The following is a 247,432-nucleotide window of genomic DNA, read 5'->3' as shown; positions in this document are numbered from 1 at the left end:
GGAGTCCCATAGGGCGGCGCATAATCGGCTCAGCGTCGTCCGGGTTTGGCTGGTGTAAGCCGTCATTGTAAATAAGAATTTGTTCTTAAACTGACTTGCCTAGTTAAATAAAGGCTAAATATTTTTATAAAAAAATATATATCTAGTCTAGATGCTGTTCTTTAGACGAGGGAGGAAAAGACAACTTCAGTAAAACTTTTGATAAGGCACATAAACTGAAATATTGTTTCTAAAGATTGGTGTTTCACAATTCCACAGATGTGTGTTTCAAAATCCCATTCACGTGATCAACAATGAAAACTTTGTAAAACCCAGTCGTATGTATTTGAGCGTGTTTTTTTCGAGGAGCAGGGTGAAATCAGGCCATAGTTATGCACGCATTGCCCTCTCTCTCTTTCTCTGTCTCTGAGAGGAGAGCTGAAGAAGAAAGGCCCATGTTTGCTTGGGTCCCGCCGGGCCCTGGAAGAGGGACCTGCCAAACAGACGCACACTAGGCCAGGGGACAGAGAGAGGAGCCCAGAGCAGTAGCTCACCCCAACCACGGGACCAGGGGATGTGACTAGGCCAGTGTTCCCAAATGGTACCTTACCCCTTTCCACTTGCTGAACCAATGAAAATGCTAGTTTAAGTAGGCTTACCCAAGGAGGATCTCATGCCTTTCCCCTGCATAGAGAGAAAAAATGGGGGTGGATGCACTCCCTCTCTACACGATCATAGGTAATTGCTATTTGTTTGACAGCCTGGACTATTTAGAGAGCCAGAGGTTATGCTGTTAAGCTTCTTGGCAGACCTCTGTGCATGACTTCATCTGATGTTTTTCATAAGCTTCTTTATGGCAGCATCAATAACAAAATATTAATGGTAATAGTAAATGATAATAACGTTTGACAGCTGGTCACCTGTGATTCTTTTCACCAAGTATCATGTCGAGACCGAGACCATGGCCAAGTGCACATCCTCTGCCCTCCTCACTTCATTCTATCATTCCTGTATGTTTCCAAAGATGACTCCTGCTGTACGAAAGTGCTTGGAACCGTTTCGAAAGCATGCAATTAACAGTAGCATGCGTTTCCTTATGAATGGTGAGACTAGTAAACCGTACTGTACTAAAAAAAACGTTATCTTATCTGATCAGGTGCTGATATCTGTATCGCTTCACGAGATATACAGGTTTATTAGGCCTTACTCCTCCTCTGACACAGACAAAAAAGTATCTATATCATCTGTCATGTAACCCCTATGCACACGGCTCAGTACACTCAAACACAAATGGAATTTGTGTAAATACTTTCTAACTGTCGTTATGTTTACTATCTGACAGGACCACACAGCAAGCGATATACTGTATGTCCTCAACATCTTCAAGCATTTGGATGAGTAACATACTCAGGAAATGTGTCATTGTGAAAGTCATGCACTTTAAACGTTTATCATGATGAGTTGACGGGCCAAGCTTCAACACGTTGTGTATCTTTACTGTGATTATTTACAAAAACAGGCAAGAACAGAAATTAAGTAAATAGAATTGGCCAAAAGCTTAATTGTGATAAACTAGCCCCTTCAACTGTCTGTGTGCCAGAACCTCTTGGCCAAGTCAGCTAGATGTCTGCCTGTCGCCATGGTAACACCACAAGGGTTGCCAAGGCACTAAGCGGGTATTAAGTGACGTCCCACTGTCCAGCACTCAGCGTCTGATGAAAGTAAGACTTCATGCAAAAGTCTCTATCCTATTTACACAGCTGGAAATGTACTGGGGCTACTCAGGTAGCTCAAGCTTTCCTACAGTTACTGAAGGCCAGGGAAATAGCAGAGATCCACCTGCGATTTCAATACATGATCTCCAAGTCACGTGTTAAAATGTTTTTTTGTTGAATTAAATGTAGCTTTTATACTTGCAAATGATCTGTACATCAACACAGTGAATGGGATTAAGGTTTCTTAACTGATGGAAGACCGTGGGTCATGTCGACAGCGCATATGAATTTGCTTGTCATATGGTCATAAGATTATGGTCAGGTCACAATGTTCTCATGTGAACTTTTGGTAGGCTGAGTGATTTTTGTTTTGTTTTGAGAACGTACTTAGAGCGCCAAGGCCTTATTTCCGTGGATATTGGGTGGTTAAAGAAAACCAAAACATCTCCATTTGCTAGAGGCGTGTTGTGCTGTGTGTAGTCGCTGAAACTAAACACGAGGGTTCTCATGGATGGTATAAGGCATTATTCACAGAGAACATCAACTCAACACAGTCTCCCAGACATCTAGCTAGCTCTGTGGTGGACTCCCTGCACTCTGACAGACTTCTGATCTAGATCCTGGCATCTCATCTGATAGCCCTGCCTGCAATGCTAACCCAACTTTAAAGAGAAAACTCTTAACTAGATCCGAATCAGTTCTTTTCACCATATAATTCAAAACAATTGGCAGCAGAAGATTGAGAAATGGTGGTTTGTTGAGGAGAGACTGATGGAAAAATGTTGGGACCTCAGTCTATTTATTCTCCTCTATGGGAGTGCACTCAAGGATGTGTTCTCAAGCTCTCCAGCACCACAACACAGTAATTCGTAGAATGATTGAGACTAAAAGCAGTACATAATCGCAGCACACAATTGGCATGAAACGGGGGGGATTGGATCAGTAATCAGAGAGAATTTACATGATGAGCTAATGTTGTTATTAATGTGGTTAAGAATAGAAAACCTGCTACTGCTCGTTCTCCTCCGCCTGCAGAGACACAGACACGCACTCTGACCATGAAGCTATGGTCTGTATGTTGTATGCTCTGTTTATTTCCATTTAATACAATGCTTCATGAAGTCTAATCGGATAGGCTTTCCGCAGAGCTACCGGTAGAGCAACTACAAGAAACATCCATTCACATTTACACAGTCATTTAGCAGACGCTCTTATCCAGAGCGACTTACAGTAGTGAGTGCATACATTTTCATACATCAGTGGCACCCCTTCAATTTCAATGTTCAATTGAGTACCACAGTATGAGTCATATTACCCATAGAACCTAGCGGTAAAACCCAGCAATGGTTCCAATTGTTTTTCCACCATATGTTTTTCCATAGGGGATTTTAGAACTACTTTATATAAGGTCTGTGTTTCGTGTCTACCCTGGTGTGACATTTTGATAAGTGCGCAAATCTCTCGGACAAGGTAACGTTTATCAATACATTCGCCTGTAATCACCACCCAAAAATGAAACGCTAATTAGCCGCTAATGTGGCTATCATACAGAACTACATATCCTGTCACAAGCTTTGACGTAATCACTCAGGGCACAGGGTGGGAAAAACCTCCACATTTCTCAATGCAAACTCTCATCAACAAGTAGCAAGTGACCTAGCAAGTAGATATTATAGCCTTGTAAGTTTCTGGTGTAAATCATTTATATTGTATTTCTTGTTTGTATTCTTGTTTAGCATTTTTCAAATTACCTAGCTAGCTACCATAGCATTTTCTTTATTACTACAATGTTTTTAATTACCCTAGCCTTTGTAACTAACTAGCTAATCTTAGGGCTCTCTGTCGATCAGAAGCAAAGATCGTTCTGTGCTATGTACTGGATTGTAACCAGCTGTGTGATAAGGTAAGCCCTGTTTGTTAGCTGCTAACGAGCTATTCTGGTTATGCGAAAGATCTGTGGTTAGCAAGATGCTTTCGAAAATTAGCTAGACAACCACCTGTAGTTATATGTGCAAACAAGTAAAAACAGAACCAGCATAGGCTAGCATAATGACTGTTGTGACCTTTTAATTTTGACAAGTGCTTTGTGAGCTAGCCAGCTAGTTTTTATTTAACCTTTATTTAACTAGGCAAGTCAGTTAAGAACAAATTCTTATTTACAATGGCGGCCAAACGGGGTGGGCTAACGTTAGCTCACGGTTTGTTTTAACTAACTTTAGCCCAATTATCTGTATTCCACTTTACAGACAACACCCCATTCAACAACTGTGATCTGAGGACCCTTTTTAGCAGCAACGGAGTAATACGCTTGGCCCTAACCACTGCTCCATAATTGCTGGTCGTCAACTTCCCTCTCCACACTTCTCCACTTTTAATGCTCTTATGCTCATCCTTGAAAAATGCCAAAAGTTCTGAAATAGACACCAAAGTCGACATATTGTACAAACAATTATCTAGGCTAAGTAATACAACATCATTTTTTAATCTACTGCTCTGCTAACTAGCTAGCTAAAGTGTAGTCAGTGGCTAGCTAAAACAGAGAAAGGGGATAGAAGAAGTTCAACACTTTATTAAATGAATTAAATGAATTTCAATACAGCACATGGATTCATCATGGATTGGACACAGGTCTCTGATAAAACTGGTGAACGGTAGCTTCCTGCAGGAATTTGTAGTCTTCCTGAGGTCTTGTCTGTTGCTAATTAGCATTTCACATTTTTTTGAGTAAATTGAGGCAAATATATTGTTAAAACTCACCTTGTCCGAGAGAGAATTACACGGTTATCAAAACATCACGCCAAGGTAAGCCTACACCAAACACATACCTAGTTTGAAGTGTTGGTAAAATTCACAATGTGAAAAATGAATGGTGAAAAAACAATGGGAACCATTTCTGTGTTTGACCGCTATTTATGGGTATTATGACATGTCTGATTGGTCAAAATGACTGAACGACCAGCTCACCTACTCTATTCCACATGAATCAGGGAACCCTAAAAAAATGCAAAAATTTTTTAAGGGTTAGGAGTCAGACCAAGAATGATCATTTGAAAAAAAACTAACTTTATTTGGATAGTTTGTAGTCTATCTGTAGATGCTCTATCGGAGCATCTACAGGGGCCAAACTTTGCACTTGGTTTTAAAAGCAATCGGAGAGAAAATTTAACAGATGCATCATGCAACCACAAGATAATGGTTGTGATAGAGGTGCTAGGGCCCCCTCCGCACTCCTCCGCTCGTTCTAATGACAGAAATAACATGCGCATCATGAAATTGAATCTTCTTTAAAGTCAGCTCTGTCGAGGAATACAGAGCCAGGGGAACTACCATGGGATATAGACCCACAGTAAATACTCTAAAGAGCCCACTGTCTCCCTGTTTGTCTGTAGCATAGTGTTCCTGACTACAGACAAGGGCCCTGAAATGCTATCTACAGACTCAGTAACATTTCAACTAATTATCTACTAATCATAGCCCTAACCTTAATCCTTACCCTAACCCTTATTCTAAACCTTACCCAACCGCAACCTTAGCAAGCAGTTGCTATCAACAGTTTTGATGTATGACCATCTGTAGAGCATCTACAAATGGAAATCTGGACAATCCGAATGAAGTGTGACCAAAAAACCCAACCGCAGTGTGAAGAATGCCCACTGTCTGTGTCAGACAGACAGACAGACAGACAGACAGACAGACAGACAGACAGACAGACAGACAGACAGACAGACAGACAGACAGACAGACAGACAGACAGACAGCAGACAGACTCAGTCTGAAGTGTCATGCCATGCTTAGAGAGAAATAATAGAGGTATCATAGCCTTGTCTGGGGCCTGAAGGATATAAATTGTGTCAGCCCGTGTGGATGTTTTGTGTGTTCTGCGTGAATCATTGTGATCTGCAAAACATATGGTGTACATATTCCAAGGTATCAGATAACAGCAGAATAATAGGAGATGGGGAACATTTCTGCAAATGAGGCTCCTCTAACTCTCAGTCAGTGAGACCATGCAGAGAATAGCTGCAGAATGTAAAACTGAAAGCATCGTACACTTGAGACTTCACTCCTGTGTGGCTACTCAGAAAAGAGGAAATGGAAGGAAAAATATACTTGCACTGATTAAACAGGAAACTAATAGTGGTGAAGCCCTGTCAGAAGTCAGAGATACAAGGATAAACCATATCAGGGATCTTGGCTGCCAAACTTTGCACTTGGTTTTAAAGCAATCGGAGCGAAAATTTAACAGATGCATCATGTAACACAAGATAATGGTTGTGATAGAGGTGCTAGGCCCCTCCGCACTCCTCGCTCGTTCTAATGACAGAAATGCATGCGCATCATGAAATTGAATCTTCTTTAAAGTCAGCTCTGTCTGAGGAATACAGAGCCCCAGGGGAACTACCATGGGATATAGACCCACAGTAAATACTCTAAGAGCCCACTGTCTCCCTGTTTTGCTGTAGACATAGTGTTCCTGACTACAGACAAGGGCCCTGAAATGCTAATGTGGCGGCCAAACAGTGTGAAAAGGAAAACAGACCTATTGTAAAGATTTTCACTGAAGACAATGAAGTTTGGCATTTTTATTTCATTATTTTTATTCACCTTTATTTAACCAGGTAGGCAGTTGAGAACAAGGTCTCATTTACAACTGAGACCTGGCCAAGATAAAGCAAAGCAGTGTGACGAAAACAACAACAAGAGTTACACATGGGATAAAAAACGTAAGTCAATAACACAATAGAACATCTGTATACAGTGTGTGCAAATGTATACAGTGTGGCAATGAAGTAAGGAGGTAAGGCAATAAATAGACCATAGCGGCGATGTAACTACAATTTAGCAATTAACACTGAAGTGATAGATGTGCAGATGAGGATGTGCAAGTAGAAATACTGGTGTGCAAAAAGAGCAGAAAAAACAAATACGGGGATGAGGTATGTACTCGCTCACTCTCTCACTCTGTGGGTAAGACATCATTTAAACATCACAGATATAAATCCCACTGGGCCCATGATAAAATGCGATATGAATTGTGTTGCATACTGGACCCTATTCCAACTAAACTACTTAAAGAGCTGCTTCATGTGCTTGGCCCTCCTATGTGAACATAATAATGGCTCTCTATCCACCGGATGTGTACCAAACTCACTAAAAGTGGCAGTAATAAAGCCTCTCTTGAAAAAGCCAAACCTTGACCAGAAAATATAAAAAACTATCGGCCTATATCGAATCTTCCATTCCTCTCAAAGAATTTTGAAAAAGCTGTTGCACAGCAACTCACTGCCTTCCTGAAGACAAAACAATGTATACGAAATGCTTCAGTCTGGTTTTAGACCCCATCATAGCACTGAGACTGCACTTGTGAAGGTGGTAAATTACCTTTTAATGGCGTCAGACCGAGGCTCTGCATCTGTCCTCGTGCTACTAGACTTTAGTGCTGCCTTTGATACCATCGATCACCACATTCTTTTGGAGAGATTGGAAACCCAAATTGGTCTACACGGACAAGTTCTGGCTTGGTTTAGATCTTATCTGTCGGAAAGATATCAGTTTGTCTCTGTGAATGGTTTGTCCTCTGACAAATCAACTGTACATTTCGGTGTTCCTCAAGGTCCGTTTTGGGACCACTATTGTTTTCACATATATTTTACCTCTTGGGATGTCATTTGAAAACATAATGTTAACTTCACTGCTATGCGGATGACACACAGCTGTACATTCAATGAAACATGGTGAAGCCCCAAATTGCCCTCGCTAGAAGCCTGTGTTTCAGACATAAGGAAGTGGATGGCTGAAAACGTTCTACTTTTAAACTCGGACAAAACAGAGATGCTTGTTCTAGTCCAAGAAACAAAGAGATCTTCTGTTGAATCTGACAATTAATCTTGTTGGTTGTAAAGTCGTCTCAAATAAAACTGTAAAGGACCTCGTCGTTACTCTGGACCCTGATCTTCTCTTTGACGAAACATATCAAGACTGTTTCAAGGACAGCTTTTTCCATCTACGTAACATTGCAAAAATCAGACATTTTCTGTCACAAGATTATGCAGAGAAATTGGTCCATGCTTTTGTTACTTCTAGGTTGGACTACTGCAATGCTCTACTTTCCGGCTACCTGGATAAAGCACTAAATAAACTTCAGTTATGCTAAATACGGTGCTTAGAATCCTGACTAGAAACCCAAAATTGTTATCATATTACCTCCATGCTACCCTCCCTACACAGGCTTCCTGTTAAGGCAAGGGCTATTTCAAGGTTTTACTGTTATTAACCTACAAAGCGTTACATGGATTGCTCCTACCTATCTTCCGAGTTGGTCCTGGCCGTACATACCTACACGTACGCTACGGCACAAGACGCAGGCCTCCTAATTGTCCCTAGAATTTCTAAGCAAACAGCTGGAGGCAGGGCTTTCTCCTATAGATCTCCATTTTTATGGATGTCTGCCTACCCATGTGAGAGACGCAGACTCGGTCTCAACTTTTAGTCTTTACTGAAGACTCATCTCTTCAGTGGATCATATGATTGAGTGTAGTCTGGCCCAGGAGTGTGAAGGTGAACGGAAAGGCTCTGGAGCAACGAACCGCCCTTGCTGTCTCTGCCTGGCCGGTTCCCCTCTCTCCACTGGGATTCTCTGCCTCTAACCCTATTACAGGGGCTGAGTCACTGGCCTACTGGTGCTCTTCCATGCCGTCCCTAGGAGGGGTGCGTCACTTGAGTGGGTTGAGTCATTGACATGGTCTTCCTGTCTGGGTTGGCGCCCCCCCCTTGTGTTGTGCCGTGGCAGAGATCTTTGTGGGCTATACTCGGCCTTGTCTCAGGATGGTAAGTTGGTGGTTGAAGATATCCCTCTAGTGGTGTGGGGGCTGTGTTTTGGCAAAGTGGGTGGGGTTATATCCTTCCTGTTTGGCCCTGTCCGGGGGTATCATCGGATGGGGCCACAGTGTCTCCTGACCGCTCCTGTCTCAGGATCCAGTATTTATGCTGCAGTAGTTTATGTGTCGGGGGGCTAGGGTTGGTCTGTTATATCTGGAGTACTTCTCCTGTCTTATCCGGTGTCTTGTGTGAATTTAAGTATGCTCTCTCTAATTCTCTCTTTCTCCCTTTCTTTCTCTCTCTCTCTCTCTCTCGGAGGACCTGAGCCCTAGGACCATGCCTCAGGACGACCTGGCATGATGACTCCTTGCTGTCCCCAGTCCACCTGGCCGTGCTGCTGCTCCAGTTTCAAGTGTTCTGCCTGCGGCTATGGAACCCTGACCTGTTCACCGGACGTGCTGTTTTCAACTCTCTAGAGACCGCAGGAGCGGTAGAGATACTCTTAATGATCGGCTATGAAAAGCCAACTGACATTTACTCCTGAGGTGCTGACTTGCTGCACCCTCGACAACTACTGTGATTATTATTATTTGACCATGCTGGTCATTTATGAACATTTGAACATCTTGGCTATGTTCTGATATAATCTCCACCCGGCACAGCCAGAAGAGGACTGGCCACCCCTCATAGCCTGGTTCCTCTCTAGGTGTCTTCCTAGGTTTTGGCCTTTCTAGGGAGTTTTTCCTAGCCACCGTGCTTCTACACCTGCATTGCTTGCTGTTTGGGGTTTTAGGCTGGGTTTCTGTACAGCACTTTGCGATATCAGCTGATGTACGAAGGGCTATATAAATACATTTGATTTGATTTGTTGTACTACTGAATGAAACTGTGAGGAGATGCACTCAGACCAGCCTTTGCAATTGAACTTACGTTAACTACATTACTATGTGGAATATTTAGAATATTTTTGGACCATTGGCTTCCCTGGAAACAGGTAGTGACAAGAGGCGCAATATGAGTTTGTCAGAGGTCGTCGCACTGAATGGGGATGGCTTTTGTGGTCCACACAACAAGAAGTGGCAGGTGTCCCAGTGATGTGGAGCTGACCTTGGACATGTTGCCAGTAAGGATGATCTTCAGTATGACCCTCCCTCCTTGATATCAAAATCCTTTGACGTCACTGCTTCCTCAATGGTAATGTAACTTGCACCGTAGGGACACTTGACCTCCCCAACTACTGTTGTGTCCACCAGGCACCCAGGATCCCAGGCCCTGTGACCCAAAGCCCTGACTCCTGCACATCCATCCCTGTAGCCATATTGAATACCTTGATGCCCTCTTCGTTATCTGTATTCCACTTTACAGACAACACCCCATTCAACAACTGTGATCTGAGGACCCTTTTTAGCAGCGACGGAGTAATGCGCTTGGCCCTAACCACTGCTCCATAATTGCTGGCCGTCAACTTCCCTCTCGTCGTAGTGTGCCAGTTGGGGTTGGTGCGCTGTCCAACTGTTGCCTGCCGTATAGCCTCCTGCTGCTTCTCTGACAGCGCCATGCCAGCCAGGATGCCTGCATGCCCCAGGTGCCCTTGTTTTTTAGCAATGTCCAGTACAGACAGGGAGGATAGCGATTGTTCTGGCTCAGGTTCAATGAGACATTCTTCTGTACCTACCACGGAGACGGTTCCTTAGCCACTGAAGATCCTCCTCTGTGGGCTCTCAGGACAGAGGGTTATAGTCTTCGGGCCGGTACAGGTCCTCCACTCACTGCACCTGGTTGGGCACGGCTGGCTTCCTCCACTCGCATTCCACATCCGTACGGCCAATATTGTGAACCACCAAAATAGGCTGCATGGCTACACTTATGAGCTCCACGGAGGCATTTGCATGTAGTAGAGAGAATCCCCTGGTCACCTAAAGAAACCTGCCAAGAGGAAGGATGTTAAGTGCCACATGCCTTTCAAAGCATGACCTTGAACACATTGGAATGTATTTGTTGTAAGAAATTTGCTATATAACATATTTCTCCACATGGCCAGACTTATAGCGGTCTTCTCCACTTTTAATGCTCTTATGCTCATCCTTGAAAAATGCCAAAAGTTCTGAAATACAGTAATCCCTCGTTTATCGCGGGGGTTACGTTCCGAAAATGACCCGCGATAAGTGAAATCCGCGAAATAGAAAACTTTTTTTTTTTTTTACAATTAGCAACTATTACATGTATACAAATACAGTGACTCACGTGTAGGCCGTTTCACTGCTCTTCAGACTGGGCCGCTGCATCCTGACTGCGCTCTGCAGTGTTCTCTTCTTCTGAAGCCCGCGGTGCAGGTGTGTTTGTTCGGGAGAAGAACATAGTGATAGGCCGCTTGTTGTCGCTCTTTTTTCTTCTTTGCAAAAAGATCCTTGTACACCAGACATGCCACCATCGATTACGTCTGGAGAACTGTAATGAACGGCTCAGTCAAAGGGTCCCATTCCTCAGCTACTCGCTTAAGTTCAGTGGCATTCGCACCATGGTTGCTAAGCGACCAAGCGTTAGTCCTTCCTCCTCATCTCCGTTGTCCTCTCTCCCTCTTCTCTTCATCGTCCTTGTGGCTTTGTCATTTCTGCCAGCTCTGCATCGGTCAGCGCTGTGCGGCTGCTTTTATGTACGTACACATAACTGCACGAGACGACAAAATGATAGCACAATTCGTAGCATGTTTTGATACAAGAAGCGGAGTGAGTTTTAGCGAATCAGAATGCAGAGCACAATGCACCAAAAAAAAAAAAAAAAATGCATTATGAAAATCCGCGAAATAGCGAATCCGCGATAAGTGAACGCGAGTGGCGAGGGATCACTGTACACCAAAGTCGACATATTGTACAAACAATTATCTAGGCTAAGTAATACAACATCATTTTTAGATCTACTGCTCTGCTAACTAGCTAGCAAAAGTGTAGTCAGTGGCTAGCTAAGACAGAGAAAGGGGACGGAAGAAGTCCCATGGTAGTTCCCCTGGGGCTTTGTATTCCTCAGACAGAGCTTTATTAAATGTATTAAATTAATTTCAATACAGCACATGGATTCATCATGGATTGGACACAGGTCTCTGATCACGCTGGTGAACGGTAGCTTCCTGCAGGAATTTGTCTTCGTGAGGTCTTGTCTATTGCTAATCAGCATTTCAAATTTTTTTGAGTAAATTGAGGCAAATATATTGTTAAAACTCACCTTGTCCGAGAGAGAATTACACGGTTATCAAAACATCACGCCAAGGTAAGCCTACACCAAACACATACCTAGTTTGAAGTGTTTGTAAAATTCACAATGTGAAAAATGAATGGTGAAAAAACAATGGGAACCATTTCCGTGTTTGACCTCTAGGTTTTATGGGTATTATGACGTGTCTGATTGGTCAAAATGAATGAACGACCAGCATCACCTACCCTATTCCACATGAATCAGGGAACCCTAAAAAAATGGCAAAATGTTTTTTAAGGGGTATAGGAGTCAGACCAAGAATGATCATTTGAAAAAAACTAACTTTATTTGGATAGTTTGTAGTCTATCTGTAGATGCTCTATCTACAGACTCAGTAACATTTCAACTAATTATCTACAAACCATAGCCCTAACCGCAACCCTTACCCTAACCCTTACAATAAACCTTACCCTAACCGCAACCTTAGCAAGCAGTTGCTATCAACAGTTTGTTGATAGTATGACCATCTGTAGAGCATCTACAAATGGAAAATCTGGACAATCCGAATGAAGTGTGACCAAAAAACCCAACCGCAGTGTGAAGAACACTGTGTCAGACAGACAGACAGAACTGACTCAGTCTGAAGTGTCATGCCATGCTTAGAAGAGAAATAATAGAGGTATCATAGCCTTGTCTGGGGCCTGAAGGATATAAATTGTGTCAGCCCGTGTGGATGTTTTGGTGTTCTGCTTGAATCATTGTGATCCGCAAAACATATGGTGTACATATTCCAAGGTATCAGATATACAGCAGAATAATAGGAGATGGGGAACATTTCTGCAAATGAGGCTCCTCTAACTCTGTCAGTGAGACCATGCAGAGAATAGCAAAATATACTTGCCACTGATTAAACAGGAAACTAACAGTGGTGAAGCCCTGTCAGAAGTCAGAGATACAAGGAGATAAACCATATCAAGGATCTTGACTGCCAAACTTTGCAGCTTTGCACTTGGTTTTAAAGTAATCGGAGCGAAAATGTAACAGATGCATCATGCAACCACAAGATAATGGTTGTGATAGAGGTGCTAGGGCCCCCTCCGCACTCCTCCGCTCGTTCTAATGACAGAAATACATGCGCATCATGAAATTGAATCTTCTTTAAAGTCAGCTCTGTCTGAGGAATACAAAGTGTGTGCAAACCTGGTCAAGAACTACAGGAAACGTATGTTCTCTGTAATTGCAAACAAAGGTTTCTGTACCAAATATTAAGTTCAGCTTTTCTGATGTATCAAATACTTATGTCATGCAATAAAATGCAAATGAATTACTTAAAAATCATACAATGTGATTTTCTGGATTTTTGTTTTAGATTCCGTCTCTCACAGTTGAAGTGTACCTATGATAAAAATTACAGAACTCTACATGCTTTGTAAGTAGGAAAACCTGCAAAATCGGCAGTGTATCAAATACTTCTTCTCCCCACTGTAGACCCACAGTGAATACTCTAAAGAGCTCACTGTCTCCCTGTTTGTCTGTAGACATAGTGTTCCTGACTACAGACAAGGGCCCTGAAATGCTAATGTGGCGGCCAAACAGTGTGAAAAGGAAAACAGACCTATTGTAAAGATTTTCAGTGAAAGACAATGAAGTTTGTCATTTTTATTTATTTATTTTTTATTTCACCTTTATTTAGCAAGTGGGGACCTGAGACTCCAATGTATTAGTAATTTAGTAGGGGTCGTTTGTAATTAATAGGCACCGAAAGGTGATACCTATATTTGGACTTTTCCTTGATCCTCAGTTGAGACAAGGGGGATAAACAAACACCCAGATGTAGGCCTAGCTAGTCCAGTTGTGGACAAATGTCGTATTGGCTCAAGGGTTTTCTCCATGAAACGTGTTCTGTAGAGGATTAATTTCTGTGGTTGAGTGAATAGAAATTTAACTCCTGTTAATTCTGGCTGCTGGGCAGTCGGAGGAAATGAGGGAGCCATCATGGAGACAGGTGACCGTTCCCATTCCCACTGCCACGTGGAGTGACAGACAACCAGGCAGCCTCTCAGCCTCTCACGCTGATGTGTTGCAAGCTTAACAGCCGGAACATGTTAGATTTTCTCTGCCAGCATTTCTCTAAAGAACCCAAATTGAATTACATGAGAGAATGACAGTCACATTTTCCACAGTTCTAAATGGGTTGATTCGTTGCTACTTCCTAGCAATATAGACCCTACTCTGACTACATGTTCTCATTTGACAGGCCACATGTGTGGCGCCCTCTTGAGCTACGTTGAGTGCTTATATTTTCATTTTCTAGAGCGATATAATAGTTTTTCTGTAGACACAGCTAGAGATGTATTATATTTCCTCTCCACACTTCCTCAAGCTTTCATAACAAGATTGTGCAATATGTTTTTTTTTCCATTTCAATGTTTATCTCTAGATTTAAAATGAAGTGGAGATATCACATCTGCATTTGAAATGTGAAAAGAAAACTGCAGCCTATGAAATGTAGCTCTTTTGACTGGGATTGGGTTTCTGAGTAGCCGAATTTGCAGTACAAGACAATTACATGTACTGTATACTTACCAAACAACTTACCAACTTCACAGCCAATGTCTGCAAGAAAACATCTTTATTCAAATTAAAACATTATTACATCATGATTAAGGTATTTTACAATAACATACAATTTACAACAAGATGTAATGTAGTAAAATACCTACCGTCTTGAGGTGGGGAGCCGGGCAAGCAGTGACAACAAGGGTGGGAAAACAAGATCAGACAAAACAGATGACGGACGACGGACACGATGGACAGACAAATTCATGCATATTGATGGTGTGACACAAACAAAACACATGAAAATGCTTGCCGCATCTCCTGCAGCGAGCCACCTCCTTACCTTCTCTCACGTACTTCCGGCAGAAGCAATGGACACTGACCTCTGTTGTATAGGGTGTGGATACCTTGGGAAGCCTGGACCCAGGACGGGGACTGGAATCAGGACAAATTATCAAAGCTTGATGATTAGTTGGTTATTTGAAGCAGCTGTGTAGTGCTAGGGCAAAAACCAAAACGTGTACCCAGGGGCCCAGGACCGAGTTTGGAAAACCCTGCTTTAGAGAAAACAGACTGTGGATTTCAGCTGAAGATTCCCAGAGCTATAGGGGGGAGGGCTACGAGATGGGGCTAGGTGTCACGCCCTGACCATAGAGAGCCTTTTATTCTCTATGTTGGTTAGGTTGGGGTGTGACTAGGGTGAGTTATCTAGGTTATTGCATGTCTATGTTGGCCTGGTATGGTTCCCAATCAGAGGCAGCTGTTTATCGTTGTCTCTGATTGGGGATCATATTTAGGCAGCCATTTCCCCACTGTGTTTTGTGGGATCTTGTTTTGAGTTAGTACATTTAGCACCTCTTATGTTACGGTTCGTTGTTTGTTTTGTAAGTTTCACTAAATAAAGATGTGGAACTCTGCGCCTTGGTCCGACATTCATTCTAACGAACGTGACACTAGGGAGAACACTGTGTGTCTCACCCCCTCCCCATGCCCAAACAATCTCTCATCTGGCATATGGGCTCCACTATTTGACTAAGGATGTTATCATCAATAATAACACTGTAATATGCACTACATTGCTTAATTTGTGTAGGACTAGTCTGTCTGCTCTCCTGAGTTAACCACTATCATCAGTCAAAATATGTTTTCTAATGTTTACTCACTGAGGAGTTCTCCTTGATTACTTACCATTCTTCTTACCATATTTTGGAAGTTAATTGAATTATATAAACATCTTCACCACACTTTGCACAATGACCTCTATATTTCACTATCACACCTGCTGTAAGCTGACCTGGATCTGACTGCAGAGAGCAGGTAACCTGGTAACCTGGGACCATTTGGAACCAAATAGAGAGGGAAGTGCTAAAGAACAGGTAAGGTTTTTAGCTTTACATTGGCAGTGTTTATCCCGTTCTCTGAGATGGTTTATATTTGGTTTCTCTTTCGTACGCCATGACAAACAATATGCCAATGTGCTTGAGCGCTGTTCTGGCTTAAATGAGGACACAGAATACTGTCTAAATCTTCCCGTTGTTATAGACGGCCCTCCAACATGAGAAGAGGGGAGGTGGTCTGAGTTAAGATGGCGAATCCATTGGCGAGAGCAGAGGTCGAGGCGGGGCCTTGGTGTTCTCAGCAGTGTTTCCTGGACCCGCGGTAAATCCTGTTGATCAGGGCCTTGGCGGCTGTCTGGTCCAGAGTTCTCCTGCTAGTTGGCCGTTGGTCCGTCCCCATCGCTGGTCTTAACGTAAGCACCCTGGTCCCCTGTACTCCATATTTCAGCAAGAGAATGGTGTCTATTCCTTCACACTGAGGACAGTGCTTTCTTTGGACACCCGGTGATGAGAGCCGTTTCCACTCACCTCAGCACTCCAGAGGTTGATTTTTAAGAAGGGTCTCAGTGAAAGGTGCATAGACTGGAGGGTTTAGGGGCCCCGGAGCTCAGAGTAAACTATCTGTGGAAGGCCAGACAGACAGTCTTATGGTAGCAGTTCCTTTTTCTTGGGACTGGAGGATGTATATATATTTTTGTTTGAACTATAAAGGTGTGCAGCGCTTGTTCCATTCCAACATAAATGCCACGTTGTTGAAGTCATTTCCTCACATAAACTACAACTCTGTACAGGCTGAGTGTTACTAATAGTATATACTCCAAATTCGACTCAGCAATCTTTGAAGCGAAAGTAGTATTTTGAAGTGAGGAACTGGGACTGAGATCAGGTGCTGTTTGTGGAAGCGGTGGGATTGGATGAGGTAATGTTGAGGCTAGCTTCTGGTGCGACTGTCTGTCACCGTGTATAAGTGCCCTTGGATTCAATTTCGATGGTATTCTTATTCATTACTTTGTTGCTCCCAGTGAACCCCAAACCCATGACCAAAATAATAACTGTTGTCCACGTTGAGGGACAGTGGAGAATCCATTAAGTTATATGGGCCATGAGAGAAATATAGCCTGATCCTCAGGACTGTAAAAGTGTTCACATAAGCCCAGGAAGAGAGGACTGTGAGTTCCGGAGAGGAAATGTATTATTCCTATTGGCATTATTGTTTTATTTTCACAGACTTTTTTGGGAACAATACTCTGCTGTGCCTGAATGATTCATGCTTCATTTTTTTGAATAACAGGAGGGCAGCGAGGCAGGCATGTGATATATCTCTGGGAGGAAAGGAGTAGAAATCAACAGCTGTCACTTTGACATAATAAGAATGTAATATTTAGAGAGGATTAGTGGAAGCACCGTAGGGGTCTATGGGTGCCTCTTTGCTAATTTCCTGCCTAGTGAGTGAGATTATGATTAACTAATTAATCACAGTAATAATCAAGCCCCTTAGCAGTCAGGTGATTTATCAACTCATGGAAAAACAGCCCACTAAATAGCTGTGCTACTGACTATAAAGATGTTTTTCTAAACTCCCTGCTGTCTTCTGAGTACATGCTGCTAGTGATGCAACCATGTTAGATTTATACTGGCTTCATCTGAAAGGGGATGGAAGGAGGTCCTTTTGATTTATTTGCTTTTGATTTTATAGGGACTTTTTTGTGTAATGGACATTTGTTCTTAGAAGGATATAGAAGGCCTTATATGTCTTTAAAACAATTACCGTTAAAGTACTCACCAAACACAAATCAAAGCCCCTTAACTTTTATTTATTTCACCTTTATTCTTCATCTCCAGGTGCAGAAACTCTCAAGACAAATATGGTTATCATTGGTAAGGGTAAAATAAAACGACAACAAAAATAGAATGTTGTCCATTTCCAACCATCCAGCAAAAAGAAGAATGAAAAGGAACGTAAGAGGTCATCTTAAAGTGCCAGAGCAGCTGCAACAATTATTTATGATTTGACCTGAGCCATCAGAAACAGATATAGATGAAAAGCTGAGGAGGTCATGAGAACCTCAGGACGTGGAGGTGTCCGTTCCCTGTGTCTGCAGACTGTAGTACGCTGGCAGGGCCGGGCCTCTCGTGGAGCTAGCAGAGCTGCTGGACTCTGAAGGTCTCTGGCTGGAAAGACATTCAACACCTCGTCAACTGACTCCACAGAGACGTTCCAGCTTCAGCTCTCTCAGAAGAATGTCCGATTGAGGTGAAGATTCTCTGGCTCAGACTCCTCAACCACCCTACCCCCCGTGAGTTTACCTATTTTCAACAGGTGATAGCACTCTGTAATTGAGGTTTTGAACGGCACATGCACCATAAATAACTGCTTCAAGAGGCATGTTGTTTTTTAACGAGGTGCGGGCATGTTTTCTGTGTGGCAAACACTGTTATCATTCATATCCATTAGTCTTCTATATCTAACCAGGATACTGCTGACTTGTACTCCCTGACGAAGGCCATGCAGCCGAAACGCGTCGGTTTAAAAAAAACTTTGTTTCTATTGAACATGCCATACTAATAAAGGCATTTGAATTAATTATATGAAGAGTGCCTTGGTCCTCCTTTCTTTTTGATGACCAATTTACCTCTTTTACCAAAGAGCACCTTCTATCTACCAAAATGTACTATTGTGTACCTTAGTAGCGCTTCCCTTCCTCCTCTTTCTACTGCTGACTTGTCGTTTGACACTGATGACCCTGTAGAACGTAATCTAGACATGCTCAAAACATTTAATCTGAATTTCATAGGGAGAATATTTTCAAATCATCATGACTTATTGACCTTCCAAAGACCTCGGCTCAAAAGCACAGACCGACTGGGTCATTAAAATAGAAAAATAGGGAGAACTGGCATCAGATAAATATTATTGCTATTAATTAATGCTTGCACTCCCCCATGCCCTTTCTGGAGATGGCAGGCCACATACTGCATTTCATTTTCTATTTAATTTCTCTGCTTCATTCTCTGTTGCCATTTGATCCTAAGCAATGCTCACTTACCCAGATGGAGGGGTCAACCTGCAACCATAACCCCCATTACATGTCTACCACACACACACATTTATTCCCATAAGCCTATCTGAGACAGCTCCATAACACAGTTACGTGAGGGGAAATGTATGAATGGAGAAATAAGTCTGCTCCCACCAAGCATCTTTATGGGTGATATGTATAGTCTCCTGGACCTTGATGGAGCTCTGTTCCTCACCATGTTTCCCCCTGGTGAGAACTGGAGAGTATGTGAGACTAGTGAGACAAGTCGATGCTGTAATGTAACTCAGCGTACTGTTCTTGCTAGTCTCCTGGGCTGGCCATGATGAGGTATGATGGCACGCAGCCTTAAAATTATCAGGGGGAAAAACTTCTCATGTCAGCTTGCCTCTGAAAATTTATGGAGTCTTCACGTGTCCATATTCTCGAAGACAGACTTGTTTTGACGTGTGACTCAAGTGGGTAAGAAATGGACCTAGTGGAGCCCATCCGATTCAAATGAAGACTTAAGTAAACATTGGGGGTTTTAACCACAACATTTCATCTTAGTCTAATGCATTATCCCCACAGACAGACAGCCTATTGACCGTGTCCTCGGCAGCTGACCCTGAGCGTATGTAACAGACTGGAACATTCTTAACATCCCTACACGGGCCACTTTGCTATCCACTGCTTCCCATTTTATACAGGGCTTTGTGCAATGTCCACCTTACTGCCATGTCTCTCCAACCGCTGATTTCAAATTCCTCAAAAGAAGATGGATGACGCGGTACTATTCTGTCTCGTTTTATGGTCTACCAGACACTTTTAGCTCTGCAAGGAAAAGTAACAGTGGGACTTCACAAGTTTCATGTTTTTGTGAGTTCAAAAAAATAATAATGTTTGAGACATGTCTGCTAAATCTGTCTTGAAGGATGAGAACGTTCAGTACTGTATTTCTGTGCTTGCTTGAACACACTTTAAACATGAAATGTGGGAAACTTTTAACATTTTGTTTTGAAAAATGATAAATGTATTCAGTGGCCTCATCCTAGGGTGAGTGATCACCCTGGAGAGTGCTACACTTGTGTAGGGGATGTGAATTTATCCCGTACAATGTAAGCCCTTAAGCACCTGGAAAACTGCTAGACAGTATGTACACTGTAAATTCAACTCATTATAATGATAAAATAATCAGTAACACAGGCATTAACACAATACTTTTCCTCATAGAGATCCTATAGTGGAAAGAAAAAGTATGTGAACCCTTTGGAATTACCTGGATTTCTGCATAAATTAGTCATACAATTTGATCTGCTCTTCATCTTAATCACAACAATAGACAAACACAGTCTGCTTAAACTAATAACACACGAATGATTGTATTTTTCTTGTCCATATTGAATACATAATTTAAACATTCACAGCGTACGGTGGAAAAAGTATGTGAACCCCTAGGCTAATGACTTTCACCAAAGCTAATTGGAGTCAGGAGTCAGCTAACCTGGAGTCCAATCAATGAGATGAGATTGGAGATGTTGGTTAAAGCTGCCCTGCCCTATAAAAAACACTCCGAAAATTTGAGTTTGCTATTCACAAGAAGCATTACCTGATGTGAACCATGCCTCGAACAAAAGAGATCTCAGAATACCTAAGACTAAGAATTGTTGACTTGCATGAAGCTGGAAAGGGTTACAAAAGTATCTCTAAAAGCCTTGATGTTCATCAGTCCACGGTAAGACAAATTGTCTATAAATGGAAAAAGTTCAGCACTGTTACTACTCTCCCCAGGAGTGGCCGCCCTGCAAAGATGTCTGCAAGAGCACAGTGCAGAATGCTCAGTGAGGTTAAGAAGAATCCTAGAGTGTCAGCTAAAGACTTACAGAAATCTCTGGAACATGCTAACATCTCTATTGACGAGTTTATGATACGTAAAACGCTAAACAAGAATGGTGTTCATGGGAGGACACCACGGAAGAAGCCACTACTGTCCAAAGAAAACATTGCTGCACATCTGAAGTTCGCAAAAGACCACCTGAATTTTCCACAGCCCTTCTGGCAAAATATTCTGTGGACAGATTCAACTAAAGTTGAGCTGTTTTGAAGGAACACACAACACTATGTGTTGAGAAAAAAGGCACAGCACACCAACATCAAAACCTCATCCCAACTGTAAAGTATGGTGGAGGGAGCATCATGGTTTGGGGCTGCTTTGCTGCCTCAGGGCCTGGACAGCTTGCTATCATGACGGGAAAATGAATTCCCAAATTTATCAAGACATTTTGCAGGAGAATATAAAGCTATATGTCCGCCAATTGAAGCTCAACAGAAGTTGGGTGATGCAACAGGACAACGACCCAAAACACAGAAGTAAATCAACCACAGAATGGCTTCAATAGAAGAAAATACGCCTCCAGTCCTGACCTCAACCCGATTTAAAATGCTGTGACATGACGTCGAGAGCGGTGCACACATCCTAAGAATATTGCTGAACTGAAACCGTTTGGTAAAGATGACTGGTCCAAAATTCCTCCTGACCATTGTGCAGGTCTGATCCGCAACTACAGAAAACGTTTGAGTTTTTTGCTGCCAAAGGAGGGTCAACCAGTTATTAAATCCAAGGTTTCACATACTTTTCCCACCCTATACTATGAATGTTTACACGGTGTGCTTAATAAAGACATTAAAACATATAATTGTTGGTGTGTTATTAGTTTAAGCAGACTGTATTTGTCTATTCTTGTGATTTAGATGAAGATCAGATCAAATTTTATGACCAATTTATGCAGAAATTCAGGTAATTCCAAAGGGTTCACATACTTTTTCTTGCCACTGTATATGCCAGGCCAAAATGGCATTAACAGGCCAATGATCAATCAATCATTCTAACTCATACAATGCATATTTTATGTAGCCTATTACTCTCCACCAATAATGGACCAACCTAACATATATGCCACACCATGAAAGGATCAAAACAGACCAACATGTCCACCTTGGGTCTCCCTCTATGTTTTTACATGGTGATTTCTCCCTTCCTCTTCCTTTACTCCTCACTTCCCTCCCTTCTGTTTTGCTGGGCCTTGCAGACAGCAGCTTGGAGAACAAGGCGCATTGTGTCTGGATATGATCATGAGTGAGGAGATGTCGAGACAGGAATGCAGTGGAATCTGATCGCTCCTGCAGACCTGCAGCAGAGACGGAGAGAGGTGAAGACATAACCGTAGGAATGATGCAGTCTTTACTCCCGCTACAATACCTTCATTCTGATCCCCCATGAGTTGGGAGTTTTTCCTGACCATAAGACCTGAATGTGGAAAACTCTTAGCCCTAGTTACAGCCTTACTCATGTCGTGAGCACAATCATCTGGAACACTCCGATTTATAGCCCACCCCCAAAATGTGATGTTGTCTGCATTCAACTTGTCCTTTTTTTTTAACCTAGAACCTAATCGATATGTGTACATACATATCTGCGATGTTAACACTTTCCTCTAGACTGGGCCCACACTTCTACATCAGGGGAGGATTATTCCTCTTCTCTCATTCTTTCTCACTCCATCTCAGCTGTTGGCAAGCGAGCAATGACAGCTGTGTAACATCAAGTTCACTTGTTTTCTGTGTCAAATTATATCTCCACCTTTTCAGCGCTAACATTTGTACATAGAGAGCCATAGTCAATAGAGAACATGTAGATTCCAACAAAAAGTTTGGAGACGGCAACGTTGACAGGTCAAGTAGTTAGATGGAGGAGATGGAAGTATGTGTTCAATGTTGTATTTCAGCACCTTCTATAGCAGTGATGTGGTCTATTGCTATGCATTCACATAGCTCTGTCATCCAGCATATATGAGGAGCAAGGCCAAACAAAAGTAATTTTATTAAGCATTTTCTCATTTCTGAGTGCAGATGAACCCGCGATTACCTTGTGGAGGAGTGTACCCTTTTTATTATAGTTTTGGATATTAAATACAAAAGGTACAGTGTCAGGTTGACACTCTGCAAAACAGGTCTTACTATTATCTGATATACAGTTTGATCTGTCCTGAACCCAAACAACTACAAGTGGACTGTAAGTGAGCCCTAATCAATGTGCTCTCTCAGGACACACTATTATTTCCAGAGGCGCGGTGAGGAACTAGCTACAGGAGAGTTCACCGCAGGGTTCAGTTTCAGTTTCGTGTTGAATTCCCACTATGTCACGGTCATGTCTGGCAGAACATAGGAGCGACAAAAGAGGATGGATATATACCTCCAGAACTCAGGCCATAAGGGAAGTGATCAGGCCATAAGGGAAGTGGACATACCTCACCCAAACAGGTTTATTACTTGTACCTCAAATTCATCTCACCTGTTGAAAACTGAAAAATAGCTACATAGGTAATTGTAAATGATGAGAATGAGGTATTCTATTTACTGGTAGAGCAGGTACTGTTGTTAGCCTTTAGCTGGTGCTCTGAAGTAATGAAAACCATATTAGCTGGAAAACCGTCCCCCACTCCACGGTTGGCCAATGAGTTAGGAGACTTTTGAGGGCGTTTGCTGGGATGACGACAGTGTTTTTGGGAACATTAGGAGGCTAATGATGGATGAGTTTGGGCCTCGCTAGCTGCCAAGTATCTTGTCTGAGCAGGGATCTATTTGGGCCAAATTTAGCCCCGTGAAAACAAAGTTACACTGACCAGTGGCAGCGACAGTTGTTTGCTTGTAGAAGCCAAGTTAATTTATAGACAACTTGCTATGCTCTTGTGATAGATTTGGACCTCGGTGGCTGTTCCTTGCTTGCACCTATATTTACTTTTATTGTTACGTTCTGGACTGCTTTCTCCATTTTCTAAAATGCATTTTGTTTTAACCTCTGCCTTTATCTTTTTTTCTGAATAGAACATTTGGAGCCTTAGTAGTTCTTACTCAGCCACAGTCTGGACCTTTAACTCAGCCACAGTCTGGACCTTTACATTTTTCCACTTTATACACAGCGGACACTTTGCCAAGTCAGTGCTTTGGACCGTAGCCTGTCATGTGTCAAAGACAGCTCACCCACTTCACAACATTGTATTGTGGGTGACTGGGAACCAGAGGAATGTATTTGAGAATGCTCTATGACTGATGAATTCAGAACCCTACCTCGTTACTCAGAGTGCTTAGCTAGAACAGCGGGTAAGGTTGATGAAAACAAATGAGACGCCTTTTGTGCAAAGTTGTGAAATTCCAGTGTGCAGCCCAAGAGTCTGGCTGCGTTGCATCACAGCTAATATAAATGTCTTTGGCACATGCACTTACACAAGAAAACCAAATTTGATCGTTGTGTCTTCGAAATTAGTCTCCAAGACAATAATTTATTCTCCATAACAGATATTTCATTATAAACCTAATGGGATTTTAGGACTGTTTTATGAGTATTATGAGTTATTATGAGTGTATTCTGACACCATTTCCTTTAATAGTAATTCATCTAACAAGGAGAAAAGTGGACATTTACTTTCCTTCTATGGATTGAGTCAATATCCAGTGCTGGCATAAAGCTTCTACTGACAAGCCCAGATTCAGCCTTCTCCGACAGCTAGGGCCTGAATGCTGTATGATGGGCAAATAAAAAGCCCTACTGTCTAATTCTCTTCCGTACTTTATTTATACTCCATAAATCTGACCAGCACGTTCTAGCATCGTCAAACACCTGGGGTGAGGCAATGACTGTCATTATGGGCGCCAGCGGTACAGGTTATTACTGCACAGCATGTTCTGGGATATGGTGACTGATTTATTCTTTCCATGCATATTTTTCTCCACACAGCATATAGAATTACTACTAAATGCATGTGCTTTCATTGAGGTCAAACCGGCTTGCCTGTGGAAGTAGTTAAGAGGTCAGAACAAGGGGCCTCTGTTTTGAGTCGTGCTACTAGACAGTTGCCGACTAATATCACTTAGCTACTGCCAGCATACCGTAGGGCTATTACCATTATAGAGATGGAAACAGAGTGAATAAAAGCTGAAGAAACACAGATCATAAGAAGTAGCCAATATGTACATTTTGGACAACACACATAACATTGTGATTAGCATAAGAAGATGTAAAAATGTATCTTGGTACCGAAGGAAAACCATAACGTCTGTTTTATGTATTCATGACTAATTGGTTTTGGGTCTTTGGATTTTTTGATGATGAATGACTTTCTCCATACTGGACACTTTACATAAACTCTAATCCGGAGTAGACCTGCTTAGGCTATAAGACAAAATATAATAACTGTGGTCTTTATGAAGTGAAATCCTCCAAGCGTTTCAATCACATCATAATCATAATCATGTCCAGTCCAGAAAACTATATCAAAGTTAATCATCCAGCAGACTCTTTATTTAAATACCATAATTCAATTATATGGATTATATCTGTCACGGGTGTCGTCGGATGAAGGAAGAGAGGCGCAGCGTACTTTGAGTTCCACATAATTTATTAACGAAGTGAAACTTTAGAAAAGACAAAACAATAAAGAATACAACGACCGAACAGCTTCGTTGTGCAAACTACCTGCCCACAAACAAAGACAAGATCCCACACAGAAGGAGGGAAAAGGGCTGCCTAAGTATGATCCCCAATCAGAGACAACGATAGACAGCTGCCTCTGATTGGGAACCACACTCAGTCAGAAACAAAGAAATAAAGAACATAGAATGCCCACCCAAATCACACCCTGACCAAACCAAAATAGAGACATAAAAAGGCTCTCTAAGGTCAGGGCGTGACAATATCTTACATTGGGCCATGCAGGAAATGATACATTCTCTTTAATGAGTCCGATGCGAAGGATATACTGCTTTGTCGAGACAAGGCCCAAATCACAGTCCGACTTTAATGAAGGCAAACTTAAATCAGTTTTACCTAATTTCTACCAGCATGTCACATGTGCAACCAAAGGAAAAAAAACTCTAGACCACCTTTACTCCACACACAGAGATGCATATTAAACTCTCCCTCGCCCTACATTTGGCAAATCTGACCATAATTATATCATCTTGATTCCTGCCTACAAGTAAAAACTAAAGCAGGAAGTACCAGTGACTCGCTCAATAAGGAAGTGGTCAGATGACGCGGATGCTACACTACAGGACTGTTTTGCTGGAACAGACTGGAATATGTTCCAGGATTCATACAATGGCATTGAGGAGTATACCACCTCAGTCACCGGCTTCATCAATTAAGTGCACCAACGACGTCGTCCCCACAGTGACCGTACGTAAATATCCCAACCAGAAGCCATGGATTACAGGCAACATCCGCACCGAGCTAAAGGCTAGAGCTGCCGCTTTCAAGGAACGGGACACTAATCCATACGTTTATCAATCAATCAATCAATTGTATTTATAAAGCCCTTCTTACATCAGCTGATGTCACAAAGTGCTGTACAGAAACAAAGCCTAAAATCCCAAACAGCAAGCAATGCAGGTGTAGAAGCTCAGTGGCTAGGAAAAACTCCCTAGAAAGACCGGAATCTAGTAAGAAACCTAGAGAGGAACCAGCCTATGAGGGGTGGCCAGTCCTCTTATAAGAAATCCTGCCATGCCCTCAGACAAACCATCAAACAGGCAAAATGTCAATACAGGACTAAGATTGAATCCTACTACACCGGCTCTGATGCTCGTCGGATGTGGCAAGGCTTGAAAACTATTACAGACTACAAAAGGAAACCCAGCCACGAGCAGCCCAGTGAAGCGAGCCGACCAGATGAGCTAAATGCCTTTTATGCTCGCTTCGAGGCAAGCAACACTGAAGCATGCATGAGAGCACCAGTAGTGCTGGATGACAGTGTGATCACGCTCTCCGTAGCCGATGTGAGCAAGACCTTTAAACAGATCAACATTCACAAAGACGCGGGGCCAGACAAATTACCAGGACGTATACTCAAAGCATGCGCGGACCAACTGGCAAGTGTCTTAACTGACATTTTCAACCTCACCCTGACCGAGTCTGTAATACCTACATGTTTCAAACAGACCACCATAGTCCCTGTGCCCAAGAAAGTGAAGGTAGCACTCACGTCGGTAGCCATGAAGTGCTTTCAACACCATCATGCCAGAAACCATAGTCCCATTCCAAATCGCATACCGCCCGAACAGATCCACAGATGACACAATCTAAATCACACTCCACACTGCCCTTTCCCAGCTGGACTAAAGGAACACCTATGTGAGAATGCTATTCATTGACTACAGCTCAGCGTTCAACACCATAGTGCCCACAACGCTCATCACTAAGGACCCTGGGACTAAACACCTCCCTCTGCAACTGGATCCTGGACTTCCTGACGAGCTGCCCCAGGTGGTAAAGGTAGGCAACAATACATCTTCCATGCTGATCCTCAACATTGGGGCCCCTCAGGGGTGTGTGCTTAGTCCCCTCCTGTACTCCTTGTTCACCCACGACTACATGGCCAAGCACATCTCCAACACCATCATTTAGTTTACTGACGACACAACAGTGGTAGGCCTGATCACCGACAACGATGAGACAGTCTATAGGGAGGAGGTCAGAGACCTGGCAGTGTGGTGCCAGAACAACAACCTGTCCCTCTATGTGAGCAAGACAAAGGAGCTGATCGTGGACTATAGGAAAAGAAGGACAGAACTGGCCCCCATTAACATCAACGGGGCTGAAGTGGAGCGGGTCGAGAGTTTCAAGTTCTTTGTTGTCCACATCACCAATGAACTATCATGATCCAAACACACCAAGACAGTTGAGAAGAGGGCACAACAACATCTTTTCCCCCTCAAGAGACTGAAAAGATTTGGCATGGGTCCCCAGAACCTCAAAAGGTTCCACAGCTGCACCATCGAGAGCATCCTGACCGGTTGCATCACCGCCTGTTATGGCAACTGCTCGGCATCTGACCGTAAGGCGCTACAGAGGGTAGTGTTTATGGCCCAGTACATCACTGGGGCCAAGCTTCCTGACATCCCTGACCTATATACTAGGCGGTGTCAGAGAAATACCCCAAAAATTGTCAGACTCCAGTCACCCAAGTCATAGACTGTTCTCTCTGCTACCGCACGGCAAGCAGTACCGGAGTGCCATGTCTACGACCAAAAGGCTCCTTAACAGCTTCTACCCCAAGCCTTAAGACTGCTGAACAATTTATCAAATGGCCACCTGGACTATTTACATTTGTTTTTACACTGCTGCTACTCGCTGTTTATTATCTATGCATAGTCACTTTACAAATTACCTTGACTAACCTGTACCCCCACACATTGACTCGGTACCGGCACCCCCTGTATATAGCCTCGTTATTGTTATGTCATTTTCCTGTGTTACTTTTTGATTTGATTCGATTTTTTCAACTTTAGTTTATTAGTAAATATTTTCTTAACTCTATTTCTTGAACTGCGTTGTTGGTTAAGGGCTTGTAAGTAAGCATTTCACGGTAAGGTCTACCCCTGTTGTATTCGGTGCATGTGACAAATTTGATTGATTTGATCTAAAGACATCATAGTTATAGTCTCTTCATAACTAATATGTCATAGGGTAGAAACAAAGCATTTGAAATATAAAAAAAAAACAGCAATAGCACATGAATACATTTTAACAGTCCATGGTGTGGGAAAGTCAACCTGAGGATGTCCCCTTGCCAAATACTGGACAGAGCCATGATCTCCACCCGGCACAGCCACCCGGAATGTCCCCTTACCAAATACTGGACATAATCTCCACCCTGCACAGCCAGAAGAGGACTGGCCACCCCTCATAGCCTGGTTCCTCTCTAGTTTTCTTCCTTGTTTTCGGCCTTTCTAGGGAGTTTTTCCTAGCCACCGTGCTTCTACACCTGCATTGCTTGCTGTTTGGGGTTTTAGGCTGGGTTTCTGTACAGCACTTTGTGACATCAGCTGATGTAAGAAGGGCTATATAAATGAGAGCCAGTCTGGCTTCTACCAAATTATGGAAAGTCTGAAATCCAAAGAGAATAATAAGCACTATAATTGATAATTGAGAAAATAGTTTTGAACCATTTGCTCACTATATAAAATGTGCCACACAGTACAAAAGTACTTCCAATGTGCTGTTTCTACCCCTGAAATAGTGTTGTCCTCAGCTGTTTTGCATTCAGTGTCCAGATACATTACTGAATGACAACTAAATGGGGTTTTCTAATCTGAGACATAAAATGACCAAATATGTTACATATGACATGTAGGCCTAAACAATTTTTAACTGAGCTATAAACCGAAAAGGCAGTAGTGGGTTCTGTCACTGATCCCAGGCATAGAATGAGATTAGAATCAGGGCCAGACTACTGCATTTGAGGCCCCAGGGCCACGTTCTCTGTTTTATAATGCTATTCTAAATATAATAAAATCCAATTTTATTGGTCACATACACATATTTAGCAGATGTTATTGTGGGTGTAGCGAAATGCTTGTGCTCCTAGCTCCAACAGTGCAGTAGTATCTAACAATTCACAACAATACACACAAATCTCAAAGTAAAAGAATGGAATTAAGAAATATATAAATATTAGGGCAAGGAATGTCGGAGTGGCATTGACTAGAATACAGTACATACATATGAAATTAGTAAAAGAGTATGTAAACATTATTAAAGTGACCAGTGTTTCATTATTAAAGTGACCAATGATTCCATCTCTATGTACATAGGGCAGCAGCCTTTAAGGTGCAGGGTTGAGTAACCGGGAGGTAGCCGGCTAGTGACAGTGACTAAGTTCAGGGCACAGTACTGGGTGGAGGCCGGCTAGTGATGACTATTTAACAGTCTGATGGGGGGTGAGCACACACCCTTGTGGGGTTCTTCTGTTGAGGATCAGCGTAGTGGAGGTGTTGTTTCTACCTTCGCCACCTGGGGGGCGGCCCGTCAGGAAGTCCAGGTGTCATACCCTGATCTGTTTCACTTGTCTTTGTGATTGTCTCCACCCCCCTCCAGGTGTTGCCCATCTTCCCCATTTTCCCCTGTGTATTTATACCTGTGTTCTCTGTTTGTCTGTTGCCAGTTCTTTTGTTTCGTCAATCTTACCAGCGTTTTCCCCTCTGCTCCTGTCTCTCGATTGTTCCTGTTTCCTAGTTTTCCCGGTGTTGACCATTCTCCCTGCCCTGACCCTGAGCGTGCCTGCCCTGACCCTGAGCGTGCCTGCCGTCCTGTACCTTTGCCCCACCTTTCTGGATTACTGACCTTTGCCTGCCCTGACCCTGAGCCTGCCTGCCTTGGACCTGCCTTTTGCCTGCTCCTGTTCGATTAATAATCTGGTGTTACTTCGACGTTGTCTGCGTCTGGGTTTTACCTGAAACATGATACCATGAGATTGCAGCTTCTACACATTTTGTCATGAGGTTATGAGAAAATGTTGCAGTTTTAAAGCTAATTTCCTGCAATTCTACACTTTTAGTCATTGGTCAGAGATAAAAATGTGCTGTTTTATAGCTCACACCATGCTAAGTTCCTGCTATTCTACACATTTACCATGAGGCTGAAAGGGAAATTTGGCATTTTAAAGCAAATGTCCTGCAATTCTACATATTTTGCTATCATATGCTATATGGGGGGCCCGACCCCCAGAAGCCCCTAAAAATAAAAAATTTAAATACTGTTTTGCACAAAACATATAGTAACCTATGGCAGTCTGATTAAAATATAATGCCTTTTTTAAACATGTATTAGGCTTACTAAACAGGTGTGCAAAAAATAAATAACCTGACATTCAGTTGACCCAATTAAAAATAATCTGTCATCTCTGGCCAATCGCTTGACCTGCGTCTTGAAATCATAGGCTGTTCTAATGTGCTGATGAACGCGGATGACATGACAAGACTACCGGATCCCGATGCCAGTTAGTTTTATGTTATTGAATATTCTCACATAAAACAGTAAATTCTAAAATGCGCAGTCAGTAGGCGGTAAAGGGACTTTATAACGAGTAGCGCAAATAACGGATATTCCCAATTTATTTAAATGGCGTCTGGGAATGAAGAGGAAAGTGCGAGTAGCGTTTCATGGAGGCTAATAGGCCCAGCCTCGGAGCTTTCCAAGAAGCAGTGCCGTTTGATGCACTCCTCCCTCGGCTACGGCTCCGATGTTTGCCTGTTCTACGTGAAAGGGGAATTCTTCGCCATGGATGCTCGCTGTGCTCACTCGGGTAACCACATATGCCTCACTTTACGTTCCACTCGCTATATCTCAGGGCTATAGGCTAGACACAATGCGCTGAAATTCTATAGAAATCACTAGCCATATGCATATCATACTTTTTTGAAGCTATGAATAACAAAAACACGAATAAACTGTTTTCGTAGGAAATAGATTAAAACTGGTACAGTCATTTTGGGTATAACATGGTAAGATACTGAAAGAGTCGAAAAATGCATGGAAGGCAAGTGCTCACTCATAAGCATGATTTATGTTATGGAATGAGCTAAATGAGTGTATCAAAAGGCCAGACAAAACAAGTAGACTGCATGTAGATGTTATACTGTATTGCATTTCAACTCGCCTTCTTTCCAGTAATGTCAACATTTCTGGAGTTAAACTCTCTTTGATAATATTGCTCTTCAACGAAATGAAGTATGACATCAGATCACATGAATCGATTTCCAGAGGAAAGTGTTATTCATGTAGTGTGCTGTCTTTGACAGGTGGTCCGCTGTGCGATGGAGACATTGAGGATGCAGATGGTCTTCTGCAGGTCTTCTGCCCCTGGCATGACTATGACTTTAACCTCAGGACAGGACAATCAGGGACTGGTTTACAGGTGAGTCTACCAACTAATATAGACAAACCAATAAACCAACCTACACTTCTACAAACCCAGAATGCTATGCAATTAAACTAAAAATGAAACAAACTTCACCGCAGTTGCAAACTTCTCTAAGCCTTGACCAAGATCTGCAGCCTATTTGCTTAGCCTATTATATGGCACACGATCCATGACAACAATAGTCTCCCTTCCCTCCCTCCTTGAAATTCAGTTGGCATTTTAATTTTTTTATTTAACCTTTATTTAACTAGGCAAGTCAGTTAAGAACAAATTCTTATTTTCAATGACGGCCTAGGAACAGTGGGTTAACTGCCTGTTCAAGGGCAGAACGAGGATTCGGGGATTACGAACTTGCAACCTTTCGGTTACTAGTCTACTAGTTACTAGTCCAACGCTCTAACCACTAGGCTACCCTGCCGCCCCATGAATGGATAGGAGAAAGTGGTGACGGAGAGATTTTCACGGTCACCATCCTGGTCAATGATTCATTCAAGGAGGGAGGCAAAGTTCTGCGTTTCCTATAATGTTTCAAAAGGGACGTCACTTTTTCAATCAATTTCTCACCACCCCTTCATGTCAATTAATTTTTGGAAATACAAGCAATTTTTTTTGTCTTTATAATTCCATGCAGGAGAAAAAACAAGGATCAAATTGCCTGTGAATGTTATAAATTAATTTGTTACAATTACAATGGGGTTAATGATCCAATGTCCAAAGTTAACATAGCTGTCAGATGAGGTGTTTAGGGGTTTCTTGGATGTTGGAACCACTCACAGTGGTGGTCTGACTGCATGTCTGTTGCCTTTTAAAACGCCAGTAGCTCTGTGTTGGTATGTTCTTGTGTTGACTTGCTCAACATTTGAAAATGTGTATTCCTAATCAGTGCAGTGTGTGGAAAACAAAATTGGCCCAGGCTACACTAGCAAGTGTGACAGCAATATTGAGTGTTGTGACACGTTCTGCCCTGAGTGTGCTCTCTGCTCATGGTAAAGCTCACAGTCAAGGTGTTTTGTTTGTTTTCAATTTTTCCAGCCGTCACATGTCCTTGTTTTATGTGTTTATCTGTTTTAGCAACAAGTGTACAAAGTCAAATTGGAGGATGGCAGTGTGTATGTGAAGCACGCAAGCCCTCTCTCATTACAGACCTTCCCATCCAGCAAGAAGAGCTGAACTGCTGCCTAAAACCTGCCTGGGCAATCCATATGGAATGGCCTGTAGCAATCCTGGGCAATCCATATGGAATGGCCTGTAGCGATCCTGGCAATTCTTTGAGATTTATTCGACAAACCCAAGCCATCTGAGGCATTCCTTGCCTTATATGATCATCACAGACCTTTTTCCACTCGGATCTGGCAATGTTGTACTCTGGGTCATTATCAAGAGGATCGTCTGAAGGGAAGAGATATGACATCATCTTTTTGTTTGAGGTTTTTGTTGTCGGAGACACTGGGACGTTAGCCATCCGCTGGCAGTGAAATAGAGAAGAGGTTGAAGGGCCACTGCTGATCTTGATAACCGATCAGACATTCAACAGACATTATGTATTAGCCACTGCTCAACTTAAGTACATTTTCATTCTTCCCTCCCTCAATATATCACAAATCCTCACTGTAACTGGCTCTTATGAAATCTGTGGACGTTTACAAATATTGTATGTTCTAAATGATATGTCCAATATGTACATCTGACTGGTGCTTTAGGGACTACTGGGAATATAGATCATTTTAGTAGAGAAGTGTCAACAGCCCATCTTCACACCTTTAAAATGCATTACTGTAAGGTGCAAGAGTATAATTACTGGAACTGATGTGATGTAATTAAGGTTCAAAACATGGTCCCAAATTTGAAATGCCCTTATATGCAAAGCTTTTCATTATTTTACCTCAACCGTTTAACAGCGAACATATAACAACAGCCTAAACACTGCCCAGTATCTGACCTCACATACATTCCGTCAATGCATTTGGTTCACCTCCGGTGAATGATAATTGAAGCTATTAATAGCTACTGTAAAGTTACAGCCACAGTAAAACATCTATTCATGTTGCTGAGTGGTGAGGTTTTGAATGGAATAAAGTGATCCCTGCAGTAGCCCAGAGAGAGAATAGAAACCACAGCTCAGCTATATGACATCCACCTAAACTGGTGCCTGCCATTTGTAGTACCTAGCTGAGATCCAAGGGAACACACATGAAGGCTCCTGTAATTATTACTGGTTATGGTCCAGTAATAAGTATTTATTAAAGCCCTGTCAGCATTTCCCCTTTGGCCGATGCACAGACGTGTTCTTCCCTACTGACGCAATGGCAAAGGGAAGACTGGTCAACAGGCTTCAGAGCAGACTAAGGACTGAAATGCACTATTCAGTCAAGAGAAATGTGTTATTGTAGCTACTTGTGTTTTTTATGCCTCCTCTTCGCCTAGACTGGCAACAACATTCACTACATCTTCTATCCACTACATGTTCTCACTCTGACATTACAGAGATTGCCAAAAAGGTGTCAGTAAAAGTGTGGCTTGCCATTCTAGTTTTCCCTCATAGCCTCCCCTGTTGTGCGACTTTTTACAATAATATTTCCATTGGTGTCAAGTGCTGTGTGCATAGGACCTGTGCCTCGTGTTTAATTATTCATCACCTGAGGGGTAATATTCACTGACAATTGAGATGCAGCCATTGTGTGTTTTGGTAGAACAATCACCTTCTACTGGGTCTGGCGTGCACAGTCCAAGAGTGGTTTTCACATTTTGTGGATCCAGACATTTCCAAATAATCTGTTTATTGGATTGGATTGCATTCACAAGTTGTCCTTAGACATTAGAGGACCCATCGTTGATGTCAGAACTTTGCAATGTAGGCTTTTACATAATGTTTGTCTCTCATATGCAAAGCTCTATGTTTAGTTTTTTTGCTACTGTTTCAAATGTATATGCCTGTCATTAAACTGCTTATATGGTTTTTCATACCATTTTATATTCATTGTTATGACTGTCTTGTTATTGATGTGGATGTTATGAATTATGCAAACTAAGTTATCCCTTCCATTTTGTGTTTTATTTCAATTTAATCTCACGGTACGTCATGTCTTAGTACTACAGTAAAATGGAATATGTCCTTTTGCTGATGACTTTTTTCAAAATAAAATATGTTTCCAGCGCGATCATTAATATATATCAAATGTATCAAATCAGGACATAATATCACCAGAAAGTCTACATCAAAGGTTTATTTACAATTCCTCATACATTTAGTAAATGTCATACAATACACAATTTACACATAAAAACCATATGAAAAAGAAAAACAAATGGGCAACGCCATGCAATACATGTTACATAATGATTTACAGAGAATTCTCAGGAATTGATTTATATAATGCGTTTATGGGGGCCCAAGACTTCTCCCAGAGCACAGTGGCAACTATACAAGTCTCTCTTTATAGGCTAGGCAATGGTGGAAATATCCATTGCTTGCTTCGCCAGAGGATATTCCTAAATAAGTTAGTCTCCCTCAGAGCAGCCAGACAGTACAGGAGAGGACAGATACATGCACTCATCATGCTGATGGCACAAGCACACTCGGAAAACAACCTGAGGCCAAGGCAGGGCTGTATAGTGTCAGTCAGTCTACAAGTCTAGTATTCGACAGGACGAGTAGTAATACGAGACTGCTGAATTACAATGGAGAAGTGGTGAAAACCGGGAGAAAATGTGAATTGCTATTTAATCACTTATGTGAATTGTGAAGCATGGGCCTGTCTTGGAATTGTTAGAACCTGAAACAGTATCTGGAGTCATAGGGAATCATGTCATTTGGCTATTACTTCTTTATTTAAAAATATTTAAAATCCAATTATTTTCCACAAATTGTCAAGTTTCTAAATTTGAATGGGAAAACGTTCTTTCTCCTTGTTATACGAGTTAGGAAACTCCCAACATTATTTCCAACTCATTAAACAAAGTCATCCAGCTCTTACAGATCTACTTTGAAATCCTCTGAAAGACAAAGAGCCTGTTTGGATATTCCTTACTATTTTTCTCACTTGATGTGTTACGTAACATTGGCAGTTAAGACTTTCTCTGTATCTCAACCTCCCCCCCATAGCCTCTCTATGAAACATCTACCATTCAACTTGTCAGTGCACTTTGCCTTTAAATGGTCTACTTCCATATGAGACCGCTTCAGCTTCAGATAAGTGATTGACAGCATTTTTTCCCCCTCCAACAGCTCTCTCTTATTAAAAACTATCACAAGATAATCTCATCCTTCTCTCACAAATGACTCCTCTGGATATCTTTGGTATTACATGTCCTCCAGTTGTCCAATAGCTCTCACACCATTCTGTGACGAATAGGAGTTGGGAGTGATCATCACACATGCGGATCCAGCTCGGCTGCAACAATCTGCTTCGCTGGACTGTCCATGCTAAGAGGGCTTAACAGGCCCATGATGGCAGAAGTCATTGATAATGACTAGAGGACCATAAACCATAATTTCCACATGTTGCTCTTCATAGGCAATTTACAATAGATTTGTATAATCTATTTGATCTCAAAGTAAATGTTGCACATCTATTTAGTTGTCCTATTTTTGGCTTATGTTTTGCTGACTGAAATGTAAGAAAACACCTTGATTTTTCAGCTAATTTAACAGTAGGGTCATTTTAATGTTGAATGTACTCGACCTCTTGGGCCTAAATTATATCCAACAGCAGTCTGGAAATCAACTTGTTTGGCTTTTTATGAAAGACTTGGTCAAACTCTTCAAAGTGCCCCCAAGAGTATTTGTCATTTATTTCCTAATTAACGACTGGGCTGATAATAACGTGCCAGACCTCTGTAGTCCACAGACACTCATTTGGGTTTGGATTAGTTCAGCTCTAGGAGCTCTCCAACGGTCTGAAGGGACCCACAGCCACCCACTACATAGATAAACAAGTTTGGACCTATTATCAATGGGGAACTTTCCTCCAATTACAGAATCCAATTAAATAGGCCTCCTTGAACATCTTCCCACTTGCCACTGTACTGCCAAAGCACTGGAGAGCCTCTAAAACTCACACTCAGTGAGGGGTAGAAAGATGGTATGCTCAATATTGGTTCTACTGAGGGATTATTTAAATAAAGATTAATTTTTCCAGAATGTATTTTCCCATTGGGAAACACATGGAATTGGTCCTGTAATAGTCTAAGATGCAACTTAACTCTAGTAATAAGTTGTTGTTTAGTTGCTATTGGAAAACAGTACAGTTGAGATGTGTTTTTCCCTCTGGAAAGGTACTGTGTTCTCTGTAGCTGAAAATATGATTGTACAATTAATGCTAAAAGTTTATGAGTCATGCAGCAAGATATGAAAAAGTTATCAGAGCAGATTGCAGAAGTATACTTGACACAGACTATGTAAAACGATGACCTAACATTTGAATTATGGTTATTCACTGTAATGCAAAGGAATCCTCTACAAGCTCCCTTATAAATATCCTTATTATAAACTGGGGGGTTCGAGCCCTGATTGCTGATTGGCTGAAAGCCGTGGTATATCAGACTATATCGCGGGTTTGTATTTTTAATGCTCTAATTACAGTACCTTGGTAACCAGTTTATAATAGCAATAAGGGACATCAGGGGTTTGTGGTATATTGCCAATATACCACGGCTAAGGGCTGTATTCAGGCACTCTGCGTTGCGCATAAGAACAGCCCTGGCCCTGGTATATTGGCCATATACCACACCACCTCAGGCCTTATTGTTTAAGTACAGTGCATTCGAAAAGTATTCAGAACCCTTGACTTTTTCCACATTTTGTTACGTTACAACCTTATTCTAAAATGTATTAAATTGTTTGTTTCCCCTCATCAATCTACACACAGTACCCCATAATGACAAAGCAAAAACTGGTTTTTGGAAATGTTGGTAAATATATTACAAAAAAAAATGATATCATATTTACATAAGTATTCAGACCCTTCACTCAGTACTTTGTAATCCCTGCCTAAGGTGCTTCAACAGACTTGAGTCATCTTGGGTATGACACTACAAGCTTGGGGAGTTTCTCCCATTCTTCTCTGCAGATCCTCTCAAGCTCTGTCAGGTTGGATGGGGAGCGTAGCTGCATAGCTATTTTCAGTTCTCTCCAGAGATGTTCGATCGGGTTCAAGTCCAGGCTCTGGCTGGGCCACACAAGGACATTCAGAGACTTGTCCCAAAGCCACTCCTGTGTTGTCTAGGATGTGTGGCTTGTGGCATCCATGGTCCCGTGTGGCTCAGTTGGTAGAGCATGGCGCTTGCAACGCCAGGGTTGTGGGTTCATTCCCCACGGGGGGACCAGGATGAATATGTATGAACTTTCCAATTTGTAAGTCGCTCTGGATAAGAGCGTCTGCTAAATGACTTAAATGTAAATGTAATGTGTGCTTAGGGTCGTTGTTCTGTTGGAAGGTCCTGAGCGCACTGGAGCAGGTTTTCATCAAGGATCTTTTTGTACTTTGCTCCGTTCATCTTTCCCTCGATCCTGACTAGTCTCCAAGTCCCTGCCGCTGAAAAACATCCCCACAGCATGATGCTGCCACAACCATGCTTCACTGTAGGGATGGTGACAGGTTTCTTCCAGATGTGATGCTTGGCATTCAGGCCAAAGTGTTCAATCTTGGTTTCATCAGACCAGAGAATCTTGTTTCTCATGGTCTGAGAGTCCTTTAGGTGCCTTTTGGCAAACTCCAAGCGGGCTGTCATGTGCCTTTTACTGAGGAGTGGCTTCCATCTGGCCACTCTACCATAAAAGCCTGATTGGTGGAGTGCTGCAGAGATGGTTGTCCTTCTGGAAGGTTCTCCCATCTTCACAGAGGAACCATTTAAGATTGATGGAGGCCATGTTCTTGGGGACCTTCAATGCTGCATAACATTTTTGGTACCCTTCCCCAGATCTGTGCCTCGACACAGTCCTGTCTCGGAGCTCTACGGACAATTCCTTCAACCTCATGGTTTGGTTTTTGCTCTGACATGCACTGTCAACTGTGGGACTTTAAATAGACAAGTGTGTGCCTTTCCAAATCATGTCCAATCAATAAAATTTACCACAGGTGGACTCCAAGTTGTAGAAACATCTGAAGGATGATCAATGGAAACAGGATGCACCTGAGCTCAATTTCGAGTCTCAAAGCAAAGGGTCTGAATACTTATGTAAATAAGGTATGTTTTTTATTTTTAATACATTTGCAAATCTATGGCGATTTCTAAAAAACGTTTTTTGCTTTGTCATTATGAGGTATTGTGTGTAGATTGATGAGGAACATTTTTTATTTAATCAATTTTAGAATAAGGCTGTAACGTAACAAAATGTGGAAAAAGTCAAGAGGTCTGAAAACCTTCCGAATGCACTGTATACTGAAGGATTTACCCTATTTACCAGCAGTAAAGTGCTGCAGAGTGTGCAGTATATTGGCTTGTCACATGATGATTTGCAAGGGCTCTCAAGTCAAAATGGAATATAGCTATTGCACTTCATGAGACAAAGACAGACATCCCCCCACACCAAACAACAATACAGCCTCAGAATTAGTCTAGCTAATTCTCTGCTATGTATAAATAGGGTTTTCATGTCTGTTGTTTATTTGTTTTGTTTTTTACATTCCTGACAGTAACGTACAAGGGATGTTGAAGAACAGACAGAGAGGTGTGTTGGATGAGTACTTGGGGACTTTGTGGGAAGTGAGGGCTGAAGGTAATTGTGTCATGCCTCACAATCTCTTCTCCCAGGTCCCATACCGCAGGCTCTGTTTAGTCTACTGGTGAGATCCGTTTTGTTAAGGGATGCTTGTCTTGGCTAGGGTCCTGATGCATGTTGTAGTTAAGTTACAGTAAAGTTTGTCTGGATCGCAGTTGGCAATGTGACATGCTAAACATTATTAATTTTTTTAAACCTAGAAACAAGGGTACTAAAAAGCATTCTCTGTTCCACGGACGCGCTAATTCCTTGCACCCCAATGCATCTTAAATAGGCCTCTTCTTGGTAGAGAATACTTCCCGGTTTCTAGAAAAGGGGCCCACTGTCTGTTACAAACAGACTGGATCACTAGAACCTGATGTTCCTCTGATTTTGAGGGACTCATGAGTACAATGGAAAGCTTTGGCCAATTAGGAAGTGTTTAGCATTTAGACTGGCTTTTACAGTTGGTTGTAACTCATGCGATCATAGACATCAGAAAAGACGGCCACAATGGTTTATGTGGAACGCTACAAATCCAAATATAAACTTGATTTCTCAGAAATTGATTTTGTCGTTTCATTCATAAAAGCCTATTAACTATTAATTAAATTCATGTCCTTTGCTGAACTGATGAAAGCTAAAGAAATGTAGTTCTTCTCAAATAAGAAAATGAATACTGATATTTATTGCCAAACCCTTCAAGTAAGTTTCAGAGAAAATACATGTCTTAATTTCTCTCCTCCGTGTGGTTTTGCCGGAATGGTTACTGTTTCAATAGGGTACCGTGCTGTTCAGAGAAAGTTCACATCCAACATCACCAAGCTGACCCAACTTGACATTGAATTATTTGGTTGTGAGGACGCCATCTTCTTTATTTCCAACCCAAAGACCTAAGAGTAGATTGAAAGGTGTTAGGAAAACTTTACACTCACTAACCATTTTCATTCTGTGGCTCAACGAAAACTTGTAACTCACTTAACGGCAGATCTACTGCCTGTCCTGTGCCCGCATCACGGATCCCCTCCTTGTAGAGGAGCTGGATCTGCGGCTGCTGGACCCAGAGGGGTAGGTCACCACCCGGGAGGACCTTCCCCGAACCTGCAGCCCCTGCGCCTCCCGCATGTCCCGGGCCATCTGAGAAAGAGTCTGACTGGGGTTCGTCTGGAGGCGTTGGAAGAGACTCTCCCTGGTCACAGTCCTTTCTGGGCAGCTGAAGGTCAGAGCAACTCCAGTGTCTGACTTCATCTCTCTGGAGAACCCGTCAGAGGTACCGTCAAAGCAGCGTCCGATGGCGATTTCTTTTGCCACCCTAGGGTTCTGGTCTGTGACCGTGTAAATGCCATAGTTGTGCCCCAAGGGGTCGACAGGGCCCAGCATGTTGAAGGCATGGGACTCGTTGTTCGGTGAGGTAGGGGGGTGCTTGGTCAGGTACTCCTTTAGCAGGCTGTTGATGCCCACTCTCCGACAGTTGCCCTGTGGGAGGACTGATATAAGGGACCTGTCGACTGCGGCTTGGTCGAAGAGCATGCCACTGCACTTGAACTCGAGGCAAGCTGCGGAGGTGTTGGCCACATGCATGTCACGGGTGCTGCGGATGTCTCTTATACCGTACAGCTGACCTGCGGTCTCAGGGTGGGTGCCTCCATGGTTCTGTGACCTTATCATGACCTCCTTTTGCCCCTGGATCTTGACCTTGATGTAGCAAGCCCTGAACTCCTGAGGGTTGGGCCACCAGGAGTGGTAGTCACCCGTCCACGATGTTAAGTCGTTCTCTTGGAAGGGCACAACATTGTATTCGTATTTGTCCTTTTCCACTCTGAAGAATCGGAAGTGGTTTGCATCGACTCCAGCATTTTCACAGTCTATTAAACTCTGATAAGGGTATATTGGTCCATTGGTCTCTTCCACATTGTTGGGGTTGGGTTTTGCCAAGTTGATTCTGAAGGCTGTTTTCTTGAGAGCTGGATCATCGTGGTCTGATCGCTGGTAGTCTATCTTGTCTAAGTATGGCTGAGACACTCCAATGATGTTTGGGTTCATCTTGGGGGTTGAGGGAGCTGCCTCCAGCTCTTCACCACCCATAATTCCTGTGACATAAGCTGTGTAAGCATCAGGCACCTGGGCATCACAGAAGGCTGGCAGGCAAGCTCCATTGGGTCCGGTTATCACACTGTCAAAGCGACCCCATGCTCTGGGGTTAGAGGAGAAGCCAGGCTTGGGCTCCAGGTTTATCAGGCTGATGACCACACCTTCTAGCTGCTCAGTGTTCAGGAACTTGTCATTCATGTACGCCCGCACTTTGACGTAGCAGCGGCGGTTCTCAGGCACGTCCAGGTTGAAAAGTCGACGCTCCCTGATTTCCATGTTACCTATGAGGAAAGTACGCTCCTCTCGCTTGCTCCTCCCATTACCACCAGATGTGGCCTGAGTGTAGTGAAAGTCACTCTCCTCCTCCCAGATGCCTGTGTCTGGGTTGAGGGACCACAGTTTCATTTTGGGAATGTGAGCTTGCATTTTGACGTGCTGCGTGTCTAGGAGTACTTGGACCGCTCCAGCCCCCAGGACTTCCTGGTTCGCCTCATCTCTGAAGTCAACAGAAAACATCCCATATGTCCTCAGTGGAAGCATGTCACCCTCATCGTCCACAAAGTTGAGGTCACCAGGAGCTGCAGCAGCTGTGGTGATGTTCCTGGGGTCAATGAAGGTGACACTGGCTTTCACTGTACCTTTGTACACCTCCCCATTTTTCTTGTGGAAAGAATTTGGAGGTATGACGATCTGTCCAATAGGGTCCTCCCCTTTAAAATCTGTTAAGTCAATGGTATTTGTCTCTCCAGCATTGATATCAATAGGTTCCTGCTTTCTCATCACCTTCACGTCATGGTAAACATACCCCCCTCTCCTGTCGAAGATAAACACCTTAGGAGTGTCAATAAACTTCTGCGTGGGATCCACAAAGTTGACTACCAGCCTCTCTGTGTCTGGGGTTATATTGAGTGTGAAGCCTCCTTTGTACCCTGTGGTGCCTACTCTCTCCTTGCCAATGTACATGTGCCCAAAACGCAGTGGTTCATCGTTGTCTGCTGTGACCACCCTGCCACGTACCAGCACCTTGGGCACTACACACTTCTGGCAGCCACACTCAGTTACAGCCTTGATGGGCAGGCTGTAGCTCCCACAGTCTATTACCCGGCTCTCCATCTTCTGGACCCCACAGCAGTAGCCACCTCCATCCCTGCAGCGCAGGTCGAAGTCCAGGGAGCCTGCACACTTGTTGTGGGGGCAGCGGCCGGCGTTGTATAACTTAGAGTCCGTCCCAGGCTGAACACAGTCCATGGGCAGTCTGATGAGGTGGTTCTCAGGAGTGGGGTTGCATGCCGGTGTGCCTTTAGCTGTGGAATACACAACACATAGAGTCAGCAATGAGAATACACTTATGTTTTATGGCTGTAAACATGCATGCATATGCGCATATAGGAGTACATTTATTCATTCACTTATTTCATACAAAAACAGATGCAAATGGCCCACTCTGTCACACTTCACATTAACATGTAATTACCTAGAATTTCATTTTCATAGGGAGCATTAGTGTAATTAGTATGCAATAACAATACCTGTAACTATGGTAATATGAACAACATTTAGAGGTTTCCTTTATTCCTTTATTATTGGTGGGATAAAGAGTAGTGTTGTTCTTATAGGTACCTGGTGGTTATGTCATGCTGGTTAATTGCATTGTGGTTATCAAGGTACAATGAAGGTAACTACATGGTAAAGGATACGCAATGTAAAGTGTTCACTTAAACACACGTTCTCTCTGTCCACATGCTGAGCGACAACCATGACTAGCCAAGTTGCACTACAAATCATTCATAATGGGGTAATTAGATGTGAACATCGGGAGAACATTTGTTCACCAACCATCCAGATGGAAATTGGAAAGAAAAGATTTTTGTTTACCCAAATGTTGGCAAAATGATTAATGTGCATGACATCATGGCTGAGTATACGCTCCAGTGTTCCTGTTAAACTCCCCATCCTCCAAATAAGAAGATTATTGCAGACAGATGGAACAGTCTGATTAGCCCAATGTGTAATTTCCTTCCCTGGTCCCTTTGCGTTCTTTCAAAAACTAATTAAAATTACAACAACTAAAAGAAACGATAAGAAAATGGTACAGATGTAAGATCTTAAATTGAGACAGTTTGCTACAGCAGGAAAATAATTTTGCAGCAATAAAATATATGAATTACGTGGATTATAATTAATGGACATCTTTGTAGGGGTTAATACATTTTTCGTAATAGAAAATCAAGTCTGACATTTCAAAGTGGAAATTACAAACTTAAGAAGCTTTTTTAAACCTCAAATACACTACAAGTTTGACATTTCCTATATTTCAGGAAAGTTCAAATGAAGACCCTACATCTGTAGTCCTGTCTTTTTAATATGAATGAATTGAATTGAATGTTTTATTAATTAACTGGAGTGTAGCCTATTGTTCCCTAGTGAAGGGAACCACATCGGGCTGGTAGTGTGAAGCAGGTTCATCATTCTCCACTAAGAGCCTTGATGTTCCAGGTGTTGTTGGTCTAGTCACAGGGGCAGATCTCTCAGGCTGTAGCCCGGCTGATTGCTTTAGCACACTCCTCCGCAAACCCTATTTGTCAATCTATATCGTGGCTAACAAGCAACTGGGGAATATGCACAATGTGTATCTATCCCGCACGGATGTGGAAACGTATACTTCTCTGACTTGGCAAACAAAAGGACCAGGATTTATTGTCAATCTTGGATTTCACTTCAATACGGGGAGCTCTGGAGAACTGGGATTTGGGTTTTTACTGTGTCTAGAATCTCTCGGTAAAGAATATTTGTTTAGACAAGGCTGCTTTCGACCAATGTAAACATAATAAAACCTTACTGCTCCACGTGCTGCCAGATTCTGTGGCCCTTGATATTTAATGATCTTATTTCCTTGGGTGTATTTATTTTTTAGTTGTAACTGATACAGTCAAATTTTCTGAAGTTTTTAAATATTTTTTAAATCTTTCTCATTCAGTTTACTCCAGCATCCTTCCCATACTGTTAATTTCTACAAGTACAGTATAGGTACAGTTAGTATAGGATTTGATGGATAAGGTCTATACATACCGATAACAGTGAGGAATGCCTGCGAAGACTTGCTGCTGCCTGTTTGGCTGCTGGCTTTACAGTAGTAATGTCCAGTCTGCTCTGGCTTCAGGCCTCTCAACAGCAGATCCTCTTCGTATTTAAACACATTCCTATCCAGTAGGGTCCCATTGTGGTACCTGGAAAGGAGAACATGCCATTAAAAAGTTAAACAGAACATTCTAATAAGCTATTTTAAAATTTAAAATAATGGCATCTAGCCATGATTAAAATAAAACTTGGATGATTTTTCCAGAATTTAAAAGTAAATGCATCATCTTACCAGTAGTATTTGTCAGGCATGGGCGACCCTGTTGCCTTGCAGCACAACATCACACGCTGTCCCTCGTAGCGCACTTTGTCCTCCGGGTGCTTTACAACATATGGCTTCTCTGCAGAGCAGTAGGAAACAAATCCTTAAAAACCTGGCTCCGAAACTGTTGAGAATGGTACCACTGAGGCATCATGATTCCATAAAACTTAACCAGGCCTACAGTTTGAACTCTTGTTGGTCTCCGTACTTATGAAAAATGATTGGTGTGTGATTATGGTTAAAATACTGCCCCTGTAACTGCACCTGTGTTTATTTAGTTTCCACATACAGCGAGGTCCGAAATTATTGGATCCCTTGATAAAGATGAGCAAAAAATACTGTATAAAATAAATACAAATACTGAACTATATTGTGTGCTCAAAAACATATATTTTTACAAATATTTTGTTTAACAAGTAATACAAAAAAAATCATAATCTTCGTTTTCAATAGTGCAGCACTCTCCCATTGCAAGAATAACAAAACTGAGCCTTTTCAATCAAATGTTAATCAATCAAATGTATTTTATAAAGCCCTTTTTACATCAGCAGTTGTAACAATGTTTAATGAAATTGGAGAACATATTGAGAGGGATCTTAGACCATTCCTTCATACAGATTCCTTCCAGATCCTTGATATCCTTCATCTGCACTTATGGACAGCCATCTTCAATTCCCAGAAACACTAGACCCACTCAATTTCCATACCGCCCCAACAGACCCACAGATGATGCAGTCTCTATTGCACTCCACACTGCCCTTTCCCACCTGGACAAAAGGAACTCCTATGTGAGAATGCTGTTCATTGACTACAGCTCAGCGTTCAACACCATAGTGCCCTCAAAGCTCATCGCTAAGGACCCTGAGACTAAACACCTCCCTCTGCAACTGGATCCTGGACTTCCTGACGGGCCGCCCCCAGGTGGTAAGTGTAGGTAACAACACATCCGCCACGCTGATCCTCAACACAGGGGCCCCTCAGGGGTGCGTGCTCAGCCCCCTCCTGTACTCCCTGTTCACTCATGANTGCGTGCTCAGCCCCCTCCTGTACTCCCTGTTCACTCATGACTGCACGGCCAGGCACGACTCCAACACCATCATTAAATTTGCCGATGACACAACGGTGGTACGCCTGATCACCGACAAGAACGAGACCACCTATAGGGAAGAGGTCAGAGACCTGGCAACAACAACCTGTTCCTCAACGTGATCAAGACAAAGGAAATTATTGTGAACTACAGGAAAAAGAGGACCGAGCACGCCCCCATTCTCATCGATTGGGCTGCAGTGGAGCAGGTTGAGAGCTTCAAGTTCCTTGGTGTCCACATTACCAACAAACTTACATGATCCAAGAACACCATGACGTTCTTGAAGCGGGAACGACAAAACCTATTCCCCCTCAGGAGACTGAAAAGATTTGGCATGGGTTCTTAGGTCCTTAAAAGGTTCTACAGCTGCACCAGAGAGCATCCTGACTGGTTGCATCACTGCCTGGTATGCCAACTGCTCGGCCTCCAACCGCAAGACGCTAGAGGGTGTAGTGCGAACGGCCCAGTACATCACTGGGGCCAAGCTTCCTGCCATCTAGGACCTCTATACCAGGCGGTGTCAGAGGAAGGCCCTACAAATTGTCAAAGACTCCAGCCACCCTAGTCATACACGGTTCTCTCTGCTACCACACGGCAAGCGGTACCGGAGCGCCAAGTCTAGGTCCAAGAGGCTTCTAAACAGCTTCTACCCCCAAGCCATAAGACTCCTGAACATCTAGTCAAATGGCTACCGAGACTATTCACATTGCCGCCGCTAATACAATTTGATACCGCAGGTTTTCAATGGGGCTCAAGTCTGGAGAATGAGATGGCCATTGCAAAATGTTGATTTTGTGGTCAAATATCAATATCTTTGTGGATTTTGATGTGTACTTTGGGTATTGTCTTGCTAAAAGATTCACTTGCGGCCAGTTTTCAGCCTCCTGGCAGAGGCAACCAGGTTTTTGGCTCAAATGTCCTGGTACTTGGTAAAGTTCATGATGCCCGTTGACCTAAACAAGGGGAGGCTATGAGGGGTGGCCAGTCCTCTTCTGGCTGTGCCGGATGAGATTATAACAGAACATGGCCAAGATGTTCAAATGTTCATAAATGACCAGCATGGTAAAATAATAATAATCACAGTAGTTGTCGAGGGTGCAGCAAGTCAGCACCTCAGGAGTAAATGTCAGTTGGCTTTTCATAGCCGATCATTTAGAGTACTACTCAATACTACTTTATTACCTGTTAAACAAAATCTTTCTCTTAGCAATTGTATTAATATAAAATAAATTAATTTTAAAAAAATTAAATGAGCATGCAATATAGCTCAAGGCAATTCCACGGTTATGGAGTGATGCTGAGACTCAGATTTTTCACTTTAAAATGTTTGTCAAATAAAAAAACAATGATTGCAAAGTTAACTTCTTATGGCTGGGGACAGTATTGAGTAGCTTGGATGAATAAGGTGCCCAGAGTAAACTGCCTGCTACTCAGTCCCAGAAGCTAAGATATGCATAGTATTAGTAGATTTGGATAGAAAACACTCTGAAGTTTCTAAAACTGTTTGAATGATGTCTGTGAGTATAACATAACTCATATGGCAGGCAAAAACCTGAGAAAAAATCCAACCAGGAAGTGGGAAATCTGAGGTTTGTAAGTTTGCCTATCCAATATACAGTGTCTATGGGGTCATATTGCACTTCCTAAGGCTTCCACTAGATGTCAACAGTCTTTAGAACCTTGTTTGATGCTTCTACTGTGAAGGAGGGGGGAATGGGAGGTGATTGAGTCAGGCGCGCCCCCGTGAGAGTTAGCTGCGTTCCATCGCATTTCTACAGACAAGGAATTCTCCGGTTGAAACATTATTGAAGATTTATGTTAAAAACATCCTAAAGATTCTATACATCGTTTGACATGTTTCTACGAACTGTAATGGAATTTTTTTACTTTTCGTCTGGCCTGCGCGTCATGAATTTGGATTTTTGAACTAAACGCGCGAACAAAAAGGAGGTATTTGGACATAAATTATGGACGTTATCGAACAAAACAAACATTTATTGTGGAACTGGAATTCCTGGGAGTGCATTCTGATGAAGATCATCAAAGGTAAGTGAATATTTATAATGCTATTTCTGACTTCTGTTGACTCCACAACATGGCGGATATCTGTATGGCTTGTTTTGGTCTCTGAGCGCTGTACTCAGATTATAGCATGGTGTGCTTTTTCCGTAAAGTATTTTTTGAAGTCTGACACAGCGGTTGCATTAAGGAGAAGTTTATCTAAAGTTCCATGTATAATACTTGTATCTTTTATCAATTGTTTATTATGAGTATTTCTGTAAATTGATGTGGCTCTCTGCAAAATCACCGGATGTTTGGAGGCAAAACATTACTGAACATAACGCGCCAATGTAAACTAAGATTTTTGGATATAAATATGAACTTTATCGAACAAAACATACATGTATTGTGTAACATGAAGTCCTATGAGTGTCATCTGATGAAGATCATCAAAGGTTAGTGATTCATTTTATCTCTATTCTGCTTTTTGTGACTCCTCTCTTTGGCTGAAAAAATGGCTGTGTTTTTCTGTGACTAGGCACTGCCCTAACATAATCAGATGGTGTGCTTTCGTCGTAAAGCCTTTTTGAAATCGGACACTGTGGTGGGATTAACAACAAGTTTATCTTTAAAATGGTGTAAAATACTTGTATGTTTGAGGAATTTTAATTATGAGATTTCTGTTGTTTGAATTTGGCGCCCTGCACTTTCACTGGCTGTTGTCAAGTTGATCCCGTTAACGGGATCTCAGCCGATGTCAGCCGTAAGAAGTTAAACAAACCATACAACTCTATGCACAAGGACTACCTTTAATAGTTTCCAGATTTTTTTTTTTACAGAAACACATTTACTTGAACAACACTGCAGAGTTTGGTAACAGAATGATGGTTTGTGCTGTTGGTACAGTCATTCTGTTATCAAACTTTGCATCTGCACAGTTTTTCAAGTAAATATGTTTTTGTAAAATGTTCAATGGAAATTGTTAGAAGTGGTCTTTTTGCATAAAGTTTTGTGGTTTGTTTAACTTTGCAATCATTGTTTTTTGTTTGGCAAACATTTGCAATATTTATTTTACAGTATTTTTTGCTCATATTTAATCAATGGATCCAATAATTCCAGGCCTCACTGTATATACACTACATGACCAAAAGTACGAGGACACCTGCTCATCGAACATCTCATTCCAAAATCATGGTCATTAATATGGAGTTGGTCCCCCCTTTGCTCCTATAACAGCCTCCATTATTCTGGAAAGGCTTTCCACTAGATGTTGGAACATTGCTGCAGGAACTTGCTTCCATTCAGCCACAAGAGCATTAGTGAGGTCGGGCACTGATGTTGGGTGATGAGGCCTGGCTCGCAGTCGACGTTCCAATTCATCCCAAAGGTGTTCGATGGGGTTGAGGTCAGGGCTCTGTGAAGGCCAGTCAAGTTCTTCCACACCAATTTCTACAAACCATTTCTATATGGACCTCACTTTGTGTATGGGGGCATTGTCATGCTGAAACAGGAAAGGGCCTTCCTCAAACTGTTGTCACAAAGTTGGAAGCACAGAATCATCTAAAATGTCATTGTAGAGTAGAGTTAATATTTCCCTTCACTGGAACTAAGGGGCCTAGCCTGAACCATGAAAAACAGCCCCAGACCATTATTCCTCTGCCACCAAACTTTACAGTTGGCACTATACATTAGGGCAGGTAGCGTTCTCCTGGCATCCGGCAAACCCAAATTTGTTCGTCGGAATGCCAGATGGTGAAGCGTGATTCATCACTCCAGAGAATGTTTCCACTGCTCCAGAGTCCAATGGCAGCGAGCTTGACACCACTCCAGCCAACGCTTTGCGTTGCACATGGTGATCTTAGGCTTGTGAGCGGCTGCTCAGCCATGAAAACCCACTTCATGAAACTCCCGACAAACAATTATTGTGCTGACGTTGTCTCCAGAGGCAGTTTGGAACTCGGTAGTGAGTGTTGCAACCAAGGACAGACGATTTGTACACACTACAGCACTCTGCGGTCTCGTTCTGTAAGCTTGTGTGGCCTACCACTTCGCGACTGAGCCGTTGTTGCTCCTAGACGTTTCCACTTCACAGTAACTGCACTTACAGTTGACCTGGTCAGCTCTAGCAGGGCAGAAATTTGACGAACTGACTTGTTGGAAAGGTGGCAACCTATGACGGTGCTAAATTGAAAGTCACTGAGCTCTTCAGTAAAACCATTCTACTGCCAATGTTTGTCTATGAAGATTGCATGGCTGTGTGCTCAATTTTATACACCTGTCAGCAATGAGTGTGACTGAAATAGCCAAATCCACTCATTTGAAGGGTTGTCCATATACTTTTGTATATATCGTGTATTTGCGTGTAATGGTCTGAACTACTTCAGACTGTTCTCCAGTGGTCCAGATTGATTTATACATCCTTCCCCTAGTTTGACTCTAGTGGTTGGATGGTTATACAGACAGGCTGACTGGCTCAACCCAGTAGTAAGTACATAGAGAACATACTTTATCATTGGGCTTTTGTTTGTTAATGTTATTAAGCGTGACTCGCCTGCAGACTTTAGGACCGCCCGTACCCAGGATGACCCAGTGCTGTTGCTGGAGGTGGAGGCGGTAACAGGGGCAAACTTCTCCTTGTGAATGTAGAGCTGGGTGGGGGAGCTGGAGCAGACCCCTGGGAGTCTGAAGAGGCCTTTGGCGTCAGTGCGGGCGTGGATGATCTTGGGCTGGCTGGCCAGCGCTATCCTGGCCCCCGCTACAGGGACACCGGACATACTGAGGACCTCTCCCTGGAGCACGTGGCCCTCACACACACAGCGACTGCAGTCCTCACTGGGCCGACCTTTGGGGCACTCGCGATTACAATTGGCTGCAGATACACAGACATACACATAAACACCCACACACAATACATTCAGTATACTTTTACACATTAGATTAGAATTGCTATTTTGATTTCACAGACATATTCTCTGTCTCTTTAGATTTACAACTTACGTGGGCATGGATTTTTCCCACATTTCTGGATTTCCGCCGCTCGTCCCACACACTGCACTGTTACAGAGGTTCTCACACAGGTCCTCCTCCTGATCCTGCGACCCTTGCCACAGGTCACCGAGCATGCTCCCCATGGACTCCAATGAGTCCACTTGGCTAGTCATATAACAGAAAGTAAACACTAATGATCCAGATGATACAGAACTGTAACTGAACTGTAACTGAAGCTTTAAAGAAAGGAGGAAGGAAAGATGCATTGTAAAAGTATTATCACAGGACTTTTGCCAGGCTACTGGTCAACTGATGAAAGTGTTACGTGCCAGGTAGTTTCCTCCTCTCTATGGGATAGAGCAGAGACAGTGCTGCTACTGATTCCCCTTAGGGAGGAAAGTGCACAGTGACAGCCTCCTCCTGATCAAAGCCCTTGGAGCTTTAAAAACATCAAAAGGTGTGTTTACGACAGTGACAGATAATTGAAAGAAGCACATTTTCGGGAGAAGTTAGGAAACATGTGACACCTAGAGAGAAAAGGCTTTTATGTATGGGAAACTATACTGCTGCCAAAGGCTCTACTGTGGGCGTAGTCTCTGTACTTATTAAACAACCGAACGGCTAATGTACCTACTGCTACATCTCAGATCTGTTGGCTACAGTTGAATGATACTGATTGTCTTCATGTCAGTGATGACTCTGATCAGCTGAATGTCTCTTGGCAGAGGATGAATTAGGTGAAAGTTCCATGATAATGATCTGCTTGATGTTAAAGTTTGGCATGGTATACTCTACTGTCACGTGTCAAACTCATTCCACGAAGGGCCGAGTGTCTGCGGGTTTTCATTCCTCCCTTGTACATGATTGAAAGTCACTGATTACAGTAGTTAGGAACTCTCCTCACCTAGTTGTCTAGGTCTTAACTGGACACATTGAAAGGAGAAACCAAAAATCAGCAGACGCTCTGCCCTCCATGGAATGAGTTTGACACCCCTGCTGTAGGTCTATGTATAGGTTGTGTTGGGAGGGTACCTTCGCAAGGCGGGGTGGCACACTCCCTCCTCTCTGTGTGGTGGCCCTGGCATGGGGGCACCAACAGCAGGGGCAGGGGCTGGATGCTCATACACTTCCTCTTGCGCACCTGGATGCCCACGTCATTACAGGCTGTAGCAGAGCAGGTTCCCCAGGCGGCCCAGTCTGTCCAGTAGGCCTGAACTGGACACACAGAAACAAGACAGAGTGACAAGGGTGAGTGAGTTCTCCACATTGAGATCGAATGGGTAGAATGGACTCAAGTAAGCTGGCCTGAAGTTTGCAAAAATAACTGTTACTTAACTATGTACAAGCACAGTTCTTTCACCGTTTGGTAAAAGACAAACAGATCATTAGTGTCCATAAGCCATGCATCTGCTACTGTGTTAAGTGGCCCTTGTAACCCACGTGAAGGGAGTATGGTGGTCTGTGGGTACCTGGTGGGCACTGGAAGCGGACGTGGTAGTTGGAGCAGATGCGTCCGTAGGCCTGCTCCTTGTTGATGCACCAGAAGCCCTTCTCCAGGCTGGAGTGGGTCACCTCCCCAGTCTCTGCTGCTGCTACCCAGTCTGTGGTGCGGGCCTCCATGGTCACCGGCCGGGCACACACCCTCTCCCTGTAGTAGAACCGGATGGCCTCTAACCGCTCGTAGTCTCCATTCCCCCCTGGATGGTCGATGTTGAACCAGGACGTCCATTCAGTCACACCTGCCATACATGCAGAGGGAGACAAAGACAGGGAGATACGGGTCACAACGTTTAAGAGAAGAGTCTGCTACTGCCATTTTCTGCTGAGTTGAGTCACCCAGGGGAGCCTGCGTTGACCAAACTCATTCCAAGCCCTGCGGCCTCAACTCAGGCAGTCAGATGAGGAGGGAGGGAGGGATAGAGGCACGCTGTCTAGCTTTTGTCTGCCACATGTTCAGCTCTGAGGATTTCCAAAGATGTGAAGAAACAACCTCACTACATTCCATTAGCAACATACCATGGATCTTTCTTTCTCTGAATAATAGATTGCTTCATTGGAACGAGACCCTTGGGATCGATCAAGAGTGAAGTGAGGTGATCTATTGAGGGACATTATCAGGATGTGTTCTCTGTGCTGTTGTAGGTAGACAATCTCAACACAGACCTAGTGACCTCTCTAGTCTCTTTGTTCAATTAAAAACACTTGCAAAGTTATCAAAATACAGTGCATTTTAATCCCTGTGGTGACATTAGGTACTTAGTTTTAATTTCCTGTACTTACTTTGTAATGAATAGTTAAACTGAACTTGTGAATATAAAATAGACTCTTATTTCCATGCAATTTTCTTTGCTCTGCTATGATCCTGACAAGTTAACACCATTGTCTTTTCACCAGACTGCTCAATCAAAGAAACAAGACTGAATCTAAGCATAATGGAATGTGAATGTCTAGTTGGAACTGAACATTAATTACACAATACAGGCAGGTCATTTCCTTTCTGGAAATCAATTCAAACTCAGTTGATAAATTGGGGGAAAACCTCGTGGTGTCTCACCCTTGGCCTTTGCTAAAAATTGGACTTGACCCCTAACTCTGATAGGTTGTATGTTAATGTTACTAGTATGTTATAAAACTGTACATATTAACAGTCAATTTTCTGCTCTTACCATGGGTGTGTAAAGTCTAGGAGTTTCAGTACATCAAAGAGGGAAAACCCTTCTGTCTGGTGTAGAAGACAGTGTTGTGTGAGTTTTCTTCCCTCCCAGGTTCTATTGGTAAACCAGGTGGCATTAGGATTGAGCTCACTCACCTGTGGTATGCTGTGGCTCGGTCAGTGTGTTGTAGGCCAGCTTCCTGCTCCTTTCTGTCTGGTTCCACTTCTTAAACAGAGAGCTGTTCCAGATGGGTCCTGGAGGGGGAAAACCACACCATGAATACACCATTACATCATGGCCACCAACCTTACCTGCACCACTACCATACTGTAACACTGTAACAGTGACCTCAGGAGCTCTGTTCAATGGATCCACCACGTTTTACAACAGGGAGAACCAGATTTATGGGGGCGGAAGCATGCCGGTTTTCTAGTTTGCGGAGCTACATGTCTGAATAGTGGGTGATCGGCATGTTCTCATCAGGTTATCTGAGTGTCTGTGAATGTGAGAGGAATGTCTACGTCTCACTCCGGGAGCCGTGGTTGAAGGCCATAGGGTAGTCTTGGGGTGGGTTACCCGATCTCGGTACACTGCCCCTGGGGTGTCTGGGTTTCCAGAAAACAAAGACAAGCCGGACTCTATTTTACCGCCCCTGCAAGCTAGGGAAATGTCAGCAATCAGTCTGGAAAAGCTCCATCCAGATTTACATTTGCATTTCCGTGAGAGTTATTTAAGATTCTCTTCAAAGAGGTAGGGTTTCAGACGTTTTCCAAAGATTGGCAGGAACTCCGCTGTTCTCACTTTAGGGGGAAGCTTGTTCCACTACTGGGATGCCAGGACACGTAGGGTTGGGATGGTCAAGAGAACAGAGGTGGTGGAACGGAGTGCTCGGATTGGGATCTAGGGTTTAAGCAAATTTGGAGTTTTATTAGTCGTATGTACGAGATACACATGGTATACTCGATGCAACATAATGCTTACTTGCAGGTTCCTTCTCAACAATGCAACAACAATAATAAATAATAAAATATAAGAATATGAACATAAAGTAAATGTCTCAGTAGGGGACTGGGGGCAAGTGTTTAAATTGTGCAGTATTTAGAAATCATAATAAGAGTCTGGTAGCAGCAGTTGTGTTGTAGGTGTGGATGTGTGTACGTCTGTGTGTGTGTGTGTGTGTGTGTGTGTGTGTGGTGGTGTGTGTGTGTGTGTGTGTGTGTGTGTGTGTGTGTGTTAGTCTTGGGTGGTATCCAGATTGTCATACCTTGTGCCATACCGGGATATTCGGTAATACCGGCACTGAACACAAGGGGCGCTCGTTTCAAACCCCCCCCTGAGCCTTTGTAATTCGAAGATGACCAATGCTAACAAGTACATGTATAATCCAATAGAGAATGCTAACTAAATACTAATGAGCGCATTACAAACATTTTATACAGTCTCTGACTTAAAGTATTTGCGGGACAGACATCCCAGCTCATAAAGTTATACAAGTAACAAAAAAAAATGCTACTCACCGTTTGCTGCATGCACAAAACAAGTATTAGCCATTAAGGCTCTTGATCTAGGAGGGGATTCTCTGCTGTTGCCAAGCGAAGCTTGATTTTGGAAGACGCTAACCACTTAGCTAGGTAGCTAACTAGCTACAAAATTAGCAAACCAAATGCACAACTGTAGAGCATTTATCACATTTTAGACTGTTAGCTTAATAGTTATAAGATATCTAGCTGGCAAACATTTAGTTGTGAATTCCATACTGTAACTAGATCACCTGGCACATGCTGCACAACAGTGAGTAACTCTCAAGGCTCCAGTCTCTTGTTGTGCTTCTAAACAAACACCATGTGACTGGGGACTACCAGTAAACTTCATAATGAAAAATTATGTGACAGGTGAAATGAAGGGCGCGATCTTCTTTATCTCCTAACAAATTGCATAAGTTGACTGCAGATATTTACTTAAAGTATATACAATTATTCAAATTTATAAAAAATAAGAGATGTTAAAGAAATACTGTAGTTTCGGTATTGGAAAAACCATCCTGTGGCTATTTCCAAATACCCTGGTATACGGTATATTATACAATGCATTCAGACCCCTTGACTTTCCACATTTTGTTACGTTACAGCCTTATTCTAAAATTGATACAACATTTTCTTCTCATCAATCTACAGAAAATACCCCATTATGACAAAGCGAAAACAGGTTTTTAGAAACCTTATTTACATAAGTGTTCAGACCCTTTGCTATGAGACTCGAAATTGAGCTCCCATTGATCATCCTTCAGATGTTTCTACAACTTGATTGGAATCCACCTGTGGTAAATTCAATTGATTGGACACGATTTGGAAAGGCACACCGCTGTCTATATAAGTTCCCACAGTTGACAGTGCATGTCAGGTGAACAAGAACCCAATGGTCATTCTGACAGAGCGCCAGAGTTCCTCTGTGAAGATGGGAGAACCTTCCAGAAGGACAACCATCTCTGCAGCACTCCACCAATAAGTCCTTTATGTTATAGTGGCCACGCAAAAGCCACTCCTCAGTAAAAGGCACATGACAGCCCGCTTGGAGTTTGCCAAAAGGCAACTAAAGGACTCTCAGACCTTGAGAAACAAGATTCTCTGGTCTGATGTATCCAAGATTGAACTCTTTGGCCTGAATGCCAAGCGTCACATCTGGAGGAAACCTGGCACCATCTCCACGGTGAAGCATGGTGGTGGCAGCATCATGCTGTGGGGATGTTTTTCAGCGGCAGGGACTGGGAGACTAGTCGAAGTACAGAGAGATCCTTGATGAAAACCTTCTCCAGAGCGCTCAGGACCTCCAACTGGGGCGAAGGTTCACCTTCCAACAGGACAACGACCCTAAGCACACAGCCAAGACAACGCAGGAGTGGCTTCGGGACAAGTCTCTGAATGTCCTTGAGTGGCCCAGCCAGAGCCCAGACTTGAACCTGATCGAACATCTCTGGAGAGACCTGAAAATAGCTGTGCAGCGACGCTCCCCATCCAACCTGACAGAGCTTGAGAGGATCTGCAGAGAAGAATAAGAGAAACTCCCCACATACAGGTGTGCCATGCTTGTAGCATCATACCCCAAGAAGACTCGAGGCTGTAATCGCTGCCAAAGGTGCTTCAACAAAGTACTGAGTAAAGGGTCTGAATACTTATGTAAATGTGATATTTGTATTTTTAAGAAATTTGCAAAAATGTCTGAAAACCTGTTTTTGCTTTGTCATTATGGGGTATTGTGTGTAGATTGATGAGGGGGGGGAATAATTTGATCAGTTTTAGAATAAGGCTGTAACGTAACAAAATGTGGAAAAAGTCAAGGGGTCTGAATACTTTCCGAATGCACGGACCTGCAGAACCAGGAGCCAATGAACTGGGTCCAGTTGACCACAGCAGATCCATCTGTCCCTTTGTCATCTGTACATATGCCGTCTCTTCCCTTCTCTGTATCTGCATCTGATCTTGTCATTATGCTGGTTGAATTTTATAGACAGCAGTCATTCCCTTTGATATTACATACACAAACACACTTACATTCACTCCCCACATATGCGGCAGCGTTAGGCATCAAAGGGCTAACAGCGGTGTCCTTTCTTTTGGTTCCCAACCAAGTGCCTGAAGCCATTGCGGCCTGAGAAAGCCATTCACACCATGGACTGTCTCACGGCCTGCCTGCCTGACTGGCTGTCTGTGAGAGCGCTTACCACTTTAGGAGGGACACTGCTGAGTTTTTGGACACAGTCGCTAAGTCACCCAATGCAGGGGCAAGCATCAGTCCAGTCCCTCTGGTTGTTATTGCTGACTGTGGCTCTTTTTTGTTACGCCAACACGATTCTCTTCCAATTTGATGGCTTTTGAGCATTTTTTCATAGTATGCTGGTCACCCCAGTGAATGGCTTGTCTTACAAGTTGTATTACGTACAGTGAGTTCCAGGTCAGTCTTTGCAGCCTGGTTAAACCAGACTGACTGCTGCGCTCTTAGGCCTACATGCTGCAGGTGTATCTGTAACATGAAAGCAATGGGCTGCAGTCAATGCAAGGTCGGCTTTTCATATCTAGCGTGATACTGTAGATCATAGACAGGGGTTTTCATATTTGATATTAGTTTTCCTTCATTGACATGATGGAATGACTGGATAAATAGAAACAAATGTCTCTCCACAACCTCTGCAGCGCAGATGTGAATGCCTATGCCTCAAACTACCTCTAACAGTTTCTCTTTCTCTCTCTGTAGCTTTCCTAATCATTACTAGATGAACTGTGGAGGAAAACAACTCCAACATTAATGAGTGGATACGTGTTGGGTTTGGACACACATCCAAGTGACCTTGTCGCATTACATGAACATTGATTTGATTTGAGTTTAAAGATGTGTGGGTTGCAGTCACTGCTGTGGCTGTGGCTTGATGGAGCAGTTTGTTACAGGGAGTGTATGTAAGTACCACTGCCATTGTTAGTTCATTGTGTGGGGTTGTGACTATTCTACTTCCTGCTTTTGGAAATTAGAAACAGATATTGTTTTGTTTTTTGTTGTTGGAAGGAGCAGGGTTTTGATGTAACAATCTACTGCACAGAGAACTGCACTATCACAGGCTGTGGCTACTCCAACAGGGACACATTGCTTACCCTTACCACTTCAAGATGTTTCATAATGCAACCTCAACCGTTAGAAGATTACAAGAGTAGTTTTATGAGGTGCATAATGGCATTAGGGCATTTTATGTAGGAATTCATATTTGATCAAAGGGCCACCCTATGTTCTGTATTCAGCTATGGCAGGTGTCTAAGTGCACTGGCCTCGGCACCAGTGGTTGACTTTGACTAGTTAACGTTCCTTTGAGTGCCTTGTTAACACTTTATATGTGAATTTAAAAAGCCAGTGATTTAATCTGCGCTGTTTCATGATAATGGTACGTGAGTGGCTTTACTTCATCTAAAATGTGTTAAAACACACTAATGTGTGAGGAAACACAATTAAACTTAACCGGATTTTCTCCTCTGTTTGAGGTCTATACTCCTGGTTAACCTTCCCTAATAGAGGCCTCTTCTCCTACCCCGCCACGACCCTCGTAAAACACTTACCCAGTAAGAAGATACTGGAAAAGGTCAAAGTATAGTCCCATGTAATGGAAACAATACATTAACAACGGCGCCAAGTATGTTTCTGTATCTATTAACAGACCCTCTTTCTCCCCCTTAATATAGACACACAGGCTAGCTTAACTTAATAAAGCTGAATACCAGGCAATGTTCTATTAGTCATGGAGGGAGACTCTCAACTGGGTATTGGAATTTATTTTCCAGCCCCAGCATTGGCTCTGTAATGCTGGCAACCCACTGCACCCGAACTGCCTTGGCTTGGCCATTCTGGTGCCAATGTCTGGTATGCCTGGCGTTGTTGTACCTACTGGCCTCTGCTCCTTATTCTGGGAGCGCTGCTATTTGAGGTGTGTTCACCATTCTCCCATTCATGTCATAAAGCTGCTTTTAATGTGGTGACTGTGCTTTAGATGAAGGGTACACAAGGACAAAACCATCTATTAATACTGCAGGGCCTTCTAAAGGGCATTCTCCTGTTGCCTTCTCAGCAGCTCGGCCTGGTGTTTTCCTCAACAGAGCAGCATGCACACTTGGCCATTGCCTCATGCTAATAAAAAGTTGCAAGAAAATAAAAGTATATGTTTGTGAAGTTTGATACCCAGAGAAAGACTTCAGTCAGATTACAGGCAGCCCAGACAGATGTGTGTTGGCAGAGACACAGGCTTTTCAGCAGGTCTGGAGGTTGTTTAAAATATTCCAGAGCCTTTACAAGAATAAAATGTAAAAACACTTTTCTGTGTTATGAAATGGCTTGGATGGAGTGGCGGATGAGCGTTGGGCTGAACGCTGAGCGTCTCTCCACACAGTGTTGATGCAGCTTTGCCATGCCTCAGCCCCACAGTTAAGTGTAATAACAGGCGTGTGCAGTGAAGCGTTAGAGCCCTGGAAACATCTGTTACAGAGCCTGGCCTTATTTGGATTTAGGTAATAAGGAGGTATTTGGTATTTGTCCAAAATCATTTTATTTTGAAAAGGGTTTGTGGCAAACCATTGGGCTGAAAAGTTAATTCTGCCATCCAGTATGGATTAATGGACATAAATGATTGCCCAGAACAGAAAGTAAGGTTTTTTGATGTGTGTGTTTATGCCATGGCCTTGTAAACATGTGGAAGCTGTTTTGTTTCTTTGGCCCATACTCTGGCTGAGATGTATTGTAGTGGAAGAATCAGATGGTCTGCTCTCTTTCGCTCCCTCTCTCACTCCACTCCACTCACTCACTCCCTCCCTCTTGGCTGCAGGGCTGGTTGGGGAGCCACTGATTGATTATTGGTCAGCAGCATCTGTGGTCCATTATCCTGAACACAGTTTTCCCCCTGACATTAACTAATGATGCAAATCAACCACAACATTTGTGGGGATTTAAAAAAGGATAACAGAGGCTTTGTGTTCTTCACGTCAACTTATTTTACCGTACTAAATGTCCTAATTCGAGCTATAAAAAACAACATCTAATGGCCTCAATGGTATTTTCCCAGTAATACAGTATGTCTGCAAGTGCTTGTCTATGCTTCTACAATGGCTATACAGGAGCTTGAGAAATAACTGCTTCTTGAGCCTTAGCCTATTCCTATGTCTCCGAAAGTAATGCTAGTGCACATAGCTCCTTAAACGCAGACATCAGCATGATCAAACGGTAGGAGAGAAACCGGAGTCATTTCATTTGAAGGGCCTTGATGTGACGATTGATGGGAATACAAGGGACTTACTTTGATCCCTTTCTTCTCCCTCCCTTTTTCATTAAAGTCAATGGGCTAGACTCCCTGGTGACTGGTTTAGCTGGACCACTGCTCTCCAGTCAGTCTGTGGCCAGCATCTGGAGAATTAGCTAGTCCCTCTGAATGAGGCCGATTAGCACAGGACAACATTGATTTTGGAGTTCTGAGACGGCTTCTTCATGGTCCCAGTTGGCCCTCCTCCACCTCTATCTCGAGACTGGCACGGCCACGGAACATTACAGTTCATTACAGGCAGCCTTCTTGGCATTTGGCTATATAAAACACTCCACTAAGACCTAGGACTAGGTTTAGCCTGACTGACTGAGTAATGTCAGTCACAGTGTTCCGTCTCGGCACCTCAGTAGCGCCGAGCATCCAGGAGCAGAGCAGTTGTCTCTTCGAATAGAGAAACAGGTCATAAATCTCTGAACGCTGAGCGTGATGAAGAGAATGATGGGGGGAAGGTGAGATAGAGGCATCAGGAGGGGAAATTAAAAGTAAAAGTTGTTACTTGTTTTCTTGGTGAGTGCAGATTGAGTCCCACGAGGAGTCTGCAGCTACTGATTAATGTTTTGAGGCGAGTGAATTCGTCACTGTCCATTCTATCAAACACCTAGTTAGTGTGAGACTTTTTCTGTACAGACAAGACTGTACATGCACTGAATTCTAAAATAATCCCAGGGCTATCCATCCATTATAACAGATTTAAGGCTAGCTTCAATCCGATCGCGGAGACTGRATTCTCGGTAAACGCTGCATATGTAGGCTTCATCGGCAATGACCTTTCAATGTAAATTTTCCTCGGTCCGGATTGAATCCAGGCCTTACTGTATACTGTAACTAGTCTACAGCCACAAGGACGTTGTACAATCAARGTCAGAGAAACATGTGTTACCACTAGACCAGAGCAAGCCCCAAACATCCATCTGCTTCTCATTAACATGACAGCGTGTTAATAAAATGAGCGTTCTGATGACTTAACACCACATGATTAACACCTCCAGAGGTGGGGTAACCCTGCAGGGACAGACAGCATCCCTATGGTGCTACAGTAGGATCAAACCACTAACACCTAAAAGACCACACACAGCACACTGAATGTTGATCTGCTGTTCGTCTGCCGATCGTTCGGCGCGCTGTGTTTTAGGGACCACCCGCTGGTGGATGTCTGACTGCTGACATTTTCACAATTCTACATGTAAAATCAGTTTGCACTCGGTTTGCAAAATTACGTCCGTCACTCTGGGCAAAAGCTATTGTGGTGCATTTCCATAAAGAATTTACCCCAGTGTTTTACCCAAAAGGCTCAGACTTTTCTGTTTCCAACTACACGGGCCAGCACCCATGTTTCACTGGGTCATGGCTCCGGTGGACCTGCTCTCAATTGGGGCCAAAGCCAGGCCACTGGTACTTTTCAGCTTGAATTTACATAACAATAGTTCACGGTTTCAAGTTTCTATATATATTTTTTTTGTCACATGCGCTAGTACAGTGAAATGCCTTTCTTGTTGGCTTTCACAACAATGCAGTAGTACTAGATTTTTTWAAATCAAAAAGTCAAGTAGAACAAAAACACAGGAGAAATAAAATAAGAACCCGAGAATGTAAGTAAGCTATATACAGGGCCAGAGTCGGTGCCAATACCATATTTACTGTGAACTTTAACACCTTCTCACAAAGCTACTGTTTTGATTATGCAGAGGTTGTTGATTCTGCTCTTCACAAGTCCTCACTGTCAGCCCTAGTTATGGAAACAAAATGTCCCTAGTTTCACATAAGGGCGTATTCACTAATGTAACACCGGTGTTACAGTCGAAAAGCAGCATTGGTATGTCCAAGCCTTTAAAGGACCACTGTTGGTCCAACACTGACATCCACTGGGACAGGCTATTTTCTCACCTTCTAAAGTTCAGGGGGACAGACATCTGTGCACGTATTGACTTACCATAAACACCAAATCGAAGAGTGAYAGCTGTCACTATTTTCCTCATATACTGTAGAAACCAAGAGTGCGCTACTAGAGACGMTGGATCATTGACAGAGTGTCAGAATGATGAAGCTGTTCAGGGTGCAGGGTTGAATTGGCTCTTATGGACTTCTCTCATCTCTCATTTGACTAACGACATTGCTTACCACAGTGACGGTTAAATGGCATCCCAAACAAAGGCAATGATACAAACACAGTGTCATATATTATAAAAAATGTGTGGAAAATATTCTGCTGATAGGTGCACAAATTAATGTAAGTTACTTTTTGTGGGATAGATTAACCAACATCCTAAAACACAGTTCACACTTAAAAAGTAGATTTATTTGAAAACTCTGATTTATGTAGGCTAATTTATAGCAATCAATCATTCATTCAAATAAACATGCCGTTGTGAGGACATTAACTTGACGTACCTTGAGCCACTGCCACTGCCACCAGGAAAGACAGGAGTAGTGTCATCTCTGTAAAGTCCCACATGGTGTCCCTCTCACAATCACAAACTTGGATGACTTCTTTCTCTCTGTATTATAGTGTCAAGTCAAGAGGAAAATGTGTTTATTTTCAAAATTGGTCAACTACAGAGTCTTTGAGTGTTCTCAGGTGTGGATGATGCTGGTTGGAAGCCTGCTCCTGTCCCTATACCCAGTCATATGAGGATTGTGAGTTAGACAGAGCACAGGAGTTTTAAAAGAAGAGACACCCAGAGAGCAGTCCAATCCATCCCCCCTTTGCTCACCATTGGCCAGTGCTCTCTCACATCTGTCCCCCATACCACTCCCAAAAAAAGTCAGAAGGAGAGAGGGGGGGTGGGGGGAATTACCTCACATACAAGGGTCTTTTTCACTTTCCATAGATTAAGATTGAACCTGTTCTGACTGCTTTACTGCCTTCATTCTTCCCTGCTTTGTAATGTGTTTTTGGGCTGGTAGCGAAGGTTGTATCCTCTCAGAACAGGTGTGTATATACCTCCAGAATACAGAGAAAACACTCAGATATTATGATAAAGTGTAATATTGTGTGTTTGGGTCCAGAACTGACAGCTATTTTTCAGTAAGTAAATGCTCAACCTCAGTGTAGTGTGATTGATGATACCGTAACTAACAAGAGACAGGCCTGACAACTGCCTAACAATAGCAATCAAATTGGCCATAACCAAACATATACACTGTGGCTTGGTTTTTGTCATGCTATTTATCAAAACAACTGAAAAGGTTAGTGCTGTCCGGGATCCTTGGGACATCGCTACCCTAAACCCTTACCCACAACCCTTACCTAACCCTAACCATTTTAAACGTCAACTTCAATGAGATAATGTCAGAGTTGTGACGTCCCAAGGATCCCGGATAGTTAACTACACTGAACAAAAATATTATCGCAACATGTAAAGTGTTTTGTGCCATGTTTCATGAGCTGGATTAAAAGCTCCCAGAAATGTTGCATATGCACAAAAAGCTCATTTTTCTCATAATTTTGTGCACTAATTTGTTTACATCCCTGTTAGTGAGCATTTCTCCTTTGCCAAGACGTGTGGCATATCAAGAAGCTGATTAAACAGGGTCTTGACCTGACTGCAGTTTGATGTCATAACCGACTTCAGTGGGCAAATACTCACCTTCGATGACCACTGGCACGCTAGAGAAGTGTGCTCTTCACGGATGAATCCCGGTTTCAGCTGTACCGGGCAGATGGCAGACAGCATGTAAGGTGTCATGTGGGCGAGCGGTTTGCTGATGTCAACATTGTGAACAGAGTTCTCCATGGTGGCGGTGGGGTTATGGTATGGGCAGGCATAAGCTATGCACAACCATACAATTGCATTGTCTATAGCAATTTAAGAATGCACAGAGATACCTGGATAAGATCCTGAGGCACATTGTTGTGCCATTCATCCGCCGCCATTACCTCATGTTTCAGGATCTGTACACAGATCCTGTCACCGTTGTCACAGTTCTTCCATGGTCTGCATAATCACCAGACACCCATTGAGCATGTTTGGGATGCTCTGAATTGACGTGTACAACAGCGTATTCCAGTTCCCGCCAATATCCAGTAACTTCACACAGCCATTGAAGAGGAGTGGGACAACATTCCACAGGTCACAATCAACAGCCTGATCAACTCGATGTGAAGGAGATGTGTCACACTGCATGCAAATGGTGGTCACACCAGATACTGACTTGTTTTCTGATCCACACCCCTACTTTTTTTAAGGTATCTGTGAAATCCATAGATTAGGGCCTAATGAATTCCTGTCAATTGACTGATTTCCTTATAAGAACTGTAAATCAGTAAAAATCTTTGAAATCTTTGCATGTTGGGTTTATATTTTTATTCAGTATATTTTTCTTGTCTATATTAGCTGGACAGCTGTAGTCATGCCGAGAGTTGTTGAGCTCTTCCATAAACTGTCATGTCGTCTCCCTGTCAGAGACCAGGACTTACAGCAGATCTGCACATTGTTTGTGTACTGGCAGACAGCATGACAATACCAGATGGTCAACTTCTGGTTTGGCTTTGTAACTTTAACAACCGCTGATTGCACGATGGTGCGCTGCCAAATAGGGAAGTGGCGTCATATGCCATTCAACAAACACTCACTTCAAAACACACAGAGACATGCTTGTGAGATGGAATGCACTGAATAGTTGCAATGCATCATTAGCAATTGTAATGATGTTTAGGAATGATTGTGTAAAAGTCCCTCAAGCAGGCAGGARAATTCCATGAAAAAATCCATTAAAAAATCTGTTCTAGTCTACCCTCTCACTTAGATGATCTGCCCTTAGTTTCATATCACTGAAATCCAGAGCAGCCTGGTGATGAACTGTATGAGAACATGTCTCCTCATTGACATTAGTATTGGTTATTTTAGTGATAATGCCAGAGAAGCCGGTGGGATATACAGTACTGGCACGGGTGTTGTTCGTYGAGGGCCGGCAAACCGTGCTAATATATCCTCCAAACACCGGCTTCGAGGGCATTATCACTTTTATACAACAGGTTATCAACATATTCAAATAATGATTGACATATTTTCATTAAAATATTTATTTTGATTAATTTATTCAGACTATTTCATCCTTCCATGAGATATAGTCCCGACACAAAGCTAGGGTTGCTACCCAACTCCGCTGGTCGTTCGTTCTATCGGTTCGGTTGCCAGAGACGCGACCCAGTCGTTAAGTCTTTTTGTTCTGTATTTATGGTTGCGACCCAGTCATTCGGTATAAATGTTCTATTGCCATACTGTCTGGCAATGTTCTTATCCCTTGCTTGCTATCTATCCAACTACGGCTAACTTACAGCCCRGTCAAACAGTGCAGKCAGAATAACAGCAAAGTAGCTGCATTTGTTTACGCTGTTTTCTAGTGACATTTATTTGGATACATCCATAACAATGAGCTAATGATGCTCGATTTCACCTGGRATAGAAAATGTGCTCTCTCGTCAGGACACAGTTGTTCAGAGGAGCTAGCCAACAACACAGCTAAKACAATCACTTCAAACTGAAGCTGGAAAGACTGRAAAGTAGCTGCATTTAGTTTWGTTTTGTATATATCCATAAAATGATGCTGATTCATGATTTCGACTGGCTGAGACAAGTCTAGACACTGTCAGAGAGACAGAGGCCGTGTCTAGACTTGACAGTTCATGCAGCTTTAYTATTCTGATCATAGAGTTCTGATCATGGAATTCCGAACGWGTCATGCYTCTACACCTACATCTAAATGWGTCTACCGTGTCCACAYTGTGTCCGGATTCCCTTTTCCTGCGCTATATTCAAATGCCAGTATYCATTCTACAAACGGTGGAATAYGCTAAATATGATAACACAACAACGACTGTTGGCAGTAGCTAACTACTGTAGCTAACTAGCCAGCTAACRTTTGTAGCTAGCCAACAACCTAGCAAGCAACACTAAAGGGATTGCAAACGGGTTAGGATTTGAGGCTAGCAAACACTTTCCTCACACYCTAGGAACATATTTCCTCCAATGTTGTAATGAATAGGTGCCTCTCGGTCCCAAAGCACAAGTTTTCTGGAGACTTGTGGAAGGAGTGKTGATGACCTCGCCCACTGTTTGTGCTTTCGGTAGCCTGATTGCATCCAGACTGAGAAGAAATCTGCACACAATGCATCCKTGACCACCTCCTGAAGTGGTCAGCTAGATCTGAACACAATGCGACTTTTGTGCGTATAGACCCGTCTTTTCAATGCGATCTTTGTGTTCTGATAGCAGAAGTTGCATGTAAGTGTCAAGTGTAGACACGACCAGACAGCAAGGTTTATACAAATCTCCGCTATTGAAAKCCAATTGCTAGTCTAAAAGAAATGGGAGATAATGTCTAGATGCTTTTTATAGTGGAGATCAAGTTTATAAATTGTCTGGCTGGGCTGCTGATGAGACAGTGGATTGCACAGTGAGATGGAACAGAGTAAATAGGCATTTCAACGTCATAGATTTAGCCGGTGGTAACTTGTGGAATAGACACCGGCTGGAATGCGGTTTTAACCAATCAGCGTCCAGGATTAGACCCACCTGTTGAATAATATATCTTAATTCTCTTCCACCSTCTAAAGACTTTGAACTTTTAAAACTTTGAATATCCTTAATTTAACATCAATAACTTAAATATATGAAAAAGTGTCTCTGAAAATGCAGAGGATCAGAATGAAAAATATGAGGTGTAAATGTTCAGCTGTACTCCAAAAGCCTCTGGGCTCTTTGCTCTTGACAGGTTAACACCAATGTTAATTAAGGGATCAACATTCCAACACTATGACTTCCTACACACGGCSCTAACACTTAGAGGACACTGCAGGGTTTGCTATAAATACACTAGCTCGTACATAAACAGTTCTGTACCCCATTTACATCCCTTCACTGGCCTATTATGAACATGTTTAGAGACAGGTCAAAATGATGAGACATTCCTCATCAACTAATTACCACTACACTGCTTTTTGTTTACCAGATTGGTTCCCAAATGTAATTCAGTTGTAAACCAATAAACCAGACACCTTGTTTTACTGTAGCATCCCAAATATAAAAAAGGCCTCCCAAATTCATACAGAATATGAAAAAAGGCTTCTCAAATTCACGCAGAATATGAAAAAAGGCCTCCCCAAATTCATGCAGAATATGAAAAAAAGGTCTCTCAAATGGATATGACACAAGTTCTGATTTCACTCCATCGACTCTGGTTTCAGAGAGGAGAGTTATTCAGGAAATGATTCAGCATGAAATATAATCTGTTTAATCTCCTGTCTGATCTCCTCCAACAATATCTGAGGCTTTGTATGGATTTGCATAGTTTACTGTGTGATCTCTAGTTATAAAGCATACTGGCAATTTCATCCACCAACACAGTATAGATTCTACCAAGTTTTCACTCCTGTYGAAGATTTAGAGCTCTATTCAATCTGTAATCCACGATAGAAATATCAAGGTAATTTACGATTGAGCCAACATATGCCGTGTTTACCGTGAATGTAGTCTCCGCTAAGGCGGGAAAATTACTTTTAAATTTCAATCACGCTGTACAGTTGAACTTCTGAGATGCGGATTGAATAGAGCCCTTTACTGTCATGATTACCTTTAAATCTTGTCAGCTGTCATCTTTCCTACATCGAATCACATAGAAATCAAAACAAATAACGACTAAATTAGATATTTTATTGGACAAAGAGTTAACTCTACAACTGCCAATCAATGAACAGGTGTTACTTGGATTAAGGAAATGCAGACTGAATAAAATAAAATAAAAATAAAAAACAGCTGATGGAAAGTACAGTTCTGTGACCCAAAAACCAAGCATTCTTCAATAAGAAAAACGAAACTAAAAGAATAGCACAAGTCGAGGGTTGCATTCATCAGTTGAGGCTGAGGGAGAAAGAACATCTTGAAACTATGCTAAGAAGAAATCACAAAAAGGAGAATGTCGCAACTTACATGGAAACTCACATGGAAACTCCTCAAACCATTTCCAAAACAGACATACAACTCAGACCACCCACAGATTCTAAATATCATCTTTCTATTGTATARGAGTGGATTCTGGCTAAGGCGCAACCTCCTTTAGTCTACATCCATTGGAGAGATGGCACATGAACGATAAAGCACAGTAACAATCTATAAAATACAAAACATGTAAATATATTATCCATATTTATCCAAAATGAGGACTGGAGGGTGTACTGTAGATGTTACAGTTCTATAAGACAGTCTGTGCCTGGGTATTCTGGCAGGTTCAGATCGTATTTCTTTTGGATGTCATAAGGCAGGAAGCGTCCTGCTAAGAAGTGCTTCCCCGAGAAGCTGGTGGCGCACTTCTTTGGTGCCGTGAGCGAGATGAGGACGTCTGGATTGATCCCATCTGAGGTCACCTGGTCCACATCCCAACCTTTGACAGACAAACGATGATCACCATTTAAATTCCACCTCCATAGTTCGAGCAACAAATTGGTTGACATCTATTGGCTAAATGTCATGTGACATAACAGCAAGGAGAAAGTGAGTATCTCACTTGATCTTCTCCTTTCAACTTTAAATCCGCATGTTATATCTTACAGATGAGAAACCTGCTTGCAAGCAGCATTCCAAAACAAAAGAAATGGGGACGAGGGTATGATGTAATGGACAGAGCCAGATGGATGTACTACACTAAGCTACATGCTTTACTGTCTCAGTCCATCCAGGTTGACCTTTACCACTCCTAGCTCGACAGTGTTGAGGTTGACCTGAGGTTGATCTTACAAAACCTATTGCAGTTGCAAATGTGGTTGTGTATTGTGGTACATGTACAGGTTTTTCTTTTTTTATGACTAATTCATGTTTAGCTCAGAGGTAAACCCCGTTTTGGGCAGTTTTCGTACATCTGTGCACCATTGGTAAATGTTGGATGTACAGCATACTATACCGTGCCTTGCAAAAGTATCCAGACCCCTTGGATTTCTTCACATTTTATTGTGTTATAAAGTGAGATTCAAATGTATTTAATTGTCTGTTTTTGTCAACAAGTTACACAAAATACTCTGTCAAAGTGGAATATGTAATTTTTTTTGGGGGTGGGGGGGTTAATACAAATGAAATAACTAAAATGTAGTTGTTGTATAAGTGTTCATCTCCCTGAGTCAATACATGTTAGAAACACCTTTCACATCGATTACAGCTGTCAGTCTTCTTGGGTACATCTATAAGAGCTTTGCACACCTGGATTGTGCAATATTTMCCCATTATTATTTTCAAAAGAATTGTTGGGGATCATGGGAAGACAGTGATTTTCAAGTCTTGCCATAGAGTGGCAGTGGTTAGAGCGTTGGGCCAGTAACTGAAAGGTTTCTGGATCGAATCCCCGAGCTGACAAGGTAAAAATCTGTCTTTCTGCCCCTGAACAAGGCAGTTAACCCACTGTTCCCCGGTAGGCCGTCATTGTAAATAAGAACTGACTTGCCTAGTTAAATAAAGGGTACATTAAAATGTAAAAATAGATTTTCAAGCAGATTTCAGTCAAAACTGTGACTTGGCCACTCAGGAACATTCACCGTCTTGTTGGTAAGCAACTCCAGTGTAGATTTGGCCTTGTGTTGTAGGTTATTCTCCTACTGAAAGGTGAATTCCTCTCCTAGTGTCTTGTATAAAGCAGACTGAAGCAGGTTCTCCTCTAGGATTTTTCCTGTGCCTAGCTCCATCCCATTTCTTTTTACCTGGAAAAACTCCCCAGTATTTGAGGATTTCAAGCATACCCATACCATGATGCAGTCACCACCATGCTTGAAAATAAGGAGGCAGTTACTCAGTGATCTGTTGTGTTGGATTTGCCCCAAACATATGGCTTTGCATTTAGACCAAAAAGTGTATTCCTTTGCTGTATTTTTTCCCCAGTATTACTTTAGTGCCTAGTTACATACAAGATGCATGTTTTGGAATATTTTTATTCTGTATATTTGTATTCTTCTTTTCACTCTGTCATTTAGGTCATTATTGTGGAGTCACTCCAATGTTGTTGATCCATCCTCAGTTTTCTCCCATCACAGCCATTGAACTCTGTAGTTGTTATAAAATCACCAATGGCTTCATGGTAACATCCCTTAGCAGTTTCATTCCTGTCCTGCAGCTGGGTTCAAAGGGATGACTATCTTCGATGTGTCTGGGTGGTTTAATATATAATCCACAGCATAATCACACACTTGACCATGTTTAAAGAGATATTAAATGTCTGATGTGTTATTGTTACCCATCTACCAATCACGCCCCTTCTTCATGAGGCTTTTGAAAAGCTCCCTGGTCTTTGTAATTTAATCTGTGTTTGAAATTCAATACTTGACTGAGGAAGTCAAATTTGACTCCTGAACTAATTTAGGCTTGCCTAAACAAAGGTTCTGAAAACTTATGCAATGACTATTCTTTTTCTATAAAAAATGTAATTMWAATTTTCTTCCACTTTGATATAACAGTATATAATGTATTTTTCTTGAACCTAAAAAATGACAAATACATTTTATTTCCACTTTGTAACACAATAAAATGTGATGAAATCCAAGGGGTCTGAATACTTTTGAAAGGCACTGTAGCTCTCAGCCTTACCTGAGGGCATGTCCACACTGGCGATGGGGATCTTGACCTGCTTGAGGGTGACTAGGATGCCAGCATAGGGCTCCTTCACGTCTGTGTGGTCAGTCTCTGGCCCCAGGATGGCATCGATCACCAGGTTATAGGCATCATTGATCAGCTGCACCTGAACATACAACCCAAACTCTGATCAATATCTAGAAAAGAGCTCTACATTATTCTCCCAGCTCCAGCAAGTTCAGCCGGGGCCAAATCCTACAGTGAGATGCAGGTGCTCAACTCATGGTGCACTTGCATAAATCAGTTACACTTGCAAATGTCAAGCTTAATTCAAGGATGAATGTGTCTATAAATGCCTTATAGTCCTTTTTGATGTTGCTCACCTCTGTTGGGAGATAGGAGAGGAATGGGATGTCCATCTTCTCACACTGAACTGTGAAGTCCTGATGAATGGTGTTAGGAGTGCGTTTGGGATAGTAGATGGTGGGCTCGTACTCCTTTTGGAAGGAAGGAGAGAGGCGAGAGCGAGAGGGGAGAAAGAGGGGGAGGGAGAGCGAGAGAGGGGTAGGTAAAGAGAAAGAGAGCGAGAGAGAATGACAGAGAGTCAGAGGAAAGGCACTGTAAGTATATCAAAATGAAGTATAGCAATGGATACATGCCCTCTAACAAGGAGAACATTTATGAGAGGATGTACGTTGCTGTTTTTCCTGCCCTCTCTCTGGTCTGTCTGTGTATAGTAGATCAGGGCTGGATAGATAGACAGACTGACAAGGCTCCCCTCTGATTAGCACAGCGCTGTAGGATGACTGAATTACACCTCCATGGTTAATGATAGACGTTTAGGGAAAGCCAGACACCTATGGCTTGTGTTGTTAAACGATGGCCACCCGTGATCTCCACTGCTAATGGACCTCAATCCCAGCAATAAATAGTCTATGTGAAAGGGCCTCAGTGTGCTGCTGCTGTGGTTTCAGTGGAAGGCCTGGCTGGTTAGATGGTTGCGTAAGGAGGAGGTACTGTAAACTAGGCAGTGAGAGGTTCAGGTCTCTCCATCTCTGACTAACTGGCCCTGGTCAGATTCAGATGGGGAAGTGGTCTGTCACTCCAGACGTCAGTCCACACACTCCTGAGAGACATTAAACCAATCAGACCTCAACATCGGGCCAGAGAGGCCGGGGAACGGGCTACTGACGCCATCTTTCGTTGCTGCAGCTAAAGTACCCAGAGAGAGATGTCCCCTCTGGGTTGGCAGCGACCCCTTTGTGACCCCCTAGTGCCCTGACCTAGAAGAGGTTACATCATCKACGTCAGATAGACCTCAGGGACGGAGGCTTCGTCAGGATGCTCTCTAGCGTCAACAAGCTTCATGGAGCAGGAATACAGGAGACATGAGGACTATGACTACAGGTTACAGACAGGTCACAAGCCTTTTCCTGTTGATGTTAAGCATTCCCGATATTGAACTTCCTCTCCCTGAAGGCTAGCATTCTGTGTTGGCCTTAAAGGAGCATCATCCCTTTAGTCACAGTCCGTTGAGATTCACGTGGTTTTGTGATATTGGAAACAAAGACCACATTGTCGAATCTCGGGGATTCATGTGTCATGTGATAAACAACTTTGAGGCCAAGGTGTTTTTTCTTCACGAGAAACATAAAATAACCACATAATGTTCTGAAAGAACTGTGGAACATCATGTGCATCGTCCCTCGCGTGAACAACAAGCTGGATTAACGTTCACAGTCATAATGAATCATATTCAGACAGAATCTGACAAAGAACTTTGACTCTTGGATTATTTGTCTATTCCATATGCAATATTTTGGTTTGGCATTTAACAGTGGAAAGAAACAAGGATGCATGCCAAACACATGCTAGCTCGGTGAACACGGATGGCTACTCTCTGTTTAATCTCATCTACAGTTCCCAGATCAGAGCTAAAGACTATGGTCTTATCTGCTGCGGTGCACTGCCTCTTTTAAACCTGAACTAGCAAATCCCGCAGGGAATAAGAGTAATGCCACGGTCAGGAATTCATCAACTGATTATTTGTTGTCTTTGGATCAAAGTTATGTGGAAATGCTTTATGCATTCCTGGGATCCTGGTGTTAAATATATCTGTGTGTTGACCCCAGGCCCAGTCGCTGCCCCGAAAACTTCACAGACAGTCATTTTACAACTTTAACAGATTCTGTCAACATGGTTTTAATCAGAGATATTGACGCTTCATAAATCTGGAATCTCAGACATATGGAGAAGTTATATAGATACATTCTGTTCCAAGGCAGGGAAACCAAAACACATCTATGGTTTCCACCACATAGAATAAAGATAGTAGATTTTCCTCAGTAGCTCACTTGTAAATCCTTACTCAGATTGTTTTTAGTTAGTGTAATCGTCTGTAATATTGCAATTAATGCATTTACACCACGGAACAGCATTATCAACAGTGATGCAAACTAATGTGACCATGACATCATGTTACATTACCACTGCCAACTGTAACCAGGCAGTATTTAACGAGGGTAACGGGATTTAATGAGGGTCACAATGAAATTATGTCATTGACATTTTCAATCCCGTAATGGATCAATTAATCATGACTCAGATGACTATTTATAGGAGTTTAAATGAAAATCTCCTAATACTGCAATTAAACCCAGTGAACCATTTGTTAACTTCAAACTATTTTCTGATATTGTCCACATGGCCATGTGTGTGTGATGCCTGGCGGGTGAAGTCTATTGTGGTATACTTACGAATATGCGCAGGTGGCGGGCACACACAAGGCCGATGGAGCCATTCTGGTCAGGACCACAGACCACCAACACTGTCGGCTGCTTCTTAGCCAGGGAGGTCAGAGGAAAGGCCTGGAGGGAGGTGATTGAGTGAGTGACGGATGGACGGAGGGAGGGAGACAGAGAGTGAGACAGACATCACCAACTAGCCTAGCAGACTCATTGTCCAGTGGACGGGTCATTCTATCCGCGAGGCTGACCTTCCATCACTGTCAGAGACTCTCTCCTTCGCGTGCCAGGGAGGCCATGCCATGGCCAGGGGAAATGGCACCCAGGTCTTTATTTAAAGACAGACAGCCCCAAACTCATTAAAATAACCCTGACAGGAATGGAAACAATACCAGAGGCGGACGCCGCAGGATGCTCCCTTTAAATAACACACTACTTTTCCATCAGGCCTGAGCCATGAGTTTCCCCACTAGGCCACTGGCATCTCCACCTCTGTTTTACAGGGGCACAGCACATATCCCAGTAAATCTCCTCACACGTCCTTAAATGAGGCAGCAGGTCTCTGCCACTTTCCTGTTGACTTAAGTGGTCTAATCTTCCTCCTCACGCTAGTGGAGGCTGTTGGGAGGAGCTATAGGAGGACAGGCTTATTGTAATGGCTGGAATGGAATAAATGGAACAGGGAGACAAACATGTGGTTTCCATATGTTTGATGTGTTCAATACCGTTCCATTTATTCCATTCCAGCCATTATAAATGTGCCCATCCTCCTATAGCTCCTCCAACCAGCCTCCTCTGCTTCACACACACCTAAATAGAACCAGTGGGGGAGTGAATCATGTAGCTAGTACATCACAGCCAAGAGTGTCTCACCTCACCCCACAATGCCTTCACCAAACCAAATGTTGGGTAAAGGCCGCTATAACCGGAACTCTAAATGGAGGGGTACATTACTGTGCAACAAATGGAGCCGTACTCTAATTGCAGTATTCAATTAATACAGACTTGAAAGCATTAATTACAGTAATGATGCTGGGAGAGGGGAAACAGCAGCCATTATCTCTAACATAAATGTTCTGTCTGGGAGCAGATACACTCTAAATTAGATGGAAGAAGGATGGTAATGACAGCTCGGGCCAATGAGTCGGAAGCGAGAGATAGGCTCCATTTTCTTATCTGCGTGGCTGAAACAGTTTCCTGGTGTATCTCCCACTGTGCAACAGGATTATGACGTGTGTGTCTCGCTGCATTGATGTGATGACACCCTCTCTGACCTGTTCCCCTGAGGTAAATGCTAACGCTAATAAGCACAATATAATGACCGGCCATCTTTGATAGGAGTGGAAGTGGCATTCAATATGAACACACTGTGCAGTGGGAAACCTGAGTGCCTTTTACAGCAGCATCCTAACTGTCTCATCTTATCTCACCTTGTTTTAGGATTAGGATTTGTGCAATAACAGAGTGATTAAAGAGTTAATGTCAATAATGCACATCCAGTGGGAAACCAGAACAAACTAGTTTTAGAGGAGCACGATAACCTGGTCTGGGTTTGGCTTCTCTGTTTATCTGTCAGGGCCCTTCTGCCCAGCTCCTGGCTTCTATCTGGAGGAATGCTAATACAGTGCATTTGGAAAGTATTCAAACCCTTAGATTTTTTCCACATTTTGTTATGTTACAGCCTTATTCTATTTTTTTATTTTTTATTATAATAATTACAAATCTCAATTTATCCACAATACCCCATCATGACAAAGCGAAAACAGGTTACCTTATTTACATCAGTATTCAGACCCTTTGCTATGAGACTCAAAATTGAGCTCAGGTGCATATCATAAGGTGAATGCACCAATTTGTAATTTGTAAGTCGCTCTGGATAAGAGCGTCTGCTAAATGACTTAAATGTAAATGTAAATGTGCATCCTGTTTCCATTGATCATCCTTGACATGTTTCTACAACTTGATTGGAGTCCACATGTGGTAAATTCAATTGATTGGACATGATTTGGAAAGGCACACACCTGTTTATATAAGGTCCCACAGTTGACAGTGCATGTCAAGGCAAAAACCAAGCCATGAGGTCGGAGGAATTGTCCATAGAGCTCTGAGACAGGATTGTGTTGAGGCACAGATCTGGGGAAGGGTACAAAAAAAAAATCTGCAGCGTTGAAGGTACCCAAGAACTCAGTGGCCTCCATCATTCTTAAATGGAAGAAGTTTGTAACAACCAAGACTCTTCCTAGGGCTGGCCGTCCGGCCAAACTGAGGATCAGGGGAGAAGAGCCTTGGTCAAGGAAGTGACCAAGAAGCCGATGGTCACTCTGACAGAGCTCCAGAGTTCCTCTGTGGAGATGGGAGAACCTTCCAGAAGGACCACCATCTCTGCAGTACTCCACCAATCAGGCTTTTATGGTAGAGTGGCCAGACGGACATGACAGCCTGCTTGGAGTTTGCCAAAAGGCACCTTAAGGCCAGGCACCACGGGCTAAAAGGGATTTTTTCCCTTTACTCTCATCAGACTGAAACGTTACCAGTTGGAAGTATACATAAATACAATATATATTATGTATTACAAGTTTTATTTATAAAACATTTTAAATATGCAAATAGGCAAACCCTCCTTAAATGGCGCTAACCTGTTATTCAACACATTGCTTCAAGGCAGGTTTTTTGTTTTATTGTGATAAGACACTCAATGGTCAGACCTTTACAGATCAGTTTATCAAAATATTGTAATTTCATTATTTAAAAAATCACTTCACATGTATAACGGATGCATATTTTGCATATATTTACCCATAAAATGACACTTAAAATCAAAACAAGATATAAAAAAAAAGCCTCTGTAAATATGACTATAAGACCTACGAACCTGTGTGTGGAATAATGTGAATGTCCTTTGAAGACTGAGAAAAATGAATTGGCGCACGGGGAACATGTCATTTTCTAAAAATGGTTGATAAAGATATGCTAATGCAATTAAAATGTACTTTCCATAAATATGACAATTTATGACACATTAATTAAACTCTTATGTATAGATATCTTTTAAACGGACAAATAAACATTTGACAAATACATTAGCACATTTGATACATTTGTTTCAAGCAATAGAGCATATGCTTTGAATACTGGTCTGTTGGGCAGTTTTGGGCAAATTCTCATATCACTTTGCTCAATTTGTCACATACAAGGATTTTGTATGGCTGTTGAAATGTGCAGAACATTAATCAGCTATGCCTGCCCCATATGTAAGGCCCTCTGAGTTGTTGCTGGTGCCGCTTTACTCTCTTGACTGTGTCATGGGACCTGCGCCTACYCTTGACACACTCCGTTGAAGCAACATCAGCTCTCACAACAACGCCTCGCATCCTCCTCTCTGATTGCGTCCAGTGTCAAAGTGCTGTCAAGCCACAATTTGTTCATCACATTTGATATAGCAGTGGCTCCCTCATTGAACGTGGTTACTGCCATACTGCCTGCCCCYTCAATGTGACTTTTTCCCACAAAGACAGTTTTGGGGTATCGCGACCATATTACAGAGTTCAGACATCCATTTGCATTCTGGGTTCCTCTGTGCTACATTCTTTTGAGGACGTTATCATTTGACATCCTATGATATACAGGTACCATTTTCTGTGCAACCTCTCTATTAAAAAATGTACGGCCTCTAAGATWTTTGTGACTGGGTGGATCTTCACTATTTTCTAGGGCTCGCTGGTACCAGCACCAATGCACACACCCATCCCGTAGTTGGAAGGGAATCCTCTCGTGCCAAGTGCCATCAAAGGATACATTAAGGTCTATGATGGAATCCTCATCCAACAACTCTGCTATGTCTGGGTCTATATCTGCACATGCTCTTCTAATTATCTTTGCAGCACTCTGACTGTAGCCCTCTCCATCGACTGTAGCCCTCTGAATCTCTGCAYCTAAAGAGGGGGGATAAAGTACTTATGTCTGTCGACATCAGTCATAACTGCAGGACTAAATATCAGCATATTACCCAATGTTAATATTAGCATCTATTTACTTTATGTAAAGCTAATTTCTCACTAATCACATTAGGCTACAGCCCTATGACACTGTAGGCTAATGTGACAGTCTCATTGTATAGTTATGTTTTCCTATCATTCTGTTTTGTTCACTTTGAATACATTTGCTGGAGCAAGGAAATAAATATTATTTATACACAGCAAGTCACCTGACAATAACGGGCTACTCTCACTTTTTATTTATGTGTCACTCTCAGGTCATTTCTCTGATATGAGCTGAGACTCAAGGAAGGAATCCCTAGGACTTTGCTCATTTTCTTTAGATCTGCATAACCAAGTCCAAGTTCGTGGGCTAGAAGAACCATCCTCACATTCATATCAAATGCCACATCTCCCCTCCTGCAGCCTGGAGGAAGTGTAAACACTCCTCCTAAATGCATCATGATCACCTTCACAGTCTGCACATTCTATCYTGACAGAATCCCTGGTTGGTGGGGTCTATGGTGATTTTCAGTCCAGTGTTTAGACACTTAGGGCAAATCAAAGCATGTACAAGTTGGTTTATCTGTGACATGTGGAATAAAAGCCACTGGCTGATGTCTAGTTGATCGCTGATAGTTGTCATCTTCATCTCAACTATTTTGCGTCTCAACGCGCTGCTGCGGTCTACCTCCTTTTCCTCTTCTACCTGAACTGACTCACTTGGCTGATCAGGCACATTTTTTCTTTCATTCACTGCTTTACTCGCATTGGCTAACTGAGATCGCCTATTTTTATTCACATACTGTTGGTATATTCTTAGAGATTTTCTCATTTTGTCTCTCTTTGTGTGGATTCTTCGCGGGAGATATTTTCAAACAAGGAAGCACTGCGCGGCATTTTAACCAAACAGATTAACGGAAAGGGCCTTTAAATGCCTGTAACCAATATGATGTCAGAAAATGACTCATCTTTCAGCACGAAGCACTACGTCTACACAGGATATAGCCATGTATGGACTAGCTAACTATATTCTCCGGAAAACAAGCCTTTAAGTGATATATGATTCAACATGGAGAGTTTTCAAAATACCATGTTTCATGTTGACCTTCAACCGCTATCAAAAACCACATTTTTGGTAGGTGTAGTTGACATAGTTGGGATAAAATTATACTTTATTTGTATGTATATACCTTATTGCCAATTTATTTGTACATTTTATGAAAGTATGGAAGTAAGTTATAGTTGCAAATATCCCAAAATATGAAAATTGATATATTTTGCCTGTGGTGCCTGGCCTTAAGAACTCTCAGACCATGAGAACCAAGATTGAACTATTTGGCCTGAATASCAAGCGGTCATGTCTGGAGGAAACCTGGCACCATCCCTATGGTGAAGCATGGTGGTGGCAGCATCATGCTGTGGGGATGTTTTTTAGCGGCAGGGACTGGGAGAATAGTAAGGATCGAGGGAAAGATGAATTGAGCAAAGTACAGAGAGATCCTTGATGAAAACCTACTCCAGAGTGCTCAGGACCTCCGACTGGTGTAAAGGTTCACCTTCCAACAGGACAACGACCTTAAGCACACAGCCAAGACAATGCAGGTGTGGCTTTGGGACAAGTCTCTGAATGTCCTTGAATGACCCAGCCAGAGCTCGGACTTGAACGAACATCTCTGGAGAGACCTGAAAATACCTGTGCAGCGACGCTCCCCATCCAACCTGATAGAGCTTGAGAGGATCTGCAGAGAAGAATTCGAGAAACTCCCCAAATACAGGTGTGCCAAGCTTCATATCTAAGAAGACTTGAGGCTGTAATCCCTGCCAAAGGTGCTTCCACAAAGTACTGAATAAAGTGTCTGAATACTTGCCAAGAAGGTGCAAAGCTGTCATCAAGGCAAAGGGTGGCTACTTTAAAGAATCTAAAATATATTCTGATTTGTTGAACACTTTTTTGGTACTATATTTTTTCTTATGTGTTATTTCACAATGCAGAAAATAGTAAAAATAAAGAAAAAAACGTGAATGAGTAGGTGTGTCCAAACTTTTGACTGGTACTGTATGTTAATGTGATATGTCAATACATTTTTTTTTTTGCCAAAATTTCTAAAAACCTGTTTTTGCTTTGTTATGAGTTATTGTATGTATATTGATGAGGAAGGGAAAAAACTATTGAATCAATTTTAGAATAAGGCTGTAACGTAACAAAATGTTGAAAACATCAAGGGGTCTGAATACTTTCCAAATGCACTGTATGTCAGCTCACCAGGCTCCTCAGTSCTATCCTCACACATACACATGCACGCACACATAGTACACACAGGAGCAACGACTGTATTGCCTCCCTGACATCCGTAGTAATGAGATACATCTGCTCGTCCACCTGACATTCACACACTACTGCAACACACACACAGACACATGTCCCACTATACATAGAGACACACACACACATAAATACCTTCATACATAAACTACCGTTCAAAAGTTTGGGGTCACTTAGAAATGTTCTCGTTTTTGAAATAAAAGCACATTTTTTGTCCATTAAAATAACATCAAATTGATCAGAAATACAGTGTAGACATTGTTAATGTTGTAAATGTCTATTGTAGCTGGAAACGGCAGATTTTTAATGGAATATCTACATAGGCGTACAGAGGCCCATTATCAGCAACCATCACTCCTGTGTTCCAATGGCACATTGTGTTAGCTAATCCAAGTTTATCATTTTAAAAAGGCTAATTGATCATTAGAAAACCCTTTTGCAGTTATGTTAGTACAGCTGAAAACTGTTGTACTGATTAAAGAAGCAATAAAACGGGCCTTCTTTAGACTAGTTGAGTATCTGGAGCATCAGCATTTGTGGGTTCGATTACAGGCTCAAAATGTCCAGAAACAAAGAACTTTCTTCTGAAACTCGTCAGTCTATTCTTGTTCTGAGAAATGAAGGCTATTCTATGCGAGAAATTGCCAAGAAACTGAAGATCTCATGCAATGCTGTGTACTACTTCCTTCACAGAACAGCACAAACTGGCACTAACCAGAATAGAAAGAGGAGTGGGAGGTCCCGGTTCACAACTGAGCAAGAGGACAAGTACATTAGAGTGTCTAGTTTGAGAAACAGACACCTCACAAGTACTCAACTAGCAGCTTCATTAAATAGTACCCGCAAAACACCAGTCTCAACGTCAACAGTGAAGAGGCGACTCCGGGATGCTGGTCTTCTAGGCAGAGTTGCAAAGAAAAAGCCATATCTCATACTGGCCAATAAAAATAAAAGATTAAGATGGGCAAAAGAACACAGACACTGGACAGAAGAACTCTGCCTGATCATTACACAGGTGCACCTTGTGCCGGGGACAATAAAAGGCCACTCTAAAATGTGCAGTTTTGTCACACAACACAGTGTCACAGATGTCTCAAGTTTTGAGGGAGAGTGCAATTGGCATGCTGACTGCAGGAATATCCACCAGAGCTGTTGCCAGACAATGTAATGTTCATTTCTCTACCATAAGCCACCTCCAACGTTGTCATAGAGAATTTAGCAGTACACCCAACTGGCGCACAACCGCAGACCACGTGTAACCACGCTAGCCACGCCAGACCCCCACATCTGGCTTCGTCAACTGCGGGATCGTCTGAGACCAGCCACCCAGACTGCTGATGAAACTGAGGAGTATTTCTGTCTGTAATAAAGCCCTTTGTGGAGGAAAACTCATTCTGATTGGCTGGACCTGGCTCCCCAGTGGGTGGGCCTATGCCCTCCCAGGCCGGGGGGGTTTTACTTGGCTCATCGAGCTCTAGCGACTCCTTGTGGCGAGCTGGGTGCCTGCAGGCTCACCTCGGTCATCAGTTGAACGGTGTTTCCTCCGACACATTGGTGCGGCTGGCTTCCGGGTTAAGCAGGCCGTCATGTTTTGGAGGATGCATGACTCGACCTTCGCCTCCCGAGCCTGTTGGGGAGTTGCAGCGATGAGACAAGTCAGAAAATGGGGAGAAAAATGGGGTAAAATAGGAATAAATAAATAAGAATTATGGGTAAAAATTATAAAGTGTAAGAAAAATACATACACAAGGATACACAGACACACACACACACACGTGCCCCACCCCCCCCCACACACACACATAAATACGGCCACACACTAATGAAAGCTGCGCAGGATAATGAATATGTTTTACGACGGACATGTTGACATATTGAACACATCCTGAGTAGACAGAACAGGGACCCAGGGACAACACACTCCAGCGTTTACTGCTCCGTGGAAGCGGAACATTATTTGTCTCCCCAGGTGTTGAAAGGCTTCCCAACCCAGGCTGAACACAGGCGCCGCTCCACACGCACTCCAGCCCAGATCACAGAGGAACACACCGGAGATGGACCCGTCATGGCCCGTGTGGTTGCTGCCGGGGGGATTGGATGTCTTTGGACGTATGGGGGGCGATTACTTGGTGAAAAATTAATCTATCTGGCAACTGCAACGACTGCAGTGAAATCCCAAAGCCCTACTACTGCACTTTTCTTCAATAACAGTGATGTCATGCATGTGGGTGCAGAAGCCCCAGGCCGATCCGGGCCGAGCCAGGCGCTGTTTGTCTAGCTACGGTATGTGTGCTGCGGCTGTGTCCGCTCTGGCCATGGACCATTGGCTGCTGGTGATAATGGTGGTAAGGGGATGTGGTTGAGGTAATCAGACTTTCTCTCTCTGAAAGGAAAGTGTCTCATATGTCTGGAATCTCAGGGAACATTTATCACACAACACTGGGTGCCCGTGGAGCAAACAACCGCAGGGTTAAACCAGCCAACCGTCTGGTCAAAGGAACCACGTGTGTTCCTGACAGCTCCACAGAGACACACTCCAGACACTGCTGCTGCTACCGCTGACTACAGGCAGTCTGACTTGGAGAACTTACACACATACTCATTACACACAGAGGCGAACACACACACACACACAACCAGACAAACAAGCTAAAAACAGACACATGATACATAAGCAGACACATACACGTGCTAACACACACACACACAAGGGTCTGATAAGGGGCATGTGGACTTGCCAGACTGGCTCCCAGCTGAGCAGATCAGTCTCTCATCAGACAATCAGGCCAGATAGTGAACAGAGGCTCTGATGTGCCTCYGGGTTTATGGAGCAGAGACACAGCATTGTTGAGGGGGACAGTTCTCCCACAACTGTAAATAAACACCCACACACACTGTTTTTTCAAGAATTACAGAGAACAGAACAGTCCTTGTGTGTTCCCTAAATCTCTATTCACAGTTCCTACTGTACATCCCCAGCTATTAGAAAGTTGCATGGTTTTGAAATACTATTTGGTGGAACAGCATCAGAATCTGGGGAATGAGGGATAAATGGATGAATGGTCCCCAAAAAGGTGATTCTTGGAGAGAGAATAGGGGGATAAGGGGTACATACCTTGGTGATGGCGATGGCACAGGCATGCCCCCAGATCTCTATGAGCTGCTGCTGGCCAAACCTGTAGTCCCTCAGCAGCTCTGTCTCAATGGCTGCTGTCTCCACTTTACTGTAAGGGAAACACAACACAGAGCATTAGCATCATCAATCAGATTCAGTCAATCACAATTCAATTATATACTGTACGGCAGCACTGTCTATGCATCTCTCAGCAAACTGGAAATAAACCTCAAAAACATATGTTGCTGTGTTGCGTGTTAGATTAAATGCTTGGTTGGGGATTGTCTGAGGCCTGAAGTCTTTCCTTTGAGTGTAAAGACGGTACCAAGTTTAAGTTTATGAAGTAGGTATTTACATGGCTCTGAAAGAGGTACTGTCAGGAACAAAATGATTGCCACCCTTCATAAAGATGAGCAAAAACAACTGTATATAATAAATAATACAAATACTGAGTTATAAAGTATGCAAATGTTTTACTAATAGAAATTGCTCAGAGAAAGAGATTTAACAAGTAATTTAAAAAAAGATAGGAGTCAAGATTATTGGCACCCCTTTTTTTCAGTACTGCAGCACCCTAACATTGCGAGGTTAACGACACAGTCTTTTTCTAAAATGTTTAATGAGATTACAGAACAAATTTGGAGGGATCTTAGATTGTTCCTCCATACAGAATCTTTACAGATCCTTGATATCCTTCGTCTGCGCTTATGAACTCTTCAATTAAAACCAACGGTTTTTAATGGGGTTCAAGTCCAGAGACTTTTTTCAATTAACTATTTCTTTGTGGATGTTGATGTGAGCTTGGGGTTGTTGTCTTGCTGGAAGATCCACTTGCGGCCAACTGCCAGCCTCCTGGCAGAGGCAACCAGGTTTTGACTATAATGTCATGGTACTTGGTAAAGTTCATGATGCCGCTGACCTTAACAAGGGTCACAGTACCAGTGGAAGCAAAATAGCCCCATAACATCAAAGATGCACCACCATATTTTACCGTAGGTATGAGATACTTTTCTGTATAGGCTTCTGTTTTTCGACACCAAAGCCACCATTGGTGTGTGTGGCCAAAGAGCTCTATTTTCATGTCATCTGACCATAGCACCACCTGGAGTTTGATAAACGGCATTTGCACTTGGATTTGAACCGCTGCATGGTCAATTATGAATTAGGTAGTTGCATGGCTCTGAAACAGGTATATGTCAAGGCTTAAAGTTGAAACAGACCGTAAACTGATGTCAATATACTGGGGTGTGCTCGTTAAACCAGAGAGGGAAAAAGAACATTGAAAACCGATCCTACAGTAGCTACATGGCACCGCATGTGCTTGCTTGAGTGCGTGTGTGTGCAGTATGTGCCTCATTTATGTGTGTGTGTGAATTCTGGATGCATTGTTTCTGTGCTATTTGTCATTCTGTGTGTGCTGGCTGTGTGACTAATGCTGCTGTATCAGAGCGAGGGAGGTTGGCCTGCTGGTTTGCTGCTGGTTTGGCCGGTCAGGTTTTAGTCTGGCTGTGTGTGTCACAGTGGGGCTTGGCCTTGGACAGGTGACAGGGACACTGCTACTTATATGTCCCCTCTCATCCACTACGTGAACAGATCCTATAAGGCAACAAAGAAATGGCTTGTGTTGTCTGCACGTGAGCTGCTGTAGGCACACAGAAAGTACAGTATTCCTTATCACACTAGGGACACCTGGTGGAGAGCTGGAGTACTACATCACAACTTTCTCTGACTACGATGGAGAACATTATAATCGAAGCATATTGTATGATAGCATATCTAAATGGACATGTTTATAAGCTGTAATAATTTAACACATTTTATTAGAGTGAGAATTGATCGATGCAGTCACAACATTCTAATAACAACAGTCAGTAATGTCGATGTCCTATTTGCCCAAATGTTCGCAGATAAAAAATATTCATGTGTTACCAAGACAACATAGATTAATTTAGTTTGCATGAGTTCAGCAGAGAAAGAGAGAGAGGAAGGAGAGAAAGATCATTTCCATCAATATATCAATATACAGCTATAGAGCTAACGGTCAGTTTATGTGTGTGCGTGTTCGCACGCGGGTGTGTCACTGCTGCTTGCCCAATTGCATCACGTGTTTGCCTCTAAGGCGACATTTGTGTTTCCAGCAGGAGTATTTTTGTTTACAGCATAATCTGTGTCAGCTGATGCTTTGCTCTCACACATACAATATAAAGGAGCACAAATAATCTCTTCTTCTCATAACCCTTTTCATCCTCCATTTGTGACTACAGAGACAATCTAAAGCACGTAACAGCATTAGGACTCAATTCAATCCATAGCGCTGAAGATCTGCTTTATAGCGCGGTTGACAATTAAAGGCAATGTTCCCACAGTCGCAGAGATTGCATTCAAGGTAAACGCTGCATATGTCGGATCAATTGGAAATTACTTTTAAATGTGAACCGCACTACAATGCAGATGTTCTGTGCTATGGATTGAATCGAGCCCCTTGGCAGCTCAACAGTGACTAAGGAGTTTGTCTCTGATGTCAAACCTTATTCAGACTTACATCTTATGACYAAACGCTTTAATAGTTATTTCAGGTCCTCAACAGCTGAAAGTCATATGTTGAAAGCATTTCAAAACGCTATCACCCTGGCAGACAACCCCACATTCACATCTCCTAACCAACAAAACAGATGGTGAAAAAACACCATCCGAAGAAAATAAATAGCCTGCAGGCTAACAACACACAGGCATCATAAACATAACCTTCTTTCATCATAACCAGAACCTTCATTTCACTGTAACTAGTTGAATGCTAAAGGRTGGCCAGGCGTTCCCTTCTCTTGTGGCTCTAGGATCACTGTGTTAAAACCCACCTCGTCCAGCAGGGCTTTTGGCATTTAGCTCAGCCAATAGAGCATCACAGCTGTCACCCAGGGCTAGCCTGGGGCCGACTGCCTGGCTCACTGACACATGGTGGTCTTTACAAAGATCACCTTTGTCCACTATGTTGGATGGCTGCTCTTATAATAGGACTATAGTACTTTTACAGTAAGCTATGGAGTGAAATTGATCCTTGGTCACTGCCTGTAGGGCTAAATAAAATGTAGAGCTAACCCTTGTCACCTTTAGATGTTGCCCGTAAGCACCAATTTTGGATCAGCTAACCCTCACCCAATCCTAACGTTAACCATTAGGGTGGGGGGACATAAAACTGACCTAAGATCTGTGTTAGTCTGGGGAACATCATCCTACCCCACTATTTACAGTTCTCTTGGTAGTGAGGAGGTATCACCACTAGGAAGCAGTGTAGAGCATACAGAATGCATGATCATGGCATCTAGACCAGGCCAAATGGCACCCATATTGAGTGTGCTGGGTCGACAGAATTCAATATAACTTATTGTATCTCTTTAGCTGGGTCAATAATGAGACAGAACTCCCTGTAGTTCATGTTCCCAGTMAACAGAAAACACACATTAGTACTGTAGTCCTTCAAAAAGTATGTGAACCCTTTGTAATTYCCTGCATTTTGGCATAAATTGGTCATAACATTTGATCAATAGACAAACACAGTCTGCTTAAACTAATAACGCACAAACAATTATGCATTTTCATGTCTTATTTGAACACAACGTGTAAACATTCACAGTACAGGGTGGGAAAAGTATGTGAATCCTTGGATTTAATAACTGGTTGACCCTCCTTTGGCAGCAATAACCTCAACCATACGTTTTCTGTAATTTTCTGCACAACTGTCAGGAGGAATTTTCAACCATTCCTCTTTACAAAACTGTTTCAGATCAGCAATATTCTTAGGATGTCTGGTGTGAATCGCTCTCGAGGTCATGCCACAGCATCTCAATCGGGTTGAGGTCAGGACTCCAAATGGGCCACTCCAGAAGGCGTATTTCCTTCTGTTGTAGCCATTCTGTTGTTGATTTACTTCTGTGTTTTGGGTCGTTGTCCTGTTGCATCACCCAACTTCTGTTGAGCTTCAATTGGTGGACAGATCGCCTTACATTCTCCTGCAAAATGTCTTAATAAACTTGGGAATTCATCCATCGATGATAGCAAGCTGTCCAGGCCCTAAGGCAGCAAAGCAGCCCCAAACCATGATGCTCCCTCCACCATACTTTACAGTTGGGATGAGGTTTTGATGTTGGTGTGCTGAGGCTTTTTTTCTCCACACAGTGTTGTGTGTTCCTTCCAAACAACTCAACTTTAGTTGAATCTTTCCACAGAATATTTTGCCAGAAGCGCTGTGGAACATCCAGATGCTCTTTTGCGAACTTCAGACTTGCAGCAAAGTTTTTTTTTGGACAGCAGTGGCATCTTCCGTGGTGTCCTCCCATTAATACCATTCTTGTTTAGTGTTTTACATATCGTATCCTCGTCAATAGAGATGTTAGCATGTTCCAGAGATTTCTGTACGTATTTAGCTGACACTCTAGGATTATTCTTAACCTCATTCAGCATTCTGTGCTGTGCTCTTGCAGTCATCTTAGCAGAACAGCCAGGAGAGTAGCAACAGTGCTGAACTTTCTCCATTTACAGATAATTTGTCTTACCGTGGACTGATGAACATCAAGGCTTTTAGAGATACTTTTGTAACCCTTTCCAGCTTTATTCAAGTCAACAATTCTTAATCTTAGGTCTTCTGAGGTCTCTTTTTTTAGAGGCATGGTTCACATCAGGCAATGCTTCTTGTGAATAGCAAACTCAAATTTTGCTGTGTTTTGTATAGGACAAGCAGCTCTAACCAAGATCTTCAATCTCGACTCATTGATTGGACTCCAGGATAGCGGACTCCTGATAGGCTAATGACTTCTCCAAAAGCTATGGGTACACATACTTTTTCTAACCTACACTGTGAATGTTTAAATTATGTATTCAATATAGACAAGAAAAATACAATAATTTGTGTGTTATTAGTTTAAGCAGACTGTTTTTGTCTATTGTTGTGATTTTGATCAAGATCAGATCAAATTTGATGACCAATTTATGCAGAAATCCAGGTAATTCCAAAGGGTTCACATACTTTTGTTTTGCCAGTGTAGCAGCAGAGACAGTAACAAGCTGGAGAGTCCCAGTGTTGGGACACCTCCCTTCCTCCCCTGGAGTCTCCATTCATTTCCCTTTGTGTGTGTGGTGGCCATGGGCGTCCCCATGGTGTGGCGTTGCTCCACACCACTCAGGCTTTGGCTCAGGGTGCTCAGCTGTGAACAATTGCCTCTTAATCAGCCTGTTTACTTCCACAGCCCCAGCCTGAGGGGAACAGACAGACACACACGCATGTATGCGCCGCAAGTACACACACACACACCACCTCTCAAACACACACTCACTAGCATTTGTATTATTATGAGCAGAGGGCTGCTTGTAAAACACTTTGCTTCCACGTCACTCCAACAACGACATGTGAAACGTACAGTAGGGCCTACACACAAAACGCACACAATTAGGACTGGGTGGACCACATGACTGAACATCACAACACTCTCTCTAATGCAGTGCTTCCCAAACTTTTTGTCATAATTGGGGAACATCCCACGCAATTCTACACATTTTGCCATGTCTTGTATATTCATGGATTATCTGAGTGACTCAAACATTACATCAAAATCAATGGGCTAAAAAACCAAGCTAAAAAACATTAGCTGGCATGGGCTAGCTGATCAAATGGACATTTCTAGAAATAGCTCTCTAAGGTCTGCAATGAATGACATGACAAGAGGAAAACTCCTGATGCACTACCCAATTTCGAAATTACACTTTGTGCATTCTACTATTACAACTTTCAAGAGTAAGTTGAAAGCCCGACTGGGTGAAAAAAATATGTTTTTTTTTTCCTTAGCATTTGTTAATCTCCCCTATCTCTCCACTAGGGCTGACCCCAATTAGTCGACTGGTTAATTGTTTGGTCGTTGGTCGACCGAGACTGTTTTAGTCGAGCAGTAACAAAGATATATAAAATACCGGTCAAAAGTTTTAGAACACCTACTCATTCAAGGGTTTTTCTTTATTTTTACTATTTTTTGTAGAATAATAGTGAAGACATCAAAATAACACATATGGAATCATGTAGTAACTAAAAAAGCTTTAAACAAATCAAAATATATTCTATAATTTGAGATTCTTCAAATAGCCACCCTTTGCCTTGACAGCTTTGCACACTCTTGGTATTCTCTCAATCAGCTTCACCTGGAATGCTTTTCCAACAGTCTTGAAGGAGTTCCCACATATACTGAGCACCTGTTGGCTGCTTTTCCTTCACTCTGCGGTCCGACTCATCCCAAACCCTCTCAATTTGGTTGTGGTCGGGGGATTGTGGAGGCCAGGTCATCTGATGCAGCACTCCATCACTCTCCTTCTTGGTCAAATAGCCCTTACACAGCCTGGAGGTGTGTTGGGCCATTGTCCTGTTGAAAAACAAATGATAGTCCCACTAAGCCCAAACCAGATGGGATGGCGTATCGCTGCAGAATGCTGTGGTAGCCATGCTGGTTAAGTGTGCCTTGAATTTGAAATAAATCACAGACAGTCTCACCAGCAAAGCACCCCCACACCAAAACACCTCCTCCTCCATGCTTCATGGTGGGAAATACACATGCGGGAATCATCTGTTCACAAAGACAAGCCGGTTGGAACCAAACATTTCCAATTTGGACTCAAAACCAAAGGACAAATTTCCACCATGTCTAATGTCCATTGTTTGGCCAAAGCAAGTCTCTTCTTCTTATTGGTGTCCTTTAGTAGTGGTTTCTTTGCAGCAATTTGACCATGAAGGCCTGATTCACGCAGTCTCCTCTGAACAGTTGATGTTGAGATGTGTCTGTTACTTGAACTCTGTGAAGCATTTATTTGGGCTACAATTTCTGAAGCTGGTAACTCTTATGAACTTATCCTCTGCAGCAGAGGTAACTCTGGCTTCCGTTCCTGTGGTGGTCCTCATGAGAGCCAGTTTCATCATAGCGCTTGATGGTTTTTACGACTGCACTTGAAGAAACTTCAAGTTCTTGAAATGTTCTGTTTTGACTGACCTTCATGTTTTAAAGTAATTATGTCTTCACTATTATTCTACAATGTAGAAAATAGACAAAAATAAAGAAAAACCCTTGAATGAGTAAGTGTTCTAAAACTTTTGTGCCCATCTCAGTGAACTAATCCATTGTGGAGGCCTAGACTAAAAGCCAATTTATGATTGATCTGGAAATGTGGTCGGGGGCTCCATATGGAGGGTGTGACGCAAATGCGGAGACTCCAGAGGCAAATCGAGCTCGGTAACGCATCGCCATGCGCCTCACAAATTTTGTAACAATGCTGAGGGCTCTGTTTAGCTCCGAGTTGACATGATTGGTTGACGGTAGGTGGGGACGATAAATCCTGTATAAATACAAACTCACTTCCTTGACAACAGCTCTGCGAAGCGCAAGAAGTATGAATGTCCTGACTTTTGCTAAGGCCTCACCGTAAATGCTGCATGTCCAATGCAGAAGTCAAATTGTTCATGCGTCTAGATGCACAATGCACTTCTCTCTCCAGAATGCGCTCTCCCGCCAATTTGTGCACATTCATTGTTTCATAACTTCATTGTGTGAATTGTTTGCGTTTGATTTTTAGTGTATATCAATTCCCCATTACCCATCCTAATCTACAATATTTATTACTTTGGTTACTGGAATTTATTTTAATGGATTCAATATTATTATTCCAGTCTTCCTGTTCTCATTGTCGGAGTGGACACATGCCACACTTGTAAAAAACAAGTTTTGTTTTATTTCATTCCATTTACGCGTTTTGTCAATTTAGTCATTGTCTTTTGTTTGGAGCGCTCCTGTCGATGTTGAGTAAGATGTTGAGTAAGGACGGGGCGCACGCTTAGAAGTAGGACTATATAGCCTACCTGGCCTGCGCGCAAATGTAGGCAAATAAATGTGCCCATTTGGGGATCTGATAGTGGAGCTTTTCAAAGTTGTTTTCTTCACCTCAAACACCAAGCAAATTAAGTCTGTTTTTACATCCGTTAAGAACAACAATAGTGTGTTCCTCAATCAACTATATGCATCAGACAAGCTCGATTCAAAAACACATATGGTGTGTCTATATGAAAAATACACGTTTAAAAATGTCCGCCAATCAATTGGTCAAAAGAACAGACAGCTTTTGGTCGGCCAAGATTTTTTTTTTTGTCGGGTACAGCCCTACTCTCCACTCCCCGGGGCGCGCCCCACAGTTTGTGAACCACTGCTCTAATGACTTATGAGCACATGATTATGGGGTTAACAGAGCTGTGTGAGTGTCCCCCCATCTTAATGGTCTGTTCATAGAGACAAAGTGAAATGTGCTAACGCCAAAATAACTATCTATTGACAAAGATGGTATAGAATGAAGATACAGTTGAAGTCCGAAGTTTACATACACTTAGGTTGGAGTCATTAAAACTAGTTTTTCAACCACTCCACAAATTTCTTGTTAACAAACTATAGTTTGGCAAGTCGGTTAGGACATCTACTTTGTGCATGACACAAGTCATTTTTCCAACAATTGTTTACAGACAGATTATTTCACTTATAATTCACTGTATCACAATTCCAGTGGGTCAGAAGTTTACATACACTAAGTTGACAGTGCGTTTAAACAGCTTGGAAAATTCCAGAAAATTATGTAATGGCTTTAGAAGCTTCTGATAGGCTAATTGACATCATTTGAGTCAATTAGAGGTGCACCTGTGGATGTATTTCAAGGACTACCTTCAAACTCAGTGCCTCTTTGCTTGACATCATGGGGAAATCAAAAGAAATCAGCCAAGACCTCAGAAAAAAAAATTGTAGACCTCCACAAGTCCGGTTCATCCTTGGGAGCAATTTCCAAACACCTGAAGGTACCACGTTAATCTGTACAATACAAACAAGCAAGTATAAACACCATGGAACCACGCAACCATCATACCGCTCAGGAAGGAGACGCGTTCTGTCTCCTGGAGATGAACGTACTTTGGTGCGAAAAGCGCAAATCAATCCCAGAACAACAGCAAAGGACCCTGTGAAGATGCTGGAGGAAGAAGGTACAAAAGTATCTATATCCACAGTAAAAAGAGCCCAAATCGACATAACCTGAAAGGCCGCTCAGCAAGGAAGAAGCCACTGGTCCAAAACCGCCATAAAAAAGCCTGACTATGGTTTGCAACTGCACATGGAGACAAAGATCATACTTTTTGGAGAAATGTCCTCCGGTCTGATGAAACAAAAATAGAACTGTTTTGCCATAATGACCATCGTTATGTTTGGAGGAAAAAGGGGGACGCTTGCAAACTGAAGAACACCATCCCAACCGTGAAGCACGGGGTTGTCAGCATCATGTTGTGGGGGTGCTTTGCTGCAGGAGGGACTGGTGCACTTCACAAAATAGATGGCTTCATGAGAAAGGAAAATTATGTGGATATATTGAAGCAACATCTCAAGACATCAGTCAGGAAGTTAAAGCTTGGTTGCAAATGGGTCTTCCAAATAGACAATGACCCCAAGCATACTTCCAAAGTTGTGGCAAATGGCTTAAAGACAACAAAGTCAAGGTATTGGAGTGGCCACCACAAATCCCTGACCTCGATCCCATATAACATTTGTGGGCAGAACTGGTAAAGCATGTGCGAGTAAGGAGGCCTACAAACCTGACTCAGTTAGACCAGCTCTGTCAGGAGGAATGGGCCAAAATTCACCCAACCTATTGTGTGAAGCTTGTGGAAGGCTATCCGAAACGTTTGACCCAAGTTAAACAATTTGAAGGCAATACTACCAAATACTAATTGAGTGTATGTAAACTTCTGACCCACTGGGAATGTGATGAAAGAAATAAAAGCTGAAATAAATGATTCTCTCTTCTATTATTCTGACATTTCACATTCTTAAAATAAAGTGGTGATACTAACTGACCTAAGACAGGGAATTCTTACAAGGATTAAATGTCAGGAATTGTGAAACTGAGTTTAAATGTATTTGGCTAAAGTGTATGTAAACTTCCGACTTCAAATGTWTGTACAGTCGTGGCCAAAAGTTTTGAGGATGACAAATATTAATTTCCAAAGTMTGCTGCTTCAGTGTCTTCTTTAGATATTTTTGTCAGATGTTACTATGGAATACTGAAGTATAATTAAATTTATAATTACAATTACATGAAGTTGATGCAAAGAGTCAATATTTGCAGTGTTGACCCTTCTTTTTCAAGACCTCTGCAATCTGCTCTGGCATGCTGTCAATTAACTTCTGGGCCACATCCTGACTGATGGCAGCCCATTCTTGCATAATCAGTGCTTGGAGTTTGTCAGACTTTGTGGGGTTTTGTTTGTCCACTGCCTCTTGAGGATTGACCACAAGTTCTCAATGGGATTAAGGTCTGGGGAGTTTCCTGGCCATGGACCCAAAATATCGATGTTTTATTCCCCAAGCCACTTAGTTATCACTTTTGCCTTAAGGCAAGGTGCTCCATCATGCTGGAAAAGGCATTGTTCGTCACCAAACTGTTCTTGGATGGTTGGGAGAAGTTCTCGAAGCTCTCGAAGGATGCGTTGGTACCATTCTTTATTCATGGCTGTTGGTAGCTCTCACCTTGTCTTCTCCGGACAAGTTTTTTTCCGGATGCCCCATACAATCGGAAAGGGGATTCATCAGGGAAAATGACTTTACCCCAGTCCTCAGCAGTCCAATCCCTGTACATTTTGCAGAATATCAATCTGTCCCTGATGTCCGGAAAACGTCTTCGCTTCACTGTGCGTGCAGATGCACTGTGCGTGCAGATGCACTCACACCTGCCTGCTGCCATTCCTGAGCAAGCTCTGTACTGGTGGTGCCCCGATCCRGCAYCTGAATCKACTTTAGGAGACAGTCCTGGCGCTTGCTGAACTTTCTTGGGCGCCCTGAAGCCTTCGTCACAACAATTGAACCGCTCTCCTTGAAGTTCTTGATGATCCGATAAATGGTTGATTTAGGTGCAATCTTACTGGCAGCAATATCCTTGCCTGTGAAGCCCTTTTTGTGCAAAGCAATGCTGACGGCACGTGTTTCCTTGCAGGTAACCATGGTTGACAGAGGAAGAACAATGATTCCAAGCACCACCCTCCTTTTGAAGCTTCCAGTCTGTTATTCGAACTCAATCAAGCATGACAGAGTGATCTCCAGCCTTGTCCTAGTCAACACTCACACCTGTGTTAATGAGAGAATCACTGACATGATGTCAGCTGGTCCTTTTGTGGCAGGCTGAAATGCAGTATAAATGTTTTTGGGGATTCAGTTCATTTGCATGGCAAAGAGGGACTTTGCAATTAATTGCAATTCATCTGACCACTCTTCATAACATTCTGGAGTATATGCAAATTGCCATCATACAAATGGAGGCAGCAGACTTTGTGAAAATTTATATTTGTGTCATTCTCAAAACTTTTGGCCACGACTGTAGAAACTGCTTCTCCAATAGAAATCCCAAATCACGCTTGTAGGCAATGTCATGGTGACGTTGGCTCGCTAAACTCATGCGCAGAAACAACACGTCACCGGGTCTAACGGTCGTCTCGTGACGAACTGCGCATGTGCATGCCATTAAATCAAAAAGCACTCCTTCGATATATGTTGTTTTTGAAGAAAATGAAAATGGTCAGTTTGTCACTTTCACGAGGTTGGAGTAATAACATATTCAACTACTTAAGACATTGACTCAATCTAGATCGTGCCTTTAGATTTCCAGAAAATTATAAACTAAGGAATCATTTTTTTAATTCTCTCATCAACCCTATCTGGTCACGGGAGTCTGCTTCGGAAGCGTTCTCGGAAGTATTGCGATGTTGGGCCACTGGGTTTAGAAAGTTTTTGCTATTAAACCTGGTGTCCCTCCTCTCTGTCTTCCTCTCTGTTCCTTCTTTCTGTTCCTCTTCTCTGTCCATTTTCTCTCGCTCTGTCCTCCTCTCTCAACCTCTACTGCCCTCTTTTCTGTGCCTGATCTGACCCAACACATCAGAGAATAGCCACGTCACATGTGGTAAAAGAGAAACAAGTTAAAATGGAGGAGCGTGTGGTGGACACAGTATGTGGATTTTTCCGGTAACCCCCATTTCTCTTTCTCGTCTGTCTCAGGCTGTTCTCTCTCTCGCTCAGGCTGTTCCCTCTCTCTCTCTCGCTCAGGCTGTTCCTCTCTCTCTCTCTCTCGCTCAGGCTGTTCTCTCTCTCTCTCTCTCTCTCTCGCTCAGGCTGTTCTCAGGCTTTCTCTCTCGCTCAGGCTGTTCTCAGGCTGTTCTCTCTCGCTCAGGCTGGTCTCAGGCTTTCTCTCTCGCTCAGGCTGTTCTCAGGCTGTTCTCAGCTGTTCTCAGGCTGTTCTCAGGCTGTTCTCTCGCTCAGGCTGTTCTCGGGCTGTTCTCAGCTGTTCTCAGGCTGTTCTCTCGCTCAGGCTGTTCTCTCGCTCAGGCTGTTCTCTCGCTCAGGCTGTTCTCTCGCTCAGGCTGTTCTCAGGCTGTCTCAGGCTGTTCTCTCGCTCAGGCTGTTCTCTCTCTCAGGCTGTTCTCTCTCGCTCAGCTGTTCTCTCTCTCTCGCGCTCAGGCTGTTCTCTCGCTCAGGCTGTTCTTCCGCTCAGGCTGTTCTCTCGCTCAGGCTGTTCTCTCGCTCAGGCGTGTTCTCAGGCTGTTCCTCGCTCAGGCTGTTCTCTCTCTCTCTCTCTTCTCTCTCTCTCGCTCAGGCTGTTCTCTCTCTCTCTCTCTCGCTCTCTCTCTCTCAGGCTGTTCTCTCTCTCTCTCAGGCTGTTCTCTCTCTCTCTCGCTCAGGCTGTTCTCTCTCGCTCAGGCTGTCTCTCTCTCTCGCGCTCAGGCTGTTCTCTCGCTCAGGCTGTTCTCTCGCTCAGGCTGTTCTCTCGCTCAGGCTGTTCTCTTCGCTCAGGCTGTTCTCTCTCTCTCTCTCGCTCAGGCTGTTCTCTCGCTCAGGGTTTCTCGCTCAGCGTTCTCTCGCTTCAGGCTGTTCTCTCCTCAGGCTGTCTCTCTCGGCTCAGGCTGTTCTCTCGCTCAGGCTGTTCTCTCTCTCAGGCTGTTCTCTCTCTCAGGCTGTTCTCTCTCTCAGGCGGTTCTCTCGCCTCAGGCTGTTCTCTCTCTCTCGCTCAGGCTGTTCTCTCGCTCAGGCTGTTCTCTCGCTCAGGCTGTTCTCTCGCTCAGGCTGTTCTCTCGCTCAGGCTGTTCTCTCTCTCTTCTCTCGCTCAGGCTGTTCTCTCGCTCAGGCTGTTCTCTCGCTTCAGGCTGTTCTCTCGCTCAGGCTGTTCTCTCGCTCAGGCTTTCTCTCGCTCAGGCTGTTCTCTCGCTCAGGCTGTTCTCTCGCTCAGGCTGCTTCTCTCTCTCAGCTGTTCTCTCTCTCAGGCTGTTCTCTCTCTCAGGCTGCTCTCTCTCTCTCTCTCTCTCTCTGGCTGTTCTCTCTCTCTCTCTCTGGCTGTTCTTCTCTCTCTCTCTCTCTGGCGTTCTCTCTCTCTCTCTCTGCTGTTCTCTCTCGCTCAGGCTGTTCTCTCTCGCTCAGGCTGTTTCTCTCGCTCAGGCTGTTCTCAATTTCAATTCAATTCGCTTTATTGGGATGACGTAACAATGTACATATTGCCCAAGCTTGTTTTGGATATTTACAATATTAAAAAAATTAAATGAGAATCAAAATTGTCAACCGGACAACAGTAACAACAATACCCAAGTGTCAAAATAACCATACATTCAACAATAACAATAAGCATACAGTAGAGTACATGTGCAGGTTGATTGGTCTGTCAGACACTGTCCCTCAACTCATGGCAGGCAGCAATGTAGTGCGCTACCAACCCACAGCTCTCTGCGTCCTCCCAAAACAGGACGGGTAGCCTACTCTCATCAGAGAGGTCTTTGAAACCTGAATAAGGGTTTCAAATTTGGGTAAATGACACTAATTGTTTTATATTTTTGACATTTGTCAGAAATGCAGCTCCAGCTCAGGTTCTGCTGTTGTGCAGTGGTTGCACAGCCTTTCCTCTACAGGGAGCCAGGTTTTCCTGTGTCTACACTTCTCAATGGCAAGGCTGTGCTCACTGAGCCTGTACTTTGTCAAGGTTTTTCTAAGGTTTTGATCAGTAACCATGGTCAAATATTTAGCCACAGTATACTGGCAATTTAGGGCCAGATAGCACTGCATTCTGCTTTGTGTTTGTGCTTGTGTTTCCCAATAAGCAATATAGTTTTGTTTTGACTGTGTTGTAATTTGGTTTATCCTGATTGATTGGATGTTCTGGTCCTGAGGCTTCAGTGTGTTAGTAGAACAGGTTTGTGAACTCAGGACCAGCTGGATGAGGGGACTCTTTTCTTTGCTCAGCTCTTGGCATTGCYGMGCTTGGTAATGATATGAGAGGGGGTCACTGTATTTTATATGTTTCCAAAACTTAATTGTTCTTTGAGTTTTTATTATTAGTGGATATTGGCCTAATTCTGCCCTGCATGCATTGTTTYTAYTTTTCCTCTGGYCATGTAGGATAATCTTACAGAACTCTGCATGCAGGGTTTCAATGGGGTGTTTGTCCCATTCGATGAAATCTTGTTTTGCAAGTGGACCCCACACCTTGCTGCCATAAAGTGCAATTGGTTCAATTCAATTAGTTTTAGCCAAATTTTAATAGGTATTTCAATTTGAATTTGCTTTTTAATGGCGTAGAATGCCCTGCTTGCTTTCTCTCTCAGTTCATTCACTGCCTCATTAACGTGTCCAGTTGAGCTTATTTTTAAACCTAAGTAATTGTAGTGTGTGCAGTACTCTATTTTTTTGTACCAATTGAGAACTTTGGTCTAATTCCCTGAGATCTGGATCTTCTCTGGAAAATCATTATCATTTAGTATTTTTGGGGTTTACTCTCTCACTCACTCACACACAGCCGGTCTCCTTAATTTCTCCCTGTAGAACCTTGCATTAGCATTAAGATAAGCCCATAATGACATTAAATGTGATTAAGTGGTGCAACAGCAAAAAGGGTTCGGTCATAAGAATAAAGGCGACGGGGAAATAGAATATTGGAGTTAAGCAGCACTTAGAGACTCTGATGAGAAAAGCTGTGGAGTTGCTTCCTGTGCTGAGCACTCAAGAAGTTCCTGGGTTAAAAATCATGGGGTGTTTGAGTTTCCCAAACTCAAACAAAAGAGAAATGGAACAGAGAGAAAATGTAGCAATTATATAATGAATATCATGCAATTCTACTCATRTGGCCATGGGGCAGAGAGAAACATTTGCAGCTAATTTCCAGTAATTCTACACATAAATGTTTGCAGTTTTAAAGCTAATTTCCTAGGATTCTATACATTTTGCCATGATGTATGCCATGTTAATATCTGAGTGAGAGTGACTAACAAAATCAAATGCCAGGGCCCGGTTTCCCAAAAGCATCTTAAGGCTAAATTCATCGTTAGACTCTTCACAAGAGCATTGTTAAATCTCCAAACTGTTTCCCAAAAGCATCGTTATTAKRGTTGCACTTAACAAAACGCTGTAATCTAAACGCCTGCCGATGCCCACTCATAGAACAGATCTGCATCACTTTATACACAGAAGATCTCCTCTAAACATAGAATCATATGGTTTATTCGTCTCTCTGTGACCGCCGATATCTTCAGAACAATGTTGACTACAAATACAAAGTTGTTAATGTCTTGCAATGGATAAAAACCAGCAACGTATACAAATATGCTTCAAATGAAAACAGAGAGGACTGCATTCAAATATAAACGGCAGGCTATAGGCCTATTTCAATCATATTGAAATACATTTCATGTTCAATCAATTGAGTTATATTTTGCTACTTGTAGGCTACTGTCTGTAATTTGTCTCAATACATTTCATTGTGTGTAGCCTAACGTGTGCAATGATGTGTGAAATCTGTCATTTTTTTGCATTTTTATTGGATAAGCATTAGAATAAGCCACCTCAATATTTGCAGCCATAGATGGTAATATCTCTCTAGGAGCTGATCTGTCATCAGTATTGTGAAATAATTTGAACATTAATGTAAGATTTGAATGGAGAATGCTGATTTTGAAATTGCACCTTGTGTATTCTACTATTCTAACTCAACAGTATGTTGAGACCCAGACTGAGTTTCTAAAGAATAAATATATTGATCAAAAATATAAAACGTATCATGTAAAGTGTTTCATGAGCTGACATAAAAGATCCCAGAGATCTTTTAGAGCAAAATACATTTCTCAAATTTTGTGCACAAATTTGTTAACATCTCTGTTAGTGAGTATTTCTCCTTTGCCAAGATAATGCATCCACCTGACAGGTGTGGCATATCAAAAAACAGATAAAAAAACATAATTACACAGGTGAACCTTGTGCTGGGGACAGTTAAGGCCACTCTAAAATGGGCAGTTTTGTCCCACAATACAATGCTACAGATGTTTCATGTTTTGAGGGAGCGTGCAATTGGCATGCTGACTGCAGAAATATCCACCAGAGCAGTTGTCAGAGAATTGAATGTACATTTCTGTACCATCAGTCACCAACATCGCTTTAGAAAATTTGGCAGTACATCCAACCGGCCTCACAACCGCAGACCACATGTAACCACGCCAGCCCAGGACCTCCACATCCGGCTTCTTCACCAGCGGGATCGTCTGAGACACGCCACCCGGACAGCTTATGAAACTGTGGGATTGCACAACCAAAGAATTTCTGCACAAACTGTCAGAAACCGTCTCAGGGAAGCTCATCTGTGTGCTCGTCATRCTCACCAGGGTCTTCACTTTACTGCAGTTTGGCGTCGTAACTGACTTCAGAGAGCAAATGCTCACCTTCGATGACCACTGGTACGCTGGAGAAGTGTGCTCTTCACGGATGAATCCCGGTTTCAGCTGTGCTGGGCAGATGGCAGACAGCATGTATGGTGTCATGTGGGCGAGCGGTTTGCTGATGTCAACATTGTGAACAGAGTGCCCCATATTGGAGGTGGGGTTATGGTATGGGCAGGCATAACCTACGGACAACGAACACAATTGCATTTTATCGATGGCAATTTGAATGCACAGAGATACTGAGACGAGCTCCTGAGGCACATTGTCGTGCCATTTATCTGCCACCATCACCTCATGTTTCAGCATGATAATGCACGGCTCCGTGTCGCAAGGATCTGTCCACAATTCCTGGAAGCTGAAAATGTCCCAGTTCTTCCACGGCCTGCATACTCACCACACATGTCACTCATTGAGCATGTTTGGGATGCTCTGGATCGATGTGTACAACAGCGTGTTCCAGTTCCCTTCAACATCCAGCAACTTCGCACAGCCATTGAAGAGGAGTGGGGCAACATTCCACAGACCACAATCAACAGCCTGATAAACTCTATGCGAAGAAGATGTGTCACACTGCATGAGGCAAATGGTGGCCACACCAGATACTGACTGGTTTTCTGTTCCACGGTACGTATGTGTGTGCGCACCAATGTCACTTAAGGACACACAAAAGACAAAGTACATTTTCCTCATCACTCAAGACGAGTGTGGTTACAGGAAGCATCCCATCTGAGAGCACAGGAAGGGAGAGGAAGAAGAGGCAGGGGTTATTAGACGTTAGCAGTGAGCAGAACAGAGCGAGATAGAGAACAGAGATTAGTGAGGCCATCCATCTCTGGCTCAGTCCAGCCTCAGCCTGAGGGGAACAAGATGATTTGGTGGTGTGAGGGCTAGAAGCGAGGAAAGATGGAGAGAAAGAGATATATATAGAGAGTGCGTGCTTGTGTATGTGCACACGTTCGCATGCGTGTGTCTGATCAGGGCCAGAGTAGAAAACATCAGGTGTMTGTGTGTTCGCTTTTGGCTGTCGGCCGTCAGTGAAGCCGGAGCAGGTGCTGTAGCAGCCGTGATGTACCCCCACAGCCACACCTACAGCCTCAGCTGGCACAGAGAAGACTGTATTATACCTTCAATTTCCTCAGTTCAAATCTAATAGAAAGATTCCGTTTGTCACACATCTCCCCCATGAACGATGCACTGGGATATCTTGGATATCAGGGTCTTAAATCTATAGTCACAGTGCCACTCACAACAGTGAGTCATAATTCAATTCATTTCAGGGCTATAATGGATCCTGGGGGTGGATGTAGGTATTGTATGGACATTTATATACAGTATGTATTGTATGGACAATGTATGCACTCATGACTGGAAGTCACTTTGGATTAAAGCGTCTGCTAAATGGCATATATTATTATTAATATATATTAATTCCACCAGGTGCCGGGTATCTCATATCCTGATTAATTGCCAGGTGAGTGTTCAGAGCCTTAGCACCTTGTGGTGATCTGCAGGGCAATGACTGATGTTCAGTCAGGTCTACTTAATAAGGCAGAGAGAGTGGAGGGTGTGTGTGTCCGGTGCACCTGGAAATCCTATTAGACTTCAGCTCAGCTGGCTAACTCACCACAGAAGGACTTTTATCTGGATGGATGACTACACAGAACACAAGAGTGAGCCACATCGATAGAGTAATCATTTTAGCGGGCGATGCTTGCACTAACTTCTGGCTACTGTTACAATACCCTATACTGATCAGCATTAACACAATTCATCAGCCACAAGGCATCGGGAATCAACAGATACATTAAATTAAAGACAAAGTCTTGTCACATCCCATTGAGTTAGTGACCCTAAAACATGCTGCAGGTACTGAACCAGTGAGCAGGATTGCTAACTCAATTTAGAAAGCTATTGGCCTGGACACAGCCGACTGACGATGACCCTTCTCTACTTCTACCCAACCTGAAACAAAACAATACGTTTACTGTCCTGTTTTCATGAAAAGAAAGTCTGGGTCTGGCTACGTGTCAGTGTCTCTCATTTTCTCCCTCTCGCTGCCGACTCGCTCTCTCTGCTGTGGCTGAATCACTTCTTCCATTATTTTCTTATTTCCCTCTCTCGCTCCCTCACACCCCCTCTACTCTGGGCAGTGTTTCCAGACACCCAGGTCTGAGATAAACAGAGAGAAGCCCGAGTGTGTGGTGGGCCGTGTGCCCGTCTGGATGGCAGCAGGAGGCAGACACCCTGATTAGAGGGGCTGAGCTGGGCTTTCAACCACCACCTCGCTTTGACCACACAACAACCACTGAACCATAGCTGCACTTAACCATGAACACAGACTGGATAGGTTAGGTCAGGTTAGGTCGATTTTTTAAAACATTTCCCACATCTGCCGCATCCAATGCTTTCAGATCTATACGTGCCTTTAGAGGCTAGAGTTTGTAGTTTACCTACTGTGCTGCTGGATGTAATTTCAACATATTCTCTGATGCTAAGCGTCAACACCGGACTAAGATCGAATCGTTCTACACCGGCTCCGACGCTTGTCGGATGGGGAAGGGCTTGCAAACCATTACAGACTACAAAGGGAAGCACAGCTGAGAGCTGCCCAGTGACACAAGCCTACCAGACGAGCTAAATTACTTCTATGCTCGCTTCGAGGCAAGTAACACTGACACATGCATGAGAGCATCAGCTGTTCTGGACGACTGTGTATTCACACCCGCCGCAGCCGATGTAAGACCTTTAAACAGGTCAACATTCACAAGGCCGCAGGGCCAGACGGATTACCAGGACGTGTACTCCGAGCATGCGCTGACCAACTGGCAAGTGTCTTCGCTGACATGTTCACACTCTCCCTCTCTGAGTCTGTAATAGCAACATGTTTCAAGCAGACCACCAGAGTCCCTGTGCCCAAGAACACTAAGGTAACCTGCCTAAATGACTACCGACCCGTAGCACTCACATCTATAGCCATGAAGTGCTTTGAAAGGCTGGTCATGGGTCACATCAACACCATTATCACAGAGACCCTAGACCCACTCCAYTTTGCATACCGCCCCAAAAGATCCACATATGATGCAATCTCTATTGCACTTTCACACCTGGACAAAAGGAAAACCTATGTGAGAATGCTATTCATTGGACTACAGCTCAGATTTCAACACCATAGTGCCCTCACAGCTCATCACTAAGCTAAGGACACAGGGACTAAACACCTCCCTCTGCAACTGGATCCTGGACTTCCTGACGGGCTGCCCCCAGGTGGTAAGGGTAGGTACCAACACATCCACCACGCTGATCCTCAACACGGGGGCCCCTCAGGGGTGCGTGCTCAGTCCCCTCCTGTACTCCCTGTTCACTCATGACTGCACGGCCAGGCACAACTCCAACACCATCATTAAGTTTGGCGACGACACAACAGTGGTAGGCCTGATCACCGACAACGACAAGACAGCCTATAGGGAGGAGGTCAGAGACCTGACCGTGTGGTGCAAGGACAACAACCTCCCCCTCAACGTGATTTAGACAAAGGAGATGATTGTGGACTACAGGAAAAGGAGGACCGAGCACGCCCCCATTCTCATCGACAGGGCTATAGTGGAGCAGGTTGAGAGCGTCAAGTGCATTGGTTTCCACATCACCAACAAACTACCATGGTCCAAGCACACCAGGACAGTCGTGAAGAGGGCACGACAAAACCTATTCCCCCTCAGGAGACTGAAAAGATTTGGCATGTGTCCTCCGATCCTAAAAAGGTTCTACAGCTGCACCATCGAGAGCATCCTTATGGGTTGCATCACTGCCTGGTATGGCAACTGCTTGGTCTCCAACCGCAAGGCACTATACAGAGGGTAGTGCGTACGGCCCAGTACATCACTGGGGCCAAGCATCCTGCTATCCAGGACCTCTATACCGGTGTCAGAGGAACGCCCTAATTATTGTGAAAGACTCCAGCCACCCTAGTCATAGACTGTTCTCTCTGCTACCGCATGGCAAGCGGTACCGGAGTACCAAGTCTAGATCCAAGAGGCTTCTATACAGCTCCTACCCCAAGCCTTAAGACTCCTGAACATCTAATCAAATGGCTACCCAGGCTATTTGCATTGCCCCCCCCCCCCTTTAAGCTGCTGCTACTCTGTTATTATCTATGCATAGTCACTTTAATAACTCTACCTACATGTACATATTACCTCAATTACCTCGACTAACTGGTGCCCCTGCACATTGACTCTGTACCGGTACCCCCTGTATATAGCCTCGCTGTTGTTATTTTACTGCTGCTCTTTAGTTAATTGTTCCTTTTATTTATTTTTTTGGCAGGGTATTTTTCTTAAAACTGTATTGTTGGTTAAGGACTCGTAAGTAAGCATTTCACTGTAAGGTCTACACCTGTTGTATTCAGCGCATGTGGCAAATAACGTTTGATTTGACATCAGCTCGAACAGTAGGAAACTACAGGTGTGATTGGGAAAGTACAAGGTAATTACGGAATATTCAACCTAACTAAATGCCATGGGTTAGAAATCATAGAGCAAAAATGCTCTTTAATGACATTGCAAAAAGGCTTAAATACCTCCTGCTGGTTGGCACATGGCCCTCTGTGGTCATGTGACTAAATGCAGGAGCAGTGGAGAATGTTTAAGTGGCTTGGTAATAAAAGTAATTGTGAGAAATACTGAGTCCATGCCAGGAGATGCAGAAGTGAGTGCTTGATTCCATGGCAACGGAGGGAGAGAGCAAGAGACAGAGAGCAGTAGAGCGGTAGAGCGGTCAGTGCATGGAGATTTAACAAAAGAGGAGAAGGAAGGAAGGAGTGGGTGAAGGAAAAGAAAGAAAAGGTGTCACTACCTCAAACCCAATTAACACCACCACCTCAGGGGCTCTGAGAATATAAAGGAATTAAAATAAGTCAACCAATCAACCTCTCCAGCCAAGTGGACAATTATTCTAGAATTGGCCTCAATAGCTGTGTTTATCTGGGAAACAACCCCTGGAATACAAAGCTAATAGCATGATTATTCAGGATGCCCTACAAATACATATATGAGCTCCTAGAATGACATCCATCCATTGACAGACCAAAACACCTGGCTGAACACCTACAGTTGAAGTCGGAAGTTTACATACACTTAGGTTGGAGTCATTAAAACTCGTTTTTCAACCATTTCACAAATTTCTTGTTAACAAACTATAGTTTTGCCAAGTCGGTTAGGACATCTACTTTGTGCATGACACAAGTAATATTTCCAACAATTGTTTACAYACAGGTTATTTCACCTCAGAAAAAAAATTGTAGACCTCCACAAGTTTGGTTCATCCTTGGGAACAATTTCCAAACACCTGAAGGTACCATGTTCATCTGTACAAACAATAGTACGCAAGTATAAACACCATGGGACCACGCAGCCGTCATACCGCTCAGGAAGGAGACGCGTTCAGTCTCCTAGTGACGAACATACTTTGGTGCGAAAAGTGCAAATCAATCCCAAAACAACAGCAAAGGACCATGTGAAGATGCTGGAGGAAGAAGGTACAAAAGTATCTATATCCACAGTAAAAACGAGTCCTATGTCAACATAACCTGAAAGGCCGCTCAGCAACTAAGAAGCCACTGCTCCAAAACCACCATAAAAAAGCCCAGACTATGGTTTGCAACTGCCACATGGGAACAAAGATCATACTTTTTGGAGAAATGTTCTCTGGTCTGATGAAACAAAAATAGAACTGTTTGGCCATAATGACCATTGTTATGTTTGGAAGAAAAAGGGGGCGGCTTGCAAGCTGAAGAACACCATCCCAACCGTGAAGCACGGGGGTGGCAGCATCATGTTGTGGGGGTGCTTTGCTGCAGGAGGGGCTGGTGCACTTCACAAAATAGATGGCTTCATGAGAAAGGAAAATTATGTGGATATATTGACGCAACATCTCAAGACATCAGTCAGGAAGTTAAAGCTTGGTTGCAAATGGGTCTTCCAAATGGACAATGACCCCAAGCATACTTAAGGACAACAAAGTCAAGGTATTGGAGTGGCCATCACAAAGCCCTGACCTCAACCCTATAGAACATTTGTGGGCAGAACTTAAAAAGCGTATGCGAGCAAGGAGGCCTACAAACCTGACTCAGTTACATCAGCTCTGTCAGGAGGAATGGGCCAAAATTCACCCAAATTATTGTGGGAAGCTTGTGGAAGGCTACCCGAAAAGTTTGACCCAAGTTAAACAACTTTAAAGGCAATGCTACCAAATACTAATTGAGGGTATGTAAACTTCTAATAAAAGCTGAAATAAATCATTCTCTCTACTATTATTCTGACATGTCACATTCTTAAAATAAAGTGGTGATCCTAACTGACCTAAGACAGGTAATTTTTCCTAGGATTAAATGTCAGGAATTGTGAAAAACTGAGTTTAAATGTATTTGGCTAAGGTGCATGTAAACTTCCGACTTCAACTGTATATGATAAAAAGAGAGTAGCAGCAGCGTAAAAGAGGGGTTACAGGGGGGGTGCACAATGCAAATAGTCCAGGTAGCCATTTGATTACCAGTTCAGTTGTCTTGTGGCTTGGGGTAAAAGCTGTTGAGAAGCCTTTTGGTCCTAGACTTGGCGCTCCGGTACCGCTTGCCATGCGGTAGCAGAGAGAACAGTCTATGACTGGGGTGGCTGGGATCTTAGACAATTTTTAGGGCCTTCATCTGACACGGCCTGGTGTAGAGGTCCTGGATGGCAGGCAGCTTTGTCCCATTGATGTACTGGGCCGTACGCACTATCCTCTGTAGTGCCTTGCTGTTGGAGGCCGAGCAGTTGCCGTACCAGGCAGTGATGCAACCAGTCAGGATACTCTCGATGTTGCAGCTGTAGAACCTTTTGAGGATCTGTGGACCCATGCCAAATCTTTTTAATTTCCTGAGGGGGAATAGGCTTTGTCGTGCCCTCTTCACGACTGTCTTGGTGTGTTTGGACCATTGTAGTTTGTTCGTGATTTGGACACCAAGGAACTTGAAGCTCTCAACCTGCTCCACTACAGCCCCGTCGATGAGAATGGGGGCCTGCTCGGTTCTCATTTTCCTGTAGTCCACAATCATCTCCTTAGTCTTGGTTACGTTGAGGGATAGGTTGTTATTCTGGCACCACCCGGCCAGGTCTCCGATCTCCTCCATATTGGCTGTCTCGTCGTTGTTGGTGATCAGGCCTAGCACTGTTGTTTCGTCTGCAAACTTAATGATGGTGTTGGAGTCGTGGACTGAGCACACACCCCTGAGGGGTTCCAGTGTTGAGGATCAGTGTGGCAGATGTGTTGCTACCTACCCTCACCACCTGGGGGCGGCCCATCAGGAAGTCCAGGATCCAGTTGCAGAGGGAGGTGTTTAGGCCCAGGATCCTTAGCTTAGTGATTAGCTTTGAGGGTACTATGGTGTTAAACGCTGAGCTGTAGTTAATGAATAGCATTCTCACGTAGGTGTTCCTTTTGTCCAGGTGGGAAAGGGCAGTGTGGAGTGCAATAGAGATTGCATTATCTGTGGATCTGTTTGGGCAGTATGCAAATTGGGGTGGGTCTAGGGTTTCTGGGATAAGGGTGTTACTTTTGAAAGCACTTCATGGCTACGGACGTGAGTGCTACGGGTCTGTAGTAATTTAGGCAGGTTGCCTTAGTGTTCTTGGGCACAGGGACTATGGTGGTCTGCTTGAAACATGTTGGTATTACAGACTCAAATCAGGGACATGTTGAAAATGTCAGTMWAGACACCTGCCAGTTGGTCAGCACATGCCCGGAGCACAGGTCCTGGTAATCCGTCTGGCCCAGCGGCCTTGTGAATGTTGAAAAGGTCTTACTCACGTCGGCTACGGAGAGCGTGATCACACAGTTGTCTGGAACAGCTGATGCGCTCATGCATTAAAGTATCTGGCCACTAGGAGTGCCGCTTCTGCGAGAACAGATTCCTGTTTGCTTATTTCCTTATACAGCTGACTGAGTGCGGTCTTAGTGCCCGTATCTGTTTGTGGTGGTAAATAAACAGCCACGAAAAGTATCAATGAAAACTCTCTTGGCAAATAGTGTGGTCTACAGTTCATCATAAGATACTCTACTTCAGCCGAGCAAAATCTAGAGACTTCCTCAGATTTCGTGCACCAGCTGTTGTTTACAAATATGCACAGACCGACCCCCCTCGTCTTACGTATATCCTGCTAGCTGAATATCCATGCCACGCATTCAGCCACGATTCCGTGAAACATAACATGCTACAGTTTTTGATGTCCCGTTGGAAGGATATTCGTGATCGTACCTCGTCTAATTTAATTGTCCAATGATTGTACGTTGGCGAGTAATATTGATGGTAACAGCAAGCTTTCCCAACCGCCTTCTGCGGATCCTTACGAGGTACCCCGCTCTGTGTCCTTTGTACCTGCGTCTTTTTCTCTTGTCAATAACGGGGATGTTGGCCTTGTCGGATGTTGGGAGAATGTCCTGTGCATCCTGCTTGTTGAAGAAAAAAATCTTTGGCTAATCCGAGGTGAGTGATCGCTGTCCTGAAATCCAGAAGCTCTTTTTTGCCTCAAGATACGGTGGCAGAAATATTATGTACAAAATAAGTTACAAATAACGCAAAAATACCCAAATAATAGCACAATTGGTTAGGTGCCCGTAAAACTGCTGCCATTTCTTCCGGTACCATTTTACAGTGGTTTGAAGGCTATGTGTGGCAGCCAGGAGATGCTAAAAGTGTTTGTTAATCAACGGTCAATTACCGTGAGACCGGCAGTTAGTTGCTTGACAATCACCGGCTTACAAAATTGAATGACCACCACAGTCCTAATTGAACCCGAACCTGGCTTGTTAGCCTTTTTGGTTGCGTTAGACATCTTACTCAGCCAGTTAGTTCTTCTGCCTGTTTAGCCTGGCTAACAGATTCAGTAGGAAACTAACAAAATCATATACCAAGCTTTAACACACAACATCCAGAAGAAGCACACCCTCCTTAACTTGTCAATAYGGGGGCGCTGTATTCACTTTGGAAAAAATCGTGCCCAAATTAAACTGCCTCGTACTCTATTCTAACTCTATTCGTACTCTAATAACAATATGCATATTATTATTACTATTGGATAGAAAACACTGTGAAGTTTCTAAAACTGTTTGAATTATATCTGTGAGTAAAACAGAACTCATTTGGCAGCAAACTTCCATAAAGGAAGTGAAAAATCTGAAAACGAGGCTCTGTTTCAGGGCCTGCTTATTCAACTGGCTTTTATTTATCGATATGCATGCACTTCATATGCCTTCCACTAGATGTCAACAGGCAGTGGAAGGTGGAATGGGGTGTCTAGCTTTATCTGAGGTCGAATAAGAGCTTTTGGAGTGACAGGTCCGGTATTTTCTTTGTCTTCGAAGGCGCGCTGGGGAGCTCGACATTGTCTTCTGAAAAGCGTTCGGTATACACGGCGAATATCTCCGGCTCTGATTTTATTTGATACATATGATAATAACATCATAAAGCAGGTTTTTTCAACCGAGTTTTATCAGTTTATTCAACGTTTATTGGGACTTTTGGAGTTTTCCGTTCTTTGCGCCAAGAGAGGATGGGAATGTTAGCAACCTTGGCTAGCATTGTGGCGCGAATTCGACAGAAGAAATGGACATTCTAAAACCAAACAACGATTTATTCTGGACCAAGGACTCCTTGTACAACATTCTGATGGAAGCTCAGCAAAAGTAAGAAAACATTTATGATGTTATTTCGTATTTCTGTGTAAAATGTTGACTCCTATTCTCCGCCGTGTTGGTGAGTGCTGTCTCACAATAACGCAAGCTGTATGTTATCGGTAAAGTATTTTTAAAAATCTAACACAGCGGTTGCATTAAGAACCAGTGTATCTTTCATTTGCCATACACAAGTATTTTTATGTAAAGTTTATGATGAGTTCTTTGGTCAGATTAGGTGAGTGTCCAAAATATCTCCGGACATTTCGGGAAAATGTTGCTACGTATTCACAATGTATAACCACGATTTGCAGCTCTAAATATGCACATTTTCGAACAAAACATAAATGTATTGTATAACATGATGTTATAGGACTGTCATCTGATGAAGTTGTCCAAAGGTTAGTGATTAATTTTATATCTTTTGCTGGTTTTTGCGAAAGCTACCTTTGCGGTGAATAAATGTGTTTGTGTGTTTGGCTATTGTGGTAAGCTAATATAATTCTATATTGTGTTTTCGCTGTAAAACACTTAAAAAATCAGAAATATTGGCTAGATTCACAAGATGTTTATCTTTCATTTGCTGCACACCATGTATTTTTCATAAATGTTTTATGATGAGTATTTATGTATTTCACATTGCTCTCTGTAATTATTCTGGCTGCTTTGGTGCTATTTTTGATGGTGGCTGCAATGTAAAACTATGATTTCTCCCTCAAATATGCACATTTTCGAACAAAACATAAATGTATTGTATAACATGTTATAAGACTGTCATCTGATGAAGTTGTTTCTTGGTTAGTGACTAATTGTATCTCTATTTTGTCGGTTTTGTGAAAGCTACCTATGCGGTGGAAACATGGTGAAAATATGTGGTTGTGTGTTTGGCTATTGTGGTTAGCTAATAGAAATACATATTGTGTTGTCGCTGTAAAACATTTTAAGAATCGGAAATGATGGCTGGATTCACAACATGTTTATTTTTCATTTGCTGTATTGGACTTGTGATTTCATGAAAATTAATTATCCGATATCCCTGTCCCGTTAGGCTAGGCTATGCTAGTCAGCTTTTTTGATGAGGAGGATCCCGGATCCGGGAGAGAGAAGCGGTAGAGGTTTTAAGTGGGATTGTCAAGTTAGAGTAAAGCCTGATAGATTTCAGGTTCCCATGTTATTTTAAAGAATGTGTGAAATTGTTCTGCTCAGCTCGAGGTGAAGAGCTGAAGAATTTAAGGAATTAATCCATGCCTCTGGTTTATCACCGGTGGAAGGCAGGGCATTCGGTGAAGCACGGTGTTATTGGCCTTGTCTGGCATGAATCTAATGTTCTTCATTAGAGGGCGCTAGCGTGCGAACTCCCGATAGCTGTGCTGTACCAACTGAAAGGGAACCCCTCCATTTTGTACTCTATTCTTATCTAGACTCCCTCTCTCTCTCTCACCCCCCCCCCCCTCTATCTCTACCTACCTCTCTCCTGTGACATTCTCCTATCCCCTGGCAGTTCCTACTAGAGAAGCAGATTAATATGCTCATTGGGAGTCAGTCCTACAGTGTTTTTCCCCAGTAGGTCTCTGTGTGACATTATCATATTGACTCGTCTTTTCAAACCAAAACAGTCTGTCAATGTTGGCTCATGCTTGCCCATGTGTTCCATTCAAACATATCTGATTTTATGGGATTGTTTATTTTGAATGCTATCTGACTGGTTTCATGTGAATTWAAAAAAAATTGTGCGAATCTGAAGAAATGAAAGGTGTTGTCATTCTCAGATATAGCACTGTCAGATAATCCTATGAAAAGGCAATTCCAATGCTATACATCAAAGGCAATAACATGTCATTCGCACAGAACATTACGTTTCCTTTATTCCAGACTCTTCAAGCCACCAGCAGAACGACAACAAAGAGAACGGTATTGAAAGAGGTGAGACGCGTACTGTGTCCAAAAAGCTTATTCTTTGTCAGGAAATTCCCAGATTCAAAAAAGAGGGTTCAGAAACTCTGGAGGATAAATTGCTGCATTTTGATTACTTCCGCAACTCTGAATCACCTCTCTGCAGTACCGATGGGCCTGTATCAAATGCATTTATCTCATCGCTGGCCTTCTACTTTATGGCCCTGTTCGGTTCTGCAGTCCAATCTCCAATAAATGGGAAAATGCAAAATTCCTGGTTTGGTCCAGGAGAGGAGATCAAATCAAAGTGTATTTGTCACGTGCGCCAAATACAACAGGTGTAGACCTTACAGTGAAATGCTTACTTACAGGCTCTAACCAATAGTGCGGGGGGAAAAAGTATGTGTGTATGTAGGTAAGTAAAGAAATAAAACAGTAAAAAGACATTTGAAAATAAGAGTAGCAAGGCTATATACAGACACCGGTTAGTCAGGCTTATTGATGTAGTATGTACATGTAGGTATGGTTAAAGTGATGAACAGAGAGTAGCAGTAGCGTAAAAAGAGGGGTTGGTGGGTGGTGGGACACAATGCAGATAGCCCAGTTAGCCAATGTGCGGTAGCACTGGTTGGTCGGGCCAATTGAGGTAGTATGTACATGAACGTATAGTTAAAGMGACTATACATATAAGATAAACAGAGAGAAGCAGCAGCGTAAAAGAAGGGTTGGGGGGGGTGCACACAATGCAAATAGTCCGGGTAACCATTTGGTTACCTGTTCAGGAGTCTTATGGCTTGGGGGTAAAAACTGTTGAGAAGCCTTTTTGTCCTAGACTTAGCACTCCGGTACCGCTTGCCATGCATTAGTAGAGAGAACAGTCTATTACTGGGGTGGCTGGGATCTTTGACAATTTTTAGGGCCTTCCTCTGACACCGCCTGCTCTGGAGATCCTGGATGGCAGGCAGCTTTGCCCCAGTGATGTACTGGGCCATACGCACTACCTTCTGAAGTGCCTCGCGGTCGGAGGCCGAGCAATTGCCGTACCAGGCAGTTATGCAACCGGTCAGGATGCTCTCGATGTTGCAGCTGTAGAACCTTTTGAGGATCTCAGGACCCATGACAAATCTTTTTAATTTCATGAGGGGGAATAGGCTTTGTCGTGCCCTCTTCACGACTGTCTTGGTGTGTTTGGACCATTCTAGTTTGTTGTTGATGTGGACACCAAGGAAATTGAAGCACTCAACCCGCTCCACTATAGCCCTGTCGATGAGAATGGGGCCGTGCMCGGTTCTCCTTTTCCTGTAGTCCACAATCATCTCCTTAGTCTTGGTTACGTTGAGGGATAGGTTGTTATTCTGGCACCACCCGGCCAGGTATCTGACCTCCTCCCTATAGGCTGTCTCGTCGTTGTCGGTGATCAGGCCTAGCACTGTTGTGTCGTCTGCAAACTTAATGATGGTGTTGGAGTCGTGCCTGGCCATGCAGTCGTGGGTGAACAGGGAGTACAGGAGGGGACTGAGCACGCACCCCAGGGGAGCTCCAGTGTTGAGGATCAGCGTGGCAGATGTATTGCTACCTACCCTCACCACCTGGGGGCGGCCCATCAGGAAGTCCAGGATCCAGTTGCAGAGGGAGGTGTTTAGGCCCAGGATCCTTAGCTTAGTGATGAGCTTTGAGGGTACTATGGTGTTGAACGCTGAGCTGTAGTCAATGAATAGCATTCTCACATAAGTGTTCCATTTGTCCAGGTGGGAAAGGGCAGTGTGGAGTGCAATAGAGATTGTATCTGATCTGTGGATCTGTTTGGGCGATATGCAAATTGGAGTGGGTCTATGGTTTCTGGGATAATGGTGTTGATGTGAGCCATTACCAGCCTTTCAAAGCACTTCATGGCTACGGATGTGAGTGCTACGGGTCTGTAGTCATTTAGGAAGGTTGCCTTTGTGTTCTTGGGCACAGGGACTATGGTGGTCTGCTTGAAACATGTTGGTATTACAGACTCAGACAGGGACATGTTGAAAATGTCAGTTTAGACACCTGCCAGTTGGTCAGCACATGCCCTGAGCACACGTCCTGGTAATCCGTCTCGCCCCGCAGCCTTGTGTATGTTGACCTGTTTAAAGGTCATGCTCTTCGTAGCCGACGTGAGTGTGATCACACAGTCGTCCGGAACAACTGATGCTCTCATGCATGCCTCAGTGTTGCTTGCCTCGAAGCGAGCATAGAAGTGATTTAGCTTGTCTGGTAGGCTAGTGTCACTGGGTAGCTCGCGGCTGTCCTTCCATTTGTGGTCTGTAATAGTTTGCAAGCCCTGCCACATCCGACGAGCGTCGGAGCCGGTGTAGTATGATTCAATCTTAGCCCTGTATTGACGCTTTTCCTGTTTGATGGTTTGTCACAGGGCATATGGGACACATTACATATTAATAATTTCTTGGGTGGTGGACTGAAAACTATGCTGTTACAGATACACATGCAGAACACACACAATACAACCCSCTACACACACACACAATCCCCACACCCCTCCCAAAACACACACACCAGGAACTGGGTTTCCTCTGCCTGGCCTGTGTATAATTGATGAGAGGAGCAGTAAGGGGGATCATGACAGAGCGCGGGGGCCCGGGGTGTCTACCCTGGCAAGGTGCTGACCTTTGACAGCTGCTGGCAGATGGGGGTGTGGATGTGGGTGGTGGGCAGATGGAAGCCAGTTAAGCCACAAAGAGAACAGGACTGAAATGGGGAGGAGAACGACAGTATAATGCTCCAGAGATGCCTGGTATCTAAGGTTTCTCCTATGAGCAATGGGGAGAGGACCATTAGATCTCACTGCATCTATAGGAGACGTTTAACGTTTCATTGGTAATAATAGAGAGATGGTTGGTGGGTGTGACAGCAGGGCAATCAACATGTCAACCCACCATCCACACAACAGCAATTCAATACTTGGCCACAACAAGCGAATTACAATTACCTTCCAGGTAGATAACCTTTACATAATGAAATTATGCTTCAAAGACTGTCCAGTTGAAAGGCCTGTTAAAGACCAATTACGACCCTTTTTAAAGTCTGTTCTGCTCCCCTCAACATATATAAGATGACGGGCGAGAGCACTTGCTGAGAACGTGTTTGTACTGCTAACCTTAACCTCAGGGAACCTCTGATCTTTTCAAGGCTCGACTCTCATAAACCTCTCATAGCACCTGTGGTGCTCACTTATAAATGTATGCACACTTTCCATTAGGACACATTATGCAAAGAATGTCACCAGCAGAGGTGCTTGGCGAGCCAGAGGGGGTAGTAAAGGGGGAGTGATAGAGGGACAGGGGAGGAAGGATCTACCACACCTGGCACCCCTCTGATGATTAGGAGGGGAAGCAGCAGGGAGGGACAGGTACAGGAATGTGTACATCACTTGCCATAGGAGGGGGTACGGCGGGGGGTAGAGGGGTGGGAGGGATGAGGGAATACCTACTGAGCCTGGAGACTGGAACCATTTCCCTACATGGCCTGATCTATCATCAGAGACCCAGGGAGTGACATTAGCTCCCATCCAGTGCAATCACCACCGTGTCACCACTTCAGGCCCAGCCCCACCGGCCCTTACTCAGGCTGGGAGGAATAGGCTACATGGATCAGTGATGTAGTGYATACATAGGATGGTCCCAGGTCCAAGGCCTAAGCCCTGATATGGCTGTAGCCTGTTACATTATTAGGTTACAGTTATAGTAGGGKTAGGGCAGCCCCAAGCCCAGAGGACAGAACCTACAGTACAGTATCATTCTGAGTGAGGACGTTTAAGGAAGAAAACCAAATCACATGACCTCCAATCCCCAATAGGCCAAGAGAAGATGAGCTAACGTCATTACTCCTCATCTTTCAACCCTGACGAAGGCATTGCGTGTCAAAACACTGGTTCAGTAATTCAATAAATATCTAGGAGTGTTTATTTCTTTATTTCACCTTTATTTGACCAGGTAACAAGTTCTCATTTACAACGGCGACCTGGCCAAGATAAAGCAAAGCAGTGCGACAAAAACAACAACACAGAGTTAAATCAACAAACGTACAGTCAATAACACAAAAGAAAAATRMAAAAATCTATGTACAGTGTGTGCAAATGTAGAAGAGTAGGGAGGTAGGCAATAAATAGGCCATAGAGGCGAAATAATTACAATTTAGCATTAACACTGGAGTGATAGATGTGCAGATGATGATGTACAAGTAGAGATACTGGGGTGCAATAGAGTAGAGTGTTGGGGGCTATTTTGTAAATGACATCGCCAAAGTCAAGGATCGGTAGGATAGTCAGTTTTACGAGGGTAAGTTTGGCGGCATGAGTGAAGGAGCCTTTGTTGCGAAATAGGAAGCCGATTCTAAATTAAATTTTGGATTGGAGATGCTTAATGCGAGTCTGGAAGGAGAGTTTACAGTCTAACTAGACACCTAAGTATTTGTAGTTGTCCACATATTCTAGGTCAGAACCGTCCAGAGTAGTGATGCTAGTCGGGCGGGTAACAATCGGTTGAAGAGCATGCACTTAGTTTTACTAGCATTTAAAAGCAGTTGGAAGCCACGGAAGGAGTGTTGTATGGCGTTGAAGCTCGTTTGGAGGTTTGTTAACTTGTTTGGGATAGGGGGCAGCATTTTCACTTTTGGATGAATAGCATGCCCAGAGTGAACTGCCTCCTACTCAGTCCCCGATGCTAATATATGCATATTATTAGTAGTATTGGATAGAAAACACTCTGAAGTTTCTAAAACGGTTTGAARGATGTGAGTATAACAGAACTCATATGGCAGGCAAAAACCTGAGAAAAAATCCAAACAGGAAGTGAGAAATCTGAGGTTTGTAGTTTTTGAACTCACCCCTATCGAATACACAGTGGGATATGGGTTATTGTTCACTTCCTATGGCTTCCACTAGATGTCAACCATCTTTAGAACGTGGTTTCAGGCTGCTCATGTGAAGGYGGGCCGGATGGGAGKTGTTTMKCTACAGCCTCGTTCTCAGTCACGCGCTTTCACTTGAGAGGTTGCTCTCGTTCCAGTGCAATTCTACAGACAATGGAATTCTCCGGTTGGAACAGTATTGAACTTTTATGATAAAAACATCCTAAAGATTGATTCTATACTTAGTTTGACAAGTTTCTTCGACCTAATATAACTTTTTGAACGTTTCGTCCGAATGGACCAGATCGCGCTTTTGGATTGTTTACCAAACGCCCTAACAAAAGAAGCTATTGGACATAAATGGACATAAATGATGGACATTATCGAACAAAACAAGCATTTATTGTGGAACTGCGATTCCTGGGAGTGCATTCTGATGAAGATCATCAAAGGTAAGTGAATATTTCTAATGCTATTTCTGAATAAATGTTGACTACCCAACATGGCGGAATTTCTCTGGCTGGTTTGGGCTCTGAGCGCCGTTCTCAGATTATGCTTTTTCCATAAAGTTTTTTGAAATCTGACACAGCGGTTGCATTAAGTAGAAGTGCATCTAAAGTTTCATGTATAATAGCTGTAATTTCATCAACATATATTATCAGTATTTCTGTGAATTCATGTGGCTCTCTGCAATATCACTGCATGTTTTGGAACTACTGAATCTAACACGCCAATGTAAAATAACATTTTTGGATATAAATATTAACTTRACCGAACAAAACATACATGTATTGTGTAACATGACGTCCTATGAGTGTCATCTGATGAAGATCATCAAAAGGTTAGGGATTCATTTTATCTCTATTTGTGCTTTTTGTGACTCCTCTCTTTGGCAGGAAAAATGGCTGGGTTTATCTGTGACTTGGTGGTGACCTAACATAATTGTTTGTGGAGCTTTCGCTGTAAAGCAATTTTGAAATCAGACACTGTGGCTGGATTAACGAGAATTGTATCTTTAAAATGGTGCCTAATTCTTGTATGTTTGAGAAATTAGATTTATGAGATTCCTGTTGATTTGTATTTGGCGCCCTGCAATTTTATTGGCGAGGGGTTCCGCTAGCGGAACGGGGTCCAAAGAAGGGCCAGATGTATACAGAATGGTGTCGTCTGCGTAGAGGTGGATCAAAGAATCACCAYCAGCAAGAGTGACATCACTGATATATAGAGAAAAGAGTCGGCCCGAAAATTGAACCCTGTGGCACCCCCATAGAGACTGCCAGAGGTCCGGACAACAGGCCCTTCGATTTGACACACTGAACTCTATCTGAGAAGTAGTTGGTGAACCAGGCGAGGCAGTCTTTTGAGAAGCCAAGGCTATTGAGTCTGCCGATAAGAATGCGGTGATTGACGGAGTCGAAAGCCTTGGCCAGGTCGATGAAGACGGCTGCACACGACTGTCTTTTATCGATGGCGGTTATGATATCATTTAGGACCTTGAGCGTGGCTGAGGTGCACCTATGACCAGCTCGGAAACCAGATTGCATAGTGGAGAAGGTGTGGTGGGATTCGAAATGGTCGGTGATCTGTTTATTAACTTGGCTTTCGAAGATTTTAGAAAGGCAGGGCAGGATGGATATAGGTCTGTAACAGTTTGGGTCTAGAGTGTTTTTGTGCTGGTCAAGGGCAGTTAAGTCTGGGGTGAACCAAGGGCTATATCAGTTCTTAGTTCTACATTTTTTTGAATGGGGCATGCTTGTTTAAGATGGAGAGGAAAGCATTTTTGAAGAGCAACCAGGCATCCTCTACTGACGGGATGAGGTCAGTATCCTTCCAGGATACCCGGGCCAGGTCGATTAGAAAGGCCTGCTCGCTGAAGTGTTTTAGGGAGCGTTTGACAGTGATGAGGGGTAGTCGTTTGACCGCGGACTCAGTATGCACGCAGGCAATGAGGCAGTGATCTCTGAGATCCTGGTTGAAGACAGCAGAGGGTGTATTTAGAGGGCAGGTTGGTTAGGATGATATCTAAGAGGGTGCCCATGGTTATGGATTTAGGGTTGGGTTGTACCTGGTAGGTTCCTTAATGATTTGTGTGAGATTGAGGGCATCTAGCTTAGATTGTAGGARGGCCTAATGTACAGACAAGGGTATGGTAGGATGTGAGTACAGTGGAGGTAAGCCTAGGCATTGAGTGATGATGAGAGGTTTTGTCTCTAGAGGCACCATTTAAGCCAGGTGCGGTCACCGCGTGTGTGGAGGGTGGAACATAAGGGCTAGCTAAGGCATATTGAGCAGGGTTGGAGGCTCTACAGTGAAATAAGAAAAAAAATACTAACCACAACAGCAATAGACAAGGCATATTGACATTAYGGAGAGGCATGTGTAGCCGAGTGATCAGAGTGTAATGGAGTGTGTGAATATCTTTAGTTTTTCAAGCACTTCACCTCGCCAGCCCCATTCACCTACTGCTTCATTCATCAAACCAACCTCAGTGTAATTGTTACAGGCTTGGTTTTTCCATTTATGTTTTTAGGTTGACTTTAGCACGTATAGCTCGTTAGCGCATAGACCGCATCAATTGTGCCTCATTAGTCAGTATGTGTTACTCCTGTGCTGGTTGCCATCTCGTTAGTGGGAAGGTGTTTCACCTGAGCTGTTATATTGAAGAGTGGCTGGCCCAGTGCTCCAGTTGTCTTGATAGATGTGGGGGGTTAACACCTTTAGTTGGCACTCCCTATTTTGATTTCCTGACAAACAATTATTTGTCTGATCTTCCCTGTTTGTTTTTTTGCTCAACTTTGTTGTTTGCTTCCTGTCTTTAAGTTTGGTGTCTTTTGTTTGCCTCTTCTTGGGCAAATTTAGTGGACGCTCATGGTGGTTGTCTTAGGTTCCAGTTGTTGTTGCTAGTCAACTTTCAGTGGACACCCCCATGAGTATCTTTCAGAACCCCTCCTAAAACCCCACCTGTTTCCTTTTGGTTGTTATCAGTGACTCTGTTAGTTCCCCCTTCTGTTTGAGCAACATTATTTGGTTTTCTTGCTGGGGAACGTAATAGTAATATCCACTGACACCTGGGACAGAGTAAAATACAGAATTAATTCACGTTCATCACAAGTGGGATGTTATTACACAAGTAGGGCCAACGGCATCAGTCAGACAAATTAAATAGCGATATATCACAACAAATGTCAACCGTTACAGCGGATTAAACATCTGAAAACTGCTGAGCAAAACTACTCTCAACCTCCTTGCAGATAAGGAAACACCCCTCATGTGTTTATATTGACAAGGAGGCAGTGGAGCACCCCTTACTTGAAAGAGAGAGAGAGAGTGATGCAGAGAATTATCTGTAATTGAAGGTCGTGCCTGCGGGCTGCTGTAAGACGGTTGTCTCTGGTGTGTTTGAACTGGATAGTAGTCTATTGGTCACGCTGGGAACAGAGAGATGCGCAAAGTCATGGTTAATGGATTGAGCCACAGGAGTACAGCCATGAGGTTATAGTTAGCTTTCCACCTATAGACCAACACCAGTCTATATCGATCCAGACTGGGCTAGAAGAGCTGTGGAGTCTCTCTTGGGCTTCTATGACATTAGGATTATATTTTTCATCATTAGGCAGTAGGCAGATGCTCTTAACCAGATAGACTGCTTAAATACAGGGGCATAAAATGTGCTAAAGCTTCAAGGCCCAATGCAGTTTATTTTTTCCCCAGTATCAAATAATGTCTGGGTAACAATTAAGCACCTTACTTTAATAGTTTTCTATAAAAAAACATCAGCAAAGAAATTATTCTCAAGCAAGAATTTTGCTAGGACTGTCTGGGAGTGGTCTGAGTGGGGAGGGGAAAACTGAAAACTTATTGGCAGAGCGGTTTGGAACTCTTTGTTATTGGTTTATTAACTAATTTACCCGCCTGGTGATGTCACCAACGCCAACCATGCAAAACAAGCTGATTAAAAGGTCCTGTGTAGATTGTATTTTCAACCAGGAAATAACAGATATTTTTTTAAATCACACTTTCACTTTCATTAGCTGTTGTACAATATGATACAAAACACAGGAAAACTGCATTTTGATTGCACTGGGCCTTTAAGTTTTTAAAAGCAAGTGTTGACAGAAGTCTTCTGACTACAATAAAAAAAAGTGACTTATTATCCCTGCAACATAAACATAAAACAAAAAATAACAAGGGTTTGTGTCTCCAAGTGGCCACACACTTCTCCAAAGTGTGCACATATCCTAAGTCATTTCAATGCACTTTTATAACTCAAAGAAGAGTCAACTGTAAGGTACTTTTTTGAACTCCCTAGCTGTGCCATTGAAGAAATAGAGCAAGCACACTTGTATTGGTTTAATTTGGAACACAACCCTGCATCCCTGCCGTCACACAATTACTGTTGTTTACGAAATCCAAAAACAGCCCATTATAAATCACAATCTGGGTCAGGTGGGCATGATTTTAAAGCGTGTTGTATTGCCAACATGACTAGCTAAGTTATAAAATAAGATCTTAGTGTATCAGAGAAAAATATCGTAATTTTGGTGCACATAGAAAGGAGACATGAGTGCATTCAGGTGCATGTGCCACAGCGAATTGTCTTCAAACAAACAAACATAGGCTCATTCTGTTCAGAATAACCCAGGGTATGACGACATGTCATCTTGTAAATGTACAAGAAACATAGTGATCATAAACGTTGACACTATATGACATGAGTTTCATGATTTGGACATTTTAAGTGCACATCTGAACAGGTTTTTGGCTTGCTTGTATGACATAAAAGCGGTATTTATTATAATCCTCAACATCTCATCTTTCAAAATGCACTGAGTCATCTTCATTTACAGCATTTCTCTCACTCAGACAACAAAACAATTACAAAAGTTGCCAAATTAGTGGGAGGGATGGTGGCAACTTCTTGTCGCACGCGGTGCTCAAGTTTAGAACCGCTGTCAGTCAAAACCCATACAGCGCTATTTGAATTTTACCTTTATTTAACTAGGCAAGTCAGTTAAGAACAAATTCTTATTTTCAATGACGGCCTAGGAACTGGGTTAACTGCCTTGTTCAGGGGAAGAACAACACATTTTTACCTTGTCAGCTCGGGGATTCGATCTTGCAACCTTTCGGTTACTAGTCCAATGCTCTAACCACCAAATACTCTGGAGTAAAAGCTGTGAAGCGCTGACGTCCCGTATAGCATGTTACTGTACAGCCACTACGTTCCAATTTAGGCACTTATTAGTGCCCAGGTCTTCAATTTTCAACCCATATACAGGTACGAGTGTAAAGGGTTTTAACAACTCCTATGGAATTAGATCTCTGCCAACCCTCTCTGGATTCTGTGTTATCATCTGGCTAAACTATAGGATGGTTATTATGGTTTCTCAACTCAAACAGACAGAGATGATTGTTCAAATGAATGACAAAATCAGTCATATGTTAAATTGGAATAATATAATGATATGTGAGAACCAACCAAATAGTGAATTAAAATTGTCACTGCCTTGAAATAAAATATTTGAATTCGTGCTAACTGGCATTGATGCTCTATCATGCACATGCCTGCTTTTAGCACAAGAAAGATAAGAAGGATCATTGATTAACTTGGTTTGAATAAATCCAAATTGTGACTTGGCTAGTGGCTACACTACAAACTGTTGTATTAACATTCATACTGGCCATTTACTGCAAGCTCATAGCTCCCGCTGAAACCTCTAGGCCTGAGCAGCAGTAATGATTATATTCATTCAGCTGGATGATAAAAGGCTGATGCTCTCTCGAAAAGCTTTAAATGCATCTATTTACTGCCAGAAAACAGGAGAGGAATATGGAGCTCATGCAAAAGAGAGTGGCACCTTCCATTCTGTGTTAGTCCGACAAATGGCTTATATAAATGGAGTCCTGCCCTTCACAAGTCATGAGCCGGTATTCCTTGAGCGGGAACAAAACAAAGCAACAATCAAAGCTCAGCAGAGCAAGACATTGAACCCAATTATGGGCGACGCCCTTCCTCTGTCTCCTGTGACACACACATACACACAGTACAAGACACATATGCACACACAGTGGTGTAAAAAGTACCCAATTGTCATACTTGAGTAAAAGTAAAAGATACTTAACAGAAAATGACTCAAGTAAAAGTGAAAGTCACCCAGTAAAATACTACTCGAGTAAAAGTCTAAAAGTATTTGGTTTTAAATATACTTAGGTATCAAAAGTAAATGTAATTGCTAAAATATACTTAAGTATCAAAAGTAAAAGTATAAATAATTTCAAATTCCTTATATTAAGCAAACCAGACGGCACCATTCTCTGGAGGCGAAGGTCGAGTCATGCATCCTCCGAAACATGACCCGCCAAACCGCGCTTCTTAACACACGCCTGCTTAACCCGGAAGCCAGCCACACCAATGTGTCTGAGGAAACACTGTTCACCTGACGACCGAGGTGAGCCTGCAGGCACCCGGCCCGCCACAAGGAGTCGCTAGAGCGCGATGAGCCAAGTAAAGCCCCTCCGGCCAAATCCTCCCCTAACTCGGACGACTCTGGGCCAATTGTGCGCCGCCCTATAGGACTCCTGATCACTTCCGGTTGTGATACAGCCTGGGAACGAACCAGGGTCTGTAGTGACGCCTCTAGCACTGCGATGCAGTGGGAGGTTCCTGGTAGAAAGCCAGACACGAACCCCAGAGTGGTACACGGGCGTCTCACTGCGGTGGCGTCTGCCTGCTCCTTTTGACAGTGGACGGGGCGCTGGAGTCTCGTGAGCATCACTCCACACTTCACGCCTGAACCACTCATCAACCGCAAGAGCTTCAGTCTGGCCCGGGGTCCACGGAGCCAGGGCCGGCTGAAAACCCAGAACACACTGGAAGGGGGTCAACCCAGTGGAGGAGTGACGTAGCGAGTTCTGGACATACTCTGCTCATGGAAGGAATCGAGCCCAATCTCCCTGCCGGTCCAGACAGTGACTCCTCAGGAACCTCCTGGTTCATACTCGCCACCTGCCCGTTGGACTGAGGCTGGGCGTGACCCCGAGCATCTACATAAAGGCTCTCCATATCCGAGATGTGAATTGGGGGCCACGGTCGGAGACGATGTCCTCCGGAAGGCCACAATGGCGGAAGACCTGCTGGAATAGTGCCTCAGCGACCTGGAGAGCAGTCTGAAGACCAGAAAGAGGGATTAAACGACAGGATTTTGAAAATCTATCCATAACCACCAAAATGGTGCTGAAACCATCAGAGGGGAGATCAGTAACAAAGTCAATGGATAGATGGGACCAAGGACGCTGGGACCAGGGACGCTGAGGCACGGGAAGGAGTTTCCCTGCTGGAGCGTTCCGGGGGGATTGGTTTGGGCACATATAGAACAGGAGTTGACGTAACGAGTGATGTCCTGCGCCAAGGTGGGCCACCAGTACTTCTCAGAGATGGATTGGGTAGGGCGAGAAATACCTGGATGTRCAGCGACGACAGCTGTGTGCGCCCAGGTCAGCAGCTGATCCCTTATCGCCATGGGAACATAGATGCGCTCGGGAGGACAGTTAGTGGGTGCGGGGTCCCTCTCCAGAGCCTGGCGAATGTCCACATCTACGACCCAGACCACAGGAGCTACGACTCAGGAGGATGGGATTATAGGTGCATTCTGGACAGGACCCTCTCCCYAATTGTAGAGACGGGACAGGGCATCGGCCTTGGTGTTTTTTTTAACCTGGGCGATAGGTCAGCGTGAAGTCTAACCTTGTGAAGAAAAGYGCCCATCTTGCTTGGCACGGATTCAGCCTCCTCGTTGTCCGTATGTATTCCGGGTTCCGATTGTCGGTGAGGATGACGAATGGTTTCTTGGCGGTAATGGTACTTTGTGGTGATTTAATTGAGTTCTCTGTAATCGATACATGGATGTAACCCTCCATCCTCCTTGGCCATGAAGAACCCAGCCGACGCAGGAGAAGTGGACGTGCGGATGAAACCTTGTTGGAGCACCTCTTGGATGTAATCTTCCATGGCCTGGGTCTCAGCCACCGACAGAGGGTAGATGCGTCTGCGCGAAAGTGATGGCACAGTCCCAGGGACGATGAGGAGAAAGACAGGTGGCACGCGTCTTGGAGAATACCCCCCACAGGTCCTGGTATACCGCCGGGATGTTGGATTGAAGGGCAACCATAGGACTCTCAACCGACGTGGAACATCAGGGGATGGGGAAGATGAGATGGTGGAATGAGATGGTGGAATTATGGCGTTGAAGCCAACGGAGGCAGAGGATGATCTTGTGAACTGGTAATGAAGGGGATGTTCTCTTAATGAATGGAATCCATGGTGAGGGTGAGTTGGTTGGGTGATGTGTGTGATGGTTCCGGATCCTAATGGCTGACTATCGAGGGCATGAACCGGGAAAGGAGAGGAGAGCGGGTATGAGATGATGTTGAGAGGAGGCAAGGGTCTGGTCAATAAAGTTCCCCACAGCACCAGAATCCACAGTCAACTAGTGTGATAGACACCAAAAAGAGTTTAGCAGAAAGTGATGAAGATGGAATACTCACTCCTGCCCCAGGAGGTGGAAGATCATGTGACCATCGCTCTGTTCTTGTGGATCCTGGATTGGGAAGCGCCGYACACCGCTGGAGCTGGTGTCCTCCTTGACCACAATACAGACCTCCATGGGTTCAGGCTCTGATKCAGAGTGTTCACTGAGGGAGGGAGAGAAGCGATGAGAGTACCAACGCTCCCAAAGTAGGTTATCCAGACGGATGGCCCATTCCAACGCCCGCCCAGTGAGCAGAGAAATAACCGTGGCAACCTTGGACCTCTTGGTGGGGGCTCCCATCTGGTGTGTAAAGTAGAGGGAGCAATGAAGTAGGAAGCCACAACATTTAGATGGGGTACCGTCATATTTATCCAGGAGGGACAAACGGGCATTGCTGACCTGAGCGCATTGCTGAATGGGCTGTTGTGCTAGCTCGCTGGGTTGACTGGTTGTAGAGTATCCTGCGCTAGTTGACGGCAACACCTCCCAGGTATGTTCGAGACGTTGCACACTGCGAAGAACCTCTTCCATAGCCATTTCCAGTTGTGCCAGCTGGTCATGATGTTGACGTAGAAGATATCCCGGCTCGTCGACCGTCTGGGAGACATTCTGTGTTGCTGCTGCTTCCATTGTTGGAGTCAGTATTCTGTAAAGTATACCCTGGGAGTCAGAAAGCAAGTGCAGGTGGTGAGTTAAATAATAATTGGAACATTGAACAATATAACAAACACGAGTAGCGTATAGACATGAAACACAAACAATACTGACTGGAAAGAACCGAATGGCGTGTCAGTTATAGYGGAGGTAATGGAGTCCAGGTGTGCCTGATGATGACGTCCAGGTGTGCATAATGATGGATAGCAGGACCAGTGGTCAGTATACCGGCGACGTCGAACACCGGAGGGGAGGAGCGGGAGTAGACGTGACACCGCCAGATCAGAGGCAGTAGAGATGACCAGGGATGTTCTCTTGATAAGTGTGTGAATTTGACAATTTCCCTGACCTGCTAAGCATTTAAAATGTAACGAGTACTTTTGGGTGTCAGGGAAAATGTATCGAGTAAAAAATACATTATTTTCTTTAGGAATGTAGGGAAGTAAAAGTTGTAAAAAATAAAGTAAAGTAAAGTAAAGTACAGATACCCCCCAAAAATACTTAAGTAGTACTTTAAAGTATTTTTTACTTAAGTACCTTACACCAATGCACACAAATGGCGCACACACACAATCACATGCACAGACACACAGGGGCAGAGAAGAGAGACAGATGAAGAGAAAGAGGATAGTCGAACAGGCAAATGTAATGCAGTGCATGCACCTACTGCAACATAACACACACACTTATATCCTCCTACTGTCTCTGTCTTCTTGGACATTGCAGTTGAAGATTACGCAATACCACAATGTTCTTACAAAACATACTTGCTTTTATCTTAAACTGAATAACTGTGTTTGACTAAAAATAATGAAAAGCCATATAGAAATATGAAAGGAGAAAACACATCACACTTACAACCTACTTTTCCATCCCCCACCCAACTGGTTGCACGCCCACGGTTCTATAGTGACTCAATCAAACACGTGAGTGGCAAGTGTTAAAAGCTCATAAGAAAACGACATCTGCTGACAAATGATCTACACAGATCTTATTAACTAATGCCTGCTTCTCTCAGCTCCTGGATGTGTACTATCTCTCTGGGAAGGTGTGATGTGTGCACGTGTGTGTGTGTGTGTGTGTGTGTGTGTGTGTGTGTGTGTGTGTGTGTGTGATGGCCGTCAGCTACACCGTAGTGGCTGTCAGCTACACAGTACATCAGTGGACAATGCTCTCATTTGGTCAATATGAGAACATCTTGTTGCAGACATATTTATTTTTGACCCATTTGGATTATAGTTGCGCTGGTCGGTACGACTATATTAGGGATTGATTGAAGCGCAAGGTTAAATTCAAATCTCCCTACGGTCCTACGGTGGTCCCGTGTGGCTCAGTTGGTAGAGCATGGCGCTTGCAACGCCAGGGTTGTGGGTTCATTCCCCACGGGGGGACCAGGATGAATATGTATGAACTTTCCAATTTGTAAGTCGCTCTGGATAAGAGCGTCTGCTAAATGACTTAAATGTAAATGTAAATATCTAAGCCAATATGACACCAATGTCAATGTAAATTCGCAACACAGATCCCTGCCTCTCATCATGATCCGTCCGGCCGTTACCGAAAACCACTATACCGGATTTTTGACATGGTCGTTAGCATTAGCGTCGTCATACAATTTTTTGCCGAAACCTAGCTCAAATTCTAGACTTTGGATTAAAACGAGACTACAGCATCCATAAAATGACAATTAGACTTGGATCCATTTGGACTGAATACGTTTGTAAGTGCAACAGTTTTGATTCAAATGAATAATACATTTATTTATTATTATTTATTTTTTTAAATCGCTCTCACATGCACATTTCAGTCCATTAAGAACCAACAATGTGCTGCCTTTTTGTAGCGAATCTCAGAGTTCTAAAAACTGGGACCATCAACTTCTGTTGCTGCGCAACAGCAACTGTAGCTAGCTAACACCAGTTAACACCAGTAAAAAAAAAAGGACGTATTGTCAAGTACTAGATAGGTGCAGTGAAAAGGATTGTTTTACAGGGTCAGCTATAGTAGTACGGCGCCACTGGAACAAATTATGTTTAACTTCTTTGGGGTAGGGGGCAGTATTTTCACATCCGGATGAAAAGCATGCCCAGAGTAAACAGCCTGCTACAAAGCCATAAAAGCTAGAATATGCATGGTATTAGTAGATTTGGATAGAAAACACTCTGAAGMTTCTAAAACTGTTTGAATGATGTCTGTGAGTATAACAMAACTCATATGGCAGGCAAAAACCTGAGAAAAAATCCAACCAGGAAGTGGGAAATCTGAGGTTGGTCGATTTTCAACTCAGCTCCTATTGAAGATACAGTGGGATATTGGTCATGTTGCACTTCCTAAGGCTTCCACTAGATGTCAACAGTCGTTAGAAACTTGTCTGATGCCTCTACTGTGAAGTGGGGCCGAAGTAGAGAGGAATAAGTAAGGTCTATCATGACCTGAACATGCGCGTTCACGTGAGAGTGAGCTCTGTTCCATCGCACTTCTGAAGACAAAGGAATACTCCGGTTGGAACATTATTGAAGAATTATGTTAAAAACATCCTAAAGATTGATTCAATACTTCGTTTGTCATGTTTTTACGGACTGTAATATAACTTTTTGTCCGTACTTTCAGCTGGACCTGCCCGCGCGTCGTGAGTTTGGAAAATTTACTGAACGCTAGAACAACAAGGAGGAATTTGGACATAAATGATGGACGTTATCGAACAAAACAAACATTTATTGTGGAACTGGGATTCCTGGGAGTGCATTCTGATGAAGATCATCAAAGGTAAGTGAATGTTTATAATGTTACTTCTGACTTCTGTTGACTGCATAATATGGCGGCTATATTTGTGTCTTGATTGGGCTCTGAGCGCCGACTCAGATTATTGCATGGGTTGCTTTTTTCGTAAAGCTTTTTTGAAATCTGACACAGCGGTTGCACTTCTCAATAATGCATCTAAAATTCCATGCATAACAGTTGTATCTTTTAGCAATGTTTATTATGAGTATTCCTGTAAATTGATGTGGCTCTCTGCAAAATCAAAGGATGTTTTGGAACTTCTGAACGTAAGGTGCGAATGTAAATTCTGATTTTTGGATATAAATATGAACTTTACCGAACAAAACATACATGTATTGTGTAACATGAAGTCCTATGAGTGTCATCTGATGAAGTGTAAAGGTTAGTGATTAATTTTATCTATATTTCTGCTTTTTGTGAATCCTCTCTTTGGCTGGAAAAATGGCTGTGTTATTCTGTGAATAGGCACTCACCTAACAATCGTTTGGTTTGCTTTCATCGTAAAGCCTTTTTGAAATCGGACACTGTGGCTGGATTTACAACAAGTGTATCTTTAAAATGGTGTAAAATACATGTATGTTTGAGGAATTTTAATTATGGGATTTCTGTTGTGTTGAATTTGGCGCCCTGTAGTTTCATTGGCTGTTGAAGAGGTGGGACGCTACCGTCTCACGTACCCTAGAGAGGTTAAGTACCTTGCTCAAGGGCACATCGACAGATTTTCACCTTGTTGGCTCGGGTATTCGAACCAGCGACATTTTGGTTACTGGCCCAACACTCTAACCGCATCTAGAAGCAAGCTACAAGCAAAGGAAGCTAGATAGGTATTATTCTGCTATGGAACAATTTTTACAWATGGCTGACGTCATCTGTGTAAACTAAATCAAAGCTTAAACAAATAAGATAACAAACGTCCTTGACTGCTATTCTGCCCTTGAGTTGCGTTCCCATGCAAAACTAGACAGATAGCTAATAACTAAGTCTTCAATAWAACTCCCAAGGCGTGACTTTTCTTGAATGAATATATTGAAAACGTTTATGTTGTAAAACATCTAACAGGATGGCAGAACACTCCCCGCCTGGTATAATGAAATTGTGCCACTATGAAATAAAACATATCAAGAAGCAAATAATGTCCTTTCTATTTGTATCTTTTGTCTCTAGGATGCTTCAGAAAGAAGAACAACAATCTCTGAGATTGGTCTCAGAAGCACCTTAGCAGCTCCTTGCTTGACAATGTTTAGTTCTACTTTCCTAACCTTTTTGTCTGCACTTTGTTTTGGGAACTCTTTTCCTTTTTCAAGGCATTTGAATTCCTCCCTGAAGGCTTCATGTTGCACACAGTGAATGATTGCTGTTTTGGCTTGTGACAACTCACTTGTACCACATGGTTTATTACAGTCATGCCAGCCTCTGCAGCTGGTGTTGTCCGCACCTTCATGGAAGGATCTGGCAACATGAATGAGTCWTGCTGTGGCTCGATTGAGAGCTTTCCAGCTTGAGAACCTCTCAAAGCGATGAGAGCCGAGTTGAGCTCCAGAAACTTCAGAGGCGAAGACAGTGACGTCTGGTCGAATCTCTGCGTCTGCGTGAGGCTCTACAAGGTCAAAATGTATGTTCTCAGGCTCACTTGAGTTTGTTTGGGTCAGGAAAGGTGGACCTGAGAACCAACTGGTGTGCTTTAAGAGTGCAGCAAATATGGGCCTGGCAGCAAATATGGGCCTGGTTGCATGGTCTGCTGGATTGCTGTCAGTGTTTACATAACACCACTGATCTGGATGGGTAGACTTCCTGATGCGAGTTACCCTATTGGCAACATACACATAGAATCTTTTGGTGACATTGTGGATGTKACCGAGAACTATCTTACTGTCTGTGTAGAACTTGGCCGCATTTACATCAATGTCAATTTTGTCTCTGATCAGTTCATACATCTCAACAGCTAGCAAAGCCGCACACAGTTKTAGGCGTGGGATAGTGTGGGCTGGACGAGGGGCCAATTTTGATTTCCCCATGACAAATCCAACATGGCATTGACCTTCCGAGTCAATAACTCTCAGGTAGGCTACCGCTCCTATGGCTACTGTAGAGGCATCCGAGAAGATGTGTAGCTCTCTTCTTTGAGTGGTAGACAAGGAGACTGGGATGTAGGTCCGCTGAATATACATATGTTCCAACTCCATCAAAGATTCCTTCCACATTTTCCARTRCTCTTCTTTTRCTGMGGGAAGAGGGGCATCCCACTCACTCTGYMCAGAAGAMAGTTCTCTGATTAAGGCTTRACCTTGCATTGTTATTGGAGCCACGAACCCAAGGGMGTCATAAAGACTATTCACTGTGGACAGGATGCCTCTCCGCGTAAAAGGCTTCTCATTGTGGGACACCTGGAATGAGAAGCTGTCTGTTTCCAGGTTCCAGGAAAGTCCCAGACTCCGTTGAAAGGGGAGAGGATCCACTCCTAGGTCCAGAACTTTTAAGTCTTTTGCACGGTCCTCCATAGGGAAGGCTTCCATAACTGTTTTGCTATTGGATGCAATCTTGTGTAGTTTCATGTTGGACTCCGCCAACATTGCTTGTGTTTTTCTTAGAATGTTGATAGCTTCTTCTGTAGTAGCTACTGATGTCAGCCCATCATCGACGTTGAAGTTCCTCACTACATATTGCTTGGGTTCTGACCCGTGTTCCTTCTCACCCTGTAGCMCTGCWCGTCTCATGCAGTAGATSGCTACGGCTGGTGAAGGGCTGTTCCCAAATACATGGACTTTCATCCTGTACTCAGTTATGTTTCTATCTGGGTTGTTGTCTTCATACCAGAGAAACCTTAAGTAATCTCTGTGATCCTCACGTACACCAAAACAGTAAAACATTTGTTGCACATCTGCCGTTAGTGCAATGCAATCCTTGCGGAAACGCATTAGGACACCCAAGAGTGTGTTGTTTAAGTCTGGCCCACTGAGCAGAACATTGTTAAGTGACACGCCTTGACACTTAGCACTGGAGTCAAATACTACTCTTATTTGTTCAGGCTTTTGTCGATGGTAAACACCAAATATGGGCAGATACCAACGTTCTTTGTCTCCCTCTAGTGGCGTTGAAGGTTCGGCTTGGTCGTTATCCAGCATCTTTTGCATGAAGTCAATAAAATGACGCTTCATGTCAGGCTTTTTGTCTAAAGTCCTGCGAAGTGATGTGAGACGGTTCATGGCCTGCTCCCTGTTATTAGGAAGGTGACGTCTAGTGGGGTGAAAGGGTAGTGGAGCCACCCAGTTGTTTCCATCATCCTGGAAAACCTGTTTGTCCATKATGTCCAAGAAGGCTTTGTCCTCCAKTGATGGTGCTGGTTTATCATCGTCTTGTGTTTTGTCGAACACGGAACATCCCAGGCTGTCTGTGTTCACAGTTGTGCTCGGATCTCTCGAGTGCACTGTAGAGGGAGAGATGTGTTTCTGAGCTACGCTGTTGTAGTTCTCTTTTACCTGGATGATGTCAGGGCAAGGGCTCAGATAGGATGTGCGACCATTTTGAAGTATGTTTGTCCTGAACACGTTAACATTGGCTGGTCGGTTAGCCGTTCCCAGACAGACCTCACCCACGATGACCCACCCGAGGTCGAGTCGCTGTGCATAAGGAGTGTCGTGGGGCCCATTGATTTGCTCTCGTACCTTATGTACCCTTAAGATGTCTCGTCCTAAGAGCAGGAGGATGGGAGCGTCTGGGTCCACAACTGGAATTTTGTCCATAATTGGTTGCAGATGGGGATGATGATACGCAATGTCGGGGGAGGGAATCTCCATCCTATCGTCTGGCATCATATCKCACTCTATCAGAGTAGGGAGAGTGAGCTGCATGTGTCRATCTATAGACTCCACCATGAAGTTGACAGCTCCCTCTGCTCATGTTCTGTCGTTTGCTACTTTCTGGACTATGGCATGTAAATGGGTCAACACTAAGCTCTTGTTTCTCCACTTCAAATGGAAGTTCAGCAAAGTAGGGCCTAGCATGTTGTTGCACATACTCACATGTACGTTGGACTGGACTTAAGGGCTGTGTCCCTGTGTCTAGTTCATTGCGAAGCTCTCTGCGTTCTGATCCTACAGCTTCTTCAAAGGCTGTAGCTTCAGCCAACGCAGCAGCAGCTGTTCTCTGAACTTGGAGAACATATAAACTTGCCTCGAGGTCAGCTTTTTGCTTCAACAAGCTGGCCTCTATTTCTGCCTTTTGTTTCATCACAGAAGCTTCCTTCTCAGCATAGGAGACTTGTGCACGCACTGCGTCTGCCTTGGCGCCTGCTTTGATTGCTGCAGAACTCGCCGTTGAGGATCTGCTTGACTGTTTTGATGACCTTGATCTTGTAGATTGAGACTTGGTCCCAATGTGCTGAAGAGGCTCCTCCATCTCTCTCTGTCGAACTCTTGGCTCTGGTTGTTGTACCGTAGACTGCTGGTCTTCCKTAGGAACAGAGGCTTTGTTGGCTGATGAACGTAGAAACAAAACCACCGTGTGTGGTTATTCTTGAGCTTGAGCCCGCTGTGATGATGTTTTTTCACTATTCTGCCCTTGAGTTGCGTTCCCATGCAAAARTAGACAGATAGCTAACAACTAAGTCTTCAATAAAACTCCCAAGGCGTGACTTTTCTTGAATGAATATATTGAAAACGTTTATGTTGTAAAACTTCTAACAGGATGGCAGCACAACTGCTATTATTGCTAGTTAGTTAGCCATCTAGTAGCTACAAGCCAATGAAACTGTACCATAGCTGTATAGATCTTGCACCAACCACAATTCAATGTTGTCAATATATCATAGCTAGCTACATTCTTCCATAAAGCATAGTTTGCTAGCTAACTAAGTAAAGTTCATAATCAACACCAAACTTTGAGAAACTGCCATGCTGCTAACTTATGATACATGCAATGGGCATTGCTCATCTAGCTATTTCGGCATGATACTTCAGCTAGATAGCTTTTATCTTACATGTGCAGCCAGATGTCAGTTTCAGCACAAACACTGCTAGCTAGCCGAAATTTCCTCAACCAAAACCAGCCTCTCACAACACAGACTGTAGTTGATAAACGAATTGTCTTGCTAATAAAGAGTTAGCTATGTTGAATCTAAACACGGCCAATGCACATGCAAGTAGCGCTGTGCATTGCATTGAGTGTACACATGCTAGCTAGCTAATTAGCTAGATCAACACACATTGGACAGAAGACACGTCGCTGTTCGAACATTCAGGACAAATTCCAGCCCTTGCTGACATGAACCTGAAATCAGGTTCATTTTCAGTTCTGAATTAAATGTTGAAAATACTTTTTCTACTTTTTTTATTTTGCTGTGCTCTACTGCAGTGGTTCTCAAACCTCTCCTCGGGGACTCCCAGAAGTTTCACAATTTTGCTGTAGCTTTGAACTAGCTATTCAAGAGAATGAGGATTAGTTGACAAGTTTAAATCAGGTGTGCTAGCTCTGGAATAGATCAATTACATGGAATGGCCTGGGGTCCCATTGGAGAGGTTTGAGAACTACTACTCTACTGTGCTGTGCTCCAAACTTGTGAAACATAGATGTCTATGATTGGTTCAGATTTGGTCCGAGCCAGACCAACCTTGAGTTGGCTCAAACAAAGTTTGGTTCGGAACAAGTCTCGGAATGTCCTTGAGTGGCCCAGCCGGAGCCCAAACTTGAACCCAATCGAACATCTCTGGAGAGACCTGAAAATAGCTGTGCAGCGATGCTCCCCATCCAACCTGACAGACCATGTTAGTAAAACAAGTGTTTCTTAGCTTATGTCAATATTACACAGGTAAGCTAACAGTTGCAGTTATCAGGAATGGAGACAGGCTTTATAGACATCTATATATGAGTGACTGTGTCCAACAACCCACCACCTGTTATGTTGGGAATCTACTGACCCCAAAATAATTTTGTTTTTAAATTTTTTTAATACACAGTTCAACTGGAGATTTACAGGACAGACAAGAAGCAATACATTTTCGATCTTCTCCCACCACTTCAAATCTTTAATTCATAAATTGCACAAGAGAGATAATCAGGTGCTGTGATCACTGTTGTTGTTGTTGTTACATAGTTGTCAACGGGATTTCCTATCTAGATAATTGTGAAATCTATGGGGCAAACCTCAACTGAGAGTACTGAGTTTATGTTTACTGAATACATGATTAAATATGGTCAAATTTTTGTTGAAATGGAATAATGCAAAGGGACAATGTTTGAATCAAAACAGAACCAAAAGACATTCAACTTCAGGCCCAGGTTAAACTCTGGTCTTCTTCTGGAGTACAAGACTCGTTGGAAAACGATCCCCTGTTATACACCATTATAAATCTGAACGTAAAAAGAAAATCAGAGACCTCCCTAAAATAGCCCTGGGTAAGCTAGAACGTTCCTGTGCTCACCGTGCTGGAATTTGGCCTCCTGTTGTCARGGAGATGGGAAAAAATAGGGTGGGGGGGAGGTCGCTCCCAATCTGTATCACACTGTTCCCCTTACTGCTTCTTCACACCTCTCTATGCTACACACACACACTTCAGTCCTGCCCACTCTCTCTCTTATACCCTCGTGACGGTACTATGCATTCCACTCTCAGGAAGATATGGAGCTAACATAACATGCTGGAGCTGAGAAAACGTCTTTCACCGAGGGAGCTGCTCGTACCCTCCACAAGGGTTGTTACGCAGGCAGTAGCCTGAGTAAATACTGCCAAGCTTTATCCTGAGCCCTTGGCATCATCAAAGGGACAAGGAGCTGCTCTCATTGGTCCTGCCTGTCCTGTTAACCCTACCTATCACTATGCGTAATGTTAGCAGGGGTCCATGCACATACTCAGGTACCAAAACGTATACACTACTACTCATACCGTATTCATGCTAATGATCAAGGAAAAGGGGGTTATACTGCACTTCTTCCTCTCCAAGAACTGATTCAGTCACTACAGCAAGAAATGTGATATCTAGTCTGCAAGTTTCCATGGAACCAATATATAATGCTATTTCAAGTATCCCACCATATCAATATACGAAGAGAGGGTGAAAGGGAATATTAAATTTGGGATTTTTGGTTGGAAGGCACTTCTAAGCTCTGTGAAATCGTCCCAGGCTCTGCACATTATAATGTACTTTGCCTCTTGAAAGTGGAATAATGAGGAGGACAGTGATTGGTAGAAGACAGAGAGCAACAACAATGGAGAGAGTATTGGGGAAGGAGAGGGTATTTTCTCAAGGGCATCACAATCACATTACATTTTCCAGGATGCGAAGAGCCTGTACTGAGTTTTTTTCTTCCATCACAAACACTCTCTCCGATTCCCACTCCTCCCCTCTCCAGCTCTACCTGTCCCCCGCAGCACACACACTCTCTCTCTCTTCATTACAAAGACTTAGCCTCTACTGACGCTTATCAGAGGGGTTCGGAAGAGAAGAGAATCTGTCCATCTCACTTATCATGCTGAGTAGCCTTTTACTTCCTTAATCACCTTCTTACACCCCCCTCCCCCGGTTTTACAGATTGTCAAATAATGGAAATCTACAGGCAACAACCAAATTATAATCTAGCCTATTGCATCGGCGCACACTCTCAAATATATATATATATACACGCACACACATAGCCATACCTACCAGGCTAGCTCAGTGTGTCCACAGAGAATACACACAGGTGTTTTGGCCAGGGCATCATTAAAAAAATCTGATATTTAGAGGTCAGATAAACAAGATTATTCTCAGTCATTTAAATAATCTAAAACAAATGTTTGCCTTTTTGAACAAGCTCATTTGTACAGAGAAAGCGTTTTCCCTGCCCTTTTCTCATTCTCTCTTTCTCCCTGCCACCCTCCCTCCCTCTTTCTCTCTCGTGCTTTCTCATTCTCTCTTTCTCCCTCCCACCCTCTCTCTCACTCATTCTCTTTTTCTACTGCGTTGAAAGCCTGGACACCCTGCTGAATGAAGCTTTGGGTCTAATATAAACCAGACTCAGCAGTGTTCTGTCAAGGGTAGCTAAAGAAGACAGGAACTATCCAGAATTTAAACATTCATAAGAACAAAAGCTCCCATCTCAGCAAATGTTGGGCAGCTGTGTCCCTCATTCCACCCTGCCCAGGGGACTGGGAACGGCTAGCTAGCTCTGCCCAGAATGGATGTACTGCTGTTGGCAAAGACAGTGTCCCTCTCCCTGTCTGCGGGTCTCTTAACCCTGCACACGATCAGCAAGTCACAGTAAACCAGAGTGAACCAGAGACTGTATGAAAAACCAGATCAGAGAAGGCATCCTTTTTCTCTCCCGTAATTCAATTGAAGCCGGCCTATCTGCAGCTCCGCGCCCACCCACACCCACACAGCCCACCTCCTCACCACACAGCCCACCTCCTCACCCCTCACCCCCTCTCACTTCAAACACAATAAATCAAGTGCTTGTCACACCTAATTTGACTTTAATGGCCTGCAACCATTACAGATGATACATCATCCCTCTTTCTGAGTTTCGACCCTCCTTCCCTCCTCCTCAGTCTCCATTATTACGTTTGGAACCACCTATAAATAAACCCCTCAGCTCAACTGCCCCTCAGTCACACAGAGAAATTGAGCTTTATAGCAGAGCTGCTGCCAATGTGGCAACGAACGGGAGGCAAGCCAGAGGAATAACAAATCAGGCCTTTGCTGCAGTCGAGACACATGGACAAGACAGACTGATGGACAGGCAGGCAAAGCTGTCTGGCACAGCAGTGTTACGCAGGTCGACTGGCTCTGACACACACACACACACAGAGACAGAGACAGAGACAGAGACAGAGACAGAGACAGAGACAGAGACAGAGACAAGACAGAGAACAGAGACAGAGACAGAGACAGAGAGACAGAGAACAGAGAGACAGAGAGACAGAGAGACAGAGAGACAGAGAGACAGAGAGAGAGAGAGACGAGAGAGAGAGAGAGAGAGAAGAGAAGAGAGAGAGAGAGAGAGAGAGAGAGAGAGAGAGAGAGAGAGAGAGAGAGAGAGAGGAAACTAGCCCAGCTGATTACACCCACTCTAAACAACATCTATCAGTGTGAGAGAGAGAGAGAGGGATCACATATCCCTCCCATCCTCGTCGAAGATAGTTGCTATGACAATAACAGTTCCGGTGGTCAGGACTGTACAATGCTGGTCCGACCAATCAGAATCCATTCTCCAAGACTGTTTTGATCAGGGGGACTGGAATATGTTCTGGGTCGCCGTGGATTGATGTCAGTCTTGTCAGGAAACTGAAGGAGAGAGATGCTGCTGATAAACATGGAAAGTTTACCGGGGTCAATTGTATAGTTAAACAGTACAAATACGACATACGCAGATTGATCAAGATGGCGAAACACAGGTATAGGGGAAAAGTGGAGGAGCAAATCAGCGGGTCAGGCATGAGGCGTATGTGGCGGGGACTTCTAACGATCACGGATTACAAAAAGATAGCCAGGTACGTTGCGGACACCAACACCACCCTACTGGACGAGCTTAACATATTCTTCTCATGCTTCGAGCAAAACAACTCTTCACTGCCGAGGAGAGCCCCTGAGGACAATGAGGGCTATGTGCTGACGGTCTCCACGGAGGACGTCTGAAAGTCACTGAAAAATGTTAACCCTCGTAAGACTGCTGGCKCAGATGGCATTCCTAGCCYCACCCTCAGAGCATGTGCTGACCAGCTAGCTGTTGTGTTTTCAGACATTTTCAATCTGCCTCTAGCTCAGGCCATTATCCCCACCTGCTTCAAGTTGTTCACTGTCATCCCCGTGCCCAAGAAAGGGAAAGTAATTGAACGACTACCGACCCGTAGCACTCACTTCCGTCATCATGAAGTACTTCGAGAAGCTAGTCAAAGACCACATCATCTCCTCCCTCCCTGACACACTTGACCCTCTCCAATTCACCTACCGTCCCGACAGATCCACGGACTACGCAATAGCCATTGCACTGCACACTGCCCTCATCCACCTGATCAAAAAGAATGCATGTGAGGAAGCTCGACTACAGCTCGGCCTTCAATACCATAGTGCCCTCTAAGCTCACCACAAAGCTCACGGCCCTGAACTCCTCTCTATGCACTGGGTCCTGGACCTTAGGCAACATTACCTCCTCCACACTGATCCTCAACACCGGGCCCCACAAGGGTGCGTCCTCAGTCCCCTCCTGTACTCCCTGTATACCCACTGCGTGGCCTCGCACAGGTCCAACTCCATCAAGTTCGCTGACGGCACGACAGTAGTTGGCCTGATTACCAACAACAACGAGATGACCTACAGGGAGGAGGCATTATGACCGTGTGGTGCTAGGTAAACAACCTCTCCCTTAACATCAGTAAAACAAAGGAGCTGATTGTGGACTTCAGGGGGAACCAGGCTGGGCACGCCTCCATCCTCCGAAGGGCTGAAATGGTCAAACCACACAGACACCAGGAGGATGAAGAAATTGGTGTTGCAGGAAGACCAGATGTTGCAGGAAGACCAAGAAGGTCATCAGGGACCCCAGCCACAGACTGTTCTCCCCGCTTCCATCACTCTGGCAGTATAGGAGTATCATGGTAAAAACTGAAAGACTAGCCAATAGCTTCTACCCCCAGATCATCAGGCTGCTGAATAACCACCCTAGTCATCAAAATGTTTACATTTTAGTCATTTAGCAAACACTCTTATCCAGAGCGACTTGCAGGAGCAATTAGGGTTAAATGTCTTGCTCAAGGGGACAGAGATTTGTTTCACCTAGCCAGCTCGGTGATTCAAACCAGTGACTTTTCAGTTACTGGCCCAACACTCTTAACCGCTACGCTACCTGCCGCCCCACTACCTGCTCCCCCTGTCCCCCTCCTGCACCCCAAGACCCCCCCCCCCGCCCGCCGCTCCCCCTATGGAAATGTTTTCCCTGCCCTCAACTGACATTTTCCTTGCCCCCACTCCAATGGTAATTTATCATGTTACAGTTGTAAATACAGTATGTATATTATTATTTCATTCACTTCCCTTTGACCTGCACTGTTGTAGCTCGGAGCATAAGGTTTTCACTGTACCCTGCATTTATATCTGTAACCCTGTGCATGTAACTAATAAACTCTCCAAATCATCTTAGAATAATATATGTATGGATCCATCTCCCCATCAACATAAACAATGGATGCATATGTAAAATATACATCACACACTACATAATGCAACCTATCCCTATGCATTATGAAGGGAGTTATTGGTGTTTGGTAAATAAACCACTTTCATCAGCATGGTTATGTGAGTGTGTTTCCCTGCAGTATACCTAAAGCCCAGAGGTAAGGACTATAAAAGCAGTGTAATCTGTTACTGGCTTCATATAGCTTAATTAACAGCATTATCATGCACAGGCAGCAAACAACCAGGGGAGATCAGTGAGACTGGAGCTCTCTCTCCAGGGTAATTCTCTACTCTATGAGGCTCACGTCTGGAAGGCAGTGGCACAGTGGCACTACAGGACTCATTACAATGAGTGTGTTAGAAAGAGTTGCAATTAGGTTTACCATAGGGGACATGGACAATGTTGAGACAACATTACTCTGAGGCTGAAAGACTGACACCAGTGAATGTGAGGATAATGTAAACCAACCTCACTAGTCTAGTTCATTACATGCTAATGCAGACAAAATGAATACAGCATGGCAAGTAATGCATATCAATCGGCTGTCAGCTACACTATATATACAAAAGTATGTTGACACCCCTTAGTGGATCCGGCTATTTCAGTCACACCCGTTGCTGACTGGTGTATAAATATGAGCACACAGCCATGCAATCTCCTTAGACAAACATTGGCAGTAGAATGGCCTTACTGAAGAGCTCAGTGACTTTCAACGTGGCACTGTCATAGGATGCTACCTTTCCAACAAGTCAGTTCATCAAATTTCTGCCCTGCTAGAGKTGCCCCGGTCAACTGTAAGTGCTGTTATTGTGAATTGGGAACGTCAAGGAGCAACAAGGGCTCAGCCGTGAAGTGGTAGGCCACACAAGCGCACAGAACGGGACCACTGAAATGCGTAAAAATCGTCTGTCCTCGGTTGCATCACTCACTACCGAGTTCCAAACTGCCTCTGGAAGCAACTTCAGCACAAGAACTGTTCGGTGGGAGCTTCATGAAATGGGTTTCCATGCCTGAGCAGCCGCACCCAAGCCTAAGATCACCATGTGCAATGCCAAGCGTCGGCTGGAGTGGTGTAAAGCTTGACGCAATTGGACTCTGGAGCACTGGAAACGTGTTCTCTGAAGTGATGAATCACGCTTCACCATCTGGCAGTACGACGGACGAATCTGGGTTTGGCGCTACCTGCCCCAATGCATAATGCCTTTTCTTGTTTCAGCATTACAATGCCCCCTTGCACAAAGCGAGGTCCATACAGAAATATTTGTCAAGATTGGTGTGGAAGAACTTGACTGGCCTGCACAGAGCCCTGACCTCAACCCCTTCGAACACCTTTGGGATGAATTGGAACGCCGACTGCAAGCCAGGCCTAATCACCCAACATCAGTGCCCGACTTCACTAATGCTCGTGGCTGAATGGAAGCAAGTCCCCGCAGCAATGTTCCAACATCTAGTGGAAAGCCTTCGCAGAAGAGTGGAGGCTGTTATAGTAGCAAAGGGGGGACCAACTCCATATTAATGACCATGATTTGGGAATGAGATGTTCGACCAGCAGGTGTCCACATACTTTCAGTCAGTGTGTATCAGGCCAGTAGCGGTGACAGTGACAGACCAACCTCATATGTTTCATGCCAGGCTAATACATACAAATGAATACAAATAGAATGTATGTTGGTAATGCATATGAATGAGCCATAGCTATCAAGGCTGGTGACAGTGTGACAGGCCATCAGGACATAAAGACCGGACACAGGGGTGTGACAGTGACAGGGAGGGTAGAAATCTCCCCAGCATCCATAGATTAAGCCTGTAATATCCCCATTGTGTTCTATCCAACACCATGTAATTGACCATGTTCCTCACTGACTGCATGGTGCTTAGATGCCAGTATGTGTCAGTCAGTGTGTGTGCGCATTTGTGTTAGTGTGTGTCTCTGCGTGTATGTGTCTATGTATGTGCAGCGTGTGTTCGCGCAAGCCTGTATGTGTGAGGAGAAGCCCCTTCAAAACACCTATTTTGGCAGTGCTAAGCTGCCTCCTGCTCTATAGATAGAGGAACAAGACCTCTCTGTGTGGACTATGAGGACGTGGCTGAGTGCAACCTGCTGTGTTGCCAACCGCCAGGTACCATTGTCATGGTGTTATGTAATGGACTGATTAACTAACAGGGCCGATTTACAAGTGACGAAATGACATTAGGATGGCAGCAGGGACATGGTCAGCATAACAACACTGAATTACACATGAATAGCTGACTCAATCACAGAAACAGTCATTATAATTCAATCAGGCATCTTGATCCCGCTAAGGAGGAAATAAGGAGGAGAGAGAATGGCCCTAGCTAGAACACTCGCAGCAGATTTTCTACAATGGATTTCTGTTTTTTTTTTGGGGGGGGGGGGGTTCCTTAGTCTCTGCCGGAGTCTAATCGATATCAACACCAGGTCGCAGTTGTAAATGAGAACTTGTTCTCAACTGGCCTATCTGGTTAAATAAAGGTGAAATAAAAAATAAAATAAACATGTACTAAAAGCAATGCGCAAAGATCAATGTATGCAAATTGTCTTTAGAGAAACCATTTGATATTCATATATTCAAAACAATCCATATATTTATTAATTATAATGTAAATTATAGAATACATTATCCTAGGGGATTTGCTCATGCAACACCTCTATAGCCCTACCTATGCACTGTAGCCTAGGCATCCTCTGTGTCAAGTCACAATATGGAGCCAAAAGTTTGTGGACACACGTTTATCTTATCCATCATCATCTTTCATTCCAACACAGAGTGTAGGTAATTACAAATCAGCCTGGAACTTTGTCTTCTGTCTTAGACAGACAGGGGATCTCCGGCAGGTGATTACACATCCTGCTCCTCAACAGTACCTGACAGGCAGGCAGAAAAATCAAGCACCAGCAGGTGTCATTGCAGCCTTGATTTGAGACCCTTATCTCTTTCTCAGACTGTCTTGTTTGCTCTCTCTTTCACACACACGCACCCACAAATAGACTGTGATGCGGAGGGCAGAGATAGAAACATGAGTTGGTGCGACAGGTTCCGTTATCTGTTGCATAAAAGTAAGGTGAATGAATGCAGCCGCTGGCAGGACTGCTCTGGACACCTGTCTCTACACAGAGAACCTCTCTGGATGGAAAAACTGCGTCACACACCCAACTTTATGTCTACAGCATAAAAACATGCACAAGAGCTCATACGCCATCAGCGATCAAAGGTCAGCTCATATTTATAAGCAGGATGTGCAAAACAGAGTTCACAAGCCATAATAAAAGTTGTAAACTACTGCCAGAGGGTATTGGAGAATTTAAGTGAATTGAGAGCAGGAATAGCTGTGTTGTCCTGATTTTGTTGGTGCCTACCTGAGATAGCGCAGGGGCTCGATGGTCTCCGCCGGTTCAGTCGAGCTGTGGTTCATCTTGTCAGCCTGGGAGGATTCAGCACAGAAGAAGAAGGGAAGAATGAGTTGCAATGCTTTACAGAATACACTCTCTCGTTCTCTCTCTCACTGCCTGCTATCTCCCACTCAGAACCTTCCTCTCTCTCTCTCTCTCTCTCTCTCTCTCTCTCTCTGATGAAACCGGCTAGCTGTTTGTATCAGTAGCCCTTCTCTAGAAGAGGCAGCCAATTAAGAGGCAGGGAGACACGGGAGTAGCCAGCTTATTGGCCCAGCCTCCGGTGAGTCATAGCAGCTCAGTCAGCCAGAAAGTGGCTGAACCAACAAACCCTCTGTGGAGAAACGGGAGCAGAGTGGGGAATGACTCAAAGCTCTGTAAGTGGCACTCACAGATAATAACAATGCCAATCACTTTATAGAGGCAGGAAATGCATATGGATTTAGATAGCAAATATGTACCATTCTAATTATTCTGGCATTGAGCATAATATAACATTCACAAGGTCATATGTACAGTATATTCTAAAATACCAGATAAATGTATTGCATTTAATTCATTTATGGTTTCATCTGCATTGCCTGAAACTTTAAATAGAGGGGATTTGACATCAGGTTTAAATGGGTTTAAAGCATCAAAGAGACGTTTTTAAAAAATTATGGGAAATCCCCAACAGCACACATACACACATTATGCATGCAAGTGTATGACACAGACACACGAACAACCTCCATAAGCAAAATTTAATACAGTACAGTTCATTCGCACAACTCTTGCCAATAGCTGCAGCTCCTAACTGGGTCATGTTAACAAACAATAGCTCACATTCTTCAGAAAAGGTCAGTGCTGCGCTCAACATTCTAGCCTGTTTGTTCAGCGTTCTAGCAGGCCTGCTTTATGAAGTCTGCTCATTTTATGAACAATTGAAAGGTCKGTTTTTTTGGTCAGTTTGTAGAGTGGTGAGTGACAGGACAATGGGAGGACACTCTTCTGGAAACCAATTTTAAGGTAAATTTAGATTGGACTACATCCTTTTTGTTCCTCCTATTGAGTTATGTAAGCCCTTGTTAAAAATAATCCCCAAACAGCTGTACCAGTATATTGAGAGAGAGAGACGTGGATAAGGCGAAGGAAATTCTTGGTGCAGTCTGCCATCGTAAGGTCATATGAAGACATTACAGCCAACAGTATTCAATTATCGGAAGTCTACTCTAGATGATGGAATAGGACTGTCATTTTGTTTAATTTCATACAGCTAAATAGTCCAAATAAGGTGATAGAAATCTAGTTATTGTTCAGATACAATAAATCATAACAGGAATATAGTACTGTAAGAGAGGACTACAGTAGCCTAGGCCTGCCACTGAAGCTGAGCGACCCTCAGAATGCCGTCAGGGTTTGTCACAATGTCGTCATAATGCAAGCGCTAACACGCCCGTGACCTTATCAATAAGTGTATCTAGTATATCACAACGTTGTCACCGCCACCTGAGAAACATCTTAACGTTCCTCAAATTGGTCGAAGAGCTTGTGACCACTCGGGGTGTATGCCCTGATGGAGCAGCAGCAGCAAGACAAATTTTGAAGAGCAGTAAGTCAACCATACCTTTTTGAAAATGTACACAGAGAAAGTTCTGCGCGAGATGGGCTACAAGTTGGGAGCAACAATCGGCGAGGGAAGCTACTCCAAAGTGAAATTAGCCAGCTCCCAGAAACACAATTCTGAGGTGGCCATAAAAATTGTGGACCGCAAAAAGGCTCCCCACGACTTCGTCCACAAGTTTCTACCCAGGGAGCTGACACTTTTGAGGGGAGTGAGACATACCAATATTGTACATGTGCACGAATTCATCGAGGTTTGCAACGGCCGACTATACATAGTGATGGAGGCGGCAGCGACGGATCTTCTCCAAAAAATCCAAGAGGTCAATTCCATCCCCATAGCCCAGGCCAAGACCATGTTTTCACAGATTGTCAGCGCTGTGAACTATCTCAATCAAAACAACATCGTCCATCGAGACATGAAATGTGAGAATGTGCTGCTGACTAGGGACAACCAGGTGAAGATCACAGACTTTGGTTTTGGGAGGTTTGCTATGGGCTACCCTGAGCTGAGCAGCACCTACTGTGGTTCAGCGGCCTACGCCCCACCGGAGGTACTCCTCGGAGTTCCATACGACCCTAAGAAATATGATGTGTGGAGCTTGGGTGTGATTCTCTATGTCATGGTCACTGGGTGTATGCCGTACGACGATTCCAATGTCAGCAAACTCCCGCGGGCTCAGCGCAAGGCCTTGGTCTACCCGGACGACGTCACCGTGGAAGAGCCATGCCAGCAGTTAATTGCCTATCTGATGCAGTTCAGTCCTTCTAACCGCCCGACAATCCAACAGGTGGCAGAGCAGTCTTGGTTGCAATAAGCAAGAGGCCAGGACAATGTGAGTGATTAAATCATGTGCAATTTAAAATCTCTTGACTTTCGTTTGTTCCCCATGTAGGCTAATAAAYGTTATTAGCGATCAGCTGCTGGAAATATTGTAGGTCTAGCCTATTGATAATATGCTATCCACATGTAGCCTATTCATCACAGACAGTGATTTTATAATCTCTCAAACAATATAATGGTATAAGTATACTCGGGAGACCAAAAACGCTGCAATCTAAAAGTAAAACAATCAATAGTTCGTTGGTCTGGCTACTTTGCCTAGCCTACTTTTTTCTGCCATTCATAATCAACACACATGGAGCAACCCGTTCACTGATTAACTGTTAACCTGACAACTGTCCTGTTGAAACAGAACAGTCTAATTCTATGGTAACAATATCTGGAGGTTCGTTTACACCTGTAAATCAAAAAGGATGACAGATGCACTGGCCGCGTTGTCTACACAGGTACACACGACACCCACAGCTTCAAAATGTCGAGCACAGAGTCGCAGGTCTCTTACCTTGAGCCAGAAACATGCTCATAAAGCGAACCCAAGAACGCACGGCAAGTGGAAAGATACTCTGCTTTGGAGCGGCATGACCAGACGCCCATCACGTACCTCCAAACTGGCGAGTATTTTACGCACACCTATGCGGTCTTACTATTGATGGAACATGTAGATTCTATATCATGCCTTTAGATCATTTATGAATAGATGTGCTGCTGCACCTATTTGATGGATTTCCAAGATATCACGACAGTTGTACTGCCCTTTTCCATATACTGTTTGAAAGTAACTAAGACCCAAACATCTGATCACTAAATCTATGGTAACTCTTGGGCAATTTCAATGACGTATGTGAGTGGTAAAACAAATACTAAATCCCTGATGACGTTTTATATAGCAGGACAATAAGCCTGATCATGTTATAATTAAACAAGGTAATTCAATTAGTTTTTGTATAGGCCTACAAAAATCATTAAAATAATTGTCAGGAAAAGTCATTCAAATCAACATTATACAATCTACAACAAAGCCTGGAATAAAAAGGAACGGTTAAATTGTTTATTTTTTACTTGATAGAGCAAGAAAACAACTCTAAACAAATAGGGGGAAAAAAATTTAGGGTGAGGCGCTACATGGTAAAGTGCTAGCACCCCAGATAAAACGGAATGGTGTTAGTCGTCAAACTGCAGCAGGCAGTAGTCAGGACAGCACACTAATGGCTGCTGCACCTGCAGCCTGGAACCAGAGATAGACAGAGGACTCATCTTTATATCTGTGCCATTATAGCGTCTGTCAGCCTCAATGGTGCTGCCCATGCTATCTCCATTTTGAAGTAGTCAATTTATTTTCTTCACGATTAGCTGATCCCTCCTGATGACCCGGTTGGACATGTCACCAGGAGGGATTAGCCAATTAAGTTGGAAGTCCCACTGAGTTGACTACATTAAAATGGTGGAAGCCCTCAATGGCGCTGTGCATGCTAATACAGCCTTTTGGCGACTTATAGAGAATGATCGAGACCTCTACCTGGAACGCAGGCCAAGGACCCCAACCATCATGGCTCTGAGCAGGTCTCCATAAGATGAACAAGCAAATCTCAAATGACACCCTATTCCCCATATAGTGAACTGCTTTTACCCAAAGCCCTATTAAGTAGTCCACTATATGGCAAATATGTTAGAGATGAAAGCCCATTTATCTCTCTGAAATCTAATAATAGGGTAGGTATGAGAAGAAAAAAAGGACCAAATCTATAACAATGGGAGATCAGCCAAATAACTTGGTGGTTACAGAAAACAATGGGATTCATATGAAAAGGACAAGCTGGGGAGTTGCTGTATGAACCAGCACTTTATTAACACTTACGGTGTCTCATTGTTAACAAACACACTTGGTTTATCCGGAGGTCTGGAACACCACACACACTGCTATCAGTGTTAAACGTATTAATCAGGGGAAAGCATGTACTCCACATTTTTTTTTAAAGAAGAGAAAAAAAGAAATTGTGGCAGCACAAGATAGAACCTAAATTCAAAGCATTGTTTGATCATTTCCTTTCAGTTTAATTTCTATTAGGCCACTGAACTGTTGTGTAGCTCTGAACCATGTTTGGATACAGAAGCTCGACCTCATAAGACCTCATACTGACACAGCACCGTCTTATTCCTTCTGAGAGGGAGCTTTGTAAGCATGGTGCATATTTCAACACTTTCTTACCCTGTACTGCACCACCTATATAAATGCAATACCGCTGGCCTTTCCACCAGATGGGCTAGCAAGCTAGCTAATTAAGGGATCTGACATAACTCACACTCTCCCTTGTAAAAGAAAACACAAATACAAGTATAAATGTTTCTAGGGTTTCACATAACTACATTCTGAAAGCTGTCCAGCTTTTTAGACCAATGAATGGGTGCGTAGAAAACACTGGAAACACAAGAAAATAATCTAAAGTGGAGATCCATTGGAACTGAGGGCATAAGCATACATCTTAACTAGTGACCCTATAAATATACCCAGAGACAGCATTTGTCTGTAAGAAAAGTAATGCCCCACAACCTGACTAAAAGCAAAATGGCTTCATAAAATGAAGTCCCTTTCCCCTCCCCCTTTGCATTTCAGGAAAAAAAGCACATCCTGTCCATTTTGACCACCAAGGGTAAAAAAAAAAAAGAGTAGAAAGAAAGGATCATTTTGGCTGCACTATTTCTTTGGAAGGCTCCATTTTTAGTTTTTTAGTTTTTTTTAAACCATTTACAAGAATAATCCTCCCACAATGTGTTCCGTGTTTGTACATATTAAAAAGTTAAGTTAGTTACTTAATCCTTTTTCAGCTTAGAAAACAAAGTCTTTCAAAATGAAACACTAAACCAACAGATGTAAAACCACCTCAACAGTAACGTTACCTTTCAAACAAACAGAGACCTCCATGAAAGAGTCCAGTTCCAAAATAGAAGGGAGCAGAATCTTTTGACTTATAAAAAAAKCCAAAAAATATTCTAACATTGAGCCATACAAAATAACCAGACACACTCCGGGCTGCTCCTCTGTTCTGCACACCGTCGGTTCAAAGACAAGGCAGTCTATTCTGTGGATAGATTTTGTTCTTCTTCCAAAAGTATTTTTTATTTTTGCAAAGCTGAAGCTATTTTAGTATTCCTTGGATGGTCCTCTAGGTTCACACCTTGATCACACCGATAGTGTCATTGCGCAAATTAGTACGCAGCATCATCTGGATATGTGTGCAACAAAATTTCAACATTCACCTTCTGCTACCATTTCTGTCAAGCTGTCTATGCATACAGTTTGACGCATAAGTTAAATCCAACGTATGCACCACACAGAACGCACTGCAACTGCCTCTGCAAAGCAATGCTGCAAGGCAAACGCAGCGTTCCATTGGAAATGAATGTACTTCTGGTGTAACAAAATGCAATAAAGCCGTCGGTGTGATCGAGGCATCACCCGCAGTCCCTGCCATGACATCTGTCTGTCTGCAGTCTTGTGCCACCAGCCCTGCCAGGCTACCACTGAGGCCAGAGAGAGACCCAGTCCTGGCTCTCCCAGGTAGAAGGGGGGAGATGAAGGCGCATCATTCACAGTGGATAGCCAATCAGAGCCACAGACACAGCTGGACTGGGACATCCCTCCCTCTCGGTGTGAATGTGTGAAGATCAAAACTGACCAGGAAAGGGAGGCAGCAGAAATGTTTGAGATTGATTAAGTCCATGCCACCCTTTTGGATGTGGCATCTCTCAYAGCCCTGTATTCTCCCAGTACAACACCAGTGCTCCACACTAGAACTGAAGACTCACAGGAAGATAGATGGCGGAGGGAGAGAACATAAGGAGAGGTGCGTTTTAGTTTTTATTTCATTGGTCAATGGTAGATTATGTGATATTGTTTTCCAGAGAGGAGTCCTTTGTTAAATTGATAATGAGTGACTATTATTCAGATTAATAATAAGGGTTGATAGAGGGGTGGTGTTATTTCCATGTGTTGGCTGTCTGGGAGATGGAGCGGGAGGGGATCATGTCCAGGAGGTACTCTCTCTGGCGCTCCAGGTTGGCTGAGGTGGTGGTCTTGTTGACAGACAGGCTGGGGTTCACATAGGCCATGGTCATACCTGGAAGGAGACGACAACCACAGCAGTGAGTACACGGGACTTGAACCAGGGACACAAACAGGAAACATCTCAAACACCCTCTACCATCCTTTAGCCTGTCTGCAGCCATTACAGCAAAAATCAAGGACACACATTTTTTTATTGGAATGAATGGATTCTACATTTTAAAAACACAAATGAGTCTGATCCAGAACCAGAGGAAAGGCAAAGAGAGAGAAAGGGTCAGCTAGCTAAAGCCTATCTACATCTCAGACTAACAGTCACCCCATTTGTATTTATTTATTTAACTAGGCAAGCATACAATCACCTCATTGAGGTAATAATGCACCTTCCACAACCTTTTGTGACACTAGAATGTATTTTAGGTCGCCAGGGAGGGAGAGAAGAGGAGAAAGAGGGAGAGAAGAGGAGGAAGAGAAAAAGAGAAGCAGGTGAGAACAGGGTCTTGTCTCTGTCCTGTAGAGGTTCATCTACCTGAGTTCCCGGTGGTCTGCTTCCTCCAGGCGTTGGGGTTGGCCGAGGGGTTATTGCTGCTGCCCTTTGTCCCCTGCGCCGGGCGCATGGCATGCTTACCTGGCCTGCTGGCCAGCGCGGCCGCCGTCACAGCGTTCTGCAGCTGCTGAGAGGATGTGGGGAACGAGTGACTGACACCGCGAGACCCCACCGCCTGCTGTACACTACGGGACAGTTGACCAGGGCTCTGAGAGGGGGAGGGAGAAAATATTACGTTTAGTAATTAACCAATGTGTTAATATAATTAAAAAGGTTGCCACTGTTTWAAGGTATCAAAATGTACAGACAAGCTTCCCCTTTCGTACAAGTTAGTTGTGTGTAGTGTTGCGTCCCAGTGCTGACCTGCTTGATGGAGGAGTGGTGGCGGGCCACAGGCGTGCCTCTATGCTGCTGCTGAAGATGGGCTCTGGCCTGCTTGTACTGCTGTGACACCAGCACATGCTGCTGGTGCTCGCTCTTCATCCCAGAGGAAGAGGGTGTTTTGGAGACAGTGGAGGCGGCCTGATGGAGGATGCGCTGCTCTATCTCCTGCTCCTGCTGCAGGGCCTTGACGAAGGCTGCCTTCAGCCGGTTGGTGTGCTCTGCCTTCAGGGCCTTCTTCAGGTTGGACGACATGCAGTGGTCGCACAGGACGGGGCCGCTCTTCTCCGAGCGCCAGCGCGACGTGAAGTCAGTCTTGCACTGGGCGCAGGTGTGCGGCTCCTCGGGGACGGGGATCTCCGGGGCAACAGACTGACCCTGCTGCTTGCCTGAGAGAAACACAGAAAAGTGACATGCCAGTATTACGTACCTTATGCCAGCAGCTTTCAAATAGAGCAAGGGAGGTAGAATGAAAAGAGATTAGCTACTACTACTACCATAAAAAGCATATAAAACTGCTGATGCAATGAATCAATATTTCTGAATGAAAGTATAAACTCACCCCGTCCCAGTGTGTCCAGCAGGTTCTGCACCACCTCCTCCAGGCCCACCAGGTAGATGAACTCGTTGTTGGCTGCTGATGGCAAGAAGTTGAATTCGGGGGTGGGAGGTTTGGGAGGAGGGATATCCAGCAGGGTCTTCTCCAGCTGCTTACGCAGAGCCAGCTTGGCAGCCGCCTGGCGAGCAGCCGGGGACTCGTTGGCCTGGACCGTGGACACACTGCTGCCCATCCCGGCCTGGGACGTCACGGACGAGCCCTTCTGAGAGCCCTGTGGAACAGAGACACATATTAGTCAAGATGAAAAGCGATGGAGAAGTAATGCTGTTGGAAGTCGAAGGGGTCTTAATGTAAGATGCTGGCCAGTACGTTTAGTGATCTGTGTTTCTGACTGTCCTGGGTGATAGTGGTCTGACCTGTGGTATGTTGACCAGGACGTTGGTGTTTGGGACGTTGGCTACCCTGATGAGGCCCTGCTGGATGATCCTCTGGCCCTGCACCTGGACGTTGGGGACCGAGGCTCTGGGGGCCAGCAGCAGGGGAGGGGGGCCCGACCCAGAGTGCTGCTGCTGCTGCTGCCGCAGGGACGCGATCTGCTGGGGAGATACCGCGATGGGCTGACAACGTCACACACACACAGGAAGATAGGGTACGGCATGGACATAAGGGAGAGGGGAGTCACACACACAGGGAGAGGGACAGAGGCAGGAGAGGGCATGGAGAGAGAGATTGAGAGAAGATATGCAAAATATCATTGTAAAATGAATTTACTGGAAAAGACTGACAAGCGTGTGTGTTATGCATTTGGTCTATTGGTTGCAGAGAGTTCACATCCAAGGAATTTGTTTAGAAAGCAGCATAAAAATTTATGAAAATATACACTGATCATACAGAGAATGTTAGAATTTGTATTTCTTAATTTTTTAAAATGTAACCTTTCTTTAACTAGGCAAGTCAGTTAAGAACAATTACGTATTTACAATGACGTCCTACCGGGGAACAGTGGGTTAACTGCCTTGTTCAGGGGCAGAACGACAGATTTTTACCATGTCGGATCGGGGATTCGATCTAGCAACCTTTCGGTTACTGGCACAACGCTCTAACRACTAGGCTACCTGCCTTATTAATAACTGACATTGCACAAGTACCAAAGGGGCATACTCAACAGACAACAACAAAAGTATGTTTAAAAAAGGTAAGTACCAGAGTATAAGTTACCTGCGCCCCTCTGACCAGGGGTGGCATGGTGGTCTGGGAGTTCTGCTTGGACGGGACATGCTGCCCACCCCGGACTAATGGAGGAGGGATCACTGTGCCTGAGCTACGGACTGACGACACCTGGACACAAAAACAACAGGGTTTACACGCAACACAACCACATGATGAACCCATACGATGAGGGACGATTCCCAACTCAAAAGCCACACYTGTAACTCAGACCTTTGGCTAAATCATGATTTAATGGCAACGAGATTTGCCCATGAAAGCATCACATGATCAGTGTTGACATTTGCTGGCAAGTGGCCAGTCCCTGTCATGTCATGTCATATTTAAAATCGTTCTGTCAAGTCACAAAGTAAATGCTAAACAGCCATTTCACATCAGCTGTAGTGTGTCACCGCTAACTGTGTGATTACCTCAGACAGCACAGCATGGTTGAACAGATGACACACTGACAACAAGCTAGTACAGAGAGCTTGAATGTACTTAGTGGCTGAATGGATGCACTGGTATACTATTACAAGGAGCGTGAATGTGTGGTACACAACAGCAGCAATGTACATCCGTATGATTGCATTGTGTAGTGGTGGTGAGCAGTAGCTGCCTGTACCTGTAGCACTCCTTTGCCTGATGTCATGCTGCCTCTGACCAGAGGTGGAGGAGTGGCTACAGAGCCAGAGGTTGGCTGGAAGAGAGAGACCAGACTATTCATGGCAATCTAGGGGTTTAGCGCAAACAGTGTGTGTGCATTTGTTTAGATACCTTCTGTACAGTGCTCTCCTTCTGTGTCTGGCTCTGTCGTAGTTTCTTCAGCAGCACCAGCTTGGCCTCCTGTAGTCTCAGCTCCTCCATCAACTGTTTGATGATGCACTCCCTCTCATCTGGCCTGCTCTTCTACACAAGGGAAGACAGCAGGGGGTCATACACACAACTACATTAGAATTTATTTGCATCCATGGTAGATAAAGAAACATTGTGAATAGTACAAAGGAGAGGAGTCGCTGTGTTTGTGTGTGTGTGTGTGTGTGTGTGTGTGTGTGTGTGTGTCAGGTCGTACCATGAGCAGGTCAGTGTCTGTCTTCCTGAAATGGTTCAGGCCGTTCATGACGGGGCTGGACGGCTCATTGTCTGACAGCACTATGACGTCATTGTTTGGTGACAGGGGCTGCCTCTCTTTCTTTAAGTCACTGGGAGAAGAGAGAGAAACAAACAATTTACTTTATAAACTAAACTCTACTAGGCAAAATGTAAATATGGAGAGCAAAACCCCCCTTGAGTGACAATCCCTCTCCTCACACAATTTGGAAATTCATTTGAGTGTGATCACTAATCACCTAGCAAATGAGAACCACTTGGGCATGTATGCAAAAAGATACAGTAGCAAGATGGGTCCAGTAGAGGGCGGTAAATTCTAACATTTCAGTGGTCTATGAGTGAGCAGCAGTTGTGGGACACCCAAGTTGATCTGAGATCAATAGAGCCGTCATGGTGGAGTGGGAGCTCTGTTCAGAGCCCTGTCTGAATAACAAGCAGACTCCAACTCCTTACAACTGGAATATAAGAGGAGAAAATGAATGCATTCAAAACAGAGCCAAAATACGTGCGCTTCTAGGCCCGAGCTACAAGTTGCAGACTTAGGCCGGCTGTGTGATTAGATCTGGCCTCATAGCTCCCTCTGTGGCTTTAGCTAGCTGTTGTTTCCTCCAGCCTGAGGAGGACAAAGAGGAGCAGCGGTATTCAGCGTGGAGCCTGTGACGGAGAGGGGGAGTGAAAGGCCGATGGAGGAGATCGCTCGCTGGCCCCTACACAGCAGGCGTCCCGCTCGTACCCCGTGGGGGAGTGAGGCTGGGAGGTGGGTAGGTGACGCTTTGTACGGACAGTAGCTATGCCTGCAGCCCCACCCCTCCCAGCTGCTGACACCAGAGTCGCAGAGCAGAGGCCCGCAGGAGACACTGGAGGGGAGAGAGAGGGGTGGGGGAGGGGAACATGGCTAGGAGACAGCCTATTGTATACACCCTGACTGACTGTGTGTATTGTGCTACGATGCAGAGGGTAGTACACAGGCATATCAACAAGGACACAGTCATCCTGGCTGGTGCAAAACATCCCAGGGCCCTGCGGTGGTAACAGGGCTGAGGCCTCGTTGTTTAGAGGGCAGGCCGAGAGAGATACAGTAGCTATGGTTTACAGTCACACAATCCACAGCTGGTGATATAGAGGGCTTGTAAAGCAATGGACCAAGTAGGGCAAAAAGTAAACCAATGGATAGGACCACACACACACGACCTAACCAGGAGAAACTCCTAGCCCAGGCAATGGGCAAAGCGAGGGTTATTATATATTTGGTGACGAGGTGATCATCTCCACCCTGAAAGCTGATTAGACAAGCATAAACAAAAGCCAAGTACGTGGTTACATAAGATCCAGTGGCCACGGCTTCCGTTTCTACAAGCTACTAACGTTAGTTCTCTGGAATACTCAGCAGTGTTGACTCGCACTTCCTCTGAAAGAGTAACCTCATGGGAGATAGTGGTTTGTACTGGTAGGAATACCTATTCACGAAACTGGACATAGACAAATGTCATCAACCGTTTGCTTTAGCCTATAAAAAGGTCTATCCGGGCAAAATAAGTGTTTTTATATCTTTCTAATTCAATAACATTGGGAAGCAATGCATATTCTATTACTCGGCACCCAGTTTCTGAAACAGTTGGATCAAAATGCTAGATCTCCTCTGCAAACACTAAAAGTTCTACACAAAAACAGTAGCAGCACAGGCTTAGGGTGAAGAAAAGGGCAAAGGTGACATGAGGGTGAACTTCTACGATGCATAACTGCAAAGCCCTTCCTTGGCGGCTATCTTCCTTGCGTACTACTGCTCTCACCTCCAGTGTATATTAATGACTACCAAGTGAAGAGCTCACATCATGACATCAGGCATTTGGTCATGTGACACACCCACTCAACGGCCCCTCCTTTCCCCAACTGCTCCTTCCAAAGTGGAAACCATAGCAACGACCGGCTGGAACCAGTTTGTGACACACAGCCTTCATTTTGTATGAAGTGAGGCAGAGTTCAGGTGTTGGAGAAAATGGAGCCCGTCAGCCAGAGCCTCAGACTTCTCAAAATGGGGGCAGGCCACCCGGAACAGAGGGAGCACAGACATGCACTTCCTGTGTGAGAAGCCCACTCGCTAGCTAACGCAGACAGCAGTTCAAACACACCTACACACAGTTGTTGCAACACACACACTGTAACAGCCTAGGCTTCAACTTGTCAAAAGATAACTTTTTCCATAACCAACCAACCCCCCCACCATCAACAACAGCACATGACCATCCATGCATACCCTCATAACTCATTTTAACCCAACCATATCTGAAGATCTGGACAAGGCCTCTCTCACATACTGCCTCAGTAGAGACATACAACTTTAAAAATTAACCAAAAACTTAACAGCTGGATAATCAATTCAGGACAATATCAACATCATCCCATATTTGCCTTTTTGGATTTACAATGTTCCACTTTTAAAAATTGTATTTTGAAGGCAAACTTGCTTTCCAAGCAAATGTCCCTTTCCAGTCATAACAAAGCACTACATTCCCTAGTCACCAAAATGTACCATGAGCAGACTCCAAGACAACCCATCATATTGTAAACATGCACCAAAGGCCAGATGTAATCAGTGTTCTTCTCACCTCTTGGACGTGCTCATGTCGACAGGCCCGTCCCCGGTCTGCACCTCCACTTTGATAGTAGCCTTGACCTCGTCGGTCTTCAGGATGCTCATGCTGGCCACCTTGGCTGCCTGCTCCGTCTTCACCACATCTCCTCCCCCCACAGCCACTAGAGCTATAGGGCTGTCTGCTGCAGGTGGCTGTTCACAGTTCTCCAGCTTCACCTTCTTAATGTCCAGCTCACCCCCGGGGCTGCCAGGGGCCACCACGTCCCTCTCCAGGGCCCGCTTCTGGCTGCGCGTCTGACGCACCGCCTCCTCCGACATCGCTCAACCTGGGGACACAGAACGAGAGACAGGGGGGTTAAAGATATGGATAAACAAACACAGGTCTGGATCAGCGGCGGGCAGGCTTAAGTAGCATCACACCACCCCAAGATGAGATGGAAGTTGAACACTGGCTGATAATGAATGGTCATGCAATGCAAACACCACTGTCGGGGAAAAATAAACAACCACTTGACCAATGAAAACTGCACAAATCTAGGCCTAAATGCTCACTGGGGCACCATATCAGTGTGGACGTGTGGTAGCGGGCCGGTCAGTAATTCCTCCAGCTGTGCTGGAGAGGGGGGGGCTCTCTGTCTGACTGACCTGACTGCAGCACAGGCCTGCCTCAATGCCAGCTCCCCAGATGCTGACCCAAATCCCCCATCATTAAAGTAATAGCAGAGGATGGAGCAGGAGGGAGACACACTCAGCTTGAACATCAGCATGACCCACAACTATGGCACTACACCATGGATAATGCATACACTCACAGACATGAACATCTCACAGACGCACAGGTTATAAACTGAAACAAGAATCAGAGCTCAGTGTGTACTTGACAGAGTGTGTGTGTGTGTGTGTGTGTTCTGGACTAGAGTTGAAGTACAGGGAAGGGGGGGTTGGAAGACCATTAGGCCTACTCTTATCTCCTTTCAAGCCTGCTGACTCCAGCACTTCTAGTCTGCTGTCTCCTCTTAAGTAAATATAATTGCCTCATCTCTCCCCTTATATAGGCTGTAAACAATCATTGGGGCAGCCACTGTATAGGCTACCTGAGAATACACACTTCTACCATCAGATAAAGAAGGCTGACTCAAGGTCTTTCTCATCCACTGTGACATCACCAGAGCAGAGCTCCACATTACCCTTCCCAAGATTCCATGGGAGACACAAAGCCTTTCCATGGGAACCGGTTTAAACCAGTCTGCGGGTTGAGAAGAGGCTGGAGGGAGCAGGTTTTAACCCAGAGAGACCGAATGGCAGCCACAGCCTCCTGCCACTGGGAGGTGGGGGGGGGGGGGGGGGGGGGGGCAGAGATGCTGTCGCCTGCATTCCAAAACACAAATGTCAGCCAGAGAACAGGAGGCGAACAGCATCACAGACACTACTGAAAAATGTACAGAGACAACTGAAGGATGCAAAATGGCAATCAATCTATAACACCGAACCAATCACTATCAATAGTGAAGTGATCCATGTCAACTTTATTTAGGTCTAATTGCTTAAAACATTGATTGTCAATGACACACACACCACACTGAATCAATAGATTCATTCGGAGAGAAAAAAGGAGACTATCAAGAGATTCGAAAGCCTAGATTTCAGTATGATCTGTATTTAATTAATTCAGGTGGTGACACAATAATGATGTAGAATTAAACATCCACCAGTGCTCTGAATCGTGTTTACCCTTTCACATCTGGAAACCATAACGTTGGCCATGTTCAATTAGTGTCATAAACTGTGCCCTATAAAATGTGCTGGCACATTAGAATCAGGGCTTTACAAACTTTGTACGCATGATAACATCTTTGCTATGGCTCACATCAAAACAGCTCAATGGGTGAACCACACCTCGGGTCGGCCTGTCAAACAAGGAACTGATTTTCACACTTGCGTACCTTGGAGTGTGTACAAGGCCAGCCTAAACCCTCAGTCACTCAGGCTACTTTCTGCAAAATGGCTATTGTAATGTCATCTTGACACAAGCACAAAAACACATTCACCAGTCAAGGTTAAGGATAAACATGTCGAGTAAATTGCTTTGATGACTGTAAACTAAATCGATGATGCTCACAATAAATTAATCTAGAGCTTGTCAAGTGTATGCAGTTCACATTGACAACAAACTCACTTGTGACAAAAAAAACAACACTTGATTGCCAGTTTATTGGACCTGTAAGTGAGTTGAGTGGATCAGTCTGAAATTCTCCAATGTTGGTTGGAACTCAGTTCAATTCCCACTTGACTTAAAGCACACATAAGAAAGAAAAAAACAGATGCTTGGACTTGGAGTTTTAGTGCGTCATTGGTAGCTGGAACACACACACACACACACACACACACATTTCACCCCAGGAGACTAATACCAGCCACTCCTAGCACTGATGCTTAGACTACGTAAACACCTCAAACAGGATTCAAATTCTGCAGGAGTATCTCCAACATCCCAAAACTCTCAAACATGTGAAGTAGTACAGCTGGGCAATACATCTAATTCATGTTTAGCAAGATATTCCAAATGCCTGTATTGCAAGAATGTAGCTCTGATTGTTCTCATCTCCTTTCACTAATTCTGCTGTGACTGCACCTTCCCATTCACACACACACCAAGCTCCTCCCCCTGCTACAACACACACAAACCAAGCTCCTCCCCCTGCTACACAACACACACACAAGCTCCTCCCCCTGCTACACACACACACAACCTCCTCCCCCTGCTACTCAGAATAACAAAGATGAAAGATCACTTCTTTCTCTCTTACAAGTGGTTTCAACTCGCTATTTGCATTTGAGGTTTGGTCAAATAAAAATCGCTCATATGAACTAGAGGTCGACCGATTATGATTTTTCAACGACGATACCGATTATTGGAGAACCAAAAAAGCCGATTGGCCGATTTTATTTATATAAATAATTTATAATAATGACAATTACAACAATACTGAATGAACACTTATTTTAACTTAATATAATACATCAATGTCTCAAATAAATAATGAAACATGTTCAATTTGGTTTAAATAATGCAAAAACAAAGTGTTGGAGAAGAAAGTAAAAGTGCAATATTTGCCATGTAAAAAAGCTAACTTTTAAGTTCCTTGCTCAGAACATATGAGAGCTGGTGGTTCCTTTTAACATGAGTCTTCAAAATTCCCAGGTAAGAAGTTTTAGGTTGTAGTTATTATAGGAATTATAGGACTATTTCTCTCTATACCATTTGTATTTCATATACCTTTGACTATTGGATGTTCTTATAGGCACTATAGTATTGCCAGCCTAATCTCGGGAGTTGATAGGCTTGAAATCATAAACAGCGCAATGCTTGAAGCACAGTGAAGAGCTGCTTGCAAATGCAGGAAAGTGCTGTTTGAATGAATGCTTACGAGCCTGCTGCTGCCTACCACCGCTCAGTCAGACTGCTCTATCAAGTATCAAATCATAGACTTAATTAAATAATACACAGAAATACGAGCCTTACATGGAACCCAAACRGGCTGCGCGTGTGCGCCATCGTGCATACATTTATTTTGTCCCCCTTCACCAAACGAGATCACGACACGCAGGTTAAAATATCAAAACAAACTCACAATTACATTCATTTGGGGACAGGTCGAAAAGCATTAAAACGTGTATGGCAATTTAGCTAGTTAGCTTGCACTTGCTAGCTAATTTGTCCTATTTAGCTAGCTCGCTGTTGCTAGCCAATTTTTCCTGGGATATAAACATTGGGTTGTTATTTTACCTGAAATGCACAAGGTCCTCTACTCCGACAATGAATCCACACATAAAACGGTCAACCGAATAATTTCTAGTCATCTCTCCTCCTTCCAGGCTTTTTCATTTTTTAACTTATACGGTGATTGGCATCTACACTTTCATAGTATTACCACGACAACCGGCAAAACAGTTCGTCTTTCAATCACCCATGTGGGTATAACCAATGATGAGATGGCACGTGGGTACCTGCTTCTATAAACCAATGAGGAGATGGGAGAGGCAGGACTTGCAGTGCGATCTGCGTCAGAAATAGGAATGACTTCTATTTTAGCCCTTGGCAACGCAGACGCTCGTTGGCGCGAGCGAGCAGTGGGTGCAATAATTTAATAACATGGATTTCAAAATATATCTTGCAACGCTCGCGCACGCGACGTGTCCGGTCTGGTCAGCATGTTAGGTCATTAAAACCTCTTGACGCTAGGGGTGAGATTTTTTTATTTTTAAATAACGTTCCCAAGGTAAACAGACTATTTCTCAGGTCCAGATCGTAGAATATGCATATAATTTACAGATTAGGATAGAAAACACTCCAAAGTCTCCAAAACTGTCAAAATATTGTCTGTGAGTATAACAAAACTGATTCTGCAGGCGAAAACCTGAGGAAATCTAACCCGGACGTGATTTTTTAAAATTTATCTGTGTTTCCTTGCCCGTCTTTCTTCCATTTAAATTTACCAGATTCCTTTTCCAATGGCTTCCTCAGGCTGTGACCAGGCTTTAGACATAGTTTCAGGCTTTTATTTTGAAAAATGAGCGAGATTTTTCAAAAGTGTCAGGTGTCCTTTGATTAGTTCCTGCTCGCGAGAGGGGTAGCTCTCCATTTTCTTTCTCTCTTTTATTGAATAGGTTACGGTCCGGTTGAAATATTATCGATTATGTTTGTTAAAAACAACCTGAGGATTGATTATAAAAAACATTTGACATGTTTCTACGAACATTACGGATACTTTTTGGAATTTTCGTCGAACGGAACGAAGCTTTGGTTTTCTGAATATAACGCGCAACCCAAATGGCATTTTTTTGTTATAAAAGTAATATTTATCGAACAAAAAGAACATTTATTGTGTAACTGGGAGTCTCGTGAGTGCAAACATCCAAAGATTATCAAAGGTAAGCGATTAATTTTATTGCTTTTCTGACTTTCGTGACCATGCTAATTTGGGGCTAGCTGTTCTAGCATTGATTGATACACTCACAAAAGCTTGGATTGCTTTCGCTGCAAAGCATATTTTCAAAATCTGACACAATAGGTGGATTAACAACAAGCTAAYCTGTGTTTTGGTATATTTCACTTGTGATTGCATGATAAATATTTTTTGTAATATTTCACGCCCTGCAATTCAGCGGTTGTTTAGGAAAATGATCCCGCTAAAGGGATATGGTCAAATCCGGAAACTATCATTTCGAAAACAAAACGTTTATTCTTTTAGTGAAATACGAAACCATTTCATTTTTTTATCTAACGGGTGGCATCCCTAAGTCTAAATATTGCTGTTACATTGCACAACCTTCAATGTTATGTCATAATTATGTACAATTCTGGCAAATTAATTACGGTCTTTGTTAGGAAGAAATGGTCTTCACACAGTTCGCAACGAGCCAGGCAGCCCAAACTGCAGCATATACCCGGACTCTGCTTGCACAGAACGCAAGAGAAGTGACACAATTTCCCTAGTTAAAAGAAATTTGTGTTAGCAGGCAATATTAACTAAATATGCAGGTTTAAAAAATATATAATTGTGTATTGATTTTAAGAAAGGCATTGATGTTTATGGTTAGGTACACATTGGCGCAACGACAGTGCTTTTTTCGCGAATGCGCTTGTTAAATCATCACCTGTTTGGCGAAGTAGGCCGTGATTCGATGATAAACTAACAAGCACCGCATCGATTATATGCAACGCAGGACAAGCAAGATAAACTAGTAATATCATCAACCATGTGTAGTTAACTAGTGATTATGTTAAGATTGATTGTTTTTTATACGTTTAATGTTAGCTAGCAACTTACCTTGGCTCCTTGCTGCACTCGCGTAACAGGTAGTCAGCCTGCCACGCAGTCTCCTCGTGGAGTGCAATGTAATCAGCGTCCAAAAATGCCAATTACCYATTGTTATGAAAACTTGAAATCGGCCCAAATWAAAAAAATCTGCCATTCCGATAAAATTGGTCGACCTCGAACATGGACACCGAAACACAGACATCGTTTCACTGTAATGGAGGACAACTGAACCTTTCTAACTATAGTCTTTATGTCTCAACTCCTCAAACTGCGTGAAGAGCAGACCCCTAAAAACAGACTCTCAATGAACATTGATTCTGGAAAATTAATGTAGCAGTTTAGCCACAGACCTATACTAGCGGTCTAGTCTGTGTTTTATGTACAATGAGCATAAACTATTATATAAGGAATTGGCACCTCGTTCTTATTCTGAGAAATAAGATATTGAAATCAAGTGGCCTATCTGAACAAAGTGGACAGGCTAGCATGCTGTTCAAACAGTTGGATGGACAGAAGGGTGCGTTCATAACAATTCAACTGTTCTACCGTGTTAGCTAGCAAATATATCCAAGTTGGCTAGACTTTAAATATGAAAGATTATCTGGCTATTCACTAGCATGTGGAATTATGCATGACAGATTGTTTATGAGACCTAGCTGTGTTCATTTTCTACAGCTAATGCCTGCTACGAGATGCATGGTTTTGGTAACATTTCTAACAAGGGTATTTTCATAGACTTGAAAGCCASACCAGTGATTATTACAAAGAAAAAGCAGATTAAACTACTTTACCATTTAGCCTATGTATAATTTCACAAGCCCTGACTTCATTAGATTGTTGCTGACTGTTTGAAATGCAGCGTCTTTTACCTGTAAATGGTACAACAAAGCTTATTTAGAGACAATATAATACATTTTATATATATTGTGAATCGCCATAAATTTGAAAAAATCTAAAATAAATAGATTATTTTTAGGCCATATCGCCCAGCCCTAAGAGGAACCAGTTGGCCAGGCTGCTGAAACTGGTCAGCTCAGCATTTTTCGCCCACTCAGCCCTTGCATTGCCACAGAGCTATAGTGATTCATAATATCCCCCACATCTGCTCAGTGTTTCACTAAAATCTGCCTATTTTCCAGGAAGGCAGGGCATTTTCAACTAAAACAAACGGAGGCCAGATTTAGGAAGCTCAAGCAATGATAACAGAACCAAGAGAGGTGGAGGGCACGAGAGGTGGAGGCAAGAGGGACCCTGCCTATAAAATGGTGGGGTGGAAACACTGTTGCGCTAAGAGGGACTGAGCACTGCGACATAACAAGGACAGATGTGCCCCGTTTCTACCCATCCATGAGCACAAAGGGCATCTATCTGAAGGGGGTGGAGCATGCATGAACCACAGAGCACACAGCTCTTTACTATCATGCCCTGAGCTCATACATTCACAAACACACTTAGTAACACTGGAGGGAACTGGTGGTCACTGAACGTCCTCCCTGAATGCAGGCAGGGCCCAAAATGGCCGCAGGGCCTGAGTGGGACAGCACAGTGTAGTATTACCTGCTCTTGACGTAGGTCTACATGTGAATCATAGGAGCCAGAATGGCCTCTGCAATTCCCTCCCTGCTGATGACATCCAGTAGAGTCATCTCTAAGGGAGCTATTCTTGTTTGTAGCTCAGGCATGCATGACTCGTCTCATAGTAGATGGATGGCATCATGAAGATGCAACATTTGAGAGACTTATGTGCCCGTCCTCAAATGTCACGTCACACTTCGCCTACCTACCACCCTGTTGAAGCTCATTTGCTATTCACCAAGCAATGTCTATCTATAGCTAGGTTTCCATCCAATCGGCGACAGATTTTCATGCAAATATTCAAAAATCTGCATTAAACAATATGTGCATTTTCCCACCACAGATGTTTTTCCATCAAATTGACTAAAGGCTGTGCGTGATAACGTAGTGCACATAAAAATAACTTTCCGTTAAATTCCCATTTACTGAATAAAAGTTCAAATGAGTTGCCATCGCATTTTCAACTCTGATGGTTGTCACAAAAATGTCTGCGTTATATAGCAAAACGTCTGCGTTATATAGCAAAATGTGCCCACTCTGGTCTTGGCACGTGCTCTCTAGCCAACAGCTCTCAGATACAGTGTGGGTAGGCTACCTACATGATGAGATTATTATGGACAAAAGAGCCAGATTACTTTTATTTGTCAAACGATAGCCAAGCGTCAATCACCATGTCACCAGAATAAGACTCTCAATGTTTACTGGAAAGGAAGTGTGAAGATCATCCTAACTTATTTTAAAAACTTATCCTAACTTAACCTAAAAAACTGCATGCTTTCCAGAGTTCATAGTGGGAGGACCACACAACATATCACGCGATTCCAAGTTTACTTCTAGATGGTTATTATATCAATATTAGCAAATAAAGGCGTTTCACTGCCATTTCTAGCATAGTTAATTTTACAGACAAAAATATCCCACCTTGTCTYGTGTATTTTGTTTTGTCGACATTAGGAACGTTTACCGCCAAATTTGCTGTTTCCATTAGGCCTGTCTTGACATGTAATTTATTCGCATAAAAACAGTTGGATGGAAACCTGGATTATGTGAGAAATCAGGAGATGTTGCATTAGACAACCTCTGGGATGACATGAAAATAAAAACAGACAGAGCAATAAGCAGTAGAGTACAGCTAAAACGCATGTACTAAAAGGCCAAGTAGGAAAGTGAGAGTTTATCCATTCACTGCCATTCAAAGTAACACAAGAGGGATTGGATTGACTGGGGAATAACATGGCAACAGTACTTCAACCAGTCATCTGCACTGACACGGGGCTGAGAGAGCGCTTTGGAAGCAGGTGATGGCAGGAAGGTACCAGGAAGGAGTGGAATGAAGAGAGCGCTTAGAGCCCATACAAGAACAGATTGATGACATTTCTTTCTGCCTCTCACTATAGGGTGTCAATCAGGAGACTGTGCTGTGAGAATTGAGCCTTGCTTTCAGTCAGTGACCTCCATTCAAGAAAACAAAAGCATTTCATCATGAAAAGACAGGAAAATACGAGTTCAGGTTCTCTTTCATTACTTGAAAATGGCCCGTACAAAACACTGAAAAACATTTTTAGTTTGAAATAGAGTAGAGKTCATTCTTGCTGTGGGCAGAGGGCCAAGTATGGATCTAGAATCAATGATAGTGTCATTAGGCACTATCTGGCAACTCCAGTGTGAGTCAGTAAAATACAGCGGAATTTGGTAGACAATATCATCTCACAAATAACCCCAATCTGTCGATCAACACCTGTAATGTAAAGGAATCAACAGGCGCTACTGAAGTAGGCTATGCATTTCAAGCAAGCAAAACACCAAAAGTTTGTTTGCCTCAAGTGGGGGTGGAGTGAGACAACCTGGTCTCAGAGCATTTTGTATTATTCTATATGTAAATTCGAGACACTCCATTTGGTATGCTAGGTTACGTTTCGTATGGTTACATAAGGAAGATGGTTACTTAAGGGAAAAAGAAAGGTGGTTGGTCGGGGTGGACGGGTTGGCGTATAACGCAAACTTCTAGCAACCCAAAGGTTTGCAAGTTGAAATCTCATCACGGATAACTTCAGCATTTTAGCTAATTAGCAACTTACTACGTTGCATGTTAGCTAACCCTTCCTCTAACCTTAACCCTTCACCTAACCCCTAGACTAGCTAATGTTAGTGAGCTAGCTAACGTTAGCCACCTAGCTACAATTTGTAAAATATAATACGTTAAGAAAATTCATAACATACTGTAAATAATGCAAATTCGTAACATAATAAATTGTAATTCTTAAAACATATATGAAATGGGTGATGGACATCCATAAATTAATACATACCATATCATACTAAATGGAATGTCTCAGATTTATGTACAGAATAATACAATAATGCTCTCAGCACATCACACGATATAAAGTGTTATCAGTTTGCAACGGTGATGGTAACATGGTATGTATCAGAAAACAAATGCTTTAATTGGTCTCGATAACTGGCTTTGTAATGTACAGCGTTAATCTACACATTCTAAAGGCAAACCGTCCCCTCAGGTTTCTAAATGACGTATGCTCATACATTGCACTCTATCCATTATCAACAGGGTTGGAAAATTACACCCGCCAAATGCTCGGCCTCCAACCGCAAGGCACTACAGAGGGTAGTGCGAACAGCCCAGTACATCCCTGGGGCCAAGCTTCCTGCCATCTAGGACCTCTGTACCAGGCGGTGTCAGAGGAAGGCCCTGAAAATTGTCAAAGACTCCAGCCACCTAGTCATAGACTGTTCTCTCTGCTACCACATGGCAAGCGGTACTGTAGCACCAAGTCTAGGTCCAAGAGGCTTTTAAACAGCTTCTACCCCCAAGCCATAAGACTCCTGAACATCTAGTCAAATGGCTACCTCAACTATTCACATTGCCGCCGCCACCTCCCCACTGCCACTCTCTGTTGTCATCTATGCATAGTCACTTTAATTAAACTCTACCTACATGTACATACTACCTCAACTAACCGGTGCCCCCGCACATTGACTCTGTACCGGCACCCCCCTGTACATGTTATTTTTTTACTGCTCTTCTTTAATTAATTACTAGTTACTTTTATCTCTTATTCTTATCTGTATTTTTTGAAACTGCACTGTCGGTTAGGGGCTCGTAAGTAAGCATTTCACTAAGGTCTACACCTGTTGTATTCGGCGCATGTGACTAACACAATTTGATTTGAATGTATTTCACCAGCCACTTTGGCAGGTGGTCACACAAACTATTTGGTTTTTAATCCAAAGGCCACATGTAGAAGTTGGTCGAATTGACAAGGCTACTAAAGTGTGACTTTGCCCTCGTGTTTCTTGGCCAGTTATATAGTAATACATTTATTGTTTTAGAAAAACAGAAKGCATGCTCATTTACCACTTTTGAATTAGTTTAGGCCCATTCCATTTTCAGCTATTCCTGCTATAAACAATGGATCGATTACACAGTTGGCTAGAACAATATGGAGAACCTGGTATGACTCTCCTGTGAGCACATTCTATTTTCATGTGAAGTCCTTCAGGGGTATAGGATCAATCAAAATGCTCCATTTCCTCAGGCTGCAAGCTAACAACCTCTTCTATCTGATATGTAAATTACCTTCCTTAGGGATTGGATTTAGCGAGCTAGAACATTAACAGCACACTGACACTTTTAAAACGGGCTCTATTGGGTCCAGTGAGAGAGGGAGACAACATAATATTGCCCAATAAATGGGCTGCACACAAAGCTATTAAATCTCCTTCCTATGCAATTAGTGTCCATCTGTTCCCTGTGATACACATTTTAAAATCGACATATCGTCCTAGATATGAAAAACACACAATACATTTGTTTAATTATTAATTTAAGCACTACAGATCGTGTTTTAGGTTCAGAATGACGTCAACTCCTAATATGAATTTAGAGAGAAAGTAAAACTTCAACCCACTGCATTTTCTTTGGAATATCTGATTGTGACAAAAAACACATTGCTTAATCTGGTTCCACCAAGCTGAGTACATGGAGACTAAACAGAGAGAAAGGGAGAGAGAGAGCATAGAAAGACAAGTGAAAGAGAGGGAGCCAGCTGACTGGGTGGTGGGGGAGGGTAGAGTGGCTGGCCATAGATCTACTGTACACTGATAAACACTTTTCCTCTTCAGCGTCCTCACTCTCCGTCTCCCATTGGTTGTGGCAGCATGGAGGGTGCCCCTACTGGTTCGTTCCTGAACACCAAGGGTTAAGCCCTGCCATTTTAACGCAACTGACAGATCAGGCCATTAGGGTGTTACCTAACAAAATGGAGGCCTTTAACCCTGCATCTACCAGAGTGAGGCTCCACCTGGATTCCCCTTAGCAACCGGACGACGACCGACGGCACGCYCAAAGCCCAAGAGGTGCAGCCAGCCCCCTACACGTGAGCACAAAGGAATGTGCACGTACGGAAAAGACTCAATCACAAACACCAAGCACATTGCCCCCCCTCAAACATACGCACGTGCACACACACAATCCCAGTTTCTGAGAGGAAGAGGACTACTTTACATTAGTGTTTGCAGTCACGATGCAGGCCGATCGAGCCGCAGCATGCATTGGGACATTAAGAGCAGATTAGTTCATAGATCATAATTAGAATGAAATACCAGCCGCTGTACCTCTGATTCCATTAACCATGTGATCTTCATGATGATACAGCCAGTGGATAAACTGATCAGCTAGACTAGACTCGTTTTAGCTTGAAGTCATGAATTTGAATGGCAGCACTGTTGAAGTTGAGTTTACCCTGCTCAATAGGTCAACTACCTGGACTATGATTCTCCACAACTCAAAGTGAAGGGTTGCATTATAGGTCTGTGCTGACTCAGAGCGCACAATGACTAACTAAACTTAAAAGAACTTCCCCATCACAGGGGTGGGCAATTCCAGTCCTTGAGGGCCTAATTGGTGTCACAGTTTTGCCCCAGCCCTGACTCCAATAATCACCTAATCATGATCTTCAGTTTAGAATGCAATTTGATTTAATCAGTTGTGTTTGCTAGGGATGGAGAAAAAGTGTGACACCAAATCAGGCCCTCGAGGACTGGAGTTGCCCACCCCTGCAGYCTAGCACATAGCCTACTTGAGCCAATATGCTGGTAACAATATTTGAACGTTATTCTTCGGCACAGGCTATCCGTAGCCTAAAAATAATTTCTACCCTAGTATATGGAAAAATACCCTTCTTAAAAAGGGATATTTTATCCCAATCATATAACGCAAAACGCATCGCAACACTATTTGCTTTGTACTGAAAATGATACATCTTGAAAACTTACTGCTGACAAGTAAACTTTTTGGGATCATATCAACAGTGGACTAATGAACAAAATAATCAAATATGTTTGCATAAAATATCCCTTTAAATCTACACTGTTATAAGGTGTTCGTGAATCCTGATGCAAATTCCCTTAGAGGGATACTATGGGATTTTGCCACGAACTTCCTTCCTACTGGATGCAGAGACTTAAAAATGGTATCCATGAGTTCATCTGACTCGGGGAAGTAGATGAAGGGCCTCATTGCCAAAATCGCGAAGTATTCCTTTAAAATCATACAGTACATATAATCTAGCAACAGGGATTCCTTTTCCTCTGGGAATATGGAGCAATTTCTGTTGGCACAGAAATTGTATTTGAATACCATTATTTTGAATTTGTATTAGGATATTGAATTTGAAATGCACATATTAAATCATTGAATTCATAAATATAACTTGTATTACATGATTTGAAACTGTATTGAATGAAGTGCATTCTGTTAAATTGTATTGAATATTCAATTTAGTGTATATACACATACATACATAGCATTCATTTTCTGTGTATCAACTTAACAAACTATAATTTCAAGTTTATTAAAAGTTTCATATTCAACTTCCCCGATGCAGTTTTGAAATTCAGTTCCAAAACCAGAGACAACATTATGGTACTTTGCCAGCCAGGAAAAGTAGAACAGAACAGAGATTCAAACGCTCTCTGTGATAAAACCGAAGCTAGTAAGTAGTATGAACAGTGTGATTTCTGGCGCTTTTTTGAAGACAATGTGGCATGTTTATTTCTTCCTATAAATTTGTCTCAAGCATTAATAATGGCGCAGGAGAGGATGGCTGCCGTTTTTACGGTCTCCTAACCAACTGTACTATTTTGTTTGTAACTCATTTTGTACATAATGTTGCTGCTACRGTCTGGACATCAGAACAGCGATTACTCACCATGAACTGAACAAAGATTTTTTATTTAAATGAGTCCGACGCGAGAGATATACTGCCCGAAAAACACCGTAAAAATCTGTCGTTCTGCCCCTGGGCAAGGCAGTTAACCCACTGTTCCCTGGGCGCTGATGACGTGGATGTCAATTATGGAAGCCCCCCGCACCTCTGATTCAGAGGGGTTGAGTTAAATGCGGAAGACACAAGTTGAATGCATTCAGTTGTACAACTGACTAAGTATCCGCCTTTCCCAACCATTGGGGAAAAAACTGGACGATCTACGATCAAGACCATCCAACCAATTGGACGTTAACTGTAACATCTTATGTTTCACCGAGACGTTGCTGAATGAGAACACGGATAATATAGAGATGGCTGGCTTCTCCGTGTTTCGGCAGGACAGAGCAGCTACATCTGGTAAGACGAGGGTGTGTGTCTATTTGTCAATAACTGCTGGTGCGCGATGTCTAACGTGCTGACCAGACCGGACACGTTGCAAAATAATTATACACGTACATTTTATTCAATCATTGCACTCACACTGCTCGCAGGCGTCTTGCGTAGCCAGYCGCTAAAACTTGGGAGAGGCAGGACTTACTAAATAACCATCTCCTCACTGGTTTTTAGGAGCATATACCCACATGCCATCTTCTCATTGGTTTTTAGGAACATATACCCACGTGGGTGATTGAAAGCTGAACTGAGGTTCAAACAAGTCGGTTGTGGTAATGCACCTTAAAGTTGGTTGCCAATCGCCATATAAAGTCCAAGGGAAGAAGCATGAAGGAACGAGGAGAGATGACTAGAAATGTATTCCGTTTACAGTTTTATCTGTGGATTAATTGTCAGAGTAGAGGACCTTGTCCATTTCAGGCAAAATAACAACCCAATGTTTATATCCCAGAGTTTGTTTTGATATTTCAAACTCCGTGGCCTGATCGCGGCCGTTGTGGATGGACAAAAATCAACTTACGCGCGACTAAGATTYAATCCTACTACACCYGCTCTGACGTTCGTCGGATATGGCAGGACTTGAAAACTATTACGGACTACAAAGGGAAACCTAACCGCGAGCTGCCCAGTGACGCAAGCCTACCAGACGGGCTAAATGCCTGTTATGCTCGCTTCGAGACAAGCAACACTGAAGCATGCATGAGAGCACCAGATGTTCTGGACGACTGTGTGATCACGCTCTCAGTTGCCGATGTGAGCAAGACCTTTAAACAGGTCAACATTCACAAAGCCGCAGGGCCACACGGATTACCAGGACATGTACTCAGAGCATGGGCGGACCAACTGCATGTGTCTTCACTGACATTTTCAACCACTCCCTGGCCGAGTCTGTAATGCTTGTTTCAAAACAGACCACCATAGTCCTTGTGCCCAAGAAAGCGAAGGTAATCTGCCAAAATGATTACCATCCCGTAGCACTCGCGTCACTAGCCATGAAGTGCTTTGATAGGCTGGTCATGGCTCAACATCCACATCATCATGCCATAAACCCTAGACCCACTCCAATTCGCATATCGCCCCAACAGGTCACGCAATCTCAATCGCACTCCACATTGCCCTTTCCACCTAGACAAAAAGGAACACCTATGTGAGAATGTTGTTCTTGACTACAGCTCAGCGTTCAACACATTAGTGCTCACAAAGCGCATCACTAAACTAAGGACCCTGGGACTAAACACCTCCCTCTGCAACTGGATCCTGGACATCCTGACGGGCCTGTGCCACGCTGATCCTCAAAACTGTGGCCCCTTAAGGGTGCGTGCTCAGTCCCCTCCTGTACTCCCTGTTCACCCACGACTGCATGGCCAAGCACGACTCCAACACCATCATTATGTTTGCTGACGACAACAGTGGTAGGCCTGATCACCGACAACAATGAGACAGCCTATAGGGAGGAGGTCAGAGACCTGGCAGTGTGGTGCCAGGACAATTAACGTTTCAATGTGAGCAAGACAAAAGGGGCTGATCATGAACTATAGGAAAAGGAGGGCAAACGGGCCCCCATTAACATCGACGGGACTGAAGTGGAGCGGGTCGAGAGCTTCAAGTTCCTTGGTGTCCACATCACCAACAAACTATCATGGTCCAAACACACCAAGACAGTTGTGAAGAGGGCACGACAACACCTTTTCCCCCTTAGGAGACTGAAAAGATTTGGCATGGGTCCCCAGATCCTCAAAAGGTTCCACAGCTGCACCAGAGAGCATCCTGACCGGTTACATCACCGCCTGGTATGGCAACTGCTCGGCATCTGCCCGTAAGGCACTACAGAGGGTAGTGTAAACGGCCCAGTACATGACTGGGGCCAAGCTTCCTGACATCCAGGACCTATATACTAGGCAGTGTCAGAGGAAGGCCCAAAAACTTGTCAGAGACTCCAGTCACCCATGTCATAGACTATTCTCTCTGCTACCGCACCGGAAGCAGTACCGGAGCACCAAGTCTAGATTAGATTTGATTTGATCCGTTTGGGCTTCCCCTCTATGATGCTCACAGGCCGAGCAGGATATGTTAGAACTGAGAGTAACAAATACCACAATTTGGCTCTCATAAGAATATAATTGAATAGCCCCGTCATTGCTCTTCTAAGGATAGCTTTCCCACTCCCTATTTAATCTTGRTCTTGTGACTGACTTGGTTCGAACAAGGTCTACTGCATGACACAAGACTGTGTTAGCTTCCTGTGGGCTTTAGCTAAGTGGGCTAACAAGTCTCCCGCTAGGTTACTCTTTCAAAAAAAATAAGTGCCTTTGACCTCATACTCAGAAATCATGGCACCAATATAACTGACTGTGCTCAAAACCAGGCCTACTGCAAAACACCACCACGTTCTGTGGCAGAAGGATCTCAGAAAAGTTGGTCACCAAACCACCGGTGTTACACTTCACCCCCCTTTGACCTCCTCCTTGAAGAGACCCATCCAAGTCACAGGACCAATGCCTAGGCTTTAGCTCAGCAGGCTAACACAGTCAACCCAGTCAGTCACATTACCATTATAATGACTACCCTTGCTGGAGACTTGAAACTAACACGTCTCAGGCAAGGTTGCTCATCACATAAGCACAGATTACCAAACCACACTATTTTGATGAGTAACATTGCTGGATCTTGAAGACATATATTAGTGTAGCAGATGGGGATCTGTGTAACTCACTCCTCAGCCTGAAGTGTTGCTTGCCCCTGGCGCAATTGAAGAAGGCCATTTTTAATACTACGATGGGTTGGAATGCTTCAGGAGGGTGGTCACGTGTGTTTGAGGCAGTGTGTCCAACGTGTGTCCTAAGTTCGAGTCTCCGAATGAGCTGAATCAGGGGGAAGCAGTACCCGTCAAGCAAGCAGCGTGTCGTCCTTTACATGAACTTATCCCTATAGGCTTTAGCTAAGTGGGCTAACACAGTCTTGTGACATGCAAGAGACCTGATTCAAACCCTGTCAGTTACAAGCGCAAGATTAAATATGGATTGGAACGGCTATCTTTAGAAGGGCTATTCAACTATAATCTTATTGTGGCCAAATTGTGTTTTTTTGTGACACTCCCTTCTTACGTGTCCGTCGCAGCCTGTGATCAGAGGGCAGCAGAAGGCATGTCCATGCTCCAGTGTCTTAGCTTTCAGTAATGGGGTCATATTAGCTTATAGCCAAAACACAAACACTAGAGGCAAATTCATAGGAAGAAAATAAATTCAACAGGCAACATTGGCTTCAGAAATAGCCAGAATCTTCAATTTTCCACATAGAGCATTTGAGTCTATCTTTTCTCCCCTACCTTTCCTGGCTGGCAAAGTACTAGAATGTTGTCTCTCGTTTTGAATCTGAATTTAGATAACCGAAACTGAATCTGAATGCGTCGGGGAAGTTGAATATATTACATTTTGATCAACTTGAAATTATCTTTTGTAAACTTGATACAGACAATGAATGCAATATCTACGATATTGAAACTGAATATATCAATATTGAATATTCAATTAAATTTTWAAAACAATGCCATGTCCATTCAATTTATGAATTCAATGATTCAATTTGTGCATTACAAATAAACAAATATTTTATTCAAATTCAATATCCAAATACAAATTCTAAATCAAATCACTCCATAGGGGAACTCTACAAAAGTTCCACGTATTTGTTAAGTTGACAAACAAGTTATTTAGTAACATTGATCTCACATCAAACCTTGAAGGAATCCCCAACAAGGGTAATGTATATTGCCACAACACATAAAAATTTAACTAAACAAGGCTGCTTGGGATGAACTTCCCAATAATGAGTTTAACCTTTTAACCACACGTGTTCCTGGTGAAAGGGGCTACTTGATCTGCACTGAATATCCTACAAGTGATCTCCCATTTCAGCGAAATTGCTTCAAAACGCTCATCACAAAACCCAAAAAGCTAGACAGCCATACCGACATAGAAATTCCCAACAGAGTCATACCAGATTACTTTTGTTGGAAATAGCTTTTGGGGGAAAAAAAGAAGAAAACTTGTGGCCATAGAAAAACATCCAAATCTGAGCAGACAATTGCAGAGTTCTCTCCCACAGCACTGAACAGATAGAGGGGATCCCAACAAACAAAAGACAATACACTCCTTTTGTGCCACATCAACAGCTACCAACAAAACCAGTATCTGACCTAGTCCTACTACCTACCTGGAAGCCCACTCCTGAGCGTTGACGCAGGCAGCCATGTTTAATTAAACACCCTCTAAAGCTGTGACGGTCAAACACACTATAGGTGTGCTAGATGATGCGCAGTCAGCACCTCCACTAGTGTAACGTCAGCTCAGCAAACATCTAGCTGGCATGCTTGCGACAAAGGCAGCCAGCAGGGCATCTGGATGCTTGGTACCCCTCCTGGCTGAGTACCTTGATGCTGTATTCGTGTGGCTGCCGCACTGAGTTCCAGAGTTGCCATGGCAGAGCTGGCCAGTTAAAACAGACAGTGGGAGCTATTGTTAGGAGAATAACTGGAATAATGTAGCAATGCCATAGCCCTCGCTTCTTCGTCCACGACTCTTAATATACCCAGTCGAAAAATGATTGACAATGTTTCGAGGCATTCCTGAGAAGTATTTGTGATCATATTTTGAAACAGTTGTCAGGAGTTTGACGATATGTATGATGTCGCAAAAACAACTCAACGCATTATTCATGTGAAAATAGAACACAAGGATAACTGTTGGCAGACAGGAAAGTAATTTGGTTTCCATAAAAAGTCACAACTCAATAAAATATATAGCACACAAGACACTTCATAATTATTGAATAGCCCCTATGGCCTACCTACCTGGTTGACAGGTGGCGAATCCCCTATGGAATACCAGCGTCAACCCCTAATGGCTGATGTCTGACCAGCTTTACAGCTCCATGTTGAAAGACAGGAGCCTCTCATTTGTGAATTCACAATAAGACAACACAATGAGGAACCATGCTTGAATTGAGCTAGCTGCCTGTTGACCCCTGGGCTATGAGTGAGCAGCCATGTTGGAGATGATGGCCTCCACTAAGTATACAACTCAGTCATCAACAGCCAAAGGGGGCATTTCAATAAACTACTTTTCTCTCCTAACCTCCTTTCCTCCCTGATCTGAAATAATAGGTCAAGTGAAAGCAATTTCTTAGTAGAAATCTGTCCTGTTGCTTTCACCTGTCAAATCAGTGCAGAGTCGTCGAGGAGAGGAATATACTGTTGAGACGCACCAGAAGTGGAGTACTCACTTCTTCCTGATATTAAGGCTCATTGCTCAGCGTTCACATTTATACTCACCAAAGTCCTAATCTGTTCTGGATTACCAGATGAGGGTGGAATCCAGCACAAACACAGCATTTCTCAAGTGCTAGAGCTGTTCTGGTCCTGACATGAGGAAATAGTCAACTTGACACACACAGTTGAGTCAACATGAAGTCCAACTAGGGCTGGCGATATGGCCAAAAACAAAATCTTTATTTCTTTCTAATTTATGGCCGATTCACTCACACACATTGTGTTTTCTCTAAATAAACATTGTTGCACAACTAAAGGTCACAACACTGCATTTCACAACTCAATAAATTGTTGTAAATGAGAACTTGTTCTCAACTAGCCTACCTGGTTAAATAAAGGTTAAATAAAAAATAAAGATTCAAACTGTCAGGAATAATCAAATAAAAATCAGGGCTTGTAAAATTATACCTAGGCTAAATAAGCCTTCCACAACCATAAGACCCACTAATAATTCAATTATTTTATCAGAATTGTTTAACCTGCTTTGTTACAATAAATGTCTATGAAAATGCCCTTTAGGTTACAAATGTAACCAGAACCATGCACAATACACATGCCCTTATAATGACCAACTTCTGGTAGATGCATTATAGAACATTAACACAGGTCTCAAACAATCTCTCAAGCACAAACCCACGTGCCAGTGAGCAGCCACCTAATCTTTATATTTAGTGGATATATTTGATTGATAACAAGGTAGAATTTATTAATCCACCCTCCTGTCCATCTCCAACTGTTGGAACAACATAGCCTGTTCACTTTGTTTAGATGTTGAAATCAAGTGGCCTAGCTGGATAAGATGCTTATTTGACAATGAGTGCCAATTCCTTATATAAAATGTGTATTTTTATGCACGTGGCACATTTGTTGGACCAAACCTCAAATGCTAATAACGAGATGAAACTGCCCGTTGTCATAGAGGCAGAACCGATATTTCGTCTTTGTTGTTGCGAGTTGAAGGGGGAGTGTTGCATCTCGCTCATCTCAATATCCTTAACTTGGAAAAACAGCAAGCGACAGCAGCGAAGTCCAGTATGGCAATACTTTGAGAAGTTAAATGAGAAGGAAATGCAAACTTTGCGAGGTGGAATGGAGGTACAGTAATTGATAAGTCACCTTGTCCTAGAGAGATTTACACAGTTATCAAAACGTCACGCCAGGGTAAGCCTACACAAAACAAGTGCTTCTAAAATCCCCTATGTGAAAAATGAATGGTGGGAAAAGATTAGAACCATTTCCTTGTTTAACTGCTAGGTTTTATGGGTATTATGACTCATACTGTGGTACGCTATACTCTTAGTACAAAGGAAAACATGTGGATGGACAGGATCTGTACTCCTCACACACTGAAGATGACACCAAGACATGCCCTAGAAATGTACACAACAATACCACCACAGGACGGATCCGAAAAGAGACAACCTGACGTGTTCCCCTCTGGAAAATTAGTTAACAGATATGAAAAATTCATATTTTATCAATTATTGAATAGCGCCACATCATGTGAGATATCATAGGGACATTTTGGCATTTGCTCCACTCCCTGGAGCTCGAGTCGTGACATGCACACTAAATTTGCTAATGAAGTGTCTTCTGAAGATAATATGAGCATGTGTATCTTTTGGCTGGCTCTACCTTGTACTACACATCCTGATTTGAATGCCTGCACTGGCCCTGTATAGCCGAGTAATAGCACATTAATCTGAACCCATCCTCCACTCTACCTCCCTATAGTGTCAGGAAGCTGMTCTCAGGGAAACTGAAGCCTCTGACTGGTTGACTCGGGCCACGTGTCGCCTTCCTGCGTTTCCTGTTTACCACTCTGCGACGCCGTACAATTCCCTGGCCAGCAATATCAACAGAGAGAGGACACCAGCACGCTAGCGAGCCATCTCATCTGACCGGCTGCCATTCCATATTCATCTCTCTGTCCCTTATAACCTCATCGCTCAAGATGACCATAGCCCGACCTGTTCAACAATCACTCTGTTCCAACGCTCACTGCAGTCCTTGAAGGTTCCCTGTTGTGCTATGACAATACATCAGCCAGACATGTGGATGGATGGAAACAATATTCACCCCTCCATAGAGTGCAGTAGGCTTCTAAATGAACTCTAAATTGAGGAGCATTAGAAGAGACCGATGCAGAGCTGAACATTTTATTATCACACAGAGACACTTTTCTATCTGAGAATCTCCTTTCATTCATCAGCTGAAGAGCGGCTGACATCTCACTGTGAAATCAGACACCCAGCTTGCTCTCTGCCAACTGTGGTGCTGAAATGGATGCTAACTTAGCACTAAACACAAAATGTTTCTATCCCATGCATTCTGTAACATTTCTAAACGATGGATGAACATACTAGGCCCATACCAGCCCCCCACAGACCCAAGGAGGTTAAATGACATAACAAGGTCGATAGTGTCCATAGCTCATCAATCTCATGGGAAAAGGTAAGCCAATCTGGTGGCTCAACTGACAGCAATGAGACAAAGTCCCTTCAGAAAGCCACCACAAAACAATTCAGTCACACTGAAACAGAAATTCTGTTACTTTGTGGTAACACTGAATTCTGGCAGACAGACACACTGACTTGTAATGAAAGTGAAAGTCATCACCCATTTGAGGCATTGGTAGCGGCCTGTAGTGCAATCCAGTCCTCTAATCAAGCTCAATGCAGCTTCATTTCTCTAATGATGGCTGTAAAGAAATTGGCTACTGATCCACAATACCTAAATTCCATTTTGAAAAGCTTATCTTAAATCCAGGAGTTCGAAAAGCTGAGGACTGTGTAGATGGAGGGGTAAAAATAAAAAATAAACTAAATCTAACCTTTACTCATTTAAACTTTTCTTCCCCAATGTGGTCTAGTAGTTAGCTCTAAAGTTCTACCCTGATGCAGCACCCGTGGATGTCAAGTCAGCCGAGTCATGCTTGTCTGATCGCATCATTCTTTAAAGGGTTTTTCACAAGGGACACCGCTTCTCGGGCAGCTCTATGGCCCGTCACAAGATGCAAAGTGACATGTCTCCCGCCACTAGCCAAGGGTGCCCAGTCTCTATGGAGGCCGCTTGGCAGGAGGGGGAATGTGCACTGCTATGGTACCTAATCTGGAGGCTATTGACCCCTACAGAGGCAATTACATCTGGAAAAAAGAGCACTTTCAAAAATGTCCACAAGGCCATGGAGTGCAATGTAATACATTGGCATAATATACATAAATACCTTAGACCAGCCTTTTTCAAACCTCTCCTCTGGGACACCCAGACATTTCACAATGGCGGACAAGAATAAAGATGACGGCCCCCATGTACTTACCACAAATGCCTCATTTGCTAAATTTGCCATATTATACAGTGTTCGCTATTACTCTTTTTTTTGTATCTGCATTAGCAGTTAACTTGATCACAATACTAATTTCAAGACTTCAATAAAGTAATTTATTTGCATATTGAACCATGTTGCACGCAGTAGTTTAATAACTCTGTGGTAGTGCTAAAACAATGACATCATATCTGAATTCCTCCATCTTTATGCACCTTGGCCATTTTGGTGTAGCCCTGAACCAGCATACCTGATTCAATWAGTCAAGGGCCTGATGATTAGTTGACAAGTTGAATCAGGTGTGCTAGTTCTGTGGTCCTCAATGAGAGGTTTGAAAAAGGCTGCCATTAGAACTACCAGGCAATGAGTCTTGTCTCAGGACTTGAGCAAATAGCTTGCCTTGCGCAGAACTTTATTGCTGAAAGGAAATAAAGTCCAAACAACTATTTAGGTAAAATGGCAAATGGGGTCTTTCTGATTAAGGCAGTCATGTGGGGTCTCACACCAAGGGACACTACCATCGTCCACCATTACGTACGCCTCCAATTTCCCATCAAAATAAAAACCACTCAAAGCAATTATAGGAGAATGCCGGCTTCTTAAATGTGCTGCAACTAACATATACAATTATTTAATGTAATTTGTTATTTAGTGATAAAGTAAAAACCCAAAACTTTTTTTGTCGCTCAGTAACAACAACCTGTCTCCCACAGTCCAACTGACTAGCTAACGTAGTAACATAAAGCCATGTCGTGGGCTAGCAAGCTATCGAGTTAGCATAACTGCCATTGGATTCATACGGTGATGAAAATTGAAAACGTCCTGACATCGTATGGGTTACATTTCTTATTACAATATAGAATTATTCGTATGTTAAACCAGCAAGTGGTGAGATTGACCCAATGACTATAGGGATTGACTAAATTCGGACACCAAATCCACTCTCCTGGCTGGCTGGCTAGCTAACGAACTCCCGGCCTCGGACACTTGCAGACAGAGACAGACACTCCGGATTCGGTCACAAACAATCGATGTGTGAGAGTCGAAACTAAAATGTTAGTTTTTAGGCTGCTTGAATGGATGTTGTAAAGAAAATACTTGTCTCCGACTTTTTAAACATCAACTGGTACAAGTTTACATGCATTCTTTGACTTTTGAGGCGGTGTGTTCTTGGCAGTCGCTAGGTAGGTGTGTGTGGCTAGCTAATTACAGCTAGCGAGGCACACACAAACCATTACCTAGCACTCACTCAGCAGTAAGCCAGCTAGCTAGGTAGCTATGATAGCTAACGACTAGAAAAAAAACTTCAAGTTGTCGACTTAATTAAATTCAAAATCAATATTACTTTTAACCATCAACTGAAATTATATTTTAACTTACGGAGAAGAGGTGTCCCTTTTGCTTTTCACTTGTTTTGACAGACAATTTACACCCGTAATTCGATGTACAAAAAGAATAAATCCCGGGGATCCCCTCTTCAGCCCTGCCCGCTGCCACTCTGACCGGTTGCCAAATAATGAGCTGCTCTCACACATGGAACAAGGCGTCACTTCACTATCATGTGGTCACACAAGGGGCAACCGAGTCAGCACACATTAGGACCACTGATCATATCATACATGTAAAAAGTCCACCGTTTTCAGTTGCATCCTCTGTCTCGTCATTGCAATGTTTAGCCCCCCCATCTAGTTTTGAATACTATAGTTGCCATCACAGTCTACACCACACTGCTGTTTTGTCATAAAACAATTAAATGATTGTCTGAGAAAATAATTATATAAGCAGTAACTATGAGAAAAAAATGTAAAAGCATAGGCCAATAGTTAGTCATTGAAAACGGTTATTGATCTGTAAATATTTCTTAATGTCATCATGGCCCATGACAAGTCAGTGCTTTAGTTTGAAATCTCCACAAAACAATAATGAGCAGCTCGAAAGTCAATACTACAACAACAACAAACAAACTAAATACTGGTGCATAGCAATGTGGGACATACCAGACATATGAATGTGCTATGTGATGTCTCCACTCTCTTTCAATGAGTCCTGACCAATACCAATAATTCTCCAGATCATGTCCTTGGGGGCATGCAGATCTTGGAACAGTATCTCAGTGCAGACTTATTGAGAGATAGACTGGGAATGGGATGCAAGTAATATAAGTGAGAACTTATATGAGATTGCATCAGATTGTGGGCTAAATTCCACCAATTCAAAAGTCAAATTCAACCCCTGAATATCACTATAATTGAACCTTATCAATATCACAATCCCACCGCAGTGGTCCCAATACTTCCCTGTGACTGAGTCATGCTGTGAACCTAATTTCAATCTGAAGTGAATGAAACCTTATACTGATCAACTAGGCCAGGGTTTCCCAAACTTGGTCCTGGGGCCCCCCTCCTGGGTGCACATTTTGTGTTTTGCACTAGCAACACACAGCTGATTCAAATAGCCAAGTCATCATCAATCTTTGATTATTTGAATATTCTGTATAGTGCTAGGGCAAAATCCAAAACGTGTACCCATGGGGGGCCCCAGGACCCGAGGGGAACCCCTGAATAAGGKTGATTGAAGTCTCTTCAAACCTTGGTGTCCTCATAACAATCAGTTATAAATTAAAACATGAAATTGGATACATTGACCAAAAGTGTATGTTATGCCTGGACCAAAAACAAATCATACATCTAACTATAAATAGCTGAAGGCACCAAAATCAATGCCCTTGTCTAGCCACTGCATTCTCAATACCTAATTTGTTGTGTGAACTCAAGAGTAGTTCAAAAGAACACCTGTGGCATAAAGCTGGCATCCTCTTCTGAATGAGTTGATGACATTCCCTTTCCTGGATGGAGCAGTGGGGGAAAACACCCTCAAGAAACAGGAGCAATTATACAGTACCAGTGCACTCTGCTCAATCCTTTCTATTTGGGGCCAAATGTCAAGCGATATGTGAAGTGTCAGAAATCTGGCCTTTAGAGAAAAGGAAAATGGATTGAATCCATTGCTTCAAACCAGTACAAAGGAAATATATGGACTATGTGTGACACTGGCTGTAAACAACAAGGCACTATTAACTTAATCCCTTCTGAAGTACAGTATCAAAGCAGGAAGTACCCCTCCCTGTCATGATCAACAGTACTCACTATTTGGCAGGAAGCAACTTCTTTCAGAACTGTTTATGCTGACACTTATCACCTAACAAGCATCACTGCCCCAACAGCACTTATGAACATAGCCAAAATCCAACAACATATTACTTTCTAAAATGACGTACAAAACCGTGAGGCTGATTGGTGTACAATGATTGTAGTTTGTTGGGTGTCCAGCAATTGTTGTAAACTTGTTGAGTGTGCAAGTCATATCAAAGGAAAGACAGCCATAACAACTGCATGGCGGACTAGTCAAAAAGATAGTCATGTGACCATTACTACAACACTGACCCTGAGGTCAGTATTTATCCCTGCAGTAATTCACCATCAGGAGGGCTTCAGCATTCCCCTGGATAAGGAACACCTCACAAGGACTACAAATCAGACTCATCCGTCAAGTCAAAGGGAAAGGGTAGTTTAAAAGGGTACCCTCCTCTATTCTGTGCCTGAATGATACTCTACCCAAACTAACTCAACTTTGAATCTCACATTAGACCCACAAGAAGCAAGGTGTCTTTTCTGTATGGGATCATGTATTGTAATGTGCAGTTAGCTGGGAAAATGTACTTTATGAAAGTGTTTTCATAAAAGCTAAAGGAAGTTATTTCCAACCAATTTCACAGCACAATATGAATATAGTTTTTTAAATGAAAACTATCTAATTCATGTAGGCTTTACAAAAGTAAAGCATGTAGTTTATCACAGCATGGTAGTGGGAAAAGTCATGATGATCTCAATATAGTTTTCAATATAGAACTCAGTTATAATAAACATCTAAGTACTCTTCCTGACAAACATTTCCAAACAGTTTGGTTGTAAAAAATCATGTTTATTCAGATTTTTATTAAAAAAATAAAAAATAAAAACTGTKATCGAAAAAACACATGCATAGAGTACTCAAGCTTTGTGTCCATATATTTTTAGATTTCCACATGGGACACCTTCCTGAACTGTGGCAATTTCAAAAATAGTTCTGAGTTTGGGATGTACAGTACCAGTCAAAAGTTTGGACACACCTACTCATTCAAGGATTTTTCTTTATTCTACTATTTTCTACATTGTAGAATTAGAAAAATAGTGAAGACATCAAAACTATGAAATAACACGTATGGAATGTAGTAACCACATTTTTTTTTTAACAAATCAAAATATGATCAATACCCATAGCTTGTAGGGAGGCAGGGTTACCATGGTGTAAGGACTTGTAGTGCCTTGCCATGGGGTAGTCTTCATTGCCTACCCGTATGACGTACTTGTGTTCCGCTAAGCGGTCTTGAAGGCGTCTCTTTGTCCGTCCAATGTAGAACACCTTGCACTGTGGACATTCCAATCTATAGATGACATGAGTGGTTTTGCAGTTAATGAAATGCTCATCATCAACTATTCAGAGGAGACTGTGTGAATCAGGCCTTCATGGTTGTATTGCTGCAAAGAAACCACTACTAAAGAACACCAATAAGAGGAAGAGACTTGCTTGGGCCAAGAAACATGAGCAATGGACATTAGACCGGTGGAAATCTGTCCTTTAGTCTGATGAGTCCAAATTTGAGATTTTTGGTTCCAACCGCCATGTCTTTGTGAGATGCAGAGTAGGTGAACGGATGATTTCCGTATGTGTGGTTCCCACCATGAAGCATGGAGGAGGAGGTGTGATGGTGTAGGCGTGCTTTGCTGGTGACATTGTCTGATTTATTTAGAATTCAAGGCACACTTAACCAGCATGGCTACCACAGCATTCTGCAGCAATACACCATCCCATCTGGTTTGTGGTTAGTGGGACTAGCATTGGTTTTTCAACAGGACAATGACCCAAAACACACCTCCAGGATGTGTAAGGGCTATTTGACCAAGAAGGAGAGTGATGGAGTGCTGCATCAGATGACCTGGCCTCCACAATCATCGACCTCAACCCAATTGAGATGGTTTGGGATGAGTTGGACCGCAGAGTGAAGGAAAAGCAGCCAACAAGTGCTCAGCATATGTGGGAACTCTTTCAAGAATGCTGGAAAAGCATTCCAGGTGAAGCTGGTTGAGAGAATGCCAAGAGTGTGCAAAGCTGTCATCAAAGCAAAGGGTGGCTATTTTGAAGAATCTCAAATATAGAATATATTTTGATTTGTTTAACACTTTTTTGGTTACAACATGATTATATCAGGTATGAAGGTAAGACCCAGATGCAGACAACGTAGAATTAAGTGGTTTAATAATCCAACAGGGGCAGGCAATAGACAGGTCAAGGCAGGCAGGGGTCAGTAAACCAGAGGTGGGGCAACAGACGACAGGCAGGCTCAGGGTAGGCAGAGGTCTATAATCCAGAGGTGGAGCAGAGGTGCAGGTCGGCAGGCAGGGTCAGGCAGAGTGATCCGGCAGGCGAGCTCAGAGTCAGGACAGGCAAGGGTCAAAACCAGGAGGGCGATTAAAAGATTGACTGGGAAAAGCAGGCGCTGATACAAAAACACTGGTTGACTAGACAAACAAGATGAACTGGCAACAGACAGAGAACACAGGTATAAATACACAGGGGATAATGGGGAAGATGGGCGACACCTGGAGGGGGGTGGAGACAATCACAAAGACAGGTGAAACAGATCAGGGTGTGACAGATTCCATATGTGTAATTTAATAGTTTTGATGTCTTCACCATTATTATACAATGTAGAAAATAGTAAAAATAAAGAAAAACCCTTGAATGAGTAGGTGTGTCCAAACTTTTGACTGGTACTGTATATTCAAAAAGGAACATGGGTATTTATGACAGGGGCCAAATGTTACAGAAGTTTGCTGTCTCATAGCAGGTTTATCAAAATACAGCTCAAAAGGGGCACCTGCTGGTCCAATAAGTAACTGCACTTGAAATGCAAACCTTACTACTGAATTCAAAAGAATGTTCTGCTACAAAATTATGCCAAGTTGTGCAAATCCTCAGGAATTGACTAGTAGCAGCAATTGTATAATTGTATCAGTAAATTCAGTGCATAAGGAAAATAACATTTGTACAAAGTAAACCAAGCTGTTTACCACAACTTAATAACAAWCCTTAAATTAAAATCAATTATTGAGGGTGGTCATATCTGTTTGGCTATTCTACCTTTGTTCTTATCTTTGTGTTCCAGCAGCCACATAGTTGTAGACTTGCACAAGGACAACTTGGCCTTCATCCTGGCATTTCTTTCCTCCCATTCCTCACTGGGGCCAGACAGTTCTGGTTCCTTTGGCCCAGCGTCTTTGGAACAGTTATTGCGAGTGTTCATATCTCTTTAGCTGCCTTTTTCTTTGTTCTTCTCTCTGTGGTCCAGCAGCCACAGTGTACCCTGAAACAAAGATGCCTCTGCCCTTTTCCTGGCATGCCTTTCCTCCTCTTCCTTAGTGGGACAATAATAATGTTTGGCGCAGTGTCCTGTCTCCCAGAATCCTCCCATAGTGTCCTTGTAAACCAATTTCACTGTTCTGCATTTAACCCAGCACTCTGTCAGCTGGTCATGCATCATCTGCAGCACTTTGTACAGGTTATGCGAGTCCTCTGAGAGGGCTGCAGCTACTCTGCAGTGCTGCTGCTGCTGCCACTGCAGCTTATGGTGCAGCTCCTGAAGCTGTGAGATGACTGCTGCTGTGAGATGACAGCCTTGTGTACCAAGATCAGAAAATGGTGGTCAGAGTAGAGGCTCTTGCACTTCAAGGCGACTTTAAGGCCTTGCTCTTTGTRTACATGACTCATTACTCACTTGTCAGAGTATGGAGCTTGGTCTGGAGGCCCTGGTAGTCTAACCCAATGTCCTGGAGCTTAGACTGCAGGCTGTGCTTGGAGGGTTTCATGTTCAGAGACCATGGTTTTATGTTCAGACATTAACTCCTGGTATTCAGCGAGGAGGTTGTGATGATCCGAGAGGAGCTCCTGAAGCTCCCCCTCTAGCGCCTGGTGATTAACTTCCAGTGGTTGGTGCTGACGGTTTGGTGCTGCAACGTCAGGGCTTGGTGCTGTGACATCAGGGCTTGGTGCTGCGACATCAGGGCTTGGTGCTGCGACATCAGGGCTTGGTGCTGCAACATTAGGGCTTGGTGCTGCAACATCAGGGCTTGGTGCTGCGACTTCTGAGCCTCACATGCTGAGCTTTCTGTCTGCAGCCTCTCACTCAGCTGAGCACTGTGGACCTTCACTGTGTCCAAAGCTGACTTCAGCTCCTTGACCATGGCCTCACCTTCCACTAATAGGCGGTGGCAGCGACTGCTCTCGGCCTGCAGGCTGGAAGTTAGGTCACTCTCTTTTGCAAAATTAATGGAATTTCTCAGCCTTGACCATCTCTGAGGCCACAGCCCCCTCCAAGTCACTGCAGACCGCTTTGGTCTCTTGACGCTCCTCCAGCACAATCTAATGCTTGGAGAGGGCAGCCTCGAGGTAAGCCTCAAGGTCAGCCTGGAGCTTCTGTGTCCTGATCTTTTCCTCTGATAGATTAGAGGTCATTCTGACAGCGCTCAGGCTAATTTCTGCATTGACCTCCAGGAAGGCTTTCACTTTAACCCTCAGGTCCTGCACTTGGGAGCTCTGATCTCGCTTTTCGAAGATCTCTCTCTCTCTCTCGGCTCTCTCTCTCTTTCGGCTCTCTCTTTTAACTGTTCACTTTGAGCTTTATCTGCAGATGAAGTAGCTCTATCACCATGGCCTGCCTCAGATGGACACCAGAGGTTCTTGCTGCTCATCGAGGGCAGCCTCGACGTCTAACTTTAGCATCTGGCTCCTGCCGTGTTCCTCTGCCAGTTCAGAGGCCAGTTGGTCAGCCTTCAGCATAAGAGAAGGCAAGAGATTACTCTGTTCCTGCGCTCAGCTCCAGCTTCTCAGTCTCTTGCTTCTTGATCTTGCTCTGCTCAATCTTGAGATCTGAAGCTATTTGAAGCTTTATGCTTGTGCAATGCTCCTTGTCCAGTGATGCCTGTAGAACAGCTAGCTGCCCCCCTTTTCTTCAGAGCCTCTCTCAGTGCAGCCATCTCGGGAATCCTCCCCATGGGATGGATGTGCAAGGGACCTAGATGACTTGTTCCCTTCCTCAGCATACTTTTTTTTAGCTGGTAAAGGCAGAGTATGTGGAGGGGGCAGGCTGTTGCTGGACCTCGTTAGCAATAAATGAGGCAGACTTCTCACACGTCTCCTTAATGATAGAGGTAGATTCCTTTCTCTGCATTTACTCCTGGGGAAGCAGCACCAGATGAAACATAGATATTTTAGTATCAGTATGTGGCCACTCTTAGAGCATCTTTACTCACATTAAAACAATCATATAAAAATGATTCTCACCCGTGTCCTGAGGGATGGAAGGGAATGGGGGTCCTTGTCATGGGCCTGTTCTTCACACTGTACCTGGTTGAGGCAAAGAAGTCAGAGAAGGTGGAAGAGGACGATTGCTCCTAGAGGAGGCAGACTGCTTCTGGGCCTCAACGACAGGGACAGACTTCTCATTAGATTCCTGATGTAGCAACATCACATGAAACAAAGGTATCTAGCATTAATGTGGCAGCTGGGGCTTGTCTTGTTGGATCTTTACTCACACTAAGATCACACTAGTTGGCTGCTCCTGGATGCCCATAGAAATACTCTGAAGAGACTCCTAATCAGACTGCTGAGGCAGCAACATCACATAAAACATCTAATATTTGTACGGGCCACATTTAATTAATGTTTGTCCACCCACTGTAAGTGTAGTAGATTAAATGTCACCTGTTTATTGAGGGAAGACTTGTCACTTCCCTCTGCTTTCTGGCTTTGGACAGAAGAGGCAGCCTTGCCATCAGTATTGTGAAAGGATGATGCTGAGGAGGCAGGTTGATTTTGGATCTGCTCAGCAATGGTGGAAAACTGCTCCTTCGCCTCCTCATGATACAGGCAGACTGCTTGTGGGCCTCCTTGGTGATAGAGGAGGCAGACAGCTGGGGGAGATCTTCGTGGGCTATACTCCACCTTGTCTCAGGGTAGTAAGTCGGTGGTCTGTTGATATCCTTCTAGCGGTGTGGGGGCTGTGCTTTGTACGGGGGTATCGTAGGACGGTGCCACAGTGTCCCGACTAACCCCTGTCTCAGTCTCCAGTATCCATGCTGCAATAGTCTATGTGCCGGGGGGCTAGAGTCAGTCTGTCCGATTTGGTGTAAATCTCCTGTCTTATCTGGTGTACTGTGGGAACTTAAGTATGCTCCCTCTAATTCTCTCGTCTCTCTCTTCTCTCTCAGAGGACCTAAGCCCTAGTACCATGCCTCAGGACTACCTGGCCTGACGACTCCAGGCCCCGTCCCCAGTCCACCTGGCCGTGCTGCTGATCCAGTTTCTGCTGCTTTGCCCTTTTGCTATGGAACCCTAAACTGTTCACCAGACGTTCTACCTTGTCCTGGACCTGCTGTTTTCGACCCTCTCTCTCCCTTTCCCTCCCTCTCTAACGCACCTGCTGTCTCAATCTCTGAATGCTCGGCTATGAAAAACCAACTGACATTTACTCCTGAGGTACTGACCTGTTACACCCTCTACAACCACTGTGATTATTATTTGACCTTGATGGTCATCTATGAACGTTTGAACATCTTGAAGAACGATCTGGCTTTAATGGCCACGTACTCTTATAATGTCCACCCGGCACAGCCAGAAAAGGACTGGCCAACCCTCAGAGCCTGGTTCCTCTTTTCTTCCTTGGTTCCTGCCTTTCTAGGGAGTTTTTCCTAGCCACTGTGCTTCTACATCTGCTTTACTTGTTCTTTTTGGGGATTTAGGCTGGGTTTCTGTATAAGCACTTTGTGACGTCTGCTGATATAAAAACGGCTTTATAAATACATTTGATTGAAACCTCACCGGTTTATTGAGGGATGTCTTGACACTCTTAGAGGAGTTTTCACCTCCCTCAACATGTATCTCCTGTACTTCCTGGCTATGAGCACAGGACAGTAGCCTTGTCCCCAGCGCTTGAACAGGAGGGAACAGGAGTGTTGCTGCAATGGATAGCAGTCTTTTTAAGGGCTTCTGCTATTTTCTTATTTTTTTTGCACTGATTGTAACTTTTTTGAAAATAAGGTTTCTGCCATCGTTTCCTATGACCGAAAATAACTTCTGTACATCAGAACAGCGCAAAAATATGTTGGTGAGTGCATAAACCGCCTCTACCCTCCATTCTATTGGCGAACGTATCACTGGAGAACAAACTGGATGAGCGCCGTTCAAGGCTATCCTATCCTAACAGAACCTGAAGAACTGAAATATCCTATGTTTCTCTTAGTTGTGGCTGAACAAGGACATGGATAATATGCATCAAGCTGTTTTTTTATGCATTGGCCAGACAGAACGGAAGCGTTGGGTAAGCTCAAGGGGGAGGTGTGTGTCTCTTTGTTAAAAACACCTGGTGCTCAATCTCTAATATTAAGGAAGTCTTGAGGTTGTAGACAATAAGTTGTAGACAATACTATTTACCAAGAGAGTTTTCATCTATATTTTTTGTAGCTGTCTATTTACCACCACAAACCGATGCTGGCATTAATACCACACTCAGCGAGCTGTATAGGGCAATAAGAAAACATTCAGAGGTGGCTATCCTAGTGGCCAGTGATTTTAATGCAGTGAAACTGTAATCCATTTTACCTCATTTCTACCAGCATGTCACCTGTGGCGAAGAAACTCTAGACCACCTTTACTCCACACACAGAAACGCATACAAATCTCTCCCTCGCCCCCCATTTGGCAAATCTGGCCATAACTCTATCCTCCTTATTCCTGTTTACAAGCAAAAACTCAATCTGGAAGTACCAGTGACGCACTCAATATGGAAGTGGTCCAATGAAGCGGATACTAAGCTACAGGACTGTTCAGGGATTCATTGAGGAGTTTATCACATTAGTCACCGGCTTTATTAATAAATGCATCGACGCGTTATCCCCACAGTGACCTTATGTATATATCCCAACCAGAGGCCATGGATTACAGGCAACATCCGTGCTGAGCTAAAGGCTAGAGCTGCCACTTTCAAGGAGCGGGACGCTAATCCGGACACTGATAAGAAATCTCGACCAGACAAGCTAAATGTCTTCTATGCTCACTTCGAGGTAAGCCACACTGAACCATGCATGAGCGCACCAGCTGTTCCGGATGACTTTGTGATCATGCTGTCCTTAGCCGATGTGAGTAAGAGCGTTAAACAGGTCAACATTCACCAGGCCACAGGGCAAGATGGATTACCAGGAAGCGTACTCAGAGCATGCGCTGACCAGCTGGCAAGTGTCTTCACTGACATTTTCAACCTCTCTCTGACACAGTCCGTAATACCTACGTTTCAAGCAGACCACCATAGTTCCTGTGTCCAAGAACGCCAAGGTAACCTCCCTAAATTACTATCGCCTACTAGCACTCACATCTGGAGCCATGAAATGCTTTGAAAGGCTGGTCATGGCTCACATCAACACCATCATCCCAGACACCCTGCCCCAACAGATTCACAGATGACGCAATATTTATTGCACTCCACATTGCCCTTTCCCACGTGGACCAGAGGAACACTTATGTGAAAATTGTGTTCATTGACTACAGCTCAGCGTTCAACACCATAGTGCCCTCCAAGCTCATTACTAAGCTAAAGACTCTGGGACTGAACACCTCCCTCTGCAACTGGATCCTTGACTTCCTGATGAGCCACCCCCATCCTGTACTCCCTATTCACCCAAGAATGTTTGGCCATGCACAACTCCAACACTGTCATAAAGTTTGGATCACTGACGACGATGAGACAGCCTATTGGGAGCAGGTCAGAGACCTGGCAGTGTGTTTCCAGGACAACAACCTCTCATTCATCGTCAGCAAGACAAAGGAGCTGATCGTGGACTACAGGAAATGGAGGGCAGAACAAGCCCCCATTCACATCAACAGGGCTGTAGTGGAGTGGGTTGAGAGCTTCAAGCTCCTCAGTGTCCACATCACTAAGGATTTATCATCGTCCACACACATACCAACACAGTTGTGAAGAGTGCCCGACAATGCCTCTTCCCCCTCAGGATGTTGAAAAGATTTTGCATGGGCCCTTAGAAAGTTCTACAGCTGCACCATTGAGAGCATCTTGACTGGCAGCATCACCGCTTAGTATGGCAACTGCTTGGCATCCGACCGCAATACACTACAGAGGGTAATGCATACGGCCCAGTACATCACTTGGGTCAAGCTCCCAGCCATCCAGGACCTCTATAACAGGCGATGTCAGAGGAAGGCCCTACTCCAGCCATCCAAATCATAGACTGTTCTCTCTGCTACCGCACAGCAAACGGTACCGATGTACCAAGTCTGGAACCAACAGGAACCCGAACAGCTTCCACCACCAAGCCATAAGACTGCTACATAGTTAGTTAAATAGTTCACCAAATAGCTACCCAGACTATCTGCATTGTCCCTTTTTGCACTAACTTTTTTGAAGTCACATAGGCTGATACTATTTATTATTGTTCCTAGTTATATGTACTGTACATATCTACCACAATGAACTTGTAGCCCTGCACATCAACTCGGTAATGGTGCCCCCGTATATAACCAAGTTATCATTACTCATTGTGTATTTATTAGTACTTTTATTATGAGGTGCTTTACTTTTCTATTATTTCTCTATTTTCTTTGTCTCTGCATTGTTGGGAAGGGCCCTTAAGTAAGCATTTCACTGTTGGTCTACACCTGTTGTTTAGGAAGCATGTGACAAATAAAATTTGATTTGATTTGAGAGGCAGGATGGTCCGCCACCACCTCCTTTGACTCTCTGGCCTGACATGGCTCTGCAATGAAGGAGCAATGATTTCAAGATAGACCTATTTGTACAGACACAGTACATCTTTTTTTATGGTAGAAAATAACTGGTGAGATGATAGTATTAGCATTTTAGTATTTTATTAGGGTCCCCATTAGCTGATGCTGAAGGAGCAGCTACTKTTGCTGGGGTCCACACAAAACCCAAACATGGCATAATACAGAACATCAATAGACGAGAACAGCTCAGTTGCATATTTGAATAGTCAGAAATCTTAGGAACACTTTACATGGAATGGTGGCAAATCATCCAAAACATACATATCATCTTCTGAAATGGCTTCAATTCCACAAGGAGATACGTGTGTTGTTTTAGAAGGATACACACAAATACCAACAGAAATAGCAGAAAATGTCCTTTCTTCATCACTGGAGCTAAAGTCCTGTTGCGCATCTAGAGATGAATCAAAGTATAAATCTAAGTTATAATACAGAATGGGTGTATCACTGAAACAATAATTCTCTGTCTTACTAAACACCTACTACATTGCAAACCTGCTACTGGACTGTTTTAAGGTGCATTGAATTCATATCATACTTTAATAAATACTGTTAATTGTACAGATAATTACTGAATTACCTCCTCCTCAGTCGGTTATGGCCTAGTCCTTACCAATATACATCGAATCAAATGTCTTTCGTCACATGCGCCGAATACAACACCTTGCAGTGAAATGCTTACTTACAAGCTCTTAACCAACAATGCAATGTAAGAAAAAAAGTGTTAAGAAAGTATTACTAAAATAAACTGCAGTAAAAAATGTATCACTCCAGTAGACTGCACATTGTAAATAAGGTACTGGAACTGACTGACCCTGTATATATATACTTACTTACTTTCTTGTGTTCTTATTATTTCAATTTTTTGTGTGTTTTTGTTCTATCTTATGTTATTTTTAGTATTACATTGTTATTGATTAGAGCTTGCAAGAAGAAAGGCATTTCACTGTACTTTTGCATGTGACATTAAAACTTGAGACTTGAGACTTGAAAGGTCTTGGCCACAAACGGTGCAAATTTCAAATGGTGCAAAAGAAGCATCAGTTTTTCTGTAAATTTCTTAGGCCTATTTAATCATTCTATTTCATTGCTCCCATTTGACTTTAGTCTTGGTGCACTGCACACACAGCACAACTGACCATTATGCATGAAGTTAAAGATGTGTTTTTTGTCACATACAGTAGGTGCAGTGAAATGTGTTGTTTTACAGGGTATTGGGGTCAATAATTTACAATTAATTAATTCAGGGGTTGAATTGCACTCACCTATGACTCATGTTGACATGTCTTTCATAAATAGTTATCATGGTATAAAATCATATGCATGCATTTCACTACATGTTCATGGGAAAAGTCATGATAAATCTAAGATTATAAAATCAGCCACGGACAAACATTCTCAAACAGAGGGTAGTGCATACAGCCCAGTACATCACTGGGGCCAAGCTTCCTCCCCCCCATACGCTGCTGCTACTCTCTGTTATTATCTATGCATAGCCACTTTAATAACTCTACCTACATGTACATATTACCTCAATTACCTCGACTAACCGGTACATCCTGTATATAGCTTCGCTATTGTTATTTTACTGCTGCTCTTTAAATATTTGTAACTTTTCTTTCTTTAGGTATTTTTCTTAAAACTGCATTGTTGGTTAAGGGCTTGTAAGTAAGCATTTCACTTAGAGGGCTACTACACCTGTTGTATTCGGCACGTGACAAATACATTTTTTAAATTTGAAACACAAAATGGTTGCAAATACCACATTTATTCAGACTTTGTCCCTAAAAATATTGAAAAACAATATAAGCAATAAAAACATAGGCATTGGATAGAATATGGCAAATACTCAAGCTTCTGATGTGTCCATATAGATTGACTTAAATATCAAGCATTGAGTTGGATTTCTACATGTGAWTCTGGTAGTTAAAATACATTACACACTTGACTACATTTACTTTATAAAATGTCACTGTACAATAAAGGTTTCCCATGTGGCATATGTATACAATGTATTGTAAAGAAAACCTTTAACTAGAACTATAAAGACAAATTATAACATAACAAAAAGTAATACATTGACTTTCTTTATCCAAAAGTTTCTTGCATGTTCAAAAAATTTCCATCTTCATGATCTATGGAACTCAATAAATGAACTACAATTCATATGTATATCCAATAATAGTTGTGTTTGTGATGCATCTTCAAAATGGGCAAATCGGTGTTAACATGTCAAATGTTACAAAAAATATTCCTCTCTCAAAGCAGGTTTATCAAATCACAGCTCAAAGGGGACACCTGCTGGTCCATTAAGTAACTGCACTAATGAACATTCTGACTCTTTCACTATTCTCTCTTGCACTCTTTCAGGAAGATATTCAAACCCTTTATCTCAACACTACCAATTTAACATTCAAGTCCAAACTTAACATGAAACAAAACATGTTGCTGGTTCAATACATGAGAAGTAATGCCAAGTGTACCTACACTAATTCACGTGGATGTGGTGCTACAAAACAATGACTAGCTGTGAAAATCCTCAGCAAATGATTAGCAACAGTTGTAGAGTTAATCAACACCAGTAACTTCCATGCATAGGAAAAATGGCAGTCATACKAAGAAAAGCGGTCAAATATTTTGCTAAAGTTACAAAAATATCAACATTAATAAATTAATCGTATAACTGCTACTATGTTTTCCCAGTACCCCTCTAATTTTCAAAAGACGTAAAGAAACGATAGTTGAATTATAGACATCTTTTTGAGGCTAGAAGAATGGTAGCCCTTGTGTGTTGTCAATTTTCTCTCGCTCTCTCGTATGCATGTGTATGATGTGTTCATAGCAGGCTGGCCAGGCTGGTTGTCGGGCCGTTCTGGGCTTGAAACTGCCCAGGTGGTGGGCCGTCCGTCCACTGTCACAGAGAAGAGAGATTAATATTGTTAATTACCCATCTGAGCCAGACAGACAACAGAAACACAGCTAAACAACCTATATTATCTATTTACAATACACAACTTTTACGCCAGTAATAATTAAAGATAAAAAGTTAACAAAGATAAATTGATATGTACGCTGATTAGGTTGTGTTCGGGGAGGCTGCAGGCAGCAATGTGGTCCTGGAGAAGCTGCTGGGAGAAGTTCTGGTGCATCTGAGCAGCTTCATGGGCATCTATGGTGTTTCCCAGAGCCTTGTTCAGATCTACAGGGACAAGACAAAAATAGCATGGTCAAGGAAACCTACATCAGATACTTTAAGCTTAGTAGGGAGCATTGAAGCTCAATCCAAAGACAAAAGAAATGCACAGGTAGGGACGTACCTTTTAAAAGGGCCGAGGACCACAGCTGGACTGACATGTCAGGGATCTTGCTGGCCAGCTGCATCGCTGGAACCACCATGTTGTTGCTTTCCTAGAGAAAAACAAAAACATATTGTTACGCAAGCTACAGTTGAAGTCAGAAGTTTACATACACCTTAGTCAAATACATTTAAACTCAGTTTTTCACAATTCCTGACATTTAATCCGAGTAAAAATTCCCTGACTTAGGCCAGTTAGGATCACCACTTTATTTTAAGAATGTGAAATGTCAGAATAATAGTAGAGAGAATGATTTATTTAAACTTTTATTTCTTTCATCACATTCCCAGTGGGTCAGAAGTTTACATACACTCAATTAGTATTTGGTAGTATTGCCTTTAAATTGTTTAACTTGGGCCAAACGTTTCAGATAGCCTTCCACAAGCTTCACACAATAGGTTGGGTGAATTTTGGCCCATTCCTCCTGACAGAGCTGGTGTAACGGAGTCAGGTTTGTCAGCCTCCTTGCTCACACACACTTTTTCAGTTCTGCCCACAGATTTTCTATAGGATTGAGGTCAGGGCTTTGTGATGGCCACTCCAATACCTTGACTTTGTTGTCCTTAAGCTATTTTGCCACAACTTTGGAAGTATGCTTGAGGTCATTGTCCATTTGGAAGACCCATTTGCGACCAAGCTTTAACTTCCTCACTGATGTCTTGAGATGTTGCTTCAATATATCCACATGATTTTCCTTCCTCACGATGCCATCTATTTTGTGAAGTGCACCAGTTCCTCCTGCAGCAAAACACCCCCACAACATGATGCTGCCACCCCCATGCTTCACGGTTGGGATGGTGTTCCTCGTTTTGCAAGGCTCCCCTTTTTCCTCCAAACATAACGATGGTCATTATGGCCAAACAGTTCTATTTTTGTTTCATCAGACCAGAGGACACTTCTCCAAAAAGTACGATCTTTGTCCCCATGTGCAGTTGCAAACCGTAATCTGGCTTTTTTATGGCGGTTTTGGAGCGGTGGCTTCTTCCTTGCTGAGCGGCCTTTCAGGTTATGTCGATATAGGACTCGTTTTACTGTGGATATAGATACTATTGTACCTGTTTCCTTCAGCATCTTCACAAGGTCCTTTGCTGTTGTTCTGGGATTGATTTGCACTTTTCACACCAAAGTACGTTCATCTCTAGGAGACAGAACGCGTCTTCTTCCTGAGCGGCATGACGGCTGCGTGGTCCCATGGCGTTTATACTTGCGTATTATTGTTTGTACAGATGAACGTGGTACCTTCAGGGGTTTGGAAATTGCTCCCAAGGATGAACCAGACTTGTGAATGTCTACAATTTTTTTTTCTGAGGTCTTGGCTGATTTCTTTTGATTTTCCCATGATGTCAAGCAAAGAGGCACTGAGTTTGAAGGTAGGCCTTGAAATACATCCACAGGTACACTTCCAATTGACTCAAATGGTGCCAATTAGCCCATCAGAAGCTTCTAAAGCCATGACATCATTTTCTGGAATTTTCCAAGCTTTTTAAAGGCACAGTCAACCGAGACTTCTGACCCACTGGAATTGTGATACAGTGAATTATAAGTGAAATAATCTGTCTGTAAACAATTGTTGGAAAAATGACATGCACAAAGTAGCTGTCCTAACCGACTTGCCAAAACTATAGCTTGTTAACAAGACATTTGTGGAGTGGTTGAAAAACAAGTTTTAATGACTCCAACCTAAGTGAATGTAAACGTCCGACTTCAACTGTACATACACAAATACTTTTTCCCGCACACGTTGAATAAAATGTATACTATACAGTAAGCTATGGACCCATACATCATTTTTGTAATGGGGCAGGGTAGATGTTCCTCGCAAAATATCCATTTGTGACCATTGTGGAGTGATCTTACCCTGTGGTTTCCCAGTACATAGAATATATGGCCTAGCAGAACCAGTGAGCAGGCTGTCAGTCTATTCAGGTCCTCCGCGTTGGACATCTTCAGAGTTTCTCTAAGGAACCGTCTGCAATAAGAATATCATTATGAAATTACTTATTTCCTCAATTCCCACATAAAATTTGAGGACTTATGGGACACTTCTCAGCAACTCAGTAAAAGAGGAGGTGGGGGAGACTCACTTGGCCTCGTTGTAGCGTCCTTGGAAGAAGGACAGGAGTCCTCGGATGTAGAAAGCTGCAGCGCGGAGACAGTGAGAGCTGCAACACAATCAAACAAACAAGTCCGTCAGCTTGTAGTCAAATACACCATCTCAGCAACGGGCTGCATTCTTAGCCTTAAAAAAACAAGGTATTTGSCTCTGAGAATGTGTTTGGATTACAAAACAAAATTGAGCAACCATTAAAATCTCTGTGTTATGCAATACGTGTTTACACACCTCACAGGAAAGTTGTGATCAGGGTTTATCCTCTCAAGGAGACTGTAGAGCTTTAAAAGAAACAAGGTTAATACAGTTGACAATACTTTATTTTGAGTAAAAATGCATTATGTGTGTGTGTGTCTACTAACCTCCTGGTGTCTGTTTCCTTCCCTGATGTAGACGCTGGCCAGGTTTGTCACAATGAACGCCCACAGCTCCTGGTGTGTGGTTAGCTGGAAAGGAAACAGAGATTAACTTACTATCCAAAACGTGACAATGTAATACATATTGAACACATGCAGAGAGAACTCGTATAATAAGTTTAGCGTTACGACTTACGTCACTTACCCGCAAAGCGGCGGTGAACTGTGCCTCTGCGTTGTCCATACAGTTGACAGATATGCAATACAGGCCCTGAAAAATGGAACAGCATATAAAGTTAAAAGAAGGGAGTTTTAGAGTTCCAGTTAGAGAAGTGGGTGGTAAACTGTTATTCAAAATAGTGAATTGAGGGTATGTATTCTGGGTGAAGGTTTCAAATACTTACTAGTAGAGTGTGGAGTTGGGCAGCGTGATTGGTGAATAACCTGGGGGACTGTTGGCACAGTTGGCAGACCTGGGAGATCTGGGATATGGAGAGAGAAAGTCATCATCTCAACGGTCAATGGGCATGAAATTGCCCATCATATATTCCAGTAGCTACTTTGATTGAACTTTTAAACATTCCACTGTAACTTCGCACAGTGTTTATGTTCAGAGTGAATGAGTAAAACAGAAATAAGATTGGTCCATGGAAGCTTCTACATTACCTCTTGTAATGCAGTAGCCTTGTGACCAGTGACTAGCCGACACATGATGATGTGCTCCAGCAGAATGACCTGGAACGTTGAAAGGATGGGACTGCTGTCCAGCACTGAAATAAAGGGGGGGGGGGGACAAGACGTTTTAGACAACAGTGGGTGTTAAAGAGATGATTTTGATAGTAGTACAGGAAAGAGGTGACACATGTGGGCTTCAAATCACTTACTTTTTAGTTTCTCAAGCTGCATGAGTGCTTTGTCTGTGTATTTCTGTGCCTTCTCCAAATACCCTGCTTGCATGGAGTGCATGACAGTCACCTGGAACATATAGAGAACAAGGTTATTACCATGTAACATGTTGCTTTTACCTATCCAATCCTTTCAGATCTGCACCAGTGTCTCAGGGGAATCAGTCCTCAGGTATCAGATGAGAAGGGAAAATATGGGGCTCACCAGGTAGACGAGAACACACATGTGTTCCTTGGGCAGCCAGTGGAAGAGGTCAGCAGGGTTACTGGGCAGGATCTCATCATCATGGAGTGTAGAGATCGTCTGGATGCACTGCTGCAGCTGCTTAAGACAGGGCTTCACACTCTTCACCTGCAACATAACATGGAGGTGGTCAATACCAGTGAAGCTGTTTCAACTAAACTACAAATGAGTGGGAAAGCATATAGGCTATCTTGTCCAGGGGTGCATGACTACAATCTTGGGTGTTATTGCCCTTGTGGACCACAGTTAGTGCATCGGTGGTTTCGATCCAGCCTGACAGGAGTCTTTACCTGTCCGGCATCCAGGTAGTGTGTGACCTGCAGCACCAGGAAAAATACCCTGAGAGACTCTTTCTGGATGGGGTTTCCCTGCCAGTTCTCCACAATCGTCCCGCACAGCGTGAGCAGAGGGTGCACCTCCCCCAGCTTCCTCTCCATCAGTAGGAGCTGATACACAGGATAAACAGAACATTACGGTATAGATTCTCCAGTGCAAAATATTAGTTTATACCCATGATATAAGTGCATTGCATACTTAAGATATCTGTTAATATTTACTAAAACACAAATGACAGATACAAAATTCAGCATTTTCATAAAATAATTTGAGACTTACCATTCCTTTACTCAGGAGGAACAGCGCCCTGAGAAACACACATTGCATACTCAGCCGACCGTTATAATTTTTTTTTCATTAAGTTCACTGGAGGGCATGTTTAACATAACATCTACTGTATCTTGTTTAACTGATTATTAAATGTGGACAGAAAAAGTAAATAGTTCAGCGCAGCAAGGTTACGGTACCTGGTGTATTCCGAGCCCACCACTCTGGCATACTCAGCACCGACCCCTAGGAGGTCACAGGCAGACACAAGGTCTTTCTCCAGAGTGTGCAGTTGCTGATAAATGAAAAAAAGAAGACACATTCAATGCACTGCAATGTAAAGGCTTACAATCAAACATCCAAAAGAGACAAGTCAATTCAGTCAGAATTTGCAGTACATCTTACAGTACAACATACCGCTAGTTGAAACAGCAGGCGACAGTGCCAATAGGGAGTTTGCTGTGAGATCTGGATTGCCTTTCGCAGTAAAGGCTTTGCAGAATCTACCAGATTCTGAACACAACAAATATAGAATCAAAACTACTCGACCTTACACTTGAATGAAAACATGTTTGTCAAAATGGGTCTCCAGACATTGCAAAAGCAGGAAATGTATTTTAGCTTTATTTACCGGTACCTGCTGACAATAGAGTTCTGACAAAAGACTTGCTGCTTCAAATTTAACATCTTCAAATTGTGGGATCTGAGATATTCTGTTAAGGATACCCCTTAATTGACATTTAATACAGAATTTTACTATCGAGACATAATATACCAGATGGAACAGCAAACACAGAACTGAGAAATGTTCTGCAGAATTGCACGACATTGTAATGCTAGTTACTGTAGTGTTGGCGTTGAAACCATAGCATTGAAAAGGATACTTGTTGTGATATTAACCACTAAAAAAAAATAGAAAAGAGGAGATGTTAGAGACAAAATACAGTACAATGTTGCATGCAGTCAAAGCAAGCAACAGTAGTAGCAACTTCTAACACATTGAACGAGTGAAAGATGCGCAGGCCTGCCGGCTAGGCTATCATGCTAACAAATTATCTTCTGAGTCCAAATACCTATGACTGATACCAGAAAGCCAGGCTTTAAAGCTAGTTATCGAACTTATTACTGTTCCCATTTCACTATTCAAGGCCTCGATCAACGCATCTCTGGTTCCATCATCGAGCTTTCCTAAACTCTCCCTCACCGCTTTCTCCAAGTGGCTCCGCGCCAGCTCGCTGTTCTTCGTATGATGATAGAGAACCGAGCCGAGTTGAAGGTGAGTTCTGGCCTCCACCCTTTGCGGAGGTTTAAACTGGAAAACCGCTTGAAGACAATGCACACACAAACGAATTTTGGGTGGACTTGAGGTGCGGAAATGTTCTGCAAAGCCAAGGAGGGCGAGGTACCACGACTCCGGGGCCTCTACGTTGGACGCCATTTTCCCGAAAACAACAACAACAACAAGTACTGAACGCTGTGTCAAAAAAAAAACTGAGTGCTGTGTCACCCTCGCGTGATTTCGCGTGGAGTCCAATGTTCGGTTTGAAAATGTCTATGGGACTTGTAGTCCAAAACAATTGTACGTGCCCTCAAATTGATAAACCCTTGAAAGACAATAATCTCGTGCGCGAGCAAACTCCAATAATTTTTAGAAAAACAACACCTAAAAATAGGCCATCACCTTCCCTGTCGCAGTTTGGCAGCTGTCGTTTTCAATCACCTTGGAAAAAATCGTAAACGCTGAGATAGACGGACAAGTTGACTGATGTGTTGACCACAGATATTGACCCAACGACATCAAACAGACAGAGAAATGTGGCGACGGATCTCGGAAGACGACAGAGGAGTTGAACACAATGTGAAACATTGCTGAAGATTGTTCAAGATTGGCCGGATTTGCAACAAACACACGTACAGTAATCAAGATTAAGGGCGAGGAATTCGTATGCGCATTCATTTGCACTTCTTTATTTTTAGCCCAAGTGGTGTGCTGCTAAAGTGGTGTGTAGCAATGTTTACTTTTTCACTCTTAACGTTTCATTATTTATTTCGATTATTTTGCAGGGATTGGTGAGTGTCTCATAATAATAGTACATCATATATTGTGTTCATAATAAGTAAAAATGTTACATTTAGTTGGGAATATTCTAGAATGAATTACATAGCCAATTGTGATGTACTGTTTTATTACAGAGGAAATTAAACAGTATGTAGCTAGGTGTTAATTATTTTCTGTTACTTTGCAAATAGGGAAGTTGATACATTTAACAGTGTATTTATTGAAGGTGACACAGAGCTATATGTTGTTTATCATCATGTTTCTATCTCCTGCAGTGGATTGTCTGGTGTTGACTGACTGTCATAGATACTGGGCGTCGTCAAGGGCACACATGGCCCATACAGTGCAGGACCACCAGATGGCACAGCCCCAGGCAGCAGTGTTGTCTCTCCCTCCCTCTGGCCAGGCTAAAGTGAGCCCCCCTCAGCCCCTACATCATGGGTTTTCCCTGATGCAGTAGCCAGGCAGGCCTACATACCACAGAGCTGTTTATAGCAGGAACATGCAGGCCAAGACCAGCCAGCTGAAGGCTGCCAAATATGTTTACCAGAACAGCAAGTAACCTTTGGGTAGTATGGGAGACCCTGGGACATGGGTATGGGGTTAGAGTGGACTAGACTAGATTGCATGTTTTATCTTTATTTATTGTTAAGTAGTATCAAATGGCACTGGCAACATTAGTCATCASTAATTTGGGGCTCCCGAGTGGCGCATCGGTCTAAGGCACTGCATATCAGTGCTAGAGGCGTCACTACAGACCCTGGTTCGATTCCAGGCTGTATCACAACCGGCTGTGATTGGGAGTCCCGTAGGGCGGCGCACAATTGGCCCAGTGTCGTCCGGGTTAGGGTAGACCGTCATTGTAAATAAGAATTTGTTCTTAACTGAATAAAAAAAGTCGCTGTAATGCAAATTCTTCAGTTGCCCAAGAGCGCAACAAAGAGCAGTACAGAAGTCGGTCACCATAAAAAGCAGTCTCTCTCGAGATCTGCCTACCTCTATGGCTGCTCAAGTCAAAACCTTCCAACCTACGCATTGCTGCAGACTGCTTGAAAATTCCCAGTGTGGCCTCAAAATACTTATCTCCCTCTGCATCCTAAACATACCTTATTAGGGATTTTATTGGGTCCACCGTGCAATTAACTTTTACAACCCACACCCTCACACACACAAACACATTCTGAACCAGCTAAGAGATTATCTCCACCTCCAGTTAGAGGCAAGTAAAGCTGTTTATGTCTGGAGTGCTGTACACTAAAGTAGCCTACACGATACAATGACATAATGGCGCATTACTGCTCTGCAGATCATATGAAGTGTATAGTCATGGAGGAGAGGTTTACTACAGTCTACTGTAAAATGGGTTAGAAATCTGTTGCAAGCTAATTCAAATTACACCCTGGCAGTACTCCAAGAGCATGAGAAACCTATATGTGATACCTTTAGCCCAGGGGTCTCCAACCCTGTTCCTGGAGAGCTACCCTCCTGTAGGTTTTCACTCCAACCCCAGTTGTAACTAACTTGGTTGAGTTTATCAACCTATTCTAATTAGTAGAACCAGGTGTGCTAGATTAGGGTTACAGGATGGTAGCGCTCCAGGAACACGGTTGAAGAGCCCTGCTTTAGCCTGTATCTGCAGCCAGTGATCATGACATGTTATAGTCTCCATTACTGCTGTAGTGTTTATTTATTGTATTTCACCTTTATTTGACCAGGTAGGCCAGTTGAGAACAAGTTCTCATTTACAACTGCAACCTGGCCAAGATAAAGCAAAGCAGTGCTACAAAAACAACAACACATTAACAAACGTACAGTCAATAACACAGTAGAAAAAAATCTATGTACCGTGTGTGCAAATGTAGAAGAGTAGTGAGGTAAGGCAATAAATAGGCCATAGAGGCGAAATAATTACAATTTAGCAATTAACACTGGAATGATAGATGTGCAGATGATGATGTGCAAGTAGAGATACTGGGGTGCAAAAGAGCAAGAAGATAAATAACAATATGGGGATGAGGTAGTTGGGTGTGCTATTTACAGATTGGCTGTGTACAGGTACAGTGATCGGTAAGCTGCTCTGACAGCTGATGCTTAAAGTTAGAGAGGGAGAAATAAGTCTCCAACTTCAGTGATTTTTGCAATTCGTTCCAGTCATTGGCAGCAGAGAACTGGAAGGAAAGGCAGCCAAAGGAAGTGTTGGCTTTGGGGATGACCAGTGAAATATACCTGCTGGAGCGCGTGCTACGGGTGGGTGTTGCTATGGTGACCAGTGAACTGAGATAAGGCGGGGCTTTACCTAGCAAAGATTATAGATGACCTGGAGCCAGTGGATTTGGCGACAAATATGAAGCGAGGGTCAGTCAACGAGAGCATACAGGTCGCAGTGTTGGTTGGTATATGGGGCTTTGGTGACAAAACGGATTGCACTGTGATAGACTACATCCAGTTTGCTGAGTAGAGTGTTGGAGGCTATTTTGTAAATMAKATRMCCSAWGTCAAGGYTCGGTAGGATAGTCAGTTTTACGAGGGTATGTTTGGCAGCATGAGTGAAGGAGGCTTTGTTGCGAAATAGGAAGCTGATTCTAGATTTAATTTTGGATTGGAGATGCTTAATGTGAGTCTGGAAGGAGAGTTTACAGTCTAACCAGACACCTAGGTATTTGTAGTTGTCCACATATTCTAAGTCAGAACCGTCCAGAGTAGTGATGCTAGTCGTGAGTTATGGAGTATGTTTATGACTGATATAATTTCAAAGTGAATTTGTCTTTTGTGTCCTGTGTGAAGTGGAACAATGAGTGTTTCTTTCTGGGTGCAGAGATGGACAGTGTTGGACTCCCTGCTATGTGGAGCATTGGCAGGAGCTGTGGCCAAAACAGTTATAGCTCCTCTGGACAGAACCAAGATCATCTTCCAAGGTAAGGCCATTTCCCTGGATGAACAGGCACTCAGAATATAAAGTAGGGGTTCCTTTCGTAAATATATACTCATTTAATTGTTAGTATCTTTGCCTTAATACTTATTTTCCTCCTTCTCCTACTTTAGTGTCTTCACAAAGATTCTCTGCTAAGGTGAGTTTATTATATAACTCGCATTAAAATTAATAAAGATGTACTTGATGTACTGTATGTCTTCCCAATTGGCAGAGGCTGGCAGAGCAGGATTTAATGGTGTTATCTCTTAGATGGGAATGTTATTTGGTAACTTGGGTGTGTGTTACTTTTTAATCTGTCTGTCTGAAGCTGGATGACTCAAAACATTGCTATTTCAAAGGTAATGTTCTGTATATTAAATATTAGAATGCTGAACAGTCACAAATTCTCTCCATGCTGCCATAAGGGTGAATCCTATCTTCCACTTAAATCACATTTTCACATAGTCTCCCATTGACGTCAATGCATGACTAAGTGACAATTTGAAGTTAGGATTCTCCCCAAGGTGTCTTGTTGAGTTAATAATAATAAATATAGCTGCAAGCAGCAATTACCTGGGGTCCAAGCCTTTTTTCCCGTTTAGCCCTTTTCTCTTTCTCAAATATTACGGCCTTATTTTACATAATCAGATTCGGTTCAGACACAACACCAACAATTCCTCACTGTCCAGGGATGTCTGTCTGAAAGCTGCATTGGTGAGATTTGAACCCGGCCCGCCATGGGATGGCATGTATTACAACCCTCTGAGCCATGCTCACCTCATGGCAAAAGTCAGGGTTGAACACTATGGAAGAGCATGCATGTATTGTAGGTTCCGGTCTTGACTCCATTTCTTGCACTTACACAAATCTTATAACATGTAATATATGCCATTTAGTAGGTTGCTTTTATCCAAGGCAACTTAGTCATGCGTATACTGAGAATTGAACCCACTATCCTGGTGTTGCAAGAGCCATGCTCAACCAACTCATCTACAGAGAACCACCATGTGAATAGTGGACCAGTGCACACTTCAGGAAATAGTATAGATTATTGAGATGCTTAGCCAGCAGGGAGGTCCAACCCTCCAAGAGCCCAAACATAGARGCATATTTGGCCCAAACATTACCAGTCTAATGTATTGTACTGTACTCTACTCAAGTTTACTCTACTGATCTTGTTTTTCCCCATTTTAAACTGGTCTTGGTCTGGTCATGGTCTCGATACACTGGTCCTTGGTCTGTGTCTCAGAAAGTCTAGTCTTGTTCTGCGTCTTGATTAGGGATGTACATTTCTGTCAATTTTCCTGCTGACTAACCGATCCTCATTAATCAGTCAACAAACGGTAAAATCAATTCCTAACAGTAAAATTGCGTGACCAACAAAAAATACTATGCATGCATACAAGGAACAGAAATGTTTCATTAATGAAAACATGCAACAATAAGCCTATCGTCTTAGTCAAAAGGCTATAGCCTATTATGGAACATGCAGCTGCTGTAATGAAGCAGCTAATAAAACATAATTTGCTAAAATGCAATTTGTGGGAAAACAGTTTTAAATCTAATGCCAGCGGAGCTGAAAACACTGTTCTAAACAGCACATCTAATGCCAGCGGAGCTGAAAACACTGTTCTAAACAGCACATCTAATGCCAGCGGAGCTGAAAACACTGTTCTAAACACGCACATCTAATGCCAGCGGAGCTGAAAACACTGTTCTAAACAGCACATCTAATGCCAGCGGAGCTGAAAACACTGTTCTAAACAGCACATCTAATGCCAGCGGAGCTGAAAACACTGTTCTCAACAGCTCACCTAATGCCAGCGGAGCTGAAAACACTGTTCTAAACAGCTCACCTAATGCCAGCGGAGCTGAAAACACTGTTCTAAACAGCTCACCTAATGCCAGCGGAGCTGAAACACTGTTCTAAACAGCTCACCTAATGCCAGCGGAGCTAAAACACTGTTCTAAAACAGCTCACCTAATGCCAGCGGAGCTGAAAAACTGTTCTAAACAGCACACTAATGCCAGTGGAGCTGAAAACACTGTTCTAAACAGCACACCTAATGCCAGCGGAGCTGAAAACACTGTTCTAAACAGCCACCTAATGCCAGCGGAGCTGAAAACACTGTTTCTAAACAGCACACCTAATGCCAGCGGAGCTGAAAACACTGTTCTAAACAGCTCACCTAATGCCAGCGGAGCTGAAAACACTGTTCTAAACAGCACATCTAATGCCAGCGGAGCTGAAAACACTGTTCTAAACAGCACATCTAATGCCAGCGGAGCTGAAAAACACTGTTCTAAACAGCACATCTAATGCCAGCGGAGCTGAAAACACTGTTCTAAACAGCACATCTAATGCCAGCGGAGCTGAAAACACTGTTCTAAACAGCTCACCTAATGCCAGCGGAGCTGAAAACACGTTCTAAACAGCACATCTAATGCCAGCGGCTGAAAACACTGTTCTACAACAGCTCACCTAATGCCAGCGGAGCTGAAAACACTGTTCTAAACAGAGCTCACCTAATGCCAGCGGAGCTGAAAACACTGTTCTAAACAGCTCACCTAATGCCAGCGGAGCTGAAAACACTGTTCTAAACAGCTCACCTAATGCCAGCGGAGCGAAAACACTTTTCTAAACAGCTCACCTAATGCCAGCGGAGCTGAAAACACTGTTCTAAACAGCACACCTAATGCCAGTGGAGCTGAAAACACTGTCTCTAAACAGCACACCTAATGCCACGGAGCTGAAAACACTGTTCTAAACACGCACCTAATGCCAGCGGAGCTGAAAACACTGTTCTAAACAGCCAATCTAATGCCAGCGGAGCTGAAAACACTGTTCTAAACAGCACACCTAATGCCAGCGGAGCTGAAAACACTGTTCTAAACAGCACATCTAATGCCAGCGAGCTGAAAACACTGTTCTTAACAGCTCACCTAATGCCAGCGGAGCTGAAAACACTGTTCTAAACAGCACATCTAATGCCAGCGGAGCTGAAAACACTGTTCTAAACAGCACATCTAATGCCAGCGGAGCTGAAAACACTGTTCTAAACAGCACATCTAATGCCAGCGGAGCTGAAAACACTGTTCTAAACAGCACATCTAATGCCAGCGGAGCTGAAAACACTGTTCTAAACAGCACATCTAATGCCAGCGGAGCTGAAAACACTGTTCTAAACAGCACATCTAATGCCAGTGGTTCCATATGTAACAGAGGTAAAAAATCTCAATTAGCAACTTGTAGAAAGAGGGGGAATGTCACGTTCCGGAGCATACAACCAGGTAAGGTTGGGCAGGCTCAGTGCTCAAGGGAGCCAGTACGCCTGCACGGTCCGGTATTTCCGGCGCCACCTCCCCGCCCCAGCCCAGTACCACCAGTGCCTACACCACGCACCAGGCTTCCTGTGCGTCTCCAGAGCCCTGTTCCTCCTCCACGCACTAGCCCTATGGTGCGTGTCTCCAGCCCATTACCACCAGTGCCTACACCACGCACCAAGCCTCCTGTGCGTCTCCAGAGTCTTGTGCGTCCTGTTTCTGCTCCCCGCACTAGCCTGAAGGTGCGTGTCCTTAGCCCGGTACCTCCAGTTCCGGCAACCCGCACCAGGCATACAGTGCGCCTCAGCCGGCCAGAGTCTGCCGTCTGCCCAACGCCGTTTGAGCTGCCCGTCTGCCAAGCCCTTCAAAGCTGCCCGTCTGCCCAACGCCGTCAGAGCTGCCCGTCTGCCAAGCGCCGTCAGAGCTGCCCGTCTGCCAAGCGCCGTCAGAGCTGCCCGTCTGTCCCGAGCCGTCAGAGCTGGCCGTCTGTCCCGAGCCGTCAGAGCTGCCCGTCTGTCCCGAGCCTTCAAAGCCGCCCGTCTGTCATGAGCCGCTAGAGCCGTCCGCCAGCCAGGAGCCGCTAGAGCCGTCCGCCAGACAGGAGCAGCCAGAGCTTCCCGCCAGACAGGAGCAGCCAGAGCCTTCCGCCAGACAGGAGCAGCCTGAGCCTTCCGCCAGACAGACAGGAAGCAGCCTGAGCCTTCCGCCAGACAGGAGCAGCCAGAAGCCTTCCGCCAGCCAGGAGCAGCCAAGCCTTCCGCCAGCCATGAGCAGCCAGAGCCGTCCGCCAGCCATGAGCAGCCAGAGCCGTCCGCCAGCCATGAGCAGCCAGAGCCGTCAGCCAGCCATGAGCAGCCAGAGCCGTCAGCCAGCCATGAGCAGGCCAGAGCCGTCAGCGCAGCCAGAGCCGTCAGCCAGCACATGAGCAGCCAGAGCCGTCAGCCAGCCCATGAGCAGCCAGAGCCGTCAGCCGCATGAGCAGCCAGAGCCGTCAGCCAGCCATGAGCAGCCAAGCGTCAGCCGCATGACAGCCAGAGCCGTCAGCCAGCCATGAGCAGCCAGAGCCGTCAGCCAGCCATGAGCAGCAGAGCCTAGAGCCAGAGCTCAGCCAGCCATGAGCAGCCAGAGCCGTCAGCCAGCCATGAGCAGCCAAGCCGTCAGCCAGCCATGAGCAGCCAGAGCCGTCAGCCAGCCATGAGCAGCCAGAGCCGTCAGCCAGCCATGAGCAGCCAGAGCCGTCAGCCAGCCATGAGCAGCCAGAGCCGTCAGCCAGCCATGAGCAGCCAGAGCCGTCAGCCAGCCATAGCAGCCAGAGCGTCAGCCAGCCATGAGCAGCCAGACGTCAGCCAGCCAGAGCAGCCAGATCCGTCAGCCAGTCCGGAGCTGCAGTCCCTCAGTCCGGAGCTGCAGTCCTCAGTCCGGAGCTGCAGTCCCTCAGTCCGGAGTCCCGTCCCTCAGTCCGGAGCTGCCGTCCCTCAGTGCTGCCCCTTAATCCAGTGGGGTTAAATTGGAGGGTGGTCATTGGGAGGAGGCTACAAAAGCGGGGATTGACTATGGTGGAGTGGGCACCACGCCAGAGCCTGAGCCGCCACCGGTGGACAGATGCCCACCCAGACCCTCCCCTAGACTTTATGCTGGTGCGCCCGGAGTTCGCACCTTGAGGGGGGGGGGTTATGTCACGTTTCCTGCTGTTTTCTCTTGTTTTTGTATGTGTTTAGTTGGTCAGGGCGTGAGTTGGGGTGGGCATTCTATGTTATGTGTTTCTATGTTGGGTTTAATATGTTGGGTTTAAGGTGTTGCCTGATATGGTTCTCAATTAGAGGCAGGTGTTTGACGTTTCCTCTGATTGAGAACCATATTAAGGTAGGCTGTTCTCACAGTTTGTTTGTGGGTGATTTTCTTCCGTGTCTGTATGTATGTTCGTACCACACGGGACTGTAGCGTTTGTTTGTAGTCTGTACCTGTTCGTGCGTTCTTCGTGTATTTGTAAGTTCTCATGTTTTAGGTCAGTCTAAGTCGTTTGTTTGTTATTTTGTTAATTATCAAGTGTAGTTCGTGTCAGTGTTTGTCTTGTAAATAAATATTCATTATGTATTCATCACCCGCTGCGCCTTGGTCCGCTCATTCTCATCAAGACGATCGTTACAGGGAATCTGATAGCCGCAACTAGGATGGATTGGTAATATGACTAGGATTGTGCCTCTGGCTTTTGGACAATGAAATAAAGTTGATATGAAAATCAATAGAACAGTAGATAAATTCTGGTTAATGGCATGAGGAAGTCTTTTATAAAATAATTGCCTTCACATTTTCTATGGTTGAATTTTGGCTAGGCTTTTTTGAAGCAAGGTAAGACATTCCTCATTATTTGAGGTAAAGTAAAACATTCAGGTTTCAAGCAATTATACTGCCTCAAGGTCACATTGTAAAGTGGTGGGTGACTCTGCTTACCGTTGACTATAGCCTATGCACTCGAATGGCGAATGGGAGTTGCGCTTTAATTCCAAGTTGAGATTGAGAAATAAAAATAGTAGCTTTTTTAATCGTGGCCATCAAAAAAGTTTTTAACACACAATTGCATTTAGAATTATAATCTTTTGCGCAATGACTGGGCTTATAAAAGCATGTTTCACTCCAGTACCAGCTTTTTGAGGAGGTGCTCTGACAGGTGATAGGCCATTTCGCTCCTCAAACTAGGCTGTGTATGCTGTGCGCGTGTGACAAGACACATGACGACTAACGAAAATACAAAGTCGGCAATTTAATTCCACACATTTATGCAAATTAACCTATAGACCGATAAGCATGGTCAATATATTTTTCCGGCGGCTAACCATTAACATCCTTAGTCCATTCCCTCCAAGAGCGACTTAAATTGTCAGGCCCAACCTCACTCAACTTCATTGGCTCACAACGGCCATGACGTTTAAGATATCAACTTAATTTATAATCCATTTACAAATCTTGGTCTATAGATGTTTAACACCAAGTTTTGGAGAAATCGGTTTAGTGGTCTCTGAGGAGATGCTGTCGAAAAATGTAAAACCTTTTGAAGTCAAATGTTGTTTGTAGCGCCACCATTTGGCCGAGACTGGTTACACCACGTGTAACCAGATGTATTCGGCCACCAATTTACACCTCCCACCAAGTTTGTAGGTCTTACCATTTAAGAGCTATAGCTCTCCAAAAATAGGAATAAAATGTATAAATGTAATGTTAATCCTAGCAATTATAATAGTGTTCCATCCCTTTCAGGGCTTGGACCCCTAATAATAGTAACAATTATTTGGTAGGTGCTTATATTTCTCCTATTTCACACCCGTACATGTGTGATTTGGAAATGTTGTTTTTAGCATATTCCACTCTCAATGAGACACCCTCGGAGAGTGGGTGCAGGACCACGAATGTCTTGTTGAGTTAGTGTTAAGGGTGTTGTGTTGCTGTGTGCCCCCCCCTCCAGGAAGCCTTCAGACTCCTCTACTGTACATACATGAAAGATGGCTTCCTCAGTCTGTGGAGGGGCAACTCTGCCACCATGGTGCGGGTCATCCCCTACGCTGCCATCCAGTTCTGCTCCCACGACCAGTACAAGAGAATCCTGGGGGAATCCTATGGCTTCCAGGGAAAGTGAGTAAAGTCCCCCTCAGTGAAAATAATTGAGAATACACATATGTATCATGGTGCCGGAGAAGATGGCTCACGTTTTACGCGCTCCTAACCTAATGTGTTTTTTTGTTCATTTTTTTGCGTTGTTTGTAACTTATTTTTTTACTTATTTTGTACACAATGTTGCTGCTACCATCTCTTATGACCGCAAATAACTTCTGGACATCAGAACAGCGACTACTCACCACGAACTGGCAGAAGCTTTTTTTTCCTTTAATGAGCCCGACGTGAAGAACATACTGCTTTCCCGGGAACAGGCCCAAATCCCCGTCATTTGCGAGAAGACAGAGAAAAAGAGGACGGAGGTCGGGCTGCCTTCTGAGAATTTGTAGGCAATCGAATAAACCCCCACTGCCTTCCATTCTTCTAGCTAACATGCAATCATTGAAAAATAAAATCGATGACCTACGAGGAAGATTAAACTACCAATGGGACATTAAACTTTAATATCTTATGATTCACGGAGTCGTGGCTGAACGACAACATTATCAACATACAGCTGTCTGGTTATACGCTGTATGGCAGGATAGAACAGCGGCGTCTGGTACAAGGGGCGGCGGACTATGTATATTTGTAAACAACAGCTGGTGCATGATATCTAAGGAGGTCTTGAGGTTTTGCTCACCTGAGGTAGAGTATCTCATGATAAGCTGTAGACCACACTATCTACCTAGAGAGTTTCTGTATTTTTCGTAGCTGTTTACATATCACCACAGACCGATGCTGGCACTAAGACCACACTCAATGAGCTCTATTCCGCCATAAGTTAACAGGAAAACGCTCATCCAGAGGCAGCGCTGATATTGGCCGGGGACTTAAATGCAGGGAAATTTAAATCCGTCTTATCAAATTTCTATCAGCATGTTAAATGTGCAACCAGAGGGAAAAAAAACTCTAGACCACCTTTACTCCACACACAGAGACGTGTACAAAGCTCTCCCTCACACACCATTTGGCAAATCTGACCATAATTCTATCCTCCTATTTCCTGCTTACAAGCAAAAATTAAAGCAGGAAGCACCAGTGACTCGGTCCAAAAAAAAGTGGTCAGATGAAGCCGATGCTAAGCTACAGGACTGTTTTGCTAGCACAGACTGGAATATGTTCCGTGATTCTTCCGATGGCATTGAGGAGTACACCACATCAGTCACTGGCTTCATCAATAAGTGCATCGATGACGTCGCCCCCACAGTGACTGTATGTATATACTCCAACCAGAAGCCATGGATTATAGGCAACATCCGCACTGAGCTAAAGGCTAGAGCTGGGACTCTAACCCGGAAACTTATAAGAAATCCCGCTATGCCCTCSGACGAACCATCAAACAGGTAAAGCGTCAATACAGGACTGAGATTAAATTGTATTACACCGGCTATGGCAGTCCTTGGATGTGGCAGGGCTTGCAAACCATTACAGACTACAAAGGGAAGCACAGCCGAGAGCTGCCCAGTGACATGAGCCTACCAGACGAGCTAAACTACTTCTATGCTTGCTTCGAGGCAAATAACACTGAAACATGCATAAGAGCACCAGCTGTTCTGGARGACTGTGTGATAACGCTCTCCGCAGCCAATGTGAGTAAGACCTTTAAACAGGTCAACATTTACAAGGCCGCAGGGCCAGATTAATTACCAGGARGTGTACTGCGGGCATGCGCTGATCAACTGGCAAGTGTCTTCACTGACATTTTCAACCTCTCCCTGTCTGAGTAGACCACCATAGTCCCTGTGCCCAAGAACACTAAGGTAACCTGCCTAAATGACTACTGACCCGTAGCACTCACGTCTGTAGCCATGAAGTGCTTTGAAAGGCTGGTCATGGCTCACATCAACACCATTGTCCCATAAACCCTAGACCCACTCCATTTTGCACACTGCCCTAACAGATCCACAGATGATGCAATCTCTATTGCACTCTACACTGCCCTTTCCCACCAGAACAAAAGAAACACCTATGTGAGAATGCTATTTATTGACTGCAGCTCATCGTTCAACACCATAGTGCCCTCACAGCTCATCAATAAGCTAAGGACCATGAGACTAAACATCTCCCTCTGCAACTGGATCCTGGACTTCCTGATGGGCCGCCCCCAGGTGGTAAGGAAAGGTAACAACACATCCGCCACGCTTATCCTCAACCAAGGACCCCTCAGTGGTGAGTGCTCAGTCCCCTCCTGTACTCCCTGTTCACTCATGACTGCACTGCCAGGCACGATTCCAACACCATCATTAAGTTTGCCGATGACACAACAGTGGTAGGCCTGATCACCGACAACAACGAGACAGCCTATAGGGAGGAGGTCAGAGACCTGGCCGTGTGGTGCCAGAACAACAACCTCTCCGTCAACATGATCAAGATAAAGGAGATGATTGTAGACTACAGGAAAAGGAGGATCGAGCACGCCCCCATTCTCATTGACGGGGCTGTGGTGGAGCAGGTTGAGAGCTTCAAGTTCCTTGGTGTCCACATCACCAACAAACTAACATGGTCCAAGCACACCAAGACAATTGTGAAGAAGACACAACAAAACCTATTCCCCCTTAGGAGACTGAAAAGATTTGGCATGGGTCCTCAGATCCTCAAAAGGTTCTACAGCTGCACCATCGAGAGTATCCTGACTGGCTGCATCACTGCCTGGTATGGCAACTGCTCGGGTTCAGACCGCAAAGCACTACAGAGGGTAGTGTGAACGGCCCAGTACATCACTGGGGCCAAGCTTCCTGCCATCCAGGACCTCTATACCAGGCGGTGTCAGAGGAACACCAGCGACTCCAGCTASCCTAGTCATAGACTGTTCTTTCTGCTATTGCACGGCAAGCGGTACCGGAGRGCCAAGTCTAGGTCCAAGAGGCTTCTAAACAGCCTCTACCCCCAAGCCATAAGACTCTTGAACATCTAATCAAAATGGCTACCCAGACTATTTGCATTGCCCCCCCAAACCCTCTTTTACGCCGCTGCTACTCTGTTATTGTCTATGCATAGTCACTTTAATAACTCTTCCTACATGTTCATATTACCTCAATTACCTCAACTAACCGGTGCCCCCGCACATTGACTCTGTACCGGTACCCCCTGTATATAGTCTCGCTATTGTTATTTTACTGCTGCTCTTTAATTACTTGTTCCTTTTATTTCTTAATTTTTAAACTACATTGTTGGTTAGGGGCTTGTAAGTAAGCATCACTGTAAGGTCTACACCTGTTGTATTCGGCGCATGACTAATACAATTTGATTTGATTTGTTAATGTAGCACCATCCTGAACTCTGGTGGTCATCATCAGCCTCCAAGGCAATCCTTCAGTGATCTTTCTTGAACAGAACAAACCATTTTCTCTTGTGTGAAAAATAAAATCATAATAATACAATGATATCCATTGTCGAAACCATAGCTGCACTCTAATGTAATTTGATCTGTCTGTTTCAGAGCCCTTACTCCTTTTCCACGTTTCCTGGCAGGGTCGTTGGCTGGCACCACAGCTGCCATGCTCACCTACCCCCTGGACATGGTGCGGGCCAGGATGGCAGTGACACCCAGACAAATGTAGGGCTCTCCAATAACACTCATAAATGTCAATCTTTGAATGTATAAAAATACCTGCACACAGGGCTCTAAAGTGCGACAAAAAAATGCGACKAAATATTTTGCTGTGCGACCAGGAGTTTTATTTTGGGAGCACTGTGTGACTATGAACAAAATCTCCCATAATTGTTGTTTCCGAGTGTCTTAAAGAAACAAACGAGTGCAGATGTGTTAGCGTGATGGTTGCACAATTACTACAGCGAAAACAGCTAGCTTCCTTCTAACCCAACCAAGATCTGACCTATATTACCGCCTCAACATTTTTATATTTCTATAGCGAATTGCATTGACCACATTTTACATTCATAAACCATTTTGTGGGCCATTCTAAAACTGCTCAAAACCACACAGTTTCTAAACCCAAAGGCGCAACATCGTGAAACTACGGGAACACTTGCGAAACAGACCAAGCAGACTAAGCCAGGGTTTGGGGTTTGAGAAGTCAATGAGAGAAGTGAAAAATTCATCCATAGTTGTTAATTTTCTCAATCTAAAGACACAACCTAGATTCTAGCGAATGTCTTAAGTAGTTAAACATGTTATTACTCCAACCTTGTGAAAGTGATTTTCGTCAAGAAATTACTTTATATTGAGGAGTGCCTTTGATTTGACGGCCTGCACATGAACAGTTTGGCGCGATACGAAAGTTAGACCCGATGACGTGTTTCTACCCATGAGTTTAGCTAGCCAACTTCGCCATGACATCGCCTACAAGTGTGATCTGGAATTTATATTGAAGAAGCAGTTTCTGCCTATCTTCATACTGTACTGTCTTTGTCCAAACATTTGGGGCCATAGAAAAGAAAGGGCAATGGATAGATTCTTCAGGAGATCAATGATCGTCAATACAAACCTTACGTTTTTAAGAGAATGTGTCCAATTTTCAATGTAATGAATCTCAATGGGAAAATAGGGATTCATACACAATGTAGAAACCTACTATTCCACAAGTGACTTTGTCATTTCAATTACAGGTATTCATATGATTTATTTTAGCTTTTATAATAAATTAATGTGTTTAATGGTGTTACATATTAGTTAAAGGCAAACAATTTATTTATTTCCCTGTTTAACTCTCTTGCAGATAAACATGTGCATTACAAAAAACTAAGGTTAAAAGACCGATGCAATCCATGGTTTACTCTAAAGAAATTTAGCTTGGGTTAAGGCCAGATGGACTGTTTCTACTTCTGATTGGCAGTCCTTCAGACATTTGAGAAATAGATGCCTATCCCTGTTTAAAATAACAAAATCAACATGCTTCTTGAATTGTGTATCTGAGAGTGGTGGTAATCTAGCCAATTTCTGGGAAGTGGTRAAATCTTTGAAACAAAACACCCCCTCATTTCCCCAGCAGGTTTTGACAGCCTCTGCACCCAATCTAGACTAAATAGAAATMTGTGATGCTTTTAATAAGCATTTTGCCTCAGCTGGCCACCTGTTTGAAAGGATCATCTCTGAAAATCTAATGACCTCAAAACAGATTGTAGAGAATGATGCATTAACAGACTAATATACTTTATTTTTATTTCAACCCTTTAATGTCAATGATGTACAGTTGAAGTCAGAAGTTTACATACACCTTAGCCAAATACATTTAAAGTCAGTTTCACAATTCCTGACATTTAATCCTCGTAAAAATGCCCTGTTTTAGGTAAGTTAGGATCACCACTTTATTTTAAGAATGCGAAATGTCAGAATAATAGTAGAGAGAATGATTTATTTCAGTATTTCTTTCTTTCATCACATTCCCAGTGGGTCAGAAGTTTACATACACTCAATTAGTATTTGGTAGCATTGCCTTTAAATTGTTTAACTTGGGTCAAACGTTTCAGGTAGCCTTCCACAAGCTTCCCACAACAAGTTGGGTGAATTTTGGCCCATTCCTCCTGACAGAGCTGGTGTAACGGAGTCAGGTTTGTAGACCTCCTTGCTCACACACGTTTTTTCAGTTCTGCCTAAAAATGTTCTATAGGATTGAGGTCAGGGCTTTGTGATGGCCACTCCAATACCTTGACTTTGTTGTCCTTAAGCTATTTTGCCACAATTTTGGAAGTATGCTTGGGGTCATTGTCCATTTGGAAGACCCATTTGCGACCAAGCTTTAACTTCCTCACTGATGTCTTGAGATGTTGCTTCAATATATCCACATAATTTTCCTTCCTCATGAAGCCATCTATTTTGTGAAGTGCACCAGTCCCTCCTGCAGCAAAGCACCCCCACAACATGATGCTGACAACCCCGTGCTTCACAGTTGGGATGGTGTTCTTCAGCTTGCAAGCTTCCCCTTTTTCCTCCAAACATAAGGATGGTCATTATGGCCAAACAGTTCTATTTGTGTTTCATCAGACCAGAGGACATTTCTCCAAAAAGTACGATCTTTGTCACAATGTGCAGTTGCAAACCGTAGTCGGGCTTTTTTATGGCGGTTTTGGAGCAGTGGCTTCTTCCTTGCTGAGCAGCCTTTCAGGTTATGTCGTTATAGGACTCGTTTTACTGTGTATATAGATATTTTTGTACCTGTTTCCTCCAGCATCTTCACAAGGTCCTTTGCTGTTGTTCTGGGATTGATTTGCATTTTTGGCACTAAWGTACGTTCATGTCTAGGAGACCGAACGCGTCTCCTTCCTGAGCGGTATGACGGCTGCGTGGTCCCATGGTGTTTATACTTGCGTACTATTGTTTGTACAGATGAACGTGGTACCTTCAGGAGTTTGGAAATTGCTCCCAAGGATGAACCAGACTTGTGGAGGTCCACCATTTTTTTCTGAGGTCTTGGCTGATTTCTTTTGATTTTCCCATGATGTCAAGCAAAGAGGCACTGAGTTTGAAGGTAGGCCTTGAAATACATCCACAGGTACACCTCCAATTGACTCAAATGATGTCAATTAGCCTATCAGAAGCTTCTAAAGCCATGACATAATTTTCTGGAATTTTCCAAGCTGTTTAAAGGCACAGTCAACTTAGTGTATGTAAACTTCTGACCCACTGGAATTGTGATACAGTGAATTATAAGTGAAATAATCTGTCTGTAAACAATTGTTGGAAAAATGACTTGTATCAAGCAGATGTCCTAACTGACTTGCCAAAACTATAGTTTGTTAACATGAAATTTGTGGAGTGGTTGAAAAACGAGTTTTAATGACTCCAACCTAAGTGTATGTAAACTTCCGACTTCAACTGTACATCTATGATGTACTAATGATGATGTACATCTATGATGTACTAATAAAAATAAAACATAGGGCCTGATTCACTTCAAATCTAATTTTATTGTTCACATACACATATTTAGCAGATGTTATTGTGGCTGTAGTGAAATGCTTGTGTTCCTAGCTCCAGCAGTGCAGTAATATCTAACAATACACAACCATACACACATCTAAAAAGTAAAATAATAAGAAATATAGCAATATTAGGGCGAGCAATGTCAGAGTCCGGAGTGTAAATACTGTGTGTGTATATACAGTACCAGTCAAAAGTTTGGACACACCTACTCATTCAAGGTTTTTTTTTATTTATTTTTTTACAATTTTCTACATTGTAGAATAATAGAGAAGACAAACTATGATATAACATGTAGTAACCAAAAAAGTGTTCAACAAATCAACAAATCATAAATTTTTGATTCTTCGAAGTAGCCACCCTTTGCCTTTGACAGCTTTGCACACTCTTGGCATTCTCTCAACCAACTTCACCTGGAATGCTTTTCCAAAAGTCTTGAAGGAGTTCCCACAAATGCTGAGCTGGCTGCTTTTCCTTCACTCTGTGGTCCAACTCATCCCAAACCATCTCAATTGGGTTGAGGTCGGGTGATTGTGGAGGACAGGTCACAATGTTTAAAAACATACAGATGAGCTAGTTAAAAAGCTAAGATTTATAGGGGGCTTAATTTTTTATAAATAGATCTTGCCTCTCCCTAAATAGCAGGAAGCAGATTGTACAGTCAGTTCTTGATTATGGTGACACTGTTTACCAGATTGCAACAGCCCCTACTCTTAAACCTTTGGATGCTGTCTACCATAGCACCATTAGTTTTATCACTGGTGACAGTTTTGATACTCACCACTGCATCCTGTAACAAAAGGTTGGCTCGTCCCCATTAAAGTGCCGGAGATCAATTCATTACTCCCTTTCTGTTTCCAAAGCCCTACTACACAAACTTACCTAACTTCATTGCGAAAGAATGAGCTACCAAACCCGCTTGACCAATTTAAGTCAATCCTCCTTTAGTTTTAGTGCCCTTCATTGTTTGAATAACCTGCAAAATTCCTTGTATCTTGAGTCCCTTTTGCCGCTAGGCCAGTTTAGGACTCTGGTGTTAAAGGAATTCATTGAGGATTGCAGTTGTTTCGATTTATTGTAATGGTTTATTTGTTGAAAGTGTAGTATTGTACCTTGTTTTTTTTTTTATGTTCATTTTCTTGATTGTGAAAATGTTTGTACTCCGGGCACCATTGTGAATGAGACCCTGGTCTCAATTGGGCTCCCCTGTGTAAAAGTAAAAACAAAACACAAAACGTGCTTCAAAAGTAACTAGACTTAATATAGGCCCAATATAGGCTGTATCTCAATCAATTTTTTAAAAAATCTTATTTTCTGGTGCTCCTAAATTGTATGTGGTGCTCCTAACTTTAAGTTGGTTGCACCATTGCTACCAATGATTTTTTTTTTTTCGAGCCCTGCCTGCACGTGGTTCCCCCTTTGCCCACTTATTCAAAGTTTAACAGGTATATAGGTAATGTTTTTATCCTTATCTAATATCCATATAGGTTAATATCCTACTCTTATCTTTCTTCCCTACAGGTACAGCAACATTATGCACGTGTTTGTACGCATTACACAGGAGGAGGGCATTAAGACCCTGTACAGAGGCTTCTGCCCGACCATCCTGGGAGTGATCCCATACTCAGGAATCACCTTCTTCACATATGAGACCCTCAAGAAACTACATGCAGGTACATCCTCCTTTTTCTTTTAGAACTGTTTTAATGTAATGATTAGCTTTTTGATTAAGGGCTTAATTTGCTCTCTCTGTCTCTCCTTATCCCATTCCTTTCTCCAGAGAGGACTAGGCGGTCCCAGCCGTACTCCTACGAGCGTCTGGCATTTGGCGCGTGTGCTGGCCTGATCGGCCAGTCGGCCTCTTACCCGCTGGACGTGGTTCGCCGACGCATGCAGACGGCAGGGGTGACGGGCCAACAGTACGGCAGCGTCCTGAACACCATGAAATCGATCGTGGTGCAGGAGGGTGTGGTGCGTGGACTCTACAAGGGCCTCAGTATGAACTGGATCAAAGGGCCTATTGCTGTGGGGGTCAGCTTCACCACCTTTGACCTCATGCACAACCTCCTGCACAAGATGCACCAGTTGGGATACTTCACACACTGAGCCAGCAGAGGGAGCCAGAGGAAAGGTTCACTGTTGGGACTAGAGTTGTCGTCCGTCGGTCACAGACACAATATGGATCCTCTGCAAGTCAGATAGGGATTGAAAGGGAAGGGTGGATACTGGACAGACAGAAGGAGGCAGAAGCTGTCAGTTTATTTAAGCGCACATCCTCTGACACACATTAAGCACACACAGCCAGACCACCCACTCTTGCTGTTGATGGATGGGATGTCTGTACTAAGGCTAAAATAAGTGTCCTCAAACAGGGTAGATGTGTGCATGAGTTTGCAGTATGAGAATGTGAATGATTTTACATTTCCAGTCCTGATATTTGTTTGAGATTGTGGTATTATCTCTGGTAAGGGCACTTAATGTGGCTGGAGATATTCAGAGGCGAAGAACTTTACAATCGGTTCATTTTAGTATGGAATTTGATCAACTATGCTCACAATGTTTTCTGTTGCTTTAAACTGAAGATTCACTTATATTTTCAAACATGCATTGCTGCTTTTTTTCTTGATTATTTCAGGGCTTGTTGCAGCTGTAATCCGCTGCTCTGCTCACTTTTGCATTTAGCATCAACGTTTCATGGAAGAGTCACCTAGTGGGCCTTGCTGCCAGACAATATAATCTGATTGTTGATAGTTTCTTGATTGCTGGTAGTTGGGAATGTAGTCTTGTTCCAAAGAGCTTGTTGCTGTTTTTTTTACGGTTAAAAATGTCAATTTTATGACGTGCCAAGATGGAATGTACTGTCAGGAAAAGTATTGCCACCCTTGATAAAGATGAGCAAAAAATACTGTATAAAATAAATACAAGTACTGAGCTATATTGTATGCTCAAAAATGAGAAAATTCTATTTTATACTAATACAATTGCTCAGAGAAAGAGACTTTGTTTATCAAGTAATATTTTTTCTCCAAAAAAGATAGGTCAAAATTATTGCCACACTTGTTTTCAATACCTCTCCTTGCGAGGATAATGACACTGAGCCTTTTCTAAAATGTTTTATGAGATTGGAGAACACTTTGGGAGGGAACTTGGACCATTCCTCCATACAGAATATTTCCAGATCCTTGATATCCTTCATCTGCGCTTATGGGCTACCCTTTTCAATTAAAACCACAGGTTTTTCATGTGGTTCAAGTCCGGAGACTGATGGCCATTGCAAAATGTTGATTTTTGTGGTCAATTAACTGGTGTGCGTGGCCAAAGAGCTCAATTGGCATGTCATCTAACAAATGGAGATTGCTAAATGGCATTGGCAGTTGGTTTGGAACCTTTGCTATGGTCAGATGACGCGACAATAAAGCTCTAGGCTTCCACAGAATGATACATATAAAGAGAAAAAAACACCTCCAGTTCCATATGGTGGTGGATCTTTGATGTTATTGGGCTAATTTGCTTCCACTGGTTCTGGGGCTCTTGTTAAGGTCAACGGCAGCATGAACTTTACCCAGTACAAGGACATTTTAGCCAAAAACCTGATTGCCTCTTCTAGGATGCTGAAACTTGGCCACAAGTGGATCTTCCAGCAAGACGATAACCCCAAGCTCACATCAAAATCCACAAAGTAATGGTTAATTGATCACAAAAATCAACATTTTGCAATGGCCATCTCAGTCTCCGGACTGGTTTAAATTGAAGAGGGCAGACAAAGGATATCAAGTATCTGGAAGGATTCTGTATGGAGGAATAGTCTGAGATCCCTCCCAATGTGTTCTGCAATCTCATAAAACATTTTAGAAAAAGGCCCTGTGACACTCTCCTCACAAGGCGAGTTTTGAAAACMAGTGATAATTTTTACCCCTCTTTTTAAAAAAGTTTTTTTTAATTGTTAAATTTGGTTTATCTGAGCAATTGCATTAGTATAACATTATTTTGTATTTATTCTCCATTGGACCTGACCGTCGGTGTGCAATAATGCCCTCACGTTGATGAGACAGAGATGGTGATATCATAAATAGTTTATTTTTATTAACAACATGCCTGCAGTCCCTCACACACTGAARGCCATCCTCCATTTAAACAAACGGAAGCGTTTCAGGCAGGAGGCCACAGGTGTGTGCAATCAGCATATTAGCAAGGCTCACAAGCAGTCAGCTGACAATAAAGGGACATGTCACTCATTCTAACGTTCAAACCACCAGTTAAAGGTTGTGCTGATGAATAAAGATGAATTAACTGGATTTGCATGTGATAATGGATTGACAATTTAGCTAGGATCCTAGATATATAAACACACAATAAATACATTCATTCATTTTACAGTGAAGGGTACTCCTTCACAGTCAGTAATCATTTCAGCCTGACTGCACAGTTTCACTATGGTGTCTAGAAATACAGAGTTGTAGTGTCTAACTGGAATCTAATGGATATCATCCATATTTGCCCACTACATGTAGACTAAGGAATAAATATATAATCGGTATATTTCTAATATTAAGGTAGTCTTTATCTGTAGTCTTATTGTGAAGGAAATCCAGTTTGTCATAAATCTGTTTCTATGTTTATTGATACTTTACACAAGAATTTCGCTACACCCGCAATAACATCTGCTAAATATGTGTATGTGACCAATAAAATTTTATTTGTTTGATTTGATATTGATTTCTTGAATATATTAATATACTAAAAAACGTACTTCTCGAGATCAGTGTATATGTGAAATAACCATTGATCAACACAAATTATGCTAAAAACACATCCTGTATTAATTACTAAACTTGACGTCTAATTGCAATATTTTTTTATGAATGATTCATTTATAGCAGTGTTTCCCAACCCTGGTCCACGAGTAACCCCAACAGTACACAGTTTCGTTTTAGCCCTTGACAACACTGGCTCCGACACTCGTTGGATGTGGCAGCAAACCATTACAGACTACAAAGGGACAGACTACAAAGGGAAGATTACCAGGACGTGTACTGCGAGCATGCGCTGACCAACTGGCAAGTGTCTTCACTGACATTTTCACACTCCCTGTCTGAGTCTGTAATACCAACATGTTTCAAGCAGACCACCATAGTCCCTGTGCCCAAGAACACTGAGGTAACCTGCCTAAATGACTACCGACCCGTAYCACTCACGTCTGTAGCCATGAAGCTTTGAAAGGCTGGTCATGGCTCACATCAACACCATTATCCCAGAAACCCTAGACCCACTCCAATTTGCATACTGCCCTAACAGATCCACAGATGATGCAATGTCTATTGCATTCCACACTGCCCTTTCCCACCTGGACAAAAGGAACACCTATGTGAGAATGCTATTCACTGACTACAGCTCAGCGTTCAACACCATAGTGCCCTCAAAGCTCATCATTAAGCTAAGGACCCTGGGACTAAACACCTCCCTCTGCAACTGGATCCTGGACTTCCTGACGGGCCGCCCCCAGGTGGTAAGGGTAGGTAACAACACATCCGGCACACTGATCCTCAACACAGGGGCCCCTCAGGGGTGAGTGCTCAGTCCCCTCCTGTACTCCCTGTTCACTCATYACTGCACTGCCAGGCACGTTTCCAACACCATCATTAAGTTTGCCGATGATACAACAGTGGTAGGCATGATCACCGACAACAACGAGACAGCCTATAGGGAGGAGGTCAGAGACCTGGCCGTGTGGTGCCAGGACAACAACCTCTCCCTCAACATGATCAAGACTAAGGAGATGATTGTGGACTACAGGAAAACCAGGACAGAGCACACCCCCATTCTCATCGACGGGGCTGTAGTGGAGCAGGTTGAGAGCTTCAAGTTCCTTGTTGTCCACATCACCAACAAATTAACATGGTCCAAGCACACCATGACAGTTGTGAAGAGGGCACGACAAAACCTACTCCCCCTCAGGAAACTAAAAAGATTTGGCATGGGTCCTCAGATCCTCAAAAGATCCTACAGCTGCACCTTCGAGAGCATCCTGACTGGTTGCATCACTGCCTGGTATGGCAACTGCTCGGCCTCCAACCGCAAGGCACTACAGAGGGTAGTGCGTACGGCCCTGTACATCCCTGGGGCCAAGCTTCCTGCCATCCGGGACCTCTATACCAGGCGGTGTCAGATGAAGGCCCTGAGAATGGTCAACGACTCCAGCCACCCTAGTCATAGACTGTTCTCTCAGCTACCGCATGGCAAGCGGTACCGTAGTGCCAAGTCTAGGTCCAAGAGGCTTAGCTTCTACCCCCATGCCATAAGACTCCTGAACATCTAATCAAATGGATACCCAGACTATTTGCATTGCCCCCAACCGCCCACCCCCTCTTTTACACCGCTGCTACTKTCTGTTATTATCTATGCATCTACCTACATATACATATTACCTCAATTACAACCAACCGGTGCCCCCGCACATTGACTCTGTACCGGTACATCCTGTTAATAGTCTCGCTATTGTTATTTTACTGCTGCTCTTTAATTACTTGTTCCTTTTATTTCTTATTCTTATTCATATTATTTAAACTGCATTGTTGGTTAGGGGCTTGTAAGTAAGCATTTCACTGTAAGGTCTACACCTGTTGTATTCGGCACATTTGACTAATAAATCTTGATTTGATTTAATCACTACCGTACATGAAATATACGTATTTTCGTAACACAAAACAATATCTCCATTTGTCCACAAGGTGGAGCCAAGTGTTCAGCAAACTGAAAGCTGTGGCTGAAACGGTACACCGTATCTGCAGAACACCGAGACATTTTATTATCTGGTAGACTGGAAGTCAAGTCATAATTTGTTGACCTGAAATAAGACTGTCCAAATGGAAAATAATATTAAAGTAACTGTAGTTTTTCATTAGAAAATCATTAGAAAGTACCATTGTTCGTTATATGTTGACTTGACCTCTGATTGTGGCATTGGAGCCATAGGCAGTAGGTTGATGTAAAGTATCACTAGATGGCAGTAGTTAGTTAGTTCAGCCTCTGATCACAACCTGCCTGCCTGCCCTGAATTTGACCTTCACACTGGTCACTGTGGGGTTTGAGTAGGGTCATTGTTATTACTAAAATTAGACCTTTATACATGATTCTACACCCACCAGTGTGCAGTGCAAATCCTTTTTCTTTTTTGTTGTTGTAAAATTGTATTATCTAACAATATAAAACATACATAAACAAAAGACAATTTAACAGACTCACAGAAATTTCAACAAACATCAATGACATCACACCTGCTCAGACCCACCTGTTCCCACCGCAACCATACACATCACGTATGTCTCAACCATACACATCACGTATATCTCAACCATACACATCACGTATATCTCAACCATACACATCACGTATTATCTAACATACACATCACGTATGTCTCAACCTTACACATCACGTATGTCTCAACCATACACATCACACGTATGTCTCAACCATACACATCACGTAATGTTCTCACCATACACTCACGTATTCTCAACCATACCACATCACGTATGTCCTCAACCATACTACCATCACGTATGTCTCAACCATACACATCACGTATATCTCAACCCATACACATCACGTATGTCTCAACCATACACATCACGTATGTCTCAACCATACACATCACGTATGTCTCAACCATACACATCACGTATATCTCAACCATCACACATCACGTATGTCTCAACCATACACATCACGTGTGTCTCAACAATACACATCACGTATGTCTCAACCATACACATCACGTATATCTCAACCATACACATCACGTATGTCTCAACCATACACATCACGTGTGTCTCAACCATACACATCACGTATGTCTCAACCATCACACATCACTATGTCTCAACCATACACATCACGTATATCTCAACCATACACAATCACGTATATCTCAAACCATACACATCACGTATGTCTCAACCATACACATCACGTATGTCTCAACCATACACACTCCAACCATCAGTATGTCTCAACCATCAACATCACGTATGCTCAACATACACATCACGTATATCTCACATCTACACATCACGTATATCTCAACCATACACATCACGTATGTCTCAACCAATACACATCACGTATGTCTCAACCATACACATCACGTATGTCTCAACCATACACATCACGTATATCTCAACTACACTCCCCCTTCATCCCCTGGAACTTTCCAGTGCTTGTAGCACAATGCCACATGGCCTCAAATTACATTGTTCTGATTCTCTCTGTAGCCCACATTTTTTCAATATTTAAATAATAATGCATTTGATTCATCCACTGTCTTAACGATTTCCAGTTTTTACGTCAAAGTTTTTTTCAAAATGATTGATGAGAAAAGTATGGTCCAGTCCATTGGGTATGGTCCAGTCCCACCCTCATATGCCACGTCTTGAAATATGCAAATAGATGGATTAAAAGTACATTTACAATGCAAAACTGCAGGGCAGTAAAAAAATATATACTGTTTGGTTATTCTACATATTGAGAGATTGGGACTATAAGGTTCTATAAAGCATTTTTGGCAACATTTAGTTATTGACACAGCCTTTTTCTGTTCAATGTTGTCTACCTTTATAGTACTCTAAATACCCCAATTCATGTTGATAAGTTCAAAAGAACACAAGATAAAGAAAATTGCCGACACCTTTCAAACTGATGAGGGTTCTGTACTTTAAAGCCAATTGTCTGAGAATCATTTACATTTACATTTAAGTCATTTAGCAGACGCTCTTATCATCTTTTTGCATATAGAACCTTATAGTCCCAAGCTCTTGATATCACTATGGTAATGGACCACAGTTGCTGAATAAATATCATGAAAATATCTTAAACATCTTCAAAAGATACATTGTATTTTTTTTTTTGAACATCGTAATTGGGCTCAAACCCGTTCCAGTCTTTGTAGTTACACAGAAAAACTGCAGTTCAGCCGAGTCATGCATCATTTCATAGAGACTTACAACCTTGAATTCTTTCTTTGATATAAATGTTTTTATTCCCTAAAGCTTTTTACCAAAGCTTAGCAATTATAAGTCATCCTGTGAGGTGTCACAATGTCAGAGCTGAACTGAACTGACACTGCACTTAAGGGCATACCTGCCTCACAAGCACAGATAACCATAGCAGATATCTCAATTCATTTTAGAAAGACATTTAAAACAACAATTGTAGTAGTCCCTTAAATTACCAGGCAAATTCCAGCCCAAAAAAGTATACCTTCACCTTCTGCGTTATCTCAGAATCTTTTATTCAGCAAATGCATTTGCTTCAATGTGCTTTGGCCACGGGTCTCAAAAGATGAGAGGAGTGGTATTGCCTCAGTCTGTCCACTAAATGGACTGCGCATGTGCTGTGATCCTCAAAGTATGGTTGAGATGATACTGTGGCCAATGTGGAGCGATAGCGCCACCTCACCCCTCTCCAGTTAATGATATACACCAGTGGGTGTAAGCCTGGGTGTCTGCTGCAGCCTGACAGACTGACTGACTGACCGCTTGGCTGGAGAGAGGACCCTGTCTCTATCCCTCCCTGCCTCTCTGCATTCCTACCTCTCTGCCTCCCTACCTCTCTGCCTCTCTGCCTCCCTCCTTCTGCCCTTGACCTTGACTGTGAATTCTGGGATACCTTGCCACCCAACAGTGAGCAGCCACCCTGGTATCGCCACAATCTAAACAATAGAACCAGGCAATAAAATAGGCGGAGGGGGCTTGGGATTGTGAGAGTGGGGCGGGGACAGGGATGCTTGGTGAAGGCGCGGTTGCCATAGGTAACTGTGCCAGAAAGGAGATGGACGAATTTGCATTTATTCAAATCATGCATGAATAATTTGCTATCCAGCCTGGAACGCAGGCAGCAAACAATGACGGTTCACACATCCGCACCCCGGTTCTCTCTCCCCTCATATCCCATGGCTGTGTGGGAGAGGTGAGGAGGTTATACTGGGAGGTATGCAGGAATAAAAGCTGCTTGGAAATGCATCTGATTTGAATGTGTCAAGACAGAGGAAACATGTCTGGTTAATATCGTTTCCCACAGAATAATACAACGGCTGCGGGTGCCTTTCCGGATGAGGGTGCATTGGGTCCACTGCGCTCCCTTGAAAATGCAGTCGGATTTTGACACATGCTACATTACCAGGTATAGACATGTAGGGATACAATGCAAAACGGAGCAACGTGGAACGGCGTATTGTTAACTTTGAGCCTATACCCAGAGCGTAGAGGCTCAGTAGAGGGGTCGAATATGGCTGCCCATCAGTGGAGACAGACAACCCTGTGGCACTGCAAAGGCATGCTGGGTAAAATCCTGTGCAGTCACTTTGATAGCCAGACACTGTCAGGTTCAAAAGCAACGGCCACTCCTACAGTAGCTTTCATACATTCCACCGCATTAAAAACGCCTCGAAAAACATTATGGGGAACATAAATAGCCTTGTAAAGGTAGCCAGGAAAACCCTCTAAAACAGCAAGAAGGACAGTGAGAAAAAATATCAATTCAAAATGCACAAGACAATAAAGTCTCAGTCAAGAATGTGGGATAAATCCCTTCATTCATACAGGCGATATTCTCAAGTGCTATAAGATGTCGCCTCCCCCACCTCAGCCCCAGCCCACTCTCCCTACCTCAGTCTTGTTAATTCTATAAGATACAGCATATTGCCACTTATCGGCTGGCAGCGTTGTAAAAGCACTGAGGTCACTGCATTACGGAGCTGCTGGGCTCAATACTTCCATTAGAGGGAGTGTTCAGGCTGCACTGGGCTTCACTCAATCAAATACAGCCTCCATACTGCTGTTCCAAGTGCAGGGGAGGGGTCATGCTCACAAATGGAAACTCCCTCACTGGTCTAGAACTAAGCACACATAAATCTAGTTATATACCCCCACTCACTCTCTACATTTTTATTTCTCTCTCTCTCTTTCTCTCCCTTTTTCTCTCATCTCCCTCTGTCACACACACACACACACACACACACTTCAATAGGGCTCCTATTCCAAATTCCAACTTAAACTTGAAGCCCTTAGTGGAAGTATGTCTATTTTCATAGTAAGAGTGTAAATACTAATGAAAATACATTTAGTTCTTGAATTTGAATGTTTAATATAAATGACATTTTCCCCATAGAAGACATTTAACATGTAACTAAATCTGTTTAATGCTGACATCCACTGGACTAAGAGCAAATGAGTTGCAGCTCCACAGAGCCTTAAAAGAATGAGAAGAGAAAACAGAAAACAGAGAGGAGACTGCAGCTGCTCCATATACTTCAATGACACTCCATCAATGGAAAACCTACACTGAGTGTACAAAACATTAGGAACACCTGCTCTTTCCATGACATAGACTGACCAGGTGAATCCAGATGAATGCTGTGGTCCCTTATTGATGTCACTTGTTAAATCCACTTCTGTCAGTGTAGATGAAGGGGAGGAGACAGGTTAAAGAAGGATTTTTAAGCCTTGAGACATGGATTGTGTATGTGTGCCATTCAGAGGGTGAGTGGGCAAGACAAAATATTMAAGTGCCTTTGAACGGGCTATGATAGTAGGTGCCAGGCGCACTGGTTTGAGTGTGTCAAGAACTGTAATGCTGCTGGGTGTGTATCAAGAATGGTCCACCACCCAAAGAACATCCGGTCAACTTGACACAATTGTGGGAAGCATTGGAGTCAAAATGGGCCGGCATCTCTATGGAACGCTTTCGACAACTTGTAGAGTCCATGGCCGACGAATTGAGGCTGTTCGGGTGGCAAAAGGGGTTGCAAATCAATATTAGGATTGAGGTTTTGAAGGTTTTGAACACTCAGTGTAATGAGGAAAACACCAGTGTTTTTCCCCTCCATATTTCTAATTGCGTAAAAAATGTAAAGTCCCGTTTTTAATTCAGTATTGTGCATGAGATAAATAAATAAATGTTGGGAAAGAAAATAACGCTTTTATCATATCACAATAAAATGCAACAATTTAATGACGTTCAGATCATTTAGGCTACTGCAGGAATTGAGGTTAACTTTATGTCACTGCCTTTTCAAAAAGGAGGGGAAAAAGAAAACGGTAAGAAAAGATGTTGGGGTGCATGGCTAGGGAATTAAAAGTTCAACACATGCTTTAGCTGTGTGGCGGTGGCATAAAGGAAACAGAATGAGTTGAAATGCATTCATTCCCACTCGTACATTTGCTGTTGATGGAGTAGCTTTGCATCTGATCTCACTTCCCTCCTCTCCCTTCCCTCCCAGTCTCTCTCCTTTCCCTCCCAGTCTCTCTCCCTTCCCTCCCAGTCTCTCTCCCTTCCCTCCCAGTCTCTCTCCTTCCTCCTCAGACTCTCTCCTTCCTTCCCAGTCTCCTCTCCTTTCCCTCCCAGTCTTCTCTCCTTCTTCCCAGTCTCTCTCTCCTTCCTCCCAGTCTCTCTCCTTTCCTCCCAGTCCTCTCCCTTTCCTCCTCCCAGCTCTCCCTTCCCTCCAGTCTCCTCTCCTTTCCTCCCAGTCTCTCTCCTTCCCTCCCAGTCTCTCTCCTTTCCCTCCTCCAGTCTCTCTCCTTCTCTCCAGTCTCTCTCCCTCCCTCCCAGTTCTCTCTCCTCTTCCTCCCGAGAATCTCATCCTCTATTATCCCCTCCATGCTCTCTCCTCCATCCCCACTGCTCTTCTCCTTTCACCTCCCGTCTCCCTCCACTTTTCCCCAGTCTCTCTCCCTTCCCTCCCATTCTCTCTCCCTTCCCTCCCAGTCTCTCTCCCTTCCCTCCCAGTGTCTCCCCCTTCCCTTCCAGTCTCTCTCCTTTCAGTTACTCTCCCCTCCAGACTCTACTCTACTATGAAATGTTGGTGCACCATTGTTTCCCCACATATCCCTGTGTCTCTGTTGACATGCCATGGACACGGATTATAGACAGAGGCGGACTACTCAGCAATGTGTGGGGCTCTGCCCTGCCTACTGCATTAAGACAGGGCCCATTTTAAACAGCCATGTATTTTCCAAGGGGGATGGTCGGTGCGTCGGACAGACTTTGCATGAGAAAAGCCAGGGTCCTGTGAACCTTCTGCTCCCTGCGTCCACATTCAATAGCTCCACCATGGTTAGCATGACAAACTGCGCCTCCAAGTTCTCAGACTTTCCTGAACACACCCCCATCCCCCACTTCACAGTCCTCGAGACCCTCTTGTCCCTCCCCTGCACCCCACTTGCACCTCCTTGCACATCCTTGCAGCCTCTGGGCTGAGCTTGTTCTTTTCATTAGTTGTCTGGGCCAACAAGTCCATAGAGTTAGGGAGGTAACCCCTGAACTCAGAGCAGTCCCATAGATACAGTAGCTAGTACACAGAATTACCCCCCATGAAAATAGAAATAACAGCACAGGAAATGAAATGTATTCAGTACATCTTTACAATATCAGATTTGGGATTGTAAGAATTTAAACATTTTCAAAATCATGAGCAATAAAATGTATTCAGTAAATTAACTTGGACTATAAAAACATGAAGGAAGGAACGGGATTTTTTCCATGGACCTTATTTCGATGGAAAGCTATGTCCTGGTCTGGAAACAATATAGACAGATTTTCTTGCATATGACCACAAATTAATATCAGTGCAATTTACCCTGAAGCTGGCATTGAGTTGCACACCTTACCTCTATGGCCCTGTAGAGTAGCACTGTGAACATTACTGACCCTACAAAACATTATGAACCCCGCCACTTTCCATTACAGACTGACTAGGTGAATCCTGGTGAAAGCTATTATCCTTTTTGATATCACTTGTTAAATCCACTTCAAACAGTGTAGATAAAGGAGAGGTTAAAGAAGGATTTTTACACCTTGAGACAATTGAGACATGGATTGTGTATGTGTGCCATTCAGAGGGTAAATGTGCAAGTGTTACGTTCCCCAGTTTCTGTGTTGTTGTGGGTTTGTATGTGTGTGTGTATTTCAGGAAATGGAATTCTGGATTCCTCAAGCAGCTGATTGGTCGGCCCCATCGATGATTGGAGCTCTGAACCCTCCCTCTCGTCAGGGGAAACAGCTGTCTTCAATTACCAACTCCTTCTCCAGCTGGATAAAAGCCAGTGTTCCTTTGTCAGGAGGAGAGAGCTTCTTTGATGTCCTGTGTTGGTTGTTGGTCAGTGAAAGTTTTGTTGAAAGTATTTTGTAGTTTCTGAGTTATGTGTATGCTAATAGGACTTAGTGTTTTTGATTATTGAAATTGTTCACTTTAATTGAATAATTGTTTTGTTTATTTGTTCTGGGGGGGGTCACCTTGGGAGTGTTTAGGCGAGAGGCCTGCGGGCATACATAACCTGTAGTATTTACTCTGTCTATGCACACTAGGTAAGACCTGGGCGGACCACCCCCTGTATTTTGGTTAGTGCGCCAGGAGGTGCTAAAAGATAAGGGAATTAGTTGGTATGCAGGTAAGGTAGGAGAGGGGACTCTTTATCTTTTACTTTTTTTGCGTTGGTTCCGTCCAGCCCCTTTTCCCCACCTTACCGTGTTAAGGAAGAATAAATTCCCTGTAAACTGTATTTTTCTCTGCCTCTCGTCCTTTCCTCCGATCACATTCCTTTTTCACTCCACGGGGAGTTGAGTTGTAGCAGGGTGTTGCGTTCCCTCCGCCAAGAGGCGTACGTAACAGCAAGACAAAAAATGTAAGTGCCTTTGAACGGGGTATGGTAGTAGATGCCAGGCACACCGGTTTGTGTCAAGAACTACAACCCTGCTGGGATTTTCATGCTCAACAGTTTCCTGTGTGTATCGAGAATGGTCCACCAGCCAACTTGACAACTGTGGGAGGCATTAGAGTCAAAATGGGCCAGCATCCATGTGGAAGGCTTTTGACAACTTGTAGAGTCCATGCCCTGATGAATTGAGGCTGTTCTGAGGGCAAAATAGGGGGTGCAACTAAATATTAGGAAGGTATATTCAACTCAATATGTTTAGTATACTCGGTGTTAATAAATGTATACACAATTACTGTGCGAGGCACTTCATTTTGATCCATAATGAGTCCAAAGGTTTGTACAGATGCCAGTCTGTTTATGATGTCGTAAACATGGGACATTTTGCAGGGAAGGAAATCACTTTTCTGTGAGCACATGAAGAGCACGTATCCTACACTCAGAAAAAAAGTTGATCTAGAACCAAAAAGGGTTCCTTGGCTGTCCCCATAGAACCATTTGAAGAACACTTCTGGGTTCCGTGTAGAACCCTTTCTATAGACGGTTTTACATGGAACCCAAAAGGGTTCTTCTACCTGGAACCAAAAAGGGGTTCTCCTATTGGGATGGCCAAAAAACTATTTTGATTCTATCAGTGCACTAAAAACTAAACAAATAAAAATACCCTGGCTGGGCAGAATGGGTTAACATCCCTAGTTCTTTAAGGACAGGGCCTCTCCTCTATTCTGTAATTATAAAACATGACAGTGTCATTTTATCTGTGAAACCACAATACACTGTGGCTATTATGCCAACATCTCATGGCTTAAACAGCTGCATGGATGGACACACACACACAAAAACACATTACTTTGAAATAGATGAAGTACATGTTATGGTGTTAGTAATTGATAACTGACATCATTGATTGTTACAGTAGAGAGTAGAGAATTATCTGTTTCCTTACAATGTAATTTTGTAATTTGATTATTCTTGAATTCCTCTGGTTAATTCATTATTCCATATTTATATTCATACAGTTTTAAAGGGATCCTGCAAAAACCATGTTGCTTTATTCTACATTTACAGAGATCAGTCATGTGAGCTAATTCAACCAATCAGAGGCAGGTGTACAAAGAAAATGGAGGCTCAAAATTAGCATTTATTATCCAAACAGAAATACACAGGAAACATGGCATGACCCACATCTAAGGCAACATGTGGCAAATGGAAACTGTTAATTCGCTTTTCTGAGATATAAACATTTGTATTTGAGGATCATTATTTGTTCAGGTTAAATGACATACATTTAGATGTGATGCATTTCCTACTCAGATACTTCATGAATATACATTTTGAAAATATTTAATAGTATATTTATCAGTCAAAATTAAAGGAATTTTCTGTACCTGAGCATTTAGCCTCCTTTTCCCTCCTTCAATAGTCTGAATATAGCATACATTATTCCTTGTAATAATCTGAATATAGCATACATGATTCCTTTTAATACTCTGAATATAGCATACATTATTCCTTTTAATAATCTGAATATAGCATACGTGATTCCTTTTAATACTCTGAATATAGCATACATTATTCCTTTTAATATTCTGAATATAGCATACATGATTCCTTTTAATACTCTGAATATAGCATACATGATTCCGTCAATAGTCTGAATATAGCATACATGATTACAATAAAAAAGAGAAATTGCCATTCAAGTTGAATAATATTTAATCTAATCATTGATAGGATTTTCTAAAAATAATTATGTTAAGGAAATTGTTAAATAAAATTCCCTGTGTTATTCTTTTGACGCTTTTATTTGCTTTAACTGGTAATGAATGACATAGGCATGCATTGTATACTGCTTTGTCATTGTAAAGGTCCTTTGTGTCAGTAATGTTTGGGGTTGTTAGGCACCACACTTTGCCTAAAAACAAACTACCACTACTAACTGACCAACAGTGCCTCAATTAAAGGACAATGGCCGACCTCTATCCCTTTGATTAGAGTCTATAGGACTCTACTTTTACTTTCCTGCAGGGAGGAACTGATTGCTGTCATAGAATATCATTCTTGTGTCAGTAGAGTGGCTATAGGATCAGTACATATGATACACCATAGTAAATGGGGAAATGAATTCAAACAGCGTACAACATTTGGTTGAGGAGATTTTGTTCACAGGGGTTGTCTGGTCGCACATTTTGTGGTCCAGGTAGGTGAAATTCATAGAAAAAATACAGAATTATGGAATTGAGATTTTTCCACATTAGGGAGATATGACTCACAATAAATGTAAAAACTAACTCAAACATACAGCAATTGTAATCCATGGACAGACACCAACATTGGGTCTTTGTGGTATAAGTCATTTGCAGACTTAGCAAAAACCTCTGGAGTGTTTAGTGTAACTGTAGTTGGTGTCACTGAAATGTACCGTTCATCTGAATATAACTGAACATATGAAATACATTTAAGTCATTTACTGGTCCAACGCTCTTAACTGCTAGGCAACCTGCCATCCCTTACAATAAACAAATAGGCCTATAGGTTTTCTAGAACCATAGTCAAAATATCTTGAATTTACTTAAATAAAATAGCCGATTCCCCTTAAAGTTTGCCAACATCAACTTTATCACTAGATGGGACATAAAACCTGTTGCCAAGAGACCTCAGAACTGTAGTGGATAGTGTTGACCTAGGGTTGAGTTTTAATTCCCTCACCATGTGACATGATACAGTAAATGCCAAAACAGTGCATTCGGAAAGTATTCAGACCCCTTGACTATTTCCACATTTTGTTACGTTACAGCCTTATTCTAGAATTGATTAAATAGTATTGTGTGCAGAGCCCCTACACACAATACCCCATAATGACAAAGCAAAAACAGGTTTTTAGAAAAGTTTGCAAATTTAATAAAAATGTATAAAACGGAAATATCACATTTACATAACTATTCAGACCCTTTCCTCAGTACTTTGTTGACGCACCTTTGGTAGCGATTACAGCCTTGAGTCTTCTTGGGTATGGCACTACAAAATTGGCACACCTGTATTTGGGGAGTTTCTCCCATTCTACTCTGCAGATCCTCTCAAGCTCTGTCAGGTTGGATAAGGATCGTCGATGCACAGAAATGTTCAGGTCTCTTCAGAGATGTTAGATCAGGTTCAAGTCCAGACTCTGGCTGGGCCACTCAAAGACATTCAGAGACTTGTCCCAAAGGTACTCCTGTGTTGTCTTGGCTGTGTGCTTAGGGTTGATGTCCTGTTGGAAGGTGAACATTCGCCCAGTCTGAGGTCCTGAGCGCTCTGGAGCAGGATTTCATCAAGGATCTCTCTGTACTTTGCTCCATTCATCTGTCCCTCAATCATGACTAGTCTCCCAGTCCCTGCCGCTGAAAAACATCCCCACAGCATGATGCTGCCACCACCATGCTTCACCGTAAGGATTTTGCCAGGTTGTGCCTAAACGATATCATATGTCTCCCGGGTGGCACAGTGGTCTAGGGCACTGCATCGCAGTGCTAGCTGCGCCACCAGAGTCTCTGGGTTCGCGCCCAGGCCGGGCTGGGTTCGCGCCCAGGCTCTGTCGCAGCCGGCCGCAACCGGGAGATCCGTGGGGCGACGCACAATTGGCATAGCGTCGTCCGGGTTAGGGAGGGTTTGGCCGGTAGGGAGGGTTTGGCCGGTAGGGATATCCTTGTCTCAGTATGTAAAAAATGTAATAAAATGTATGCACTCTACTGTAAGTCGCTCTGGATAAGAGCGTCTGCTCTTGGCCGGTAGGGATATCCTTGTCTCAGTATGTAAAAAATGTAATAAAAATGTATGCACTCTACTGTAAGTCGCTCTGGATAAGAGCGTCTGCTAAATGACTAAAATGTAAATGTAATAACCACCATCGATAAAAGACAGTACTGTGCAGCAGTCTTCATCGACCTGGCCAAGGCTTTCGACTCTGTCAATCACCGTATTCTTATCGGCAGACTCAGCAGCCTTGGTTTCTCTAATGACTGCCTTGCCTGGTTCACTAACTACTTCTCAGATAGAGTTCAGTGTGTCAACTCAGWGGGCCTGTTGTCCGGACCTCTGGCAGTCTCTATGGGGGTGCCACAGGGTTCAATTCTCGGGCCGACTCTTTTCTCTGTATATATATCAATGATGTCGCTCTTGTTGCGGGTGATTCTTTGATCCACCTCTACGCAGACGACACCATTCTGTATACATCTGGCCCTTCTCTGGACACTGTTTTAACAAACCTCCAAACGAGCTTCAACACCATACAACACTCCTTCCGTGGCCTCCAACTGCTCTTAAATGCTCGTTAAACGAAATGCATGCTCTTCAACCGATCGCTGGCGCACCCGCCTGCCCGACTAGCATCACTACTCTGGACGGTTCTGACTTAGAATATGTAGACAACTATAAATACCTAGGTGTCTAGCTAGACTGTAAACTCTCCTTCCAGACTCACATTAAGCATCTCCAATCCAAAGTTAAATCTAGAATCGGCTTCCTATTTCGCAACAAAGCCTCCTTCACTCATGCTGCCAAACATACCCTCGTAAAACTGACTATCCTACCGATCCTTGACATGGGCAATTTAATTTACAAAATAGCCTCCAACACTCTACTGAGCAAATTGGATGCAGTCTATCACAGTGCCATCCCATTTTGTCACCAAAGCCCCATATACTACCCACCACTGCGAACTGTATGCTCTCGTTGGCTGGTCCTCGCTACATATTCATCGCCAAACCCACTGGCTCCAGGTCATCTATAATCTTTGCTAGGTAAAGCTCCGCCTTATCTCAGCTCACTGGTCACCATAGCAACACCCACCCATAGCACGCGCTCCAGCACCTCCTTGGGCCGCCTTTCCTTCCAGTTCTCTGCTGCCAATGACTGGAACAAATTGCAAAAATCACTGAAGTTGGACACTTATATCTCCCTCACTAACTTTAAGCGTCAGCTGTCAGAGCAGCTTACCGATCTTTGCAGCTGTACACAGCCCATCTGTAAATAGCCCATCCAACCAACTACCTACCTCATCCCCATATTTGTTTTTATTTTTCTGCTCTTTTGCACAACAGTATCTCTACTTGCACATCCTCATCTGCACACATATCACTCCAGTGTTAAATGCTAAATTGTAATTACTTCACCACTATTGGCCTATTTATTGCCTTACCTCCTTACTTCATTTGCACACACTGTATACAGATTTTTCTATTGTGTTATTGACTGTACGTACTGTTTGTTTATCCCATGTGTAGCTGTGTTGTTTTTGTCGCACTGCTTTGCTTTATCTTGGCCAGGTCTCAGTTGTAAATGAGAACTTGTTCTCAGCTGGCTTACCTGGTTAAATAAAGGTGAAATTAAAAATTAAAAAGGTTTCCGCCAGACGTGAGGCTTGGCATTCAGGCCAAATAGTTCAATCTTGGATTCATCAGATCAGAGAATCTTGTTTCTTATGGTCTGAGAGTCATTTTGGTGCCTTTTGGCAAACTCCAAGCGGGCTGTCATGTTCCTTTCATTGAGGAGTGACTTCTGTCTGGCCACTCTACCATAAAGCCTGATTGGTGGAGTGCTGCAGAGATGGTTGTCCTTCTGGAAGGTTCTCCCATCTCCACAGAGGAACTTTGGAGCTCTGTCAGAGTGACCATCAGTTCTTGGTCACCTTCCTGACCAAGGCCCTTCTCCCCCGATTGCTCAGTTTGGCCGGGCAGCCAGCTCTAAGAAGAGTCTTCATGGTTCCAAACATCTTCCATTTAAGAATGATGGAGGCCCCTGTGTTCTTGGGGACATTCAGACATTTTTTGGTACCCTTCCCCAGATCTGTGCCTCGACACAATCCTGTCTCAGAGCTCTATGGACAATTCCTTTGACCTCACGGCTTGGTTTTTGCTCTGACATGCACTGTCAACTGTGGGACCTTTTATATAGACAGGTGTGTGCCTTTCCAAATCATGTCCAATCAATTGAATTTACCAAGTTGTAGAAACAAGGATGATCAAGTGAAACAGGATGGACCTGAGCTCAATTTCGAGTCTCATTGCAAAGGGTCTGAATTCTTGTGTAAATAAGGTATTTCTGTTTTTTTTATTTTTTATACATTTGCAAAACATTCTAAAAACCTGTTTTTGACGAGGAAAAACATTAATTTAATCCATTTTAGAATAAGGCTGTAACGTAAAATTTGGGGGAAAAAGGCAAGGGGTCTGAATACTTTCCGAGTGTTTTCCACTAGGCCACTGTAGGATGTTTGGCCTGATAACCCCTTTTCGGCTCTCAGGACAGCGACATTGAGAAGCCTGGCCAAACTCCCAACGGCAGTTTAGACAGAGGATAGGGTGAGGTCTGCCCAGTTTGTGTGTGTTTCCATCTAGGGAGGGGGGGTCACTCCTATAATCTCCAGAGCAGTGTTTAAGAAAGTGTCTTGTACYGTTGGGTTTATCCCTGGTGAGAGTGAGGGAATCTGTCCAGCTCAATAAGCATGTATATCAGGCCATCTCACGGCTCACTGGACTCTCCCTGGGTGGGCCTGGGTCAATACCACCACTGCTGACTGGCCGGGCAGAATGGGATAATCTCCTCCTTTCTTTCAGGCCAGGGCCCAGGGCCTCCCCTCCTGGCTTGGCCCTAATTTCAGGTCATTACCAGTCAGGGCGAGGCAGGGGCGAGGCGGACAGCCCAGTGCAGCCAGAGCACTGAAGCGCACTGGGGGTTTTGGGGCATCGCATGAACCGGCTGTTGTGGGAAAACAATAGGAGGCGTGATCACCAAAAAACAAGGCCTGTGTGTAGCTCCTTCTTCAGCTCCAGCAGCTTCCTTCCACACCCCCTTTGCTTTCAGACACAGGGACCTAATTGGCACCAAAGACGTAGGCCACTTGGTTTAACTGTCTCCTTTCTGGTCCTTCAGGATAACTCTGAGATGATCTGAATAGCTGTTGCAAATGTTGGACCTCCTGTGTGAAATTACCCATGTTCATATTGTATACAGATGTAGGATCTTAATTTGATCACTCTTATGTTGATGAGAATTTTCCTGCACTGCTTCTAAAGTTTGTAGTTTCCACTTTGATTTGACCTAACATTACATGTATCAACCCCTACAAAAATGTTGTGTTCAATTATAATCCACATAATAATTTCCTGTTGCTGCAGCATTATTTTCTTGCTGTAGCAAACTGTCTCAAATTAGAATCTGACATCGGTACCTACAATATGCAGTGTATAGTCATTGATAAACTTTCATTTGATTAATTTAAATGGAAAAACAAAAATAAAACTACTGAGGCAGCTCTTCTTTTTTCAATTACGTTCACTTTATTTTTATTTCTTACCACAAGACACTGAAACATGCAGCAGTCTTTCATTTTTTTACATCAAAAATTGTTATTACAATCAATGATATGAAAATTATAGGTAAGAGAATGAAGCTGCAGTGCAAACGCATACAAAGACTTGAGCAAGTCAAGGATTTTACATTTAAAAGCTTTACTCTGAAATAGAAACGGGCAAAGGATCCCTTGGGATCTCAACCAATATCCTCCTAAAATTGGTTCCAAAATCTTTCATTAAGACCTAATGAAACTATTCAAACAAAATGTATTACTTTTCAACCACCACTTATAAATGTACCTTTCCCATGTTAAGACTCCTACTTACCTGACCACACAAACATTTYGTGATAATCAGTAGATTGGAGAACTGAATCCTCTTGACTGTGGTGGGGTATTTTTTATTGACCTTTATTACAAGAACAGTGGACGGCTTTACATCTCTCTGGGTCTGGTTTGGTCTGCACGGGACATGATGCTTGATGCTTCCCCTGCATCTCCATTGTAACCTCAGCATCTGAGAAGACACAAGACAACAGAAAAGACTGATTAGGACAATGAAAGGATCTACAAGGTCTGACAGGTTAAAGATGAGGAAGCACTATCTGACCTTAGATCATGTACACACATGCAGTGTCAGCCTAGCCCTAGATGACGCTGTCTTGTGTGGTGTATCTCTGTCTCCTTCCCTCCCCAGCCACGCTGTGTTGTTGTTTACTACCGGTTGGGGGGATGTGTGTCTGTGTGTTTATTTGCCGTCTGTATCAGCGTTGAGGGTGACCCCTGAGCTTGCAGACAGTCAGGGGTCAGAGTAGGGCCTGTCTGGGCACACCGGCTGACCCCCAGCGCCTGCAGCCTATAGGGGGAGGGCCACCCCAACCCCCCCAGACCAATATTACCTCTGGGAATAGGATCCAGACACAAACACAATGACCCAAATCCCTGCTCCCAAACACACACACACACTCGTCTTAGACATTGGTCCCTGCATGGTCATAAACTGATGTCACGATAGCTTACGCTGCATAACGCAGAGMAGGGAGGGAGGATGCTGAGTCTGGGACAGTCACCTAATTATCATTCTGCTCTATGACGAGACTGCATGTGGGGGTTCTATATGGGCTCTTAACCTTTGGTATAAATTATCTGATGTAACGCTGATGTAACACCATTGAAACATACTGCCAGATATCTAGTTTCAGTATAAAAATAGCTTTTCAGTATAATGACAACAAGAGACCAGAGGACCAAACAGATACAGTACATCATATCACAAACTCACCAGACCCTGTCGGAGCATCTTTATAAAATAACCAAATAACCAATACGTTCCCCGTAACGAGTAAACGGTGAAGGCACTAACACGGAACTGAGCTGAGCTCAACCCAGAATAGTCCTATGGTGTTAATACCACAAAACCTCCTTTTATTACCAGAACATCTGTGGGGGTCTGGAGAGGAGAAGAGGCTCTGCCGGTGATTAAAGCCCAACCAGGAGATCCTAGATCCCAGACAGACGTCAACAATAACCTAGCTGGTCTGGTCTGGTGAAGCAGAAGGGCTGGCTGATTTATCAGGGTATTATACAGGGGAGGCTAGAGAGGAGACACTGGGGGTGGGGAGGAAGGGGAGATAGGGGGCAAGGGTGACATGGGAGGAAATATGTGGCAGGGGAGGCAGGGGTGTGGGGGTAGGGGAGAGAGGGAGAAGGAAGAGACAGGGGGGCAGGGGAGGGAGGAGAGGCAGTGTGGGGGTAGGGGAGGGACCAGCTTGGGAGACAGCCGGTGTGGCGCACCCCAACCTGCTGACTGCACGGAGACACCAGCCTAATTTATGCATAGTTTGGCTGAGGGGTGGAGGGTGTCTAGGATCCCCTCAATAGCCCTGGGAGGTGGCTGAGGCTGAGAGTGCGTCTATGGAGCTAGAGGGCGTTGGGGTGGGGGTGTATTTTGGGGGGAGATGGGAGAGGGAGAAGGAGAAGGGGGGGGGGGGGCTTGCTCGGCTCCATGCTCAATGCAGCCTGTCTATCTGATGTCCCATTAAGGTTTGGGACAGGCCGGGGTTGAAGAGCTGGATGGGGGGGGCCTTGCTGGGCTCCATGCTCAGTGCAGCCTGTCTGTCTGATGTCCCATTAAGGTTTGGGACAGGCCGGGGTTGAGGGGCTGGAGGAGGGAAGGTATTGTTCAACCCCCCCGTTAGACTGCTGCTCTGCTCTGCCCCATTAGAACAGAAGGCCTGTCTGCTCTGTTGCATACTAATTCTGCATCCCCACCACAGCCATGAATACAAGCTAGTTGCGAGGCTCGCGTGAGAAGAAGGGTGCATTGAGAAAAAGGCAGCCGGCTCAGTGAAAAAGGCTCTGCAGATGGAGAGAGTGGCATATGCTGGATGTGTGTGAGTGCAGCTGGGCTGTTGGCCTTGGGCCTGTGGTGTGAGCCTGGTTGTTGCAGTGTGGACGAGGGCTAGATGATGGTTGAGTGTGGTGATGTGGTCAGACAGTTTAACGACTGTTCTCAGCCATGGACATGCCACACAGATAGGGCTGACATATTGCTCCAGATGTACACACAGCATATGACATGTGAAATGTCCACATAAGTGTGATACATGGTGGGATACCTCTGAAAGAGAATGTATGGTCCTACAACAAAAAGCCCCAAAACTGAAAATGAGACTGGAAAATACTCTGATATACTCTACAGTACACCAATACTATATACACTATATATGCAAAAGTATGTGGACACCCCTTCAAATTAGTGGATTCTGATATTTCAGACATACCCATTGCTGACAGGTGTATAAAATCAAGCACACGGCCATGCAATCCCCATAGACAAATGTTTCAGTAGAATGGCCTGTACTGAATTGCTCAGAGATTTTCAACGTGGCACCGTCATAGGATGCCACATTTCCAACAAGTCAGTTGGTCAAATTTCTGCCCTGCTATAGCTGTCCCGAGCCAACTGTAAGTGCTGTTATTGTGAAGTGGAAACGTCTATGAGCAACAACGGCTCAGCCGCGAAGTAGTAGGTCACACAAGCTAGAACGGGACGGCCGAGTGCTGAAGCGTGTAACGTGTAAAAATCGTCTGTCCTCGGCTGCAACACTCACTACCAAGTTCCAAACTGCCTCTGGAAGCAACGTCAGCACAATAACTGTTAATCAGGAGCTTCATGAAATGGGTTTCCATGGCCGAGCAGTCGCACACAAGCCTGAGATCACCATGCGCAATACCAAGCGTCGACTGGAGTGGTGTAAAGCTTGCCGCCATTGGACTCTGAAGCAGTGGAAATGCGTTCTCTGGAGTGAGGAATCACGCTTCAGCACCTGGCAGTGTGATGGAGGAATCTGGGTTTGGCGAATGCCAGGAGAACGCTACCTGCCCGAATGCATAGTGCCAAATGCAAAGTTTGGTGGAGGAGAAATAATGGCCTGGGGCACTTTTTCATGGTTCGGGTTAGTTCCAGTGAAGGGAAATCTTAACGCTACAACAAACAATGACGTTCTAGACGATTCTATGCTTCCAACTTTGTGGCAACAGTTTGGGTAAGGCCCTTTCCTGTTTCAGCATGACAATGCCCCCGTTCACAAAGCGAGGTCCATGCAGAAATGTTTGTCAAGATCGGTGTGGAAGAACTTGACTGGCCTGCACAGAGCCCTGACCTAAACCCTATCGAACACCTTTGGGATGAATTGGAACACCGACTGCGAGCCAGGCCTAATCGCCCAAAATCAGTGCCAATCTCACTAATGCTCTTGTGGCTGAATGGAAGCAAGTCCCAGCAGAAATGTTCCAACATCTAGTGAAAAACCTTTCCAGAAGAGTGGAGGCTGTTATAGTAGCAAAGGGGGGACAAACTCCATATTAATGACCATGATTTTGGAATGAGATGTTCGACGAACTTACTTTTAGTCATGTAGTGTAAGTTGTCTCACTTCAAAATGTTGATCGGTAAATGTATTCAATCCCTCAAGTATCAAAATTCAATTTAGATCAAATCTWACTTTTTTTTAATGCATATCAATATTTTCATTGTTAAAACTGTTGTAGCAGCAGAAAGGGCTGTGGTCTGATGACATCATCATGGTAACTACCAGCAGTGGGTTTAGAGGAGGAGCATAAAGCCTTTCACTGAGGCTATTCTGAGGCTGCTCCTGGGCTGTGGGAGCTTTGTCTCTGGTCCGGGTAGGCCACAGAGGGCCTGAGAGGAGAGAGGAAATATAGAGAGAGAGTGAACAAGAGAGTGAAGCGAGACGGGTAGAGAGAGAGTTTGGGCTGGCCTGACTGACAGAAACCTGGTGAAACCTGGAGTAGTGTGTCCGTCCAGTCCATCCCAACAAAGACGTAAGCTCTCATTAAAAATACATGTCATTGGATCACACTTCGCATGAATCGTGTGATTTTCCCTCCGCCATAAGGGACCATGACTGAGTGGTGAATGGGGGCCAGGGAGAGCTGGGCCAATAGAGCACCATGCTGAGTCCCCATGGGAACCAGCCCCTCACCGAGGGGGGCTCATTTAACCATTGTTCCTCTCTTAACACAGCTTTTTTAAATGCCTCTTTTTATGGACTCAGCAAAGCAAACTTCAGCCCATGTCCCTGCAGCCACAGGGAGAAAGTGTCAGAAGGAGAGTGAGGGGGACAAAGAAACAAGGCAAAAGAGGAGCGTGAAAAAAGAGAGTAAAGTTGTAAGCGAGAAAGTTAGAAAGAAAGTATAAAAATATGTTAAGATTATTCTCTTAACCACGATCAAAAACAAACTACTCTCAGTGGACTGCCTCATAGTACAACTTTAGGATTTCCATTTTTCCTGCATCTACCTATTGAACATAATACAAATCATTTCAAATCCCCCAGCAGCCACATCGTATAGTACTGGTTCTTAGGTCACGTGATTGTTTTTCTTGAATATATTTGTAATTTTCATTTTTAATATATTGTATTTTGTCAATTATATGTATGCAGGGCTCCCTTGTGATAGAGACCTTGGTCTCAATGGGACTCCCTGATAAAATAAAGGTAACAAAAATATATACAACAATGATCCTCTGATTACCATGGGGATGAGGTTTACAGTATCTGTGTTATCAAACCCAAGTAATTTGCCAAGCAGCAGTCACAGTGACTGTCTGTGATACAGTCAGCACTGGCTCATGTCCTCTCAGGACTGTGGAACTCCTACAGTACAGCAGACATAATAGGAACACCAGCATCAACCTGCAGTATGTGTCATTCTTCAGTGGAAACAACAGACCTGTCTCCTATACAATACGGCTGCTGAACGGAGTCTTAGTCAGTCTCACAGGGCAGCTAGGATAACAGTGAAATGAATAACAATGAACTGGCTCACAGTGAAGTTCACAACGGTAGAGATGATGGGGAGAACAGCAAGCATAGCAGAGAGGGAAAGTGTATGTGTACTGTATGTGAGATGTGTTGATGCACTCAGGAATATCTCAATATGAATACCAAACTGCACTCTAGAGAGGAGCCCCCACAAACATGTAAATGCTCACGCCTCCCTCCTCTCCCTCTCCCCGTCTCCCTACGCTCGCCGAGTGAGGACCCCCTGATTATATCTGTAGCTGTCTGCTGTGTGCCTGATGGAAAAGCAGAGTGACACAGGGTTGCTACGCCAAAGGCCCATTTGCAAATCACAGTCCAATATAAACATAGTGTTTAACAGGGGTTTCTATGCCTTTTTGGCAGGGGTCCACCTCATAGCCGCTAGCATTAACAGCAATCTAACGCAAGCCCAGCCAGCTTTAGCCTAGTGTAGAAACACCTTCCTCCCAGCCTCAGCCTGGTCCATGCAGCCAGCCGAGCTGATGGTCTTTGGGCAACACATTAATCTGAATACATTTACATAGAGATTGTGCTACGTTGGCAGAGGCTGGCCACTGCTGAGAACGCACCATCCAAGTCCTCGTGCAAAAAATCACAATGATTGAAATAGAAAAAAAAGGTGAGGTGAGGATGCAGGCTTTATATTGCAGTGAGGAAGAGGAGGCAGTTGCTGGGGATTGTCAAATAAGCCGGGCTCCCAATGTGCCCATGCTCCCTCTTCGTTAATGACATCAGTTGCAGATGGGGGAGACAGGGGCACAGGCAAGCACAGCTCAGACACACGATAGCACAGAGACACAGACTGAACAAAGACACTTTTACTGCCTGCGAGGCTGACACCAGCCGGGCACTCTGCAGCAAGATATACTGAGGGACAACATTGGACAAGGAACACGCATCAATATGAACACATATGTACCCACAGACACAATCAGACCTTCATCAGCATACAGCATAAGCCCTGAAGAACTCACACACTGTCCATCACCTAACAGTTATACATATATATATATATATATATATATATATATATACACACACACACGCACACACATCTGACGAGACACAACTGCTATATCTCTCGCATCGTTGATTAACAAATATAGGCAGCCATCTAGCTCTGCCAGCCAGAAATGGCTGCTACCTCAAAAATAAGCAGCAGCAGCAACTTCATGTTAGCTGATATGACTGAATATACATCTTTGTGACCTGAACCAATGCCAATACAAGAGGGGCCTATAGGAGTAAATCAGTGGAGGCTGGTGGGAGGAGCTATAGGAGGACAGGCTCATTGTAATGGCTGGAATGGAATAAATGGAACGGAGTCAAACGTGGTTTCCATGCCATTCCATAGAGGTCATTCCAGCTATTACAATGAGCCCGTCCTCCAATAGCTCCTCCCACCAGCCTCCAGTGGAGTAAACGGAAAAGACTAGTATTACCAACGTATCATGACGTCAAACAACCATTTCTTGTGATGTAGTAATCTTATGTTCAAATCTACTTCATTCCAAGTTATACATATTTTCCCCAGCAATTAAAAGGGTAAGTATGTTTGTAGAATAGATTAAATATACTTGGCAAGGAAAATATGTCTCTATTAGAATCAGCAAATTGGACACTGAACTTTACCCAACTCACCTCAGAACATCAACGTGAAGCAATATTATTCACTAATAGTTCTGCTAAGCATTTACCATACAAGAAACCATGCAAACAACAAACGGGCTGCAGCTTCTGTTTTGGTATACAGCACAACTTGCCATGCTGGATAAGAAGGACTTGAGAGAGAGGGGGAACGAGAGAGTGGGGAGAGAAAGGGTTCAGCAGGGACGAAGCTCAATGTGTGAGATGGTGTGTGTGTCAACCCCAGCTGAGCAGACATTTTGTTGACATGCTGATAGGGATTTAAGCAGTGGGAGGGTGGGTGGCAGACCAAGGTGAGAGAATGACGGGAGAAAGGGAGCTTTGCATGGTGGGGGGGACGAGCGAGAGGGGCTGACAAACGTGCCGTTACTAAGCTTGATTTCAGCGTGAGTTGAGACGATTAGGGCCGGGGAGAGGAGGAAAGGACAGGGGAGGAGAGGAGGGGGTACGGTTCCTCCAGAGGAAAGGACAGGGGGACAGGTCTATTGATGAAGTGATGGGTGAGAAGTGGCTCTCTTTCAGTCCGGCTAATAAAGCAGAAGCCTATGTGAATAATGGTATCTACCACAGAGTGGATAGGCGCTCGTGTCTTCAGTTCCCCGTCAACCACTTTCTCTGACAAACATCTCATGAGATAAAGTCCCTCCTCTTAAAGGGATATAATTGTTTATACTGCTGCAGGGTAGTGATACTGTACTGTATGTATGCATGGTGCCGCACACTTTGTGCACCATTATGCAATGATAGGGTATCTGAACATTTCTAATAAA

The 247,432-nt window shown here is 43.5% G+C and overlaps 7 protein-coding genes and 1 long non-coding RNA gene across 32 annotated transcripts in view; 3 read left to right on the top strand and 5 right to left on the bottom strand.

Moving 5' to 3' along the window:
• The first annotated feature begins 30,401 nt into the window (after nucleotides 1–30,401).
• On the top strand, nucleotides 30,402–34,350 carry LOC111976002 (Rieske domain-containing protein). Its single transcript, XM_024004703.2, has 3 exons — nucleotides 30,402–30,755; nucleotides 31,252–31,367; nucleotides 32,445–34,350. Exons 1-3 carry the CDS (start codon nucleotides 30,572–30,574, stop codon nucleotides 32,541–32,543), a joined length of 399 nt encoding a protein of 132 aa, XP_023860471.1. The 5' UTR covers nucleotides 30,402–30,571; the 3' UTR covers nucleotides 32,544–34,350.
• Nucleotides 34,351–34,582: 232 nt separating this feature from the next.
• Nucleotides 34,583–62,750, bottom strand: cilp2 (cartilage intermediate layer protein 2). The gene is made up of 10 exons (XM_024003455.2): nucleotides 62,526–62,750; nucleotides 53,449–53,547; nucleotides 52,109–52,378; nucleotides 51,672–51,854; nucleotides 50,649–50,804; nucleotides 50,203–50,520; nucleotides 44,534–44,642; nucleotides 44,233–44,390; nucleotides 40,051–42,467; nucleotides 34,583–39,965 (listed from the first exon to the last, which is right to left on the bottom strand). The coding sequence occupies exons 1-9, from the start codon at nucleotides 62,587–62,589 to the stop codon at nucleotides 40,063–40,065; spliced, it is 3,762 nt and encodes a 1,253-aa protein (XP_023859223.1). The 5' UTR covers nucleotides 62,590–62,750; the 3' UTR covers nucleotides 34,583–39,965; nucleotides 40,051–40,062.
• A 5,018-nt stretch (nucleotides 62,751–67,768) lies between these two features.
• On the bottom strand, nucleotides 67,769–142,838 carry yjefn3 (YjeF N-terminal domain containing 3). The gene is made up of 6 exons (XM_024004847.2): nucleotides 142,614–142,838; nucleotides 82,844–82,952; nucleotides 73,441–73,551; nucleotides 71,068–71,181; nucleotides 70,700–70,850; nucleotides 67,769–68,516 (listed from the first exon to the last, which is right to left on the bottom strand). Exons 1-6 carry the CDS (start codon nucleotides 142,667–142,669, stop codon nucleotides 68,320–68,322), a joined length of 738 nt encoding a protein of 245 aa, XP_023860615.1. The 5' UTR covers nucleotides 142,670–142,838; the 3' UTR covers nucleotides 67,769–68,319.
• A 1,313-nt stretch (nucleotides 142,839–144,151) lies between these two features.
• Nucleotides 144,152–145,083, top strand: LOC111976022 (testis-specific serine/threonine-protein kinase 6). Its single transcript, XM_024004733.2, has one exon. It carries the CDS (start codon nucleotides 144,263–144,265, stop codon nucleotides 145,064–145,066), a length of 804 nt encoding a protein of 267 aa, XP_023860501.1. The 5' UTR covers nucleotides 144,152–144,262; the 3' UTR covers nucleotides 145,067–145,083.
• A 1,822-nt stretch (nucleotides 145,084–146,905) lies between these two features.
• On the bottom strand, nucleotides 146,906–179,867 carry LOC111975441 (transcriptional repressor p66-alpha). Of its 6 annotated transcripts, none has more exons than XM_024003730.2 (11): nucleotides 179,657–179,867; nucleotides 155,562–155,874; nucleotides 152,918–153,047; nucleotides 152,623–152,754; nucleotides 152,471–152,545; nucleotides 151,843–151,977; nucleotides 151,056–151,256; nucleotides 150,643–150,910; nucleotides 150,063–150,469; nucleotides 149,682–149,907; nucleotides 146,906–149,207 (listed from the first exon to the last, which is right to left on the bottom strand). In XM_024003730.2, exons 2-11 carry the CDS (start codon nucleotides 155,864–155,866, stop codon nucleotides 149,068–149,070), a joined length of 2,019 nt encoding a protein of 672 aa, XP_023859498.1. In that variant the 5' UTR covers nucleotides 155,867–155,874; nucleotides 179,657–179,867; the 3' UTR covers nucleotides 146,906–149,067. The 6 variants fall into 6 exon arrangements, with proteins under 6 accessions (XP_023859498.1, XP_023859500.1, XP_023859501.1 ...); XM_024003732.2 differs by having other exon boundaries at nucleotides 151,056–151,235; XM_024003733.2 differs by having other exon boundaries at nucleotides 151,056–151,232.
• A 13,649-nt stretch (nucleotides 179,868–193,516) lies between these two features.
• Nucleotides 193,517–200,310, bottom strand: LOC111975609 (MAU2 chromatid cohesion factor homolog). Of its 3 annotated transcripts, none has more exons than XM_024004021.2 (19): nucleotides 200,006–200,310; nucleotides 199,686–199,703; nucleotides 199,433–199,504; nucleotides 199,219–199,314; nucleotides 199,002–199,096; nucleotides 198,814–198,841; nucleotides 198,489–198,644; nucleotides 198,160–198,306; nucleotides 197,934–198,024; nucleotides 197,716–197,819; nucleotides 197,454–197,531; nucleotides 197,246–197,320; nucleotides 197,056–197,139; nucleotides 196,925–196,974; nucleotides 196,668–196,745; nucleotides 196,441–196,552; nucleotides 194,545–194,635; nucleotides 194,299–194,426; nucleotides 193,517–194,138 (listed from the first exon to the last, which is right to left on the bottom strand). In XM_024004021.2, the coding sequence occupies exons 1-19, from the start codon at nucleotides 200,237–200,239 to the stop codon at nucleotides 194,064–194,066; spliced, it is 1,812 nt and encodes a 603-aa protein (XP_023859789.1). In that variant the 5' UTR covers nucleotides 200,240–200,310; the 3' UTR covers nucleotides 193,517–194,063. The 3 variants fall into 3 exon arrangements, with proteins under 3 accessions (XP_023859789.1, XP_023859790.1, XP_023859792.1); XM_024004022.2 differs by having other exon boundaries at nucleotides 199,439–199,504; nucleotides 200,006–200,305; XM_024004024.2 differs by having other exon boundaries at nucleotides 197,255–197,320; nucleotides 199,439–199,504; nucleotides 200,006–200,305.
• A 72-nt stretch (nucleotides 200,311–200,382) lies between these two features.
• Nucleotides 200,383–220,231, top strand: LOC111975610 (mitochondrial coenzyme A transporter SLC25A42). 2 transcript variants are annotated; one of them, XM_024004026.2, is made up of 8 exons: nucleotides 200,383–200,802; nucleotides 201,136–201,272; nucleotides 203,676–203,775; nucleotides 203,903–203,928; nucleotides 210,556–210,722; nucleotides 214,186–214,302; nucleotides 219,148–219,299; nucleotides 219,407–220,231. In XM_024004026.2, exons 2-8 carry the CDS (start codon nucleotides 201,192–201,194, stop codon nucleotides 219,730–219,732), a joined length of 969 nt encoding a protein of 322 aa, XP_023859794.1. In that variant the 5' UTR covers nucleotides 200,383–200,802; nucleotides 201,136–201,191; the 3' UTR covers nucleotides 219,733–220,231. The 2 variants fall into 2 exon arrangements, with proteins under 2 accessions (XP_023859794.1, XP_023859795.1); XM_024004027.2 differs by having other exon boundaries at nucleotides 200,624–200,712.
• Nucleotides 220,232–239,627: 19,396 nt separating this feature from the next.
• LOC111975377 (uncharacterized) overlaps nucleotides 239,628–247,432 on the bottom strand; it is a 52,739-nt gene continuing 44,934 nt past the window's right edge. For all 17 annotated transcript variants that reach the window (XR_011481151.1, XR_002878827.2, XR_011481152.1 and 14 more), the window contains one exon: nucleotides 239,628–240,181. This is a non-coding gene — a long non-coding RNA (uncharacterized lncRNA). The remainder of the gene's footprint in view (nucleotides 240,182–247,432) is intronic.

This window comes from Salvelinus sp. IW2-2015, linkage group LG16 (genome assembly GCF_002910315.2).
Source record: "Salvelinus sp. IW2-2015 linkage group LG16, ASM291031v2, whole genome shotgun sequence".
Classification (NCBI taxonomy): Eukaryota; Metazoa; Chordata; class Actinopteri; order Salmoniformes; family Salmonidae; genus Salvelinus; species Salvelinus sp. IW2-2015.
The sequence above is the reverse complement of the archived record's forward strand: the minus strand, read 5'-3'. Positions and strand labels throughout refer to the sequence as shown.

What these genes read in the sequence shown, in the direction of transcription:
- LOC111976002 (XM_024004703.2), top strand. Translation starts at nt 30,572, where the DNA reads ATGGCGTCTGGGAATGAAGAGGAAAGTGCGAGTAGCGTTTCATGGAGG. An exon ending in TGCTCGCTGTGCTCACTCGG is followed by an intron (nt 30,756 to 31,251) that starts GTAACCACATAT and finishes TGTCTTTGACAG; the next exon opens with GTGGTCCGCTGTGCGATGGA. An exon ending in AATCAGGGACTGGTTTACAG is followed by an intron (nt 31,368 to 32,444) that starts GTGAGTCTACCA and finishes TATCTGTTTTAG; the next exon opens with CAACAAGTGTACAAAGTCAA.
- cilp2 (XM_024003455.2), bottom strand. Translation starts at nt 62,589, where the DNA reads ATGTGGGACTTTACAGAGATGACACTACTCCTGTCTTTCCTGGTGGCA. An exon ending in GGCAGTGGCAGTGGCTCAAG is followed by an intron (nt 53,548 to 62,525) that starts GTACGTCAAGTT and finishes TTCCCCCTCCAG; the next exon opens with GACCCATCTGGAACAGCTCT. An exon ending in TGGGAAAAATCCATGCCCAC is followed by an intron (nt 50,521 to 50,648) that starts GTAAGTTGTAAA and finishes GTGTATCTGCAG; the next exon opens with CCAATTGTAATCGCGAGTGC.
- yjefn3 (XM_024004847.2), bottom strand. Translation starts at nt 142,669, where the DNA reads ATGAACCACAGCTCGACTGAACCGGCGGAGACCATCGAGCCCCTGCGC. An exon ending in GAGCCCCTGCGCTATCTCAG is followed by an intron (nt 82,953 to 142,613) that starts GTAGGCACCAAC and finishes TTTCCCTTACAG; the next exon opens with TAAAGTGGAGACAGCAGCCA. An exon ending in CCCGCCACCTGCGCATATTC is followed by an intron (nt 71,182 to 73,440) that starts GTAAGTATACCA and finishes TCCTTCCAAAAG; the next exon opens with GAGTACGAGCCCACCATCTA.
- LOC111976022 (XM_024004733.2), top strand. Translation starts at nt 144,263, where the DNA reads ATGTACACAGAGAAAGTTCTGCGCGAGATGGGCTACAAGTTGGGAGCA.
- LOC111975441 (XM_024003730.2), bottom strand. Translation starts at nt 155,866, where the DNA reads ATGTCGGAGGAGGCGGTGCGTCAGACGCGCAGCCAGAAGCGGGCCCTG. An exon ending in CAGGCAAAGGAGTGCTACAG is followed by an intron (nt 151,978 to 152,470) that starts GTACAGGCAGCT and finishes TTTTGTGTCCAG; the next exon opens with GTGTCGTCAGTCCGTAGCTC. An exon ending in CGCAGGTAACTTATACTCTG is followed by an intron (nt 151,257 to 151,842) that starts GTACTTACCTTT and finishes TGACGTTGTCAG; the next exon opens with CCCATCGCGGTATCTCCCCA.
- LOC111975609 (XM_024004021.2), bottom strand. Translation starts at nt 200,239, where the DNA reads ATGGCGTCCAACGTAGAGGCCCCGGAGTCGTGGTACCTCGCCCTCCTT. An exon ending in GCCTGCTGTTTCAACTAGCG is followed by an intron (nt 199,097 to 199,218) that starts GTATGTTGTACT and finishes TTCATTTATCAG; the next exon opens with CAACTGCACACTCTGGAGAA. An exon ending in ACTACCTGGATGCCGGACAG is followed by an intron (nt 198,307 to 198,488) that starts GTAAAGACTCCT and finishes GTTATGTTGCAG; the next exon opens with GTGAAGAGTGTGAAGCCCTG.
- LOC111975610 (XM_024004026.2), top strand. Translation starts at nt 201,192, where the DNA reads ATGGCCCATACAGTGCAGGACCACCAGATGGCACAGCCCCAGGCAGCA. An exon ending in AACCAAGATCATCTTCCAAG is followed by an intron (nt 203,776 to 203,902) that starts GTAAGGCCATTT and finishes CTCCTACTTTAG; the next exon opens with TGTCTTCACAAAGATTCTCT. An exon ending in CACAAAGATTCTCTGCTAAG is followed by an intron (nt 203,929 to 210,555) that starts GTGAGTTTATTA and finishes CCCCCCCTCCAG; the next exon opens with GAAGCCTTCAGACTCCTCTA.